This window comes from Rhinoraja longicauda, chromosome 1 (assembly GCF_053455715.1).
Source record: "Rhinoraja longicauda isolate Sanriku21f chromosome 1, sRhiLon1.1, whole genome shotgun sequence".
In the NCBI taxonomy this organism is placed as follows: Eukaryota; Metazoa; Chordata; class Chondrichthyes; order Rajiformes; family Arhynchobatidae; genus Rhinoraja; species Rhinoraja longicauda.
In genome coordinates this window covers 122,398,684-122,687,041 of record NC_135953.1, presented here as the reverse complement: position 1 = coordinate 122,687,041, position 288,358 = coordinate 122,398,684, and the positions used below count along the sequence as shown (strand labels likewise).

The 288,358-nt window shown below is 42.8% G+C and overlaps 3 protein-coding genes across 7 annotated transcripts in view; 1 reads left to right on the top strand and 2 right to left on the bottom strand.

Annotated features, from left to right (window-relative positions):
* lrba (LPS-responsive vesicle trafficking, beach and anchor containing) overlaps positions 1–42,907 on the bottom strand; it is a 681,010-nt gene extending 638,103 nt beyond the window's left edge. For both annotated transcript variants that reach the window (XM_078405961.1, XM_078405966.1), the window contains exons 1-7: positions 42,276–42,907; positions 18,764–18,995; positions 15,256–15,356; positions 14,147–14,242; positions 4,493–4,614; positions 4,154–4,280; positions 2,366–2,485 (exon numbers count right to left, since the gene is read on the bottom strand). In XM_078405961.1, coding sequence (XP_078262087.1) covers positions 2,366–2,485; positions 4,154–4,280; positions 4,493–4,614; positions 14,147–14,242; positions 15,256–15,356; positions 18,764–18,995; positions 42,276–42,551 — 1,074 coding nt within the window. In that variant the 5' untranslated portion in view covers positions 42,552–42,907. The remainder of the gene's footprint in view (positions 1–2,365; positions 2,486–4,153; positions 4,281–4,492; positions 4,615–14,146; positions 14,243–15,255; positions 15,357–18,763; positions 18,996–42,275) is intronic.
* A 27,501-nt stretch (positions 42,908–70,408) lies between these two features.
* Positions 70,409–82,159, top strand: rps3a (ribosomal protein S3A). The gene is made up of 6 exons (XM_078412277.1): positions 70,409–70,533; positions 71,920–72,023; positions 72,296–72,483; positions 73,911–74,119; positions 77,276–77,385; positions 82,009–82,159. Exons 1-6 carry the CDS (start codon positions 70,472–70,474, stop codon positions 82,131–82,133), a joined length of 798 nt encoding a protein of 265 aa, XP_078268403.1. The 5' UTR covers positions 70,409–70,471; the 3' UTR covers positions 82,134–82,159.
* Positions 82,160–90,102: 7,943 nt separating this feature from the next.
* sh3d19 (SH3 domain containing 19) lies at positions 90,103–199,490 on the bottom strand. 4 transcript variants are annotated; one of them, XM_078405948.1, is made up of 21 exons: positions 199,162–199,490; positions 175,815–175,860; positions 139,863–139,903; positions 137,353–137,398; positions 135,491–135,638; positions 135,209–135,395; positions 132,436–133,446; positions 129,184–129,297; positions 127,376–127,467; positions 116,029–116,069; positions 114,542–114,800; positions 110,468–110,536; positions 109,712–109,852; positions 107,841–107,916; positions 105,930–106,060; positions 104,341–104,411; positions 101,062–101,285; positions 98,161–98,213; positions 97,261–97,447; positions 96,554–96,657; positions 90,103–90,853 (listed from the first exon to the last, which is right to left on the bottom strand). In XM_078405948.1, the coding sequence occupies exons 1-21, from the start codon at positions 199,292–199,294 to the stop codon at positions 90,734–90,736; spliced, it is 3,294 nt and encodes a 1,097-aa protein (XP_078262074.1). In that variant the 5' UTR covers positions 199,295–199,490; the 3' UTR covers positions 90,103–90,733. The 4 variants fall into 4 exon arrangements, with proteins under 4 accessions (XP_078262074.1, XP_078262050.1, XP_078262058.1 ...); XM_078405924.1 differs by lacking the exon at positions 96,554–96,657 and having other exon boundaries at positions 90,718–90,853; XM_078405932.1 differs by lacking the exon at positions 96,554–96,657 and having other exon boundaries at positions 90,718–90,853; positions 109,712–109,795.
* Between the last annotated feature and the right edge of the window lie 88,868 nt (positions 199,491–288,358).

Genomic DNA, 288,358 nt, shown 5'->3' with positions numbered 1-288,358 from the left:
GCCCTGCAGCAACCTGGGGCGAGATTAGATTGAGGGCTGCACCAAGTGGCCGACCGAATGGATTAGACATGGCCTGCAGTGCAGGAAGTGGCGGAGTAGCGCTGGAGGTCATTGGAAACAGCACCTGGCCAGGTCAACCCCTGTAACTCCAACCCAGTGTCACTGGATAAAGGACCTTTATGGCCAAGTTAGGGTGCTAACATTTTTAACAACTTTGAATTTGAAGGGCACAAGATGGGGTGGGAAACATGTTAACTTTTGTGTACGGCCTAAGTTTAATCTACTATTCTTACACTCTTGTACTGGAGTATGATTGTGCTGATGTATAGTAAGCATTTTACTGATTTGTGTGCAAAAACAGAATTTCACTGCACCTAGGTACAAGCAATATAGTACCATTATACATTGAAATCAAACAGGAGGCAAGGTCAAAAGCAGAATTTTCTGATCAAGGTAGTGTAATCACAAATGTCAAAGCTTGTGATGGATAGTTGCATTAAGATTCTTCGGTCAAATCATCTACCTCACCAAAAATGATGGATTTACTAATCATACAAAGTTACCTATTCAATTGTGAAAATATTAGTGCAAGGGAGCTACTCTGTAATCAAAATGTTGTGCTTCAAGCTTCAATGTGGAAAACCAAATACGAAACAAGAATGAGCAATCAAATCTTTAAAAACTGAATCTCAAGACCCTTTTGCAAAATTACCAAATTATGTGATTGACTAAATTTCAATCTCAGTGGTTCCTGACTAGAGTGCACATTTTATTATGGAGAACATCTATCTATCCATCTATATTTATATATTATATTATATTATATTACTAAATCTCTCGGTTTGTTTGTGTGTATATGTTTATGTGTGTACCATGCCCTCTACACAGCCAAAACGGTACACGACAGAGCGACAATTTTAGGCCCACCCTACTCAACATTCCCCCGTGGTCTGAATCCCCCCCAGGAGGACCAGCGGGAGGACCGGCGCCCTTCCCAGCGTGCCCCGCGCCTGACCTTCCTCCCGTGGTGCAGGAGAGGCTTCGGCTCCACGCCCGGCCCGCAGGAGAAATGGGGCCGAGGTCAGTGCCTGCTCCCTGTCCACTCTCACCCACCCTCGGCCCCGGGGGACACTCCCCGCCCGGCAACGGGTCCATGCCGTCGCTGCCATTCCCCGCTGCTCGCTGCAGATCGCAGCCGAGCTGCAGGAGATGCTTCGGCTCCACGCTCGGCCCACAGGAGAGGCCCGCAGGAGAAACATGGCCGGTCAGTGCCTTTTCCCTGTCCCCCCTTGCCCGCCTACGGGGGCACTCCCCACCCAGCAACGGGTCCACAGTTGGGCCGAGGGGGGAGGGGTGGAGAGGGAGAGGGGAGGGGAGGAAAGGGGAGGGAGGATGGGGGGCATGAGGGGGAGAGGAGGGAGGATGGGGGGAGGGGTGAAGGGGATGGGCAGGGGGGATGGGAGGGGAGGGGGAGGGGGAGAGGGGATGGGGGAGAGGGGAGGAGGGGGTGCTGCACCAATGCAGGAGAGGTTTGGACCCAACAGGTCCACTTGGTCTAGTAAACTTTTAAAAGCAACAATGCATAAGGTGCTCGAAATAAATTGGTCAGGTTTCTTCTACAGAGAGTGAAACCGAGTTCAAATTGCTGAACTTTCATCGGAATTGGAAATAGAGTTAAACAGGTTTTATAATGTACAGGAAGGAGGAGGGTGAATGGAAAGAAGAGATCAGAAGAGAAAGTCTCTCAAAGCATGGGCAGGATGGCATGAATGACAAAGGGATAATTGTGAGAGGCAAGAGAGGTCGGTAACTTTTCCCAATTCTTCACTTTATAATATTTGAATTAGGAAATGATAAATGTTTAATTATTTAAACTGCTAATTCTTAAAATATTAATTTGCAGACTGTAAATAATTAAGCTCCATTTCCAGCATGTCAATATTTTTTTGCAATGTTAAGAGTAACTCAAGTAACTAATATTCATTGTCAATATATTGACAACACTGGCAAAGGAAACAAAGCTCTTTTGGAAGACCCAACCTTAACATCCAGTTCCAAGATATATTTACACTCAGAATATTCCCAAAGAATTAGTTTGTCATTTTAGAATGGAACAAAGAGACTGCAGCAAGAAAATGAATGAATCAGAAAAACACACAAGGATCTCTTCACAAAATGAATATTCCAGGAGAAAATAACTTGAAAGCTGTAATGTGGAACATCGTTTGTAAGTATAAAAAGGATTTCGATTTTTTTTCTTAATCAACTTCTTATGATATTTTTTGGCATCTAAATAAAAAGGAAAACACTGTCCAAAATATCTACAAAAAGAAAATCTCAAATGTCACTTGGTAATTCTACTTACATCACTTGTATTCACAAGCCACGTGATCTCTCCAAAAGATGCCAGTTCACCATTCACATAGCATCGGATCTCACTGTTTTTCCATCGATGGTAGATATGTACAATGGTCACCATGTACCACTAAAGTATAGAAGTATTTTAACTTAGTTATATACTGAGAAATTGCATGCTAAAAAAAGCGATTGCTAGAAAATACAGTGATCTACATTATTCATTTCCTCCTTTGGAAAACTTAAATAGTTCTCCTACTAAATATTTTGCTCAGTACAAACACCATTGTTTTTTTTCCTGACTTATAAGCTCCCAGCAGGCTACAGTGAACTATCTACTCTCTGCAATTATGAACCATTTTGCTATACATTTAGATGGCAGAAATGAGATACGCTTGAAATGCCTAAACTTTCAACATGGTAAACATTTCTTTACCTCAATAATACCCAAATTTTCATTCAATTATGAATTCAGGACTCATGTTTTATTGAAATATTGGTATCTCAAATTAATCGTACCAGTTCAGCAAAATTAAATAATACTTCCTTTTGGTTATCTCACTGTGGGCAGCACAGTGGCGTAGCAGTAGAGCTACTGCCTTACAGCACCAGAGACCAGGGTTCAATCCTGACCACGGGTGCTTCTCTGTTCAGTGTTTGTATGTTCTCCCCATGACCTGCGTGGGTTTTCTCCAAGATCTTCGGTTTCCTCCCATACTCCAAAGACATATAGGTTCGTAAGTTAATTGCTTTGGTATAAATGTAAATGTTAAAAAAAATCTTCCTAGTGTGTGTAGGGTAGCGTTAATGTGCGGGGATTGTTGGTCGGTGTGGACTCAGTGGGCCAAAGGACCTGTTTCCGTTCTGTATCTCTAAACTAAAAATAGCAATGACAAGGTAGAACTTCCAAACAATATCATTTCCCCAAACATTATCTCAGCCAAATCTTTGCCACACATATCCTATTCCAAGTTCTATCACCTTGATCTTTGTTGACCTAGATTGTCATCTGCCTCAAATTTTAAATTCTTAGATTTTAATATAAATTGCTCCATGGCCATCACCTCCCATCTCAACATTCTCCTCCAACCTACAATCATGCGCCCATGCAGTTTGGCGACTATATCTGCCCTACATCATAATTTCAGCCTTTTTTTGTCTCGTCTGGTCTGCTGGATATAACCCACAGCCTTGCCTTCACCATTACACAGAAAAATAAACGCAATCTAAACTTCACTGTTAATTAACTGTCACATCCTGTCTCCCTCTCTCGCCTTTTCTGCTATCTAAAACATTTTTTTTGTTTTCCAATTTAGATGAAGGATGAAATATTAACTGCATCTCTTTCCATCGGTACTGCCCAACCGGCTGAATGTTCCCAAAGGTTGTTTTTATGCCTTCAGGCATGTATTTTTAACATTCTTTGTCACTTTAACATTATTTTATACCATAGGTCTATTCGGTTCTCGCCTGTCATATCTCCACCACGCACTTTTGTTACTTTGTTTCTGTCTTATATTTCTAGGCTTGTAACTTTCTTGTTTGTGGCAACAAGGAAGCTTAGCCCTCATAACCTTCTTATGTGGTGCAATTAGCCCACAAATGATTTTGCAAAGTTTGCAATACTTCCGGGTTAAATCAAATGCTTTAAGTGAATGACAAGTTGCATTAAAACTTCATCATCAGAGCAATATTCCAGAAGTTTGTAAATAATTAAATAATTTAAAACTGATTCCTTAACAAATAAACATTTCTTATCAATAACTGGAAACCAACATGTCAAATAATGAATACTTGCCTTTTGTGGTTTGAAATCGTATTTTACACAATGCTGAAATCCTTTTCCTTTTGACTTTATTGACGTCACAATGAGACAACCACCAACAAAATGAGCAGAATATCCAAGACCTTTATTGGTCCGGAAACTAGTGGAAAGAATAAACTTTTAATGAAGCAAGCATTTGCCACATAATCACTAACCTAATAAACTCAATTATCAATTCACCAAGCAACATCAGAAAAAACTAAATTGTTAAATGAACAAACCCAAGTGAATAGCAGATTTCCTGCAGCACGATGAACTGAATATTACACTTTTGCAAAGTACTGGTGTGTTGATCCAGGCTTTTGTACTTACCAATATAAATAAGGTTTATCTTTATCAACATTGATATTATTTAAAGGGTCCATTCTGAGCCACGTGTGAAAAGTGAAACCATTCTGATAAGGCCATTTAGCAATTGGAGGTAGAGCTATAGCCTGAAACAAACAAAACCAATGCATAAATTATTTCTGGCTACAATCTGGTATCTTATTTTCTCCTCAGTTATTCAATGTCACACATTTAGCTTCAGCAAAAAGAAAGAACAATGAACCTGTTTTCCCATTCTCTTAAATCTGCAAATAAGTACACTGATAGATTGAAAGTGAACATGTTCCTGAATATTTCATATTCCACTTCAAATAGATAATCTAAATAGCAATGAGGAATAGTAAATAATACTATATGTTGTCATAACAAAGCATGTTCTTCCCCCCCATCCCCACCCCCCAAAGAATAAACATTTTGAGATTGGAGGAGACATATGTATAATTTGTAAATAGACACAAAAAGCTGGAGTAACTCAGAGGGACAGGCAGCTCTGGAGAGAGGGAATGGGTGACATTACGGGTCGAGAAACATCTGTAACATTGATCTACGAATAATTGTGTAAGAACATACAAAGGAGGGCTGAGCACCAATTAGACATAATATTCTTAAAAGCAACAAAATGCTGACAATAATTGAAAGTAGCAGGATCCGATACCGTTCGGTATCTCAACTGCAACTGTCACATTCTCGCCGGCTAATAATAGCGGGGAAGAAACGGCTCTTGAATCTGGTGATGTGATTGCAAGCTTTTATATCTTGTGCCCAAATAGGAAAAAAGATGATGAGGAAGGAGTGTGATTGTTGCCCTTGTTTTCCAGGCGTCGCGGCGGGGAAGAGGGAGTCCGATGAAGTTTTAGCCTGGCCTGTCCACCGTCCCAGGCAATGGGGAAAAAGCCACACGGTTGTGGGCTGTGCGGTTGGACTTTCGCCCAGCTGCTGGGCCACCTGCGCATGCATTCGGTCGAGCTGTTGTTCAGATGCGAGGTGTGCGGAAAGGGCTTCGGGCTCTCCTCGAATTTGGCGAGGCACCGACACAGGTATACCAGCGACCAATGCAAGGCATGCAGACTCGGCGGAGCTGCAACACTGGCGCGAGCAAGAATTCCGCTGCAGGCTCTGCGGCGAGTTTTTCCCCATGTGGCCGCACCAGGAGAGGATATTTCTACTAGTGGAATATTATATATATTATATATAATATTATATATATTATATATATTATATATAATATTATATATAATATTATATATAATATTATTATATAATAATATAATATTATAATATAATATTATATTATATTATACTAATATAATAACTATTATATTAGTTATAATATAACTATTATACTAATAATTAGTATTATTACTAATAGTCTAGTAATAGTAGACTATTCTACTAGTAGGATATTTCTACTACTAAGACCAGAGGGCACAGCCTCAGAATAAAAGGACATTCCATTAGAAAGATGAGGAGAAATGTCTTTTGTCAGAAGGAGATCTGTGGAATTCATTGCCACTGACAGCTGTGGAGGCCGTCATTGGGTATTTTTAAAGTCGAGTGACACCTGTACTAATCACGAACCTGTCAAAGGTTAAGGGGAGATGGTAGGAGAGTGGGGTTGATAGATCAGTCATGATTGAATGGCAAAGTAGTCTTGATGGGCTGAATGGCCTAATTCTGCTCCTATGACATGAATAAGCAAATGCACAGTAGAAATATCTTCAATAGCATTGCAGCAGCTGATGATAATAGCTCATCATCTCAGGGACAATTTGAGATGGGCAATAATTGATGTCCTTGCCATTAATCCTCATCCCCTAGGTGAATAATACAGCAAACATAAATCAAAAACTACAGGTTTGAAACATAATTAATAAGCATAATCATAATTTCCTGATTCATAAAATATTGAGCTGACAAAATTGTTGGATTGATTCTTTACTCAAAATGTGATTAATGTATTAACAGCTCTTCCAAAAGTGGCAGTACCACAATAGCAACCAAGACCTAGAAACCACCAGGTCAGGATTATAATAACCCTGTCCATGATTGAACAGCATCCCAGTTCCTTTTTCACACCCACATCAACGTTTGTGAAAGCAGATCAATAAATAATCTGACATTTGTTCACTTTGCAAAAACTGAATTGGAATTTAATAAAATTGCTGGAAATACAGAGTAAGGTGAGCAGCATCCTACTGCACTAGAGAGTAACTAGAGTAATGGATTTTAAAGTTTCAGATTGATGAACTTTCATCAGAGCTCAAAAAACAAATCAGACAGCAATTTTATTTTAAGTTGCAAGGAAAAAGAGGAACGGGAAGAACAAACAAAATGTCTGTGATAGACTGAAGAGCAAAGAGCAAGAGAGACGATGATGTAAGTGATGGTGATCTCTTGTGCAGAGACTGTAGAAAAGACATTACTTGCATCGAATTAGCCTCAAGGAGACATAAATAGAAGAATGACAGGGGATAGAACAAAAAATTAAGCTCGAACTGGGAGATACAAAACACTGAATTTGCTGGGCATTTGAAATATGCAGCTCTATAGGACTTTGGTTAGGAAAGATGGGGAGGCTTTGGAAAGAGTGCAGAGGAGTTTTACCAGAATGCTGCCTGCATTAGAGGGTTTCATCTGCACGGGGAAGTCAGATAGACCTAGATTGTTTTCTCTGGCAGGTCGGAGATTGAGGGAAGACTTGACAGAAATATATGAAATGATGAGAGGCATGGATAGGGTAGACTGTCAGAACTTTTCACCCCAGTGTAGAAATCTCCAACACTAGAGGGCTTGGCTATGAGGTGAGAGAGAGAGAAGGTTTAATGGCAATGTGGGCAAGTTTTTTTTAACTCAGAGAATGGTGGGAGCCTGGAACATACTATCAGGGCAGATGGTGCAGGCAAATATGATAGCGGCCTTTAAGAGGCTTTTGGATAGGGACATGGATATGGATCAGATTCGGCACAAACATTGTGGGTCGAAGACCCCGTTCCTGTGCTGCACTGTTCTATGAAAATGCAGGAAATACCCAAACAGGTCAGGAACAATCTAGAGACAGGAAAACTCAGTTCTGACATGAATTGGAAAAGTTACTAATCTCAAGTAGTTCAATTTAACATAGTCTTGAGAGTTGTAACTTGCCTGGTCTGAAGACAAATTGCTATTCTTCAAACTTACTTTGGGTTTTATTGAAACAGTCCAGGAAACCAAAGATAAAAGGGTCAAAGTGGCAGTGCAATGGCGAATTAAAATGAAGACCAGTGGATGCGCAAAGTCACCTTGTAAGTACGAGGGACTGTATATTAAATCTGTAGAAGTGAATCATAGCTTTGTGATAAATGTCAATTTCAAGAAGCTAATTTAACTCATATTTTCGTAACTTGTATAAAAATGCAAAACTTCTGGTTGGAGATTTTTAAAATAGTTTCTAAAGTTATCAACAAGCAATTGGATATGGATCCAAAATTAATTATATTAGGATTATCAGAACATACTACAAACTTTACAACAAGTCAGGTACATTTTCTTGATTACAGTCTAATAACTGCGAAAAAATTAATACTTAAATTTTGGAAAAAACCAATAACCCCCACAATTAAAATGTGGACTACGGAAATGACAGAGACCCTGCATTTGGAAAAAATAAGATTTGCCTTAATTGACAAACCTGAGTTATTTTTTAAAATATGGTCTCCATTTATTGAATTTTTAGAAAAGTAAATGGGTTTGGCACAGGACTAAAATAAAAATTTAAAATTAAAAGTTGAAACTTGAGTTACGGGTTGGATGTACAACTGTGGTTATTGTCTCCCGGATCTACCCCCTTTAATTTTTATAGTTATATATTTTTTTTAATCCTCTTATTCTCTCTTCCCAATAGTTTATAGTTTTGTTTTTTTTCCTTTCTTTTTTATTTTTTATTTTCTCTCTTTAAAAATTTAAAAATTGAAGCTATGTAAGAACTCTGTAACAAATGTGTCTTTTATTTCTATTTGTACATATGCTTTTCAAAAATAAAAAAAAATTTAAAAAAAGAAGTGAATCATAGCTCAACTGAAAAAGATGTTTGGTCTTTGGATGATGGAAAGCAGAAAGGTAAAAGGGCAAGTTCTGTGCTTCCTGCAGTTGCAAGGAAAGATTCTGTGAGAAGGGGAGTGGGACTTGAGGGATATGCTGGAATGAATACGTCTTCATTGCAATATCTGAGAGTGCTAATATTGAGGGGCAATAACATATCATATCATATCATATATATACAGCCGGAAACAGGCCTTTTCGGCCCTCCAAGTCCGTGCCGCCCAGTGATCCCCGTACATTAACACTATCCTACACCCACTAGGGACAATTTTTACATTTTACATTTACCCAGCCAATTAACCTACATACCTGTACGTCTTTGGAGTGTGGGAGGAAACCGAAGATCTCGGAGAAAACCCACGCCGGTCACGGGGAGAACGTACAAACTCCTTACAGTACAGCACCCGTAGTCAGGATCGAACCTGAGTCTCCGGCGCTGCATTCGCTGTAAAGCAGCAACTCTACCGCTGCGCTACCGTGCCGCCAAAAAGCATTTTGAAATGGAATGAAAATAAATGCAAACTAAAACAGATCCGATAATCAGAGATAATATTGAAGAAAAGAAAATAGGGATTTTTAAATACTGGCCAAAGGCAAGATTATTTAATTACATCATTTTATTACTATTAACTGCAACAAACAAAATACAGTATTCTAAATTGACAGGCACATAAGCAAATAAGAAGATGCAAGACCAGTAAACAAAAATAAGTACCTTCATTGTAATCACATGTTTCCCACCAGCCAGTACAATGAGGTTTAAATAATGTTGTTATTGATGCCACAGGAATAGAAATGGTTGGCACAATTTGTTTGAAAAAGGGAACCTTAGAGAGCAAGTAGTTTACCAGAGACTATGTAAATGAACCAGAGGAAACTATTCTCTCAATACTGGCAATAATGAATTGGAATTAGAGCAAAGTGCCACAGGGATGGATTATAAATTGTGGGATTGGGATTTGGGGAAAAGAAAATCATAAATCAACTCAAGCAGTTCCCCCTAAGACTTAAAAACAGAAAAACAAAATCCAAAAATAGCAGGTCATGCAGCTATTGTTGAGAGACAATTAAAATTTCAGGCAAATAAGCTTTCACCATGAAGGGAAATATCTAGAGATAATGAATGATGTTTCGGGTCAAGACCCTTCTTCCTCATCAGGGGAGTGGGCGGGACAAAGATAGAATGTAGTCAGAGATAGTAAGACTGGTGGGATAACTGGGAAGGGGGAGGGGATGGAGAGAGAGGGAAAGCAAGGGCTATTTGAAGTTAGAGAAGTCAATGGTCATACCGCTGGGGTGTAAGCTACCCAAGCGAAATATGAGGTGCTGTTCCTCCAATTTATGCTGGGCCTCACTCTGGCAATGCAGGAGGCCCAGGACAGAAAGAGCAGATTGGGATTGGGAGGGGGAGTTAAAGGGCTGAGCAACTGGAAGATCAGGTAGGTTAAGGCGGACTGAGCGGAGGTGTTCAACGAAACGATCACCCATTCCTTCTCTCCAGAGATGCTGCCTGTCCCGCTGAGTTACTCCAGCATTTTGTGTCTACCTTTGATTTAAACCAGCATCTGCAGTTCTTTCCTACTAGAGATATTACAAGTTGAGAAAGGGAAAGCAGAGAAATATATATATTTTTGCAATCAGATGAGACCCAGAAGTTAAATTACAAAAGATATGAAAGTGCAAGACAATAAAAGGGTTGATAATGGGACAACTAAAACAAAAATAATGCATCAACGGGTTGCATGTGAATAGCAGAATCATTAACTGTAACATGCAATTGAAAGATAAATACTGTTATTGGCACTTATGTTGAGGTTCATTGCAAAAAATGCCAGAAGCTTGAAAACAGACATTGCTTTTTCTTTTTTTCCTTTCTTTTTTTTTCTGTGCACTTCATTTCTATTTTCTCTCTTCTTAGTTTCCAACTGAGCTGTTTAGTATCTACAACACTTTCTTTTTTACATTGGTATTAGCCAAATCATTATCCGAAATTGTTTAGTAGAAGACTAGTTTAGTTTAGTATTATCACATGCACAGTGAAAAGTTTGTTTGCATGCTATCCAGTAAAAGAAGAGTATACATGAATACAACCAAGACGTCCACAGTGAACAGATACAGGATAAAGGGTAGAACATTTAGTGCAAAGATACAACAGAGTGAAGTACCTCCTGCCTGATGGGAGAGGGGAAAAGAGGGAGTAACCATGGTGCGGCTGGTCCAGGATTATGTTGGTGGCCGTGCTGAGGTAGTGTGAATTGTAAATGAAGTCAATGGAAGGGAAGCTGGCTTGTGTGATGGTCAAGGCAATGTAATATGGCTAGTCAAAAGACAAAGAAACATAGAAACATAGAAAATAGGTGCAGGAGGCCATTCGGCCCTTCGTGCCAGCACCGCCATTCATTGTGATCATGGCTGATCATCCACAATCAATAACCCATGCCTGCCTTCTCCCCATATCCCTCGATTCCACTAGCCCCTAGAACTCTATCTAACTCTCTCTTAAATCCATCCAGTGATTTGGCCTCCAATGCCCTCTGTGGCAGAGAATTCCACAAATTCACAACTCACTGGGTGAAAAGGTTCCTTCTCATCTCAGTTTTAAATGGCCTCCCCTTTATTCTAAGACTGTGGACCCTGGTTCTGGACTCGCCCAACATTGAGAACATTTTTCCTGCATCTCGCTTGTCCAGTCCTTTTATAATTTTATATGTCTCAATAAGATCCTTCTAAACTCCAGTGAATACAAGCCTAGTCTTTTCAATCTTTCCTCACATGATAGTCCCGCCATCCCAGGGATCAATCTCGTGAACCTACGCTGCATTGCCTCAATTACAAGGATGTCCTTCCTCAAATTAAGAGCCCAAACTGTACACAATACTCCAGATGTGGTCTTACCAGGGCCCTATACAACTGCAGAACCTCTTTACTCCCATAATGAAATCCGCTCGTTATGAGGGCCAACATGCCATTAGCTTTCTTCACTGCCTGCTGTACCTGCACGCCAACTTTCAGTGACTGCTGCACAAGGACACCCAGGTCTCGCTGCACTTCCCCCTTACCTAACCTGTCACCATTGAGATAATAATCTGCCTCATTGTTTTTGCCGCCAAAGTGGATAACCTCACATTTATCTATATTATACTGCATCTGCCATGCATCTGCCCACTCACTCAACCTGTCCAGGTCACCCTGCAACCTCCTAACATCCTCTTCGCAGTTCACACTGCCACCCAGCTTTGTGTCATCCGCGAACTTGCTAGTGTTACTTCTAATTCCTTCATTAAATCATTAATATATATGGTAAACAGTTGCGGCCCCAACATCGAGCCTTGCGGCACTCCACTCGCCTGCCATTCTGAAAAGGACCCGTTTACCTACTCTTTGCTTCCTGTCTGCCAACCAATTCTCTATCCATGTCAACAACCTTCCCCCAATACCATGTGCTCTAATTTTGCTCACCAATCTCCCGTGTGGGACCTTATCAAAGGTTTTCTGAAAGTCTAGATACACTACATCCACTGGCTCCTCTTCATCCATTTTACTTGTCACATCCTCAAAAAAGTCCAGAAGATTAGTCAAGCATGATTTCCCTTTCATAAATCCATGCTGACTTGGACATCCTTTTACTGCTATCCAAATGCACTGTTATTACCTCTTTAATAATTGACTCCAGCATTTTCCCCACCACCAATGTTAGGCTAACTGGTCTGTAATCCCCCAATTTCTCTCTCGCTCCTTTCTTGAAAAGGGGGATAACATTAGCTATCTTCCAATCCACAGGAACTGATCCTGAATCTATTGAACATTGGAAAATTATCACCAACGCGTCCACTATTTCTAGAGCCACCTCCCTGAGTACCCTGGGATGCAGACCATCAGGCCCTGAGACAAAGAGACGCATAGTGCTGGAATAACTCAGCAGGTCGGACAGCAACTCTGGAGAACATGGATAGGTGACATTTCGAGTTGAGTCTCTCACACTTTGTGCCTTTTTGTCTATTCACCAGCAACTATAGACCTTTGCTTCTACAAAAGTCAAAGCGCTTTTGCTCAATCTTACCCTGAGCTTCACTAGAGCAGTATGGGAGGCTAAGAAGAAAGGATGGGACTACTATAGAAAATTAAGTGACAGGAAAAAGATCAAGGTCACACCTGCACACCATGCAAAAATATGCCACAGAGCAGTCATCCATTCTATATTTGGTCTCCCATATGTTGAGCCTACTGTATCTTGACAACTAATGTGCACAAAATTGAAAGTAGTAATATTCAATTGCTGTTGCAACTGTGAAAAAAAACTGTTTGGGATCCTGGGTAACTGTGAAAGAATATGATAAAAAAACATGTGTTGCATCTTCTGTGTTTATACAGGAAGATGTCATGGAATAGAGCATTAGTAATGATTGGGGAGTATATCAGGGCGCTGCAGAGGAGACAAGTCGTCCAGAATACAGAAAGGGGAGATGTTTTAGTGATGCCATCATACTGGAGTGGATTTTTGAATTTGGGGACTGGCGAGATGAATGCTGTGCACAGGAGGGATTTTACAATGATTCCAGAAAGGGAGGGGTGAGGGCAGAAAAGGGCAAAATGGATGGACACACCAAGGCTTCCTGCTTGTTCGGGGTGGTGGGAATCCGTTATTGAGGAAAAATGAAATCATATTGAAATCACAAAAAAGGAACAGTTGCACTGCCAGCACAAATGTAGCAGAAATAAAGATTGGATTTAAGACTTTTGGGTTAAACAATGAGAAGCTGGGCCACTTGAATGAAGTTGATCCTAGAGATATTTTATTCATGTTAAGTTGCCTCATCTTACCTATAACAGTTGGCTCATTGCTTCTAAAGTTAGTTTGGAAGTTAATCTAGTACACATTATTAGTTGCTTTTCAATTTCCAATCCTTAGCAAAAATAGTCATTATTAGCTATATTTTATACCAATTTGTGTAAACGCAGTAAGAATATGAGAACTATAAAAATGATCAATACAACCAAACTGAACAATGATTGTATTCATTTCAGACATGCCATAAAATATCTTGTGGAGAAGCACAAAAGATAATTCCATAATTTAATTTTAGTTTCAGTAAAATATATATTTTTTTAATTACCAGGACTATTTGGAATAGGTTGCTGTACGAGCATACTTTTAAAGTTAGTTTGATACAATTAGACAATAGACAATAGGTGCAGGAGGAGGCCATTCGGCCCTTCGGCCAGCACCGCCATTTAATGTGATCATGGCTGATCATTCTCAATCAGTACCCCGTTCCTGCCTTCTCCCCACACCCCCTGACTCCGCTATCCTTAAGAGCTCTATCTAGCTCTGAGAAAATTCTAATTCTGAGAAAAAAATTAGGTCAGCCTTGCAGAGAGAACTCTAATCCTGTTTAAATAAATTATAGTTTACCTTTGCAACAGTAATTTTCTTTTAATTTGTTGCTTGGTGTCACCAACAGAAAAGCAGCTTCTTTATAAAAATAACATTTCTCTCAAAAAATGAATAAAACTTTCCAGTAACTGCACATCCAAATTCTGAATCAAATACATAATACTTACTGCAGCACTCTTCCCAGGAAAGCTGAAGAATGCATCAGGACCTGGTTTCTGCGGCACATGGTTCAATATGGTCAACAATTTTACTGCATGCGGAGGCTGTAAAGAAAATTGGCAAAATCAAATTATTCTAAATAATAATGAAAACATTAAAACATAATTTCGACAACATTAAGTTAGAAATTTTTTGAAGGTTGGTCAATTGTTGGATGCAACCTTCCCCCCCATTGATGAACTGTACACTGCAAGGGCCAGGAAGCGAGTGGGCAAGATCATCTCTGACCCCTCTCACCCTGGCCACAAAATCTTTGAAGCACTTCCCTCTGGAAGGTGACTCCGGACTGTCAAAGCAGCCACAGCCAGACATAAAAACAGCTTTTTTCCACGAGTAGTAGTCCTACTCAATAACCAAAGTCTGTTGTCTCGTTTTTGCTCTGGTTTATTTTCACCACATGTTTAGACCGTAATGTTATATCCTTATTGTTTTGATGTGGTTATGCTTTACACTGTTAACTGTTAATTGTTAACTGTATATTTATGTTGTCATTTGTGAGCAGAGCACCAAGGCACATTCTTTGTATATGCACATACTTGGCCAATAAACTTATTCATTCATAGTATTCACTTTCAATAATAGCAATATTTATGGTCAATATAGAAATTAAACATTTGTATAACAGAAGAAACTTAACAGAAGAAACAGAAGAAACATTACTCTCAAAATATATATCAATTACTACTGCTGTACAGCAGAACCTAGTTTCATTTAAATGCAATTCAATGAATTATTCACTTGATCACAGAATATTACTGACATTCAGGAAAATTACATCAGTTCAGCCACTAAAAATGGAATCCAGCAAGGAAGCTCAATTTGTTACATTCCACAATCTTTTACAATTGTGTTTATTTTAATGGGTTGCACTATACAATATTTAAGATGTTTACCAATTAATTTTGTGTAATTAATAATTTTCCAAATTTTATTGAAACCAAATATTTTGATATTCCTGAGTGGCCTTGGCAACGGCACTAAGTTCCAACCCATTTATTTTAATATAAGCAAAAATGCAGAATTCTTAAAAATAATTTGAAAGAGCAAGAAAAGTTACCCATTGTCCTTTCTCTCCTTGCACTTTGCTGACCATCAATTTCAGCTCACGGACACTAATATTGTAGCTAGCCAGCACTCCCAGCATATCAACGAGCAGATCTGCAAGTGAAAGGATAAATTATTTCAAGTCGTCAAGTTGAATTTATTGTCATATGGATATCTATAGTGAGAAAAACCAATAAAAGAAAAATTGCATTCAAACTTACAATGTATTCTGCCTATTAGAGACATAGGCAGAATAAACGCGATAAAAATGATCTTCTTACCACAAATATTGTACCTATTTCAATCAATACCAATATACTTACCTAAAAAATTCTTTAAAAAATTGGATTCTGATATTATAAATTTTATATGGGATTATAAATCACACAGAATTTAAAAAAAACACTTGTGTAAATCTAAAGAATCAGGGGGACTGACACTCCCTAACTTATTGTATTATTATTGGGCAGTGAATATTAAAAATATAATCTACTGGTTGGACAGTTCTGCCCAACAGGTAGATTGGATAAGAATGGAGAAAGAGGATTGTTCCCCTTACAATATAGGAGCGATCCTTCTTTCCCCGATAAAACTGAACAATATAATATATAAGAAGAATCCAATTATTCATAGTATAATACGAATTTGGAAACAAATAAAACTAACTTTAAAATTAAGAAAATTATCGTTTCTTTCTCCAATAGCTAATAATCCTTCATTCAAACCATCTATTATTGATACAACGTTTATCCATTGGGAAAGAATAGGAATCAAAACGATGGGAGATATGTATGAAATGGGAATTTTTTTACCATTCCAACAATTACAACTAAAATATAATTTGAAAAGTAATCAATATTTCAAATACCTTCAAATTCAAGATTATTTGAAAAAATATATACAAGGATATCAAACCTCAACCCCAGACTTATTGGAGGAAGGAATGAATAGAAAGGCAGAATCAAGCAATTTAATATCTTACTTATATAATATAATTCTAAATATAGAAACACCAACGACAGAGGCAATTAGAAGGGACTGGGAACAAGAGTTATTGATAAAAATTCCGAACGATAGATGGGATAAAAATTTATTATATGTAAATAAATGTTCAATGAATGTAAGACACAACCTAGTTCAATTTAAAATTTTACATAGATTATATTATTCGAAAACTAGACTGAATAAAATATTTTCAAATGTTTCCCCCATCTGCGACAAATGTCTAACTCAAAAAGCCACTATAGCACATTCCTTTGTCTATTGTACAAAACTGTATAAATTTTGGAATGAAATTTTTGGAATTTTTACAAAACTATTTAACACAAAATTGAACCCCAGTACAGAATTGATTATCTTTGGATCAATGGAAGAGGGAAGTAAACTAACTATATTCCAAGAAGCTTTTCTTAATTACGGTCTAATAACAGCAAAAAAACTAATACTCAAATTTTGGAAAAACGCACCTACGCCAACATTCAAAATGTGGATTTCAAGCATGTCTGAAACGTTACATTTTGAAGAAATGAGATTCCTCCTATTAGGCAAAGTAGACCAATTCTTAAAGATTTGGTCTCCTTTTATCAATTTTTTGCAAGCATATGGTGCAACATAACATAACCTTAGAAATTAAACGGTTTAGAACCGGGTGACGGATGGGCAAAAATACGAGATAGGTAGATCTCCCCTAATCTTTCTTTTCTTTACTGTCTTCTTTTCTTTCAATCTTTTAACTTTTCATCTCTATCCTTTATTTCTTTTGCTTTCTGTTTCTACTCGCTTGACTATCTATTCCGACACTCTTTATTTCTTATTTCTTTCTTCTCTCACTGTTCTTTTATTATTAAATCAAAAGTATGAAGTTGTACAAGAATGGAAATATGTATTTATGTATTAGGTACTCAAGTACCACACTATTGTACTTACTTCTAACAAAAATAAAAAATAAAATTTTTTTAAAAAAACTTACAATGTAAATTATATCAAAAGGAAAATGTATGTAAAATACTTGATGAATTTATCAAAAGGAAAATGTATGTAAAATACTTGATGAATTTATCAACTCCCAGTAGGGTCAGAAAACCTTGAACATTTTTTTATTTTTCAAAGAAAAAACAAAACTTCTATTGGCGAAATCATTAAAAAAGCCAATCGAGAGCATGGAAAATATGTGTTAATTTTAAGACAAGGATTTGTCTTAATGCAAGGCAGTTTTAGATCAGAACAGGGAAAATTACCACGTGCCACATTATGGTACACAATTTCTCCAAACCAAACAGTAATCCTCGCTTAGTGCTCTATATACATTCCTAGAAAATGGAGCACGAAACAAAACAGCGTTATACGGGGTCATTATAACATAACATAAATGGAGATGTGATCCTGATTAGTTATTTTTAATGCAATTCTTCCATTTGCGGCTCCAGTATAAAAAGAGACATGAAACAACCGGATTCCCTGATTTCCTGACTAGGGCTTTGATTCCCCACGCAGAGTTATTGTGTTAGATTCCCCCATGCAGAGTCATTGCACTCACAGCTGGTGAAATCTTCCTTTACCAACAAATCTCTTTCCCAGCTCGGTGTCTGCTTCAAACCCAGACCTCTCTCGATGAATGGAAGAACAAGAATGCCCGGCAGCTCGAAACCCGAGAGAGGTGGCAGCATGACAGCCATGTCTCCCCAGACACTCAAGTGCTTCTGCTACGGGAACCGCAGCTCGATATGCAGCTATTCACTGAGTGCCACACATCAGGGCAGCACAGAAAGCTCTCCGCAAGCAGCAGCAGCACGAAGAGGGGCTGGGGCTGGTCTCACCCCTGCTAGCATCTGACAGGAGTAGGACTGGCACCAGCCAACTCATTGGCCCGTATCAACTCACAGCTCTAACCCCAATTCTGGCCACAAGCAACTCCCAACAGAGGGTGAAACCTCTCTCCCTGGCCATGGAGGACAGATAGGGCAAGTAGAATTACAGTCCCTCTGCCTACATGGCCCACACCTCCACCCAGTTTGATTAGAATAAACAAAGCAAATTAGTTAAAACATACATCTTCCTTCCAACGTGCTGTGTAACTTGTAACTGATGTGCTAGAAGAGATATATTTACTTCATTCATTCAAAGGGCGATACTTTAAGAGCTTTTTGCTAAATCCTGTTTTGTCTTTAAAATTGAGTGCGACAGAGAAGCAACACTATGCTGGGTTGCACAAAGAGAAGTACACCTGTATTTAACTCTTAACGGATAATTCATGCCACCAAATAAATTCTGCCTATTCCAAAATATTCAACCATTTCGTTTAGTAAAGGTGTTTAATCACCTTCCATGCAAAACCATGCAAAAATGTCATTAAAGTATATGAATTGGCAGACAATCTGTTTATAAAAAGTAAAGAATAATACTGTAAAATAACAGCTTCACTTGAAATTTTAATAAGATCTTAATTTCTTTCCTCAACAAGTCAGATGATATTTTGATTTGTCATGTCAAGTCAAGACATCCCAAAAAGCAAATAATCTTACCTGCTATCATGTTGTCAGTTCGATCAATTCTCTCCAGAACATGTTCAATCAATCCAGCATCTGTGCAGGCTTGTAGATTGCGAATGCTTTTTTTCAGAATTGCAATGAAGATGCTCCAAACTTCTGCCTGGCAAGTCACATCACAGTTGTCCAATAGCTCCACCATGCAGCCAACACTTTCCACTTCTTGGATCACAAAATTCATCTCCAAATCAAACTGTCCTCCAACAAGCTTTGTAATAAAACAAATATGGAGAATATTTCACAATTTGGTCCAAATTTCCAGGTTAGAAATTACATGTGCATGTTTATATCCTGTGTATTTGTAAACTGTAAATCTTGTTCTTAAAAATCATTAGAGTAAAACTCCATTAATCCAGCAACCTTATGACTTTGCAGATTTCCTGGAAAATCTGATATTACTCCTATGTTTATGAAAATACCTTTGTTTCACTTTTTTCCTTACAAGTAGACAAAAATCATTGTACAGAACAGGGTGGCACAGTGAGGCAGTGGTAGAGCTGCTGCCTTATAGCACCAGAGATGTGGGTTCGATCCTAACCATGGGTGGTGTTTGTACATTCCCCCTGTAACCGTGTGGGTTTTCTCTGGGTGCTCTGGTTTCCTCGCACATCCCAAACACGTGCAGGTTTGTAGGTTAATGGGCTTCTGTACATTGCACCTAGTGTAGGATACAAAAGTGGGATCCTACCAGTGTATGAATGATCAATGGTCAGCGTGAACTTGGTGGGCCGAAAGACCATTTACAGGCTGTATTTCTAAACAAAGCTAAACTAAACATGTATAATGAATTTACTTGTGAATCTGGCAAATTTGAAGAGAGCGGAAATATATAACCATTTCTGACACCAGCTGCAGCCGCAAACCTACCATGTTCCTGACCCCTGGTGTTCTGGACCCAAATTCTAGCTCTGGCCACATAGCCCACTTGAACTCAGAACCCCTTCACACATGCCAGAGTACCAAGACAGACAGATGCTGGACCATCAAGAATTCCAAACATTCAGATACTGGAATATTAGAACTTTACTAAAAATCATTTTCAATGAGAAAAGAAAACATAAAAATCAAAACATCAAAATCATAGCACAATGGAAGATGTGATCCATTGTTTTCCTGTTTTGTATCTTTTCTGTAACTTTACCCTTTCAAGCTCCATGGCATCCAAACAGATGTTTACAAAAAACTGAAAATATATTACAAGTGATGACGACAAAAGGTATCAGACACATTTTATGCAATCAGTGGATATGTTACAGGAAAGAGCAAGGGTGGTACCAAACTTGAAGGATCTTTTGTCTCTGCACCATTTTCTTATACTAAACTGGTATTCCCTTAATATCCAAAAATTTATTGGTCCATTTCTTGAACTTACTCAGCAAATGTGTCTCCACAAGCCTCTTGGATCGAACATTAATCTGAATGCTCCCACCCTTATTTTAGGTCCCTGGTTTGAAACACCCCAGCCAATGGAAACACAGACTATGTCATGCCCCATGAATATTATCTATGCTTCAAAAAGACCATTCCACATACATCTAAAGGCCTAGACTGCTTACTTCCCCCATTCCAGGAATCAACGTCTTTTACACACCCTCTATCATAAGTATATCCTTTCTGAAATAGGAAGATCAAATCTGTACGTCCATAATAATCCAGATGTCAGAAGGCCCGATAAAATTATGGTCGGGCATCATTATCTTTTCAAATTCTTTTGCAACAAAGGCCAACCTCACTTCCTAATGTTTGTGGTAAATTAATTGTGGGGTATTATGTTGAGGCTATACAAACATTGGTTAGACCACACATTAGTTAATGTACAGTTCTGGTCACCATACTAGAGTATAAGGTAGCAACAGAGAGAATGCAGAAGAAATTCACCAAGAATGGAGGGTTATCATTTACTCTCGCTAGAATAAACAGCTGTTTATAAAATCATGAGGGGCATGGATTAGATGGTCAGTATTTTTTCCTAGGACAGGGCAGTCTAAAACTAGAGGGCACACATTAAAGTGAGATGGAAGAAATTTAATGGAGATCCATGGGGTAAATTCATCATACTGAGGATGGTGAATGAGCTGTCAGAGAAGGTGGTGGAGACAGATTTAATTACAATGTTTAAAAGGGGCTTGGACAGGCAAAGCATTGAAATGGGCAAGCCTAAAGCAGATAAATCAGATTAGCATAGATTGGCATTATAGTTGTCATGGATAAGGTGGGCCAAAGGGACCTGTACGATTCTGTAACTTGGCACTTTAAATGATCTAACTCAGCTCATCTGACCACCAATAATTTTAACTATTCAAAAATTGCACTGCTGTTTTGAATTTGTTTCAAAGTAGATGATACCAATCATCTCCCTTGTCTATGTCCAAGACCAATCCCTCCCTACCTATGTCCAAGACATCCTATCCCCCCGGTCCAATCCCTCCCTACCTATGTCCAAATCACCTCACATGCTCTCCGTCTCCTCAATAACTTCCAGTTTCTAGGCCCCCACTCCCTCTTCACTCTGGATGTCCATTCACTCTACACCTTCATTCCCCATCGGGATGGTCTTGAATCCCTCCGTTTCTTCCTCGACCGCAGATCCAGCCAATCTCCATCTACCAATACTCTCCTCCACCTGGCAGAGCTGGTTCTTACCCTCAACAACTCCTTTCCCCTGCAACCGCAGGAGATGCAACATCTGTCCCTTTACCTCCCACCTCGACTCCATCCAAGGACCCAAACAGTCTTTCCAGGTGAGGCAGAGGTTCACCTGCACCTCCTCCAACCTCATTTATTGTATCCGCTGTTCCAGATGTCAACTTTTCTACATCGGTGAGACCAATCGCAGGCTCGGCGATAGTTTCGCTCAACACCTCTGCTCAGTCTGCCTTAACCAACCTGATCTCCTGGTGGCTCAGCACTTCAACTCCCCCTCCCATTCCCAATCTGACCTTTATGTCCTGGGCCTCCTCCATTGTCAGTACGCCATCGAAAATTGGAGAAACAGCATCTCATATTTCGCTTGGGCAGTTTACATCCCAGCGGTATGAACATTGACTTCTCTAACTTCAGATAGTTCCTCTGTCCCTCTTTCCCCTCCCCTTCCCAGTTCTCCCACTAGTTTTCCTGTCTCCTACTACATCCTATCTTTGTCCCGCCCCCTCCCCTGACATCAGTCTGAAGAAGGGTCTCGACCCGAAACGTCACCCATTCCTTCTCTCCAGAGATGCTGCCTGACCCGCTGAGTTACTCCAGCATTTTGTATCCACCTTGTCTATATTCCTTTACAGTCTTTCTACATCCTGCTCACAACCAACAAAGCTTAGTATCACCAACAATATTAAATTCATAAAGAATGGTCCTCCCCATCCAAACCATTGTTACTGATTATGAATAACCCAGGCCCCAGCAGTAATCACTGCACCACCCAGGAGTTGCAGCCACTAAACTCAATATGACATTTATTTTGTGTTTTCAATCCATTAACATATTCTCAATTTGTGATAACATACAGTATGACAGCAAATCTTATGTGCTCCAATTTTGTTTCACCTCTTATGTGGCACCTTATCAAAGGTCTTCTGAATGTCCAAACCTAGCACATCAACTGCAACTCTATTTTATTTTATTGATTACAAACTCAAAAATCTCAAACAGTTGCATCAAAAACGATTCCCTTTTCATACATCCATGGTGATTGCCAAACCCTACTAAGTACCCTACTACCACTTTCTTCATAATGGATTCTAGCTTTTCCCCTATTTATGGATGGGCAGCTGACACGTCTACGAGTGCCTTCCTTTTTTAAAAGTGGGATTATATTTACCACCATCCAATCTCCAGCAATTTGCAGAATCACACATAGGAAAGTGCAGAAAAGTGCTTTTGAGGCCAGACTGGATCAGCTATGATTTTATTGAATAGCCCAGAAATCTCAATGGACCACTTGGTCTACCCTGGTTCTGAACTCATCTATCACAAGATCTCCCTCGACCATGTCCAAACCCCCCTCAAGCTCAGAAACAACCATGATAAATCCCAATCCTATGTTATTCCTTCCTTTCTGGCCACTAGTTCCAAAAACATTTTCAATTGACAATCAAATTAAAAATTAACCCCTTCTCTCTTCCTCCACCCCTTTTATCCCTCCATTACACAGCAAGATAACATGACAGCTTTCACAAAAATAAAATTAGTGATTTTGGAATATAGAACCATGAAAATTCATGTTGAGTGTAAGAAGTGCTCTATATCTGCAGTCTCACTTTGTTGGACATCAAAAATGTTTGCAAATAACAGAGGAAAGGGTACTACAAAGTTATTAATTTTAATTCTATAGTACAATGCTTATCAAAACCTAAATATTGCACACTTCCATAAAATCTTTGCCACATACTATGCATAACATAATAAAAGGAACCGCAGATGCTGGTTTATACCAAAGATAGACTCAAAATGCTGGAGTAACTCAGCGAATCAGGCAGCATCTCTGGAGAAAATAGATATGCAACATTTTGGGTCGAGACGCTTCATCAGCATAACGTTTGCACTAAATATTAGTTGAGTTGTCTTCTACAATATCCTTCCTTTCATACGGCCCCAAATAGATCTTAAAATAACTTTGAAAACTGTGTAGGAAAGAACTACAGATGCTGGTTTAAATCAAAGATAGACACAAAATGCTGGAGTAACTCCGCGGGACAGGCAGCATCTCATGAGAGAACGAATGGGTGACGTTTCAGGTCGAGACCCTTCTTCAGACTAAAAACTATTTATATTTATTCAAGAAACATGATTCGTTAAATGGATTCCATAATTGATCATTTGAAATAATGTCATTAAATAACATGTTTTGGTATGATTAAAGGAGAACAACAACATTGGAAGTATACTTTTGGAATTCTGTTCATATTTAAATTATTCAGGTATTTATATTAAATTTGATTTCCAATTTTATTCTACAACACCAAAATTATCGGGCTTAAGAAATTCCAAATAAATGACCTTGATACATTCATTAACTTGGAATGTTTCTACAATCTTACAACAGTAAATCTTCATATAGTTCCATTCACATAGTCCAGGAGAAATCTTTATAGCCAAGTTCCCAGTTAATTACGATACTGGTATAAAAGACATTAATAACCTGATCTGGATACTGTGGATAGCAAATGATAAACTGCAGCAGCAGCAAAATCATTATATTAATAACAGAAAGATGAAGTGAGAAAAGGAGGAGATATTTGGTCAGGGTGGGAAGGATGTGGGTGTAGTCGAAAAATAAGTATGTTGAGAAGATTAGAGTAAAAGGAATAACATAAACACATACACATTTTTGTAATTTCAAATGATTTTGGAGTGCTTTGATTTTAAAAAAATAGTGTACAATCCCACCAAATTTTCCCACAATGTTGTGCATAGCAAGTTGAAGGACAAGCTGCTCACACTGAGGTTATACCAAAGGAGGTGGCCTTTCAGCTTGTTGATTTAGTATTGGTTCTTTGTAAGAGCAATCCAGCTGATCCTACTCCCTTGCCAACTCCCACACTGGAAAAAAACAGATTGGTGATTGCTTTGTAGAGCACCTGCACAGTCTACAGGGATATTCTTCTGCTTCCTCAAATTAAAAATAAGTACTGGAGAAGCTCAGCAGGTCAGGCAGTATCTGTGGAGAGAAGGAGACAGATGTGCTTTGGGTCAGGACCCTTCTTCAGATTGATGGAGTAGGCAGGAGAAATCTGGGGCAAAGCCTGGTAAGTTATAGATGAATACAGGTTAGGAAGGTTGATTTGCAGATGGTTGGAGACAGTGACAAAGGCTGGAGGCAAAATGATGTCAGATAGGGAAGGAAGAGGAGGAGTGAAAGGTAAAGCCACGGGGAGGGATATGGATGGAAGGGGTCAAAGCAGTGGGAAGAGAGGGCAGATAAAACGGTTGGGGGAGGGTGGAGGGTGTGAGATGAGCTCAGGGAGGAGGGTGGAGGATGAGCAGAAGGAGGAGGAGATAGGGGGTGGTAGGAGAGATGCATGTTTACATGACAGGGGAAGGAAAACAGGGGAGGGGCTGGGGTCAGGGGTTACTTGAAATTGGAAAATTCGATGCTCGTGCCTTGGTTGTCGGCTATGCAAGCAGAATATTAGGTGTTGTTCATCCAGTTTGCGTGGCTTCACTCTGGCAATGAAGGAGGCCGAGGAGAGAAGGGTCAGTCGGTACAGGATTGGAAAGGAGAATTTAAATGGCTAGCAACTGGCTGCTCCAGCAGGCCCTGATGAACAGAGCGTAAAGAGGCCACATGCAAACTGGCAAGCTTTTAGTTGCTTGTCATTTTATGGCTCTATCGACATCCCCATGACTCTATAAATCAGTCTCCAATACCAAGCATAACAGTACCTTCCAAACACTCACCACTTGAAACATTTTCCTCTTTTGATTCCTTTGCTAATCATCTTCAATTTATATCCACAAGCTAATGACCCCTCTAACAATGAAAACCAAAATACCTCCAACAGATAATCCTCACAACCATCTCTGGTCCAAGAAGATAAACTCTTGGTGCTCAATATACCCACATAACTATTGCAAAAAAGGTACCTGGCCAGGCAGCATCTGCATAGGGAGATGGACAGGAAATGTTTTGGGTTGAAATACTTCATCTCGACCATTCCTCCATTGAGTTGAAGGGTCTTGACCTGAAACATCAACTGTCCATTTCCCTCCACAGATGCTGCTGTTCCTCCAGCTGTTTTTTTTTTTGTCAACAGGTTCCATCATTTGCATCGCCTGTGCCTCCATATAACTAATATTTCATATTCCTGGAAACATTTTAGTAAATCACTTCTACATTCAATAAGGCACATCTTTCATAAGATGGTGTACAAAACTGGACAAATACTCCTATTGTGGCTGATCCATTGTTTCCTTGCTTTTGTATTCTATGCCTCTTTGAAAAATGAAAATAAACAATGCCAATGCTGCAATGCTCCAATGAAAAAGTGCTGAAAAAACCCCAACACATTTAAAAGCATCTTCCATCATGGCCATTTCCTACATTATTTTTGGTTCGTTGCAGGCTCATGAACAGTTTGGGTTCAAGATTCAAAAGCAGGAAAAACACAAATCTGCAGCTCCTAACATTTACAGGTACGTGGATACAAAAAGTTTAAAGGGATATGTGTCAAATGGGGCTAACTTAGATGAGCTTCTACATCTGCACAGACAAGTTGGGCCAAATGACCTGATTCCATGCTGTATTAGTCTATGACTCTTATCTTGATGACAAGTGTGCTCGAGATGGAAGAATATCTACCATGAGGATTATAATGTTTGGATCACTGATTTAGTTTCAGCAAGCTCAATTTCATTTTGGTGTAATGACATTCTATGATTTTACCAGTTTTTGCGAGACTGAATGCTAATAATGCATCCATTATAAATAACATGACATAGAAACTTAGAAAATAGGTTCAGGTGTTGCCCTTTGAGCCAGCACCACCATTCAACATGATCGTGGCTGATCATCCAAAATCAGTATCCTGTTCTGGCTTTTACCCCATATCCCTTGATTCCCTTAGCCCTAAGAGCTAAATCTAACTCTCTCTTGAAAACTTGCAGTTTAGGTTTATTATTGTCACATGTACCAAGGCACATTGAAAAGTTTTGTTTTGCATGCTATCCAAACAGATCAGATATACAATGCATAGATACAATCAGTTTAAACTCAAGTACAATAAATAGAGCAAAGGGGAAGATATGAAGTGCAGGATAGAATTCTCAGCATTGTAGCACGTCAGTTCCTTAGACAAAGTCCAACGTCCGCAATGCGGTAGAGTTGAATCCTATCTAATGGAAGTATCCTAGCTTATGGATGGACCATTCAGAAGTATGATATGAGAAAGAAATTCCTGAGCCTGGTGGTGTGCATTTTCAAGCTATTGTACCTTCTGCTGGATGGGGGCAGGGAAAAGGAGGAATGACCTGGATGGGACGTCTTTGATTATGCTGACTGCTTTTTCATGCTTCTTTCAAAAAATCTTCTTTTTCTTCTCCTCCCCCAATTTATCCTTCTTTTCTACGCTGACTTCCGCTGTTTATTTTCTTCTGCTGTACACAAATCACACCATTGTGGCGCGTCGAGAGAGGCCCGAAATAAAGGAGCCGGCACAACATAGAGTCATTGTCATGGAGTGATACAGTGTGGAAACAGGCCCTTCGGCCCAACTTGCCCACACCGGCCAACATGTCCCAGCTACACAAGTCCCACCTGCCTGCGTTATGTCCATATCCCTCCTAACTTGTCCTGTCCATGTACCTGTTTAACTGTTTCTTAAACGTTGGGATAGTACCAGCCTCAACTACCTCCTCTGGCAGCTTGTTCCATACACCCACCACCTTTTGTGTGAAAAAGTTACTCAGATTCCTATTAAATCTTTTCCCCTTCACCTTGAACCTAAGACCTCTGGTCATTGATTCCCTACTCTGGGCAAGAGATTCTGTGCATCTACCCGATCTATTCCTCTTATGGTTTTATACACCTCAATAAGATCACCACTCACTACTTTCACTTTTTGCGCTCAATGCCATCTCACAAATCCTATCATATACATTCATCACCTTACTCCCCATTTCTTCCTCATGCTCCTAATCTCACTTTTCTCTAATTCTCAACCCGTGCCTGTCTCCCTTTCCATCTCTTTTGTTACGAATTGCCACTAGATTCTGAGTTGAGCATATATTTGGACTGGGTTCACAGATGCCGAGACACCAATCAAACTAAAGGGGACAGAATGGAAAAAGTGGAGGTTTTTAGAAATTGGGCCATAATTTTATTAAATAGCATGCCAAACAAGTCCCTCAGCCCTCCATGCCGACCAGCTTGATTTTCTTTCCCTCATCTGTTTACATAGACTTCATGGAAAGTAGAACAATTCCAAATAGATCCCAGAGTCTTGTTGGGAACTGGACAGTCACAGGAGGTATTTTTAGCCAGCAATGTTTTTATCTTCAGCAAAGTGGCTTGGTACAAGTTGCTACGGATGTGAAGATGTAGGATGGGAATTGAGAGAACAAGAAAACATTGGAATCATCTTTGATCAAACCCTCTCCTTCGACAAACATATCAAACACATCACAAAGACAGCCTTCTTCCACCTCAAAAACATTGCCCGTCTCCGTCCATGCCTCTCCTCCACAGCTGCAGAAACCCTCATCCACGCCTTCATCACCTCCCGTCTGGACTACTGCAACAGCCTCCTCTATGGCGCACCCTCAAAAATCATCAGTAAACTTCAATACATTCAAAACTCCGCTGCCCGTCTACTCACCCACACCCCGATCCGTGACCATATCACCCCCGTCCTTTACAAACTCCACTGGCTCCCCATCCCCCAGAGAATCCAGTACAAAATCCTCCTCATGACCTACAAAGCCCTCCATAACCTGGCCCCATCCTACCTGACCGACCTCCTCCACAGGCACACTCCCACCTGCACCCTCCGCTCTGCTGCTGCCAATCTCCTATCCCCCCACATCCGGACCAAACTCAGATCCTGGGAGGACAGGGCTTTCTCCATCGCTGCTCCCACCCTATGGAACTCACTACCCCAAACCGTCAGAGACTCCTCCACACTCACCACATTCAAAACATCACTGAAGTCTCACCTGTTCAGTACTGCCTTCAACCACTGAAGGTCACCTCACCTTCTGTCTCCTTTCTCTGTTCGTTTACTTATTTATCTATTTATTCACTTCCCTATGTTCTCTAAATCCCTGTAAAGCGTCTTTGAGTATATGAAAAGCGCTATATAAATGTAATGCATTATTATTATTATTATTATAAGCAAGCACAACATAAAAGCTTTACAGGAAACAAGATATTTTAAAGAAATGGTGCACATTGAAGTGAACATTTGCTTCATTTTGCTTTTAAATTAACTTAGTTGCACAACTATGAAAAATCAAACAATATTAGGTTATGTCAAAAAGCAGAGATTGTACTTTAAAAATATTCAATATCAGTTGACAGCACAATAGCTGGCTCTGCCAAACTGTATAGTTCTGTAATTTTCTCTGTTACCCGAGGGGAAAAACAGGTGGAATTGTTAGCAGAACCACGAAAGTCAGAAAGATTGCATTTTTTAAAAGCATTAATACGGGAAATTTCAACTTGGACTCTTCAGGCTCAACTAAAATCAGGTCAGGAACAAACCTAACAATGACCTGGAAGCAACTCATCCATCTTGTATCATTCTAGACAGTCAAATGGGGAGGAGAAAATATAAAAAATAATAAATTAGGCCAACCAAGAAAGGTAATTTTACTGTCATTTTTACTACTTTCTGCAACACTTGCTTCTCCCAATAGATTAAAACTCCTCCATAATGTCCCATCAGTCTGAAGAAGGGTCTCGACCCGAAACATCACCCATTCCTTCTCTCCAGAGATGCTGCCTGATCAGCTGAGTTACTCCAGCATTTTGTGTCTACCTTCGATTTTAACCAGCATCTGCAGGTTTTTTTCCAGCATCATTTATTTATTTGCCTCTGTACTCCACAATTTGAGATTTGTAATAGAAAAAAATCACAGAGAAACATATCAAATAGGTGCAGGAGGCCATTCGGCCCTTCAAGCCAGCACTGCCATTCATTGTGATCATGGCTGATCATCCACAATCAGTAACCTGTGCCCAACTTCTCCCCATATCCCTTGACTCCACCAGCCCCCAGAGCTCTATCTAACTCTCTCTTAAATTCATCCAGTTATTTGGCCTCCACTGCCCTCTGTGGCAGAGATTTCCACAAATTCACAACTCTCTGGGTGAAAAAGTTCCTTCTCACCTCAGTTTTAAATGGCCTCCCCTTTATTCTAAAACTGTGGCCCCTGGTTCTGGACTCCCCCAACATTGGGAACATTTTTCCTGCATCTAGCTTGTCCAGTCCTTTTATAATTTTATATCTCTATAAGATCCCCTCTCATCCTTCTAAAGTGGGGGATGCTAGACCAATGCAGGAGAGCATTTGGATCCACGGCTCGCTCTGGCTGCAGCGCTGGCAGCACGGGGCCGAGGTGAGTGCCACCCTCTCCCCTTTCCTGTCCCCCCTAGCCCGCCCACGACCCTGGGGGACACACCCCGCCCGACAACGGCCTTCATCAGTTGGGGGAGGGTTGCCCCAGGAGAGGCCCGCAGGAGAGATTTGGACCCAACGGGTCCACCTCAGTCTAGTAACTATTAAATTCTACAGTGGACTGAAGTGGATTTAGTGGCAAAGCATCCAATTCACATTTCATGTGACATCTATTAAATGAATAGTCATAGATCTAAGTAGCATGGAAACAGGCCCTTCAGCTCGCCTCGTCTATGCCGACCAAAGTGGCATAATAGGCCAGTCCATTTGTCTACATTAGCCCAATGCCTTTTGATCCCTTCCTCTCCATATATCTGTCCAAATGTCTGCTAAAAGTTGGAATTGTATGCATTTCTCCAACTTCCTTTGGCAGCTCACTCCAGATATGGATTTCTCTGAATGAAAAAGTTGACCCCAAGATCCCTCTTAAATCTCTCTCCTCTCGTCTTAAGTCTCTGCTGTCTAGTTTTAGAATTCTCTACATTGGAAAGGAAAAAAAAGTGTTCACTTCATCTATGCCCCTCAGGGCCTTGTACAATTCAATAAGGTCACCCCTCAGCCTACTATGCTCCAAAGAAAAAAGTCTCAGCCTATCCAATCTCTCCCTTTCACTCAAGCCTGCAATCCCAGTTACATCATGGTAAATCTCAACTGCACCTATTGCATCTTAATGACATGCCTCCTATAGCTGGGTGACTCCAAATATGGTCTCACCAATGTACAATGTACAACTCCATCATGATGTCCCACTCAATACCCTTCCCAATGAAGGCAAATGCCAAATGCTTTCTTCACCACTCTGTCCACCTGACTCACCACTTTTATGGAACAATGCATCTGTACTCCAAGATTTCTCTGTTCTCTCCAGGGCCCTGCCATTTACTGTGCAAGTCTTCCCCCTGTTTGACATACCGAAATGCAGCACCTCACACTTGCAAGAATTAATTCCATTTGCCATTCCTTAGCCCTGCTTCCCAACTGATCTAGATGCTGTTGTAAACTTAGATATCCTTCCTCAATGTGCACCAACTGTGGTATCATCTGCAAATGCATTAACAATTTTAACTAAATTGAAATTCAAAACGTAAATGTAGAAGGTCAAGAGTGTTTTATTGTCATATGTACCGAAATGGAACAATAAAATTCTTACTTGCAGCAACCCAACAGGTTTGTAAACACAGTACTCAACAGATAACATAAACAAACAAAACAAATTCAATAAACAAGATCCCAATATGGTGCAAAACAAAGCCCGAGGTCCCTAGTGCAACCAAGGCAGTTCACGGTTAGTTTAGTTGGAGTTTGTTGCGTTCAATAGCCTGATGGTAGTTGGGGAGGAGCTGTCTCTGAACATTCAGTTTAAGACTCCTACACCTTCTTCCCGATGGTAGGAGTGAAATTAAAGTGTTGCCAGGGTAGATGGTGTGGGTCCTTGATGATGCTGGTTGCCTTTTTGAGGAAGCGCCTCCTCCGGAACCCTTTGATGGTACAGAGGTCAGTATCTGTGATGGACCGGGCAGTGTTGCCCACCTTTTATAACTGCCTTCGTTCCTGGGCTTTCGAACCAGGCCAATCAATATGCTCTCTATCATACACCTGTAGTTCAATAGAGTCTCCGTCGACATACCAAATCTCCTCAATAACAAACAAAAGTGGACCTAGGCATTGATCCCTGCAGCACTCTAATGGTCATAGATCACCAACCAGAAAAACAGTCCTCCACAACTGCACTTTGACTCCTTCCTTCAAGGCAATTTTGAATCCATTTAGTTAACTCACCTTGGATTCCATGCAATCTAACCTTCCAAACTATCCTATCATATAGGACCTTGTCCAAGGCTTTGCTAAATTCAATATAGACAACATCCACTGCCCAGCCCTCATCAATCCTCATACTATCAGATTCGTGAGATGCAAAATTAAGATTAAGATACGCAGAATTATAGGAAGGACATGATTGCACTGAAGAGGATGCAGAGACGATTCAGTAGGAGACTGCCTTTGGATGGAGCATCAGTTATGAGAAGATACTGGATAGGCTGGCTTTCCTTTTCAACTACGGAATAGTTAAAGAAGGTATACAAAATGATGATAGATAGTAGAAGGTCCTAAACTCGAGAGCACGTGTTTAGGTTAAGAGACAAGCTTTTAAGAGGAGGGCTGTGTAAGATCTCTCTCACCCAGAGCATGGATGGAATCTGGAACACTGGTCGAGTTCATCATGGAGTCAAGTACTCTCATAGCAATTAAGAATTTAGACAACTGCATGAATCACCAAGCTATACAGATCCCATCTGTAAAGGGATACAGATCAAGTGCCGGTAAACAGGATTAGTATAGATGGATACTGATGATTTCCATGGACGGGGTTCTAAAGGCCTGCTTCTGTGCTGTATGACTCTGTGACACCGTTTATTCTTCTCATGTTATTACAGGCAAGAATGGAGGATTAAAAAGCCAGTTGGCTGTGAAGAGATCATTGTGGTTCATCCTTGCTCACCAAGTCTGTCAGAAATAATAATTAGCTTAGGGCAGTATGGCTGGGCAATGAGTGTAAGAAAATAAATGGCCCAGTCCATTACCCATGAACAAATCAAGAACAGGAACAACCTTTGTTTGAGATTGAGATTTTTTATTGGGACTTTGGCAATAAAGAGAGATTATAAAGTTGGAGTTAAGGATGGTAGGCAAATCAAAAACAATAAACATATAAAGGCAAATTAATCCCTTATATGTGTGTTTCCAGTGGTGAACAATTGACCATGTTCCTTATTGTTCATTTACATTTCAGTTTTAAATAAGTGAAATTGGGACATGAGAAGATAGAAGTTCTCAGTCACAATTTAATTGTTATGTTTTACAATCTTGATTGTGTGGCAGCTCCCAAGGGTCGGGCCATACCACTACCGACCCCTCGGCACGGGAATGGACCAGTCCAGGGGGGCGGCCCTTAGCTACGGGTATAAAGGATGGGGTTTTAGGCGCGATCGTTCTCTGGCAGACTCAACTGGTCTAGAGAACCCATTAAACACATCACTCCCGAAATACCCGGCTCCTCGCCTTTATTTCGAGCTTTTTCGACGCGCCGCAATTGCTTCTTGAAAAGTAAACATAAAAGGTCACCTGATCACCAATTATATGTTATTTTAAAAGATGCAAATATTTGAACAGAACTTTATATCAAATAAAGCATTGTGCTGGAAATACTCTTCAGGTCAGGCATCATCTATACAGAGAAAAGCAGTGTCACCATTTCAAGTCAATAATCTGATCAGAATGTTGCATTAAAAGGTCATCGAACTGAACCTTTGAACATGTTTTGCTTTCCTCTCATGTTGCCTGACATACTAACTATTTCGAGCATCCTTTTATTTCAGATTTCCATTATCTACACTGGGTTGCTTTTGTGGAAGTTAATACTGTAAAAATCCAGTTTTCCAGCACTTCAATAACCAACACCCTCCAGGAGCTTCAATGCCAACATCACGTCAATACAGGAGCCCCGAGCCAACATCAGAGCAGCAGTTCAGAGCTTGATATAAACAACCACATGAAAAAAATGTTCAAATAACTATCTGTGGTTATTACTGTTATATGTTTGAATGTATTATAACAACTACATTTATAGACTGACATACAAAGTAGAAACAGGCAGAGCTCACTGAAATCCTGGAGCCTGCTCTACTATTTATTAAGATCGTGGTTAATTGGATTGAAACCTCAACTCTGGTTCCCAGTTTACCTGCATAAATTTTTCAACCACAAGAATAATTTATCGAACAGTGCCTTAAAAATATTCAAAGACTCTACTTTCACTGGCCCATGAGGGAAGTTCCAAAAACATACGATCCTCAGAAAAATTCTGCCTCACTTTACCTCAAAATGAATGACATATTTTTTAAACAATTACCTCCCATTAAGCTTCTCCTACAAGAGTTAACATTCTATTGCCTCTCCTCTCCAATCAAGACCCTGCAGGAACTTGTATGACTCTACCAGGTTCCATCTCATTCATCTAAACTCCAGTGAATATATTGCCCTGTTCAACCCATTCTGGACATTTGTCCAGTAAGCTTATCTCAGCTGCTTACAAATCTAATACCATCTTTCCTTAAAAGGAGAACAATATTATGCAGAGCAACTCACTTACAATGTAAATTTATAATATGTGCTTTGCATCTCATTTGGAACTTTTCAAAGCACTTCACAACCAATGAATTACTTGTAATGATTTGTACATATGTATGTTTCCGTGGGCAGTGGGCAAGTCCTACATGGGACTTGTACGGGAGTTGGACGACCCCGCCCCCATGATGTCTCTACTGTCTTGTGTGCATGCCAGATATACAGTCGGCAGGTCATTGGTTCCAGCAGCTTTAGGGCTTGTCTACCTAGCATGTGAAGCCTGGGTTCGGCGGATTGCGCAGAGGAAACCACCAGAGGGTTCAACGGGCAGAAAGACGATCCCAGCAAAGCATTGTGGAGCGCAAACAGGGCAGAGTGAGATACGTAGGACACTTCTGACCATCCACTGCATCCTGACCTGTCCCCAGCCGTCCCGACTATGTCTTGCTGATGGAACCCGATAGGCCAGGACGAGAGTGTGTGGCCGCCGATCTGCGCAACTCCCCCTCACTTAAATCCAAGTCAAGCGCAAGTCATGACTTCAACTCCATACTGTGCAACCTCAAGTCCTGTGTCGATGGGAGAGTGGCAAAGCAGCAGGTGTGTATACACTGGAAGCTGTAGTTACGAACCTGCACACAGGCGGCCCAGGGCATAGGGTTGCTCTCTACTGGACCGAAGCAGCAGTGGAGTTCGGCAGGCCCCTGGGTGTCTGAGCAGCCCTCCTTAGGATTCGCTCTGCTCACCTCCATGGAGGAAGGGGCTAGAAAAGGTGCCTCAAATATAGCCTGCTTCACTTCACCTTGGCCAGCATACCGCGGCTGGATCCCAATCAGCGGTCGAAATAATAAGAAAATCAAGTTGAAGGTGCTGAACCTGGGCACGTGGAACGTGCGAACCCTGCTGGATAACATCATGGCAGATAGACCAGAAAGAAGAACTGCACTGGTCGCCAAAGAACTAGCTCGCTACAACGTGGACATAGCAGCACTCAGTGAAACTCACCTTGCAGACAAGGGTCAGCAAGGGAAGCTGGTGGACACACCCCATGATGACCAGGACAGCACTGACGAACAGTGGGAGGCCTTCAGAGATGCAGTCTACTCCATCGCCCTCGAACACCTCGGGCCAGCATCCCGCAGAAAGCAGGACTGGTTCGACGAGAACAATGAAGAGATACAGGCACTGCTATCAGAGAAACACCAATTGTTCAGAGCACACCAGAACGACCCCACGTCACAAGCGAAGAAAGATGCCTTTGCCAGCGCAAGACAAAAAGTACAGAAAAAACTCCGTGAGATGCAGGACGCATTGTATAGCAAGAAGGCTGATGAAATCCGGGGCTACACAAACAGTCACGACACCAAACGTTTCTACGACGCATTGAAGGCTGTGTATGGACCCCAGTCCTCTGGCTCCTCTCCCCTCCTCAGTGCAGACGGGACCCAGTTGCTGACAGAGAAGAAGCAGATTCTGGAGAGATGGGCTGAACATTTCAACCAGGTCCTCAATAGCCCTGCTAATATCAATGAAGAGGCCATCTCACGCTTACCTCAGATGGAGATCAACCAGGACCATGACAACCTCCCGACAGAAGCAGAAGTCACAAAGGCCATCAAGCAACTTTCCTGTGGCAAAGCACCAGGATCAGATGCAATTCCTGCTGAAAGCCTGTCATGATGCAGAAGCTGACTGAACTCTTCCAGTCCATGTGGAATGAAAGGAAGGTCCCACAACAGCTGAAAGATGTCAGCATAGTCCACATCTACAAGAGGAAAGGCAACCGCCAGTCTTGCGACAATCATCGAGGCATCTCCCTCCTGTCCATAGCTGGGAAGATCTTGGCTCGCCTCCTGCTCAACCGTCTCATTCAACACCTTGAGCAGGGTCTCCTTCCAGAAAGCCAGTGCGGTTTCTGTGCTGGACGTGGAACTGTCGACATGATATTTGCTGCAAGCCAACTCCAGGAAAAATGCCAAGAGCAGCACAGCGACCTGTTCGTGACCTTCGTCGATCTGACAAAGGCCTTCGACACTGTCAGCAGAGATGGCTTGTGGAAGATAATGCAGGAGTTTGGCTGTCCCAGCATGTTCATCACAATTGTCCGGCAGTTCCATGACGGCATGATGGTGAAAGTGCTAGATGATGGAGACGAGTCGGAAGCCTTTCCAGTGACAAACGGCGTGAAGCAAGGTTGTGTTCTTGCCCCTACACCCTTCAGCATGGTCTTCTCTGCCATGCTGACTGATGCCTTCCGTGACTGCCAGGATGGAATACACATCAGGTACAGGACTGACAGCAGGCTGTTCAACCTCAGGCGCCTACAAACTGTTACAAAGGTGAAGGGGACCATCATCAAAGATTTTTTGTTTGCTGATGACTGTGCCCTCAACGCCAGCACGGAGCAGAAGATGCAGCATGAAATGGACTGCTTCTCACAGGCCTGTGACAACTTTGGTCTCTCCATTAGCACCAAAAAGACTGAAGTTATGTACCAGCCATCGCCTTGAAAGCCCTACCAGGAACCACACATCACGGTGAAGGGGCAGAATCTACAGGCAGTCGACAGCTTTACCTATCTGGGCAGTACACTCTCACGAGTGGTGAACATTGACGCCGAGGTTAACAACAGGATTGCCAAGGCCAGCACTGCCTTTCGGCGACTCCGTGAGAACATTTGGGAGCAGAGAGGACTCAGCCTTACCACCAAGCTGAAGGTCTACCGTGCAGTGGTACTCACCACTCTTCTCTATGCCAGTGAGACCTGGACTGTCTACAGCAGACATGCCAAACAGCTCAACCACTTTCACTTGAGCTGCCTACGCAGACTCCTTCGCATCAGGTGGCAGGACAAAATTCCCGACACAGAAGTCTTGGAACGGCCCGGAATCCCCAGCGTCCACACCCTCCTACGGAAAGCCCATGGCAGGCCATGTCGTCAGAATGCCCGAGAGTCGACTGCCAAAACAGCTTCTGTATGGAGAACTGTGTCAGGGCAAGCGCTCAGTAGGAGGACAGAAGAAACGGTTTAAGGACTGCCTCAAAGTGTTCCTCAAAGACTTGGACATCAACCTCAGCACTTGGGAGTCTCTTGCTCTGGACCGTCCAACCTGGCGTAGCAAGCTCACCACAGGAGCCCGTGCAGCAGAGAACAGACGCACTGCAGAGGCCCAGAGGAAAAGCACCGCGCGCAAGGCCCGGGCTACCTCCTCTTCCACTGCAGCACCCATCCACTTGTGTCCTACGTGTGGGCGTGCCTTCCGGGCCCGGATTGGCCTCACCAGTCACTTCCGGACCCAAAGGCACCAATCCTCCAAATGAAAGTGAAGTCATGGTCATCTTCGAACCCGAAGGACGAACAACAACATGCATGTTTCCTCCCCCCTGCCCAATCACCAATGCCCTGACAGTAATTTGTTTTAAAATATGATCAACATTTTTAAGTCTGAAAATTAAATACAATAGATTCATCATGAAACATGAATTTGCTTGGTAATCTGATCAACAAGCATCTTTCACAATCGCAGGATGTTGCAAAGCATTTTATGACCAATTAAGGAGCATTACACTGCAGTTGCTGGAATCTTGAGCAAAACAAGTGATGAAGGAACTCAGTGGAACAGGCAGCACCTGTGGAGGGAATGGACAAACAACATTTCAGGTAGAGTCTGAAAGAGTGTCCCAAACCGAAATGGCATCCATCTATTCCCTCCACTGATGCCCAGCTAACCCGTTGAATTTCGCCAGCTATTTTCCAGTACCATTTCTTATTACAACATCATATAGATAAAATTAGCATCAACATATTTTGATCTGGTCAGAAAAAAATTGCATAGAAACCCATATAACACATCATAACACCAAAGCCAAATTACTACATAACTTTCAGAGGCTTTCTGCTCACTCAATGTAAGCATTTCACCCAAACGGACGTGCAAAATCCACTGTAATTACATGCGGTTTGGCAAAGCCAAACCCCAACTCCACTAGCGTATTTTACAGCTGCATGTTACTGCCCAACACCAGTAACCCTCACCTTTGTTTTAAAATTAGGACTAACCTGCTCACTTGGGAAAAGGTTACACGGGCATCACCTTGCTCCTTTATTATTGAAAAGATCCAGTTCGTCAATCAGCAGGAGTTCTTCAGAACTGCTTGGCTCAAATGTTTGTGATATCATGTCCTCAAGTGAGAGGCACCTGTTTTAGACTTCCATTAGGTTACCATTTCAACCTCAGATTCCATTACCTCCTTGGTATGATGGTAACGAGGCAGCACGCAGTACTCAGTTTAGTTTATTATCACGTGAACCGAGGTATAATGAAAAGCTTTTGTTGCGTGCGAACCACTCATTACACAGAAGCATAATGGTTACTGCATGGAAAGAGGCTAATCATGCCAGCAAATCTAAGCTGTAGCATTCCAGCCAGAGACACTAAATTGTCCTCTTCGCACAGCCCTGAAAGTAACTTCCCTTCAAATAATTATGCAGTTTGTGTATGTATGTTTCCATGCTCCCTCGCCACCCACTGGAGTGTGGAAATTAAATTCAATACATGAACTCTCTTGAAATCTGGTTTGCCTTTCATAAATCCATGCTGACGGTTCAATTCTTCTAACATGTGAGTAGCTCCTGATTTTATTTTTCCCTTCCTTTCCTAAATAGCGTGATTGTATATGCAATCCTTCAACCTACAGGAACCATTTTAGAACCTTTGAGTTTTCGAAGATGATAACCACTGCATCCACAATCTCTGTAGCCATCTCTTTCCAAACATTTCTAAGTAGATCATCAAGTCTTTGGAATTCAACTTTCAATCTCAGTGACTTATTTAGCTTATTTTATTTACTAATATTTATGCCCTTCAGTTCCTCATTCTTGCTGGACTATTGGTTCTCTAGTATTTCTGACAGATATCACCAAATCATTGCTGATGATACAAATCGAGTTGGGATTGCAAATAGGAATGTGAATGCACAGAGACTTCATGGAGATATCACCAAACGAAGCATTTGGGTGCAAATGTGGCACACAAAATATAATGTGGAAAAATATGCAGTCATTATTTCTGTATGTCGGGCATGTTCCAAATGGTAAGAGTCCATTCAACGAAGTTCAACTGACCATAGCATCCCTTTACGGGGTACTGAAAGCTAACACACAAATGCAACAAGTAATTGGAAAGGCCAATGGTATATTGGTCTTTTTATGAGAGGGGTTGAGTAGAGAAACAAAGATGTCTTACTGCAAGTATATAGAATCCTGGTGAGATCACACCTGGTGTACTGTATAGTTTTGGGCTTCTCACCTAAATAAGGATATATAGTAAACCTTCGCAATAACGGACCTCTTTATCACGGATTTTGGTTATAGTGAACCGAATCTGTTGTAAACCGAGTTTATCGTTTCATGGAGTGACCACTAGGTGGATGGAGCAACTCTTGGTTTAGTTTAGTTTTAGAGATACAGGTACTGTACATTGATATTGCTCTGTTTCTTCTATTGTCCTTACTTCTGTCCTAATAAATGTGTTTTGAATACTTTGGTGAACTACAGATTTGAAGCGTGTTTGTGAATCATTTTAGCTTAGTTTAGTTTAGAGATACAGCGTGGAAACACTGAGCACCCATACACTGGTTCTATCCTATACACCAGGGAAAGTTCACACCATGTCCGATAAGAACTACCACAGTGGTTCTATCTTTCCTCCCACATAACTACTATAGCAGTTCTATCTTTCCTCTGACATTGCAAAGACAAAGACATTGTGACAGCACAGGTTTTCCCTGGGCGCGCCCCCTCCCCCCTCTCCAAAGACACACAAGCCTACATCACAACTGGCCTCCGCGAACCCTGCAAACCGCCAGCCCATAGTGTCAGAGACCCAGGCCCAACCTCAGCACACCAGCTCCACCCTATACACTAGGGACAACTCACAGTGTGTAGCTTAAAACCAGTGCACCGGAGCCCCCGGAGGATCATACCTGGGCCCCCAGCACCACAAGGCAGCGACTGCACCTGTGACCCACAGAAGCCAACCAAACCACAAACCTGCACATCTCCGCAATGGGGGGGGGGGGGGGGGGGGGTAAGCCCAAGCACCCAGAAGAAACCCATGCCACAGGGGGCATTCGAGGTCAGGATCAAACACTGGCACTGCAGGCGGTAGCAACTCTATCATGGCGCCACTGTGCTAAGGTATTGTGTATTTAGTGTCCTTTATTGTTTGTGTGTTTTGTATGTTGGCTGTTTTTCGATTAGTTCACCCTCTTATTTGGTTATAGCTGACAATCGTTATAGTGGACAATCGGTAATAACAGGCACCATCTCCCCGCCCCCGTGGTCCATTATAGCGAGGGTTTACTGTACTTGCCAACTGAGGAATGTAACCAGGATTCCTTGTACTTATTCCCAGCATGACATGTTTTTCATATGAAGGGAGAATATGTAGTCAAGGCCTGCATTCAGAAGAGTTTAGAAGACAAAGATTTCATTGAAATAAAATTCTTAAGAGTTTGACTGGGTAAATGCAGATTACGAGTCTCAGAAAAAGAGTTAGGCCAAATAGAAAAGATATGAAATTACTGCCATAACATTGCAACATCTTGTAGTTAATTGTGTCTGTAGATCACCACATTTAGTATTCTTCTTGACAACTGACAAGTACAACTGCCACGCACAAATTTGAGATAACATGTCAGGATTCACGATCATCACGTGAGCAGTACAATTCACCATATAATAGTGATACAATTCACCACATATAAGGATCCTGGCCAAAGATGCATATATACTACACCCCAAAGAATAACCAATAACCCTGATGCTTTAACATTAACTTAATTTGCATCTTGCAATTTGTAATCACATCATTAAAAAAAAGCTAACATGATCCCACAATTTTATAAATGTGGCATTTTCTTTAATGGTCATCCAAATGTCATGCTTGAAGATAAACAAATATTCCCATCTCACATTTTATATTTTCAGGCAAAATTTAAAAAATAATCTTTAAATTAAAAAATAACTTTTAGTTAGCAAAATTTTGATACTTAATATTACAAGTAGAGAACTATTAATTAGCAAAAGGGAAACTGCATCCCACTTGTGACTTATCAAATCACACCCGATTCAAAATGAATCCACAGATCAGCATTAACTAACAAAGCAGTCAATTCAAAACAAGAATGACCTGAGCCACCATCCATATAATTTTTCTTACTGTATCAACTCATGATTTTATTTTACTCAAACAGAAATAGTTAATTTTTCAGTAAGTATCCATTGAGCTAAATCAGTTCAATTCCAATTTTTTTTTAAATGTCACAAGAAAATGATATGTAACCATATGAAATGCAATTATTTCATATTGCAGTTATTTTGATATAAAGACACCCCATTGCTACAAAAATATTGAACAATGAATCAGTGTACAGTTGTAGCTCAACGGTTAAATTACAGGCAAATAATCTAGAGATGTGGGTTGACTGTCCCATTCAAATCCCACCTTGGTTGCCACAAAATTTAAAATTTGGTAACTAGTTTTATTTTATAAATTCCAAACCATTATTAATGATAATGACCACATAACTGCAGGATTATTGTAAAAATCTATCTGGATTTGACCTTCGGGAGAGGAAAAGTCCTATCCTTGCACCGGCTTTCCTGCACATGCCTCTAGATCAACAGCAATGTATTTGTCCCTTGACATGAACTCTGAAATGGATTACCCAAGATCATTTAAAAAAACTAGTTGATAACAAGCTTTTTTTTACATCTTAACATATTAGAATTCCGATGACCTTCCATTTCATGTTGGACCGACAAGTAACAACCCTAATATCAACCTGCTACTATGTTACTCAACATTGTAGCACGACTTGTAATTTCACTTCCGCGTCGATAGTTCCCGCAAACCTGTCACCACGAGGCCATAGATGATACCCTATTGAACAAGCGACCCACCCTTCAGACATCCAAAGAATGCAACCCGTGAACTCAATTAGAAAATAAACGCTGTATAATTCCTCATCTCGCCGTGTTGTGCAAAAAGCAGGTGGCTGCATGATACTCCTACAAAACTTCCCATCGGGAATATTTCATTAGTACGAGACGAATAACAAAATGAAACACAGTTCCTGCGTTTTCAATTGAAGATGTAAACTTGAAAGTATTACATGTTGTAAGTGTCCATGGTACTGTGCGTGGATTGGTGCTTGATCAATTGGGATTGTCGGGGGTCACCCTCTCTTACCAGGTTAAATGTGGTCTCCACGATGTCTCGGTTGGTCACTTCACCCGCTTTTAAGAGACTTGTCAACACAGCGAATTTCATCCGGATCCCTCGAATAGGTATGGACGGATTGAGGCCCAGGGAACCAGTCGAGTCGCCACCTGATGAGACATTGCTGCGGGTGTGGGGGACAGTGACTTGTCCCTTGTCCACAGCCTGTTCCCCAGGCACGGTTGCAAGTGTAGATTGGCCTCCACCGGAGTCGGCGGGCTGTGGGTTGTTGTCCCCGCTCGACATGTTGATTTATCCAGAGAACTAGGAGGGACAAGACGGCGAACGGGAGAGGACAGTCGTCGGCACACAACTTAAAGTAAAGGCGCACAGCAAACCGTGCTCCCTCCGCTGCTGTTCCGGGACTGCTTGCCTTTGCTGCGCTCTCCGTCTGTCCCCGAGCCGGGCCCACTCGGCTTGATCTCGAATCGGGCAACTCGCAGCCCTGAGGCTCTAAATCCGATAGGGTTTCTTTTTTGAAAAGAAAACATGAAATGAAGGATTGCTCGGGTGGCGACGGACAGATCGTCTTTGCTCAGCCTTGCGCCGCCATGACAGCGTCAACCCTTCGGCTCGAGCTTGCGACCGGGACGCCGCTCGGGGTACCGCGCGCGGGGGGGGCGGGGGCAGGGCTGCGCATGTGCGCCGCCCGCCGATTGGCTGGCGAGCCGCCCAGGTGTTGGGACAGGTAAAGATGGAGGTGAGTGTGTGGGGGTTGGGTGCTGGAGGACTGCAATGACAGTCAGAGGGAAGGCGAGAGAGAGCACGACTCGTCGGGTGAGTGGGGGGAAAAAAAGACATGGAGAAAGACGGGAGGACGCTCACGTACACTGCAGCTTGCGAAGGAAGAGCCCTTCCCAAGTCATTTCGCAGCGCCATCTGCTGCGCTGGGAGACTTTCTGGTCGTAGGAGAATTTTGGGCAGCTAATTTGTACTCTTAATTATAAAGCTAAATGTCCTTCTTTACTATTACTAGGAACGTGGAAGGTAAAAACCTTAAAAAAAATGTGTGACATTTTAGGCTTGTCAGTAATATTAAAGAGGAGCTTAACGTTTCAGCCGTGGCGCCATTGATCAGAGGTGGTTTGAAGGACTTAGAAAAGTGGTTGGACGGCGTTAAACTGTTAAATAATTTCAACTTAATTATCAGAAACTTCAAATTAAGGTAGTTGGGAGACAATGCAAGTCAACGTGATAAACAGCAACACGGACGTGGTGGACGAACAATTTTATAGAGACTAGCAGGTCAAGTCTTTGAATTTGGAGAGAATAAAGGTGGCATGCTTCGCAACATTCTTAAATGAATACATTTTATACTCCACTTGAAACATCGACTTGAGTCTGAAAGATATTCAATTAGTTCAATTTCTGTCCATATTTCCACTTATCCAACAAGCATTTTTCTCACCTTTTTAAAAATATTATTTTTATTGTTTTTTCGCATAGAGGACAAAAACATTTAACATCACATAATATAACATAACATAACAAGGTACATCAACAACAAGGTCACTTTTAGGCACCTAAAGGCACTTTAAATATAAAGTAAGCCATGTTTCTGCTATAGTACATATCTATCTATATATATATACTGCCTATATATATATATATATTCCTTTTATAACCTAACCAGACAATAATGACAATGAAAATAAACACAGTCAGTAGTTCACTACAAGGCCTCAGTAAAATCTTCCCCCTCCAGAAATTTCATAAACGAGCCCCAAATCGTTTCAAAAGTGTTGTATTTCCCCTTAACTATATATGTAATTTTCTCCAAAACAAGACACTGCAGTAATCCATCAACCCAACTTTGCTTGTTTGGTCTATAAACTGATTTTATGTTTAGCTTAAAGCAGACAAAATATAACAATTTTCTTATCTGTATTGTTAAGTTTACAGCTTGCTGGGAAACACCCGAAAATACAAAGTTTAGGACATAGTGGAAGCTTCTCTTTTGTGGCAATAGATAATATTGTTATTATCTCCTTCCAGTACCCTTGGATCAAGTCAAGTCAAGTCAAATTTATTTGTCACATACACATACACGATGTGCAGTGAAATGAAAGTGGCAATGCCTGCGGGTTGTGCACAAAAAGAATTACAGTTACAGCATATAAATAAAGTTAATAAGTTACTATTAGTGTCGACAAAAATTTAGTCTCTGGGGTTATAAAAGTTGACAGTCCTGATGGCCTGTGGGAAGAAGCTCCGTCTCATCCTCTCCGTTTTCACAGCGTGATAGCGGAGGCGTTTGCCTGATCGTAGCATCTGGAACAGTCCGTTACTGGGGTGGCAGGGGTCCCTCATGATCTTGCTTGCTCTGGATCTGCACCTCCTGATGTATAGGTCCTGCAGGGGGACGAGTGTAGTTCCCATGGTGCGTTCTGCCGAACGCACTACTCTCTGCAGGGCCATCCTGTCCTGGGCAGAGCTGTTCCCAAACCAGACTGTAATGTTGCCGGACAGGATGCTCTCTACAGCCCCAGAGTAGAAGCAATGAAGGATCCTCAGAGACACTCTGAATTTCCTCAGTTGTCTAAGGTGGTAAAGGCGCTGCTTAGCCTTACCCACCAGTGCGGCAATGTGCGTTGCCCACGTCAGATCCTCTGCGATGCGGACTCCCAAGTATTTAAAACTGCTCACCCTATCCACAATAGACCCATTTATCTCCAGTGGCGTGTACGTCCTTGGATGTTTAGCCCTTCTGAAGTCCACAATCAGCTCCTTTGTTTTAGTGACATTCAAGAGGAGGCTATTGTCCTGACACCAGAGTGCCAGATCAGCCACCTCCTCCCGGTAGGCCTTCTCATCGTTGTTGGAGATCCGGCCCACCACCACAGTGTCATCAGCAAACTTGATGATGGAGTTTGAGCTGAACCTGGCCCCACAGTCATGTGTGTACAGGGAGTACAGTAGGGGGCTAAGGACGCAGCCCTGGGGGGATCCTATGTTCAGGGTGAGGGAGCTAGATGTGTGTTCCCCCATCCTGACCACTTGGGGCCTGGCAGTGAGAAAGTCCAGGACCCAGGCACACAGATGGGTGCTAAGCCCCAGTTCCAGCAGCTTCTCAACCAGTCTGCTGGGGACTATTGTGTTGAATGCTGAACTAAAGTCAATGAACAGCATCCTCACATAGCCCCCCTGGCTGTCCAGATGAGAGAGAGCGGTGTGTAGAACCTGGGAGACCGCATCATCCGTGGACCTGTTCGGACGGTATGCGAACTGTAGTGGGTCCATGTTGCGAGGAAGGAGGGCGCAGATGTGCTTCTTGACTAGCCTCTCAAAGCATTTCATGGCAACCGAGGTGAGGGCCACTGGTCGGTAGTCATTTAAACACGCTGGAGAGGCATTCTTTGGCACCGTTACAATGATGGATCTTTTGAAGCATGCAGGGACCACGGACTTTGCCAAGGAGAGGTTGAATATTGTGGTGAGCACTGGAGCAAGCTGAGTAGCACAAGACTTTAGTACTCGCCCAGATATACCATCTGGGCCTCCAGCTTTCCTCGTGTTCACACGGGTAAGAGCCCACCTCACCTCATGCTCGGACACCGAGAATGTGTGCACATCCCCGGCGGTGGATCCCCCTCCAGCCTCGCTAGCCAGCGTCCCTTCGGTGCTGTTTTTAGACGGCGAGCTGGTGGTGTTACCCGTCTCAAACCGTGCATAAAAAGAGTTCAGGTCATCAGCTAAGGAGGAGCCGGCACTTCCGGTTGAGGGGATGCTGGACCTGTAGCTAGTTATAGTCCGTAGCCCCTGCCAAAGGCGCCTGGTATCCTGCTGCTCCATCTGTGACTCCATCTTGTCCCGGTACCTCCTTTTTGCATCCTTCACTGCCCTTCGCAGTCGGTAGGACTCTCCCTTGTAGTCGTCCATGTTGCCGGATGCCAGACCGGAGTTGTAAGCAGCGGTGCGAGCATTCAAGGCCACGCGAATAGACCTGTCCACCCAGGGATTTTGGTTAGGGAAGATACTGACCCTTACCGTGGGGATGATGGTATCGGCTATTGTGGCAATGAAGTCCGTAACCGCTTCCGCAAACTCATTTACGTCTCTGGAACTTGCTTGGAACATGTTCCAGTCGACTTCGCTCAGTGCATCCTGCAGCATGGTCTCTGAATGGTCAGCCCACCGCTTTACGTCCCTCGTCACTGTCGCTTCCCGTACTATCCGTTGTTTGTACTCCGGCAGCAGGAAAATGGCAGCGTGGTCAGATTTCCCAAAAGGAGGGAGAGAAACGGCCTTGTAGCCTTTCCTGAACGGCGTGTAGCAGTGGTCCAAAGTTCTTTCCCCCCTGGTGACACACGTGATGTGTTGGTAGAAGTTGGGCATGACCTTTTTGAGATTTCCCCTATTGAAGTCTCCAGCCACCAGCACAGCCGCATCAGGGTTCTTGTTTTGGTGTTGACACAACACATCGTGTAGGGTGGACAGTGCCACATCGGTGTCCGCATGCGGTGGGATATAGACAGCTGTGATGATCACCGAGCTGAACTCCCGGGGTAGGTAGAATGGTCGGCATGAAATAGTTAGATGTTCCAGGTCCGGCGAGCAGGAACGAGAAAGCGTCTTAATATTTCCAGGTGGGCCAAAGGCAATGAAACAAGCTACCCTCATGTACACCACATTTGATACACAGATCAGGTGCATTGGGGTTAATGCGATGCAGTAAAACAGGAGTAATATATGGTCTCATTATCCATTTGTACTGGAGTAATTTGAACTGCATATTTATTGTTTGGACGAGACTGTGAACATGTATCCTGCCATTCTTCTACAGTAATTTCTTCATCAAGATCTGAACACCATGCAAACCTTTTATCTTCTGAAGATTCCTTTGCTGCAGTTATAATAATTTGGTAAAACTGAGATTTTAAATTTAGAGACAGCGCGGAAACAGGCCTTTTGGCCCACCGAGTCCGCGCCACCCAGCGATCCCCGCACATTAACACTATCCTACATACACTAGGGACAATTTTTTACATTTACCCAGTCAATTAACCTACATACCTGTACGTCTTTGGAGTGTGGGAGGAAACCGAAGATCTCGGAGAAAACCCACGCAGGTCACAGGGAGAACGTACAAACTCCGTACAGACAGCGCCCGTAGTCAGGATCGAACCTGTCTCCGGCGCTGCATTCGCTGTAAGTTAGCAACTCTACCGCTGCGCCATCGTGCCGCCATGCTTTGGCCACCTGCCTCATGATGGTTTAAAGCCACCTTTTCTAAAGAGTTTTGAGTTGGCAGACCTAGAGAGTTTTGCGTCTTTGTTATGAAGTTTCTAATCTGGAGATACTTAAAAAAATGTTTTGAGTCAAGTCCGAATTTTTGTTTTACTTCATTGAAACTTAAAAGAATATCATTATTGTATAAATCTGAGATTTTACTGGTACCCTTGTCTGCCCATATCTTATTAGGTCATTAGTGCCTGGTGTAAAGTTTGTATTTCCCTAGATTGGAGAAAATTGGGATAGAGGAGGATTTTCCCCCAGATGATTTAACACTTCATGCCACACTATCAGTGTGTTTTTTACGAAGTGATTTAAAGTGTATTTTTTCAGTGTGGATATATTTGCTGAATATAGATAAAGATTTAAAGGAATTTTAGAAGTTGTGGCCTCCTCCATCCTTATCCAATGCAGGGGTGACTCAAGCTCAAACCAAAAAGAGGCCACCCAATAGTATCCGTGGAGGTTAGGGAGTTTTAACCCACAGCTGTCATACAGTAAGTACAACAGGGTTAAGCGAAGCCTTGAACGTCTACTGTTCCAAATATAGTTACGAAAAAACTTTTTCATTCGAGTAAAAATATTTAAAGGGGGAACCAGCGGGATGGTCTGAAAGAGGTAAAGGAACTTAGGAAGGATGTTCATTTTGAGAACATTAAAACGTCCAATCATGGATAATGGTAAGGATTTCCATCTGTTAATAAACATAGCACAAAAAGTAAGGAAATTTGTGTTTGGTAGATTATTTCTTTGTTGTAACAATGCTTCTTGGCAATAAATCTTATACCGTTGGAAGGCCTGTTTATTTCCCTTTTAAATGGTGCCACATTTGTAAGGAACATGCATTTGTGGGATGAGCAGCAGAGCTGAGTATATGGGTTGCGCCCATGAAAAATTTGCCAAATCTTCTCTGCCAATGCCAAACAGCTTATTCTGCTGTTGCTATTGACTCTTGTTTTGAGCTTCTGGTACCCCCAGGTGCTGACAAGAATGGGATGCCATCCCACAACAGTGTGTGACCAGGCTGGTGACCAGCATGAGGAGGAGGTGCCAGGCTGTTATGGCTGTGTATGGTTCTTCCACACGCTACTGTGGCTCCTGTTTATTAAATGAATAAATTGTTAAATTGCCAATATGTCTTGTTTCTTCAGACTTCAATCATCCAATCCACCAAACAACACCGAACAAGAGTCAATGTATAATATTCAACACTCTACGTATATTATGGAAGCCCTGTCTTCCTTTAATAAAACCATTTTGATCTAGAGCAATAGATGGCAGGTGTTTCTCAAGCCTCCGTGCAAGAACATTTGCTATTATTTTCACATCGGAGTTGATCAAAGAGATAGGGTGAAAGGATTCACACTTTGTGGAGGGCTTTCCTGGCTTTAATATTAAAGTTATAAGTGCATTCCGTAGTGATGGTGGCAGCTCACCCTTTCCAACCAATTCTTCAAACATGTCTAATAATGGGATGAGTAGCTTGTCCTTAAACCTTTTATAAATATCAATAGGTATACCGTCTGGCCCTGATGCCTTTCTTCCTTTCATACTGACAATGGCCTCCAACAGTTCTGATAGTGTAACTGGGGAATTAAGCTCATCTTTAGCTCCTTCTTCTAGAACAGGTATCTCTAACTGGTCTAGGAAGTTGTGGAGGGTCTGTGAGATGGCTGGACCATCTGATGTAAAGAGTTTTGAGTAGTATGATTGAAAAATATTGTAAATTTCTTGTGGATTTATTATTGCTGTCCCTCAGATTCAATTTCCAGAATTGATCTTTCAGTTTGCAATGATTTTATACGCCAGGCCAATAGCTTCCCTGCCTTCTCTCCTTGATCATAAAATGTCTGTTTCAGTTTCATTAGGCTGGATGCTGCTTTATTTGTGGACAATTCGTTGTACTGTGCTCTGAGAATTTACAATTTCTGTCAGGTCTCTTTTATATCGTAAAGATTAATTTCTATCTCAAGTTCTTTAATATCTTTTTCTAACTCTATCAATTTCAGATGTTGTTTATTTGAGCTGCCACTTGTACAACTGATCATTTGCCCTCGAATATAGGCTTTAAATGCCTCCCATCTAGTTGATGCTGAAGTTTGAGTTGTATTCAGTTGGAAATAAGTATCAATATTTTTTCCAACAAATTCTAGGATTTTTTTATCATGTAACCATCGTGGGCTTAATCGCCACACAGCAAGGCCCCTACTAGCTGTCCTAACGGTATAATTAACTAGTAGTAAAGCATGATCTGAAATGATAATACTTTTATACACTGAATTGTTCACACAGGTTATCATTGGTTTAGAAATGAGGAAATAATCTATGTGTGAATAGGAATTATGAGTAGCAGAGTGACATGAATATTCCCACCTTGAAAGATTTTAATATCTCCAAATATCACAAAGATTCAACTCACAGATAAATTGTTGTATTATTTTCCGACACTGCATATGAGAAGTGTTCACGCCTGAGGATTTATCCAATTTTGGATTAAGAGTACAGTTAAAGTTTCCTGCTATGCAGATGAAACCGTGTAATGTTGACAAAGTAAGAAACGGATTTTAAAATGTGTATCGTCGCTATTAGGGCTATAAACACTTACTAAATTTATTTCTTGATTTAGTAATGAGCCCTGGATGATTACAAATCTGCCTGCTGGATCCTGCATGGTTTTATGAATCCGTAGTGGACAGATTTGTGCACAAGTATTGCAACTCCTCTTGCGTAAGAGGAATATGAAGCGGATATGACTTGACCTGGCCATCTCCTTCTTAAAGGGATGAATTCACCGGAAAGTAAATGAGTTTCTTGAATGAAAGCTAGCTTTGTTTGTAGCTGCTTCAGCCTAGACATTACTTGCTTTAATTTCACTATCTTCCTAAGACCTCTAGCGTTCCATGAGATCATATTTATTTTAGTATCACCACTCATGATACAATCAGTAAACTACTTTATTTGCAGCCATCCTTTTAACCATGCCTTGTGGTAATATAAGGAGTGTGCCTTTAAAACAAAAGGACAAACAGAACAAGTAATAACAAAATAAAAACATCTCCCCAAATGAGACATTGAATAATCCCTGAACGTGCACATTCCTCCCTCCCACCCATTCTGCAGGACCTCGATTAGACTGTAGTCTGATCCTCTAAGAGGAGCAGTTTAACAACTGACACTCTGAAAACAAAAAGAAAAATAATCAGACTTGTTCCGATGAATTGTATATTAATATTGAGAAAAAATGAATGTTACAAAGAATGTAACAATGTAATACACTCGACTAGTTATCCGTTGGTTTACATTACTCTCTGAATCAAGTTGTGTAAAGCTCACGAAACATGTATTAATAACCATGACCCTCTATTGATACTTAAGTTATAACAATGCCCGCTCCTCCTTGATTTGTTTTACCATTAGCCTACTGGGAGGGATATTCTGCAGCTAAATAACCTATGAGCACTTTTTGGGGAATGTGGGAGGAAATCAAAACATCCCGTGGAAGCCCACACAGTCACAAACAGAATGTGCAAACTTAGCACCCAAAGTCAGGATTTACCCTGAATCTGTGAGCAATAAGGCAGCAGCACTGCTGCACCAACATGCCATCCTGTACAGTTCAAGTCTCACTCCCTGATATGGATTGAGATTTAAAGACCTATTGATAACTAAACTGTCCCAACCCTCTTGTGTAGAGAATTCCAAAGGATTACATACAAATGTTTTTTTTTTAAATCCCTGATCATTAATGCCCAAACCTGTATTTTGACACTGATCCCTAAACACTCCAGCCTGAGAAAATATTATCCTTGCATCTACGCTGTCAAGCCCCCAATGAATTTTCTATGGAGTCGCAACAGACTGCAGATGCCAGAATGTTGAACAAAAAAACAAGTGAGTTTAAAACTAGCATGGGAATGGAACCCTGATAAATGTAAAGGGAGTGTCAGAATTTGGGCATGGTGGGTGTAAAAGTGGCATCATAACTGGGTCCTGAGGACTTTAAAGGGACCATGGGTAATGGGCCCCATGAGTTCAAAAGAAACATGGGAAACAAGGTCTCTGTGTGTTTAACCCATTCAGTGCCACCCCTGAGTATACTCGGATCATGGAAAATAGTGGGAAAAAACGGCAGTGAACAGGTTAAAATGAGCATGGGGACAGGGTCCCAAGGAGTTTTAAATGAGCATGGAAAATGGCTTCAATGCCTAAAACTAGCATGGGATGGGGTACCGGTGAATTTAAAGAGAGCATAGGAAACCGTGTTCTAATGAGTTTTAAACGAGCGTGGGAATGGGTCACCAGTGAATTTGAAAGGAGCATGGAGATACATAGCCCCAGTGATCTTAAAAGAAGTGTGGGAACAGGGCCCTGGTGACCTTAAAGAAAGTGTGGGAACCAGGTGATGCAGATGCATAACCATCAAGATATCTGAACAACAGACAGCAGGTTATCATAGTTATGCCCTACAGGTTTTATGAAATTTGCCTATTTACTTTTGGTCAAGTTGAAATGGACTTCAACTTCAAGAGAGAGTTAGATTTCGCTCAGAGCTAAAGAAAGCAAGGGATATGGGGAATAAGCAGGAATGGGATACTGATTTCGGATGATCAGCTATGATCATATTGAATGGCGGTGCTGGTTCGAAGGGTTGAATGGCCTACTCCGGCACCTATTTTCTATGTTTCTATAACAACCAACACCTCATAAGGTCATAAGTGATAGAAGCAGAATTAGGCCATTTGGCCCATCAAGTCTACTCCACCATTCAATTATGACTGATCGATCTCTCCCTTCTAACCCCAATCTACTGCCTACTCCCCATAACCCCTGACACCTGAACTAATCAAGAAGAACAAATGTACAGCAATCAATCATCAGCGCCAACAACGGTCTGCTCCAAGCAACCTAAAGTTGAATAGCAAAGGGTGGTGCAACTCACAGAGAAACTACGCAAGGCAGAATGTTTACAGCCAAAGCCCGAGTTTCATTTCCATCAAACCACAGTGCATTAACAGGTTCGGGTTATGTTAGGTGATTGTATATATCAACCATATCCCATAGGGAAACCTGTTCCTGCAAGGTTTGATTGCTGTGGCTATCAAAGTCACTGATGCTGTCAACTTCTTTTGACTCTGGTTCATTTAGGACTCTGCTGAACACAGTTCTGAAATTTTCCATTTGAAGCCCACAACAGTATATATTCCAAGTAATTATTTGCCAGGAAAGGCACAATAAATTGTCTTCAATACAATGCGCATGTGCCTGTGTTTCCATTTATGGCTGGCTTAGTGTTGGAGCAAGGCATCATGACTGCACTCATATGGCAATACACAATGGGTTCCATATTACCAATGAGCGCCTGGTATGCAAACACAAAATCTTATGTATGCAGATGAAAAATGAGATTCCAGCATAGATGCCAAAGAGATGGAGACAAAAATACATACTTCAAATTTGGCTGATGTCATCCAACAATATCACAATTAATTTGTGATAAAACAAGTGAGGGGCATTGGAAAGATGTACTTAAGGTATCTGAATGGTTGCAATGTGCAAGGCTCCTCAATAGGCAACTGCTATTTTTTTTCTTGGAGAAAAACATTCTTTCACATTTCCTAAAAGCACAATTACACCTCCACTGCTATTTGCAGCAATTAAGAAAGTAAATTGTATGTCAGCCTTTATCAAGAGAGGATCTGAGTACTGAATTAAAGATGTCTTTCTGCAATTATGTAAAATCTAATTGAGACCACATCAGGTGTACAGTTTTGGTGAAGATATACTGGATAAGTTCCAGCTTGAAGGATTTGCTTCATGAAGGGCAGCACAGTGGTGCAGTGGTAGAGTTGTTGCCTTGCCGGCCGTTTTCGGAGGCTGCGGGAGCGGCTGCGACGCGACGCGCCTTGGGCTTGGCCCGCTGTGGACCGTCCGGCGCGGCCTGCAACCACAACAACCTGACTGCGGGCGAGGAGAGCGGGAGAAGGGAAAGACATTGTGGCCTTCCATCACAGTGAGGAGAGAGAGGACTGGAGGAGACTCACTGTGATGGATGTTTCTTTGATGGATGTTTCTTTTTTTGTGTGTTTTTGGGGTTGGGTAATTTTGGTGCCTGTTTAATGCTTTTGTGGTTGGACTGTGTTTTGGGGGTTTTGGGGTTGTGTAATTTGAATGCATATTTAGTGCTTTTATTGTTGGACTGTGGGTGACCGAATTTCGTCCACTATTGGATGACAAATAAAGTTATCTATCTATCTATCTAGAGACCAAGGGTTCGAACCTGACTTTGGGTGTTGTCTGTATAGAGTTTGTACGTTATTCCTGTGACCGCGTGGGATTTCTCCAAGTGCTGCATTTTCCTCCCATATTCCAAAGATGTACAGGTTCATTGCCTTCTGTAAATTGTCCCCAGTGCGTAGGTTTTAGTTTTAGAGATACAGTGCAGAAAAAGGCCCTTCGGCCCACTGAGACCACGTTAACCATCAATCCCCATACACTAGCAATATCCTACACACTAGGGACAATTTACAATTTGTAACGGCCAAATTAACCTACAAACCTGTACGTCTTTGGAGTGTGGGAGGAAACTGGAGCACCTGGGGAAAACCCACATGGTCAGAGGGAGAACGTACAAACTCCACACAGTCAGCACACATAATCAGGATCAAACCCGGGTCTATGGCAATGTAAGGCAGCAACTCTATCGCCGAGCCACTGTGCTTCCCTTAAGTAGAATAGGATATAACTAGTGTAAGGGTAATTGCTGGTCACTGCAGTCCCAGTGGGCCAAAAGGACTTTTTCCACACTGTATCTCAAAATTAAACTAAACTAAGAGAGTTTTAAGTAGATCAGATCTGTATCCTCTGGACCCTATGGAAAATTCTTAAAGGGTTTGACAAGCTCAATGCTTAATGCAACGGGATATTTTCTATGAAGGAACTGTCTATAATCCTGGGATTCATCTCATATTATGTGGTAGACAATTTAGGACTGTATCAAATTATAAATTTGTGGCAGAATTTTCTGTCCCAGAGTGAACTGGAAGCCTCTTATTTTAATAATCTCTTGTTTTGAGATAAAGTTCTTTTGTTGGCTTCATTCAAAGCAGGACAATAATAGATTTCTGAATATTAAAGTAATTAAGGCAGGAAGGTCGGTACGAGAAATGAGATAGAAGATCAGCCATGATCTGGAATGGGAGTGTAGACTTGGAAGGGTCAAAAGGTTTTTTACTATTTTTTATGTTCTTGTTTCTTCAGGCAATCTAATTTATTCTGAGTGTCTATAATCACAGGACCTATGGGTACTGTTGGGTATTAAATCACCTGTTGGTTGCCTTATTATTAGTGAGCGAGAGGCACTGAAGCCATGCACTTTTCAAGCTATGTTCAATCACACAAATATGCTGAACCCTGGGGCCAACAGTGAAAAGGAAAGTGAAAGTCGGCAGTAGGAGTTGTTTCAAATTCTGGAAATACTACCGGACAGAAGATGGAGAAATTCAGCTTGCCATTTATGAATTGATAGCCGAAAGCAAGGCAGCTTTTTTGATGAAGTGTCTTCTCCTGTAGAACTTGAAACATTGTGCAGATTGTCTAATAGCAGCCCTGTAAACTATGAATACCAGCATTTCTTCCTTTCATATTAGTCAATTAATCTGTCCAATGTTGTTTTCCTGCAAAGCATGAATGATGGACAAGAGTTGGTGGATGGTGGTAAAGTAGATGGATGAGAGATGATCATAAAGGGTGATTGAAAAGGCTCAGGGAGGAGAATGGAAAGCACTAGAATGAAAAGTATGTGTTGAGATGGTTAGGGAAAGAAGGATGAATGTAAAAAAATCACTTAAAAATAAAACATTTACATCTTATCCACTTCATTCTCTGTAAATCTAGTTTTTCCATTGTGAACTTCAATGGCCATCCTCGACAAACATAGAAGTCTGTGTTCTTAAGTGTGGGGATGTCCTATGGAAATGTTTTTTTCCCCACTGGACTTTTCTTTCCAAGGAAGCTTTGTTTCTACTTGTCAATTTTCAAAGTAACTTAAGGAAACCAAGACATCTTGATCAGCCAAGCAATTGGCTGGTCTGGCATTAGGGTTCTCATCTTCATCTGTTTATCCATTGGAAATATCAGTAGATTAGAAAAGATACTAACTGGGAGCACTGAAAGGCCCCTTCGACTTATTCCTTACCCATTGATAGACTAAGGGGGAATTCATATAGCTCTCAGCTCTGGCAAGTACCTATTATGTTTTATGCATTTATGTGCATCTGACTGTAAGACTTATATGCTATGTGTCTGGTATCATATTGAAAAGAACCAAAAGCAAAGAAATTGAGGATTGTGGTAACTATCACAGCTATTAGTAAGGTTCCTCACTGATTTGGTAAGTACCCAGTCTTTACAGAGGCCACATACATCTGCAACAATCTGTCTTGACAATTGCAGTCATTGGGACCATAGGTTATCTGAGAAATCATGGCAGCTAAACTTCTGTTTGTTGACCCTGTGATGCTGCTTCCTGATCTTGACCCCTCTGTTGCTCTGTTGCCTTTACAGCAAGCCAATAATTTAAATATTGCCTGATGTTCAAAAATCCTGATTATGAAGTTAATAAGTTATATGTGTAAACAACAGCAGCAGTGTTACGCCACTAAAGTGTTTTCCCCAAGGAACAGTGGAAAGAAAGGTTGGCCCAACTGCCAAGCCGAGAGTTTAATTATTTCCGCCTGAATACAGTTTGAAGAATTAAATTTTAATTCAACTGCATTCCACCACCCAGCCTCTGCTCCCTTCCTGCTTCTCCTTTCTACTGTTCTTTCTCCAAACTCATCTGGTCTCATTCCAATCCTTTTTTCACTCTTCAACTCACCATGCATATGAAACAAAGATTATAAGATATTGAAAAATCTTAATTGTTAATGTAAGATGGCTCAGTTTCTTTAAGTATTATGTTTATGAAAGTGAGCCGTCAGGGATAAATACACTTGACATCTTAGTCTTGTTGATGTTGAGCACAATACACTAAGCAATGTCATACAGTGCATTTGACTAATTAGCTCAAGACTGCATATTCCTTATAATAAGCAGGCTGGGGAATCTATTGCTGTACCTGAAGGTTGTTTTTCATTTTTACTGTATGTGATTAGCTAATCTGCTTTCCTTGTATCTCTGTTACCTCTGCAATTTCAGATACCCATTTACGTATTTAATGAAGGGCGAATGTGGTACAACTGTAAGAAGAGTGTGTTTAATTGTTGAATTATAATCGAATTGTTTTACTTTGAAGGGTAATGTTCATATTAAAATATTAAAATTTTGTTCTCACATAGTACATAATCTTAAATTCTTTGTATTAGGTAAACAGATCACATTCATTATGGAAAAAGGTTTTTGCCAAGTGATTACAGCTGTGACTATAGTCAGTTAATATTCCAGACAAAAATCGATTTGAATCATATCGACCCTTCTCTTCCTCTCATAATTTTATGTTCTTTTATCATGTCACCCCCTCAGCTTCCTTCACTAAAGAAAACAAACACAGCCTATCCAATCTCTCCTCATAACCAAAGTCCTCCGATTCAGATAACGTTCTCTACACTGTCTCTCGAGCATAATCCACTTCCTACAGCACGCAGAACTCCCAATTGCAGCTCAACTAATGTTGTGCAAAATTGCAACATATTCATTATGCCATCTACAGGTTAATTTAATTCTGGAGTTGTTTTATGGTTACTAACAAGAGCAAATCTTATAATTCTGGTAATTCTAATAAAATTATGAGAAGAAGAGAAGGGTCGATATGATTCAAATATTCTTCCTTATAAAATATAATTCAAAAGAGCAAAATCTTCAACAGTATTACTACAGCTACATTTAGTTTCCTGGATCACTTCAGAATGTGATGGTGAACCACAATCTTGACTTCCTACAGTCTTTATGGTGAAGGTGTTATCACCATGTCATTGTGTTGGAAATTCCAGGATTTTAAGTTGGGGATAAAGAAATGTGTTTGCAAATCTGTATGGTTCATGGCTTTGTTGGTGATGGTTGGGGGTTATTGCAAGTGTCTGTGTTCCTTTGACTCTGAAGTCTATAGATGTTAAAGGTTGCAGATTTGAGAGCGAATGGTGAAGTAATGGCAACTATAGTGTGTTTTATAGATGGCATGATCATGGATACAATCATGGTGTTCCAATGATGAAATTGAGTTACCAGCTGGGTAGATAGAGGGATAGCCAACCATGTGGGTCACTTTGTCCGCGATGGCGTCAGGCTTCCTCAGGCAAGTGGAGAGGGTGGGCCAGAAGTCATGGTCCACAGGGAGAGCAAAGTTCAAAATCTACTATCAAGTTTTCAGGAATCAAGTGGCCTTTTTGACCACCCTGTGACGCCACCTTCAAGGAACGATGTACCTGCATCCTGGATACCTCTGCTCTACAACATCCCCTGTACCCAGATTTATTTCGATGGATAGAGTAAAAAAATACTTGTGTTATCCTTTTATTGATTGTGCATAGAATACAATGTAAAATTCTGATTCCCATATTGTACAAAGGACACTAAATTATAATTGTGGTATAAATTATACCACTGGAGAAGGTGCAGAGAGGATAACATTAACATATGGACAGAGCAGGAGTGAGCTTCTCAGCTTTGCCAAATTTGTCCCTTTATCTCAACTCCATTTTCCTGCACTATTTCCATATACCACAAATTCAATAACTGACCATTTATAGCTGTCCAAGGAAGAGAAACCCCAAAATGCTCTAGCCTCAGTGAGCAAATTTCTTCCTATCTAATACTATTTCTCGCCTAATGCAAATTTATTTCAGTTCCTCTGTCTCCCTAGATCCTCTGTCCTCTAGTACATCTGGGAGATTGTTTGTGTCTTCCTTAGTGCAGACAGATCCAAAGTACCTTTTGAACTCTTCTGCCATTTCCTTGTTACCCATAATAATTTCACCCATTTCTGTCTTCAAGGAACCCACATTTGTCTTTACTAATCTTTTTCTCTTAACATACCTAAAGAAGCTTTTACTGTCCTTTATATTCTTGGCAAGCCCCTCATATTCATTTTTTCTGCCCGTATTGCCCTTTTTGTTACCTTCTGTTGTCCTTTGAAACCTTTGACACATCAGTCTGAAGAAGGGTCTCGACCCAAAACGTCACCCATTCCTTCTCTCCTGAGATTCTGCCTGACCTGCTGAGTTACTCCAGCATTTTGTGAATAAATACCTTCGATTTGTACCAGCATCTGCAGTTATTTTCTTATACTACTTGTTGTCCTTTGAAAGTTGCCTAATCCTCTGGCTTCCTGCTACTCTTTGCTAAGTTATACATCTTTTCTTTTAGTTCTTTTCCATCCCTAACTTCCCTGTCAGCCACGGTTGTCTCTTACTCCCGTTAGAATCTTTCTTCCTCTTTGGAATGAAATCAATAGTCAATAGTCGTTTATTTGTCACATACACATAAATGTGTAGTGAAATGAAACATTACCCGCAGTTGAAACATTAAGACCAATAAGAATAATCAATAAAAATGCAATAACACATACAATCATACACTAACACCAAACAAAATAAACATCCATCACAGTGAGTCTCCCCCAGTCCCTTCTCACTGTGATTGAAGGCCAAAATGTCTTTTCTCTTCCCTGCCGTCTTCTCCCGAGGTCAGGCTGTTGTAGTTGCCACGTCGGGGCGGTCGGGGCTCCCGACATTGGAGCGCCGCGCCGGACGGTGAAAGGTCCACGGCCTATTTCAGGCCGCGCCGGACGGTGAAAGGTCCACGGCGGGCCGACCCAAGCCCCGTGATTCGGGGCGGGCGAACACGCTGCCTCTGCCGCTGCCAGTGCTCCCGATGTTGGCCCCCACCCAGGGGCCTGCGGGCTTCCGACGTCCACGCGGCCCGCGCCGGAGCCTCCGGAGACGAGTCGCAGCCGCTCCCGCAACATCCGAAGGCAGCCAGCGCCGCAGGTGGTGAGTCCGGGCCGTGGGCTCTGCGAACCAGAGCCCCAGGTGGTCCCAGGTGCATGGCCGGTGGTAGGCTGCAACGGGAACGGAGACACGACACAGAAATGATCGTGCATCTTCTGGATTATGCCCAGAAATTCTTGCCATTGCTGTTCCACCGTCATTCCTGCTAGGATCCTTCTCCAGTCGACCTTGGCCAGCTCCTCTCTTATGCCTTCATAGTCCCCTTTGTTCAACTGCAACACTGACACTTCTGATTTAACCTTCTCCCTCTCGAATTGCAGATTAAAACTAATCATATTATGGTCACTACCTCCAAGCGGTTCCTTTACCTTAAGTTCCCTTATTAAATCTGGTTCATTGGACAACACTAAATCCAGAATTGCCTTCTCTCTGTTAGGCTTCAATACAAGCTGCTCTAAGAATCCATCTCAGAGGCACTCTGCAAACTCCCTTTCTTGGGGTCCAGAACCAACCTGATTTTCCCAGTCTACCTGCATATTGAAATCCCCCATCGCCACAGTGGCATTACCTTTGTTACATGCCAGTTTTAACTCCTGCTGCAACTTACAGCCTATATCCGGGCTACTGTTTGGGGGCCTGTAGATATATCTCATTAGTGTCTTCTTATCTTTACAATTCCTCAACTCTATTCACAATCACTCTACATCATTAGTCCCTATGTCACCCCTCGCAAGGGACTGAATTTCATCCCTCACCAACAGAGCTACCCCACCTCCTCTGCCCACCTGCCTGTCCTTTCTTTTGGATGTATAACCCTGAATATTCAGTTACCAGTCCAGATCATCCTGCAGCCAAGTCTCTGTAATCCCCACAATGTCATATCTACCAATCTCCAACTGAGCCTCCAATCTCACTTTATTTCTTATACTTCGCGCATTCATATATAATACTTTTAATCCATTACTCATCTCATCTTTCACGTCGATCCCTATTACACTTGGCCATACTCTCCTAACCCTTCGTGAGCTTTCTGTCCTGTTAATTCTGGGGTCTTAACTTTTCCTATACTCTCTTTCCTTTTAACTCCATCCTTGCCTATCTCATTTGACCCAACCCCCACTATTCCACGATTTAGTTTAAAACCACCCATGTAGCAGAGGCAAACCTGCCTGTCAGAATGCTGGTCCCCCGCCTGTTGAGGTGCAAACCCGTCCGTTTTGTACAATTTACCCTTACCCCAAAACAGATCCCAATGGTCTAAGAATTCCAGGAACTAATTTGCATGTTTGTTCCCTAACATACAAGGAAATGCATATCAGCAAAGAATGAATAGCCATCTTCAGAAAAGATGGCTGCTATCTGAACAGAGATCTTTAAAATCATTAAACAATTAATCTTGAGGAAGGTCAGGAATTGAAAGAACACAAATTTCAAACATTTAATAGACTAAAGGGCGTTACAAAGCAAGAAGGGAGCGGTTCTTGCAGTACAAATTATTCGCTATACAGAAAGGAAGAGGAATGCATCAAAGACCCAACATTTCCTGCACAGTCTTGATCAAATACCCAGACTTGAGTTTGGAGCAATTACTCCAGCACTAGAATGGTTGTAAAACCAATCTCATGAGGTTCACTTTACTCTGTAACTGATTCCGCTTCATCTCAGTTCTGTTTATTTGGCCTCACAGCAAGTCAGGAGAGAGGGTGATTAAATCAGAATTGGATTTGGTTCTACCTCAAGGACTTATTGTTCTTCTTCCCAACACACTGGCTTCTCTACTCTGGCGGTATTTAATCCCAAATTACGTGTAAATAAATTATTTGATAACAGCCCACAACGTTATTTTGGTGTGGCAATGGAAACAAGGAATTCTCAAGAGGTTGGAACTGGAGGAAGTTGTATAGATAGGGTAAGTACACTGGGGAAATTGAACATCCTGAATTCTTTTTTAAGTATACAATTGGAATTTATGAAAACAAAGCACGTTCCTTGAACTTTCCCAGCGTTGACCAAGGGCCGAAGAAAAATATTGATATTCCTCATTACTAGGCAATCCAATTAAAACGGAGATGAATGAATGAATGTTTATTGGCCAAGTATGCATATACAAGGAATGTGCCTTGGTGCTCCGCTCACAAATGACACAAGCATACAGTTATCTTCTTAGGCCCTCTCGGTCATGGCTGACCATGGATGATGCATCCTAGTTGGCTGCTTGCTCCACACCTCGGCTAGAGCAACGTCGCTTGTGGCTGAAGAGACCAATGCGGGAGTGACAGTCTCTGTCGCAAAGGTCACATTTGTGTGTGGTCTCCGGTTTGTTCAAGTTGCTGCGCTCCTTTCTGCGTGCCCACTTGTCTGCCGCTGTGTTCATCAGTTTCTCTTCCCCCGTTTTGAGATGTTGGTTCAGGGTACTTCTCCACCTCGTACGGTCAGCTGCAAGGCTCTCCCAGGACTCCACATCGATGTCAAGCGCCTTTAAATCTCTCTTGCAGACATCCTTGTAGCGTAGCTGGGGGCGGCCGATGGTTCTCCTCCCAGATGTTAGCTCTCCATAGAGGATGTCTTTTGGAATACGGCCATCCTCCATGCGGTGGACATGGCCCAGCCACCGCAGCCCGAGTAGAGTGTACATACTCGGAAGGCCAGCGCGAGACAGAATCTCGGCGTTGGACACTCTGTCTTGCCAGGATATACCCAGGATATGGCAGATGCTTCTAAGGTGGAAGGTGTTGAGTCTTCTCTCCAGTCTGGCATATATAGTCCATGTCTCACTGCCATACAGCAGCGTGCTGTTGACACAGGCGTTATAGACTGCTACCTTTGTCTTCACTGTCAGCTTTGGATTGGTCCACACTCGAGTTGTGAGGCAAGCGAGAGTTGTAGCTGCCTTCCCGATCCTCTTGTCAATCTCTGTGTCCAAGGAGAGGTTGTTGGTGATGGTGGAGCCGAGGTACGTGAACTGTTGAGGGCGTGCAGCGTAGGTTCACTAGGTTGATTCCCGGAATGGCGGGACTGTCGTATGTTGAAAGGCTGGAGCAATTAGGCTTGCAGAAGCTGGCAGAACGTGTCTACCCAGAGTCACAGTGCGGTTTCTGAGCTGGAAGGTCAACAGTAGACATGGTCTTCTCCCTTCACCAGCTCCAGGAGAAGTGCAGAGAACAGCGGATGCCCCTGTATATTGCTTTCATTGACCTCACCAAGGCGTTTGACTTCGTCAGCAGAGATGGCCTATTCAAGGCTCTCCCAAAGATCGGCTGCCCACCAAAACTGCAGAGCATGATAGAATCCTTCCACATCAACACGAAGGGGACAGTACAGTTCAATGGCAGTTTCTCGGAGCCCTTCGACATCCGCAGTGGCGTCAAACAAGGCTGCGTCCTTGCTCCCACACTCTTTGGGATTTTCTTCGCTCTGCTCCTGAAACATGCCTTCGGCACCGCAACAGAGGGGATCTACCTGCGTACTAGATCAGACGGCAAGCTCTTCAACCTCACCCGTGTGGATAAATAAATTCAGTGTCCACACTTAGTTGTTAGTTACTCGACGGTTGCCTGATTTTATTCTCTCATGAGGGAGCGTCTCACAGAGGACCAGCATCTGTACGAGTCTCGCCTGACTTGGTTACATTCAGTCAGTCTTTATAGGCAGAGACAAACAACATTCCCGCTTGACACATACTCCGCCTATCTTGTGACGAACAACCTTTTAATGTGTTTTCCTAAGCTAAGTTTCGTTTCTCCAGAAGTCGTTAGCCACTTCCAGAGAAGGCAGTTGTAATCTTTACTGTGGCTTGCAGCTTTAGCTAAATCAACCGTACTATCTCCGTATGTCTGGCATACAAGAAGAAGTGTCTCATCGGTGTTTTTTCTGTAAGCCATGCAACATATTTTTACTCACAACCCGCCTCCGAACCAAGACAAAAGTACGTGAAGCTCTCATCAGAGACATGTTGTTCGCCGATGATGCAGCAGTTGTGTCCCACACTCAGCAGGAACTACAGTCACTGATGGACCGCTTCTATCAGGCTTGCAAGGACTTTGGGTTGACCATCAGCTTAAAGAAGACGAACGTCCTGGGACAGGATACCGAGGCACCATTTGGATAGCAGTAACGGGATCATTCCGAGTCAGCATGGATTTATGAAGGGGAAATCATGCTTGACAAATCTACTGGAATTTTTTGAGGATGTAACTAGGAAAATTGACAGGGGAGAGTCAGTGGATGTGGTGTACCTCATGCTGACTCGGAATGATCCTGTTACTGCTATCCAAATGCTCAGCAATTTTGTCTTTTATAATTGACTCCAGCATCTTCCCCACCACTGATGTCAGACTAACTGGTCTATAATTACCCGTTTTCTCTCTTCCCTCCTTTCTTAAAAAGTGGGATAACATTTGCTATCCTCCAATCCACAGGAACTGATCCTGAATCTATAGAACATTGAAAAATGATCTCCAATGCTTCCACTATTTCTAGAGCCACCTCCTTAAGTACCCTGGGATGCAGACCATCAGGCCCTGGGGATTTATCAGCCTTCAGTCCCATCAGTCTACCCAAAACCATTTCCTGCCTAATGTGGATTTCCTTCAGTTCCTCCATCACCCTAGGTTCTCCGGCCCCTAGAACATTTGGGAGATTGTGTGTATCCTCCTCAGTAAACACAGATCCAAAGTAACGGTTTAACTCGTCTGCCATTTCTTTGTTCCCCATAATAAATTCCCCTGCTTCTGTCTTCAAGGGACCCACATTTGCCTTGACTATTTTTTTCCTCTTCACGTACCTAAAAAAACTTTTGCTATCCTCCTTTATATTATTGGCTAGTTTACCCTCGTACCTCATCTTTTCTCCCCGTATTGCCTTTTTAGTTAACTTTTGTTGCTCTTTAAAAGAGTCCCAATCCTCTGTCTTCCCACTCTTCTTTGCTATGTTATACTTCCTCTCCTTAATTTTTATGCTGTCCTTGACTTCCGTCATCAGCCACAGGTGTCTTTTACTCCCCTTACAATCCTGTCAGTTCCACAAGGTCTATGGTGGGTGAAACATATGATTGTCCTGTACCTGGTGACAGACGTACGTGTCGGCTTTTCGGCTCAGATCAAATGTAGTATCTCTTTTTATCAGTTTGCTCGGTTAGAGATGGATCCATGCTGGCTGGGGAGCAAACCGAACAACTTATTTAGCTGGAGCTAAATAATTTACTTCGACCAGGATGACTGCGGTGTTGAGTTCTATGAGAGGACAGGAGATTCAAAACACGCTCAGGATGACGATGAAGGACCTTGGTGAGGGAAACCCCTTCACCAGGGAGCTCATCAAAAAAGGTTCTGCAGGAGACCTGCGAATTTGAGGCCAAGGACAACTACCTCCAGCATTTCCCAATAACAGATACTTTGTTACTTTCAAGCACCCAGCGGGATGGCAGAAGGGGAATCTGCGGTCACTGCTGAAAGTGCAGCACTCTTCACCCTTTCCACCCAGAAGGACAGGTGATCACAGTGCGCATGTTCACTGCGCCTACACAGGTGATAAAAGGGCCAGTTACCAGCAACAGCCCAGGGATGTTGAAACACCCCCTACCACCACCGTGATCCCAGCAGAAACGAGACCAGGAGGAGAAGGGATAGCCTGACCACCATGAGCTCCCAAACCCCAGACAAGCACCCCCAGACTCCTCACCATGAGGGAGTAGATGGAAGAGAGAGTTGGGGAAGAACAAGAAAGGGTATGGCAGATGATGGTGAAGAGGAAAGAAAAAACACAGAATACCGCCAAAGAAACAAGGGTAGATGAGGAAAGCAGCACTGGCAAAAAACGTATCCCGCCACAGACTGATGCCAGCAACCTCTCCTCTTCAGAGGATGAATGTGAGGTTAATGTGGATAAATGTGAGGTTAATGTGGATAAATGTGAGGTTAATGTGGATAAATGAGGTTAATGTGGATAAATGTAAGGTTATGTGGATAAATGTGAGGTTGTCCACTTTGGCGGCAAGAACAGGAAAGCAGAGTATTACCTGAATGGTGACCGATTGGGAGTAGGGGAGGTGCAACGTGACCTGGGTGTCATGGTGCACCAGTCATTGAAAGCAAGCATGCAGGTGCAGCAGGCAGTGAAGAAAGCGAATGGTATGTTGGCATTCATAGCAAGAGGATTTGAGTTTAGGAGCAGGGAGGTTCTGCTGCAGTTGTACAGGGCTTTGGTGAGACCGCACCTGGAGTATTGTGTGCAGTTTTGGTCTCCTAACCTGCGGAAAGACGTTCTTGCCTTAGAGGGAGTACAGAGAAGGTTCACCAGATTGATCCCTGGGATGGCAGGACTTTCATATGAGGAAAGACTGGATAGACTGGGCTTGTACTCGCTGGAATTTAGAAGACTGAGGGGGGATCTTATAGAAACATATAAAATTCTTAAGGGGTTGGAGAGGCTAGATGCGGGAAGATTGTTCCCGATGTTGGGGGAGTCCAGAACCAGGGGTCACAGCTTAAGGATAAGGGGGAAGTCTTTTAGGACCGAGATGAGAAAACATTTCTTCACACAGAGTGGTGAGTCTGTGGAATTCTCTGCCACAGAAGGTAGTTGAGGCCAGTTCATTGGCTATATTTAAGAGGGAGTTAGATGTGGCCCTTTTTGCTAAAGGGATCAGGGGGTATGGAGAGAAGGCAGGTACAGGCTACTGAGCTGGATGATCAGCCATGATCATATTGAATGGCGGTGCAGGCTCGAAGGGCCGAAAGGCCTACTCCTGCACCTATTTTCTATGTTTCTATGAAGCCAATTCAAGCAGCTGACGACGGAGACAGAGGAAGAGGAAAAATGCAGAGGTCAGGAATGAAAAAGACAGCCAAGAGGCATATGTGACAGGCCAAATATGCCCATTGCATCCTGGCTCTGGGAGACCAGGAGCACTACAGAGGCCAGCGGCCTCCAGCTCTGGGAGACCGGGGGCAATAAAGGACCCACTGCAGGTCATATCCAGGAGATGTGACTTTGGTGCAAGAGTCTTCTTGAGAATAAATAAAATAATAAAAAGAATAAAGTTGTACAAAGGCAATTGGCATAATTGGGTTGGTTGTTCTGGGTGGCAGGGCATTGTTGGTTGTTCTCCTGCTTTCCAGAGTCGCTGCCAGGCACTTGATTATGTCTCCAGTTGTACCGTCCTTGGGAGAGGCTTACTTTACACCCAGTGAGGATGTGCTTAAGCGTGGCTGGTGTTGAACACAGGGGGCATGATGGATCTTCGTCCAGCCATTGGTTGAGATTGTTTGGGCTAGGAAGGACGACATAGGTTGCCCGAATGAGGAAACTTATCCTGCTCGCCTCCATCTCCCACATGTCCTTCCAGCTGATCTTCCGCTTTTCCACACTGTCCCATCTCATCCACTGGCCCTGTTTAGCTTGTGACACAGCCTTGGCACACCTACTCGACTCCTCCTGTCGGCGGACTTCAGCCGTGACCAACTTCCGGCGCTCCAGTGAGGATGCCTTGTTCCAGCAAGGTCGCTTTCCGCTAAGCCCCAAGCCACTTCTTCTGTGTTTGACTTGCCCAATCATGTCGCTTTGGTGGAGAGCAGATTTTGCCTGCTGTGTCGCATTCTTAGCCGTCCACTTCTTTCCTGTTGCCAGGGTTGGGGCAGCAGCTCGGATGACAGTGTCCCTCGATTCTGCCAGGGTCATCTCTAGTCTGACTTTAGTGCACTTGAACTCCTCTGTGAGGCTAGAGAGAGGCAGCTTAAGTATCCGCTGACCGTACAGGCCTACGCTGCTCAGGCATCGAGGAACACCTAACCACTTTCTCACCAAAGAGCTGATTGTTCTTTCCATCTTCTCGACTCTTGTGAGGGTGATGTCATACATGGTTAGTGGCCACATAAGGCGAGGTAGTAACCCAAACTGCAGGCACCAGATTTTCAGCTTTCCAGGCAACATGGATCGGTCGATGTTCGCTAGACCTTTGATGATTTCTTGCCTAGGCTCGTTTGCCTGATCAGTGTCCTTCAGTTTAGAGTCATACCATCTCCCCAGACTTTTAATTGGCTTCTCTGACACAGTTGGGATTGGTTCTTGATCAATAAAAACCTTTGATCTGTCAGTTTGTCTTTGATTATACACTCCTTGGGAGTGTGTGTTTGCTGATGGTTAGGTGTTTTTATAGACGAGGGAGAGCCCAGCAGTATAGTGATAAGGAACCTGATCTTTGACTGAGCCCTTGTTGGAGAGACTTTGTCGCCATAGTGTGACAGATGTAATAAATGGCTGTTAGAGTTAATCGCATGAGATCATGAAGTTTGGTGTTTTTCCTTGAGACCATGTGACAATTACTGGTAGGATAACTTTGCTTTTCTGTAACTATGTAACGCCTCCTGTATACGTGTATTAGTTGTGATTGGTTTTCGATAATTACTGTTGCCAGTCTTTGAACTCTGTATAAATATATGATAAGACAAGTTTACTTGCTCTCAGATCTGTGAAGCTCTGGGAGGAGTCTGATCAGATACTTTAGAGTCAAGTCCCACGTGGTAATAAATCTGTTGTACTCAGTCAGTGTTCGTCTCAATCATTATTGAAACCAGACTGAGGGTAAAAGAACCGGTATTAACATTTGGTGGCAGCGGTGAGATTTCAACGGACAGCCACTGCGAGTTAGCGGTCAAGGAGCTGAGTCGTCTCGGACGCGGAGAGAGGAATTGGGCCCCTGATGTAAGTAGTTTTCACTACCTCAGATTTCCTGTGATCCGCCAGTCTGATGAAGAATCGGCCATTCGCTAACTCCTTGTGGTGTTCCGACAAAATTTAGGTCAGTAACATGGAGTTACTGAGGGTAAAATAGGTCAGTGATTAAATATCACTGAGGGTCAGTAACATAGAGTTACTGAGGGAAAAATAAGGTCAGTGATCAAATATCACTGAGGGTCAGCAGCATAGAGTTACTGCAGAACAGTAACAGCGGCTGAGGGTCAGTAATAAACCTCAGACAATTGTCAGGGAAATTAAATAAGAAATTGGTAAGTGAATTTGTCCATCTCCATCTCCGTCTCCACTAGGCTGTTGCCGACAGTTCGCTGGGGTGTCGCGGGCATGATCGTGAGGAACCTTCAAAGTATCGTAGTGGATCTCGGCGCGTCGCTGAGAAATCATCCGGTATGAAATTTCTCGGCGACAGCTAGCTTGTCCGCAGGTATTGTTGCTTATTGCGGGCGGTGTCGCATGCTGTCCCCAGGTTTGCAAGGTTGTCGCCAGTACTTTATCATGACATCTCATTCAAAGATTCTAGTCGCATTCATTAAAATCAAACGCTGACACACGTGCTGCGCTATGAGAACTCTTTACATTCATTTATTTCGATCATTGAGGCAAACACATGCACAGGCATTTCACTATGTTTATTAAAGGCCAAAGCTCACAAATAGATACTACTAACACAAAGTTAAACTGAGTTTTACTGCTATGCTGTTTGTAGGGGGTATGCACACCTGACCATAAGGACAGCAAGGTCCCGCCAGACCATTTCACATGTTAATGGCGCCTCCGAGCATCACACCTGTGGTCTAAACCCGGCCACTGAAAAGAAGCAGCAACAGCCAGGTGTGGATTGTGGGCGGAGTCCACGATGCATGCAGTTTTCCATCTTACATAGTAATATAGTGTTTTTGAATAAAGTTGATTTTGGTGATATATATAAAAATAGGTGTCGGAATTTATTGAATTTGTAAGTACTTTATCATGACATGTCATTCAAAGATTCAAGTCGCATTCATTTTGACCATTAAAATCAAATGCTGACACACACGCTGCGCTATGAGAACTCTTCACATTCATTTATTTAGATCAATGAGGCAAACACATACACAGGCATTTCACTACGTTTATTAAATGCCAACGCTAACACATAGACAGACACTACTAACACAAAGATAAACTGAGTTTTACTGCTATGCTGTTTGTAGGGGGTATGCACACCTGACCATAAGGACAGCAAGGTCCGGCCCGACCATTTCACACGTCACTGTTCGTTATGGCCAGGTGTGCATACCCCCTACAAATAGCATAGCAGTAAAACTCCATTTATCTTTTTAGTAGTGTCTATCTTTGTGTGAGCTTTGGCCTTTAATAAACGTCATGAAATGCCTGTGTATATGTTCGGAAAATAAAAACCAATTGAATACCCCTGTCACCTAAAGACAGGGATGCAAAGTGATAAATCTCTAATCTCTATCAGGCCTCGTCCTCTGCCTCGTCCCCCGTCTCCCGTGCTTCGTGCCCCGTGCCTCGTCTCCAGGAAATTCTGGCCCGCTGTCTGGTGATCCATTAGACTGACAAAATGTGTAGGAAGGAACTGCAGATGCTGGTTTACACCGAAGTATGTCAAAATTGGAATAATGTCATCTTCCTTGTGGAATAATGTCACTGCACCTTGTCACATGTGACAATAAGGTATTCCATTCCCTTCAGCTAAGAATGAACCATTCTACATTTCCTTGATCATCGTCTGCTTTGATTTGTCGTTTTACCCCCTGCATATCTCTGGTCTCACTCCCCCCCCCCCCCCCCCCCTGTGTATCTGAAGAATGGCCTCGACTAGAAACTAAAGGTAATCCATTCCTTCTCTCCAGAGACGTCGCTGCCTGTCCCGCTGATTTACTCCAGCATTTTGTGTCTATCTTTGGTGCATGAGACAGGGCCTGCGTTGACTGGACTGGGCAGGGCAGGTGTCAGGGGTTATGGGGGAGAAGGCAGGAGAGTGGGAGTTAGGAGGGAGAGATAGATCAGCCATGATTGAAGGGCAGAGTCCATTCGATGGGCCGAATGGTCTCATTCTGCTGCTTCTCCTCTCCTGTTATTGGCAGAGCGCCCGTCCCATTCATAAAGCGCGCCGCGCCGCGCCGCTCCTGTGTGACGTCATCCCGCCTCTCGCGCGCCACGTCTCGCGCTCGGTGGCGTCACCAGGCGTCGCGAGATCTGCGCCTCTTCCTCTTTGCAGCTGCGGGCGACATGGCGGTCGGCAAGAACAAGCGGCTGACCAAAGGCGGCAAGAAAGGCGCCAAAAAGAAGATGTAAGCGCCCCCAAAACCTCCGTGCAGCTTCGCGATGCGTGTCCTCCACACGGGGCAGGGGTGAAATGGGGCAAAGACCGGCGGATGGCACAGATGTTGAGGGGATTGTGGAGTGGAGTGGCGGGGATGGGAGCGGACAGGCGGGGACAGGCCAGGCCTGGCCGTGGGTTCCAGGTCCCGGGGAATGAGGGTCCGTGACCCTCACGGGACAGCGATCCCACAACCGATTGAACAACCCGAAGCCGGTGCCAAGCGAAGTATAGGGCCGCCAAATTCAGGCTGCTGCAGTCCACTGAGCAGCTGCTTGCAACCAGGCGGCAATGGATCTGCCAACGCTCAAAAACGTGGAATATAAGCTATTGAAGCAGGAGGTTTTTGATCATTAGAGAAAACTGTGGCCAATCTTTCATATCACTTCTACTTTACCTGCACTAGACTGATTTTCTTAGTATCATGTAAACCTATCGGTCATTGGTAAAGTCTTCCAAAGCCTCTGGGGTGGTTCAATCTGTTCTGAGTGGCTGATCCCTTATTTTGAGACTGTAACCCATAGTTCCAGATACTGGACCAGGGAAACATTAACGTTGTAGCTGCACGTTGATTGCTACCAGGTGTAGTGTGAGTTACTTTTCTAAAATCTTATTCCATGTAGGAATTTTGAGCAACACGTAAGTGCTGGAGGAACTTTGCAGGCCAGGCAGCCAGCATCGGTGGAGGGAAATGCGTAGACGCTGGGTCGGGACCCTTAGAGTGGTCAGGGACATTGGCAATGACACATGTAGGAAGGAACTGCAGATGCTGGTTTAAACCAAAGATGGACACAAAATGTTGTAGTAACTGAGCAGGACAGGCAGCATCTCTGGAGAGAAGGAATGGGTGACGTTTCGGGTCAACACCCTTAATACTAGATTGACAATAACATTTTGGGCTGGGATCCTTCAGAACGATGGGGAACAGACCCACAAAATTTTGGGTTAGTATCCTTCTAAAACATTGCTATGTTCCTCCAGCACTTTTTTTGTTTGAGATTCCAGCATGTATAACTCTTGTATCACCTGTAGGAATTTTGCCTGTTTCACAAGGATCATTCTTTGAAAGAATACAGGCCTACACTGTTCATATTGTAAATCTACTAGGAATGCAATTTATAAACCTTTGAAACATATCTTATCCATTGCAACTAAGTCATTCTGTGGACAGGGAGATCACATACAGTAAACAAGATTCCATGTGTGGTACAGTATTCCAAGTGCATTAATATTGGCAATCTTCTACCATGTGCTATGGGGTTGTAAGGAGCACATGCTGTTTTGACAGTTATCTCTTGATTGCTACCAGGTGTAGTGTGAGTTACTTTTCTAAAATCTTATTCCAATGTCTTCACAGTGTGGACCCCTTCTCTAAGAAGGACTGGTATGATGTCAAGGCTCCAGCGATGTTTAACATTAGGAACCTGGGTAAAACCTTGGTTACAAGAACTCAGGGAACTAGTAAGTTTTTTTTTCAGCATCCTCTAGTGTGAAATATTTACACAAACTATCCTGTGAATATGTCAGAAAATATTTTCACGTTTAAACATCATAGATGCTCAATGAGATGTGAAAATCAATCTAACGTCCAAAATGGGCCCACAGATCAAACACTACCGAACAGCTATTGTGACCTTTTTGACTACTATCAATATATAATTTTAAAGTAGTTACGTGAAAATGATTGTTACCGTATTGAGATCTTGACTCTCTATTCTCTTATTATCATGCAGAAATTGCCTCAGAAGGCTTGAAAGGCCGAGTATTTGAGGTGAGTCTTGCTGATTTGCAGAACGATGAAGTGGCCTTCCGCAAATTTAAGCTGATCGTCGAAGATGTTCAGGGCAAGAACTGCCTGACCAACTTTCACGGCATGGACTTAACACGTGATAAGATGTGCTCGATGGTCAAAAAATGGCAGGTAAAGATGTTGATCATTTGTCTAGGATTTGAATCGTGAATTTTGCTTTTGCAGAATTCTGAATGAAAATGCAGCCTGATCTGCATTTGCAGCATTTTAATTTTAATTCTTGTTTTATCCCTGAACTTTCTTCAACGTTCTTCTAATTGAGGGTGTTTTAATATGTTCTTCCTTAAATTTGTAGAAAAATATAGCAGAAACAGGCTGTTCAACACCCACTTTCTACGCAATTCCTGCCTTAATCGATTTTATTCTCACATTTCCATTAACTCCTCCCACAGCCTACAAATTCCCACAGCCCACCGTCAAATTATACCACTCAGTTACACACGAGCCAATTTATAGTAGCCAAATAGTCTGCCGACTTGTACGTAATTGGGATGTGGGAGGAAAGTGGAGTATCCAGGAATCCCATGCAAGGAGAACATGCAAAGTTAACACTGTCAGCATCAGATGTCAGGATTCATCCTGGGTTGCTGGAGCTGTGCTACTGTACTTCCTTTGTCTTTGCTGGAGACTTTGCACCGCCTCTGTACATGGTTAGATTGCTTCAGATATTTGGTCCAAATGTCCCTGTGCTCATTTAAATGTACAGCTTTGGAGTTCATTTCACTCAAAAACATCAGTCTTCTATAATAAATTTGGAGCAGGAACTTTTGAATCACAAATGTAAATGTCTTGGTTTGGGGTACTATTTTGCCCGTCAAGACGGCATATGGGATGGAATTTGTGGTTGAAATTCCTACCTCATTGATGCACTGAGGCTGCTGGGAAGGAGATGTTATCAACGGTTAACCTTATAAACCAGTCCTAGCTGTGATTTGGCAGATCGAAAGATTCTGAGACTTGCATTAAAAGTGATTTTTATCTTTCATTGGCGACACGAGACTGCAGTTGCTGGAATCTTGAGCAAAAGATAAACTCGTGGAGGAGCTCAGATAGGTCGGGCAGCACCTGTGCAGGGAAATGGATGGACATTGTATTGGTAAGGGATCTTTTTTGCACAAACATCCCGACCCAAAACATCATCTGTTCATTTTCCAGATGCTACCTGACCCGCTGAGTATCCCCGCCAGTTTGCTATTTTTATTTTGTTCATTGCTGCCTTTGGTTCTCATCCCACATCAAAGAATTAGTGCACTATTGATAATATTGTATTTTGAAATGGATGTTGAAATCCAGGCACTGTCTGCTCTATTGGATGAAAATTAAACATTACCTGGTGCTGTAATGAAAAGTAGCAGGTAAGTTATTCCAGTTGCACTGGGCAATCTTTCTAGTTATCTTGTCATCTCTGCATTAATATTGGTGTAAAGTTATTCTGCAAGTTTCTCTATTCCATGCTTCTTCATGTGTAGACTTGTAACCCTGGAAATTATGTTTTTAAGTTCTAGTTTTACTGATTTAATTTTTATTTCTCATTTTAGACTATGATTGAAGCTCACATTGATGTCAAAACCACAGATGGGTACCTCCTGCGCCTTTTTTGTGTGGGTTTTACCAAGAAGCGTAACAACCAGATTCGCAAAACCTCCTATGCTCAGCACCAGCAGGTTCGTACAATCCGCAAGAAGATGGTAGAAATCATGACTCGTGAAGTACAAACCAACGATCTCAAGGAGATAGTCAACAAATTGTAAGTAATCTAGAACAGCTGACATTCACATTTCTTTCAATGATCTGGTATTTTGCATTTCTTTGGAGTAAAATTGAAGTGCTTTTAATGGAAAACTGCCTGTGCAAAGCAATGTTTGATGTAGAAAAGAGCATATGGTTCTTATGAAACTGCAAAAAAAAACAAAAAACAAATATGACCCATTGGGGCAAGAGTTGACTGGAATGATGGATCTGCGTGTGTACAGTCCTCTTTATACATTCTAACTAGAGTCGACTTAGAATCTGGACGGTTTCACTCAGCAAAGGATTTTAGCTTAAAAATTAATTCCAACAGATAAGTTCTTCGTCCAGTTTCTTATCACACTGAATATTTTTACGGTAGTAAAAATATTTTTACTCGATCCCCTTAGACTAGTTAGGCTGAGGAAATCCAATGATCTAGATATTCCTCGTTACTCAGAGGTTCTTGGTGGTTACTGATGTCACAGTGGCCCTAGAGATGTTGGGGTTCAGCAAATACAAGCTCTGATTTATTTTAATTATCAGTGCCTTTCCAGCTGGGGTTGGAAAATATCAAAGTGACATGATCCACATTAGTGGATTACTACTCCCAGGATGCAGAAACATGACACTTTCAAAGGAAAACATATGCCTGAAATTTAAGTCATGGGCCCAAGATGACAAACTCAGACAGAGATTTAAAATATTGTATGTATTTATTCACAAAATGCTGGAGTAACGCAGTGGGTCAGGCAGCATCTCCTACAAATATTGTAGGAATTCACAAGCTTGTAACACTGGGCTCTTTGGTAAAATATAGGTGGGATTGATGTCTGGTCAGTTTTGGTGATTAGACTCCATGATCAACAGTGACGATTTTGGAAAACAAATCAAAATTTGAGTAGCCTGGATATTAATCTCTCCCTTTGTCTACTCAGCCCAGGCCACCTTTGGAGATTGTATTTCTTTACAAATACATTCTTCTAGCACCTGCATTTTCTCTTACTGTGCCATCTCCACATGATACATCCACGATTGATCTCTAGGATCTGTAGTTTTGGCATGTGTTGCTTAATGGAGCTTATTTCTGCACTTTTTTCGAACTTTTTTGATAGCTTTGGTCACCTAGACACTTAAGGCTCGGAAGCAGTTTTCTTTCTCACCTTGTATGGTTATTCAGTTCCTCAGAATCTTCATGCCTTGACAGGAAGACATTAGAGTCATAGAGTCTTACAGTGTGCCAACGTGTCCCATCCACATTAGTCCTACCTGCGTACGTTTGGCCCATGTCCCTCCAAACCTATCCTATCCATGCACCTGATTAAATATTCCTCAAGCGTGATAGTACCTATCTCAACTACCTTCTCCAGCAGCTCGTTCCATATACCCACCACCTTTGTGTGAAAAGGTTACCCCTCGTGTTCCTATTAAATGTTTCCCTCCCTTGCTTTAAACCTATGTGAAGTGCAAAACTTACTTTTATCAGTTTTGTGTTTTTAATCTTCCCATTCCTCAACGCAGTGCGTCTCTAATTTCTTCCTTTGATTCTCGTTATTACCTGGAAGCTGTAGTTTTTTTCAACAGATTATTGATACCCACTGTTAAACCCTCTTTTCTGAGGCTCTTTTTGATAGATTCCTCCCAAGGTGCAGGGTCAGCGTTTCTCAGAGCCATTTGTTTTGGAATTGCATTAAAGCCTCGTTATTTCTTTCCCCGTTTTTAATCCTGATATTTCTCAGGTCATTAGTTCGCTTGGCCACGTCCCTCCTTTCCGGGACTTTTAATCCTCATAGCTTCCTATGATATTACTGAGAGGGTTTCTTTTTTATCTTCTACCTTGCTAACACCCATCTTTGATGGGTGATTCATTGTTGCACCCAGAGGGCTATTAGTGGAGTTGATAATCGGGGGTGGGGGGGGGGGGTAATCTTGGGCTGCAGAATATTGATCACAAGGCAAGATGATCAAGGCAATAGCAGATTAAATTTTAATCCTCAAGTGTGAGGTGATGCATTTGGAAGATCTAATAATGGTAGTATTTGAGGAGCAGAAGGATGTTGATGTATGAGATCAAAGATCCCAGAAGCCTGGTGAAGCAGGTGTATTGGATAGTTGCCTTCAGTAGCTGGGGCATAGAATAAAAACTGAGTGGACAGTTTTATAAAACAAATTAGGCCACAACTGGAGTGGCACCTGTAGTTCTGATCATCACACAGTAGGAAGGATGTGGTTGCATTGGAGAGGATGCCGAGGAGATTTTCCATGATGTTGACTGGAATAGAGGTTTCAGTACGAGGAGAGACTGGGTTTGCTTCCTTGGAGGGGGGAGCTGATGGTTGACCTAGTTGAGGTATCCAAAATAATTGAGACATAGGTGCAGTAATGTTTATGATCCACCTGATCATAAACTTTTTGTCTTAACAGGTGTATAAGATTAGAAGCACATTTAAGTTGGGGGGGGGGGTGGGGGGTAGAGAGGAGGTGAGAGGAAGTTTCTCAACTCTGAAGGTATTTGGAATTGGGAAATCACTGACTGAGGAATTCACTGACTAAGGGGATTGGTGGAGAAAGAGACTTTGACAACATTTTAATTACATGAGAGATGAATTGATGTGTCCTGGAAGGCTACAGAACACGCTGGTAAATGGGAGCAATATAAATGGCGGCTGATTGGTTAGCATGGATATGGCGAGCTGAAGCACAAATGTGGAAATGTTGAGCTGCATTGGCTGTGGTGTTTGTATTTGTGGAGGTAAAAGATATAACTTGATTCTGCAGCCTGCATTACGTATTTTTGAATTACTAACTTGTGATTGATTTATTTGTTGCACAAACATTGCAATTTACTAAAGTTTGGGTCAAGTTTGTCCTCGTTGCAGTTTATCTTGGGGGGAAATCCATGTATTCAATTTATTTTTTCAGATATCACCATTCCCTGATGAAACAAGCAATTCATATGTGGTAGATCACTTTGACCTTGAGAAAGATGTGCTGTAGTGAATTATCGACGGTGTCTGCTTTCCAGTAGGATTCACTAATTGAGACAATAGCTGCTCATGTCCTTTTGGTTGACCCTACAAAAGAAGTAGTTTGTGAGATGAAATATGTTTGAACAGCTTTAACATGAATATTAATTTGCTATAAATTTGTAATGTTTCTATCCTTTACTATTTAGGATCCCAGACAGCATTGGCAAGGATATTGAGAAAGCTTGCCAATCCATTTATCCGCTCCATGATGTGTATGTCCGGAAGGTCAAAATGTTGAAGAAACCCAAATTTGAATGTAAGTTCTGCTTCCAAAATGTCTTTTGACGTTTGAAGTTTTATGCTGTTTATATTGTAGTCACATCAAACTGTGAATGCTGAAGTTCAACAATAAGAATATGATTGTGAATCCTCTGAAAATGTTCCAAGCTCATTAGCTGGATTTTGAATGCTCCCTTTGCTGATTTAAGAGCAGGAAAGCATTTGGAAAGGTGACAATATAAACGGACGGAGCTAGAATTTTCTGTATGAAGGATTATTGGAACCTATGACTTGAAGGAATGCCACTCATCGAGGAGCTTCAGCAATGTTTCAAACCTTTATGTAGTGGTAGCCAGTGTATGAAAATGAGAGTGGTGGGAAACCAGGGCATGCATTGAATTTTGAAAGTATGAATTTATGGTGATGAGGATAACAGTTGACTGAGGATGACATAGAGAGACAAATTGATGCAATTTACAAAGAGTATTTTTTACTTATAGCAAAGCATTTTTTTTCAATGGAGACACTTCTGATTTCAGCAAATGCGGGTTAAGGCAGAGGATGCCAGGGAAGCAGGGTTGGAGCTTAACTTTCTCACCAATATAATATCGAAGTTAGATGGGATATGGGGGATCTAGCTAATTAGGTGCAGAACCCCTGGATAAGAAGCAGGAAGTGGCGGAGGAAGGTTGTATTCCGGATTGGAAGCCTGTGATTGGGGATTGAGTGATCCCAGTGTGCCTTGGGGATTGGTGTTGGGTCCATTGCTGTTTGTCATCTATTTCAATAGTTGGATGAGAAAGCACAAGGCTTGATTAGTAAGCTTGCAAATTACACGAAAATATGTGTTATCATAAATAGTGGAGATGGTTATCAAGAATTACAGTGATGTGAAATGAATATAGAAACACTTTGATCTGACTATTCAGATTGCAGGTAATCACATTTTCAAGCGGGGAATAAAGATGACTAGTGAAGTGTAAAGGTTTATCTTAAATATTCAAAGAACGCAAGAAAGAAAGGAGAAAGTTAATTTAATAATTGCCGATTTACTGGAAAACAACAGGTAGTGTAAGAAAATAACTGCAGATGCTGGTACAAATCAAAGGTATTTATTCACCAAAATGCTGGAGTAACTCAGCAGGTCAGGCAGCATCTCAGGAGAGAAGGAATGGGTGACGTTTCGGGTCGAGACCCTTCTTCAGACTGATGTCAGGGGCCGCCCCCCTGACATCAGTCTGAAGAAGGGTCTCGACCCGAAACGTCACCCATTCCTTCTCTCCTGAGATGATGCCTGACCTGCTGAGTTACTTCAGCATTTTGTGAATCAATACTGGAAAACAACAATACTAATCCAGTGAAATTCAACACAGAACAAACCACAAATGATATTTAAAGGAAATGAGTTCCAGAAAATCATTTGCAGAGAGATTTAGTTTGAATTGTTAAGGCAACAAGGTTACATCATAACAATGATTTTGAAATGCATGCTATAAGTAGCCATGTATGCTTTAGTAAGTGCGAGTGTGACACTTTTAATCTTAGTTGGCAATTTCTTAGAATTTGTATTTAATATTAAATCAGTTAATCTTGATATAGATATACTGAAAAGAATTAGTACCCAAACATAGGAGTAGGATATTGGCCATTTATCCCTCATTCCTACTATTCAGGCTGATCTTTTAGTTAAGTGCACTAACCAATAGACAATAGGTGCAGGAGGAGTAGGCCATTCGGCCCTTCGAGCCAGCACCGCCATCCAATTTGATCATGGCTGATCATTCTCAATCAGTACCCCGTTCCTGCCTTCTCCCCATACCCCCTGACTCCGCTATCCTTAAGAGCTCTATCTAGCTCTCTTGAATGCATTCAGAGAATTGGCCTCCACTGCCTTCTGAGGCAGAGAATTCCACAGATTACCACACATGCTTTGATTCTCTTAAAACCTATGAAACTATCAGTCTCAAATATACTGAGTGAATGAGGTTCCACAGACTTCTTGGGTAGTGAATTCCAAAGATTTATCCCTTGCTGTGCAAATAAATTTTATTTTCATGTCTAAATGGCTGCCCTCATTATTTGAAATAGCCCAATTTTGGGTATTCCAGCCAGATGAAACATGAACTCCGCGTCTATGCCACTAATCCCCTTAAGAATTATGCGCAACTCAATGAGATTACCTTTCATTCTTCCAAACTCCAGGCCCACTCTGTTTCATCGCTTCTTGTACACTCCCAGGTGAACTTTTGCTGCATAAAATTCAAAATGCTCACCAGGGCTCTAGTTGGTGCAAGGTCAACCCAATTTTAAATTCTGGAAACTGTATGTTGGCCTTTAATTGCCTTTTATAATTGCTGAAGAACTGCAATACTGCACGGAAATGGCCTCTTCAACCTAACTTGTCTGTGCCAATCAAGATGTCCATCTAATCTAGTCTTGTTTGTCCTCATTTTAACCATATGCCTCAAGTTTTTCTGTTCGCATACCTGTCCAAATGTCTTTAAGAAACTTATTGTACCTACTTAGCCACTTATGCGGGCATACGTGCAATTTCCTGCATGTAGGGTGGATTTTGTACTGGTGGAGGTGCAAAAGCCTATCTTGAAAGGTAGAGGACAATGTGTTTATTAATGTCATATTACAGAAGAAGGTCCGTTTGATGATGGGGACGGGGCTGCTGCTATGGAAGTCAATGACAAATGACGTTCAGTACTGTTTAGAAGCAGTGGAGGGGCAGAAGTATAGGAAATAGGCAGATACACTTGAGCCTTGAGACTTAGCAATCTGAAGAAGTGTCTCGACCCGAAACATCACCCATTCCTTCTCTCCAGAGAGGCTGCCTGTCTGAGTTACTCCAGCATTTTGTGTCTATAATAATAATAATAATAATAATAATATTCATTTATTGTCATTGCAACGAGTACAACGAAATTAAAAAAATAGCCAATCCTGACGGTGCGTACAAACATATATGCAATAAATGCAAAAACAAATAAATACATAAATACAATTATATTAAGTACAAGATTTTTTAACGGTGTTGCCTAGTGCAAAGGTAGTGTTCAGTTCTCGTATTTTTGGACCTTGAGAAAAGGTCAACTCTGGAGAAGTATGGGGACATTGATAGAAAAGGAAAGCCTATCTGAAGCGGTGTTGTTGAAGGTAGTATGTCAACGGATACAGTAAAGATAAACTGGGAATGTACCCACAAGAAACAGAGTGGGATAAAGTACAGTGAAGTTTACAATCGATACTGACATGTATTGGCTATTCGACTATTCCCTGAAAGGGATGCGATGAGGGCAGAATCCATGTGGAAATTGGCTTATTTCACTGAGAGCAGATACAGTCAAGTGCAATCATCGAAAAATAAGGGAAGGGTGAGGTCACAGAATATTCTGCAAAAGAAATGGACATATCTCAGAATCATTTGAGTTCCTATTTATTGGATGAAGTGTAGTTAAATGGGTCATAAGGAATAGAAGTAGAATTAGGCCATTTGGCCCTTCAAGTCTACACCCCCATTCAATCATGGCTGATCTATCTCTCCCACCTAACCCCATACTCTTGCCTTCTCCCCATAACCTGACACCTGTACTAATCAAGAATCAATCTATCTCTGCCTTAAAAAATATCCACTGACTTGGCCTCTATCGCCTTCTGTGGCAAATAATTCCACAGATTCACCGTCCTCTGACTAAAGAAATTTCTCCTCATTTAATTCCGAAAAGAATGTCCTTTAATTCTGAGGCTGTGACCTCTAGTTCTAGATTCTCCCACTAATGGAAATATCCTCTCCACATCCACTCTATCCAAGCCTTTCACTAATTAAAAAATTGCATGTGCAAGAAATCAACTAAAATGCTGGGGATACTTAGCAGGTCAGATGGCATCTGTGGGGAGAGTAGTGGAATTTAATGTTTTCAGTTGAAGATCCTTCATTAGATCTGAAGCGGAAAGAGGTGGGAAAACTAATTGGTCTCCAGGGTAGAAATAATGAAGATGATTTGAGAATCAATCATAAGCGAATCAAACGTAGGTTTAAGGTGAATGGGAAAAGATTTAATGGGAATCTAAGGGGTAGCTTTTTCACACAAAGGGTGGTGTGTGTGTGGAATAAGCTGCCAGAGGAGGTAGTTGAGGCTGGGACTATCCCAACATTTAAGAAACAGTTAGACAGGTACATGGATAGGACAGGTTTGGAGGGATAAGGACCAAACACAGGCAGGTGTGAATAGCGTAGCTGGGACATGTTGGCCGGTGTGGGCAAGTTCGCCCAAAGGGCCCGTTTCCACGCTGTATCATTTTATGACTATTCAATCATGAAAATGAAAAGTTATTGGGGAGCTGCTCTTAAGATTTATTAATGGTTGGGGGTGTACTTCCCTTAATGAACTTCCCTTGTCAGCAGGTTTAATAACACCATTAGAGTTGGTCTTAGAGAAAAGAATGAGGGAAGGATTGAATGAGCTTTCGATCAATGCAGAGGTGATTGCAATTTTAGGGCTGGAATGAGAAATGTTTTGACCAAAATTATGCATTAAGACAAGCCTGTTGTTTGGCACTGAAAACACTGGATGAGCCTAACTGTTTTGGTTTTTGATTAAAATGTTTAGTTAAAATAACTGACCAATCAATAATGGGGAATATTTGCTTCCAGTGGGCAAACTGATGGAGCTGCATGGTGAAGGAGGAAGTGGAACAAGCAAACCATCAGGAGAAGAGACTGGTGCTAAAGTTGATCGAGCTGATGGATATGAACCTCCTGTCCAAGAAACTGTCTGAATGTGTAAAATAAAACATCTCTTCTATTACTGCTCCCTTGTTATTTATTTACCCATATATAATTGGAGGCTTCAGAATGATATGACTCAGTTGTAATGGAGTTCCTGTGCAATACTCATTGCATCCTCTCTACGCTATTCCAATACAGCTTGTCACAAAAAAACCTGTTGAAGAGCATGTACTAATCTGAAGTCTGGTGAAGCTCAGTTTGTAAAGAGCCAAATGCCAAAGATTAGTGGTTATCAAATCAATCATTTAGACACCAGCCTCTTGGAATAGGACAGGACCTGGTCTTCAGTGACACTATCGATCGATAATGGAAATGCTGCAGCAACTGGATACCATCTAATCAGAGGATGACAATTGATACTGTTGAATAAACCATCTTGTAGTTTTATTAGAATGGGATGTTACGATATGTATTGCTTAATGAAGATTTGATTTCAAATAGAAATAAGGCAATGTATAAACGTTCTGGCTACATTTGTATGGCTAAAGTTAGATATTTAATGACTGATTTACTGAAAACCAATGGTTGGTAGGCCATGTATCACCAGTTTGCTGGATTGGTGTCTCGGAATAGTGTTACATTCTGCTCAGCCGGTGAATTGGGGCTGGGATGTATGCCTTGCTGCTAACCAGGTTATTATTGAACAGTAAATAGAATATGCAAACTGCAGCAACTTCACTGTAATGTGCATGACATCAAAGTGCTGCTTGCAGCAGTATGATCCTAAACTAAATGTTGAAATTGCCTGATCATCTCTGGCTGCCTTTATGGCATTTTTATCATGTGTAACTATCGACAAGTCTGTAGCAGACTAACACCATTACCAAGAGAACATAAGGGAGTCAGTTACCACCACCAGCTCAGGCGGACTAGGGATGAATAATCGATGCAGTCTTCACCTTGCAACCTGGAGACCATTTTGAAGATATCTGAAATGTCTTGCCCATTTTTTTTTGTGTGTTTCCACAGTAGTATTAGAGAAAATACAAATTTGGATAGCATTTCAAAGGCTGGGTATATGTTTCATTGATTTCTCATACAATAGACAATAGGTGCAGGAGTAGGCCATTTAGCCCTTCGAACTGCCATTCAATGTGATCATGGCTGATCATTCACAATCACTACCCCATTCCTGCCTTCTTCCCATACCCCCTGACTCCACTATCTTTAAGAGCTCTATCTATCTCTCTTGAAAGCATCCAGAGAATTGGCCTCCACTGCCTTCTGAGGCAGAGAATTCCACAGATTTACAACTCTGACTGAAAACGTTTTTCCTCATCTGTTCTAAATGGCCTACCCCTTATTCTTAAACTCTGGCCCCTGGTTCTGGACTCCCCCAACATTGGGAACATGTTTCCTGCCTCTAACGTGTCCAATCCCTTCATAATCTTATATGTTTCAATAAGATCCCCTCTCATCCTTCAAAATGCCAGCGTGGCTTGTAATAGTCACAAATCTGAAAGGGCCCAGTCTCTTGACTGGTGACATGCATTTCCTCCATCAAGCCAGGAAATTAATGGTTTAAACCCTCTGCAAATCATTATTGTATCCCATTCTGTCAAATTGTATCCCATTTTTGGCTGCTGCTTAGTGGCCTTATGCAACAGAAACTAAAGGAAATACACATTTGTAACATAGTCTGCGCTGATTGGATAGATGCAACAAAAAAGTTTTTCACTACCTTGGTACATGTGACAATAAACAAACTAAAAATGGGAGCTTAATGATGGGGCAACTTTTCATAAAAATAGGTGGCTATATTAGATCCAGCTAGATCTGTGGATTGGGTGTGTTTTGGTTATGACTTAACTTTTGCAAATTAATGTTAATTTTCTCATACTGACAATGTTTTAAGTGTGTCACTAAATCGGGGCCAGGTTCTTACACTATTGCTGAAATGAGACTAGGATGGCCAGCAGAAACCTTTGTAGCACTGATCACACAAGTGGGGCTTGGGACCCTACTCCCATTTTCTGTTCAACAAACACAAAACCAACCCAAATATCAAATTTGCCAACAAAAATTGTGATTTGATGGTCCAACTTCAATCTCATAGGACCAAATGTCATCTCTTGTATTTCCCTCTGGACAATGATGCCACCATTGATAATCAGGCTATTATTTGTAAAATACTCATGCCTAATTTCCTCAGAATATCTATGCTCAAAGTTTACTGTCATGCCTTGTCAATTTCTCTGCCCCATACAATCTGCTTCCACCTCCTGTCATTCCACGAGGAGGGCAGTATACTTTCAGGGATCTTTTGTGCAAGTCCATAGCTCCCTGAAAGTGGTAACATTAGTGGCTAGGGTAGTAAAGGCATACAAAATGCTTGCCTTCATCAGTCGGACTCAGGATATTGAATATACAGTTGCAGTCACGTTTTAGTTTTATAAAACTGCTTTGGCCACATTTGGAATATTATGTGTACTTCGGCAAGGTTAGGAGGCTTTTGAGGTGCAGAAGGATTTTGCCTGGATTGGAGTGTATTATAAGGATAAGTTGGAAAACCTTGGATTGTTTTCTCTTAAGAGTCGGATCACTGAAGGGAGAATGATAAAAGTTTTATGAAACTATGAGAAACATTTCCTGGTCAATGTTGAATGCAAATTTTTTTTTCTACATTTTTCCATTAGACCAAATGTTAATTTGAGAAATGTTAAGTTAGTGACATACCATATTTACAGCTATGGAGTCAGAAAGCACAGAAACAGGCTCTTCAGCTCACCATGTTCACCAATGGTCAAGTAACCATCTGTGCTAATCCTATTTACCACTTAGTTTATAATTTTCTTTATCCTGGCAATTGAAGTGCTCATCTAACAGTCCATCTTTACAGCTCAGAAACTAGCCAACGTCTTTTTCCACACTTCTAACAATATTAACATATTTCCTTCCCTTGTGTAACCTCGTAAACCAATCCAATTGTCGCAACTACTCTTTGTGGCACTAGTTCAAGGTTTAACCACTTTCTGCATATAGGCGAGTTCCCTCTAGGATTTATTGGACTACGTTTTAGACTACTAGCCTCAGATCTGAGCCCCCAGCTGATAGAAATCTCTCCTGCAACTACCCTTTAAAAACATTTCATAATCAAAATAATCCTAATTAGGGGTGGCACGATGGCACAGCGGTAGAGTTGCTGCTTTACAGCGTTTGCAGCGCCAGAGACCCGGGTTCAATCACGACTACGGGTGCTGTCTGTACGGAGTTTGTACTTTCTCCCCGTGACCACGTGGGTTTTCTCCAAGATCTTCGGTTTCCCTCCACATTCTAAAGATGTACAGGGTTGTAGTTAATTGGCTTGATATAAGTGTACATTGTCCCTAGTGTGTGTAGGATGTGCTGGGATAGCTGGTCGCTGTGGACTCGGTGGGCCAAAGGGCCTGTTTCTGTGCTGTATCTCTAAAAGAAATATCTTAAATAGCTCTATCAGGTCATCCCACACCTTGTGAAATGAGTCATATCCTGTTCATTTTTTTCAATGGAAGACCCAAGTAAGTCGTATCTGTTTCAAAGCTTTTTTTAAAATAACACCGTATGGTAAATGGAACTATACACAATTGCGATCAAACCAAGGTTGAATACTGTTCACTATAATTCATCTCTGCTTTTCAATCCCACTTCTCTTGAAATGACTCAGGAGATTGATTTGCTTTCTTTAATGGCCTCACAATGCTGCTGCATGTGTTACTGCACCCCTCCCAACCCTTCCGAATTTGGCGGTAAGTTTACGTTTTCTTATTTCATTTCCGCCATTCCGATTTTGCATCACAATTTTCCGCGAAACAGTCGGTAATTGCAATTTGTCAATTCGGCTGCTAGGGGTTCCTAGAGAAATCACCACGCGTCCTGGAAGTCTCCCCGAAAATGTGGCACGTAGGCTGGGCAAGGCAGCCAATCTTGACCTCATCGGGACTTCCATGGCCAATTTGTCAATTCGGTCGCTAGGGGTTCCATGAGAAATCCCCCCACCCTGGAAGTCTCCCTGAAAATGTGGCACCCAGGCTTGGCAAGGCAGCCAATCTCGACCTCATCGGGACTTCCATGGCCGATCGGTGGGTTGAATTTGCAACCTGCCGCCGGGGCTCTGGAACTCCAGCTCAGCTGGAGCGAGCATATCTATCCCCATAGCCGTCTTTTCCTTGGCCAGCTGGATAAACCAGCAAAGCGCTGGGACCACGAGTGCCAGAAAATCAGTGGAGGAACTGTAATGAGTAAATATTAAATTTAAGTTCAAGATTATATAACTACATTAATTAAGACGGGGTTAAAATATAAAACACGGCACAAAGCCAATTACCACCTTTTTGGGCTGATTATCAATATGCAAATTTAATTCAAATACTTCCGTATGCTTAGACGAGTCGCATATATAAACTCTTCATAACTTAGTCATACATTTTATGACCATTGTTCTTTTATTCAATAAGAGAATTGGAATGTGTAAGGAAAAAGCAAAATAGAAAAAACAAAACAACAATTTTTACTTTGTGTTGCAGAAAGTATCTGTTCAATAACCTTTCCATAAATAGCAGAATATACTCATGATAGGCCTGACATTGTACATGTAGTCCAAGAACTACAGACTGTTGGAAATAATAGTCGTTTTTCACACATGAATGTAGCGCAATGCATATGTGCATTTGGGGTGCATACTTTTTTTTGCTAAAACATTGCATTACGTGCCATATTATGAATTTTGATGTAAAATTCTGAATTTTGGACATCAAAATTATGAATTTGTAAAATCAAATATTGGGAGGTCTATTACTGTTACCCCCTGCTCCTCTTATCAGACTTTTCTTTGTGGCAGGCAACAGCCTTGGTGATATTTCAGTTAATTTGTGAATTAAACCTTCATTCCATAAGTTTATTCATATGTGGGGTTTTTAATTGCCGTTTAGTTTAGAAATATAGCCGCAGAAACAGGCCTTCGGCACCCCGGGTCCGCGCCAACCACGATCCCCGCATATTAACACTATCCTACACATACTAGGGACAATTTTTACATACACCAAGCCAATTAAATGTCCCCCACACTCCTGCAGGTGGATACAATCAACAAAAATGTAAGAATTGATTGTAATTCATATCCTAGAGTTTTGTGGGGCATTCAAACTTTTCTCCACCTTAGCTTGCTAATAGTTGGACATTAAGTATATCTATATTGGACAAACAGGATGGAGGAATGGCATAAACAATAGGTTGATTGAGTCCACCAAATTGTCATGGATGCAATTATTAGATTTGGAGAGCTAAGAAACTTATATGGGGTTATAGGCAGAATACCCTGAATGGTCACGGTGGTGAATTTTGTTTAAAATTAACTTGTGTTAAAGGATGTAATATTTAGAGCTAAAGGGGCAGTTTTATGAAAACTGAAACAGGACTGTTCGCCTATGTAATGAGGAAAGAATTATAGTTGAGGGGGAAAGCCACATAAGGTACAGTACGCACATAAGGTATAGTACGCATAATTAGAGTACGCACATTTCCAATATATTATACTTTTCAGTAATTTCATGTAACATCTCATATTATTTGTATTAATATTTTATTCCAGCTGTCTGTTCAGGTTTTAGTAAACTTAAAGGTGTTCTGAGTTTATGTGCTAAACAGGTTTCCTCATCCAGGAAGCTTCATGTTGAACTCACAGAAGCGCGACAGATATTCCTAATTTATTGTTATCCACTCGTTCAAATTTGTATCTCTGTTACAAAAATGAAAAGTCGAATTAGAAGTAGGCCATATGACTCCTTAAGGCTGATTCACCATTTCCTATCTTGGCTGATCTGAATCTACCCTCAACTCCAGCTTCCGCCCACTCCTGGTAACCATTTGACACCATGCCTGTCAAGTCCACATCTATTTGAGCTGTAAAAATTGCTCCTTTACCTACACAAGCCGTTGAAGATGAAAACTCCTATGACCAATGGCCCTTTGAAAGAAAAATAATTCACCTCATTGCTTACTTAAATGGGCGATGAGAAAACATCATCTCCATCGCTCGCCTGTCAAGGTCCTTCAGGATTTTAAAACTTTCAATCAAGTCCATCTCAAAAATTTGAACTTAAGTGGACACAAACCTAGCCTGTCCAACCCATTCATAAGAAAAATCCATGCCAGATACACCTCTGAACTGCTTCTAATGAATTAACATTCCTTCTTAAATAAGGAGACCTCTACTATACAAGATATTCCATATGTGGTCGCACCAGTGTTCCCAAGTAAATTAAGCATGATCGTCCCAATTTTACAACAATTGCCCCAACAATAAACAGTACCTTTCTATGGAATCAAAAGAACAAAGTTTCGATTTCTTCAGTCTTAAGAAAAGTTCCAATTCAAAACGTTTTCTGTCCTTTTCCCTCCACAGATGCTGCTTGACCCGCTGAATTCCTCCAGTGTTTTTTTCAGTCAACATTCTACTTGGTAACATGGTGTTAGGACAGTGACAGCAAGATGAAGGAAATTGTTATTGACCTCAGTAAGATTTTTTAGATTTAGATTTTTTTAGATTTAGAGATACAGCGCGGAAACAGGCCCTTCGGCCCACCGGGTCCGCTCCGCCCAGCGATCCCCGCACATTAACACTATCCAACACGCACTAGGGACAATTTTTACATTTGCCCAGCCAATTAACCTACATACCTGTACGTCTTTGGAGAGTGGGAGGAAACCGAAGATCTCTGAGAAAACCCACGCAGGTCACGGGGAGAACGTACAAACTCCGTACAGACGGCGCCCGTAGTCAGGATCGAACCTGAGTCTCCGGCGCTGCATTCGCTGTAAGGCAGCAACTCCACCGCTGTGCCACCATGCCGCCACGGGCGGTGGAGTGCAACATGCCTCAATTAGCATCAATGGTGCTGAAGTGGAAATGGTTGAGAACTTCAGGACGGTGTATACTGTACATTTCCAATGTTGTGTCATGGACCAACCACGCTGAAGCGACTGCCAAGAAGGCGCATCAACATCTTCACGTTCTCAGAAGACAGGAAATTCACTACGTTTCTAATGACTCTTACAAACTTCCACAGGTTGGGAACCGCTCTGCCCAAGACCGCAAGAAATTGCAACATGTTGCGGATGTCGCCCAGTGCATCTCACAAATCAGATTCCCCACCATTAACTCCATCTACATTTCGTACTGCCTCGGAAAAGTAGCCAACACAATCAAAGACTAGTCCCACCCAGGATGTTCTTTCTCCTCCTCGCTAGGGTATAGTCCAAATCACCTGTACCTCACTGCGGCCATGGTCTTTGTCTCTGAAACTGATGTGCTACAATGCTGAGAACCTTTGTACATATGACAATAATAAACCTAATTGCAAAGCATCTGCAGGATCTTGGATCTCCGACAATAACATTCTGCTCGATTTCTAATTTACTTGCAATTTTAAAATTCCACATGGGCCAATTAATGATTGCACACTTCCAATTTAACAATTTCAAGTTGTAAGTGCCCCAGCATTGACTAGCCCACATAGTACACCACTTGCTATATTTTACCCAGCTGCAACACGTTCTGACTTGTAGCAAGCTTGCCTCCCTTTCCATTTATTAAATAACCCCACATATCCTGACAATTTAGACTTACGAATGTTATCCATCAATGGCCTTTAGAGGAGGCACACTTCCTTTGGAGTACAATGGTTTCTATTTATAGTGTATTATTTTACCTGTATCTAAGATTTCGACTCAAAAGCACTCAGTGTTAAAATGAATATGACCACCAGATGGCAGCATTGTTGAAATCAATTTTCATCATACTGCTAACAAATTATGTTTTGCTTTGAGGTGTGTTAAAATGCAGATTAATGAGTCATGATGCAATTTATACGTTCACAGTGAAAAAAATAAAGTATTCCAATAGTGCTGAATGATTATATTTTGAAATCATTTCTGAAAAAAAAAAATCCCCAAAGAATTGAAATAAATATTGTTTATTGAAAAGTTTATCACAAAGCACTGATACTGAGAAACATCACTGGTGAAGAATCCACACCAAAATAATTTTGTTTCTGCCAATGCCCAGTTACTGTTGAATAATACTACAGGCAAACCATGAAGCCAAATTTTATTTTTTGTATAAACATTTTTTCTTTAAAAAGATATGAAATAACATGCAGTGATGCTTTTTTTTCATTGACATTACATTAAAGGTAAATTTCCCAATTGATATGCAAGTTAAAGATGACAGCACAAATGGGAAAACCAGCCCATCACTGTCCACCAGCATATGTTGACATCAGTGAGTAATTTTACATTGTAATAATATCATTTTTACGTTCCTCATTCAATACTGGAATTTATTTCTCACCAATGTATAATTGTCATGGAGTAAAATTATAATCCGTAGTATAGCTTGAGAGTACAAATCCTGACCACCCATCCACCCACTGCGTCCAAGTGACTTGTGGTACATCCCAGTTCACAAGTAATAGAACATTTAATTAATTACTTCAACAACTAAATTTGCTTGACTGTTGTGTTCACGTGCTTTGTGTTCCTTTGGTACAAATAAATGATTGACAAAGTTCAGCTCTGCTCCACATATTCATCGTTCAGTCTCAGCAAGAGTATTTCACAATGGGTCTTTCAGAACCTGAACAAAACTCCTGGGAAATATCCCCTCTTTTCCCTTTAGTTCCCCTTTCAGCCAGTCAGCATCTATGGATTTGACGAGGATAATTGTATCATCAATCTTGGGGAGAAAAAAAATCATTTAGATACAGTATCTGTTAATATTTACACATACACTAGAATGTTACTACAAATTAATGACGTTGAGTGCTTTTTATTTGACAAAAGGGGCTGGTATGCACGGATTAATATACATGTCACATGGCCAGAAAACAAATTAATGATATTTAACGTTTTATAGGTTCCTGCACTGGTTATGCACAGCCACATTACACTGTTGGTCAATCCTAAAGAATGAGTACTTTGGGGCAATATATTAAATTACTTAATCTTGTTTCATTGTTCAGAAACAAAGCAGTCTTCGAGGTGTTGCTGCAAAGTCAATAAAACAGCAGAGAGTATCAATAATGTTAATCAAAATAGAAATGAGTGAAAGTAAAATATGGACCAGATTGCAATTTAAGAAAAGAAATCAGGAGGGAACAGAGGGGACAGAGATAGCTCTGGCAAATAATATTAAGCATAATCCCAAGAGGTTTTCCAAGTACATAATGGGAAGAAGGGAAACCAAGAGGGAGGGAATCAGACCCCAAAGGAATCAAAATAGTCAACTCTGTAGAGCCACAGGAGATGGGCAAGGTCCTCAACTTGTATTTCTCCTCTGTTTTTACTGTGGTGAAAGACATGAGGACTGGGGAATTTGGGGCAGTCAATGGAGAGCAGTCAATATTACAGGCGAAGTGCTGAAGGTCCTGACACGTATGAAGAAAGACAAATCTCCCAGGCCTGATCAGATGAATCTGAGGACACTGGGAAGCTTGAGAGATTGCATGTGCCCTGGCTGAGATTTACGAGTTGTCATTAAATGCAGGTGAGGTGCCAGAAGACTGGAGCGTGGAAAATGTTGTGCCTCTCTTCAAGAAGGGCTGCAGGGAAAACCCAGGGAACAACAGGCCAGTGAACCTAACATCTGTGGTCAGAGTTACTAGAGGGTATTCTAAGGGATAAGATACATATGCATTTAGATGTATGTAGGGGCTGATTATGGATAGTCAACATGGTTTTGTACGTGGGAGATCGTGTCTCACAAATCTGATTGTTTTTGAAGACGTGACCAAGAAGGTTGATGAGGGCAAAGCTTTAGAGGTTGTGTATATGGATTTCAGCAAGACATTTGACAAGGTTGGATGCATGGTAGGCTGCTCTGGAAGGTTAGATTGCATGGAATCCAAAGCAGGATGAGGGGTAATCTTACAGAAGTGTAAGGAATCATGAGAGGAATAGGTTGGGTAAACGCGCAAAATCTTTTGCCCAGAGTAAGGGAATCAAAAACAAGAGGACATCGGTTTAAGGCGAAGGAGAAAAGATTTAATGGGAACCTGAGGGTTAACTTTTTTTTACGCAAAGGGTGGCGGATGTATGAAACAAGCCGGAGGAGGCAGACACTATCACAGCATTTAAGAAACATTTAGACAGGGTACATGGATAGGATAGGTTGAGAAGGATACATGGCCCATATAGCATGCAGGTGGAACTAGTGTTGTGGGGTCAGCAAGGGCAAGTTGGGCCGAAGGGCCTATTTCCATACTGTATAAATCTATGACTCTTATTTAGAAATTAAGAATAAAGTTTGAGAATAATTTACAAAACAATGTGATAGATGTAAAAACATTGGTATTATTCAACATATAACTAGATTCTATGATCAAAGTAATAATATTGCAACAGTATGTCCAATAGGTTTTTCCCTTTCTTGATGTTTAACGCACTCAATGAATACTATATTTTTTCAGCAAGAAACATACGACCAATTAATTCTAAATAATGCAGAGTGCAATTTCATTGGCGTTCAAGGGCAAGCCTGGTACAGCCCATCCTTTATTTTCCCAGCAGTGAATCCAGTAGCAATGAGGTGTCAGGTGGAAAGTAAAATAAACAATTTGTTACCCTTTATTTAATAAAATCTTAATAGGTTTCATTTTTGCTTTTCAATAATTTATGTTGTGTTTTCTTACTAGTCTAATACATTTTGCAATGTTTGTCGTATTTATAACATCACTACAATATTTGATTTCTTCTTTATCACATAGATTACATTTGAACTTTTCTGCAGTTTCTCCACACTTAGTCCACGTGGAACCGTTCAGGTTGCATTTCTTAGTTCCAATCCAACTTGTTAAAAAGTTACTTTGATTAAAATTTTAATTGTGGAACTAGGATGATGAAATAAAGATGTAACTCTGAAGTGACGCTTCAGTTCTCTGCCAACACACCTTTTTGTCCATAATGTATAACAAATGTATCTGTACCCTTCCACCTTGGAACTTGCTGGAATACAGCTTCGCCAAGAATACAAAGATTGACGTTTGTTAATGTGGTCTTGTGACAAGTGGTCATATTACCGAAAGAAAAAAAAGCACAACTTGGCTGGACTCGTGAGACACGAGTTGTATGGGTTTTCAACTGAGTGCATTTGGAACAGAGTACAAAGGTCAGAATTTGGTGAAGCATCAGAATTAGGTGAATGAGCGACTGTGTAGCTGTTTTTTTTTTTAAAAGTCAGAGTTGAATTAACAAGCAAACCCTGCAGTGGCAATCCATTGCAAAAGTTTTAAAATTAACATCGATACCAAAATGAGATGATTAACTAGACTGAATCAAATAGAAATTACAAAAAGCTATTTTTGTAAGTGGTCAGTGGTTTCATAGTCAGTGGTTGAAAGACTGACTATGAGTCTGACTATGAGTGAGAAGCCTATGGGGATCCAGAGAGTGTGCTCAAGCAGCTCAGTCCTTGCCGAGCCTAACATGTGTAGATGAAAGCAGGGACTGGGAAAGCTCAAGCAAACTGACATTACACAAGGGGACATTCAAGTTGGGAAAACAAGAAATGCATTCTCGCTGAGGACAACAGAGCGAGGAGAACAAACATTATTTAATCGTTAGCCATATATCTATCATTGGAAAATTGGGTGTTTGGCGCTGTAAGGCAAGCAACTCTACCACTACGACATTGTGCCAGCTTTTGGGATGTCTTTTGCTCATTTTCATTTCACAGGGTAGATGTTGAAAAAATGTTTTCTCTTGAGGAGGAATTTAGATCAAGGAAGCTTAACTTCAGAATTAGGGATTGCCCATTTGAGACAGATGAAGAGGAACTTGATTCAGAGGATTATGTACCTTTGAAATTCTTTAGCCTAAGGAGCTGTGGAGGGAGTGTCATCAAGTGAATTCACAACAGAGATAGATTTTCGGGCAACAGGGCTGTAGAGGGTAATGGGAAAGTCGTGGCAAGACCAAGATGATCCAAGATCTTGTTGAATGCCAGAACAGGGTCCATGGACATAATGGCCTACTCCTGGTCGATCTTTTATATTCTTATACCTTTTGTTGATTTTGATAAACAATCCTCGTGACATTTGGATATGTTCAAGTCTTAGCCCAAAGGAATATGTAAACTAGCACGTCTCTATGCAAGATAAAATGGTGCTCATCTCTAATCAGCAATGTGCTAAAAAATGTTGTGTGTTTCAAAGCTGGTGAGACACCCATAATATAGCATTAGTATAAAGTCACTGCAAGACACAAGTCCAATCACCTCAAACTAAAATCTTTCTTCATCAGAGTTAGACTTTGCATCCAGATTGGGCCTCATGTTAATTTATAGATAATTTGTACGGTTTATAGTTGTAACTCTTGAATGCTTTTCAATTGACTGATTTACCCACCTTACTCATCTTCAGCCACCTTGCCTCCCTCCATCCCTTGCTCCATTAAGATTTGCAAGTTGTCCCTAGTGTTAATGTGCTAATGTACAGGGATCACTGGTCGGCGCAGACTTGGTGGGCTGAAGGGCCTGTTTCTGCGCTGTATCTCTGAATTAAACTAAACATGCAAACACAGACCGTGGTCAGGATCAAACCCGGGTTTCTGGCGCTGCGAGGCCGCAGTACTACCAGCTGTTCACTTTCAAAAAGCTTGCATTATTTACCACCCTCTTTCACCATGGCAATTTAATGTCACATCTTCAATATTTTCCACTCCAATACGAATTCCATTGACTACCTATATATACTTCTTTTGACCTCCCAGTTGAGTCATTTCTTACCATTTCCGTGAAATCCGATTTAATCAAAATGTATGCTCGTATTGTATCCTATAGAACTGATGTACACTCAAATCTTTTTACTGCTTTCCATTAACTTCCAGGATCAAAAAAAATTAGAACAGTCATCTTCATACCCCTCAATGACCAGGTCGTCTTATTTATCATAAATCTTCTCCCCCTTTTCTGGCCAAACTTCGAAAATCCCATTTTAGTTTGTGAAGAATGAGGACTTGACAACAGAAAGCAACTGTTGTTTGGAAAAAAAGGAAACATTTTTGGAGACCAGCCCAAGTTCCAACACCTCAGCTGCCAATTGCTGGACACAAAATACTGGAGTAACTCAGTGGGTCCGGCAGCATCTCTGGAGAAAAGGTTGAAAACCTTCTTCAGACTGAAAGATAGAGGTGGGGGTGGGAGGGGGGGACATTGGAGGCGAGAAAAGGCCACAACAAATCAGGGCTGCAACAGTTGATCTCAGGAAAGGTGGAGCCCATAATGGCCCATTTCTGGCTGGGGAAGATGTGCTAACAACAGGGGTACAAGGATGTGAACAGTGGAACTGGTAGGACAACTAGGGTGGGGGAAGGAAATGCAGGAGTTACTTGAAATTAGAGCAATCAAAGTTCATATCGCTGGGTTGTAAGCTGCCCGAGCGAAATACGAGGTGTTGTTCCTCCAATTTGCCTGTGGCCACACTAACAGTGGCGGAGGCCCAGGACAGAATGGTCAGTATAGGAATAGGAGGGGGTTAAAGTGTTTGTCAACAGTGAGATTGCATAGGCCAAGGCGGACTGAGCGTGTGTTCAGCGAAACGATCGCAGTCAATGTGTGGTCTCGATGAAGCGCTGGACTAATCAGGTGTTGACAATGTTCTGTCATAGGGTTACCGAACTACTGAGAGGAAAATATTGAATACTGCATTGGACCTAAACTATTAGTTGGGTGCACTTACAAATCCATTGAATAACAAAAATACTGCCAGTCCTAACATGTTTTTTAACTGGCTAGTATCATGGAATCAGGGCGGTACAGTAGCGCAGCGGTAGAGTTGCTGCTTTACAGCGAATGCAGCGCCGGAGACTCAGGTTCGATCCTGACTACGGGTGCTGTACTGTAAGGAGTTTGTATGTTCTCCCCGTGACCTGCATGGGTTTTCTCCGAGATCTTCGGTTTCCTCCCACACTCCAAAGACGTACAGGTATGTAGGTTAATTGACTGGGTAAATGTAAAAAAAAAAAAATTGTCCCTAGTGGGTGTAGGATAGTGTTAATGTGCGGGGATTGCTGGGCGGCGCGGACTTGGTGGGCCGAAAAGGCCTGTTTCCGCACTGTATATATATGATATATGATGATATGATATGATAATCAATATATTTTTGCTAATGTATTTAAGATAAGCACTGCATGTATTGCAGATCTTTGGATTTTTTTAAATCTTAGGGCTATGGAAGCTAATTTGTTCAGTATATTCAAGGTTGAGATAGATTTTTGAACACCAAAGAAATGATGGGAGATGAAGTGTTGTTTGGACAGTGGAGTTATGATCTTGTTAAGTACTGGAGCAGGCTCGAGGGGCCAAATGTCTTGCTTTTGCTTTTATTCATTATGTTTCTACAATCTAATCAAATTGCAGACTTGTTGCTATATTACATACCTTAAAATTAAGCTCATCTTCATTGTCCCCTACAAAGTTATATAGTGCCTTGGCCATTCCTCTTTTATTCCCAGAAGACTGTTGCTTTACAGAGCTAGTTGTTGCTGAAAAATGATTTATGCAGAAATATTGAAAGCCCAAATAGCTCAGAAGTAATCTCCAAAACCTTATTTTAGCCTACAACTCTTTCAGATAAACTATAGGTTCTCTCTCTCTCAATCTCACTTACTCATTATTTCCCTGATATCGGTTCCAGGAATTTACTTGCAACCTACCCACTAATTATTCACGCTGCATCTAGAATCAAGTTGTTTTTTTAGGACTTTTAATGTTGGCTGAAGGGGTCCATTATCCCTAGCAGGTGACCAATGTAACTGGAATTTGGGCGTCATTGTATAAAGGATAATATGTAGTGTGGAAATATCAAGAACTCTTAGTCAGCAGGTGCGAAATTTAACATACGCTTGTTAAAATAAGACGGCAGTAGATTTGAATAAATGTGGACCATTTACACATAGCATGCAATTTCTGTCCTTTGCAACTCCAGACATCATCATTACGGAAACACAGTGATAGGCGGTTCATAGGTCTCATGCAAAGTGGTACTTTTAATAAGACAACGTATGTAAATTATAGGTTTAAAAAGTAAACAAAGACTGTTCCTATGATTTGATTATTGAATATTCCTCGTCTCATTGCAGAAATACCTGAGCAGACTCGAACAAATGCAGATGGGAAAATTCCCTCGAGCCCATTAAGTTTTCCCTTGTACCATTCAGAGTCCATCTGCTCCAAGATGAGAATTCGATCACCGCGTTTAAATGATAAATCATCACCAGCTTCTGCTTTGAAATCATAAACTGCCTCACACCACTGCAAGTCCAAATCTCCAACCTGCAGAGATTAGAGAGAAATGGTCAGTTTGTTTTCATAGCAGTGGAAAATAAAACTGATTAAAGCAAAGGAAAAGCACAAGAAGTGATTTTATTTCACAGATAAAGCAAGAGGTGTTGTACCTCTGAAGGACCTCAATGTCATGTTTCCTCATGGTTCACTATTGCGCATTTCTCAATGAGCTGCGATGGCCAATGCAAATACAGCCTCTCCTATTTTTAAATATGTGAAAACTACCCCTTCAATCATAAACATTGTGCAAGGCCTCATCAGCCTAGCAAACAAGTTAAAGAATGGAATATTACCAATGCAAATGTGCAAACATCTAATAAAAGTAAATGTGTAGGAAGGAACTGCGGTCTAAACTGAAGATAGACACAAAATGATGGAGTAACATAGCAGGGCAGGCAGCATCTCTGGAGAGAAGGAATGGGTGACTTTTGGGGCGAGACCCTTCTACAGACTAGATTCAGACTTTCAGAATAAAAGTAAATGAAAAGCACCTTATAAAAACAAGTTAAAAATAAGTTAAACATTTACAGTTTAATTCGCTTATAGAATAAATGTGTGCTTACAGCTCCAGTTCAACAGAAAATATAAAAGTTTATAACCAAGCGAAAACAAAAGGCAAGATTTTTTTCTGACTGTTGAATCAACGTGTAGCCATATTTGTATTTGAGAGGATCAAATTGTCATTACGTAAGCAGACTTACCTGATTAGGTGTTGAGGTCTCAATTGTTCTATCATCTGTTAGTCTGTTCGAACCTGAGGAGAGGTTCAAATAACATATCTTAAAAACTATTTGATTTTCAGACTTTAGTGATTGAGTAACATAGGAAATAGGTGCAGGAGGAGGCCATCAGGCCCTTCGAGCCAGCACCGCCATTCATTGTGATCATGGCTGATCATCCACAATCAGTAACCCGTGCCTGCCTTCTCCCCATATCCCTTGATTCCACTAGCCCCTAGAGCTCTATCTAACTCTCTTTTAAATTTATCCAGTGAATCGGCCTCCACTGCCCTCTGTGGCAGAGAATTCCACAAATTCACAACTCTCTGGGTGAAAAAGTTTCTTCTCACCTCAGTTTTAAATGGCCTCCCCTTTATTCTTAGACTGTGGCTCCTGGTTCTGGACTCCCCCAACATTGGGAACATTTTTCCTACATCTAGCTTGCCCAGTCCTTTTGTAATTTTATATGTCTCTCTGAGATTCCCTCTCATCCTTCTAAACTCCAATGAATACAAGCCCAGTCTAATCTTACCTCATATGACAGTCCTGCCATCCCAGGGATTAACCTCGTGAACCAACACTGCACTGCCTCAATAGCAAAGACGTCCTTCCTCAAATTAGGAGACCAAAACTGCACACAATACTCCAGATGTGGTCTCGCCAGGGCCCTATACAACTGCAGAAGGACCTCTTTGCTCCTATACTCAAATCCTCTCGTTATGAAGGCCAACATGCCATTAGCTTTCCTCACTGCCTGCTGTACCTGCAAGCTTACTTTCAGTGACTGGTGTACAAGGATACCCAGGTCTTGTTGCACGTCCCCTTTACCTAATCTGACACCATTGAGATAATAATCTGCCTCTTTGTTTTTGCTGCCAAAGTGGATAACCTCACATTTATATACATTATACTGCATTTGCCATGCATTTGCCCACTCACTCAACTTGTCCAAGTCACCCTGCAACCTCCTAACATCCTCTTCGCAGTTCACACTGCCACCCAGTTTTGTGTCATCTGCAAACTTGCTAGTGTTACTTCTAATTCCATCATTCAAATCATTAATATATATTGTAAATAGTTGCGGCCGCAGCTCCGAGCCTTGCAACACTCCACTCGCCACTGCCTGCCATTCTGGAAAGGGCCCGTTTATTCCTACTCTTTGCTTCCTGTCTGCGAACCAATTCTCTATCCATGTCAATAAGTACCCCCAATACCATGTACTCTAATTTTGCTCAACAATCTCCCATGTGAGACCTTATCAAAGGCTTTCTGAAAGTCTAGATACACTACATCTACTGGCTCTCCTTCATCCATTTTACTTGTCACATCCTCAATTCCACAAGATTAGTCAAGCAGTATTTCCCCTTCATAAATCCATGCTGACTTGGACCAATCCTTTTACTGCTATCCAAATGTGCCCTTATTACCTCTTTAATAATTGACTCCAGCATCTTTCCCACCACCGATGTCAGGCTAACAGGTCTATAATTCTCTGTTTTCTCTCTCGCTCCTTTCTTGAAAAGTGGGATAACATTAGCTACCCTCCAATCCACAGGAACTGATCCTGAATCAATTGAACGTTGGAAAATGATCACCAATGCGTCCACGATTTCTAGAACCACCTCCCTGAGTACCCTGGGATGCAGACCAACAGGCCCTGGGGATTTATCAGCCTTCAGTCCCATCAGTCTACCCAATACTATTTCTCACCTAATTTGAAACATAAGCAATGTGTTACATAACAACCCTATTTTCTTAGGTGCAGGAGTAGGCCAATCAGCCCTTCGAGCCAGCACTGCCATTCAACATGATCATGGCTGATCATCCAAAATCAGTACCCCGTTCCTGCTTTCTCCCCATATCCCTTGATTCCGTTAGCCCTAAGAGCTACAACTAACTCTCTCGTGAAAACATCCAGTGAATTGGCCTCCACTGCCTCCTGTGGCAGAGAATTCCAGATTCACAACTCTCTGGGTGAAAAAGTTTTTCCTCACCTCAGTCCTAAATCACCTACCCCTTATTCGTGAACTTTGGTCTCTGGTTCTGGACTCCCCCAACATTGGGTACATTTTTCCTGCATCTAGTTTGTCCAGTCCCTTAATAATTCTACACGATCCCCTCTCATCCTAAATTCCAGTGAATATGAGCCCAGTCGATCCATTCTTTAATATAAGCGCAGTTGATCCATTATTTGATTAAGTCCAGTCGATCCATTAAAATGTATAGAAACAAGCTCTAATTCAAGGTTGTTTGCAATGGGCCTAAAATTCCAACATACTGATGCAAAATTGAATAATCAATAGAACAATAACAATTTTGTTGTTTTGTTACAGATAGCTAGGGACAAAACTGGCAACTTCTCAGAATGATATTTTGTGGCAATTTAACAATCACAGTCAGTACTTGTATAAACCCAGTAAATGATAAGCAGCTTTTCAAATTTCAATACACTGAAGTCCTTTATTCACTTAACATTGTTATGAATGCACTCTCTGATGCTATTTAAACTTTTACAACTGCATTTTCCCAGGGACAAGAAAAAGTTCCAACCTTTCCTGATCTTTCCCAAAACTTCACACCTGCGTCTAAACTTTCAACTCCCCTCCATAGCCTGAACTTTCCAACCAGCAGAAATAGCTTTCCTCTATCTTATCAAGATTCTCCTCAATACCTTGTAAACTTGAATCAAATTGCTTCCTAAATTGTGCAGAACATAAACTAATTTGTGGAATCTCCCCTTGTAAAATAACATAAGGTCCATGTATCATTCTGGCAAATCTCTCCTAGTATGATATATCTTTTGAATGGGATGGTGTGCAAAATTACTCATGGTTTTTGATGTATGGTCTAACCAGGGCAATAAGTACTTCAGAAGTCACTCACCTGGTGAAAGAGGTGAACTCTGGATTGTCTTCTGCTCAGAAGTTGGTAGGTCCTCAACAAGGTCTACAAAATTCAGAGGGAAAATTCCCGTACAACCTTTCAGTTCTCCTCGAGCCCATTCCTCATTCGTGTACTCTTTCAGTGCAATAACATCACCTTCAAAGAAAGTGAGTTCATCAGGCTGATCTCCTTCGAAGTCAAAGCGAGCCACACATCGAGGTCCCCTGTAGACGATAGGTCATTAAGTATCTACATTATTGTACAATCTTAAATATTACAGCAGGCAGTGAAGAAAGCTAGTGGTATGTTGGCCTTCATTGCGAGAGAATTTGAGTTTGGGAGCAAGGAGGGCCCTGGTGAGACCGCACCTGCAGTATTGTGTGCAATTTCGGTCTCCTAATTTGAGGAAGGACATTATTACCATTGAGGGAGTGCAGCATAGGTTTACCAGGTTAATTCCCGAGATGGCGGGACTGACATATGATGAAAGAATGGGTCGACTGGGCTTGTATTCACTGGAATTTAGACGGGTGAGAGGGGATTTTACAGAAAAATATAAAATTCTTAAAGGATTGGACATACTAGATGCAGGAAAAATGTTCCCGATGTTGGGGGAGTCCAGAACCAGGGGTCACAGTTCAAGAATAAAGGGTAGGCCATTTAGGACTGAGATGAGGAAAAACTTTTTCACCCAGAGAGTTGTGAATCTGTGGAATTCTCTGCCACAGAAGGCAGTGAAGGCCAATTCACTGGATGTTTTCAAGAGAGAGTTCGATTTAGCTCTTAGGGCTAAAGGAATCAGGGGATATGGGGAAAAAACAGGAATACAGTCTGCTGATTTTAGATGATCATATTGAATAGCTGTGCTGGCTCGAAGGGCCAAATGGCCTACTCCTACACCTTGTTTCTATGTTTCTATTATAGTTAGGATCCATGATTCTTTTGAGTTTACTTATAATCAAGTGCAAGAAGTACGTAATAATATGCAGAGTATGTGTTCAAAATGCTATTACAGTTACAAATTATGAATTGTAAAATCATCAAAGAATAAGACACATGAGCAAAGATTTCAACAGAGCAGCTATAACAAGTATAGACACATCTCAGTAGATTTCCTTTGAACCTAAGTCCACCATCACAAATGATGTAAATGCAGAACTGGGAGGTGAAAAGTACAGTCTGCTGATTGTACATTTTCTGGAGTTGGCTGACGAGCATAATTATGTCATGTGGCCTTGGCTTGCAGTGCAGAATTAGTATAATCAGGGTAGGGTTCTCTCAGTTTGGGAGCATTTCCTCTGGATGATCAGAGACATGGCAAAGTAATGCATTCCAAAAGTAAAGCGCAAAGAAGCCCTTTATGGAGGCAATGTAAATACTAATGCAGCCAAGCTTCCAACACTCTGTTCTATGGCTGACAAAGTTGGTGTTGCAGCACAGGAAGGTGGAAAGCAAGCTGGAATAAGTACAGAGAAGATTTACAAGGATGTTGCCAGGACTAGAGGGCCTGTGCTATAGGGAGATGTTGAGTAGGCTGGGACTCTATTCCTTGGAGTGCACGAGGACGAGGGATGATCTTATAAAGCAGAAAAAATCATGAGAGGAAGAGATTGAGTAGATGCACAGAGTCTCTTGCCCAGAGTATCATATCATATCATATATATACAGCCGGAAACAGGCCTTTTCGGCCCTCCAAGTCCGTGCCGCCCAGCGATCCCCGCACATTAACACTATCCTACACCCACTAGGGACAATTTTTACATTTACCCAGCCAATTAACCTACATACCTGTACGTCTTTGGAGTGTGGGAGGAAACCGAAGATCTCGGAGAAAACCCACGCAGGTCACGGGGAGAACGTACAAACTCCTTACAGTGCAGCACCCGTAGTCAGGATCGAACCTGAGTCTCCGGCGCTGCATTCGCTGTAAAGCAGCAACTCTACCGCTGCGCTACCGTGCCGCTACCGAGGACCAGAGGACAAAGGTTCAAGGTGAAGGGGAAAAGATTTAATGAGATTCTGAGGGGAAACCTTTCCACACAAAGGGTGGTGAGGGTAGTTGAGGCTGGGACTATCCCAACATGTAAGAAACAGACAGGTACATGGATAGGACAGGTTTGGAGGTTTGGAGGGATATGAACCAAACGCGGACAGGTGGGACTAGTGTAGCTGGAACATGTTGGCCAGTGTGGGCAAGGTTGGCCAAAGGGCCTGTTTCCACGCTGTATCACTCTATGTCTCTAAGGTAATGATGGACCCCACGGCCTCCACAATATCCTCCTTATGGAATAACGGAAGAACACAATCAAATAGCAGTCAGGTTAAAAAAGGGTTAGTGATAAAGTTGCCTTTGCTATCAATATACTGCCATAAATTGATGCAATTTGGCTGCAAGACAGGTGAAGAATGTAGGACATTTCTGGCCCATCCACTTTGATTTCTGCAGGCATTTACAATTGGATGGGCAATAGTTATTGTGCATGGTTCCTAGTTCAAAGAACATGTACTGTGGAAGGACACATGTGTTGAGTGCATTTCAGAGGTTTGCTCGATCAATATGTGGGATGGGCAGACTGGTTTATGAGGAAAGGTAGGCTTTTATTTGCTGGAGTTTAGAAGAGTGAGAGAGTACAGAGGTTTTAACGGAATGAGCAGAAAGAGAATGTTTTGCCCCACAAAACAGTTGTTCATTTAAACAGATACGGCATTTCATTTTTCTCAGAGGGTCATTAGATTTTGGAACTCTCTTCCTCAAAAGATAGCGATGCTCGATGTCTTTTAGAAAATGTTCACGGCAGAGGAAGATAAATTCTTGATAAGTAAGAGGGTCATAGTTTGTGGACGTTTGGAGGAAATGAAGAGTTGGAGTTATAAGTAAATCAGTTCTGTCATTGAATGGCAGTGCAGTCTCAAGGTGCTGAATGGTCTTTGGTTGCTTCTAATTTGTTTGAAAGTGGTGTTCCTATGGTGGAATCTCACCTGCTAATGGATTTCCTTTCTACCTTCTAAGGAAGCTTAAGATCATCATGGTCTCAGTACCAACTCACATTAAGTTATGTTACCTACAGACCTTCACCCACATAAGCACTTGGTTTGATTTTACAACACTCATTGGTATTCTCCAATATGTTGGAGGCCTTCCACACCCCTCCCCTCCCTACCTGCATCATCCTCCAGCCCTACAACGTATTGAAATCTCTATGCTCCTCCAATCTGGATTCTGCATAAAAGTTCAAATTGGAGAGAGCATGCTTCAGAATTACTGGAAAACAGTCTTACTTGTTAAGAGAAGTTGATTTAAACAAATCTTTCTTCCCACTGGTCTCCTGTGAATCAGCAGGTAGATCAACCTAGCAGAAAGCAATCATACAGTAATCATCACTGCCCAAGAATAAATACGAAGTGCAGATTATCAGATATATGATGTTCACTAACCAGTTTGACATTAAATATTCATGCCTAAAATATTCATTATAGTGATTTTCCGACATGGAGAGTTCCCAATCTTAGCCCAGCCATTTTAGAAAATATGGAGAAGGACATTTTCTTAAAGAGCAAAAAGAATTAAAATTATGCAAAAAGTCTTTGTTGCTGTTGAATATCACCCTTACCAACCTTCTTGAACTGTTTCCAGACCATGAGAATAGTACAGGAAGGTAAATTAAAGTTATTAATATTTAAATCATAGAACAAATCACCAGTACTATTAGCTGATCTCCAGTGAACAGCCTGTGGCCAAGGCTATTGGCCAAGATTTCTCAAGATAATCATTGTTCGAAGCAGGTGGGTGAATATGTATGTGCATGTGTACACAGATGAGAGGGAAACGTCATATTTTCGTCTTTAGTAGCCTCTAAGGACCAGCAATTATTTATTCCAGTTCAGTTACATGGTTGACATGGTCAACATGATTGACATGGTCAATATGGGAAGCGCAGGCTTTTCCACAGACAGGACAGATAATGCTTGAAGGGCTGGGTAGTTTATGAACTCCTTCCATTGTTCATGTTGGGTTCTCCATGCTTCAAAAAATGACTTGAATTTCCTAATGCCATTTTGAATGCTCCTTCTCCATATTGAATGGAATAGTGTGTCTGTTTCACGAGTTTGGTATCGGAAATGCAAAAGATGTGGCCTGCCCAAGGACTTAGCGCTGATTTCCTTACCACGCCAGTGAATTGTAGGATTTCGTGGAGCAGGATTTGTAGTATCTTTACAGTGGATTGAGGTGCTTGGAGTTGTTAGGGCAGTTCTTGAAGGGATTACTGCTGCCCAGTAGACCACAAGCTTCAGTCCAGTCTGACATCTTGATCTTCAAACAACCTTTTCCTTAATTGACCACAGCATGTGGTAGTGTATTGAAGACCATGGTGAATTTTACCATCAAAGTCTGCCTTTGCCTTGATGTGAGATATGGTCCATCTTTTGCAGGATTTGAACATGAATCTTTATTGTGCTTCAGTATAGCAGAGGATCTTCGCCTTATGAATGCAGAGCACAAAGTTTGTCCTCTTGTTTATAGCTAAATTTGAGGAGTTTTCCTAATTGCTTCCTGACTGATGGAGTCAAAGTGCATCTTCCATCTGAACTTGTTTGCTCTCCAATGACTGGATAGTCTATATATAAAAAATCTACCAATTTTTTATTTTGTCAAACAAGGCAAGCTTTTTGAACTCCCCTCAGTCTGCCGAAGCTGGAAGAGACAGAGATAAAGAAAAAAAGAACAAATAATAAAGAAAAATATTGAGAAGAGGAGAAAGTTTACAAACTAGAGATGAACAGTGAAGGAAATAGAAAAAGGCAGGGAAAGAGAGTGAAAGATAGGATTTTAAAACATGGGTTTTTCCATTTGTAAAAGTCCAACTTACAATAATTTTGACAAAGTTAGCTGGAAATACCCCAGTATGTCCCTTGCACTTCCCACTAAGCCAATCTTTGTCCAGTTTCTTCAGCAAGTACACTGTGTCTCCTGCCTTCAGATTTAATTCATCATTTTGATCTGGAAAACAAAAATGATGTAATTGGCTTCATGACTGCTTCCATAAACAACAATGTTCATGAGGACAGACAACATTGAAAAGTGGTATTAGTACTGGTCCAGGAATAAATGGCTACAGTAAGTTATGATACCCCAAAAATACAAGGCGGTCGGTCAGTTGTTCATGGGCTCTTACCAGCTGATAATTGATAAAAGCTGAATTTATAGGGTCATAGAAGCAAACCATTCAGCCCATCATGTACATGCTAATCTTTTTGGCCATGTACACTATTCTCATTTGTCTGCATTAGCTCTGTATTCTTTTGCATATTGTCTATTTAAGCGTTAATCCAAATATTACTTAAATCTCGTGATTGGGTCTAATTCCATTACTTCCTCTGCTAGCGAGATTCAGATGTCAACCACTCTGCTTAAAAAAACATCCCTCTAAAATCCCCTCACATTCTCTCCTGCACATCCACACCCTTCCTATAGTATGATGGCCAGAACTGCACACAATACTCCAAATAGGATCTCAACAGCATATAACTTGCAGCATAATGTCCCAACCTTTATACCCCATACCCCTCTCTGAACTCCCTATCTTCCATCCCTATTACCTTCGTGAATACAGATGAGAAACATTCATTTCGGACTTCGCCTATGTCACCTGGCTGTAAACATTGATTAACCTTTTGGCCCCAAGGGGACCCACTCTTTCTCTGGCTACCTTCTTGCTCCTGATATACTTATTCCAGCCAGATAAACCAATTAGTAAGATACCAAATTAACCTGCAACCCTCTTTTCGCTATTGACTGTAAAAATGCCCACTTATTTCCAATAATGATTTACCCTGAAAATTGTCGGCTTCAACTACCACGATCAATTATCTGATCCCTGTGAAGCATCACGTATCAAGTCATTTCACTGGCGTCACAGAGAGGTTTTCTACTGCATTATAAACATTCTCTTAAACTAATCTCTAGAATTCATTACCAACGACAACCTGATATGTGCACCAGAATATATGTCAAAGTGAAAATAAAAAGCAGCCTTTAGTTTTAAGACTTTAGTCGAAGGACTAATTATGAGCACCAAGTGGCAACTGGAAACATGCATCTTAATGAACGGAGACACAAGAGACTGCGGATGGAATCTTGACCAAAGCTGGAAGAGGTCAGCAGGTCAGATAGCTCCTGAAGAGGAAATGGACAGGTGAAGTTTCGGGTTGGGACCCTTCTTTTGACTGATTGGAATAAGGGGGAAAAAGCTGGAATAGAGGTGGGACAAGTGAAAGGTGGATCCAGGTGATTGGGGTTAACGACAGATGGGTGGAGTAAGTGACAAAGACTAGAGCTGAAAGAGTGCCAGATAAGGAGAGAAGTAGAGGAGTGAATTGTAAAGTCAGTGGGAGGGATGTGGGAAGAAGTGGACAGGGCGAAAAGGAAAGATTGGAAAATGGTGGACTCGGGATAGATGAGTGTACAAAGGAGGGGAAAGGAGCAGAGTGACGGGGCTGTGGGAGATGGTGGGAAAAAAAGAGAGTGAGGGTAGGAGGCATGAGAAAGAAAGAGGATGTAGAGGGGTTTAACTTGCAGTTGGAGAATTCAATATTCATACAGTTGGGTTGCAAGTCACCCGAGCGAAATATAAGTTGATTTTGTGTAGCCTTACTCTGGCAATTCAGGAGGCCCAGGACAGAAAGGTTGGTGTGGGAATGGAAGGAGAATTAGCAACTGGGAGATCCAGCCAGACTTAATGAAGGGACTGAGTTTTCTTTCACACTGTAGCATCCCTTACCTGCTGTAAAGTCGTGTAGCACCAAAGCATGAGGAGCACTGCTATCTCCAAACTGCTGATCAGAAGCGGAAAGTTTCTAAAAAAAACACGGACAAAGAAAAAGAAAATGCTTTCTTATCACACTTTTTTAGAAAGATCTTATGGCCAAGAATTTCCTATAATATCCCAAAAGCAACAACAAAAGCTCAAATAATTCAGAATGAAATTATAACCAAGAAACCAATATCATAGAAATTAACGGTGAAACAAAGTACTGCAAATATTTGCAGGACATATCTGTGGTAAGTGAGCCTGGATTTGTGAACAGTGAACTAACACCGCTCGAAAAAACTTTTAAAAACAGCATTTGCATGAAATCTGAAATAAAGAGAGAAAAAGTTGGAATAACTGCCGGAAGGTTTAAAGTAATAGGGCAGACGGATGGGAAGCACATTGGCAGTGCAGCGTAGAGCATGGAAAATGTAAAGGATAAATCAAGCAAGTGGATTTATTCACAAAATGCTGGAGTAACTCAGCAGGTCAGGCAGCATCTCGGGAGAGAAGGAATGGGTGACGTTTCGGGTCAAGACCCTTCTTCAGATGAGTGTACAAAGGAGACTCTGAAGAAGGGTCTCGACCGAAACATCACCCATTCCTTCTCTCCCGAGATGCTGCCTGACCTGCTGAGTTACTCCAGCATTTTGTGAATAAATCGATTTGTACCAGCATCTGCAGTTATTTTCTTATAATCAAGCAAGTGGAGTTCCAAGGCTGACAGAAGCAGTTTAAGGAGCAGGATCAACTACATTTACAATTTCTGGAGAGTATTCCCTCTTCATGGCCAATGATTTCAGTTTAACTGGAGCTCCTTAATGTCATATTCAGCCACATTCTGCATTTAATGTCAAGGGCCAGCAGTCTTATTTCACCTAGAAAAGGGGGCTCGGTGAACAGATTATGGGTCATGAGACTCAGTTTGAGAGTCTGTTGATGACAACCTTCACCATTTTTGATCAAGAAATGTAGGTGAACAGCCAGTAAGCTGTCATGTGGATTAATGTGAAATAGAATACATAAAGGTGATCTAGAGAGGTCCAAACGTCTCTATCCATACCTCTCTAGATTTGCTCAGATTAAATCTTTAGAGTATTTGCTCTAATCTCTTCATGTGTCAACATTCTCCGATGTCTAGCATGGTCCAACATAATCAAACAGCCGACTTGGTGCATCCAGTAACACGGGGAACCTACAAGGTTTGGGAGCTAATGGGCAGAATGATGACCTGCTGCGATATTACTTGCCACTATAATTATGCCTAAACTTGAAACATCACATGGTCGCAGATTATGCCTGACATCTGGCACTCCCTCCTTTGAGGCACGCTGCAATGCAGGGCAACTGGAATGATGGTCTAGGTGCCAAATCTACTCAACAACACTTTCAATTATCACCATTTGCAACAATATGTCTGTGAACTCCTCCCTTCCATTCTGACTCGTGCATTTACCACGGGTTAGCTTTAGTTTCATCTGGCAGAGGTTATTAATGAGACAAAATGTATCTTTAGATTTCCCAAAGGCTTGTACAATTTTGTTGTGTCTCTGTTGTGTCATTTCCATTTACACGTTCAATCCCTTTAAACTTCATTTACATACAATTGCTCCATTCCCATCACATAACTGCACCTGGAGAAATTCTAATCTATGGACAGGTTTGCGTGTAATTATAACAAAGGTCTGTCTACCTCAGAAAGATGGGTAGAAATAGCATTCAGAATAATGTCTACTTCTTGCTATAGTGTTTTGGAATTGAATTTAACTTAGTCACATCAACTAAAAATGTTGGGGGGGGGGGTTTCGAGCTAATATGGCAGGCGCAGAGACCACACTAACCTTGCCATTCCCTTTCACCTCCTCCCCATCCAGTGGTGTGATTATCTTCAAATGAGATGATGCGACTTTGCCAGCGCCAAGCCCCTTTTGGCAATGGAATGATTTGTCAATGCGCTGTTTGAGAACCAGGACCTCACCGCGCTTCGCACACAGATAAATAAAAAGAAATAAAATACAAAATAAAAAGAAAAGAAATAAAAATAAATACGTTCATTCATATTTTGTTAAACTGTGTTATAAATCTCAAACCATTCCATTCAGCAATCTGTCCTTCTACAAGGTACACAAATACACAACCTATGCCAACATAAAATCAGGAACACAAGAGATTGCAGATGTTGGAATCTTGAGGGGAAAAAAAACAAACAGCTGGAGTGAGTTCTGCCAACGTAAGCCTATTGCTCCATAAGAAGTCATTTAAATAAATAATTTAAAAGTCCACCATAGGGGGTCTTGGCAAACTCCTCATCGATGTGTGTGCTCAAACACAATCAACTCCCGATGCTCATTCAAGAAATAAAGCTATTTTATATGTTGATAATTAAAAAAAGAGATCTGAAGGAGATGTCCCAATTGAGATGTTTCAAATAAAACAATCATAAGAATTATAATCCCCAGCACAGAATAATTCTGACAATATTAAAATTGGATGAGGAGTAACAGCACTTTGATCGACACATCCTCTCGGTTTACTTCATTCTTTCAGTCTAATCCCGGCCAATGCAGCATTTGCAAATGAAGGTTTCGCTGTCTTACCTGGAAAGACAATTCTCCTGGGACTTTGGAGGTGATGTCACATTCAGTAATGCCATGGGGCACAGGCAACTGGAAAACATATAACAAAGCACAACAATGCTGTGAACTGTCAAACGAATGGATGAGCATGAAGCAACTTTTACACTCACAGAACGTTCTCACATCTTATCTTAACTGTCAAACCGCGCCATATACAAAGAGACCAACGAAACAAGAAAGCAAATAAACAATTTCTGGTTGAACTGTATGGCAGGTTCATTTGGTTTTACCCGAGAGGGGAAATGAAGCGCTGGTTTAACACTCCAAAACACCTCATCACAGCTGAAGTGTCAGGCTAGATTATGTGCCACAAAGTGCTGGAGTAACTCAGCGGGTCTCCCCAGCATCTCTGGAGAACGTGGAAAGGCGACGTCTCGTTTTGGGACCATTCTTCAGACTAATAGTTTGTGGGAGGCGGGTAGAAAGCAATTAAGAGAGGGTTCGGGCAGAACATAGCCTGGCAGATAATAGATCGATATAGGTGGGGGGGGGGGGCTTTGATAGGGAGATGGTTGGTCAGAGGCCAGAGATGAAAAGACCAAAGGTGTGAGTTTGGGGCTGGGGAATGGTATGGTTGGAGGGGAGATCGCCAAAGGTGATAAGATCAGAAACAGTCTGGGAGATGATTTCAATTCTTCAATAACTTTCAATTACTGGGGGGGCGGGGGGGCTGCCGTTGCCTCATCTTTACCATGACATCTAGTCCCTTTACACCTCTATGCCCCACCAAGAAGGCCTCAAGGCCCTCCAGTTCTTCCTTGAACAAAGACCCAATCAATTTCCCTCTACTAACACTCTCCTCAGCCTGGCAGTACTCGTCCTCACCCTCAACAACTTCTCTTTTAACTCCTCTCTCTAGGTGAGACAGAGATTCACATGCTACTCCTCTAACAGCTACACCAATCAATGCTCCTGATGTGGCCTCCTTTACATGAGACCAAGCGAAGACTCGGCAACCATTTTGCCGAACAGTTGCGCTCAGTCTGCCAAGCCTCCTGGATCTCCCTGTTGCTAACCATTTTAACTGCTCTTTCCATTACCTTTCTGTCCTAAGCCTCCTCCATTGGCAAAGTAAGGCCACAGACAACTGGGGAAACAGCACCGGCCTGGATAGCTTACAGCCCAATGGTATAAACATTGATTCTCCAATTTTAGGTCATAACAACTCCCCCTCCACCACCCTTCTTTCCCCACCCACTGACCCCACCTTCCCTCCCTAATGCATGTTGCGTCCTTTTTTGGTTTCTTGTTTCCACTCCCTAGATTATGTGCAGCCTTGGAGCAGAGCAACAACCCACAACTTCAAACAGCCATTGATCCAATTCTGACATAGATTTGGTATTAACAAAATCACTCATCAATAAAATATCGATAAGCTATGACAGCCATACATTTATCTTAAAGCGACATTGTTAATGCCCCAGGTACTGCACACAAGGAAAATTGCATTTCTCGCAGTAAAATTATAAACTTATGCACGCAGAATGTGTTTCTGATTTTGCTCCACATATCAACAGGAGATCACTTTCCCCATCCCCCACCAACAGATTTTCAGATCAAAGGTACATTCCAACTTCAGCTGTCATGCAGATTCCAACTGCAATTTGATGTGTCTATTGGCCAGAGACATGTGAATTTAATAGGAAGAGGATTCCTGTGCACAGGGCAGGTACCTGCCTGGATAAATTCACAAGGAAATCCCAGAGTGTCAATTTAAGGTATACGGCAACATGTAGTAGAAATTCAGCAAAATGCATATAAAAAGGACTGCATATCTGAAACATAAATCTAAGAACACCATACCATATCAGAGGATTAAATAAAAGACAAGTTCAGACCTTTTAAAAGGTTTGGTTAGTTATCTATACACTAAAACTCTTGTTTGTTTGTTTGTTTGTTTGTTCCTGAACTACAGCCAAAATGGTACACGATAGCGCGACAATTCTAGGCCCACTTTACTCACCGTCGTCCCTTTGGTGCTAATGGAAGAAGTTTCATTGAAATCGGTGTTATATTTTAAAAGTTATTCACATTTTAAAATTTTAATCTCTTTCCTAGGGAGGAGGGAGGGAGGATAAGGGGGCTTGAGGGGGATGGAGCGGGGGGGGAGGGGGAGGGGAAGTGGAAGGAGGGGGAGGGAGGGGAGGGGGAGGGAGGGCATGGAGGGAGGGGGGGAGAGAGGGCAGGGGGGAATGGGGGAGAGAGGGGAGGAGGAGAGGGGAGGTGGGGAGAGGGAGAGGAGGGGGTGCTGCACCAATGCAGGAGAGGTTTGGGCCCAACGGGTCCACTTGGTCTAGTATATTCTAAGAATATATTGTGATGAGGAGTTTACAATGGAAATATTAACCCTATCTTTTCTTTACAGATGCTCAATAGTTTCTTTAAATTATTATTTTTTAGTGAGATTCAGTATTTTCTAATTGTCCCACACTCGTCATTGGACAAAAAAAAATCATATTCTTTCATGTACAACAATAGTTATTGAAGTTGTACTCCAATTCAAATGCATTGCTAATGGTCACAACTCATGGTCATTATGACATGATCCTTCTTAACATTTCCACATAATCTTTTGTCTTTTTTTTTGTTTAGTTTTGAAATACAGATGCTCCCCGCCTTACGATGCTGCGACTTGCGATATTTCGACTTTGCGATGGTGCAAACGGCAGCGACCCATAGCGAGCCGCAGCTCGTTTCCGGCCACGTGATCAGGTATATTAAATGTATTTCGACGTACGATATTTTTGGTTTACGATAGGTTTCTCAGAACCTAATGTCATCATAAGTTGAGGAGCACCTAGTGCAGCATGGAAACAGGTGCTTTGGCCCACCGAGCCCACACCGATCACCCGTTCACGCTAGTTCTATGTTATTCCACTCATATTCCCAACACACTAGGGGCAATTTACAAAGGCCAATTAACCTACAAATCCACAGGTCCTTTGCAGGAAATTAGACAGCCAAAGAAAACCCACGCAGCCACAAAGAATGTGCAAACTCCAAATAGACAGCACTCGAGGTCAGATCGAACCCAGGTCTCCGGTGCTGTTAAGCAGCAGCTTCATCAGCCACACCACTGGGCCACCCCCATTAGGGCACCTGCTTTGATGAGGAGCATTGGTAAAGTGAATGTTCGCAGTCTTTCACCAGGGGACAGGATTCTAAAACTAAAGGGCACAGGCTTACGGTGAGAGGACAGACATTTAAGAAGTAACTCTGAGGCAATTTTTTCACTCAGAGGGTAGGTAGACCACACCTGGAATGAATTGCCAGAGGAAGCTATAGAAGCAGATACAACTGATTTTCAAAAGATATTTGGATAGATAAATAGATGGGAAGAGTTTGGGGAGGTGTGGGCTACTGTAAATGCAGGCAAATGGGACTAACCCAGAATGCCAATTTGATCGGCATGGCCAAGTTGAGTTGAAAGGCCTGTTTCCATACTGTACAGCGACAGGACTCAATGACCCCGGTCCTCTCCCTCAATGTTGCCTTGGTAAGGTATCCACTCTGTTCCAAATTTAGCGATGCAATGAAAAATTGTCATTAAGAGCAAAATAAGTACCCAAAACTAAGCACAGCGATTAAGACCCAACTTTCAGTTTCAACTCTGATCATTATTAGTTTTAAATCATCAGTCAATGTTTCAGTTTGTGTGCATGGTTAGTTCCAAGTGCATTAATCCCAGCTGGAGAGTAGTTTAGTTGGCCTCAGGCTGATGAGAATGGAATAAAGACAAGCAAGACGTCTCTGACGACCACTCGGTGGGTATGTGCGGAGTCCAGTGAGGATCAGGCAGTGATGTACCAACTTTCACCTTTCAGGCAGTGATACAGAGCAGTCACTGGACAGAAATCTGTCCCTCCTTCATGGAACAAGCTACTGACATCTTACCTTAATGAGTGCATATCATAACAAAACAAAACAAAATCATAACAAAAAAAAGAAAAGAGCAGTTTACTGCTGTGGTTACAAGCTGGTCACATTATCAAACCCAGCTAAAGCCCCCCCCCCCCCCCCCCCCCTATGAATTACCATGTACTTGTTATAGAGCCGGTGTCCGGGAGCTGGTCGAGGCGGAAGCTCAGGGCCTTTTTTTGGAAACACTTGACTTTTTGGACGAACCTTCCCCGTGGCAGCCGGGCTCTGTTTTCCGACAGTTTTGTTTATTTTCTGCTCAGATGAAGCATGGCGGAGCTGGTTAGGTGTAGTGGACACTTTTGGCGGCGGAGGTCGGGCTGGACCAGCTTTGTGTGGGTCCGGACGTGCTGGAGGAATTTTACCCACTCGTGCCCTGGAATATAAATAAGATGCAGTCACAGGGTCTGAAGGCAACATACACTCACATAAAATCACTCCAACTTGATCCAGCATAAAGTTTATTAATCAGGGTTCTATGCAAATGTTTACTTTCATCAGAATTGCTTTACATTTTACTACTTTACTGCTGAAAGATTTAGAAACATAAAAAATAGGTGCAGTAGGAGGCCATGTGGCCCTTCGAGCCAGCACCACCATTCATTGTGATCATGGCTGATCATCCACAATCAGTAACCTGTGCCTGCCATCTCCCTATATCCTTTGATTCCACTAGCCCCTAGAGCTCTATCTAACTCTCTTTAAAATTAATCCAGCAAATTGGCCTTCCGTGGCAAAGAATTCTTCAAAATCAGCTTGAACCCTTTTCATTAAAACCTGAAAGAAAATGTACTACAAAGAAGCTGAAAGTCAATAGCCATCAATCAAAGCTGGTTCAAAAAGCCATTTTAAAGTCAATAAAATTAATTTATTCTCATGCTAGGACTTTGGGACCTTCACAGAACATGACACTGGGGAAAAAAACGCTCGTGATCAAGATGTAAATTAAGTTAATTTGAGAGGCAACAAGGTATCCGATGGAAGAGAGACAGCGGTTGGGATGTAGGGTGCATGGGAAGGGAGAGTGAGGCACAGGATGGGGTGGGTGGGTGGAGCTGGTGAGAGGATATTGAGAATGGGGGAGGATGTTACAAAGAGACAGACAGGAAGCAGGAACTAGTGGGGACGGGGGGGGGGGTTGTTGAGAAGTATTGACAGGGCACAGAGTCTCATTGTGAGGGAGTGAGATTGGGAATGAAGAAGCAACATTGTGGAGGAGAGAAGAAGAATGACTGCAGGGGTGTGGAGGGGGGAACCGTTAATGACTTGAGGCTCACGGTTTGTCAAACCTCAGGAAGGATCCAACAAACTATCTGATGGACAAACTCAGCAGGTCAAGCAGTATCTGCATGGGGGGGGGGGGGGAAAGAAACTGCTGACATTTTGGCTCGAAATCTTGCAGTAGTGGATGCAAGCTTTCAATCCGAGACATTGACCCCCTGGGTTCCTCCAGCAGATTGTTTGTTGCTCTTGTATCTATCTTCCAATGTAAACCAGTGTCTGCAGATCCTTCCTACTATCCTTGACATGCACAGGCTCCTGACTAGAGATTCGCAGCGTTTGTCTCATTTCAGGTCAGCTATTTTATAGGTGCATTTACTTACACAGGCTGGCTTGCAACTGGTCCTGACAAATCGTGATTCTCCTGTAACATTGAAAAATAAGTGATTAACAGGAAATTGATCATACCTGCAGCCTATCTAATGGCGTCTGAATTTATTCAAAATGTTGTTCCCATTGTTTATATAGTCAAGCAAGCATAAAAGGGGAGATAGTTCTGTAATCCATTTTAGTGGAGATTTAGTGGAGCTGCAGCCACAGGCAGATACCAAGGAAGTCAGAGGAGAACAGATGATCCAAGTCCGATGACTATTTCACTGACAGGAAGGCTGTTCATCCATGAAACAATCCATGCTTACAGGGATTAAATGAATTTCTGCATTCAGAGAATGCGCAACTGTAGGAATCTAGATTAACTGCAAAATCAGAACACATTACATGCCATGTAGATTTCGTTGATGACTGACATTGCCAGATGAAACATGTTTAGTCTGAATGATCTGCTCACAAGACATTTTCAAAGTCACCCCCTGGTCAGTAAGACCAGATGGATTGTTCCATTATGGAAACTATTAAATTGTTCTTCCACAGGAATCAGTGGAGAAGAATCAGACAGGTTATGTAAAAAGCAGATGGTTTGCTTCACGATGTTATTGCCACAGTAATAGAGGGGATTAAGCGGTGGTCTGTCCAAGTCCGTTCAGCGTCTGTCATGAAGGAAGAAAAAGACTTCTTGCAGTTCCTTGCTCAGACGAAGATCTAATGCAGCAGTTGCCAGTGCTTGCATGGGGGTGTTGCCATTGCATCTGTGCTCGTCTCTCTGATGAATCAAGGGATTGTCATGAGAAACATAGAAAATTGGTGCAAGAGTAGACCATTCGGCCCTTCGAGCCAGCACTACCATTCAATGTGATCATGGCTGATCATCCAAAATCAGTACCCTGTTCCTGCTTTCTCCCCATATCCCTTGATTCCGTTAGCCCTAAGAGCTATATCTAACTCTCTCTTGAATACATCCCAGTGAATTGGCCTCCACTGCTTTCTGTGGCAGAGAATTTCACAGATTCACAACTCTCTGGGTGAAAAAGTTTTTCCTCATCTCAGTCATATCATATCATATCATATATATACAGCGCGGAAACAGGTCTTTTCGGCCCACCAAGTCCGCGCCGCCCAGCGATAGTCCGCGCCGCCCAGCGATCCCCGCACATTAACACTATCCTACACACACTAGGGACAATTTTTTACATTTACCCAGTCAAATTAACCTACATACCCGTACGTCTTTGGAGTGTGGGAGGAAACCGAAGATCTCAGAGAAAACCCACGCAGGTCACAGGGAGAACGTACAAACTCCTTACAGTACAGCACCCATAGTCAGGATCGAACCTGAGTCTCCGGCGCTGCATTCGCTGTAAAGCAGCAACTCTACCGCTGCGCTACCGTGCCGCCCTAAATGTCCTAAATGGCCGACCCCTTATTCTTAAACTGTAACCCCTGGTTCTGGACTCCCCCAACATCAGGAACATTTTTCCAGCATCTCGCCTGTCCCATCCCTTAGGATTTTTTTCTGGTTGTATAAGATCCCCTCTCATCCTTCTAAATTCCAGTGAACATAAGCCCAGTCGATCCATTCTGAAAAGAGTATTCCAAGCATTTTGTCAGGCAATAATAATGTCAAAACATTTGAGTTCCCGAATTACTACGATAGAGTGACACAAAATGCTGGTGTAACTCAGCGTGACAAGCAACATCTCTGGAGAGATGGAATGGGTGACATTTTGGGTCGAGACCCTTCTTTTCTTCAGACTGAGAGTCAGGGGAGAGGGAGACATAGAGATATGGTGTGAAATAAGGTGTGAAAACACAGATCAAAGGGGACGATGATCAAGGAGATGTAGAATGGTACATTGTTAGCTGAGGGGAAGATGACAAGGAGGCAAACAATCAGTAATATTTAATCAGAACAGTGAAACTACTCAGGGAAATGATTAAATATTACTCCCTCTCCCCTGACTCTCACTCTCAAGAAGGGTCTGGACCCAAAATGTCACCCATTCCTTCTCTCCAGAGATGCTGCCTGTCCCGCTGAGTTACTCCAGGATTTTGTGTCTATCTTCGGTTTAAACCAGCATCTGCAGTTCCTTCCTACTAGAGTAGAGTGGCATTCAAGTCAGTTGTTATTAGGATTATTCTTGAGGGTCCTGTAATCCTGGTCTACATCTTGTTGTGTGGAACTTGTCTGTACATAGTTACTTCAATGTTGGTAGCCATCATGGGCTTCACAGAGCAAGACTTTGACCTTGATCGTGTGGCAAGGGGCACCAAGACGACACGAACATAACACTTGGCTTATCTGGTGGCAGTGATCCCTATCCTCCTATCTGAGAGGATACTTTAACTACAAAGTGGATGGAAGGAAAGATTCAAGGCGGTGCTCGAGGTCAATGAAGAAATATCACCCCCCCCCCCACAAACTCCAAGGAGTTTTGGCACATGACGGTTCAAAGTGGAGTGTCAACGTCCAGTAATGGTACCGAAAGCCTCCGGGCAACACAGACCTGATCACAGGTCCCCTGCAGAAGCAGTGGAAGACGAGGAGCGTCTCCCAAACCACTCATCAGCTCACCCGCATGTCCATCTGTGGGAAATCCTGTGGTTCCCACATTGGCCTCAATAACCCTTCAGAAACCACAAAACCAGTGTGGAAGCAAGTCGTCCTTGATCCAAAAGTTTTAAACACAAAATGCTGGAGTAACAGCGGGTCAGGCAGCATCGCTGGAGAACATGGGTAGGTAATGTTTCGGAAAAGGATCCGTCAAATTAAAGGGTCCCGACCTGAAAAGTCACCTCTCCATGTCCTCCATATATGCTGCCCGACCCGCTGACCGACTCCAGCATTTTAGACAATAGGTGCAGGAGTAGGCCATTCGGCCCTTCGAGCCAGCACCGCCATTCAATGTAATCATGGCTGATCATTCTCAATCAGTACCCCGTTCCTGCTTTCTCCCCATACCCCCTGACTCCACTATCCTTAAGAGCTCTATCTAGCTCTGTCTTGAATGTATTCAGAGAATTGGCCTCCACTGCCCTCTGAGGCAGAGAATTCCACAGATTCACAACTCTCTGACTGAAAACGTTTTCCCTCATCTCTGTTCTAAATGGCTTACCCCTTATTCTTAAACTGTGGCCCCTGGTTCTGGACTCCCCCAACATTGGGAACATGTTTCCTGCCTCTAACGTGTCCAACCCCTTAATAATCTTATACGTTTCGATAAGATCCCCTCTCATCCTTCTAAATTCCATTGTTTAGTTTAGATTAGTTTATTATTGTCACGTATACCGGAGTACAGTGAAAAGCTTTTGTTTGCGTGCTATCCAGTCAAAGAAAAGACGAAGACATGTAACTTTGGTATAAACCAGCATCTGCAGTTCCTTGTTCCCCAGAAGGATTGTCTAAGATCTGCCACAATATTGCATTCACTTTCATTCTGACCATTGTGGTCTGGGATATGGGTTTTCAGATTGTGCAACAATCATATATACATACGGCCTCTGATGTAATGAAATGCCTCTCAAGGCACTTCACTGAAGCATTATCAAGTCAAGTAAAAATACCCTCTCATTTATTGCTGCAATTGATATTTTGCTAATACTCTCGGAGGGCCCAATGTCCAGCATTTTCTGTCTTGCTAGAATCTTGATGCTAAATAGAAGTATTGGTATTAAATAGTGGAATGAGATGTGACTCCTAAGACTTTGCCAGAATTTAAAGAGCCTTGAGCCTAAGAATTCCTACAAAATTTGCAAGCAATGCCAACAGTCCTTTCTGTCCCATAATTCATGTATCCTTCACGTTAAATTAATCCATTCCTTCCGAAAAATGGAACAGGACTCATTAATGAGCAAGTATCGTGTGAGGTATTTGTTTTCTCACTTTTATCACAACTTTTCAAATTACAACAGCACTAAAACTAATTGGCACAATAAAGGATTCACATTAACAGTTTATGCATGTTAATTGATGTATTTTTGCTATTGCTTTCTAATCCTTTCCTCTTAAATCACGCATGATGTTTTTAAAAGGATAGCAATGCAAATGCAGAAACCAACCTGTTATTTCAAAGCAAACATCTGAAACTACCCACAGACAGACTGATATACAATAGGCAAGCAAAGCAACAATCACAGCTCTCCTGTGTTAATATTTTATCTTCATATTTGGGAAGGAAATGGTGATGGTGTCCCAGAACTTGGAAAAAGGTGCTTGAGCCCACCATGTCCATGACAGTCCTCAAGTACCCATCTCTTCCAATCCAATTTTCCAGCACTCAGCCATAGCCTTCAACACCAGGACATTTCAAGTGTTTGTGTAAACACTTCTTCAATATTGTGATGAGTACCAGTCTTCACTACCTCCTTAGGCAATTCATGGCAGATTTCAAATCCTGCCTAATTTTCCTGCGCCTTACTTTAAACCTATGCCTTCATCCTTCTCTAATGTGAATGAAAAAAATAAATCTAATTAATCTCCATTTCAGGCCAATCTCCTCTGCACCTCTGCCAGTTCAATTACATCCTTCCTATAATGTGGTGACCACAGTACCACGGAGCTCACACCAACAGTACACTAACTAATGTTTTATACAGTTGTACTAAATACTTTTTTCTCTTGCAATCCATTATGTCCTAGTTAATGAAAGCAGGTATCCTACATCCCATCTCAACCACCTCATCAACCTGTGCTGCACCCTGCAAGAATCTCTGAGCATGTACACCAAAGATCCTTTATTCCCCAATACTACACTGGGTCCTATCATGCACACTGTATATCTAGCCTTAAGGGCCTGTCCCACTTTAGGTGATTTTAAGGCGACTGCCAGCGACTGTCAAAGTCGTAGCAGATCGCCAAACTTTTCTTTTACACGACGACAATGACCACGACAATGCCGAGTCAGGTCGAGATTACAGCGTCTTCGGAAACATCGCAAAATTCCCACGCTGTCAATGCTTCTCCAGCGTCCTAATTTTCGCTGAAATCACTGACAAGTCGGTAAGTACTTGAGAATTTTGAACTATAACATCTTGTATGGGTTACTTAAAAACCAAGCATCACTGTAACAAGGCATAAACTGGATTTACTTCCAGTTTACTAATAGCTGTATTAAAAATAATAATTTTACAAGTGGTTAAGTGGATTTTTGTGAATTGTGTGGGCATTCTTTGAAAATGTACGGGAGATGCATATCTGGTTTCTGGGTTGCATATCTGGGTTGGAAGCCCACTTTAAACGTAATGGTTGATGGCCATAAACATCGCGAAATTCCCACGCTTACCTGACTGTCAAACTGTTGCCTCCAATCTACCTGTCAAATGTTCTGACAGTAAATAAATTGGTTAAACACAAGCATTTTATGGTATTTTGAAATTACTTTACTTATTTTAATATAATGTGCTTCTAAATGCATCTAAGAGAACCTAGCAAACCTGGGGACAGCAGGAGACAGCGCCCGCAATAAGCAACGATACCTGGCGACAAGCCAGCTGTCGCCGAGAAATTTCACTCCGGTTGATTTCTCAGCGACGCGCTGAGATCCACTACGATTCTTGGAACACTCCTCACGATCATGCCCGCAACACCCCAGCGAACTGTCGACGACAGCCTAGTCGCCGGCAGTCGCCTTAAAATTGCCTAAAGTGGGACAGGCCCTTTAGTAACACTCCCAAAATCGTTTTAAAGTTTTTCTTTTACCAAGTCTTAAATCTAAACTACCAAAAATATTAATTGGACATAAATGGTAGTTGTTCCCATCTTCACCCTGGTTCTTGTGCCAATTACTTTAAATATTCCTTTGATTACTAACCACCTGCCAGTGGAAACAATTTTGCTTTATCTACTCACAATTTTCCAAACTTCTATTAAATCTCCTCTTAACCTTGTAAGAAAAAATGCTCAACTTCATTTCTGACGTCCACGATGACTTCTATGGTTGTGCCTTGCATGGGTGGGAGAGAAAACAATTTGTGGAGGTGGGAATGGCTCAAACATCAAAGGGAGCGAGATTGCAGGGAATGATAAGATGGCTGAATGTAAAGTATGTGAAGACGAAAAAAATAGTTAAGGCAAATGTTGGTCCCTTGAAGACAGAAGCAGGGGAATTTATTACGGGGAACAAGGAAATGGCAGACGAGTTGAACCGGTACTTTGGATCTGTCTTCACTAAGGAAGATACAAACAATCTCCCAGATGTTCTAATGGCCAGAGATCCTCGGGTGACGGAGGAACTGAAGGAAATTCACATTAGGCAGGAAATGGTGTTGGGTAGACTGATGGGACTGAAGGCTGATAAATCCCCAGGACCTGATGGTCTGCATCCCTGGGTAATTATGGAGGTGGCTCTTGAAATCATGGACGCATTGGTGATCATTTTCCAATGTTCTATAGATTCAGGATCAGTTCCTGTGGATTGGAGGATAGCTAATGTTATCCCACTTTTTAAGAAAGGAGGGAGAGAGAAAACAGGAAATTATAGACCAGTTAGTCTGACATCAGTGGTGGGGAAGATGCTGGAGTCAATTGTAAAAGACAAAATTGCGGAGCATTTGGATAGCAGTAACAGGATCATTCCGAGTCAGCATGAATTTACAAAGGGGAAATCATGCTTGACTAATCTTCTGGAATTTTGAGGATGTGACTAGAAAAATGGACAGGGGAGAGTCGATGGATGTGGTGTACCTCGACTTTCAGAAAGCCTTCGACAAGGTCCCACATAGGAGATTAGTGTGCAAAATTAGAGCACATGGTATTGGGGGTAGGGTACTGACATGGATAGAAAATTGGTTGGCAGACAGAAAGCAAAGAGTGGGGATAAATGGGCCCCTTTCAGAATGGCAGGCAGTGACTAGTGGGGTATCGCAAGGCTTGGTGCTGGGACCGCAGCTATTTACAATATATATTAATGACTTGGATGAAGGGATTAAAAGTAACATTAGCAAATTTGCAGATGACACAAAGCTGGGTGGCAGTGTGAACTGTGAGGAAGAGGCTATGAGGTTGCAGGGTGACTTGGACAGGCTGTGTGAGTGGGCGGATGGATTGCAGATGCAGTTTAATGTGGATAAGTGTGAGGTTATCCACTTTGGTGGTAAGAATAGGAAGGCAGATTATTATCTGAATGGTGTCAAGTTAGGACAACGAGATCTGGGTGTCTTAGTGCATCAGTCACTGAAAGGAAGCATGCAGGTACAGCAGGCAGTGAAGAAAGCCAATGGAATATGTTGGCCTTCATAACAAGAGGAGTTGAGTATAGGAGCAAAGAGGTCCTTCTGCAGTTGTACCGGGCCCTGGTGAGACCGCACCTGGAGTACTGTGTGCAGTTTTGGTCTCCAAATTTGAGGAAGGATATTCTTGCTATGGAGGGCGTGCAGCGTAGGTTTGCTAGGTTAATTCCCGGAATGGCGGGACTGTCGTATGTTGAAAGACTGGAGCGACTAGGCTTGTATATACTGGAATTTAGAAGGATGAGAGGGGATCTTATTGAAACATATAAGATTATTAAGGGGTTGGACACATTAGAGGCAGGAAACATGTTCCCAATGTTGGGGGAGTCCAGAACCAGGGGCCACAGTTTAAGAATAAGGGGTAGGCCATTTAGAACAGAGATGAGGAAAAACCTTTTCAGTCAGAGTTGCAAATCTGTGGAATTCTCTGCCTCAGAAGGCAGTGGAGGCCAGTTCTCTGAATGCTTTCAAGAGAGAGCTAGATAGAGCTCTTAAGGATAGTGGAGTCAGGGGGTATGGGGAGAAGGCAGGAACGGGGTACTGATTGAGAATGATCAGCCATGATCACATCTATGACATCCTCCAGCATGTCCTCTTCTTGTAGATTATATGGTTTCAGTTCCACCAAGGTGCAGGACAGAATGCCACAGGAGATTCTTCCCTGTTGTTATCAAACTGTACAATTCCTCCCCCTTCTGTCGTGGCGTAGAGTGAGACTGAGACTGAGTCCCTCCCCACCCCCCCAATCTTTGCACATCCCCAATCCTTTCCACTCGTCACTTTAATGTCATGTTTCATGTATTTTGTGTTTTTATGACTGTTGACAGATCAATATACCTCCTGGGATAAATAAAGTTCTATTGCATCATATCATAAAACAGTTCTGTTCAGCCTGACTCTGAATCCACTTTACTATGATTTTGTATGGGTTTGTGCTTGGCTGAGGCAGCAGGATGGAGGTGTCTTGGCACTGTATCAACACGCTTGATCTACAAGACTGCACTACAAAATTCAGACATTAGGGTGAGATGTACAATAAAAAGCAGGCTAGACAATTTTCTCCACTGTTTATCGGCACAACTTCTATTACGATCAAACGTTTTCTCTCTCAAAATTGTTGTGCCATCTGTGCACAACAGTCATCACTTCCTCCAAGACATCATTTATTCCTCTGTTGTGTGAAATAAAAAGGATTTGTGATCTGTACGACCATCAATGAAGTTAAAATGGATGAAAGCTAAATAATTATTATTTTGGAAGGCAAGGATCGATCAGACTTAATATTGGTGGTAAGCAGCAGTGATAAAACCAGATATATGTTAAGATAAAGGAATTGGTAATGTCCTTTAAATATTTTTTTCTAACATTCTCTTTTGCCATCTCCACGTCAATAACAGCTCTGTCTCCTCTCTCCTGAAAACAATGATTGCTAAAGCCCTTGGCAAGGAAATATCCCAGCAGCCATTCTTTACATACAAGTGCTGACAAGATTTTTTTTGCAAGAATTCTTTCTAAAAGATCATTTCTGGTTGCCACTGATTGGATCATCATTTATTTTACCTCTTCATTTGCCCATGTAGAGCTGCATTCTCAAACAGCTGCCCTCAACCAAGTGAAGATACTCCCACTAGAGATGTGCTCAGGTATAAATTAAAACTCAATCCAATCAACTATGGTCACTCCAAACCCCGGGACTCTATATATCAAACCGGATGTCTGAAGAAGGGTCTCGACCAAAAACATCACCCATTCCTTCTCTCCAGAGATGCTGCCTGTCCCGCTGAGTTACTCCAGCATTTTGTGTCTATCTTCGGTTTAAATCAGCATCTTGCAGTTCCTTGCTACACATGATCTGGTAGCTTCACACTCGTGTCAAGGCCAGACCCAAGTACCGCAGTGCAGTTGCTATGAGGGTTCAGGATATTGAGTTGTTGACATGGAAGGAACGGCAAAGCTTTCCCAAGTCAGGATAGAATGAAACAGTGAAACTTGTAGACAGTGGAGGTTGAGAGTTTGAAAGGTGCTATTGAGGCCTTATCTGGTTACCTACCTACTTAGGTACCATTGATCCGTACAGCAGACATTGTCCTCTAATAGTGAGAAAGTGAATGTATAAAATGAGAGATAGGGTGCCAATCAAATGTGTTACTTTATCCAGGACATTGAGTTTCTGGAGCTGCACTAATCTAGGCAAGTACAGAATATTACAAAATACTCTTACATTGTGATTTTTCATTGTGGAAGCCCTTTGTGCAGCCAAGAAGTGAATCACTTGCTAGAATTGCTTTGAAGCTGTCATATTTGTTTGGTTTGTACAGTAAAATTTCCAGTAAAGAGTGAATTCCTGGTCATCTCTGATACTGGAGAATAGAAACATTGGTAACAACTTAGCAAAATTAAAGACAGGTAGATCATCTTTTGTTGAAGATCGCCATTGCCCAGCACTTGTATGGTAATAGGTAGACACAAAATGCTGGAGTAACTCAGTGGGCCAGGCAGCATCTTTAGTTTAGTCTAGTCTAGAGATACAGTGCGGAAATAGGCCCTTTCGGCCCACCGTGTCCGGGCCAACCAGCAATCACCACTACATTAGTTCTATCCTACACACTAGGGACAATTTACAGACGCCAATTAACCAACAAACCTGCATGTCTTTGGAATGTGGGAGGAAACCGGAGCACCCGGAGAAAACTCACTGAGGTCACAGGGAGAACGTACAAACTCTGTACAGACAGCACCCATAGTCAGGATCAAACCCAGGTCTCTGGCGCTGTAAGGCAGCAACTCTACCACTGCACTGTCTCTGTGGAAAATGGATAGGTGACATTTCAGGTCGGGACCCTTCTTCAGACCTTTATAGTAATGATATTTGTTGTGACTTGGTTTAAACGTTGTACATATTGTACATTGTACATATTTTGTAGTTTTAGATTTGCTGCCAGGCTTAAACGTTGTCCAGATTATGTGGTTTGCTTCATTAGCTGAGGATCTGTGAAAAGAACTGAACACTCCAAACATGATTAAACATCCTACTATTAGCACTACACTGAGCACTACCCTTGAGTCGTTCATTGATGGAGCAGCTTCAGGTTGGGTTGAGAACCACAGCCATTTTTCTTTATGCCAGCTACAACCCATTGGAGTGTTATCCCTCAATTCTCACCCATTTCAAATTCAGAAGGATTAAATGAAATGCTGCCTCAATGTCAAGGATGGCAACTCTGAGCTCATCTCCATAATCTAGATCCTTGGCCCATGTTTGGGTAAAGGCAGTAATGAGGTCCAGGGCTGAGAGCAACTGTTAGAATCCAATTTAACAGTGGCATGTTGTTGGTGGATAAGCAGCAATGGCTTGGATTTCTGATGACCCCTTCCATCACTCAGTTGGTGACTGAGGGGAGAATGATAAAGTACAATCAACAGGATTAGATTAGATCAGCTCTTTGTGATAGGATATACCTGGGGAATTTTCCACTTTAGTTGCCAATGTTGTAGCCATTCTGAAACGGCTTGGATAGAAACGGTAGCAAGAGTACAAGTCTACAGCCAGAAAAATCTCGATGTCCAAATCCTTTGCTTTAGTAATCTGGTCAGCCGTTCTTGTCATTATGCGGAGTGAATCAAATAGGTTGAAGACTTGTTCAGCAATTTAAATTATATGTTCAGCAATTTAAATTACCATACTTAAATGATCACTGGTAACTACATATGCCAGTTTATGCCACCTGTACCATGTAGAAAATCAAACCTCCTTCTGAGGCAGTCCCTCAGGATTGATTTGCTTTTACTCCATTTCCATGGTTCTGAGGTGGGCAATGAGGCCAATGCAAAATCTGTACATTGCTGGGAAGTGAGACATTTCATAGAGGGGGGGGGGGGGGGGGAGGGGGGATGTTCTGTCTACCACACAGAAGAGTCAATGAAAAACATTATTTCTCATTGTGACAAAGTTCATAACCATCTCAATATTATTGGCTCAACCCACCGACTAAGTATAAACTGTATCTTAAGATTCTTATTACATAAATAAAATCTGCACTTCTGAACTGAGTGAACATACAATATGCAGTTGTTAAAGAGCAGTAAGTGTGCAGGCAATTCACATCTTACCATAGGTACTGTTTTGGACCTTTCTACAATTAAGTTACCAACAGGAGTCTCAGCAGGGAGCGGGGGGGGACTCGCAATGTTTTCTGAAGACGCTGGTGAAAAGAAGAAAATATAGTCAACATACAATCTACATTCAAAAAAGATCAGTTTAATGTCACACTCAGGTTCCAAACTAAAAAGCAGAAACGATGCCTAATTTTAGTTTATCAAAAGATGTCCAAAGATTGTTTTTAATTTATGTATTCATGTCTGTCTGTTCATTTTTTCGTGTTTATTTATCTGTTTATTTATTTACTTATTGGTTTGAGTTGACACTATAAAAACCAGCATTTATAGCCCAAGCCTTGAGAAGGCATCACTGAGCTGCCTTCTTGAGCTGCTGCAGTCTTGTCGTGCTGCTGGGTGGGATGCGATAGGATTTAGACCCAGCAACAGGCTAGGGTCAATGACATATTTCCGAGTCATTATGATGCATAACTTGGACGCAACCTGCAGATGGTCTTTTCTCATGCACTCTTTACCCCAGCATTTTGTGTCTATCTTTACTGTTAATCCATGTCTTCTTGCTGGTGGAGGTCGTCGGATGGTCAGGATGGTGGTAAGAGTAGGGCAGGGCAGGGCATTTTGTGGATGGTACACACTGTTGTGGCTGATGGAATGAACGTTTAGAATGGTGGATGGGGTCCCCAACAAGGGGGGCAACCCTTCTTTCTGAATAACGTTGATCTGTTTCAGAGTTGTTTGAGCTGCACTCATCCAGACATGCAGAATGTTCCATCATGCTCCTCACTTGTGCCTGGTAGATTTGGGAAAGGTCTTAGGGTATTAGAATATAAGCAATTCACCACAGAATACGCAGTTTCTGACCTGCTTTTTGTTGCCATGATATTTAGGTAACTGTCCAGTTGATTTTCTGGTCAATAGTGACCCTCAGAATGTTGAGGGTGGGTTACTCGGTGACGAGTGTTATACCACTAAATGTCGAGAATAGTGGTTAGACGTGACATAGATGACCGTTGCCCAGCATTTTTGTTGTGCAATTAACCCTTGCAATTATGAGGCACAGTCTTTTTTTATCTGCTGACACATTGGAAATGGAATTGAACATTTGTGCAATCATCAGCAAACATTACCAGTTTTGACCTGACGATTGAAGGAAAGATATTAATGAATCAGATGAAGATGGTTGGGCTAGGGCACGACACTGAGGAATTCCAGGAGCTGGGTTATCCTGGCAAAACGCAAACTGGGCGTCAGTGAGTGGTAGCACTGTTGATGACACCTTCTGCTATTTGTTAGTGATTGAAGGTAGACTGATTTGGTCGTAATTAGCCAAATTGGATTTATCCTGGTTTTTGTAGATAGGGCATACCGAGATAACTTTTAACATTGCTGGGTAGGTGCCAGTGTCATAACTCCACTGGGACAGCTTGGCTGGAAGCTCAGTTAGTTCAGAAGCCTTTGTTGTATCAAGTGCTCTGAGCTGTATCTTAATATCACATGGCGTGAATCAAATTGACTGAAGACTGGCTTCTGTAATGATGGGGACCTTAAGTGGATCATCCATTTGACACTTCTGGAAGAACATAGTCAAAGATAGAGTCATGCAGTACAGAATCAGGCCCTTCAGCCCAACTCGTTCATGCCAGCCATGATGCCAGATCTAAGCTAGTCCCATTTGCCCACGTTTGGCATGTATATCCCTCTAAACCTTTTTTATCCTTGCGCCAGTCCAAGTGTCTTTTACAAAGGTCTGAAGTGCGAGAAGAAATAAAATAGTTTTGAAAATGTAAACAAACAACACTTACTTTTACTTAGTTTGTTAGGTATGCGGATCACTGTGGGTTTACGTAACACAGGAGGGCGACTGTGCATTACATCAGTGGGGGGTGCCTTGTTTCTCGGCAATGTCTGAAAAGGATCTGTGGGGACAGAGAAAAACATAATATTGTATTAACAGAACTTTATTGTCATTCGGTACCGAGGTACCGAACGAAATTACAGCAGTCACAGAACACAACAAAAAAGAAAAGAACACAGGACACATGACCCCAACACAAAATACGGATGTGTCCGTTATCTTGTCTCACACCCATCACTAATCACCCACATATAACAACGGCAAGGGTTTTTGTAATTGAAAATAATCTGTATTAATTTTTGGATAAGTACAGTAAACTTCTTGGTCAATCTCATGATAGCTCATTATAGAAAAGAACAAAATAAAAGGATAGCAATGAATAACAGTGAAAAGCAGGAAAAGCACAGAGTGATAGTGAAGAGTCAGTAATGGAGAAAATACATAACATGTCATTTTTAAGATATGTGCCAGATCTCAAATGTTATAATTGCTTCAATGTAAGCAAATCAATAACTAGTTTTAAAACGGCAAGGTTAATTAACACTGATATTTTATTTTGGTGGTGCCAATTGCAGAATAAGTACTGTCCAGGATAGTCAGAGAACGTCAGAGAACTGTTCATCTTTGAAAAGCACAGTGGGAAGAAGTGTGTGCTCCGAATGAACATGAAGATTTTATTCTGGAGCGCGCACTCCTCAGTAATGAACATCAGTTTGGATTTCAGAATCAAATTACAAATTATATTAAGATTCAAACTTTAGATATTTTTTGTTTCCAGCAGATCAGGGTGTTCAAACATCAACGCATTTTTCTTTCAATAAAGTTTCCAAAAACTACACAAACTTGGTTATCTGAGTGCGTGCACTCTGGAATGCAAGGGGTGGGGAGGTTGTCACGAGAAAAGAAGGTTAAGCCACAGCAACACCTGCAGCAGCTGAAAAAGACTATGTAATTTGGAGGTTAGGGAAGGATAGAGGAAAGAGGTTTGGTGAGAGGGAATAGATGGGAAAGTTCAGAGGGTTTTCTGGATGAGTAATTGGGTCAGGGAATGGAATCTCCATAGAATATTGTTCCAAATGTTTATTGGAATTTTGTGTAGCAGAACATTTCTAAAGTTCTCCATAGTGTATTTCATGAAATGTTGGTACTTGACTGTAATTCTGACCATAGTAATTTATTAAACTCGGTCAAAGCATCAAGTGAAAATCCCATGGGAAGGAGGACCCGGAATTAGAGGAGGTTATCCTGGAAAGTTACCAATCACCTTGAAACTTGGAAGTTTGGGAACAAAAACATAATTTGCATTAAATATTACACTTGAAGGGGATTATTATACGTTCTGTACTTTTATTTTAAAAAGCCATTCATTTCAGGGATCTCATTTTGAAAATTGTCACACATTCACAGGGTTAAAACAGCGTTCTAGTAACAAAGTTAGTGATCAGTTTGATGTATAATTAGTACAAAGATTGGACGGCCATTTTTCTGCATTAATTTTCTCACTTGTTAGTGTTTTTTGAGTTTGAGGTTTGTGGTTCAGTTTCCATGATGTTACAATGAAGCGCTTTGGGGAGCTGCACTGTCAGAAGAACAGTCAATTTGAGTCTAAATGGTCTACAAGCTCAGGTTGACATGGAAAACATATTGGGCTTTAGAAATAATTCTAGGTTGCCTTTCTCATACCAAGATGGGTATTTTTTCTCAACCAACATCACCAAAAGCAAATTAAATGGACACTCATTAGCTACTCAAAGAATTGTAGATACAGGGAACCGCAGGTGCTGGTTTACAGAAAAAGACACAAAGTGCTGGAGGAATTCAGTGGGTCAGGCAGCATCTATGGAGAACATAGATAGGCAGATGGGTTGATAAAAGCCAGAGATTAAACAACAAAAAGTTTGAGATAAGTATAGAAGAGGCACGAATTGTGAAACCAGAGGAAAGAATGTACATGGAAGAGGACTGCTTGAGCAATTACTATTTGAAGACCAGTAGTCACTGGTTCTAACGTGTTTTGGGACATTTTGAATCATAGAGCACGGAAACAGGCCCATGCTGACCAAGATGCCCCATCTACACTAGTCCCACTTGCCCGTGCTTGGCCGTATCCCTTTAAGCTTTTTCTATTCATGTACTTACCAAATATCTTTTAAATGTTGTTATAGAATTTGCCTATACCACCACCTCTGCTCCTCTGGCAACTCATTCCATATCACACCCTGTGTGAAAGAGCTGCCTCTCAGGTCACTATTTAATCATCCACTCTTATCATAAAGCAATGTCCTTTGGTTCTTGATTCCCCTACTCTGGGTAATAGTCTCTGTGCATCTACCCTATCATGATCTTATCCACCTTTATAGGATCACTCATCATCCTCCTGCACTCTAAGGAATAAAGTCCTAGCCTGTTCGACCTCTCTTTATAGCTCAGGTCTCAAGTCCTTGTAAGAACGTGAGAACGTGAAAAAAATTATGAGCGTTTTCAGTCCTCCATTGCAACGTTGCAAAACATTGTTTTCTTTCATTAACAATTCAAGGGAAACTATTTATACTTCCCAGCCATGTGAATGGCAAAAAAATTAATAGCCAATTAAATGCCAATGGAATAAATTCTCAAGGATATTACATTTAACTTTACTGATACTTATCCAGTTAAACTAATGCCTCTTCCTCCCACCTTTTGTTCTGTTCAAATGTGACCTTCTCCTTTCAGTATGAAATGAGAAAGGTAACTGGAAACACATGGAAATAGGGATCATATGATCTCTAGTGGAGACTCATCGGCATAGAATAAGTACAACAAATAATACTTTAATACTATAAATCATTTTGAATTGTAATTATTAAAACCCAATATCAGGTCAGCTAGGCGAAAGAGAAGGTAAAATAGTGTTGGTACAATTCCTGGTACCAGAGAACTTGGCAGAAGTGCCCGACAGCTAGCATGGAGTGAGTGAGGACAGGACTATCCATTTTCCCCACTGCTAAATAACTTCCACAACTGGCCTCACGTGATGTTTTTCATCTGGTACCAGGAGCTGCTGAAACTACTGAACCAAAAATTAGCAACCTCAAACAAAAGGGCAAAATTGAAAAAAAACAACAATTCTAGCTTCAAAATTATATTCTTTCCCATGGTATCATCAGTGGGTACATGTAATGCAGTCTTGAGAAAACTAGCAAAGCTCATATTACATTACCTACTGTCACTAGAGAGGTCACATTATCTCCTGTTGGAATAGCAGGTATCACATCGTCATCAAAACTTATCAGATCTTGTGCACTGTTTGAGGATATTTGTATGTTAGTTGAAGATCCTTCAGCCTCCATCGTTGAGGTCTTTGTTATGGGTAGCGCTGAAGGTCTAGATGCAGGAGGCTTAGGTGTTATAAAAGGTGCAATACGATTTTCAGTAGTGTTGGTCCGTTTTGCCATTGTTGGCCTTGGTGCTGGAATGGGCATTTGATTCTTCCTAACTGCGGGTCTTTCTATTTGGGTAGCCACTGAATCAGAAAGTGCCTCCTCCCGACGGTCTAAAGTGTTGCAGGTTTGATCGTTCTGCTTTGATTCTGCAGAGATGCTGGGCTTTGGTTTCTTGGGTGGTTCAGGCTTGGGTCCAACAGCTGCGCTCCCTGTTTGTGACTTTGGAGGTAGAATAGGCCCCTGTCTCTCCGCTGCCACAGGCTTGGCTTCAGCCCCGTTATTGGATTCTCCCGAAATCCTGTCGACCAAGGAAGGTTTTGGAGCCACGGTTGGTCTCCCCTGGACCACGCCAGGCTTTGGCAAAAAAGCCCGTGGAGCAATCTCTGGCCTTTTTGATGGCTGTGCATTGTTGGCAACATTTTCAGAATCCTTCTGTGTTTCGAATGCCTTTATCCTGGAAAGGATGCCCTGTCCACCGCTGTCTCCCATAACGTTTTGGCTGGTAGAATTACCTTTGGCAATTGGATTTTGGCAGACTTGCACAACACTTGCTTCAGAGAAGGTTCCTTTCTCTTCTCCTTCTGAACGTTCAATTTGTACTTCTTGAAATAGTACCGTCAAGTTACCTAAGGACCTGGGCCTTGGTATTGGGCACCCCACAACATTAGTGTTTGTTTGGACACTTTGTTCCCGACTTGTGTCACTTTCTATTGAAATCAAAGATGCTTCATTTTCCTCAACCCTGATGGGAATGAGGCACGCAGCAGATCTGGAAGGTTTCACAGGAACTACAACAAAAGAGACATAAGGTAAATTGTAAAATACTTGTAAAGAACAGACAAACATATTAAAAATAAAAATCCATCGGTGTCAGCTAGGTTACCATCTCTCGTCTAAGTGGTGCTAGGCCTTCATCTTAACTAGCTGCTGTTTGTGCGATGAAGGTTCGATCACAGTTTTGTTAAGCAGGGAGTTGAACCAGCAATAATGGAAAGAAGTAAACGCCCCTAAATGTCCCAGTTTTTCATGGTGGTGAAGTACGCCACCTGGATTCACCAGAATGCTGCCTAGATTTACCAAGATGTTGACACAACGTGCTGTGCAGGTCAGGCAACATCTCTGGAGAACATGGATAGGTGACGTTTTAGGTTAAGACACTTCTTCAAATTGACTGTAGGGGTCGAAAAAGCTGAAAGAGAAGTGGAGGCAGGACAAAGCTGGCAAGTGATAAAGTAGATGCCAGTGGGAAGGGTTTTGACTGGCTGAAGGTGACAAAAAAGTCTGAGATAAGGATAGAAGAAGTGTGAAATATGAAGCAAGATAAAAAAATATTGGTGGAAGGGGACGGAGAGAAGGGGAAAGAGGGAAGCGGATACTCATCCAAGTGGGCACAGTGGAGAGAGGGGGGGGAAAGCGGGGAAGGGGGGGAGTTGTTTATCTAAAATTGGAGAATTCGAGGTTCATACCATTGGGTTGTAAGCTACCCAAGCAGAATATGAGGTGCAGTTCCTCCAGTTGGTGCCTGGCCTCCCTCTGGCAATGAAGGAGGCCCAATGGGAAGGGGAGTTAAAATGGTTAACAACCATGAAATCCAGCAGGCCTTGGCAACCAACACAGGTGTCCGGTGAGACGACTGCCGAGTCTATGCTTGGTCTTGCCTTAGTAGAAGAGGCCACTTCGGGAACAGCAAACGCAGTAGATGACAGTGGGGGGGGGGGGGGGGGGGGGGGGGGTTAACATGTACCTGTCTCACCTGGAAAGACTGCTGGGGTCATTGGATGGAAGTGAGAGAGGAGGTATAGGGACAACTGTTACATCTCTTGCTTTTGCAGGGGAAAGTACCTGGGGAAGGGGTGGTATGGGTAGAAAGGGACGAGTGAACGAAGGATTTGTGGAGGGAGTGGTCTCTGCAGAAGGCAGAAAGAGGTGGGGATGGGAAGATGTGACTGGTGGTGGGATCATATTGGACGTGATGGAAACATAGGAGGGGGATGCGTTGGCTGGTGGGATGAAAGGTGAGGACCAGGGGAACTCTATCCTTGTTCCATCTGGGGGTGGGGGGGGGGAGTAGGATCAATAGCAGAACTACAGGACACAGTGGAGACGTGGGTGAGGGATCCATGTTTGACAATAGGAGGGGAGCCACTTTTACCAAAAAAAAACCATCTCGGATGTCCTCGAATGGAAAGCCTCATCTTGGGAAGAGATGTGGTGGAGATAGAGAAATTGAGAGTACGGGATAGCAAGAAGCAGGATGTGAGGAACTGTAGTCTAGATAACTGTGGGAGTCGGTAAGTTTGTAGTAGAAAATCTATAACATAATTTTATATATTAGCTCAAAATATATAAATTATACATTTAGTATAAAAATATAATTGTATTCAGTCATCTTCAGTTTGTGATGGCTAACACTGACAGAACAGGAGCATGCCACTGAAAGGTGCTGGTAAAGAAGCAACAGGAAATCGTCAAATTGAACTGTTTGAGGAGAAAGGATATTTATCAGAACTTTAAAACCCGTGGAAAGTGAAATAAATACTGGATCCTCACCTGTCACTGGAGTAGACTCCCTCAAACTTGCAAAATCAGCGTCAGCACTCCTTGTCTCTAGATCGTCAGTGTCTTGGTCGAATTCAGTCTGTGTTGATATGGTAGCAGTTGAATGCCTGAGGACAGGTGGTGTGGGCACAGGCTGCTGGTTGATTTCTCGGATCACCTGCTCATACGATGGCGGAGGCTGTAACCAATGTTCAGAACATGAATAACCAGTCATTACATTACCTGGGAAATGAAATAAGTTCATGCATGCTTGTATATGAACTGATTGCTTACTTCAGCTGCAGCAGGCTCATCGATTCTCCAGAGAGTCCGAGGATATGAAGGTCCCACTCCAACAGTACCAGCACAGTTCCCAGGGACACCAGGATACCAAGGGCTTGGTCCAATGGGCTCTGCAGATAAGACTGTAATGGCTGGCCTCCTGAGAAAAGATGGAAACATTCTTTTATTGTCCCAGAAAGACAGCATTTGTTGATATTCAAACCAAGGTACGAGTGGAATTATCAAAAACAAAACAAATGGTTGTGAACTATAATAAAAAATATTGAGATGCAAGAGACCACAAGTGCTGAAAATTGGAGAAAATAAATCAAACTTCTGGAGGGAAAAAAAAAGTGCTGGAGGATTCCAGCAAATCAAGCAGCACATGTGAAGGGAAATGGACAGATGAAGGTCAGGACACTTTTTCTTCTACACCGTCAGTCCATTTCCTTCCAAAGATGAGACCAACCCGCTGAGTTTCTCCAGCAATCTGGTTTTTGCTCAAGATTTCAACATCTGCAGATCCCTTACTGTCTGCAAGCAGTTGGAGGAACTCAGCAGGCCAGACAGCATCTGTGGAGGGAAATGGACAGTCGATATTTTGGGTCAAGATGGAAATAATTGCTGTTCTTTGCTCTCCACAGATAATATTTTTAAACCGGAGATTGACAGATTTTTGATTAGTAAGAGTGTCAATGATTATCGGGAGAAGGCAGGAGAGTGGGGTTGAGAGGGAAAGATAGATCAGCCATGATTAAATGGTGAAGACTGAATGGGCCAAATGGCATAATTCTGCTCTTATGACTTATGAACTTATCATGAATAGATAATTTGTTGTTTACGAAGATGGAATCAGTTTAAAAAAAACCACTAAGCAAATTATAAAAGTAAAAATAATAATAAAATGCTCGAATAACTCATCTCACTGAGGAAGATTTCATAACACAATAATTTGGATCTGTGCCTTAAATCAGCTGAGGTTTCCATTATGATCCAGATTAATTGCACTTTGTTAGAAAGTGTTCAACTGACAAGCACAGAGTGCCAGTAACTTAGATGATACCACTACAACTTGGGCTAGCACGATAAAAAAATACCGCAAGTTACATACATGAGGTGAAACTTGACATTTGCCTTAATTGCTTGGAGATATTCCAGAAAAGTATTTTATAAAATAGATTAAAAATTAAAAAGCAAAATCTTCAGATGCTGAAAGATGAAATTAAAACAAAAAGTGCTGGAAATACTCAACAAGTCAGGGGTCGGGCTTGTAATTGCTTAATGACTGTTAACTTATGTTGAGCCAGTGATAGAAATCAAGAAAGAGAAGGGAAGATTCAGATATGGACCATATGAAAGCGGGAAGAGAAATTGTGACAACAATGGTGACGAAAACCCTAGTTCATGGGGACAGTAGAAACAGTGCCATTAATCACTGTACTAGAAAGAGAGGTGAGGTGGGGTTTAAGGGGCAGGACTGAAACAAGGGCAGTTCCATGTTTCCAACAAAATGACAGGCATTGTTTGATCCATGCTTGTCCCCATTGCTAACCCTGTAACTTGGAGGAAGTGAATGGAGGCAAAGGAAAAGTTGTTCAAAGTCTGAATGTCAGCCAGGTAATTTTGAAGAAAATTGATTTGATCCCGTTGAACATACATTATTGCCGACAGGACTGTGGAGAAACATTAGCTTCTGCTCAGAGATTGAGGGGAATCCAAACAAAACCTTTTCCTGCCATCTAAGCTTGGTGTTATGTTGCAAGAAACCTAGATAAGGGTCACCAACCTGCCCTCCAAGCCATAGTAAACGTGTAAAGAAATGTGAGATAAGTGCAAGACAGCATGAAGGAGATGCAAATTTTAAACAGACATACCTCCTTTCTCTCCGCAGTTCGGTCTGTGACGATGTGCGACTTGATGCTGTAAGAAAATCAGGAGTAAACAATTAGTATAAGTAGGACTAATTACTAGAAATATTACTTTGTTGCTTCAGCAGGGATCTGGTAATGGGAAAATTCTGTTGATTTGAACAGTAATTTCACAGCAGAAATAAATATCCACATTGAATTATTTTGCCAAATAGATATATTCAAATCTATTATCATTATCTTTGGTTTAGTGTTTATTAGATTTCCACAACTCATCTGTGTCTTCTGTAATCCCTGTCATTCAATACACTTCCCAATGAAGGCAACCCCATAAAAAGTCATCTTCATTACACTCTCCACTTGTTGCCACTTTCAGGGAACTATGCACCCAGACCTCCCAGTGTTTGATTTTACATAATTCATAATTTTGATGTCCAAAATTCAGAATTTTACATCAAAATTCATAATATGGCATAATGCAACTTTTCAGCAAAAACAAAATATGCACGCCAAATGCGCACAAGCGTTGCGCTATATTCATGTGTAAAAAACACCTATTATTTCCAACAGTCTGTTGTTCTTGAACTACGTACAATGTCAGGTCTATCATGAGTATATTCTGCTATTTATGGAAAGGTTATTGAACAGAGATACTTTTTGCAACACAAAGAAAAAATTATTTCGTTTTGTTTTCTCTATTTTGATTTTTGCTGACACATCCCAATTCTCTTGGTATTGAATAAAAGAACAATGGTCATAAAGTGTATGACTAATTTATGAAGAAAGAGTTGATATATGAGACTCGACTAAACATATGGAAGTACTTGCTGAAGTAAATTCGCACATTCATTGATAATCAGCCCAAAAAGGTGGTAATTGGCTTTTCTGCTGTGTTTTATATTTTAACCTCATCTTAATTAATTAATATAGTTATATAATCTTGCACCTAAATTTAATATTTACTCATTACAGTTCCACCACTGATTTTCTGGCACTCTTGGTTCCAGAGCTTTGCTGGTTTATCCAGCTGACCAAGGAAGTCGGCTATGGGGATAGATGTGCTGGCTCCAGCTGGGCTAGAGTTCCAGAGCCTCGGCTGCAGGTTGCAAATTCAACCCACCGATCGGCCATGGAAGTCCCGATGAAGTTGAGATTGGCTGCGTTGCCCAGCCTGGGTGCCACATTTTCGGGGAGCCTTCCAGGGTGGGGGGATTTCTCGCAGAACCCCCAGCGACCTCTAGCGGCCGAATTGACAAATTGGCCATGGAAGTCCCAATTAGGTCGAGATTGGCTGCCTTGCCCAGCCTAGGGGCCACGTTTACGGGGAAACCTCCAGGGCGCGGGGGATTTGTCGCGGAACCCCTAGTGACCTCTAGCGGCCGAATTGACAAATTGCAATTACCGACTGTTTTGCGGAAAAATGTGAGGTGAAATCGGAATGGCGGAAATGAAATAAGAAAGCGGAAACTTTCTGCCAAATTCGGAAGGGTTGGGATGGATGTGCACCTATACCTACAGATCTCTCTGTTCTGCAACATTCTTCAGGTCTCTACCATTTGCTGTGTAAGTCCTGCCCTGGTTTAACATACCAAAGTGCAAAAGCTCATACATCTCAGAGTTACATTTAATTTTCCATTACTTGGCCCATCTTCTATAATGATCTACATCTTGTTCTAAAGTTAGATATCCTTCCTCACTGCCACTTACCCCCAATTTTTGAATCATCTCCAAATTTACTGAGTGTTCGCTACAATGTTGTTCAAATTGTTAATATATATATATATATAACAAACAGAACGGGACCCATCACTGACTCCTGCGATAATCCAATCAGAAAAGCAACCCTTTGACTCCTGCCTCTTAAGTCAATTTTGAATCCAATTTGCTAGGTCACTTTAGATTCCAAGTGATTTAAGTTTACACACTAGCGCATCACGCAGGATCTTTTCAAAGACCTTGCTAACGTCCATATAATCTCCACTGCCTTGCCTTGCCCTCACCAATCCTCTTGGTGAATGACCTCTGCAAAAACTCTTGTCAGATTTATGAGACACAATTTCCCCATGCACAAAGCCATACTGACTATCCCTAATCAGTCCATCCCTATTCAAGCCTGTCGCTAAGAGTTCCAAGTGGTCAAGGGGTTAAATGGTAATAGGTAACCAAATTATTCCAGCACATCAGACAGTCACACAGGAATTTCTACCATTTTACATCATTTTTTAAAAACATTTACATTGAACATCTGAAAATGGTGCTTCCAGTTGCAGTGCCTGAGATTTTGCTCTACAAACCCAATATATGAAATGCAGACTTTGTCCTTTGTTACATCAATATTCAATCATTTATTTGACTGCTGGACACTCCTTGTTGGCAGCGCACCAAAGCTTTCCACAAACCATTCTGTGCTGTCAGCAACCACCAGGGTGGATTCAGTAATGTCTATGGCTTTCTCATAAATGCCTTCAGCTGCAGCTGCAGTAAGCAAACTACAGTACAAGATTCTGCTTACTTACTTCTTTTGATAGCAGCTCTTATTGTTGATAATGGTCCATGGCTGTTTGGAAAAACAAATAATTAGTCATTTGGAAATACAAATCACTCATTTACATTGCACCATTCTTTACAAAAGTTTTGATAAATTAAAAATACTATTTCCCATCTTAAAGTTTTGGAGTAAAATATTATACTGTAACTGCACATTCATTAATAAATAACAAAAGAATAGCCAAATAGGTTGACCGCCTAGAGGTTTCCTGGCTGGTAATCCTTTCCTCACTACCACACAAGGATATATTTTTTTGTTTGTGCTTAATCATGTTGCATGGGGGAAAAATAAATGAAGATGGATGTTAATAAAATTAGGGACGCGTTTACAACAATAATTATGTACAGCATATTGAGTTGAATCATGGCTCATGGGTGTTCAGTGGCCTACTGAACCCTACATAAACATGAGGACCACTGTTGCTTCACTCTCTGCCAAATTTAGTCAAGAGATTACCACAAGAATTCAGCATTCCCATGGAAAGAGACAACAGACACAATTCCCTCCATTTCTCATCATATCTTTAGCAAAACCCCCTTGGGAAATGAACAGTGTGTTGTTTTTTCATAGCTCTCACCAGACTTTTTTTACCAGAAAAGTTCTTGGTTGCATCAGGCAAGTGTGTCAAAATACCATGCTTAATTTTCATTCTGTTTGTGAAAGCAAGATGGACTGAAATGTTTTACACTCGTATTATTTCACACAGGCTCAGAAAACAGAATGTAAAATTTTAAATGGGTAATGGGTTAACAGTTTTAATTATATGCAGTAAACAACATTGGAAACAATGTCATTTAATTATCCAAATAACAATTTTAGTGGCCTGGATGGATTCTATTACACAAATAAAAATTATATTGCCCATGGTAACATATCAGTTTATTACCATTCTAAGTGGAAATTTGGAGAACTGTCACCAGTCCAGAAATCTATATCCTGCCACAGGAAATTCTCTAACTGTTATTGTTTGTGTTGGTTACAATAGTATTAATATTGCCTTATCTATAAGCTATTGCTGCCTTTGTTTGGTTCTTATTCATGATCAAATTAGTTTTCTTTCCAGTTGCCCTATACCCTTACTCACTTCTTCCCAAGCAACAAATCTCATCTGAATTTTCAATCCAAATAGCCCAGTTTTCCATCATCAAACTCATTTCCCTTGACACGCTGTTCGTTCTGAATTCTGGAACAGTTTGTCTGGCACAAAACAACCAGCAAAACAATTGTGTAAGGCTCTGAACAGCTGTGGTAACTTGAGGACAGGCAGAATGCTGTCCTGCCAGATGTTTAACAAAACACATTCTGCCATAACTGTTTGGAATTTCCCTGCAATCTGTTAACTGTTATTCTCTATTAGTGCAGAGTCAACAGCAATGGAGTAGTGCTATTTTACGATCATCATTTCATTTGGCAGACACTGTGGCATTCAACAAAGAAAGTATGGAACTCTCTCTCTCTCTCTCTCTCTCTCTCTCTCCTCTCTCTCTCTCTCTCTCTCTCTCTCTCTCTCTCTCTCTCTCTCTCTCTCTCTCTCTCTCTCAAGAAATGGAAAGCTGTGCAAATATCACAACTATGAAAAATGTTTGTTTATTGGATGCAACTGTAGTTTGCAGTATTACTCCAGACAGATCATGGCATTATTACATTAAACATTAGGTATTTATGACATTCACTTGGACTGAAGTACAATTGTTCAGCCATTTTTCTCAGGTCTTCAATGTCTGAACATAAATTTTGAACTGCTGTAAACGATAAGCTTTCACCAATTTTCAAAACATATTTTTACCAAATTACAATCTAACTACTTTAATTTTGACACTTTACCTTGCAGTTTATCAGTTTGTTGCTTTCTATTCCTACTAGTCAACTGACCTTGTTTTCTGCTCGTCAGTTGAGCAATTGACCTCTTCTCACTGACATCCTTCCTCCTTGGTTGATCTCGTCCCTCTCACAACTTGGGCTGCTACTGCCCTGCCCAAGTGCTCTCTGTCCTCACAAATGCAGCACGGTATAAATATTTAATCCTCTCATTTCCAGCACACAAAATTAAACTGCCGGTGTCCCTCTGAATTTTTGGTCATCATTCTCCCCCTCCCTCCCTCCCACCATGCTCTTGCTCCTCCCTGTATTCTTAATGGAACAGACAAATCCCACAATCTCCTGTTCAAATTAATTCTCAGAACTTTGGAATCTCTTCCGTTCTTTCATTGGCCACTCTCGTCAATTCTGCAAGCTTTTAAACCCCAAGCAGCCTGCCACAAAATCTCCTCTTCCTGATTTTCCTTCTTTTTTTTTTCCCTTCCACACACGCAATGTTTTTAGTATAATGAACTCCAACCCATCAACTGGGATTTCAGAGCCATGGCCTCTACTGGTTGGAAAATTACTCATCCGCCTCACGTGATTTAGTCTGGATTTCATTCAATCAAAATAAGGCGATGAACAGGACGAACCAGTAATACAGATCAAAAATCATTTTACGCAATGGTTGCCATGAAATAGAAATTGAGACAAAAGGCACAATCTGTGATGGGGGTACAGGCAAAACTGGTGCTGAAGTAACCAGTTCAGGTCACTCCCTCTTTAGGGTAGGATTCCTTTCCCGAGAACTGTTTGTAACCCAAGCAGCTTGCAAGCTGGAAACGTGGCCACGATTTGAGTTCCCAGCAGAAGCTGGCAGATCCAAACCAAAGTCTCCCAAACAGTTGTCCGTATGTACAGGCTGTGCACAGGTCAGAATATTTATAAGATGGGGAGGACCTGTAGAGAGATGAGTTTACTTTTGGAAGTCAATATTTAGGGATGTACTATTCACAAAGGAAGACAACACAGAAAGTTAGACCCATCAACCACTTCTGCAATAATCTAGGTTGGCCATGCCCTGCATGCCATTCTCTATCCCCGAAGTTAAATGTGGGGATTATATTTTAATTGGAGAAATCCCATTTCAAAAAATGAAACAAACAAACTCTAACCCGACTTCTAAGTGGTAGATGGACGTACTGGCTACATTACAATGTCTATTGTGAAACTGATGAATATAAATCACATAACAGATGACGTGCGCCTAACATTTCTTTGTCTAGTTGCACAGTGTACTGTGACAGCCTTTCATTTTACATCTGCAAAAAAGTTTCAGCACAGTATTGCAGTTTGCCGACTGGTCAAACGAATAATTTTCCAACAAAACTTCTATTGGATAAAACACATCTGAGTTTTAATGCCAGGTCGCCCTCATCTACATAGAATGCAAACAAATGAAGTTCGTAGGAAGGAACTGCAGATGCTGGTTTAAACCGAAGATAGACACAAAATGTTGGAGTAACTCAGCAGGACAGGCAGCATCTCTGGAAAGAAGGAATGGGTGACGTTTCGGGATGAGACCCTGAAGAAGGGTCTCAACCCAAAACGTGCAAACAAATGAAGATTGTTATCTGAATGCTTGATGGAAATCATATTTATTAATAATACTGGATATTATTAAATGTTGCAATGGCATTAACCGTGTTCATACTGCATCTTTAACATCATAAAACCTCCCATTATACTTCACAGGAATGTTATGGAACAAAAGTTACCATCAAGTTATACAAGGGATTATTGAGGTAGAATTCCAAGAGCCTCTAGAAGAAATAATAGGGAGATTTAGGTTCAGAAATAGCAGGACTCGGCCTCTCAGCTACTGAAAGATCAGTCTCTAATTGTGGAACAACTGAAAATGGGTTGTGCATGAGGCTAGAATCGGCAGAATCCAGGTATCCCGGCTGGAAGAGAATACAGAGAAAGGAAAAGGTGAAGCCAGGAAAGGATTGGAAAACAAGACAGGCAAATTCAGAACTGGGTCATTGATTTGCCAGCAGACCGCATAGGTAACCAAGAAGAAGAGTGACGGATGAACAGGTTTTAGTGTCGATGAACACAGATGCAGCAGTGCTTTAGATGGCACAGGCTTATGGAAGATAGCAAAAGGGAGCCCAGTCAGGAAAAGTCAAACCCAGTGGTAATAAGGCATTTGGTGATGTTTACAGGAGCAAATAATCTGATGGGGACAGAATCAAGTGATATTATAGTGATGGAAATGTGCTCTTTGTGAGGGCACCGATATTTAGTTAGAAAATAATCTTGAAGCCAAATATGATATCGTTCTATACAGTGTGGATCGGTCATGAAGCCGAACAAAATATGAGGAAATATGAACACCTGATATTTCACTTACAATCCAGCGGTATGAATATTGATTTCTGTAATTTCATGTAACCCCTGCATTCTCTCTCCCCCCCCCTCCCCCCCACCATAGTCATCTTACTAGTTCCACCATTCGCATCCCCATATCCCTTTGTTACCACCTCTTCCCCAGCCAGCAATGGGCCACTGTGGGCTCCACCCTTCCTTGGTTATCTGTTGCTGGCCCTGATTTGTACCTCTAGTTTCACACCCCCCACCCCAACAACTTTCAGTCTGAAAAAGGGTTTGAACCGGAATCGTCACCTATTTTGTCTAGAGATGCTGCCTGACCCGCTGAGTTACTCCAGCACTTTGTGTGTATAGAATGGGACATAGTAGGCATAGCAGCATGCCGAAGGGAAGAGAAAGAGAACCAGAGTGTTCACAGCAGAAGCTGGAAGTGGTTTAGTTCAGTATGGGTAGGGAAAAAGAAGTAAATGGCAAAGGCTGCTCATCTAATGTCTTAATCATAATGCAAAAGAGGTCCACGAGTACATCTCACCTGCAGTTAGGTGCAAGAGCAGAGAGGCATTTAAGTAGAAAAAAGAAAAAGACAGGGATATTTTCACATTCCAGGATGATCTTGCATTAGTGAGCAGTTTGAGAAGATGAAATTGAGGTCAAGTAGTAGACACACAAGGAACTGCAGATATTGGAAGAGGATCAGGCAGCACCTCTGAGAAGTGTCTCGACCCGAAATGTCACCCATTCCTTCTCTCCCGAGATGCTGCCTGACCTGCTGAGTTACTCCAGCATTTTGTGAATAAATCGATTTGTACCAGCATCTGCAGTTATTTTCTTATACCTCTGAGAACATGGATAGGTGGTTTTTCGGGTCAGAACCCTTCTTCAGACTCTGACCTTTCGGGTCAGAATTCTTCTTCAGTCTGAAGGAGGATTCCCAGCTAAAACGACGCTTATCCACGTTCTCCGGTAATACCTCCTAATCCACTGAGTTATTCCACCACTTTGTGTTTTTTGTTGAGGTTCTGTAGTATTCCATGTGCTCCACCTAAATGACCACTAAATGTCCAAATATGTGTAAACTCTGCAACCCTGAAATGTAGGAGTGGAGATGAGGGCTACATTAGGAAAAATAATCAGGGTTGAGTATGGATAGAAGAGTTTATGTGGGAAAGGGATTACAGGAAAATGAAAGAGTAATTAACTCAGAAGAGAATATGGTTACCTGAGATAGCGCTTGAAATCATAAGCGAGGAGAAATAATTGCGAAGGAGCAGATACTTTGGTGAAAAATGGGCAATGTACTTGCATGGATGACAGAAAACAAACTTTGTTCAACAAATGTCGTTGCAAACCCGAGATACAGACACTGGCAGTGTCATCACCACGACAAAAGATACAACTGTTTGTACGATTGCATGGCAGGCAAGCACACACATGCAGATGGAGGAATATAGTTACAGGCTGACTAATTTTCCATCCATAGAGTTTTGTTTCTACAGAATAAACTAGGGCAATAAAAATTCAAAAGGGAGTTTGACAAAAAACAGTAGAATCTGCATTCATAGTAGATCAATAGGTATGAAAGTTGTGTTTTTTTTTCTCAATTCAATAATTCAAATATCATGGAGAAAACCTGGGTTTAAATCTGAATTTAATTAACTCGAGACAGTTTTTTTTTTAAATAGAAAAACCCAAATTCAACCACCCAAAACATCAGCATGTTCCAAAGGTCAGCTGAGAATGATTAACACAATGATTCATCCAAACAGTCTGTTCTATTGTTAAACAACAGTTGTCCAAAGCACTCATGGAAAGTAAATGCTAGTTTTGCAGAACGTTCAGTATAACCCATTAGTTCTCATCTGGGGATCGGAATTTTCATGCCTATGCAAATTAAACGATCTTGTACATTAACTAAATCTGATTTTGTCCTGTACTTTTGTTAAGTCAATGATGCCAATGTTGTGGATCTCACGTTACTTACATTTTGAAGTTGAAACTAACAGCCCAGCAGCTAATGCAACAACATTATACACACAAGCCATGTAACACATCCAAGCTTGGTTCGCATGAATTGCACACACCTCACACATTTCTTCAGCTTTTCGGCAAATAAACCCAGAATATACCCGATAAGACCAAATATGAATTTTTAAGCTGATTTCAGAACAAGTCCCATGTCAGTGGCTAGTTTGTAAAATGAATACTCAGGGGATAGGGTATTAAATTGCAGCAGAGCTTGAGAATTAGTTGACAGACAGGAAGCAGAGGTTTAAGAACTTTGTACAGCTGGGTGCCACAGCAATCAGTTCTTAGGTCCCAGCCTTGGATTTGAATGGACACACACTTTTAAACACACAGATTAGAAACTTTAATGATGCAACTCACAACAGATAACAGTGGTCACAGAGGTTTACAACTTACACTTGCTGGCTCTGATTCAGACTTCTTGAGGATAAATAATATGGAAAAGTCTTGATAAAAACCCCTGCTCTACAGCAAAGTGAGCTACCACACTAAAACACCTGCCAGCTTATCTGTGCATGCGTCAACAAATAAATACAAGTTGAAAAAATGGAAATGGAAAATTAGTTGTTTCCTTCACATTTTGTGTTAATTTATTTGTTCCCCACCTACATCCCGCAAAAACAAATTTTATTCCGTATCTTGAAATTTTAGGTGGTTCCTGAATTCTGCAATGACAATTTTTTGTAACCCGAGCAATGATAGGGTGTCCAGGCAGAAATGTCTGGGAGTGGGCTCAACTGGGGAGATCTCGAAAGAACCGCCAACAACCGAGTGAGGTGGAAGACATTTGGCAATGGGTGATGTTCCCTCGAGAGGCAAAGGGCTTAAGAAGTAAGAAGAAGAAGCAACGATAACAGCCTGTATACATCAATGATTTGGATGAGGGAATAAATGTAATATCTCAAAAGTCTGCAGATGGAATAAATCTAGGTGGCGGTAGGAAGAGAGTGTAAGCTTTGAAGACTAATGTTTAAAAAATGCTATTCCAGTTGGGTGAGTGGGCAAATGCACGGCAGATACAGTTCGATGTGAAGCAATTCACTTTGGTTCCAAAAACAGAAAGACAAATATTCAAAAGATGATAGATTGGGAAAAAGGAAAGTGCAAGGGGGTACGCCAGTCACCGAAACCAAGCATCTACGTGCCGCAAACAGCTAGGGAAGCAAATGGTTATGTTGGTCTTCACTACAAGACGATCTGAGTACAGAGGGAGTACTGAGTACTCCCTGCTGCCTTTGTGAGACCCCATCTGAGTGTACTGGGGAGTGATCATCTGAGTGTACTGGGGAGTGATCATCTGAGTGTACTGGGGAGTGATCATCTGAGTGTACTGGGGAGTGATCATCTGAGTGTACTGGGGAGTGATCATCTGAGTGTACTGGGGAGTGATCATCTGAGTGTACTGGGGAGTGATCATCTGAGTGTACTGGGGAGTGATCATCTGAGTGTACTGGGGAGTGATCATCTGAGTGTACTGGGGAGTGATCATCTGAGTGTACTGGGGAGTGATCATCTTGCTACGGAAGGAAAACAGTACAGGTGTAGCAGACTGATTCCTGTGATGGCAAGACTCATGTACGAAGAGATATGTGTTGGTTACGCCTCTATTTACTGGAGTATGCAAGAATGAAAGGGGAACTCCCTCAAACCTTTAAAATTCTGACAAGACTGGATAGACTGGATACAAGGCAGATGTAACCGAAGACTGGAAAGTCCAGAACCAGGGTCATAGCCTCACGATATTCCACTTACAACCAAGATTGGGAGAAATTTCTTAACATGAAGGACAGCAAATCTGTGCAATTCTCCACCTTGCAAATCATTAAATATATTCAATGGATAGGTGCATTTGCTAATGCCAAAGGAATCAAAGGATATGTGTAGAAATCAATAAAGTGTACTGAAGTAGATGATCAACTATGATTGTATTGAATGATATCGAAGGCCCTAAGATCCGTAGGAAAATAACTGCAGATGCTGGTACAAATCGAAGGTATCACAAAATGCTGGAGTAACTCAGCGGGTCAGGCAGCATCTCTGGAGAGAAGGAATGGGTGACGTTTCAGGTCGAGACCCTTCTTCAGACTGATGTCAGGGGAGGGGGCAGGACAAAGAAAGGATGTAGTTGGAGACAGGAAGACAGTGGGAGAACTGGGAAGGCAGAGGGTAACCGTACTTTCCCCTGCAACAGCAGGAGATGCAACACCTGTCCCTTTACCTCCCCCCTCGACTCCATCCAAGGACCCAAACAGTCTTTCCAGGTGAGGCAGAGGTTCACCTGCACCTCCAACCTCAACTATTGTATCCGCTGTTCCAGATGCCAACTTCTCTACATTGGCGAGACCAAACACAGGCTCGCCGATTGTTTCGCTCAACATCTCTGCTCAGTCCGCCTTAACCAACCTGATCTCCCGGTGGCTCAACACTTCAACTCCCCCTCCCACTCTCAGTCTGACTTTTCTGTCATGGGCCTCCTCCAGTGTCATAGTGAGGCCCACTGCAAATTGGAGGAGCAGCACCTCATATTTCGCTTGGGCAGCTTACACCCCAGCGGTATGAACATTGATTTCTCTAACTTTAGAAAGCACCTCTGTCCCTCTCTTTCCCCTCTCCTTCCCAGTTCTCCCACTGTCTTCCTGTCTCCAACTCCATCCTTTCTTTGTCCCGCCCCCTTTTGTGAGGCCCTAAGATTTGATAACGTACTCCTGCTCTTATTTTTTTAATGTTTCTATGCCAACATAGGGGAACATTAATTAGTAGAAGGACTTTATTCAAAACAGAGAAACTAGTCTATCTGCTACAAACACAAAATATTAAGCACAGAGATTTCTGTACATTGAGACTTCACTGCATTCTTGTAGTCAATTATTCTGCTGTATTGTTCATGATAGCCTGGGCAAACTTGATCCTCAATCAAGGCCTCTAGTTCGTCCTCCTGTACATAGTTGTAAGGAAATTCCTGCTGGATGAGTTGTTGTCAAACAACTGGGAACAACCAGTTGAACAACCCAGCAAAGCATGCGTGAGGTGGATAACAATTACCTAAAATAAGAAATAAAGCAGTGGAGTAACTCAGCGGGTCAGGCTGCATCTCGGGAGAACATGGATAGGTGACGTTTCAGATCAGGACCCTTCTTCAGACTTAACAATTATCTAAAGCTGATGAAAAAATGTCTTCAATATTTTGCCTGTTTACATATTAACCATACTTTGTCCTACTGCTTTTTCTCCCCACAAATGAAATCATTTTGAGAGTTGTGAAATCATGCTTGACTAATCAACTTCAAGCTCCTCCTATTCACGTATAAAGCCCTAAATGGACATCCCCCCCCCTACATCAAAAATCTTCTAACCCCCCTCTCTAACTCCAGGTCCCTCAGGTCGGCCGACTTGGGGCTACTCACTATCCCGCGGTCTAGGCTTAAGCTCAGGGGTGACCGCGCTTTTGCGGTTGCAGCTCCTAGACTGTGGAACAGCATCCCTCTCCCCATCAGAACTGCCCCATCCATTGACTCCTTTAAGTCCAGGCTCAAAACCTATTTCTACTCCCTAGCGTTTGAGGCTCATTGAGGAGGCGCTGTGAACTGTTTGCGTGCTACTGTATGTTTCTTTTTTTTTCCTTAGTACCTAATCAGATGTACAGCACTTTGGTCAACGTGGGTTGTTTTTAAATGTGCTATACAAATAAAATTGACTTGACTTGACTTGACTTAATCTTCTGGAATTTTTTGAGGACATGACAAGTAAAATGGATGAAGGGGAGCCAGTGGATGTAGTGTATCTAGACTTTCAGAAAGCCTTTGATAAGGTCCCGCACGAGAGATTGGAGACTAAAATTAGAGCACATGGTATTGGGGTTGACATGGATAGAAAATTGGTTGGCAGACAGGAAGCAAAGAGTAGGAGTAAACGGGTCCTTTTCAGGATGGCAGGCAGTGGCGAGTGGAGTGCCGCAAGGCTCGGTGTTGGGGCCGCAACTGTTTACCATATATGTTTATGACTTGGAAGAGGGAATTAGAAGCAACACTAGCAAGTTTGCAGATGACACAAAGCTGGGTGGCAGTGTAAACTGTGAAGAGGATGTTAGGAGGTTGAGTGAGTGGGCAAATGCGTGGCAGATGCAGTATAATATAGATAAATGTGAGGTTATCCACTTTGGCGGCAGGAACAAGGAGGCAGATTATTATCTCAATGGTGTTAGGTTAGGTAAGGGGGAGGTGCAGCGAGACCTGGGTGTCCTTGTGCACCAGTCACTGAAAGTTGGCGTGCAGGTACAGCAGACAGTGAAGAAAGCTAATGGAATGTTGGCCTTCATAACAAGAGGATTTCAGTATAGGAGTAAAGAGGTTCTTCTGCAGTTGTATAGGGCCCTAGTGAGACCACATCTGGAGTATTGTGTACAGTTTTGGTCTCCTAATTTGAGGAAGGGCATCCTTGTAATTGAGGCAGTGCAGCGTAGGTTCACGAGATTGATCCCTGGGATGGCGTGACTGACATATGAGGAAAGATTGAAAAGACTAGGCTTGTATTCACTGGAGTTTAGAAGGATGAGAGGGGATCTTATAGAAACATATAAAATTATAAAAGGACTGGACAACCTAGATGCAGGAAAAATGTTCCCAATGTTGGGCGAGTCCAGAACCAGGGGCCACAGTCTTAGAATAAAGGGGAGGCCATTTAAAACTGAGGTGAGAAAAAACCTTTTCACCCAGAGAGTTGTGAATTTGTGGAATTCTCTGCCACAGAGGGCAGTGGAAGCCAAATCACTGGATGGATTTAAGAGATAGAGCTCTAGGGGCCAGTGAATCAAGGGATATGGGGAGAAGGCAGGCACGGGTTATAGATTGGGGACGATCAGCCATGATCACAATGAATGGCGGTGCTGGCTCGAAGGGCCGAATGGCCTCCTCCTGCACCTAGTTTCTATGTTATCTAGATGAAGACAGTTCATGCATCCCTGGCTTTCCCATCCTGAAGTCCAAATCCGGCTCCTTGGTCTTGCTTATGTTGAGAGCAAGATTATTGTTCTGGCACCGTTCAGATTACCAATCTCCCTCCAGTAGTCTGATTCATCATTACCAGTTATTCATCTAAGAACGGTGATATAGTCTACGAATTTAAAGATAGCGTTGAAAGTGTATCTGCCTACACAGTCAAGGGTGTGGAAAGGGTAGAGCAGGGAATTGAGCATCTAGTATTGCAATGCTCCTGTGTTGATCATCATCAAAGAAGAAGTGTTGCTGATTCTTACTGATTGTATTCTGCCAACAGGGAAGTCAAGGATCCAATTGTATAGGGATGAGCAGAGACCCAGTTCCTTGAGTTTGATAACAAATTTAGAGGGGATGATGGTGTTGAATGCCAAGCAGTAGTTGATAAACAACTGCCTGGCATACATGTTTTTACTGTCCAAGTGGCCCAGCGCACAGTGGAGAGCCAGCGAGATTGCATCTCTTGTGGTGGTAGGCAAATGGTAGTGGGTCCAGGTCCTTCCTAAGGCAGGAGTTGATATCAGTCATAGCCAACATCTCCCACGTTGTTTCTCATCGAGGTTCTGAAAGAAGACTTGCTCCCAGAAATCCTTGGCTGAGAGTCAATTTTCCCTTCCAACCTCTTTTCTATTCTTTTTGCTTGACATTTATCTCTAAATTCTTTTCCCCCCAAGTCATGCTGCATTGCAAAATTACAACAAATAAATCCATTACTGGGAGCAGCAAGCCCACACTAATGTTTGATGTGAACAATAAATTCTTCTGCACCTGTATCACCACTCCCTAAAACATGAAACAACTCTAAAGATTGCTAACATTCTACAGGTGTTTGATGTTTTCCCAAAGGTAATCAATCAACAAACAACCTCTAAGTAGATTCCGTACAAAATCATGAGAGGAATAGATTGATTAGGCGTACCGATTCTTTTGCTCAGAGTAGGGGAATTGAAAACCAGAAGACATAGGCTTAAGATGAAGGAGGAAAGATTTAATAGGAACCTGAGATAACTTTTTCCACCCAAAGGGTAGTTGGTGTATGGAATGAGCTGCCGGAGGAGGTAGTTGAGGCAGGTAATATCACAACGTTTAAGAAACATTTAGTCAGATACATGGGTTTAGACAGGTACATCAGACAGATTTAGAGGGATATGGGCCAAACGCAGGCAGGTGGGACTCGTGTAGATGGGACATTTTGGTCGGTGTGAAGAAGTTGGCTGAATGACTCTTTGACCCTAACGCTGGTGGTGTAATTTCTATTGTCAAATCTATACTCACGATGAACCTATACTCAGCCACACTTGCATTAGCTGGAGCAGGAATGTCAAATTAACATTCAAGCATCTGCATGCATCAGGCAAGAGTTCACGGTGCATGGGCCACCATCTTCAACGACAAGGTGTCTGGTACAATTTGCCCAATAAGTATATGCACTACTGACACCACTGAAGCACACCCAAATAGCATCACCGTATCCATACCAGCGGTCAGAATTCTGCACTACTTTTCATGTAGGAGTTGAGAACTTGGTTGAAGCATCACCTTCAGATTAGTTTAGAGATACAGCATGGAAGCAGGCCCTTCGGCCCACCGAGTCCACATGGACCATCGATCACCCGTTCACACTAGTTACATTATCAAACTTTCGCATCCAGTCCCCATCATACTCAGTGCAATTTACAGAGTCCAATTAAACTACAAACCCGCACATCTTTGGGGCATGGGAAGAAACTGGAGCACCTGGAGGAAACCCACATGGTCACAGGGAGAAATTACAAACTCCATATAGACTGCACCCGTTCAGTATTGAATTTGGGTCTCTGGACTTTAGACTTTAGAGATACAGCATGGAAGCAGGCCACTTCGGCCTACCGAGTCTGTGCCGACCAGTGATCACCCTGAACACTAACACTATACCACACACCAGGAACAATTTTACAATTTATTGAAGCTAATTCACCAACAAACCTGTATGTCTTTGGAGTGTGGGAGGAAACCGGAGCACTTAGAGAAAACTCACGCCGTCACAGGGAGAGCGTCTAAACTCTGTATAGACAACACCTGTAATCAGGATCGAGCCCGGCTCTCTGGAGCTGTGAGGCAGCAGCTCTATCAGCTATGCAACTGTGCTGCCCTTCAATTACTTGCCTAGAATCCTCCAGTACCTCTCAAACCGGTGACCTCTACCACCATGGAGAACAGGGCAGCAGCACAGGAGAACACCACCAGCTAAAGGTTCCAGGTCATACACCATCCTGACGTAAATATGTTACTGCTTCCTCCTCATTGTTGCATCCAATTCCTAAAACCTCCTCCTACGAAGGTCAACAGGAATTTAGGTTTACATTTATTTATTATTTTAGCTATAAGAAGTCTTCTCTCACCACCTCTCTTTCAAGAGCAAATAGGAATGGGCAATAACATTTAGATTCCAAAAAATAATAAAATCTGAAAATGTTATGATATGGAACTGATCAGCTATGTCAGGTGAAGTCAGAATCGATCAGGGCTTTCAAAGAGGAATAGCTGGCACTTGAGGTAAATTAATTTACAAGCCAATGGAAAAAGAGCAAGAGAATGGGACCAGCAGGATTAATTGGGTCTACAAAAAACTGGCATCAACTCTTTGAATTAAATTCTGTACCATAACGTTTTTAGAATTCTATGATTTATGATACACCTAGTGAATGGAATGGGCTCTGTCTAATTCACCCTGGTCAGAAATGTGAAACAAGACCACTGAGTTCAAACAAACCAAACTGCAGTTGTGTAGGAAGGAACTGCTGATGTTGGTTTACACCAAAGATAGACACAAAATGCTGAAGTAACTCAATGGGACAGGCAACATCTCTGGATAGAAGGAATGGATGACGTTTTGGGTCAAGACCCTTCTTCAGACTTCAGTGGTGGTGTAGAATATGTGGCCGAAGGATTTCGACCCAAAACGTCACCCATTCCTTTTCTCCAGAGATGCTGCCTGACCTGCTGAGTTACTCCAACATTTTGTGATACCTTCGATTTGTACCAGCATCTGCAGTTATTTTTTACACATGTGTGGCCATTACTACATTAGGCTCAGTGATGAATTTCATAGATGAATTTCACATGTGTAGCAAAGAACTGCAGATGCTGGTTTAAATCGAAGGTAGACACAAAATGCTGGAGTAACTCGGCGGGACAGGCAGCATCTCTGGAGAGAAGGAATGGGTGATGGTTCGGGTTGGAAGAAGGCTCTCGACCCGAAACGTCACCCATTCCTTCTCTCCAGCGATGCTGCCTGTCCCGCTGAGTTACTCCAGCATTTTATGTCTACCGATGAATTTCACATGTTATATTGTTCCAGCACTGGCCCGTATGGCTTTACAGTTACTTTATATGTCCAGTGGAAACTATCACACTTGCCCTTATTGTGTTCTTCAGTCAGGTTGTGCCATATGGTCACATCACTGATGGGTGTGAAGCTTCCTTGGCAAAGGAGGCTGGTTCTTTAACCCTAAATTGCACATTTTCATCAGCCTTAACAGGACTCTTAGGAGACCTGCTAGCTTTGCAGCGGTCAGTATTCATGTCATTCCACTTCCAATGCTCAATTTCCTCTCCATTATGCACTCCCATTAACACTGCTGACACTGGAGATTTAATCACATTGAATGTTAATAAACATTAATTAAGTTTGCATTCAAAGTTTAAACGTGTAGAATATAAAGCGTAATGGTGGTGAGTGATCTTGCCAACTTCACGAATCGGGAAGTGTTTATTTCAAATTCATGCACTGGATATGAACCAGAACAATGAAGCTACTTGCTGCAGCTTTCCAGCCACATTAGGCACTACTACAACAACAACAATAATAATTGCACAATAAATGAACAGTTATTCTAAGTAAACCAGATCACGATGGTGCAAAAATCAAAGTATGCAGAGCAACCTCTGTCCAATTGTAACCTCCTGTCACGACAGAATGTTGAAGAGTGCAACTGTTTCACGAGTCTAGTGTTGGGCTTGTGAACAATGTGGCCTAGCCATTAGATTCTTCAGAATGCAATTGGAGCTTAGTTCCAAGGGATGCTGGCCTGGAATATGATGATGACATTGGCTCATTTTTGCTGAGACAACATTGATAGTATCTCTCCAGTTGAGGTGAGGTGAATCTTTGAGGTAAATGCTGTGAGTTCGCCACATCTCAAGAGTGCACAGGAGACCAAGAATCACTGTTGCCCAAAAGCATATCAGCTGTGTGCTGTGTTTGATGTCTTGATCTTTGAATATTCCTTTCCTCAGGCTAAGGGCCGTGCTGGCACGAGGCATAGTGATGAATTCATTATCAATGTTTGTTTTTGTTGTGAAATGACCCCCGAGATGTGAAAAGTCATCCAGGAAATGGTGGCAGAGAACTTTTATTTTGATTATATATTATGTACTTAGTGAAAAGGTCTTTTTCATATATGCTTCAGTGAACAATCCGTCAATGACCAAGAAATAAGCCTCAGTAATGTGGTGACAACAGCAGTCACTCTACGCTGAGCACCATTATTCATTTCAATACCAGTTCCACTTTATTAAACTGTATATCAGTTGAGAATATTCTTCAGGCTTCAAAGTGGGGGAGAGTAGCACCCATGCCACACCAGAACTTGCACAATCAACCTCCTCCAAAACTGAGAACTTTAGATGAATCCTCCACAGACTGGTCTTTCCAGGTAGAGTAAAACTCAAGAGTATTTATTTGTCCTAAGCTCCAGATTGGAACTGGACCAATGAAACCCTTGCTTGCTGTAGCTTTAAAGGCACATTAGATGCAACAACAACAATAAATAAACATAAAACAATAAATGTTCTAAACCAGACCATGAAAGTACAAATACCAATGTGGAGCAATCGAATAGTGTAAACTCCATTGTGGTTCAGTGCTGAGCGAGGTATGCTGTGCAGGGCACTGTCAGAACTTCAAGATTCAAGATAGTTTTATTTGTCATCCAATATTGGACGAAATTCAGTCACCCACAGTCCAACAATAAAAACATTAAATAGGCATTAAAATTACACAACCCCAAAAACACACAAAAAGAGAAACATCCATCAAAGAAACATCCATCACAGTGAGTCTCCTCCAGTCCTCTCCTCACTGTGATGGAAGGCCACAATGTCTTTCCCTTCTCCTGCCGTCTTCTCCCGCAGTCAGGCTGTTATGGTTGCAGGCCGCGCCGGACGGTCCGCAGCGGCCCGAGCCTAAGGCGAGTCCCAGCCGCCCCGCAGCCTCCGAAGACGGCCGGCTCCGCCGATGATAAGTCCGATCCGGGGCGGGCGAACACGCTGCCGCTGTTGCTGCACGTCGGGGCGGTCGTGGTTCCCGACATTGAAGCCCCCGCCCAGCAGAGAAAAATCCCGCGGCATATTTTAGGCCGCGCCGGACAGTGAAATGTCCGCGCCCCAAGCCCCGCGATCCGGGGCGGGCGAACACGCTGACGCTGCCGGAGCTCCCAATGTCGGCATCCACGCGGCCCGAGCCTAAGGCGAGTCGCAGCCGCTCCCGCAACCTCCAAAGACGGCCGGCTCCGCTGATGGTAAGTCCGGACCGCGGGCTCAGCGAACCAGAGCCCTGGAGGCCGCCAGCTCCAGGAGTTGGGCCGATGGTAGGCCGCAGCAGGAACGGAGACACGGCCCAGAAAACAAAGGTCGGGTCTCCGTTCGGAAGGGACACATATTTACACTTTTACAGTTCCCCCCCTCCCCCCCACATACACACATAATACACAAACACAAAAACACCACATCACAACTACACTTAAGACAAAAAGACAACAAAAACACAAAGACAAATGGACCGCAGGTAAGCCGCAACTGCTATGGCAGCGCCGCCATTTTGTGGTAGGAAGGAACTCCAGATGTTGGTTCATACCGAAGATGGGCACAAAATGCTGGAGTAACTCAGCGGGTCAGGCAGCATCTCTGGAGAAAAGGAATAGGTTATGTTTTGGGTCAGAACCCTTCTTCAGACTCTGGTCCAGAAGAGTTCTGACCCGAAACGTCACCTATTCCTTTTCTCCAGAAATACTGCCCACCCTGCTGAGTAACTCCAGCATTTTGTATCTGTCTTCTGCTTTCAGAACTTGATGGTTGACAGGAAGAAGCTGTTCTTGAACCTGGATGTTAAGGTTCTCGAGCTCCTGCACCTTCTTCCTGATGGTTGCAGTAAGCAGAGAGAGTGGCCAGGATGCTATGGGTCTATGAGGATATTAGCTGCCTTCTTGAGGCATATATATGATATGATATGATAACACTTCCTGTAGATCCCTTTGTTGGTTGGGGAGGTCCCTATTCATCACATGGGGCTGAGTCATACTCACAAAAAGCTCGGCCTATGATATATTTTTTAATTGGGATAATGGAGTAGGATGCAATTGCATTAAAAGAGTAGCCACAATTTCTTTACCTCAGCAATCAAATGATCAAAATCCTAAAACAAAATCAAACCTCTTGTCCTAAGCCAGACTTGCTGTCACCCATTGATGGTCTTATTGTCCTTGGGAAGGAGCTCCTGTTGAAGGGATAGCAAAATTCAGAAGTACAGGCCAGTGTTACCATCAACAGCGCAATATAACGAACATGAAAAATCCATCAGCCTGCTGCCCGTCAGCATCAATATGGCTGGAAGGAGACGAGGGGCCAGAGATGGCCAAGGTACTTTAAAAGGTTTGTTAATATTTGAACTTTCTATGAGACAGATGGAGCACTTCTCTTTTCCCCTGGGCTCTTCAGAGTTCCTTGCCTCGGATTTCTACAATCTATAGAACGCTGCTGTTCCCCCACCTTGTTGGTGAAATAAAACTGCCGTGCTCCTTCCATCGTGATGCAAGGGCATTGCCTGTGCCCACCAACAGGGAATTATTACAACGGGTCTTCAATTGTGATCTCCAGGCACCCGATTCCCACACCTGCATGCCTGGCGGGAGTCTGGAAATATTTAAGCGAGGTTATCGGTCACAAACGACATTGGACACATATCCCCAGCCTTGCCAACTGCTATCAGACTACACACCCTTCCTGCCCCCTCTTAAAAATCAAAACTACAAATTCAATTGTTCAACACCCAACCACCTGAATCAAACCCAAAGCATCACCAGACAGTGGGATTAAAAAGACCAAACGTCAGGGTAAAAGTGAAACTGGTCGTCAACACATTTTGTTTCTTCTCCACAGCTTTCCAGCAGCCAACGAGAGCACCTTACTTCGCAGTGATCAGCAAAAGCATTGGACAATGTTCAAGGACAGGTCATTTAGAAGGAAACAGTTTGGTATTAGAATCTGCATGCATGTGTTGACCAGGAAGGAATCAAGGTAGAAAAAAATGTTTTCGTTTCTCAAAATTGCACTTGTTGCATGCACATTGATGCCACAATATTAAATCAAATTCCAGATTGATTCACAGGTGGAAAGTGCTTCCTTACAGAAATAAATAAATAATAGACTGATTTATGTAACAAGCTATTAAATGCAGAGCAGAAGAAAATTGAATTTCCTCCTGAAAGGAACTGAGATTTGAAAATGGATGAAATACAGACTCCAGTTTTTTTGTTTTTTATACATTTGCAGACTACTGCTACATTACAGAACTCAGCCTTTGTCCTTTTACAGGACATTTAGCTATGAAGGAAGCAAAGCATTCAAATGCTTCAATCTGAAGAAGGGTCAAGACCGGATACATCACCTATCCATGTTCTCCAGAGATGCTGCCTGACCCGCTGAGTTACTCCAGCACTTTGTGTCTTTCTTTGCAAGCCAGCATCCGCAGTACCTTATTTCTACATTCAACTGAAATGTTAACTTCAACATCATTATGCATCATTTGCATTCCTGGATCAATCTGTGCATTTTTAGCACAAAACAACCTCCAGCCGTGCACCAGTTACATTCTGGGCCTCAAACAACCAGGAGAAGTATAACAGGAGAACTGCCTGCCTTCTGCAACTTTCTCTAAAACAAGGCATCTTGATGCTCATCAACGGGTGGCATGGTGGTGTAGCGGTAGACCTACTGCCTTACAGCTGCAGAGAGCCGGTTCGATCCTGACTGCGCGTGCTTGTCTATACGGTGTTTGCACATTCTCCCCGTGACCTGAGTGGGTTTCCTCCGAGATCTTTGGTTTCCGTTCAAAGACGTACAGGTTTGTCGGTTAATTGGCTTGGTATAAATGTAAAATCGTACCTAGTGTCCGGGTAGACACCTCCTATTGGCGTCCAAACATCTTTGCTTTAGGTTCAGGAATATCCCCACCTCTCCCTCCCCCCACCCCACCAATCTCTCTTTGAACCCATTTCTTCTATTGAGCTGCTTAACTCTCCTTATATGTGCTATTTAACCTCAGTGTCACAACGACAAGGTAAGCATATTGAGTCATTTGTCTACACATGGAAACAATGCACTAGCATCTACATTGGTAGATGCACCATAATATTCTAAAATACCTATTACACTCTTTGTAAAGTGCTACATCATGCAAGAAATAAAAAGGCTCATTATCCTGGTGAGTTCTAGATACACACCTCAAGGTCCAGTAGGTCACTGGCAAAGAAAATGATGTCTTTGGCAATCCAGTGTTGTTGATGTAAAATATTACACAAAAAGATAACTACATTGCCAATCATCTAGTGGCCTGTACTTTCGCTGGCTGACTGGATACGAGTCATTCAATATGTCACAGTGGTTTAGTAAACAGACTAAAGGAATTGACACACCCAGGCAATTTAACTAATAAAGTGCAGGAGGCGAGATTGATCTTTTGTGATATCCTGAATTGCTTGGTAGCAAACTTCAGCTTGGTAGCAAACAGTGCTCATTTAAAATTTTAGCCTCATTGCTCTGTTTTCTCTGTAAATCCGCTGGCTACTGACTTGCAGTGACTTTTGCAGGAGATACTTTCTTGGAGTAGGTGAGAACTTCACAACCGACATGAATTAAAAATCCATTATTTCATTCGGATGGCAATTGGATTTTAATGTGTCTGAGAAGGGAAGACCACCAACTTTCCCACCAGGTAAAAGTAAGAAGCAAGTCGGTCAAATTCTTTCATCTGGTATAGCTGCTGCCTCACAGCTCCAGAGACCTGGGGTTGATCCTGCCCTCAGGTACTGTCTGTGTGGAGTTTGCACGTTATCCTTGTGACTGCCTGTTTCCTCCAGGTGCTCCAGTTTCCTTCCACATCCTAAAGAGTTGCGAGTTTTGTAGGTTAATTGGCCAATGTAAATTACCCGTAGTTTGTAGGGAGTGGATGTACAAGTGGGATAACATAGATCTAGATCTGAACTCAGTTCAGATTTCCATGTTGTATCTCTAAACTAAGGGAATTGTCAGGTGTAGAAGGCCTGAAAGGCAATATCAAAAACTGCAGACAATCCAATCTTTATTTAACCTTGAGCCTCTAGAAGCCATCTCCCCTTTTCTCTCCAAGCTGATGAGCATCCCTTTATTTTTGGGCAACAACATCTAGCAGGATATATATACTCCTGTCCTCTCGCCAGCTGCCAGTTTCTTTCCATTTTGAGTTAACAGTTAACCAAGTCTATGTCAGTTTGTGAGCTGTGCACACACCTACTAGATGGTAAAAATCAATACTGCACATGAGGGAACTCAGTGAACAGCAAATGCAGTGCAAAGAAAAGATTGAACTCAAGCTTTCTAATCTGCCCTGCTCTACCCACAAAGTTTCAAAGGAATAACATGGCATAATTCCTTGTAAAAATAAACCACTATTTCAATTGCGACATTTTCTGGCACCATTTCCACTGGCAACAAAATTTGGTTTTTGGAAAGGGAGAGGGGAGCTCAAATTGCATAAGAAAACACTGTGTTCAAAGTTTCTGCCAATTCCTCATATTCTACCACTGGACAGATGTCACATTACATACTTTATTCCAAAAATTGCAAACATCTCAAAAGATTTGTGTTGAGTTATACTCACAAGTATGTCATTTCACTTTTATTCATGGGGAAACTAGGTGAAAAGCCAAGGTCATTGGCACAGACGGTGGTTAATATGAAATCATTAATTATTAAGTAGCATGGTGGAAATGACGCAAACAGCAGAGCTATATTTCATCTGAACACAAAATGGTTCTATCCAAGGAAAAATAAACAAGGAATATGCATGAGACCAGGTTAAACACTGGAGCTATCTATTACTATAATGATTCGGATGTGAAACAACATATACTACAGGTTTAAACCAACAAGAATTAATGGACTGAGCATTAGGGCCACAGACATATTCGTTTTCACAAAGATCGCCAAACTACAGCTCCCATTAAGAGAATGACGTTGCTCTTACAACACCTCCCTGCAGCCTGTGGTATGTTTGGCTGACTCGATATGGAAAGCATGTGGTGAGGCTGCTTTTTACAGGGTTGGGACATTTTTGAAAAAAACCCCACAGATAATTGGAAATATGCGCTTCTTACTGCAACAAAGAGAAAATATTTTCACTTTCAACAGTCTTCCTTCAACCTCAGATATGAAACATGCCTTAAATTAGAAAAACAAATAATTTCAAAGGTCTGGGCAATAATATCTTTAAGCAAAATCAGCACTGTTTTTAACAAGAACAATAAGAAAATTTCCCACATTTTTTACTTCTAGTAGGGTGGGTACTGGAAGGTTGAGGTAGCTAAGTTACTGGACCAGTAATCCTGTGACCCTAGGAGCAAAGTGGTCCTTCTGCAGTTGTACAGGGCCCTAGTGAGACCGCACCTAGAGTACTGTGTGCAGTTTTGGTCTCCAAATTTGAGGAAGGATATTCTTGCTATTGAGGGCGTGCAGCGTAGGTTTACTAGGTTAATTCCCGGAATGGCGGGACTTTCATATGTTGAAAGACTGGAGTGACTAGGCTTGTATACACTGGAATTTAGAAGGATGAGAGGAAATCTTATCGAAACGTATAAGATTATTAAGGGGTTGGACACGTTAGAGGCAGGAAACATGTTTCCAATGTTGGGGGAGTCCAGAACAAGGGGCCACAGTTTAAGAATAAGGGGTAGGCCATTTAGAACGGAGATGAGGAAAAACCTTTTCAGTCAGAGAGTTGTGAATCTGTGAAATTCTCTGCCTCAGAAGGCAGTGGAGGCCAGTTCTCTGAATGCAATCAAGAGAGAGCTGGATAGAGCTCTTAAGGATAGCGGAGTCAGGGGGTATGGGGAGAAGGCAGGAACGGGGTACTGATTGAGAATGATCAGCCGTGATCACATTCAATGGCGGTGCTGGCTCGAAGGGCCGAATGGCCTCCTCCTGCACCTATTGTCTATAATTTAGGGTACTAAGTTCATACTCCGCCTCGGCTGCTGTGGAATTTATATTTGGTTGGTAGAAAATATGAGCAGGAGACCATCCGTAAGAGCTTCCTTCTGGGAGCACCACAATCACAAACATTTGCCAGCCAGCTTGTGGCTCTGGCTCCAGAGAAGACTATGGGGCCAAATAACAACAACACAGTTGTAATACTGAGAACCTGTGTTCCAGAGATGGCCAACACTGCACAGTACCACACTGACATTTCTTACACTATGTGGAATAAGCTCCAAGGGATGGATCAACTATTCGGCACATTGGTCCGAACACGGATGTGAATGCTCGAGTCTGGTCTCTCGCACTTGATTGGTGGCCCGAGCAGTATTGGGGATAGGGATGATCATAAAGTCTGCTCCATCCATTAGCTATTTAACTTCTCTACATCGGCGAGACCAAACGTAGGCTCGGCGATCGTTTCGCTCAACACCTTCGCTCAGTCCGCCTTAACCAACCTGATCTCCCGGTGGCTGAGTACTTCAACTCCCACTCCCACTCCCAGTCTGACCTTTCTGGGCCTCCTCCAGTGCCACAGTAAGGCCCACCGGAAATTGGAGGAACAGCACCTCATAATTCGCTTGGGCAGCCTACAGCCCAACAGTATGAGCATTGACTTCTCCAACTTTAGATAGTTCCTCTGTCCCTCTCTTCCCCTCTCCCCTCCCCCCTCCCCCTTCCCAGTTCTCCCACTGTCTTCCTGTCTCCACCTATATCCTTTCTTTGTCCCGCCCCCCTGACATCGGTCTGAAGAAGGGTCTCGACCTGAAACGTCACCCATTCCCTCTCTCCTAGATGCTGCCTGACTCCAGCATTTTGTGATACCTTCCATTAGCTATTTAATTATTCATGTCACTAATTATTTCCCAAACCACATTATTCTCAATCACCAGTAGAGACGGGAGCTGCTGTCAACATTTAAGAGGCACTTACTCACCAATAACTTGCTCATTAATACCCAATCTTATTTTCACCAGAATTACTGCTCCAGATTTCATCACAGCTCTGAAATTGGACGGCACTGGGGTTAGTGCCTCTTCCCAGGACTATATCAGGATGTCATAATGCATCCTATGATGTACCAAACTGTTGCATCAGTGGCAGGTGGCATAGTGGAGCAGCGGTAGAGTTGCTGCCTTAAGTGCCAGACACCCGAGTTCGATTCTGACTGTGGGTGCTGTCTGTACAGAGTTTGTAAGTTCTCCCGTGACTGTGTGGGTTTCCTCCAGGTTTCCTCCCACATTCCAATGACATACAGGTTTGTAGGTTAATTGGCTTCTGTACATTGTCCTTAGTGTGCAGGATAGAACCAGTGTATAGGTGATTGCTGGTTGGAGTGGACTCGATGAGAAAAGGGGCTGTTTCCACACTATATCTCTAACCTAAAAATTAAACTAAGCTTTAGTCCAGAAATCTAAATTCAAGAGGTCAGTGACAATGACTGCCTTTGGCATCAAGACAGAACGTGGCATCAAGGCACCCTGGTAAAACTGAAGACAATGGTCATCAAGGGTAAACACTCCAAAGTCTGGAGACATACTTTGCACAAAAGAACATAGAAACATAGAAAATAGATGCAGGAGTAGGCCATTCGGCCCTTCGAGCCTGCACCGCCATTCAATATGATCATGGCTGATCATCCAGCTCAGTATCCTGTACCTGCTTTCTCTCCATACCCCCTGATCCCTTTAGCCACAAGGGCCACATCTAACTCCCTCTTAAATATAGCCAATGAACTGGCCTCAACTACCTTCTGTGGCAGAGAATTCCACAGACTCACCACTCTGTGTGAAGAAATGTTTTCTCATCTCGGTCCTAAAAGACTTCCCCCTTATCCTTAAGCTGTGACCCCTGGTTCTGGACTTCCCCAACATCGGGAACAATCTTCCCGCATCTAGCCTCTCCAACCCCTAAAGAATTTTATATGTTTCAATAAGATCCCCCCTCAGTCTTCTAAATTCCAGCGAGTATAAGCCTAGTCTATCCAGTCTTTCTTCATATGAAAGTCCTGCCATCCCAGGGATCAATCTGGTGAACCTTCTCTGTACTCCCTCTAAGGCTAGAATGTCTTTCCTCAGATTAGGAGACCAAAACTATACACAATACTCCAGGTGCAGTCTCACCAAGGCCCTATACAACTGCAGCAGAACCTCCCTGCTCCTATACTCAAATCCTCTTGCTATGAATGCTAACATACCATTCGCTTTCTTCACTGCCTGCTGCACCTGCACGCTTGCTTTCAATGACTGGTGCACCATGACACCCAGGTCACGTTGCATCTCCCCTTTTCCTAATTGGCCACCATTCAGGTAATACTCTGCTTTCCTGTTCTTGCCGCCAAAGTGGATAACCTCACATTTATCCACATTACATATTGCGCTCGTTGAAGGACCACAGTATTATGTCCTCAATCTGTAGCCGACTTGCCCCAGCTGCTTCAGCAATGACTTTCCTTCCATTACATTGTCAGAAGGGTGAATGTTCCCCAATTGCTCAATGTTCAGTTCCATTCCCCAAATGCCTACAGGTAGAAAAACCTAGATAACCTCTGGATGCTCTGTGTCAATGCAAGGGCAAGTGAAACTGCCAATTAAAGGTAGGGCACCTTTTGAATATCAGTGCAATTATTTGCCCTTGGTGTCCCAGTTTGGTGAAATGTGGACGCAAATAACATTCAGGTTCATGTACAGCCTGTTGCCTATCAAACCATACTTCAAATTAAACAGAACAGCATCTCTGCTCTCAGAGCTGCAGAACACTGACAAATCAAAATTTAAAAGGTAAATAAGCCGAAAAGATGGAAGATCTGGTGGAGAAATAAATCAAACAGAACTAAGAATTCCTCACGATATTAGTACACCCATGGCATTTGGTTTGTTTTTGGAGTTTAGCGATGGAGCCAGTACTTGCTCAATCCTATCCACTGACTGCACTGCCCATCTAACTGCGGGATATAACATTTTGCCGTCTCGTCAATACGGTCGAATGCAAAGAATCAAACAATGGCCTCGCTGAAGAAAAAACTGTTTGATTTGAACTAGAAGATCCAATAATTTGGAACATATGGATATGGTGCATGGAAACAGCAGACGTAAAGGCAACTGGACCTGATGAAATCCAAGTTGAATTCACTTTTGTTTTCATGTGCTGAGATTTGACATCATGAAGGATGGAGATGTTCTAGATGTTCTAGAAAATTCCATAATGCGTTTTTGCTTAAATGATCAGCACCTTCGCAGACACCTGCGTACACCAAAACTGCTGGGTTTAAACCCAATTCACTGGGTGTAGAATCTCTTTGTTGCCTGCAGCATCCTACTTCTACTATTGAGCACGCATTCCATAGCTTCACCAGATCAACAAAGTGTTTGGATATGTCTGGAAGTGCTCCCTTGCAAGCTTTGCCGCACTTCCACTGCACCCTGATTGAAGCCTTGGTTTAAGATAGAGGTATACCACAAGGTTATAGATTGTGGCAGAATACTCTTCTGCTGCTGATGACATGCAACGTCTTCCAGCTCGTGGGCAGCTGTAGACACTACTAAGTATTTGTAGACAATGAAATGCTACACACAAGTATTCTCCAAGTCCATGCTATCCTGAGAGTGTAAAACAAGGAATACTGATTCATCGGCTGAAGGTGGTCACCACTGATGAGGCTGGGGTGTGGCAGGGGAATAGGCATTAATCAACAGACATTGTTTTTGCTTGAGATAGGGGCAGCACTGTCTCAGAATTAGTACGATATGATACGATAGAACTTTATTTATCCCAGGAGGGAAATGAATCTGCCAACAGTCATAAAAACACAAAATACATGAAACATGAAATTAAAGTGACGAATGGAAATGATTGGGGGTTGTGCAAAGATTGGGGACGCAGGGAGGGGAGTGGGATGGGAGACAGTCTCAGTCTACCCCACGACGGAAGGGGAAGGAGTTGTAGTTTGATAGCCACAGGGAAGAAGGATCTCCTGTGATGTTCTGTGCTGCATCTTGGTGGAACCAGTCTGTTGCTGAAGGTACTCCTCAGGTTGACCTGTGTGTCATGGAGGGGGTGAGCTGTATTGTCCAGGGTGCCCCGCAGTTTGAGGAGCATCCTCCCCTTCCAAGTCGACCCCCCATGAATCCAACTCCGCCCTGATGAGTTTGTTAACCCTACTTGTGTCAGCGGTATAGGTGCTGCCTCACCCTGTCAGAGACCCAGCTTCAATTACTTTGGGAGCGGCATGTGACATTTTCACGCTCTCCCCACAATGGTATGGGTTTCCTCCAGGAACTCCGATTTCCCTCTGCATATTCCAAAGACACGCAAGTTATTTGGTAACTGTAAATTGCCCTGAGTACATAGGTGAGTGGTAGACTCTAGGCAGAACAGAATGTGAGGAGAATAAAAAGTGATATTGATGTAGGATGAGTGTAAATGGTAATTGATAGATGGGAAAGACTCAGTGAGGCAAAGAGCCAATCGGCACAAATACGATGGGCTAACCAGCGTCTTCTGTGTGATAACTATTCTATGATTGGAAGAGCAAATCCTCATGGCATTTGAAGCCAATATTTAGTGTTCTCAGGTCAAATCCTACCACCTTTATAACATATGCTACGGGCCCCGCACTAGCTTAATCGGTGGGGGGGGGGGGGGGGGGGGTGGTGAGGGTGGGTGGGTATGTGGGGGGGGGGGAGAATCTTTCTTTTTTTTTAGGTCTCTTCCACAGGGCCTTCCATCACCCGGCGCGGCTCGGCCGCGAGACTGAACAGCGCCCGGTGCGGCTCGGCCGCGGGGCCTTCCATCGCCCGGTGCGGCGCGGCCGCGGGACACCATTCTGCTTTAGTTAAACATTTTGTTCAAGATGGCCGCGCCGTTGTGTTTGGCTGCCTGCCACTGTATGTTGTTTCTTTTTTTTTTTTTTTTTCCTAATCAGATGTGCAGCACTTTGGTCAATGTGGGTTGTTTTTAAATGTGCTATACAAATAAAATTGACTTGACTTGACAATACATAGAAACATAGAAAATAGGTGCAGGAGGAGGCCATTTGGCCCTTCAAGCCAGGACCGCCATTCATTGTGATCATGGCTGATCATCCGCAATCAGTAACCTGTGCCTGCCTTCTCCCCATATCCCTTGATTCCACTAGCCCCCTAGACCTCTATCTAACTCTCTTTTAAATTCATCCAGTGAATTAGCCTCCACTGCCTTTTGTGGCAGAGAATTCCACATATTCACAACTCTCTGGGTGAAAACGTTTCTTCTCACCTCAGTTTTAAATGGCCTCCCCTTTATTCTTAGACTGTGTCCCCTGGTTCTGGATTACCCCAACATTGGGAATATTTTTCCTGCATCTAGCTTGTCCAGTCCTTTTATAATTTTAATACGTCTCTACAAGATCCCCTCTCATCCTTCTAAACTCCAAATAGACCAGACCCCGCTTCAAGTCAGATGTGCTATTCACAACCAAATGATTGCTTTCAGCACACACCTCACAGCTGCCACTAGCTTCAAATCAGTCGAAACACAAAAGTGAAAATTAAATAACGTGAACTGCTGGGTAATCTTAGAAATGCAAGGTAGAAGTGCGGAAAAAAGCAGTGCACAGACCACAACTTGTCGAAGGCAAGTCATGTGTTTTGACCAGCAGAAGCCAAATAGTTGAAATCATGTCTCAAACAAGAGATTAAATGATTTTATGACAAACAACTGGACAGATGAGAACAACAGGACAAGGAGCAGGCCTACAGTCCATGTCAAGAATAATTCTGAAATACAACGAAGAAAGGAAATAAAGACTGGGTTTAAACTCTTTCACACTCTCTTGAAGGCATTGGAATGATCAAACAATGTGGTGCCTTTAAAGCATGTGCACTGTTTTGCTGCAGTAAGTTGAGTGATCTTCAACAAATAGCAGTACGATAATGAACTAATAATCTGCTTGCATCAACGTTCAGGAAAATGTAAATAGCACCTGCGATGGCAGGGATAATTCATTGAAAAGACAGCATTTCTGCTCGGATGTGTCAGCAAAGTCTGAACCTTGAACATTGGGTGCCACTAAGTAAACCGGAGCCCAGCATTAAGCACAAGAGGAGAATAATGGAAGATAAACAATTGAGGTATATATGGGGCGGCACAGTGGCGCAGCGGTAGAATTGCTGCCTTTCAGCGTTAGAGACCCAGGTTCGATCCTGACTATGGATGAAGTCTGTATAGAGTTTGTACATTCTCCCTGTGACTGCGTGATTTTCCTCCGGGTGCTCCGGTTTACTCCCACATTCCAAACACGTGCAGGTCGGATGTTTCAGTAAATTGTCCTTGGTGTGTAGGATATAAATAGTGCATGGGTGATTGTTGGTCGGCGTGGACTCAGTGGGCCGAAGGGCCTGTTTCCACACCATATCCCTACACTAAACTAATCACTAAAACTACAGTTAAAATAATTATAATAAAAATCCTAAGGAAATATTAATGGGAGCATCGTTAAAAAAAATGGGTAATGAGATCAGATGTGTCTAATCCAAATAAACAAAAACAAGCAGCTTCCTGCTGCATTGAGATCCATAACATTCTACAATAAACCCTGAGCTTCTCCAATTACCGTGGATGAAGGGCTGCAGCTGATAAACTAATAAGCGGTCCACTCCAGCTGAACAACAGCTGAAGGGTAGCACAGAGACACAGCTGGTAGTACTGTTGTTTCAAAGCCCTAGAGACCCAGGTTCGATTCTGACCTTGGGTGCTATCTGTGTAGATTTTGCATGTACTCCATGTGACTGTGCAGGTTTACTCCAGCTGCTCTCTGGTTGTGGTCGGATGATTCAGTTGCCTGATAACAGCTGGGAAGAAACTATCCCTGAATCTGGAGGTGTGCGTTTTCACACTTCTATACCTTTTGCCTGATGGGGAGGAGAGAAGATGAAGTGGCCAGGGTGAACTCGCCCGTGATTATGCTGCTGGTCTTGCCGAAGCAGCGTGAGGTATAAATGGAGTCAATGGGATGGAGGTTGGTTTGTGTGATGGTCTGGGCTGGGTCCATAATTCGCTGTCATTTCTTACGGTCTCGGATGGAGCGGTTCACAAACCAAGCTGCGATGCATCCTGTTACAATGCTTTCTCTGATGCCTTCTGCAACTATTTAGTTTACTTGTCACACGGACATCATCCAGATTTGCTTTAAGGAATTGTTTATCATTCCATTAAAATGCCAGTCACATTTCCAATTATTTTGGTTATATTCCAATAATCCAAAAGTATAGTTTACTTTTAATTTCTAACAGTTCTAATTGTGATTCAAATTCATGCCTTGAGTTTGAAATCTAGCCTCAATTGGTTATTCCAACCGTATCCCGACCATAATTATGTTTTAGCAGTTTCCAGTCAAACTGTTAGATAGTGCATTTTAGCATCAGGGACATCTTTCTGTGATGAAGGTCTTTTAAAGAAAACAGACCTCATTTAAACCCAAGCCTAGATGAATGGTAAAAGCTGCAGAGTACAAGCCAAAAAAAATCCACTTTCTCATGTGAAGAGAAGCAACAGAATGCCCATAAAACATTTACGCAATAGTCACTAAGTAATTCAAATATTTTTCGGCAATTTTATATTCATGGAGTCTCAGTGCCAGAAACCATCGGTCAGCTAGAGAAAGAGGATAGATGTAGTGATGGCCTTTCATTAATGTCTATGGAGTTTCCCATCAGGCAAAAGGTATAGAAGTGTAAATTCTGCCCTTGCCAAATGATTACAAATTTCTCCATTCAGGAATGGAGTGAAATTGTCAACATCCAATTGTATGATAATTTCCATCTGCAAACAAAAATCTCATTTTCAATGGATTTTTTTTTGGCTTTGTGTTTCAGGAACTATTGCTTGCATGCTTTATACATATGTGACCCATTGTAAGTTTTACTGAACTATAAATACATTATCCTTCTGTTGTTCGTTGTCCAAGAGCCGTTAACTATTTACTTTCCAACTAAAGATAATATTGGGCTTTCAAAATAATAAAGCATAAATCACTTGTTGTGTAAAAATGTATTTTCTTTCATCCGTTTTGTTTTCTCCTGCTGAAATCTAGACAATAGCACATAGTATATATTCTTAAGAAAGTGAAGCCTCGTACACTGGGAATCAAGAATTGTGCTATGCTGATTCAGATTCTGTGTGTCGTTAAGAAATGGCATGGATGAATACAGGACAAGTTCACAGATGCTTCCAGCTCCCAATATGTTACAATGGGATACCAAAATCATACAGTTTAGTAATATTCAAATCTCTGATTTAACCCTAGCGAGGATTTTTAAAAGCGTTATCGCTGGCACTAGTGACAATGAAAGGACTGAAGATGAATAAAACTCAACTGCATTGAGAAGTGGCGTCAGTTACAGTATTGTCACTGTATGTAGAGATGGAAAATAAATTCCACAATATTGCATTTGTCACCTATTGAATTTCTAAAGGTTGATGATAGAAAATGTACTTAGTTTCTTAAAATGAGGAAATCTGCATTTGCAAACAAGAGCTATGTCACGTTTTGTTTGTTTTCAGAATACATGGGAAGCAGCTTTGCAAAAGAACCCAGATTCCTAGGACTTTTGCTGAAAAAAAATTACCTAGCAGTGTTGAACTTGGAGTTATCAGTAGTGATCAGTGCGATAAAAGTAAAGCAAATACTAGTCAAAAAGCAATGGCTATGAGAGTTTTTGGACTAATTTTATTCTAACATGGGTTTTTTAAAGTCTGTGCTTACATAGCCTCATCCAACAAAACTGACAAAGCTCACGAAAGCCTCAAGATCAAAGGGAACTGAACGCAAGCTGAAAATGTAACTGGACACCAGTTCATCAAAATAATGTTACACAGATGTACAATACAAAACCACTGTTTTTCAAGGCTAAAATAAAAATCAAAAACACAGTTTGCAGAAATGGCAGAACAAGAAATCAATGAAAATTGATAGAAGTGGATACAGTGATGTGAGCACAGAAGACTTGAGAGTCCTTTTATGCCCTCATGTTGAATTTCTCTGCTCCTACTTACAGAACCTACTCAAACTTCACAATTTTTAAATTTAAATAATTTGGTGTATTATCTGGCATTTTGAACGCAACCTCGTTTTGGACAGGACAGTGATGCAACTTAGTAGGTCCAGTGAGTTGGGTTCAATTCTGAACTCCAGTGTTGTCTGTGCAGAGTTTGCAAGTTCTCCCTGTGATCATGTGCATTTTTCCCAAATGCTCTAGTTTCTTCCCACATCCCAGTTGGTAGATTAATCTACCCAGTTGGTAGATTAATCAACTGGCATACACATGATGGGCCAAAAATGGCCTCCTATAAAATACAGAACCATGGAGGAAATATTTCATGCTAGTCTGTAGGACTTATTTCCTGAAAGCTCTTTGAAACCTTATTATAGAGTTTGAATATTACAATTAGATTAAATATAAGTGTTTTGTAAAACATTTAAAATCATACAGAATAGAAATTGGTCCTCCAACCCAACTTGTCCTTGTGACCGAGATGATTTCCTGAGCAATTTCCATTTGTCTGCATTCGGCCCATTTCTCATAAACCTCTCCAAACTATAAACCTTTCAGAATGTCCTTTAAAATTTGTAATTATACTGACTTCTACAGTTTCCTCTGGCAGCTGGTTCTGCCCTCCGAGTGAAAACTTACCCCTCTGGTCCCCATTAAATCTTTCTCTATTCACCTTAAATCTATGCCCTCTAGTTTTAGATCCTCTTCCCTTGGGGGAAAAGACTGCGGTCATCCACATTATTAATGCTTCCTCATGATCATATAAACCTCTATAAAGTCACTCTTCGCTCCAGGGAAAACAGTCCCAAGCTATCCAGTCTCTCCTTATAACAAGGTATCCAATCCTGACAACATCCTTATGAATCTTTTCAAGCTTAATCACACCCTTCCTATAGTATAAAACCCAGTTTAAAAAAAAATAGCAAATCAAACCTCACATGCTTTATGGTAACTAGCGTGCTAAAACATTCTGAATTTCATTACTGTAATAATTTCAAAGGCTACCCAATCTAGACAGAAAAGAAGCTCACTACTCCAATCTCACTGTGGCTATTGTCAGGTGGGTGTTATTCCTAATTGAGAGCATACCAATGTAACTGTTTTCAGATGTATTCAAGAGAGAGTTGGATATAGCTTGAGTTAGATATAACTCTTAGGGCTAATGGAATCAAGGGATATGGGGAGAAAGCAGGAACAGGGTACTGATTCTGGATGATCAGCCATGATCATATTGATTGGCGGTGCTGGCTCGAAAGGCCGAATGTCCTACTCCTGCACCTATTTTCTATGTTTCTATGATCCAACATTAATGTAGGAACTTGTCGATACTTGGGATATCCTCTGTACTTTACAGTCCATTAATTTCATTAACGATGTTAAGTTTCCAATTGTTACGAGCGGTAAAATATGTCACCACAATTTAAATAAACAGTTCTAAAAAAAAAAGTTGGACACCAAAACAATAACCTATTTCAGGGGCAAAAAGCAAACAGCTGGAGGAACTCAGATGCCAGAGAGCATCTGTGGAGGGAGATGGACAGACAATGTTTTGGATGGAAACCCTTCTCAGACTGATGAACAGTTTGCTGTCCATTTCAAAATGTTCCAATTTTCACATCTGAAAATACGAGAGAACATGGAAATCTGCTGTCAACCAGCTTAATTCGTGTAACTAGATTAGTTCAGCATTGAAGCATGTCCAGTTTTTAATTAGACCAGCAGCCTCACATGGCCTTCACCACTGCTTCACCTACTCACGCTGGGTCTCATTAATAACTTTTTGTACTCTTTGATGTCTTTCTTTTTAATGCCACTTTGGTCATTTAACTATTTCCTGCTTGTCACTTAACACAGTAGAGGTCATTCCATTTACTTTTCAATATGTGTGACTGTGGCGTATTTCTTCTTCTCTCTCCTGCCTATTTTGTAATGACGTAATACCTGTCTGTGATCCATAGCCAAAATTTATTTTCTGATCTTTCCACTGATACTGCCAGAACTCAAAAGTGGTTGTAGTGATTGCTTTCTTCTACCATAAAGGCAGCGATTTCAGATTGACTCCTTTGGACCACCTCCATCTAACCGATTCATCAATTGGTACTGAAAATCTTGGTTGCAGTTGAAGAAATGTACTGAAATGCTGTCAAATTAAGGGTTCCAGACAGTTGGCACAGATGTGTGTGCACATTTTGTTCCTCCAAATTTTCCATGGAACAAAGATTTCCGTGTGCATGGGCACCACTCACAAACAAATCAGGTTTCATGGAGAATTGCCATCAATTAAATTGCAGGCTGAATGAAATAAACATTAAATGAGCACATAATAAAATTGAACAGATGTACATTTTGAATCCACCACCAAGTTAAAATACTATGTTACGTGACCTATGTATATTTCCACAAATCAGTTCAAGTGCTTCAAGTGGCATTTGCAATAGCTTTGCAAACAATGAGAGCCCTCCTACACCGGAGAAACCAACTGTACATCAGGTGACTGCTTTGGCAAGCATCTTTAAGTAATCTGCTGGGGCGATCCCAAGCTTCCAGTTAAAAGTCACATTAATTCTCCATCTCACATTGACCAACATGTCTGTGGCCTCCTACACTGTTGTAACAACACTGCAAAAGATTGTGGAACAGCACTTAATTTTCTCCCTGGGCATGTTATAGCCCTCCAGCGTTAATCTTGAATTTGAACTTTCACGTTACCCACTTTTCTCTGGGTTTTTTTCAAACTGACCAGTTCAACACTTGGTCATCAATTTGTAACCCTGGTTTAGTTTTACTCTGTCCACTAGCACAGACTAACCTGATGGACATGTCCTACAACTCTACAGCTTTTATGTCCCTTTGCTCATGTTCTCTTTCTCTAATTGCCTCATTTCACAAGTTTTATATTCACTTTTTTATGTTGTCTCTCTCTAACTGCTCTCATTAACCTATCAACCAGCTAGCTTCTTCCTCACTGGAACCCTCGTCTCACCCTATTTCCTTTGTGTTATTCAGCCCTTTACCACCTTCTCTGCAATTTAAAATTATTACTTTGCTTTATTTCCCAGTTGTCATGAAGGTTTTCAGCCTGAAACTTGATTTCTGATTCTCCTTTTGCAGATGCTGCCAGACCTGCTAGTGTTTCCATCAAGTTCTATTTTCATTATCTTGGTGGATCCTTTCAGTGCTATTCCTACGTGGTGACTGTTGAGATGGATATGGTTAAGTGAGGCTAATGTCCTCTGGTCTTGCAAGATCCACACTGTTGAAAATAAGTGTTCCCAAACTGCTTTAGGTATAATTCATAACTTAAAAGATAATGCTCTCGACTCTATCAATGCAGATTCAATTGTCACGCAAGAATCTTGAGCACAAACTCTGGGCTAACAATTAATTTCAGTGTCATAGTTGTGCCGAACTATCTCTCTTGTGCACAAGATGCTTTATAGGGCAGGTGGACATAACTAAAACTATTTTGAAGACCAGTTGTGTTCTTAGCATTTTTTGATTTTTACTCTTGCTCCAAGTGGACTACAAAACTTTCAATTGTCATTCAATCATAATGAGGAGCACAATGCTACAGGTGAACTGACAACAGATCAAACAACTAATTATTCCAAGAATCTGCATTGTTAATACATCTTTAAGTTCAGAAATTCAGTAGCTTCCGCCTTTCCAGAAGAGTAAGACATTAGTTACACAAGTCTAATTTGTTTTAGACTCTTAACACCATCACTTTTTGTAAAAATTCAGAAGCTGGTTAGGGTAAGGTATGAGATCAAAACTCTTGTTCTATGCAGCTGATGAAATCTTATTATTCTTTAATAACGTGCCTTTGCATTTTAAGAAATAGAAAATAAATCATTTCCAAGTAAGAAAATGTTACGCAGAATACACATCAGCCTATTTAAAATCAGATTATTTGGTCTAAAGCATATCTGCCTAGTTCTAAACTAAATCTGAATCAGCCATAGTTTTGTTCCCCTTCTCAGACTATACTTTGCTACTCTAGTGCTAAATTTGAAAAATATGTTTCTAACTGAGAGGATTCACTGCATCTTTTTTGTTTCACACTTTAAAATAAATAAGTGGCATTTTATATCAATATTTCTACGGTCAAACAGTTCTAATTTGACATCTACCTCGCCATAACCAACAAAAATTAAAGACAGTCCAATTCAACCCAGTATCCCCTGGCTCACTTTGCTCCCTCTGTGCAAAGGCTGGCATCATTATATTTAATTTTCTCAGTGTTATTTTTGGCCAACACTGTCCAAGGAGATGGTGGAAATCAGAAAAATAAACTTTAGCATTGTTCCATATATTCATCTAATTCACTCCAAGAAATCAGTTGCTTACCTAGAATTGCGGGATGACTGGTCTGGTTTATTTCTATTGGAACGACCTGTAAATCACAAAAAAAAGGCATTTAGGTTTTAGCCAATTTATGCCATTCTTATCAAACAGCTTATTGAATACGAGTAGCTCTGTGTAAGTCTACATACATGTGTGAAAACTCAAGAAACAAATGTATTAATCCCTTTCAACAGCGGATGCATTGCAAACCCCATAATTATCAAATTAGCGTTCTGTTGCTTTGCAGCCTTCCAAACAAACAAAATACGTGGATCTAATGTCTGATTGATTTCTTTGTGTAAAATGAGATAACATTTCAGATTGAAGACCCTTCATCAGAGGTTATTGTACCAAGAGTGGCTGCATGCAACATTACTACATTACTTGGATTTTTTTAAAGCAGTTTAAAGACAGATTTTGATACGTAGGAAGAAATTAAAAAAGAGATGGAATGGAATACTTTATTGTCACATGTGACAAGGCACAGTCAAATCCCCCCACACCGGGTCCTCCATTGTTCTTCCCCTCCCACCCCCCCTTCCCCCTCCCCTCCCCCCACCCTCACGGTGGTCCCGAAGATTTGCTATTACCAGATTAAGACCACCATTCGGATTCAAAATCTACCGCAGTAATCTCACAATTCCACATTCAAACAAAATTAACAAACACAATTTTGGATCCACAATGTTTGGACGTGACCGATTATTATTCCTTCTTTCCTGTTGTATTAGAATCACATTTCTCAAAAGTTGCCACATATATCCAAATGCTGAAGCTACTGGTCACTCTAAACATAATCTTTTGATGTACCATTGTTACACATTTCAAAAGCATTTGCACCAGATCAGATTCATGAAGATGTAAAAGTCAGTCCTGCTGAGTTTTGCCAGCATTTCCTGTATTTATTTCAAATTTTCCAGCAACTGTAGTTTATTTTATTTTTCAAGAAAAGAACTGAACAAATTTCTCCAGGCAATGCGTTGATGTATAGATTCTCCAATGACTCAAACAGCATGCATTCTTTTTCTGGTGGCAAAATATTGGAAATTACACCATAAAGAATTGAGGAATTGTGGTGGCTTGGAGAATTATAGAACTGTGTCATTATGTCCCCACAAAGAAAGTTTATAACATAAACCTATTGTTGTAAAACAACACATCAACTTGTCTGATATATCTGAGCACAATCAGTGCTTATAATATTCACAATTATTAGCTGAATGATCTTGCTACATTAAAAGTTGGTGCAAATAATGTTCGTAATAACCACTGACACTGACTTACTTTTAAAACAGTGTTTCAAATCAGAACTATGATCCTGACAAATGCAAGGTTGTGCATTTCTGCTTTGATATCTTGGTGTGGCAGCACCATCATACACATTCCATTCTCTCCTGGCATCTTATCTCTCTTCACTGTTATTACTCCAGTAACTACAGCTTCAGGATAGAAAACACAATCTCTTCCATGGAAAAAAGCAGCAAACCCCACAGGCTTTAGAAACGCAGAAACATAGAAAATAGGTGCAGGAGGAGGCCATTTGGGCCTTCGAGCCAGCACTGCCATTCATTGTGATCATGGCTGATCATTTGGGACAACATAATTGGCAGCAATTAAAGTTACGAACTTGGATGCCAGACTCACCAATGTGCATGTGTTGCTTCGTATTTGATGAAAGACAGCAAACACCCTACCTCTAGTGAACGGAAGATGAAAGCACAAATGAGACATGAGGAAAATGAGGTTTACAACCTTATGTTAACTCTGCCACCAAAAATTGCAGGCAAACGCAGGGCCTTCAGAATTAAATAATTGCTGTACTATTATGAAAAAGAAGTGCTGTTGATATTAGAAATAGAATTAGAATGCCTTTATTGTCATTGTACGAGCAGTACAACAAAATTAAAAGTGCTACATCCGAAACAGTGCGACAGTGCAAATCTTTCAAAAACAATCGCACAAACATAAGAACCAATACAATAAGTACCAATATCAATAAAAACCAATAAAAACTAATAAATAATAAATGAGTTTTGCACCTAAGATGCTGTATATTAAAAAAAGTGCAAAGAAAGTGAAAGTTCCATCAAGTCAAGTGTTTCCATTCACAGTTCTTATGGCCCAGGGAAAGAAACTATTTTTAAGTCGGTTTCTTCTGGACCTTAGGCTCCTGTAGCGCCTATATCAGATACAAAATTCACAAGGAACCCACGACAAGATAATAATGTTCCGCATCCAATGACAGTCTATTTCTTTGTTCCAACTGGGTCATTCAGGGCACCAAGAGGTGAAGATTTTGACAGACATCAATGAAAAAAGGGCTTAGTGTCCTTCTATAGTTGTACCAAGCCCTGGTGAGACCGCACCTGGAATACTGTGTGCAGTTTTGGTCTCCAAATTTGAGGAAGGATATTCTTGCTATTGAGGGCGTGCAGCGTAGGTTCACTAGGTTAATTCCCGGAATGGCGGGACTGTCGTATGTTGAAGGCTGGAGCAATTAGGCTTGTATACACTGGAATTTAGAAGGATGAGGGGGGATCTTATTGAAACATATAAGATAATTAGGGGATTGGACACATTAGAGGCAGGAAACATGTTCCCAATGTTGGGGGAGTCCAGAACAAGGGGCCACAGTTTAAGAATAAGGGGTAGGCCATTTAGAACGGAGATGAGGAAGAACTTTTTCAGTCAGAGAGTGGTGAAGGTGTGGAATTCTCTGCCTCAGAGGGCAGTGGAGGCCGGTTCGTTGGATGCTTTCAAGAGAGAGCTGGATAGAGCTCTTAAGGATAGTGGAGTGAGGGGGTATGGGGAGAAGGCAGGAACGGGGTACTGATTGAGAGTGATCAGCCATGATAGCATTGAATGGCGGTGCTGGCTCGAAGGGCTGAATGGCCCACTCCTGCACCTATTGTCTATTGTCTATTGTTCTACACAGGGTGTGTTTTTAAATGGATTCCCTCAATACATGAAACTTTACAAAGGGACTCAAACCACAACTAACATCACGCACAGACAATCCAAACAACAAGCTCCTAATCTCAGCCTGGTCATCAAAACACTCTGTGTATATTCAGACAGGAAAAGGGAAGATTAAGTTGGTCTCTTGTCCCTTCAAACAGCATTTTTGAATTAGGTTGGAGAGTGAGTTGGACCATGTATAGCAACCCCTCAACTTATTTTCAGCCAGAGACCCAAGATGAACTGGCATTTAAAAAAATAGCCTGCATTTTCTTCTTGATCTGGTCAGAAACAATACCGTAATTCCCTTCCACAATACTGACTATACCCACAAATTTCAAGTCGCAACAGATTACATTAAATTTAGTTACAAGCATCCACAATTATGGAAATTCAGCTTTAATTCCCAGCAGTTAATGCAAGTCACAGTTACAAAAGATAGTATCAATTTGTAATTAATCAAAGTTTTTAAAGTTTGCAGGACAGGGAAATGAAAAGTTACAGTCGACAGACTCAAATGAGTTGTAACATTTTCCCCCTTACTTTTAACTACTTCATCTAAACATAGAGAAGCCTCTTTGGCACTGCCAGTCACAGATTTCTGCTGATGCTCGCTTAATGGGAGTTGTTGTTCTTAGCTTTTCACTAATGTTTTTGTGCAGAAACTTGAGTACAATCTCATCTCAGCTAAAGAGATAAATCAGCAGTTCAACATCCCTAGGCAGTGTGCTGGAGGAGTACTAAGCTATTTCACGCTGAGCCACCAGGGGTTAAAGGCAGATGACGAAAAGCTCATAAAAGAGAAAAGGGCATCTTAAAATGGTTCAAGAGGGTAAGCAAAATACATTTCACGAGTACTGGTCTTTGTGGAAAAGGGCAGAGCCAGAAACAGGGGAGAAATTAATTCGGAGGATCCAGAAATGGAGCAGCACAAAGATGTCTGTGTTAAAGGGCGTAGACAGTAAACGGTTGTGCCCTGGGGAGTGTTGTAGAACAGAGAAAACAAGGGGTACAAGTACATAGTTCCTTGACAGAGGTGGGCAGGCTGGTGAAGAAGGCTCCTGACACATTTGCCTTCATCGGTTAGCGTATCGAGTACAGGACTTAGGATGCCATGAATTTGTTAAGGCCATATTTCGAGCACAGGTAGTTCTGCTATAACACAATGGTTGTTAACCTAAGTGAACAGTAGACACAAGCCACTTGGGTAGCTTACAATCAACAGTATGACCATTGAATTCTCCAATTTTAGACAACTAAACTCTTCCATCCCCTATCTCACAACTTTTGTCTTTTCTTCTCTGGCCTTTGTCCAACCATTTACCTATCAATAATAACCCTCACCTATATCCGGGCTTTGTCCAGTCCCTCCTTTACCCAGCTTTCTCCCCACTCCCCCACCCTCCTGCAACCCCATTACATTTATTCTGAAGAATGGTCCTGACTCAAAACGTCACCTATCCATGTTCTCCAGAAGATGCTGCCTGACCCACACTGGACAAGGGCGGTCCCGTACGGGACATCCCATTTCGCCCAAAATACGTGATGTCTCAGGACTCTTGGCAACCCTAATCAAATGGCACTGGAGACATCAAGGGCATGTCTCTCAGGAGTGAGAGAGAGATGGAGGGAGGGAGGGAGGGAGGGAGGGAGGGAGGGAGGGAGGGAGGGAGGGAGGGAGGGAGGGAGGGAGGGGGGAGGGGAGGAGAGAGGAGAGAGGAGAGAGGAGAGAGGAGAGAGGAGAGAGGAGAGAGGAGAGAGGAGAGAGGAGAGAGGAGAGAGGAGAGAGGAGAGAGGAGAGAGGAGAGAGGAGAGAGGAGAGAGGAGAGAGGAGAGAGGAGAGAGGAGAGAGAGAGGAGAGAGGAGAGAGGAGAGAGGAGAGAGAGAGAAAAAAAGAAAAAGAATGTGTGTGTGAGTGTAGTGGATACAGAAGAGGCGAGCCTCAGGACCGAAGAAGAGGCTGGCGTCTGCCGAGATTTTGCAGGGAGATAAGAGAACCATGTTAGTCTTTCAATGGGAGGAAGCGACGAGGGAGGGTCTTGTTGTGAGGAATCTTGCAGGAGGCGCCACGAGATGGACATCGAATGGCAACAGATCAAATGAGCCGGTTGATAAAATCTCAGAGCTGCTACCTGCTGTGAAAATTCGCCAGGTGTTCGCTCCTGCGGGGGCTGGCAGTCGGGAGATTTAAGGGGCGTCCGTCTCTCGTCTCTGGCCCTCTGGATGTGTGTGGGGGGGTGATGGTCTGGGTCTCGGGGTTGGCAGTTGGGCAGTGATGCGCTGGCTGCCCATTGGTCCGCGTAGGCCCGCCGTCAACACATTCTAACCGCGGCGTTGGCAACACATTCTAACCGCGGCGGTTGGTGAGTGGCGAGCACAACACAGCATCCCTCAGTGGGATGCCGATTTAAAACATTTAGCGGGAGGGCCTCGAACGCGCGGGGCCCGTAGCAAATGCTACTTTTGCTTCTATGTTAATCCGGCCCTGCTCTGACTCTGGGTGATAACAGAGATGGGGAAAGGATCACACAGAGTACTTTGAAAACCCAGTGGTGAATTTCAGTCATGGTGTTGCTCTACCCAGATAGCACATGAGTGCTCGCGATTGAAATCTGCTGCACATTAGGACCAATGCAGCAGGGTTTTGAATAAAGTCATGTGGGCTTAGCGAGGGAAGCTAACCAATAACTCATTAAAAATTTAAGTCAAGGTAATAAAGATACGGATGCAGATTTCAGCAACAGATGAGCTGAGACAGGTGTGGATTTTGCCAATACAACAGAGGTGTAAATAATGACGAGCAGATGTGAGAGTCAGAGTGCACCCCCAGGACAAATATCCCACTAAGGGTGAGGACAGTCTCTGGTTTAGGCCAGCACCAGGGGGAATGGAGCTGGGGACTAGGGGACAGAGCTTGTGGCACGATATAAACATCAGCTTTGGTGTTCCTGATACTTTATTCATCCAGTGACGTACATTGGACAAGGCTGCTGGATGTCGAGGCTGTGAAGTAGTCAGGCAGAGCGGGGTGAGACTGAGCTGGGTGTCAGCGCGCAAGCAGATGCTGAAGCTATATTGTTGGACAGTGTCCAAAGGGTCAGTGTGAGAAAGAAATAATAACAAAGTGTCGCTACAGCACTCTTTTCATTGTGTGACCAGCCTCTTTCACCCCTCTGCCACCAAACTGGTGTTCCCAGATGCCCAGCAGATACAGATCACTGTTTATTGCAATCCAAGGTAAACTTTAAAGTATCAGCCATTTGGCTTTGCAACTCTGGCAAGGTACATGTGATTGGAGATTATCATCTGTACGAGACTTGTGGTGGCCAAAAACTTAAGAATTCCCACAATTAAAGTCCACCTGATCACAGTGCTCTTCACAATTTGGAGAAAAAGCTCCCACGTACACACAAAGAACACCTCTTGTGGGGTGTGTGACCGCTGTACCACGCTACAATAGTCGCACAATATGCACCATCATCACTGGTTTAATCAGAGACCAAAGTCAGCACAAACAGCCACATTATTTTCACCTCTGCTGAAAGCAGGGAACAACCCGACCATATATAGTTAGAAAATACTTTTTTACAAACCGTGAGAAGAGTGGATAACTTTCTCTCATCCTCGAGTAAATATCGAGCACGCGGCCCCTTGAAGCTTCTATCACTTTGCTGGTGTGATGTTGCAGAAAACTAAAGCAGAATACACAAATCAGCCAATAACCACAGCTAACCAGCTTCCTCTTCAAGCAACACCTACTGTGTCCAACAGGAATGCTGTTTTTCAGGATGTTGAGAGAATGCCTTTTTGCAGGAAGTTGCGAGAATGCCTTTCACAGTTCCTTGTCCATGTCAGCAGAGGAAGCTTCTCTCTATTCTGAGCCTCATAGTAGAGGTTGGGCTACTTTTTAACAAATAGGCAGAGGATAGAAAACAAAGCAGGAGGAGGAGCATTAAGTACAACCATTGAACAAACAGTTTGTTCTGTTCATACCAATTACGGATTAAAATTACATTCGCCGAACATGCTGATGTGAGCAATTGGATTCAACACAATTTATGACATTTGGTCCACAGGGCAGAAAGTTATTGTCAGGTCAGTTCTCAATCCACATGGATTTCTAAACATGGGCAATACTCCCACACCCATACCCACACCCACACCCACACCCACTTATTCCCATCACAAAATCTCAGACTTTGACTCTGGCTTGCCTGCTTTTTCCTTTTCACTATTCCCTGTTCACTTCGCTGCCAGGATATCTAAATAACTGCAGCATGGAAGGCTGTAATATACCATATAGCCTCTGCATCCTGTACTGAATCTCTGCAAAAACAATCTACATTGCCTCTTGCCAAAAACCTTTATATCGGCATTTAGTTTTCCAATTCAAGTAACCCTTACAATACAATACAATACAATACAATATATCTTTATTGTCATTGTACCCAGGGGTACAACGAGATTGGGAATGCGCCTCCCATACGATGCAATAATTTAAGTAATTAACAGCAACCCAATGAAACGAAACAATTGTGACAGTTTTTAGACAGGGTAAAGTGCAAGTTGATCTATGCGTTGTGGCCATCCGGCTCAGCAGGACCGGTTCATAGCAGCTATGGTACTGAACACTTTGTTCCTGCTTATCACTGTTCAGCCGCTGTCTCCACCTTCATCCTCCCCTCACCTAACCTGGGCTTCATTTGTATTTTTTTTTTACCTTTTCTGCTTCCACCTTTCACTCATCTGCCTGTCTCCCAACTCCACCTCTCTCCTTCTCCATTTCACCTGTCTGCCCATCACCTATCCTTTTCCAGTCCTCCTATCACCTACCAGCCAGTCTCACTTCTACCCCTCATATTGTCAGCGTGTCACTCCACTCTCGATCCTGATGCAGGGTCTCGAGATGAAGCATTGACAATTCCTACCCCCCCCCCCCCCCCACATCGCAGGTGCCCACGCCACCCACTGAGTTCCTCTAGCAATTTGTTTTGATGTTGCTTCCTCTTTTCTTTTTAATCTTTCTTTTCCCCTACATCTACATTCTAGTTCTGTTTCCTGCACTCCTTCGAAACTTAACAGATTCATTGGAAGATATATCACTCCACGGAACTCCTTAAAATAAAGGAATATAAAAATCCACGACTAAAAAAAAAATCTACCCCTCCTGCAGCACCATAGTCCTGAGGTGGTGGTTTAAACGGCATGGTGGCGCAGTGGTAGAGTTGCTGCCGGAGATCAGGGTTCGACTACTACAGGTGAAGTCTGTACGAAGTTTGTACGTTCTCCCCGTGACCTGCGTGGGTTTTCTCCGAGATCTTTGGTTTCCTCCCACACTCCAAAGACTGACAGGTTTGTAAGTTAATTGGCTTGGTAAATGTAAAAATTGTCCCTAGTGTTAATGTTACACTAGGATAGTGTTAATGTGCGGGGATCGCTGGTCGGCGCGGACCTGGTGGGCTGAAGGGCCTGTTTCTCTAAAATAAAAACTAAACTAAAAATCTAAACTAAACATAGTTTTACTGATTGGAAGCAGTGCTACACCCTTCCAAATGGATCACAATTGTAGTTCCCTATTGCTCTGATCTGGTCTGGAGGGGGGTGAGGGAAACTTCCTATCCAAAATGCCAATTGGTACTGCTACCAAGCAGAACATCAATCAATAAACCTGGAATTTATCCTAACTTGTGGTTCCGTGTGTGTTGAGTTTGTATGTTCTCTCTATGGTTCTCCATTTTCCTCCCACCTCCCCAAAACGTGGTGGTTTGTGGGTTCCTGTAAATTATCTCTACTCGAGGGAGGTGCTCTGAAAATCAGAGTGCAATTAATTAGCAAATGAGGGAAAGCAAGCTACAGGGAAATAAGTAAGGGTTTGGGATGGCTCAGTGAGCCGGTACAGTCTTTACAGGCTTCATTATACGTCATGACAATCATAAAAACATCAGATCCCTAATTCAATACAAGGGAATATTTATTTTCTTAAGTAACCTCTCATGATTCTGCCTGTGGCCAGATAGGTGGTGTCCACCAGGACTCGGCCATCTTGCCAAGAAGTGGTACTAATAAGCCTCACTTGAGGGTGAACATGAAAGACTCTTACCTAGAATGCATACTGTGACCCCACTTCCCTCTGAACCTTCATTAGATAGTTTTTGCAGTGAGAAGTACAGATTTGTAATTAAGAGGAAGTGGGGAGCAGCAAGTCAAGGCCTGATAACTCATCTGAAGTCATGAAATTTCACTATAGATCAGAAATCCCAAGTCAGTTTATACCCTGTCAGTTACTTATAGAATAGTATTCTATACCCTATAAAATACATCCAGAGATTCTCTTAAATAAGGAAGACCATTTCCAACATGGATGGAGTTTCCAGATGCCAGTGAAGAAAGGACTTTGTAAAATTAAGTGTGCTTTGTGTATTGCCTTGAAACCATTTGTTATTTCCAGGATTCCCCCCCCCCCCCCCCCAACTTGTTCTTAAATGGAAAATGATAGGTCACAATAACTTTTTCTTTCTTCTTTTCCCCTTGCTCATTCCTTTCTTTCTACTTATATTTCTTCCAGACAGACCAGAAGGCAGGAACGGGGTACTGATTAAGAGTGATCAGCCATGATCGCATTGAATGGCGGTGCTGGCTCGAAGGGCTGAATGGCCTACTCCTGCACCTATTGTCTATTGTCTATCAGTTGCAATGACAAGCCATCAGCCAAGGCCAACACCATTTGGATCATTCATTCTCTCTTGCTTTCCATCCAATCATGGACATTGTATTGATGAAAGGACATTAAATGGAAATACTCGACATCAACAGTCATCATCTGTAGAGAGAATCATATGTTATTTTATTAATACTCCAACACACTTTTAATATATTGGTTTAAAGATAGTCCGCTGTGACATTTCAGTGAGCCCCATAAGCTTAAAGAAACAGAACCAAGTAAATTTCAAAGGAAAAAAGGGACACAAAATGCTGGAGCAACTCAATGGGTTAGGCAGCACCTCTGGAGAACATGGATAGGTGATGTTTCAGGTCAGGGCCCTTCTTCAGACTCAAACATCACTATCTAGATAACTGCCTGACACACTAAGTTACTCCAGCAGGTTTTTTTTCGGTGTTTTTTTAATAAACCAGCCTTCAGTTCCTTTTTTTTCCAAGTTTCATAGGAATGGGGCCAACACAACCAGGGGATTTCAAAGCGGAAGCAGAGGGTAGGCCCCCCACGAATAGACAGGGAGCTCAAGAACTGAGCTCCAGAGCATGAATGGGAATTTAATACCTGGAAAAGGGGTGGGAGCAAGACAAAGCTTGGCAAGTGTCAGGTGGATACAGGTGAAAGGGGGGGGGGGGGGGGAATATTGCCAGATGGGTGGACAAAGGCCAGAGATGAAAATAAAATAAAATGTTATTACATCAGGAAAAATATTCCCGATGTTGGGGGAGTCCAGAACCAGGGGCCACAGTTTAAGAATAAGAGGCAGGCCATCTAGGACTGAGATGGGGAAAAACATTTTCACCCAGAGAGTTGTGAATCTGTGGAATTCTCTGCCACAGATGGCAGTGGAGGTCAATTCATTGGGATGTTTTCAAGAGAGAGTTAGATTTAGCTCTTAGGGCAAAAGGAATCATGGGATATGGGGAGAAAGCAGGAGTGGGGTACTGATTTTGGATGATCAGCCATGATCATATTGAATGGTCATGATCATGATCAAAGGGCCGAATCGCCTACTCCTGCACCTATTGTGTATGTTTCTAAGGAGTGAAGGGGTGTGAAATGTGAGCCAGAGGAAGGGATATAGATGGATGGGGATGTGGGGTAGGGGGAAGAGGAAAGGGGACGGAATAGTGGGGAAAATGGGTGTGCATCCGGCTCGGTCATCGAGAAGGGAGGGGTGGTGAAGGAGGGGTGGTGAAAGAGGGGTGGGGTGGGGGGGTTGGGTTGTGTGGAAATTTTGAAGTTCTTAACATTGGCATCTGCTGTAAATATGACATAAAAGTACGTAGTGCCAGAAATACTCAGCAGGTCATGATGGAATTTTGAACCGTTTCCATTACACCAAAACATTTTTTTAAAGTGCAATTTTTACACAAGCTCTATGTTTCCATTTAAATAATCATAAGAACACGTGGAAATAGAAGCTGGAGCAGACTATCGGACCATTCAAGCCTGCCCTGCCATTTAATAAAATCGTAGCTGACCTATGCTGACATCAACTCCTCCTGCCATTTCTCCATTCTGTGATCTATCAAATAACATATCCAGCTCCACTTTAAATACTTCTAATAGATACCTTCCATCACCAGCCAGGACAGTTAATTCGAGAGATTCGCCACCCGCTGCCAGAAGTCATTCCTCAGTTTTACATGAATTGCCCCTTAGCTTTTCCAGCTTTCTCAATCAGCCTGAAGGTGAATGGGCTGTCACGGTAGCACAGCGGTAGAGTTGCTACCTTACAGCGAATGCAGCGCCGGAGGTTCGATCCTGACTACGGGTGCTATCTGTACGGAGTTTGTACGTTCTCCTCGTGACCTGCGTGGGTTTTCTCCGAGATTTTCAGTTTCCTCCCACGCTCCAAGGACGTGCAGGTATGTAGGTTAATTGGCTTGGTAAATGTAAAAATTAGCCCTAGTGGGTGTAGGATAGTGTTAATATGCGGGGATCGCTGGTTGGTGCGGACCCAATGGGCCGAAGGACCTGTTTCCGCTCTGTATCTCTAAACTAAATAAACTAAACTATTGCTAAACTCCAACCCATTTACAATGAAGGCCAAAATGACTGGATTTTTCTTACCAAAGTGCATGACTCACACTTCTCAACAGTAAACTCCATTTGCCAGACATTTTTGTTACACGCATTCAATCTATCCATAACCCACTGCAGAATCATAGTATCCTTATCATAACATGCCCCTCCAATTATATTTGTATTTTCTTCCTTCAGGTAATTAACATGAATAATGAACAACTGCAAGCCAAGAACTGATCCCTGCAATACTCCATTAGTTACCCCCTTCAGTATGAACAGGACCCACATATTCCAACTTGCTGTCTTCTATGAGACAGCCAGTTTTCCAAAACATTTCTTCTGATATCATAGACTTTTATGGTTGAAAATATTGCAATGGAAAGTTGAAGTTCAAAATTCAAAACAAAAATAATTATGCACAAGTATTTTCCAGACTAATGCAATGTAAATAGGAAAATTAATCGTTTAAAATAGAAAGAAAAGCAGAATCAACAAATCTATCAGCATTATGAATGCTATGGCTAACTGGATCTTTCAAATCATTGACTAGTGTTATCACTTACTCTCCAACCTAATGTGTGAGCCTTTAAATGGAAGTTATATGTACATAATATTTCCCATTTTTCATCCTATCTGGTTTATTGGACAGTCAATTACAGAGAATATTCAATGCCTGAAAATGCCACTATATATATTCACTCTGCACATTTATCAAGTGCAATAACCTTTCCCTACTAGTGAAAGGTTAATATAATTCCATATAGTGGATATTACAGCAGTAATACAATGGTAGTTTTGTAACAAGGCTTCAAATCAGTAGTTCTTTACATTTTTATATTATTGGCACTCCTTCCTGTACTGCTTTTTAAATAATTTATTACATCAGTGACTATACACTTTAATTATCCATAAAAATTAATTGAAGACTTATCATTCTAGATCTGATCTATTCTCATATTAGTCAATGGAAAAATGCAGAAATAAACAGGAAACTAAAGAAAAATCTGAAAGTAATAGCCATTATTCTGAGAGGTGCTGTTAAATTAATGATCCTTAACAACAAAAAGTTGAATCAACATGGATAGTCCTTCAAGCAGTCCAAATCATTTCAGTTCTTTCACCTTCAATAAATGTAGGAAGTCTTTCCCAGAAATACAAAATGCATTTTAACAGCTTAAATTAAAATGAAATGTTTGAAATTCAAAAGATCATCTTTGTACAAGCCTTTCCCATGTTTGCAAAGCTGCTACATTTCAAACAAAATGGCAAGTTAGAACAAGTTTGTTTTAAGCATAAAGGAGTTCCTATCCATATTCACACAAACATTTCCCCACTTCATAATTCTGGATATCAGAATAGACAGACCTTTGGAATGGCAGGTTTACTAGCAATATTGAGTTTAAGAACAAACTGCTATAAATGTATAAAACAAAGTCTAGGAATATCTGGCAGGAAAGAGATGAATTGCGATTTGCACATCATTACCAACTGATGAATGATTTGCACTGCTCCATCATTAGCTGCACAAGGAAATCTCATTATCAATTTGCCATGAATCTGCTGCAATTACACTGAATTGCAAAACAAACTCAAAAGGTTAATATTTTATGATGATGGAAACTTTCAATATCCGTTCAAAGGCACAGAAAAGAAGCACTTGAAATAACGATCTATTCCGACAGATAACAAATTGAAATTTAAATCTTTTCTGGAAATAATTTTTCTTAATATTCCTTTTATATTCCACAAGTGATAGGAGTAGAATTAGGCCATTCGGCCGTTTATGTCTACTCCACCATTCGATCATGGCTGATCTATCTCTCCCTCCTAACCCCATTCCCCTGCCTTCTCCCCATAACCTCCCGACACCTGTACTAATCAGAAATCTATCTATCTCTGCCTTAACAAAACTGAACTTTTGTCTTAATCAAACCTTGTTTTCCCTTTTGACTTTAATTCACCTTTTTAATGTTTGTTATTTCAATGTTGTGACAATTAAATATTCGACACTTGACTCATATTTCTGTCCCATTGTTCTTTCAGGTCCCTGATAGTCCAGTGACCTCAACACATCGTTATCAACTTCCAGCCATTTACAGTACGAGATTCGTTTTGTTTAAGTACAAGTGAAACAATCCAAATCACAGCACTCGCCACATATTGGACAACTCCAGTACATTCTGGAGCAATACTGTCTTTCCATTTCAGCAAAAAATATCTGTATTTTTGTTGGCAGCAGGTAAAATGTCAACCTTCAAACACCACATTCTCCATGTGTGAACTGATTCTCAAATCCCTTTTGGCCCAGGTAACCACAATGCATGCATGCCCTATTCCATCTTCACACAATATTTTTTGGTTATATGCGTGCTTCAAATGTTTCTTATTTCACCAGGAATGCTATACTCCTAACCTCATTACTACAGCCTTGGACTCAACATGGATGAAAGAGTCAAATTCCAGTGGCAAGGTAAGAGTAACTGCACTTGACATCAAATCAGCATTTAACAGATTCTGGTATCAAGGGGTTGTGCAAAAATTGAATTAAATAAGCATCAAGAGAAGAGCCTGCCACTGGTGAAGATTAAAAATCTCAGCCTAAGGATAATACATTAGAAGTTCCCTCGTTCTATGTCCTCAGTCCGACCATCTTTATTAGTTACTTTCCCACCTTGATCCATTCACAAATGGACTAGATTATTGATGATTGAAAAACAATCAGGTCCATTTCCACCTCCTCAGAAAATGAAACAGCCAAAGCCAGTAAGCAACATGTTAGAGACAACTTTAATGCATAAATAGCAAGCAACGTTTGTGCTAGAATGCTAGAAAGAGTTTTCAACCAAAAAAAGTTTAACCCTGACCCTTGACATTAAATAACATTCACGTGACCGAGTTTCCCCACATCAATTTCTCGGAGGTCACCGTTGACCAGAAAAAGACACAAACATTAGAAAAAAGACATTCAACTTGTCTGGATGAATGAAACCCCTGCAACAAATTCACACAATCAGCTTCCAAGCTGAACTGGCCCTTTTGATTGGCATCATGTCCAATCTCTGCAACACTGGGTCTCTATGGCTGTAAGCTGCACCATCTACAAACAAAAATCAATAACTTAACAAGGATTTCCACAACACCTCTGAAACCTGTGAATTCTACAACCTGGAAGAACAAGGGCAACAGTACAGAGGGAGACATCCTTTCTTCCAAGAAACCCAGAATTATGATAAGGAAGATTATCAGTTTTATCACCATTCCTTCAGTGCCACTGGATCATGTGACTTTGAAAGAAGAAGGCCGAGCGTCCACAAACCCGTCTTTATCAGATGGTGGTGGAGAGAGTCAAAAACTTCAATTTCCATATTGACATGTTGCATCATGGACAGGTTCGACAACTCGAGCATGTAAAGCTCCGAACTAAGACTTGGGTGACAGACAGAAAAAGTACTATGTTTACATATCTGTGTAGGAAGGAACTGCAGATGCTGGTTTACACTGAACATAGACACAAAATGCTGGAGGAACTCAGCGGGACAGGGGGGCTCATGTTTTCGACCTCCCCGTGGTGAGCCCTGTCAACTGACCTCAGTCAGGCGAATGACAACAAACAGAGACAGCAGAAGCAGAAGCATCTTCATAACTTCTGCTGCCTCAAACGCAAAAGAAGAAGAAGCGGGATAGGCAGCACCTCTGGAGAGAAGGAATGTGTGATGTTTTGGGTTGAGACCCTTCTTCAAACTGAGAGTCAGGAGAGAGGGAAACTAGAGATATGGACGGGTAAGGTGTGAGAACGACAGATCAAAGCAGACGAAGATGAAGGAAATGTGGAATGGTTCATCGGTCTGCCTACGCCTACGCGATCTCCTGGTTGCTAAACACTAATTCTTCCTCCCATTCCCATTCTGACCTTTCTGTCCTGGGCCTCCTCTGCTGTCAGAGTTAGGCTAAACACAAAGTGGAGGAACAGCACCTCATATTTCACAGAATCATAATTTTTTGCATTTACTACTTGGCTTTCAAGGAAGAAAGAAAAGCTAATTAAATATGGTGGGGGAGTTCTTATTGCACATTATCTTTCTTGTGTTTCATTGCTACTAAATTCTACCATATATTGCACAATACATAACAATAAATGTATTCTAATTCAGTATCAGCAATCACTTCAAGAAAATAAAGGACACAAAGGGCTAGATTAACTCAACGCGTCAAGCAACATCTCTAGAGAAGATGCTGCTTGACCCGTTGAGTTATTCCAACACTTTGTGTCCTATTGTGTAACCCAGCATCTGCAGTTTCTTGGTTCTTCAAGAAACTTTAGTTTGCAATAGTTGCGAATGAGTCATCAAGTACGAAGGTACAATCAGTTTACATTATTGATAAAAAGAGCAAACAATGAATAAAGGAGGGGTTCTGCAACATTATAAACATAGTGTTCACTCTCGTTGCGAGTTGGGGTATCACAGTGCTTGGCCATCATCTAGTATCTCACCCACCTGGTCATTAATGATGTACCAGCTTTTCAATCATAGGTATCACCATGGCTAAGCCAGATCCTGTCCTCATCTGATACGGAAATCCACAGGTTTCCAAAGTTAAAAGAAAGTAATCATGAAGGGTGGCCATGATTTCCATTCCTGACCCATGGTCACAGAACAAATTGAATTTCTTCGACCTCTGTCTACAACAGTGAAGTCCTGGGAGATCAGGGTTCAAACTTGTTTCCACCCGATGTGACTCAGCACATTCCGACATTATCATTAATGCAGTTGAAAGAATAACATATCAAGCAGAACAACCGAGTGACGTCTGTGGCAACAAAACTGAATTAATTTAAAACCATCAAACAGATTGTATTGTTCTCTTAAAAGTACCAAGGTATTTTTTTTAACACAGATCTATTCTTAAAAGACGCTCAAGGATCCAATAATTCTACTAGAGAGTAGTAAAGCATGAGCCACATAACTATAACACCCACTACAGTCCAGAGCAGTTTTGAGTATTATTTTAAGATATTACAATGCTTGATGCTTTCAATTGTAATGGTGTAAGATACACTGGTCAAAGTGCAGCATTTTAAAACCATTGATGGCCTCGCTCCTGCTTATTGGGTTCAATTGGTTTGAAGTTTTTAACCTTTTCGTTTTTTAAAAACAGTTGTTGCTCATGTGCTGAAGCAAAAAATAATTAAGGAGTTAACCTTGGCCATTTCCATGATACTACAGGGTTCAACGTGTCAGGTAATAATTTAACTGAGCATGCTATTTTGTTTCTGCTGAACATGCAGGAAGTAATTTTCCTGCCTGCACTTTTTGTCAATACAATGGGCTCAAGATAGCCGAAGGAAATAGATTTTGGGGCCAAATTAATTTGTTATATATCCAGATGATAAACAATGGCACCTGACAGTTTGTAAGAATTATCCTACTTCTAGATTCAAGATTCAAGATAGCTTTATTTGTCATCCAATATTGGACGAAATCCAGTCCAACAATAAAAGCATTAAATAGGCACTAAAATTACACAACCCCCAAAACCCCAAAAACACAGTCCAACAATAAAAACATTAAATAGGCATTAAAATTACACAACCCCAAAAACACACAAAAAAAGAAACATCCATCAAACAAACATCCATCACAGTGAGTCTCCTCCAGTCCTCTCCTCACTGTGATGGAAGGCCACAATGTCTTTCCGTTCTCCTGCCGTCTTCTCCCGCAGTCAGGCTGTTATGGTTGCAGGCCGCGCCGGACGGTCCGCAGCGGGCCGAGCCTAAGGCGAGTCGCAGCCGCTCCCGCAGCCTCCGAAGACGGCCGGCACCGCTGATGGTAAGTCCGGTCCGCGGGCGAACACGCTGCTGCTGCCGCTGTTACTGCACGTCGGGGCGGTCGTGGCTCCCGACATTGAAGCCCCCGCCCAGCAGAGAAATATCCCGCGGCATATCTTAGGCCGCGCCGGATGGTGAAATGTCCGCGACCCAAGCTCCGCGATCCGGGGCGGGCGAACACGCTGCCGCTGCCGGAGCTCCCGATGTCGGCATCCACGCGGCCTCCTAAGACGGCCGGCTCCGCTGATGGTAAGTCCGGTCCGCGGGCTCAGCGAACCGGAGCCCTGGAGGCCGCCAGCTCCAGGAGTTGGGCCGATGGTAGGCCGCAGCAGGAACGGAGACACCACCCAGAAAACAAAGGTCGGGTCTCCGTTCGGAAGGGACACATATTTACAATTTTTACAGTTCCCCCCCTCCCCCCCCACATACACACACAGTACACAAACACAAAAACAGGACATCACAACTACAATTAAGACAAAAAAACAACAAAAACACAAAGACAAATGGACCACAGGTAAGCCGCAGCTGCTACGGCAGCGCCGCCATTTTGGATCATGATCATTCTAATTGTTCATAATAATTATTCTCAAGGTATTATAAATACTGAGTGCATTGTGTGTGCTAAATGGTCTACAAAGACCATTTGGCGGTACAGTGACACAACTGGTAGAGCTGCTGCCTCACAGCGCCAGAAACCTGGGTTCGATCCTGACCTAGGATACTATCTGTGTGCAGTTCGCACATTCTACCAGTTACCATGTGAGTTCCCACCAGATGCTTTGGTTTCCTCCCACATCCCAAAGACTTGTGGGGTTGAAGGTTAATTGGCTGCTGTGGACTGCCCCTAGTGTGTAGGGATGAGAAAAGGGGATAACTTTGAAATAGCGTGAGCAGGCGATCGATAGTCGCCGTGGAATCGGTGGACCTGTTTTCATGCTGTATCAATAAACTAAAGACCACGAGCTTTCTATCACAATTTCTTTGGAGAAATTAATCACATAAGATCAAGTCTCTACATTCAGAATGCATAGGATGATTTATTTATTCTTCCATGTGTCAGTAGCTGAAAGATTGTGTGTGTGCTCAGAAATGGTCAAGCAGAATAGAAACTGCTTTTGGAGAATACATGTGATCAGATTCAGCTCTTACTGAAAGGAGCAGAGCAAGGGAAGGAAAACAACTGAACCCATGACCACATTTCTGCAGCAGTCTCCACTGCTGTAATTGTTGCAAACCACCTGAAATTGAGGAAAGCAGGAAATACAGATAGAAACATAAAAGATTGGAGAAGCACAATGGCTGGTCCTCTATCACAATATCATATTCATGCTCTCTTTCCTATAACCCTGTGTGTATTTTTGTCTAGAAATCCAAATCCTCCGTATTAAATATATTCAGAGACTTGGCTCCAGCGCCTTCAGTGATAGAAAACTCCCGAGATTCAATGTCTCTTGCCACCCTCTTCACCGAGTAAACCATTTCTCCTGATCTCAGCCCTAAAGGTATCGCCCAATTTCCTCACACTGTAATCTCTTGCTCTGAGGCACCCAGCCAGAATAAATATTGAGCTCCATCAGAATTATGCGCATTTCAATGAGATCTTCTCTCGTTTTTCTAGGCTCCAGTGAACAAATGTGAATAGAGAGGATTGTGAGACCCACTATTGATGATCTTGAGAATGTTTCTGATAGCAGTGTGTGTTCCTGTGAAGATGTTTCAGAGGACAAGAATACAAGGATTGAATAAGCACTCATGGGTTGTAACTGGGCAGATTGAGAGGAGCCATGATGAGTTGCTTCAGTGCATCCTGTAGGTGGTACAAACTGCTGCTCCTGGGCATCGCTGGTGGAGTAAATGAATGCTTGCGGATGGGGTGCCCATCAAGTGGGCTGTGATGGCCTGTATGGTGTAAAGCTTCTTGAGTATTCTTTAAACTACACTTCAAGTCAAGTGGACTGTCTTCCATCATGCTTCTACCTTGAGCCTTGTGGAAGGCCAGTTAGGAAGCAAGTTACTCACCACACGATTCCTAGCCACTGACTAGGTATGGGGGAAGGCAGGAACGGGGTACTGATTGTGAATGATCAGCCATGGTCACATTGAATGGCGGTGCTGGCTCGAAGGGCCGAATGGCCTACTCCTGCACCTAATGTCTATTTTCTATTGTCCATTGACCTGCTCTTGTAGCCACATTGGGCATATGGCTACTTCAAATCAGTTTCTGGACAATGGTAACCTGCAAGACTGAGAGAATTCAGTGATGGTCAAGGCCATGGAATATCAAGGGATAATAACTGGAATTTCACTTGATGGATCTTGACATTGCCTTGCGCTTATGTGAATGTGCAATAATCGGCAAACATCCCTACTACTAAAGGGTCATCTACTAAATCGGCAAACATCCCTACTACTAAAGGATAAAGCGGCAAAGGATGGTTGGGCCTTTAGCACTATCCTGAGGAAGTTCTACAGTGATGCCCTACAGCTGAGATGATTGACCTCTAACTACTATAACCATCTTCCTTTGTCCTACATGATCCCAAACAGTGGGTTTACCTCAATTCCCATTTACTCCAATTTAGCCAGCACTCCTTGATGTCATTAAATGCTGCCTTGACATTATAGACAGTTACTGAATCTTTCTGAATTTAACATCTTTTAATTGATTTCCATCCATTTTTTATAGGTTTTGTTAGAGGTGTACACATGTGAAGTAATGAATAAGACCAGCTTTGCTTTACAAGGTGCTCCCCGGCTTACGATGCTTCGACTTCCGATATTTCGACTTTGTGATGGTACAAACGGCAGTGGCCCGTAAGCCGCAGCTCGCTTCCGGCCACGTGACCACGTGTATTAAATGCATTTCAACGTACAATATTTTCGGTTTCCGATGGGTTTCTCGGAACGGAACCCCATTATAAGCTGAGGAGCACCTGTAATCTAATGTGAGGAAGCAAATTACAGTTGGATGTAGAAATCAAGAACACAAAGATGCATAAAAGTTTACTGGTCCTGATTTTGGGGGGTTTTTATGGGCAGACACAAACACAAGTTACCAGCATTAGCCATTTATAAAATGGCTTTTAGTGGGAAAAGTGCCACTAATAATTTGGATGTAAAAATTAAGTATGAGCTTCACTGAGGAGACCCTAATTTAATCGATGTATTCATGAGACACTGCAACATTTGGGTTAATTAATTAGCATTCATGTATCAGTAAAAGGGAAATAAATTGGGCTGGATTTTTAATCCTGCCGGCTGTCTAACTGACAAGCCCTGATGATGTTGGTTGAGATGATGGTGCCCTGCCCTCTACAACCAAATAAGTGCTGACAAGTTTGCACTTCAAGGATGTCTATTTAGAAAAAGGATCACTAAAATTCTTGATTATAGTCCAAAGGCAATCGGAAGGTACAGGGTGAAAATAAAATTAAGGTACAAAACACAAAGGTCAGGAGAACTATGAATCTGTGTAACAGGCTTCAATTTTCTCCAAGGTTTTCAGACAAAGTTTTCCCATTTTAGACAATGAGTTAATATACTTCCCAGTACACTAAAGCACCAAATCTGTAATCCTAAGTAACTGTAAGGAGACTAAAGTCAAATGCTGAAGAAGGGCACCATAACTCTAATTTACTGGGGTTCATAGAAACATAGAAAAATGGGTGCTGGAGTAGACCATTCAGCCATTCAATATGATCATGGCTGATCATCTAAAATCAGTACCCAGTTCCTGCTTTTTCCCCCATATCCCTTGATTCCTTTAGCCCCAAGAGCTAAATCTAACTCTCTCTTGAAAACATCCAGTGATTTGGCCTCCACTGCCATTTGTGGCAGAGAATTCCACAGATTCACAACTCTCTGGATGTAGAAGTTTTTCCTAATCTCAGTCCTAAATGGCCTACCCCTTGTTCTTAAACTGTGACCCCTGGTTCTGGACTCCCCAACATCGGGAATATTTTTCCTGCATCTAGCTTGTCCAATCCTTTAAGAATTTTATATGTTTCTATAAGATCCCCTCTCATTCTTCTAAATTCCAGTGAATACAAGTCCAGTCGACCCATTCTTTTATCATATGTCAGTCGTGGGAATTAACCTGGTGAACTCCCTCAATAGCAATAATGTCCTTCCTCAAATTAGGAAACCAAACTGCACACGGTCTCACTAGGGCCCTTACAACTGCAGTAGGACCTCCTTGCTCCTAAACTCAAATCCTCTCGCATTGAAGGCTAACATGTCATTAGCTTTCTTCACTGCCTGCTGTAACAGCATGCTTACTTTTGACTGTACAAGCACACCCAGGTCTCGTTGTACCTCCCCTTTTCCTAATCTGACACCATTCAGATAATAATCTGCCTTCCTGTTCTTGCCATCAAAGTGGATAACCTCACATTTATCCACATTATACTGCATTGCGATGCATCTGCCCACTCACCCAACCTATCCAAGTCACCCTGCAGCCTCATAGCATCCTCATCACAGCTCACACTGCCACCCAGCTTTGTGTCATCTGCAAACTTGGAGATATCACATCCAATTCTTTTGTCTAAATTGTTAATAGGATTCACGTTACTTTTGATCCTTAGAAATATTTTCTGCTTAAAAAAATGTATAAATGTGGATATGATGTGCAGGGAAATGCTGAGCAGAAATGAAAGCAAGTTAGAATCTCAAAATCCACGTTAGTATGGTTCAAATCCTAATCAAGCACTACCAAATGTGTAAGAAAGAACTGCAGATGCTGGTTTAAATCGACGAAAAGCAGAGATGCTGCCTGTCCCGCTGAGTTAATCCAGATAACGCAATAATTGTATAAGAAGATAACTGCAGATGCTGGTACAAATCGAAGGTATTTATTCACAAAATGCTGGAGTAACTCAGCAGGTCAGGCAGCATCTCGGGAGAGAAGGAATGGGTGACGTTTCGGGTCGAGACCCTTCTTCAGACTGATTCAATAATTGTGTCTACCTTCAAGTACTACTAATCCTTGTTACTTAAGGTCCAAATCCCTTCTGTACTGCAGCGAGAATGTTGACAACAATCCAATTTCTGATCAAATCCATCCAAGTGGCGTTGTACTCAAGCCTATTCCCTCCCCTGTTAAAATAGTCCGCTGTCATTTAGTGGCCAAACTCACAATCTTAGTCAAGGGATTGGATAACATCCACAGAAGTAAATCGGCATCTTCGGTGTAAAAAAAGAACTAAATGGAGGACTACTTCCCCCGTGTTAACAATAGACCTCCATTAAAGAAACCCGAAATGAACATCTCAGAGACTGCAGACTACACCGATTAGCAATTACACACAGAGCAGTAAAGGGACACAAATCAGAAAAGGAGAGCAGCAAATTATAAAACCCGCCTGGTGCTGTTCACTCGGTGTCTGACGATTATAGAACAAGCAGACAGACACAACAGCGGAGGGGGGGGGAGACAATCTGGAGCCCGGGTTCAGACAGATGTGACCACCTTTACTGCCCCCTCCTGCCCCCTGCCCCCGCCCTCTCTGCAAACACTCCCCGGCCGCCGGGCAATGGACCCGCAGCTGCCGCCAGAAAATAAAATACACAGTGTTGGCACAAGCATTAAAACAACAACAATAAAACAATGCAAACAGGGGGGGGGGGCAGAAAAGCACGCCCTGTGTATAATACGCGACCCCCCTTCCCCCCTGGGGTGGAGGAGGTTTGCAGTGAATGAGTGGCGAGTCCTGGCAGTGCGAGTGTGGTGAGTGACTGGACCCCCGGCGGCCGTGCAGAGAGTGAGGGACTACTCGGTGCATGGGGTCCGGTCAGCGTGCATGAGGCGGACTTACCTGCTGAGGAGGCGCCGCTCCGCCTGGCAGCTGCCGTCTGCAGCCTGCTGCTGGAGCCGGGGTCCCTGTCGCTCGCCCCTCGCACCTCCTCCCCCTCCTCTTCCTCCTGGGTCCAGGCTTCCGCCATCATCATACGGAATGGATTAGGCAACGCTGGGAGAGAGAGAGGGAGCTGGAGCTGGAGCGCTGCGGGCACAACTTGCCTGGCGGAGAGAGGAGGAGGAGGAGGGGAGGAGGGTCAGAGGCAAGAGCAGTCGCCCTGGGGTTCACCCGCGACAACCCCGCCCGTCACCTGTACCAGGCACTGCCCGGGACCCGCAGCTGCTGCAACTGCTGCAGCCCGACCACCTTCCCCAAATACCTTGCACCCAACTACCCCTGTGCCGCCGACAGGAAACTCGAGCAGCTAGATTAAAACAAAAGGTGGCGGTAGGGCTTGGAGCTGACTTTGGTTCACCCAAACGTGAAGATCAAATGTGCAACTAACTCTCCTGGAAAGTCTGTCGTTAACAGATATTTGTTTTCGCTCGCTGTTGCCTTCTTCGAACGAGAACCAATTACAATGTATTTCTCTCTGCAGGGGAAAAAAAATCTATGCTACAATGACTCGGCTTATTTTGTATTGCAAAAAAAAAACACACACACACACGTAGAAATAAACACTGCCGAAAGAATTGGGTGAATAAATAATGTGCAAAATACTTTCTGAAGGCAGAGCCCTTTTTTTGTGATTTGCCCTCATCCATTACCTGGCTCAATTGTCAGAATATCTATTTAAAATCGTCTCTCGGGACTGAGAATGACTTGCTTGTGAATTCCACAAATGGGGCAAAAGAGAGTGGGTAACTTGTGAGGCAATGTGCTCCTTCTGATGCTTTAATGTGCTCCTGATGCTTGGCTTTAAGGTTCCCAATACCATCCCCATTGTTTCCAATCCATTGTGGATGGTAAATACAAGGAACTGCAGATGTTGGTTTACCAAAACGGAAACACTACCAGAGTAACTCAGCAGGTCAGGCAACATCTCTGGAAAACATGGATAAGTGATGTTTCAGGTCTGGACCCTTCATCAGACTGCCACGATGAATGGTCGTGGGTCAGAGCCATCTTGATTTACTTTGTGGAGACAGAACAGTGGTATTTTTTAAAGCCTTGATTTGTGTACTATAGGTAGACCAGTTCTCAGAAACAAACAGGACAGTAGGGATCACTCTTCCCCAATAAGCCACAAGCTTTGTGTCAGGTCTGAGGTTTTGATCTTCTAATGCTCTCTTCCTCAATCATTGAAAAGCTGTACTGGTGCATTTAAAGTGATGGCAAATTTCATAATTAATGTCTGCCTTTGCCGAGGGGTGGCTCCCAAGGTGTGGGAAGTGGGTTGCATTTTCAAAGGTTTTGTTGTGGATCTTGAGTTGCCGTAAGTAGCGCGGTTTCCTATTACTTCTGAAGATTAGCTCCAGTCCTATGTGGATCATTGGATGCGAGGTGCAACATAGTGATGGGAAACGTGTTGAGGCAATGACAATGCCTTGACACTGGCATTCATTGACTTTGGTTCTGCAGTAGACTCATTGGGTAGTATCATTGCTGCCATGGAGCAAATACAAGATGAAAACAATTTCTGTGGACACCTAAATTTGAGGAGGATGTTCCAAAGTCATTCCCAACTAATGGAGTCAAAGATTTTAGTACAGTCAAAGAAAAGAACAAATGGCGGCTGGCACTGCTCTTTGCATTTTACTTGGAGTTTATACATAATCTCCATGTTCACTGCACCTCCAGATAGACCTAACCGCGATTTGATTAGCGGATCTTTTGCTACCAGGAAGTAGTAGTTGGTCACAGGTGATGACTTTGCCATGGCAGAGCAGAGAGGCCCCTCTGCAGTCATCATTGTGAGTCAGATTTGTGATTTTCCTGAAGATGGTCATAATTTCAAGATATCTGATGTCTCCTGATATCCCTCTCTTCCTAGATATGGAAGATGGTATTGCGGATCTGTGACTGAAGACCATCACTGCTGAATATTATGATTACAGCAGAGCCTTTTGTTCCTGAGAACGTGCTATTTTTGAGTTGGGATATCTTTCTGCCAATTGGGAGTGGCAGCAAAGCTAGCCTGAGTAGCTGTGAGATACATTGTCAAAATGTCTCTTCCAGTGTGCATCCACTACCCCACTATCCCTGAGGAGTTCTGTTCATCATTCTCAGTGAGATGGGGCCTTGGGTGTTTCAACCATTGCTTGCTTTTATAGCACTGAAGGAACTACATGTGATGTGTGGTTCACTGCCTTTATTGCCAATCTCTGGGTAAGTCTGGGATGGTAGTGTGAGCCGTATTTTTGAACTACCGCATTCTGGTGTAAAAACCAGTTTTGTTAGGTAGGAAATTCCAGGATTTGGATTAATTAATAATTAAGAAAGTCACCAAAAACCTCCTCTGCTCTCTCCACCCATCATCTGAATATTAGGTTGTGTGTTTTCTACTGGACTTCTGTTTTCAACTATCACATTATGGCCAATTGGGAGAGTGATGGCCAAAGTGATGCTTCAAGACATTGGTGTCTTCACAACACATACTTCACCTTCACTGAATAATGTATTCAACAAATTGTCTGGGTTTATATTCCTCAACGCATGCTTGAGAGGATTCCAGATGTGTTAGAAGATAATAGGTTGGAGTACCATCAGCACGCATGCAAAAATAGATTTATTGTCTTGAATGGACTTGCTGAGGGAAGAATATAAATGAGGAAGAGGAGTGAATAAAAATCCTGAGAAGTTGCCTGGGGCAATAATACGCGAATCAAAGAAAGGAAACCGCTGGATTTGGTGCTCTGGTCACAAGTTGACAGATTTGAGCAAAACCAAGACTCGCGTGTCTTATTCAGAAGAATTACAGTGGAGAGATGTGGTGTGGTTATTCAGGTCAAAGGTTGCTGAGAAGTCAAAAGGAAACCACATTAATAGTGTACCATGGTTACAAGCACATAGGATGCCATTAGGTTTTCAGGAGAGTGGGAAGGGAGAAAACTTAACTCGAAAGAACCAAACATGAAGTTGCGGAAAAGGTGAAGATAAATTTAAGAGGAAACAATTTTTGGGATGTTAGAGAGGAAATAACCATTGGAGATTAAGTAGGCGATTACCAGGACAGAGGATGAAAGTATGGAGGCAGAGTGGCTTAGCTGGTAGAGCTGCTGCCTCAGAGCGCCAGAGACCTGGCTTCGATCCTGACCTCAGATGCTGTTTATGTGGAGTTTTGCACATTCTCCCACTGACCGTGTGGGTTTCCTCCAGATGCTCTGGTTTCCTCCCACGTCCCAACCTGTGGTTATTTGGCCTCTGCCAATTGACCCTCCTGCATAGGGAGTGGATGTGAAAATGGCCTAGCATAGAAACAGAAAATAGGTGCAGGAGGAGGCCATTTGGCCCTTCAATCCAGCGCCACCATTGTGATCATGGCTGATCATCCACAATTAGTAACCCGTGCCTGCCTTCTCCCTATATCCCTTGATTCCGCTAGCCCCTAGAGTTCTATCTAAATCTCTTTTAAATTCATCCAGTGAATTGGCCTCTACTGCCTTCTGTGAGAACTGGTGTGAACAGGGATAAATGGTCAGCATGGGCTCGGTGGTCCGAAGGGCCTGTTTCCATGTTGTATCTCTAAACTAAAGGAGTTGAGCATATTGTTTGAGCGTGGGTCGTTACATGCAGTTTTAGAAAAGAATTAGGCAGTATATAAGGAGAGAGTGAACATGAAAAATATTAGCAAATGGGGTCAAGAATAGGAACTTTGTAGATTAGTGGTGTTGAAAGGACATGAGGTGAGACTCATGTAAAATCTGAAATCGAAGAGGAATTGTTCAATAAAGAAAAGAACAAAAGATGTGGTTTTAGAGCTGGAACTGAGCATAACATTGGGAATGGACAAGGGGGGGGGGGATTAATGGTTCTACTTCTAGTAACCCAGATGTTCATGGTCAAATTTCCATGGAAGTGATTTTGTGTTTGAGGAAAGAATGTTTTCATTCCAAACTGAGATGTGGGTGGTTTTGGCAGATGAGAGCAAGTCTGACAACATTTGATGTGGTCCAGGCAAATATGGTTTCAGCGTTGTTGAAAGTAATCTCAAGTCTGTCCTTTTTACACATCAAGTTCTGTGCCCTTTGGATTTAGGGAACTAAAGCACAGAGACAACAACCAAAGTGGAAGTAAGTGAGACGTTCACTGGAAACGTGGATCCAAAATTAATTTCACATGATTTCCAAGTACTTAGACTTTGCTGTACAATGTCAGCATCAAAAGAGATTTGGTCAAATGTATCTACAAATTAAGAGCAGAAGCAAGCTTCTCAGATTATTCCATTGTAAAAGGAGCCTTCCTTGCCCATGTGCAAGGTCTTCTGTAATTTTACATTGGTACCACTTGTAGCGTGGGGTCTATAGGACTAACATTTTTTTGACTCCCTGACAAGAAGCGATTCCCAAGGGCCCAAAAATTTACCAGAGGTTGCTGTCGTTTATCCTCAGTGGTTGTGGTTGCTAATGTGACTTTGTTGACAGCTATGTCATCTAGTTTTGGACCTCAGTCGACAAATTACATCTTGATGCTTGTTTGCCTTGCATTAGAAAGGAGCCAACCTTCCATAGCAAGGGAGCGTTTTCTGGTGCCAGCAAGGGTACGAAACAGCATCCTCTGCTGGTTTGTAGGTAATTTAACAAAAGTGCATTAAACCACAGTAAAGGATATACAAAATTCAACAAAAGATAAAATCCACAAGTAAATCCAATGTCCATGTTCTTTAAAAATAAGGGTTCTCATCAAAGCTATTGTGTTCTGAGGAAAGTGAAAAAAGAAATTTGATAATGTGATGTCATGCAATACCGTTACATTAATTCATTCATTGTCGACACATGGAATCAAAATTTTTGTTACCTAACATGAACACTACGCACTTGGTTATAAGCAAAGCACTATTGTTTGCAACCATAGTATAATGAAGTATCCAAAAAGCTACACAAGGCAGAAAATGGATAACAGTGGGAGAAAGACAAAAGCTGAGGAATGATGCAAGGAAAGGGAAAATGCTAAGTGGGAGAACACAGAGGGAGAGGCCAAAATATTAAAGGGCAAACAAATATGGGGAGAAGACTGGTATGGATTTCAAGAGAGAAAAAAGAACAAAGTACAGTGCAGCACAAGAACAGGCCCATCGACCAACAATGTCTATGCCGAACATGATGCCAAGATAAACTAATCTCATCTGCCTGCACATGATCCATATACCTCCATTTCTTGCATATCCACATTCCTATCTAAAAGCTTCTTAAATGCAAAGTTGGTACTGTTGCAGCATGTGTTACTTACAGGAAGATAGCATTGAATAAATTTGCAGTGACATTGAGTGGGAATCCACTGAACAGACCAGTAGGCCCACAATTTTAAATTGATAGACAATAGACAATAGGTGCAGAAGGAGGCCATTCGGCCCTTCAGGCCAGCACCGCCATTCAATGTGATCATGGCTGATCATTCTCAATCAGTACCCCGTTCCTGCCTTCTCCCCATACCCCCTGACTCCACTATCCTTAAGAGCTCTATCCAGCTCTCTCTTGATGAGATGGGGTTGGAGATGTAATTATAGTATGCATGGATAGAGCTAGTGGGAGAGTAATTATAGTATGCATGGATAGAGCTGGTGCAGGGCAAGATGTTCATTGTATCGGTACTGTCAGTCTTGTAGGAAAGTGTGGAAGTAAAATCACATCTGGAGATGAGTAAATCATTGGTCAGGAAGTGAAACGTGATTTAAACAAATGTGACTATGTATCCCAGATCAGTGAGAGTGATTAGAAGAGAAATATGAGAGGTATTTACAAACATTTTGAAAAATTCATTAGCCACTGCCTCCACTGCAGTGATTTTTAATGGGTAATAGGCAACTATAGTAGATACAGACAGCAAAAGGCACAGATTCTCATGCTGATCTTTTAAAAACAAGCAACCAAACTAGATTGTGATATTAAGTCTGATGTTAATCCTACCAATGATGTTACCAAGGTTGGGAGAGAATTGTGGGTCAGGTGTTATGGGGTGGGGACATGGTTCAAACATTGAATATCATGACGAACAGTCACGACTGTCACAAAGAAATCAGCTTCCATTTTCTGACAATAGACTATGAAATGAGTCTGTCTGATCTTGGTAAAGTGGTAAAATGGGACATTTGAGTGTGTTATCTTACCGTTCTCCCAGTGTAGTTGGGAGCCATATCCAGCTCCCAGGCCAGGGTTTGCAGGGCTTGAAGCCAGGCGTTGACGGCTGTTCTTGCTTTGGGAGCCTCCCTTCCCCAAATGTGACAAACATTACATCTGTAATTGTTTAAACTTTCTCCTTCGCTCTAAATTGCTGGGGTGCAACCTCCACCAATTTCCAAACAGTGCCCCAAACTCTCTCCTCATAAACCCCCAGTCATTGAATGCTGGTAGCACGCAGCCAGTCATGGAGTGTCTATGGAGAGAGAAATGATCAACATTTCATATCAATAACCCTTCACCAGACATGGAAAAGTAAGAAAGGAAGCACATTTTAACTTGTAGAGTGGGAGAGGGACAAAGAGTAAGGGATGGTCTGTGAAAGAAAGAAAACCAAGGTTATGCGGATAAGAATAACTTTTGATGGCAGCAGTTAAAGCAATTAAAAAAATTAAATCGAATTATAAACTGCAGGACATGACAGTTGCTAGGAAACAAAATAAAATTCTGGAAATGCCCGGCACAGCTCTGCCATACAATATATATCTCACCTCCAACATTAGCTTATATTTTGCCTTTGTTCTATCTGTTTTCAGACAACATCTTCAGACACTCTACTGCTGAGAAGGACAATGGCAAATGGTCTATGGAACACCTCTACCTTCTGCTTCCCATTAGTTATGTACCATCTTATCTGGGAAAATTCCATTTGTATATTGTTACTGATTCCATATCCTGGAGCTCCCTACCCAACAATATGGTGACAGCCTTTGTTTCACACCAGGATGACTGTAATGCTTCAAACAAAAAGGTGGATCACCACCACCTTCTCAGAGGCAGCTAGGAATGGGCAATAAAGGCAGCAAAACCCACTTCATGTAAATGAATAACAAAGGCCAACTAAAACAGCAGCAACTAATACAGCCTCACATGCTGCTAGTAATCCAAACTAAACAATTGATAGTGTATATGAGGTTGTCATGAATGGACCTGTCAGTGCTTTGATCAGATTGTCTGAAGAAACGTCTCGACCCGAAACATCACCCATTCCTTCTCTCCAGAGATGCTGCCTGCCCTGCTGAGTTACTCCAGCATTTTGTGTTTACCTTGGGTACTGTGCTCACCTTCAATCACATGGAAAACATTCAGTCACTTAGGAACAAGGAAAACATTCAAGTGGTGGAAAGAGTGCAGAGAAGAATCTCGAGGCTGGTGCTGAATGATATGTATGAACGGTGAGAAAGGACAGAGGAAATATGGGCTTTTCAAGCTGGAATCAAAACATCCTATATATATATATATATATATATATATATATATATATATATATATATATATATATATATATATATATATATATGTAGGTCTGGAGGAAATGACTGCTTAAGGTGATACATAGGACAACAATCAAGCAAGCTGAATGTTTCTGTATGGTGTCAAGCTTCCTGAATGTTGTTGCAGCTTTAACCGCTCTGCCATGTGGAGAATATTGTATTACACTCCTGAACCATGTCTCATAAATGGTGGAAAGACCTTGGTGGATCAGAATATGAGTCACATACTGTAAGATGCCCAGCCTCAGACTTGCATTGAGTCACATTATTTACATAATTGATCTGGTTAAACCTTTTTATTTACAAAATGCTGGAGTAACTCAGCAGGTCAGGCAGCATCTCGGGAGAGAAGGAATGGGCGACGTTTCGGGTCGAGACCCTTCTTCAGACTGAATGCTGAATGCTGAGTTACTCCAGCATTTTAGTGAATAAATACCTTCGATTTGTACCAGCATCTGCAGTTATTTTCTTATACTACCTGGTTAAACCTTTGGTTAGTTGGCCTTTGGCCATTGTGAGGGTGTTGGAGTTGGACATTTTTACTGTACTTATAAAGAACATAAAAGCATGCCTGAGGAGCTGTAACCTTCATGCTGGGAGCTGGTCAGTGGGAATAATCAACAAAGTTTGGCATGGTCACAATGAGCAAAAGGCTCATCTTTTCAATGCTTTACAATGAGCAAAGGCACAATCATTAATGAATATCCCCAATTTTGACCTGATGAAGAAGGGAAGTTCAATGATGATGCAACAGAAGATAGATGGACCAAGGAATTCCCACAGGAACATTTTGTGGCTGAGATGATTGGCCTCCAACAATCACAACCATTTTCCTTTCAACTGAGTTTAACTTCAGTCAGTGGATAACTCCCCCACCTCCCTCCTAATTCCCTTAACTTTGTAAGAGAACTTAAATCTACACTAATTTATTCACTTGCCTAGGTAATAGGGGAGTCATCATTTAAAATGAAACTCCATTCAAAGCATTACTTCTTGCCTGTTACACCCCACCTTAGTTAGTGCTTCAGTTGGTACATTTTATATTGATAGGCAATTAAACTTCTGCACAGATGCAGGTGGTAAAGATTTGACAGTGTTGTCAGGGACCTGAAACGTGCAAGTTAGTTTTAGTTTTGAGACACAGCAAGGAACCAAAATGGCGGCGCTGCCATAGCAGCTGCGGCTTATCTGCGGTCCATTTGTCTTTGTGTTTTTGCTGTTTTTTTGTCTTAATTGTAGTTGTGATGTCGTGTTTTTGTGTTTGTGTATTATGTGTGTATGTGGGGGGGAGGGGGGGCAACTGTAAAATTGTAAATAGGTGTCCCTTCCGAACGGAGACCCGACCTTTGTTTTCTGGGCCGTGTCTCCGTTCCTGCTGCGGCCTACCATCGGCCCAACTCCTGGAGCTGGCGGCCTCCAGGGCTCTGGTTCGCTGAGCCCGCGGACCGGACTTACCATCACCGGAGCCGGCCGTCCTCGGAGGCTGCGGGAGCGGCTGCGACTCGCCTTAGGCTCGGGCCGCGTGGATGCCGACATCGGGAGCTCCGGCAGCGGCAGCGTGTTCGCCCGCCCGCTTGGGTCGCGGACATTTCACCGTCCGGCGCGGCCTAAAATATGCCGCGGGATTTTTCTCTGCTGGGCGGGGGCTTCAATGTCGGGAGCCACGGCCGCCCCGACGTGCAGCAACAGCGGCAGCGTGTTCGCCCGCCCGGATCGGACTTATCATCAGCGGAGCCGGCCGTCTTCGGAGGCTGCGGGAGCGGCTGCGACTCGCCTTGGGCTTGGCCCGCTGTGGACCGTCCGGCGTGGCCTGCAACCACAACAACCTGACTGCGGGAGAAGACAGCAGGAGAAGGGAAAGATATTGTGGCCTTCCATCACAGTGAGGAGAGGACTGGAGGAGACTCACTGTGATGGATGTTTCTTTGATGGATGTTTCTTTTTTTGTGTGTTTTTGGGGTTGTGTAATTTTAATGCCTATTTAATGCTTTTATTGTTGGACTGTGGGTGACTGAATTTCGTCCAATATTGGATGACAAATAAAGCTATCTTGAATCTTGAATCTTGAAACAGGCATTTCTGCCCACCGAGTCCATGGTGACCAACCGTACACTAGTTCTATCCGACACACTAGGGACAATAAACAGAAACCAATTAACCTACAAATCTGCACGTCTTTGTATAATGTGTGAGGAAACTAGAACACCCAGTGAAAACCCCCACGGTTACAGGAAGAACGTACAAACTCCGCACAGACAGCTCATAGTTGGGGTTGAACCCAGGTCGCTGGCGCTGTAAGGCACCAATTCTACCGCTGCACCACCGTGCCGCCGTTCTCAGCTAAGAACATTTGATGGTAGAATCAGGGATAGGGTTTGACCAGTCGTTCCTGTTCTTGCCCCTGCCCTGAAGTTTGATATTATCCGGGAAAATCCAATTTGCCTGATTGTGCCCTATATATATATCCCTAAGCAATAATTTCTTCCATCTCTGGAATACTATATTAGAAATAAACATCGGCTGGGAGATGAGTAAAACACGTGCTCAGCAGATCAGGCAGCATCTGTTGAGGGAATGGATAGACAATGTTTGGGGTTGGGAGCCTTCTTCAGCTGTTAGATTCATGGCTGCAACTTGCCCTGGGCTGCACTTCCCAACCTGCCTACCACACAAAAGGGCAATGGTAACAGCGGCTGCTAAAGTCAAATTGTTGCATCGCAACGTGGTTTCAGGAAGCCTAAAGGAAAGACTCCAATGCAAGTTTAAAATAAATGGGAAATTCCTCTGTTCAAATGCTTATTTTATAACACATCATAAGGACAACATCTTCAACCCATTGTCATTTTCATCTGCAGTCTTCAAAGCACTTCATGATGGTGGATATCAAAGCTACTTGACAGTGGTCATTAAGGCAGATCTCCTTATAACTATTATTGTGTCTGAAGAAGGGTCTCGACCTGAAACATCACCCATTGCTTCTCTCCAGAGATTCTGCCTGTCCCGCTGAGTTACTCCAGCTTTTTGTGTCTATCTTCGGTTATAACTATTATTGTTCTGTCAAAAGGGATTATTTTCTGCTGTACAAAACAATCATAAATAAATCTGTGGAGCACACCAGCAATCATCAGTAGGAACAGTTTTATTTGTCTCAAGAATTCTTGACTGACTTCCATTCTAGTAATTATTTTCACGCTTAATGGTGTCACCAGTCACACAGAGCTTGATTTGTGTAATAAAGAGGGTAGAGGTCAATTCACTTGAGATATTGGGGCCTCCACAGCAAGCTCAGAGCAGTTTTCCAAGTTACAGAATAAACCAAGCACGACAACTCTTTGTAACAATGCCTTTTAAGGTAAATGGGCTGATTTAACTAAGGTTAGCAAACCTGATTTCCTAATCTTCCCCACAGGCATGAAGCCTGTGAATCATGTGGGTGGTGCTGGCTGTGTGCCTGACTATTATCATGTGTTGCCATCATCAGTTTCCTATGTTCCCTGTGATGATGTGCTGTGTCTGGTCTGCTCTGCTTCTGCATATACATTATCAAATCTGATCAAATTCCTTGGCATTTAATTCTTAGAACTAATCATTTTAAAATTTACCTATCCACCCTTAAGTTTCTACACAAGTAGCCACAAATCTGATTGATTCCACATTTTAATCCTTTAGATTAGAGGCCTGTAATCAGCGGTGTGCCACAAGAATTGGGGCTGGATCCACTGTTGTTCGTTATCTATATTAACCATTTAGATGAGAATGTAGTTGGTATAATTAGTACACGTGCTCCAACACGCTTCCTGATGTTGATAACTAGCTCCTTCATCTTGCTGATATTGAGGGAGAGGTTGTTGTCCTGACACCATGTTACTCATTTCACTATCTCCACCTTGTCATTCGTGATCCAGCCCACCACATTTACAACCTTGTAGATGGAGCTGGAGTCAAATGTAGCCTCACAGTTGTGAGTGTACCGGGAGTATTGTAGGGGACTGAGAACAAACCCTTGCGGGACACCGGTGTTGAAAATTATTGTGGAGGAAGTGTTGTCACCCGACCTCACTGATTCTGGTCTGTGGTTTAGAAAGTCGAGGTCCCAGTGGCAAAGAGGGGTGCTGACTCCTAAGTTGAGTTTCGAGATGAGATTGGATAGGATTATGATGTTGAAAGTGGAGCTCTAGTCGAAAAATAGAAGCCTGATGTAGGTCCTTGTTGTCTAGGTGTTTCAGAGATGAATTTAGGGCCAGGGAGATGCTATCTGCTGTGGAACTGTTGCAACGTTAGGCAAACTGCAGTGGATCAAGGCTGTCTAGAAGCTGGAGTCAATGTGCACCATCACCAGTCTCTCAAAGCACTTCATGATGGTGGACCTCAAAGCCACTTGACAGTTGTCATTAAGGCAGACCACCTTACTTTTCTTTGGCACCAAAATGATAGTGGTGTTCTTAAACTAGGTGAAGTCCTCAGAATGTAGTAATGGGAGGTTAAAAATGTCCGTGACTATCACTTCCAGCTGACCAGCACAGCCAGGGACACAATCTGGGCCAGTTGCTATCCATGGATTCACTTTCAAGAAGGCCAATCTTATGTCTGCCACAGTAATTGTTGGTACAGGCATAGCCGAGACCGGTGGTGGCAGGCGACAACTCTCCAATGAACTTCTGTTCAAAGTGAACACGGAATGCATTGTTCATTCGGAGGAGCCGATTGCTGCCACTGATATGACATGACTGCTTTGTAGCTTGTTATATTAGGCAAGCCTTGCCATAATCTACAGGTATCCACGTCGTTGCCTCAGGACACCAATTTGGTCCGGAATTCCCTCCTGGCATCCTTAATGGCTATGCGAAGGTCATAGATAGATTTCTTGTACTGCTTGGGATTGTTTGACTTGAACGTTGCGGACTTGGATATCACTTGGGAGTGGACCTCACAGTTCATTCATGGGTTCCAGTTTGGGAATACTCATATCATCTTCTTTTTAATGTAGTCCTCTACATACTTGCTGATGATGTCTGTGAAAGTGGTGGCACATTCATCTAGCTTAGCCGCATAGTCCTTGAATATAGACCGGTCCATCGCAAAGCATCTTATCAGTTCCCTCAGCCCAGCACTGCACCAGTTTCTGTACCAGATTCACCCACTTCAGTTTCTGCTTGTAAGCAGGGAGTACAAGCACAGCCAGGTGGTCTGTGCACCTGGTACAGCAGGGGGTGGAATGGTAGGTGTCTTTGATGTTTGTGCAGCAGTGGTTGAGGCTGTTTGGGCCTCTGCTTGGGCAGGATATGTGTTGAAAGTATTTTGAGATTGGTCAAACAGATTGGCCAGATTGAAGTTCCCAGCCTTTATGAACAAGGTCTCTGTTTCAAGACTATTGGTGACAATATATAGTTCCACAAGTGCAAGCACAGCATCAGGATGGGGTGAGATATAGACTGCTGTCAGGATAGCTGAAGCAAATTCCTGTGGCAAGTTGCTGGAAAGGATGCAAAAAAGATTCACAGGGATGAAAGCAGGGCTGGGGGGGGGCAGTTATAAGGAGGAACTGTTTATGCTGGGTTTTTATCCAACAGAGGAGGCTGAGGGGCGACCTTACAGAGAAATGCAAAATCATGAGGGGCATATATAAGACGAATGGTCACAGTTGTATTTCCAGGGTAGGAAACTCTAAAACTAGAGGACATAGATTTACAGTGAGAGAAGAAAGATTTAATGGGGACCTGAGAGGCAACATTTTCACACAGCGAGTGATGGTTATGTGGAAAGAGCTGTCAGAGAGGTAGAGGTAGAGGTAGAGGTAGAGGTGGGCATAATTACAACATTTAAAAGACATTTGAACAGATACATGGATAGAAAAGGATTAGAGTGATATGGACTTGTATATTATAGATCCATATTGGGGAATCTGTTCCCTAATGAAGTTCATAAATATTGCAGTGCGGGAACAATGATCAGAATAGTTTCAAAGAATAATTGCATCTTCAAGCATAATATTTTTTTTAATTAAGAAACCATAGGTACTGGACATATGAAATAAAAACAACAAGTTCAAGATAAACCCAGCTGGTCTAGCAGTATTCTGTGGAAGGAGAAAATGAGTCAATCATTCCTACTCAAAATGAGAAAACAGGTGTTTCATAAATTGCAGAAGAGGGAGTGGGCTGAAGAAAGGGAATATCTGGGATAAGGTCTCTGCTCCAGGTCATGGTCCAGGCAGCTTAGTGCCTTTGTCTCTCATATTTCCACCATTCAGAACCTTTTTATTCTCTGTGAACAACTTAAGATAATTATTGTGTAGGAAGGAACAGCAGATGCTGTTTTTTTTTTTTTAGATTTAGAGATACAGCGCGGAAACAGGCCCTTCGGCCCACCGAGTCCGCGCCGTCCAGTGATCCCCGCACATTTACACTATCCTACACACACTAGGGACAATTTTTTACATTTACCCAGTCAATTAACCTACATACCTGTACGTCTTTGGAGTGTGGGAGGAAACCGAAGATCTCGGAAAAAACCCACGCAGGTCACGGGGAGAACGTACAAACTCCGTACAGATGGCGCCCGTAGTCAGGATCGAACCCGAGTCTCCGGCGCTGCATTCGCTGTAAGGCAGCAACTCTACTGCTACGCCACCGTGCCGCCTGGTTAAACTGAAGATAGACACAAAATGCTGGAGTAACTCAGCGGGACAGGCAGCATCTCTGGAGAGAAGGAATGGGTGATATTTCGGGTCAAGACTACTTCTTCTAGTATTTGTAACTCCTCCACACCTGCGGGATAGGTTATACAGGCATTTGGACCGGCAAAGGCTGATTAGGGATAGTCAGCATGGTTTTGTACGTGTCTCACAAATCTGATTGAGTTTTTTGAAGACGTGACCAAAAAGGTCGATGAGGGCAGAGTTGTAGATGTTGTCTACATGGATTTCAGTAAGGCATTTGACAAGTTTTCGCATGGTAAGCCGCTCTGGAAGGTTAGATCGCATGGAATCCAAGGAGAGATAGCTGAATGGATAGCAAATTGGCTCCATGGAAGGAAGCAGAGGCTTCTTGGAATGGAGGCCTGTGACTAGTGGTGTGCCTCAGGGTTCGGTGCTGGGCCTATTACTGTTTGTCGTCCACATCAATGATTTGGATGAGAACATACAGGGCAAGATTAGCAAATTTGCTGATGATACAAAAGTGGGTGGTTTTGCAGATAGTGAAGATGGTTGTGAAAGGTGTGAGGTGTTGCATTTTGGGACGTCTAATAAGGGCAGGACCTACACATTGAATGGTAGGCCTCTGGGGAGTGTGTTGTAGAACAGAGGGATTTAGGAGTACAGGTGCATGGTTCGAGTCGCAGGTAGGTAAGATGATCAAAAAGGCTTTTGGCACATTGACCGTCATCAGTCAGAGTATAGAGTACAGAAGTTGGGAGGTCATGTTGCAGTTGCATAAGACATTGGCGAGACCGCATTTAGAATATTGTGTTCAGTTCTAGGCACCATGTTATAGGATAGATATTGTCAAGCTTGAAAGGGTTCAGAAAAGATTTACGAGGATGTTGCCAGGACTAGAGGGTGTGAGCTATAGGGAGCAGTTGAGTAGGCTGGGTCTCTATTCCTTGGAGCGCAGGAGGATGACGGGTGATCTTATGGAGGTGTACAAAATCATGAGAAGAATAGATTGGGTAGATGCACAGAGTCTCTTGCCCAGAGTTGGGGAATTGAGGACCAAAGGCCATAGGTTCAAGGTGAAGGGGAAAAGATTTAATAGGAATCTGTGGGGTAACTTTTTCACACAAAGGGTGGTGGGTGTATGGAACAAGCTGCCAGATGAGATAGTTGAGGCTGGGACTATCCCAACATTTAAGAAACAGTTAGACAGGTACATGGATAGGACAGGTTTGGAGGGACATGGACCAAGCACAGGCAAGTGGGACTAGTGCAGCTGGGACATGTTGGCCAGAGTGGGCAAGTTGGGCCGAAGGGCCTGTTTCCACACTGTATCACTCTATGACTATATGACCCGACTTCACTTGATCACCTGTCTATTATTTAATCTCTCCAACCTTCCTGCATATATATTGACTTCTCTTTTCTCTGCAACTTTTCCCTATTCTGATGAAAGGTCTTTGTCTTAAAACATTAACTCTGATAATACAAGGCAGAAGTAATAATATTGTTTTGATTTTAAGGGACCAACAGGATATGGAGTTTGTGAACACAACTCGTGCTGAGGTAAAAGACCAGCCCTGATCTTGTTAGAGTGGTGCAGGCACAAGAGTCTGAGTGTCCAACTCCTTGGTTCTGTTTCTTACATTTCTCTCTCCACAAAGTCCTGCCTACTCGATGAGGATTTTTAGCATTCTTTTGTTTTATTTTAGATTTCATGTCCTTGCCATCATCAATTAACTAAATGAAATTTAGGTGTCAAATTAACTAAAGGAATGAAAAATACGTTTCAGTTGAAAAGGTATTTTATATATAAAATATCAGGATGCCCTTGAGTTTACATTGGAATCAATATCCCTGCCACCAGCAGATTTTAGTTTGAGAGAAAGCTGAAGAGACATGGAAAGCTCCCTGGGAAGTGAGCTCCCTCCGGTGGCTCCTTATTGTATTGCAGTGGCACATTGCCCAAACTGGTGTGAGGAAATGTTGTCGGAAGGAACTGCAGATGCTGGTTTAAACCGAAGATAGACACGAAGTGCTGGAGTAACTCAGAGTCTGAAGAAGGGTTTCGACCCGAAACGTCACCCATTCCTTCCATGCAGAGATGCTGCCTGTCCTGCTGAGTTACTCCAGCATTTTGTGTCTATCTTCTACAGGGCCGTCTTAACGCATGGGCCTGATGGGCACTTGCCCTGGGCCCCACGAGCATAGGGGCCCCATGCTGATCTGTGTATGTTAAGTGACTTGCAATAAATAAATACTACTTTTAAAATGTAGGTTCAATAAGTGCTTTTTTGGCAACATTTTCCATCCCTAAGTGCTTCTCACAGCGATCTGTTTCGCAACAATTAGCTCCCTAAGTGCTTTGCTTTTCCATCCCTAAGTGCTTCTCACAGCGATCTGTAAGTGCTTTTCGCAACAATGTAGCACCCTAAGTCCATCGCTAAGTGCTTTTCGGTAAGTGCTTTTCGCCGGCACGACAGGGGGGGGCTGGTAGGGAAAGAGGGGTGGGGGAGAGTAACGGTAGGGGCCCCAGTACACTGCTTTGCCCGGGGGCCCATAATGCTGTAAAAACGGCCCTGATCTTCTAGTGTGAGGAAACTTAGCTGCGTTGTTATAGAAACATAGAAAATAGGTGCAGGAGGAGGCCATTCGGCCCTTCGAGCCAGCACCGCCATTCACTGTGATCATGGCTGATCGTCCCCATGATCGTCCCCATGGCTGTTGTTTGCCAGACCCACAGAGATCCAGAATGAGGGTCCACTTTCTCAGCTCATCTGCATTGTGTTACAGCTCCAAATGTTGAGATTTGCACCATGAGGTCAGTTTCAAAAGGTGCATTTTACAATAAATGGAATTTTAAAAACGGAAGATTGCATGTACTATTTTACAGTTTAATTAAAGAAACACTGTCAGTGACTGAACATATTTTTTTGTTTTATTTCCCCATTGAAAGTTCACATTTTGTTTTGTTGTATATTTTGTCAAGTTTGCTACTTAACAAACTGTGTACCGCTACTGTATGTATCTCCAAACATCACTCAATGAAGGAAATTTTAAAAATACAAATGTATTTAATTTTAAATATGTAGGAAGGAACTGGAGATGCTGTTTTACATCAAAGATAGACACAAAATGCTGGATTAACTCAGTGGGACAGGCAGCATCTCTGGATCTTTGTCTCTCACATTTGTGCAGTTGTACAGGGCCCTAGTGAGACCGCACCTGGAGTATTGTGTGCAGTTTTGGTCTCCAAACTTGAGGAAGGACATTCTTGCTATTGAAGGAGTGCAGCGTAGGTTCACGAGGTTAATTTCCGGAATGGCGGGACTGTCATACGTTGAAAGACTGGAGCGACTGGGCTTGTATACTCTGGAATTTAGAAGGATGAGAGGGGATCTTATTGAAACATATAAGATTATTTAGGGATTGGACACGTTAAAAGCAGGAAACATGTTCCCGATGTTGGGAGAGTCCTGAACCAGGGGCCACAGTTTAAGAATAAGGGGTAGGCCATTTAGAACGGAGATGAGGAACAACTTTTTCACTCAGAGAGTTGTGAAGCTGTGGAATTCTCTGCCTCAGAAGGCAGTGGAGGCCAATTCTCTGAATGTTTTCAAGAGAGAGTTAGATAGAGCTCTTAATGATAGCGGAGTCAGGGGGTATGGGGAGAAGGCAGGAACGGGGTACTGAGTGTGCATGATCAGCCATGATCACGGTGAATGGCGGTGCTGGCTCGAAGGGCCGAAGGGCCTACTCCTGCACCTATTGGCTATTGGCTATTGTCTATTTCCACTATTTGTTCAATGTAGGAACACTGCCTGTCCCACTGAGTTACTCCAGCCTTTTGTGTTTATCCTTAATTTTACATATATTTTTATACTAAATTATATTTGTGAATAGTCTTGAATTTTTAGTAAAGGTTGACATGCATGCTCTCATCATTTTACTTTGGTTTACAATTTTCATATTTATTTTACAAAATCTTTGAAGTTCCTAAACCTTTTTGGTTGCTGTGATTTTTAAAATATACAGGTATATCATTATATACTCTATAAATAAATCATCAATATGCCAAACGACCAATCTAATGTACTCAGCAGGCCATGTCAAGTCCCAGCAGGATTGGATCCATGTAGTAAAGTATAGGTGTTGCGAAGGTGTTGTGAGATGTGGGAGGGGTTGGAGAAGCAATCTTCACAAGGTATGCACTCTGCAAGAAAATAATGATTAAATGTAATGTTAATAACTTCTGAGGAATACATCCAAGCAACTTTGGTATTGCCGATTGGCTCATCCTAGTGAAAGCATATATCTTCACTGTTATCTTAAACAGTAAGATTAAGATAGTTAGTCTTATCTTAAGACTATCTTAAGCAGATATGCGGACCCCAGTCAATATATGTACCAGTAAAAGTGTCGTTCAGCATGAAAATATAAAAAACAATGCGGCTATCAAAGAAATGTAAGACCACATGCAATCTGGTTCAAAGATTCTAACTATGATGCAATTTATAAATGCATATTACAGGCCTTACAATTTTTGCTGGAATTACTATTTTAAAAAGAGGAATTAGTTAACGACAAAATAATTAAAGTTGATTTATAAAATTGATCTGCAACTGAGAAAAAAAATAAAGCTGACACAATACATCCTTTATAAGTATAGCTCAGAAAACAATACGTAATTTTATGGAATACTATATTTTAAATCATATCTTTTGTTAATCTTTGAACTTTCAATATTAAAATATGAAATTGTGTCCATTTAAATGGCTTGCACAAACCAAGTTACACACTATTTTCATAATCTATACATGGTCATATCTCTATGTGTAGGAAGGAACTGCAGATGCTGGTTTAAACTGAAGATAGACACAAAAAGCTGGAGTAACTCAGCGGGTCTGACAGCATCTCTGGAGAAAAGGAATAGGTGACGTTTCAGGTTTTCTTTTAGATTTAGAGATACAGCACAGAAACAGGCCCTTCAGCCCACCGGGTCTGCGCCGCCCAGCGATCCCCGCACACTAACACTATCCTACACCCACTAGGGCCAATTTTTACCTTTGCCCAGCCAATTAACCTACATACCTGTACGTCTTTGGAGTGTGGGAGGAAACCGAAGATCTCGGAGAAAACCCACGCAGGTCATGGGGAGAACGTACAAACTCCGTACAGACGGCGCCCGTAGTCAGGATCGAACCTGAGTCTCCGGCGCTGCATTCGCTGTAAGGCAGCAACTCTACCGCTGCGCCACCGTGCCGCCCTTTTTGGTTGAGCCCCTTCTTCAGATTGAGAGACAGGGGAAAAGGAAACTAGAGATATAGATGGTAATGCTGAGATATAGAACAAATGAATGAAAGATATGTAAAAAAGTAATGTGATAAAGGAAACAGGCCTTGCTTCCCTTTCCCCTGACTTTCAGTCTGAAGAAGAGTCTCGACCCAAAACCTCACCTACCCCTTTTCTCAAGAGATGCTGTCTGACCCATTAAGTTACTCCAGCTTTTTGTCTGTATCTTTGGTCATATCTCTACATTGATTCTATGTTTATTCACCACATAGAGTTTCCTGTAACAAAATATTGGCATACCATAACACATAAAACATCTTCATAAACTTTGAATAATGGTGGGTAGCATTGCTGTGTAAATCACCCATTGTTTTGATAGGTTACTTTACGTAGGCCTGTTGCTTGGTTTAGATGTCCATCTCCCATGGAAAACTGAGCCATCCGGATGGCGCAGTCAAATAACTATTTCAACACATGGACAGAGAAAATAGAGGGACTTCGACATCTCAACTTGGAGCACAATGTTACATCAATTGGGATTGGGAAGGGAATTGGAGATTGGGGACATGGGACTGTAGATTGTTCCTCTCCCATCCCATCCTGTCCTGCCCTCCCCTGCCCTGCCCTGCCCTGCCCTGCCCTGCCCCATTCAATCTCACCTGCCTGTCTGGAGGGTTCTGTTGTACAAGCTACCTAGATGGTCGAGATCCCTCTGAAGTCTCAAGTAAGGTCACCGCTGAATATGCTGATACAAATCAAGACCCGACTTGCAGTTCTTCTCTTTTCTGAGCCAGTCAGTGGTAGTAATTATTTAATTAGAGTCTTTATGAATCTGAAATCAACATCCTCTGTGTTTAGTGGTTAATGTTTAACATTCCCATGTGTGGTGTTTTAATAAAGTTATTAACTTCTTCACTGAAATTAACAAATAAATTTCAGCCTATCTCAATAGAGAGTACAAATGGTTCAAATTATACAGCGGACCGAAGGGACTACAGATGCTGGAATCTTGGGTAGAACACAAAGTGCTGGAATAATTCAAGGGAACTTGAAGTAAACAATTGTTGAACTTGCCGCCTGCTTAGCATTCTGGAACAGTTGTTACTTGGCACAGAAGCCATTTGGTAATTGTCATGAGAGCTAGAAGACTTTTAAACAGTGCACCCTGCTGTTAACACGCACATACACAATTGCTTTAACTGCTCTATGATATTAGTGGCTATTTGAGCAATTATTCTAAGGCACATCCACTTAGTGAATAAATGTACCATACATCAATGCGGTGCACCATTCAGCATGGTCCTGGCTTCAGGACATGCTCAGAGTCAGCCAGATGAGTATAAGGACACTAAGCTAAAACAAGGGGTGCTTTAGTCACCGTTGAATTAATCTGCTCATGAGTTCTGGTCAATGTGGGGTGCTGCATTGGAAGCATCCGTATGTCCGCAATTGAATATAATAGGATTGGGTACAGATAATGGCTCCAGCAGCACTCAGGATACATAGAAAGTAAACAAGCAGCAGGTGCCAGCTGAGGAAGGTAAATGGTTCGTCACCTTTCATTGCAAGGGCTTTGAAATACAAATGTAAAGAAATATGGACGAGATTATTTGGAATTCTGACTGCAGTAAATTATTCATACCTAATAGAGGATATATTTGTGTGAGTCAGTACAACATAGATTTCTGGGATGATTTTGATGTTTTGAAGCATGAGAGGTGATGTCATTAAATCATTCCAGGTAAAGAGATGGGTTGAGGGGATAGATGCTGAGATGTGTTTCTTGTTGAGGTTTTGCACCATGGGGAAGAGTCCCAGTGTAAGGAATCTGCCACTTGAACCGAGATGAGGAGAAATTTGCTCAGCAGATAGCTATAAATCATATCAGCCATATTACCCAGCCAATTAACCTACATACCTGTACGTCTTTGGAATTCTCTCCTCAGAAGGCCGTGGATGCTCAGTTAAGCAATATATTTGGACATGAGGATTTGGTAGGGAAGTGGACTCGAGGCGCAGTATCAACCCCAGTCTTGTTGAATGGTGTGTGGACACAAAATGCTGGAGTAACTCAGCGGGATAGGCAGCATCTCTGGAGAGAAGGAATGGGTGACGTTTCGGGTCGAGACCCTTCTTCAGAATTCTTGTTGAATATTATTGTAGGCTCAAGTACGCACACTGCTTCCTCCAGCTGCTCCATTCTATGTTTCTTTTGCTGCCAGCCACCACTGGTTTACAAATTAATTTTGGAAACAACATGTTGGATGCACAAAAGAGCTGACTCTTTAGTAATTGTGTTTCAGATTCCATTAAAGTCGCACAAAATAATGTTAACACTAGGAACTGCAGATGCTAGAATCTTGAGCAAAACACAAAGTGCTGGAAGAACTCGGGGGATCAGGCAGCACCTCTGGAGGGAATGGATGTGACGTTTCAGGTTCAGGACCCTGCATTTCTGCCCTATAATCTTCAAGTCTCTTTTGCCTACCAATTGTCCGATCCCTCCAATTTCTAAACTATTCTGTTAATCACTCCCAATCCTCTGTGAGCTTATATATACTTTCTAACGTGCACTCCACATGTAAAACATAATGAACCACATATAATTTTTGCCATCAGAACTGTCAATTTTGTCATGTGATCTTGGGGATTGAAAATAGTCGTTTTAGCTCACTAAAGGGCCTGTCCCAGTAACGTGATTTTTAAGTTTAAAAACAATTACAAAATATACCTAAAAAGTGGTCTGGCCGGACCTTGCTGTCGGTATGGTCAGGTGTCCACCCCCCTCTTTGACAGCATCGCGATCTCCGCCCCCATTCCACAGCTGGCTGTTGCAGCCGAACTTCTCTGGACTGGTTTTGACAGTTTCTGTCGCAACCTGTCTTCTCCTGATCCTGGTACCTGTCGCCGGTTGACGTTGGTAGTCGCCAATGTCCACACCTACGACAACCTACCAGACCTGGCGACAACCTGCGACAGCGCCCACGACAAGCTACGATCATTGGCATTATACGCCAGCTGTCGCCGAAAAATTTCGAACAGTATCAATTTTCAGCAACGACCTGAGATGTGCTACGACTCATTGGAGACCCCTCACGGTCATGCCCGCGACACCCTGGCGATCGTGCGGCAACAGCCTAGTCGCCGGCACCACTCACGATCATGCCCGCGACACCCCGGCGATCGTGCGGCCACAGCCTAGTCGCCGGCAGTCGCCTTAAAAATCGCCTACTTGACAGGCCCTTAACTCTCTGACATTACTCCTTCTGTCTCAGGCCAAGCCAGAGACGGTGGATTGGTTGAACGAAACACAGTAACATAGAAACATAGAAACATAGAAAATAGGTGCAGGAGTAGGCCATTCGGCCCTTTGAGCCTGCACCACCATTCAATATGATCATGGCTGATCATCCAACTCAGTATCCTGTACGTGCCTTCTCTCCATACCCCCTGATCCCTTTAGCCACAAGGGCCACATCTAACTCCCTCTTAAATATATCCAATGAACTGGCCTCAACTACCTTCTGTGGCAGAGAATTCTACAGATTCACCACTCTCTGTGTGAAAAAAAACTTTCGCATCTCGGTCCTAAAAGACTTCCCCCTTATCCTTAAACTGTGACCCCTTGTTCTGGACTTCCCCAACATCGGGAACAATCTTCCTGCATCTAGCCTGTCCAACCCCCTAATGTATTTCCTCTTCCGTCAACTCCATTGCTGCCATTGCCTGGACAATTATAACACAGAAAAGAAACAGCCTCTGTGTAGGTAATGGCATAGGAATTTGGTCCCGTGAGATATTCATCATAACAAACTGGATCTGCTTGTTTGTTTTTTGAGTCACAACTTTCACTTCCTCTGAGAATAAGAGTTAGATATAGCTCTTAGGGCTAAGGGAAATCAAGGGATATGGGGAAAAAGCCGGAACGGGGTACTGATTTTGGATGATCAGCCATGATCATATTGAATGGCGGTGTTGGCTCGAAGGGCCGAATGGCCTACTCCTGCACCTATTTTTCTATGTCTCTATGTAATAGGGGGGGTTGCACGGCAGGCGAGGTCACGACCCCTGACCCGTACTGTTGCCACGCAATGCCTTCTGGAGTGCAAGCGATGAACTTCAGGTAAGCACTTACTGTGGCTGCCATTGAAGAGTTGGGATATTTGCTTAGTCTTTTTCTTCCATTTTATGTTTGGAACGACTTCTGTTGTAGAACAATTCGTCGGTCCTAATCTGAGAGGGTGTGGCAGTTGAGTGTTGCGGCTGCACTTTGCTGCAGCTCGGCTTCCCCCGTCTTCTCCCATCAGCGCTTCTCCGGCTCCCTCCCGGTGCTCCGAGTGTCCCGACACCTCTCCCCGTTCCTGCGCTCCTCGCTCCTCCAGGCTCGGCGCCCCAGCTCCGCGCCTCGCTTCCCGCGGCTCTTCGGCCCCTCGCCACTCCTGCTGGCCCTCCAGCCCTACTCCCCACTCGCCCTCTCCGTCAGCCGGCGCTCAACACCTCGAGGCTGGGGTCGCCATGCAGAGCCGTGGCCTGGTCCTCGGCCTATTGCCTCGGCTCCCAGCGCCCAGCGCAGCTCTTGCTGCTGCTCGGCCTCCGCTGCCGATCGGCCTCTCCCCGGTTCCTCCTCCTCCTCCTCCTCCTCCTTCTCTTCGGGCTCGACAGTCGGCTCCTCCTCCTCTTCCACTGCCTCCTCCTCCAAGGCCGTCGAGTTAGAGCCCCTGGGCCCTTCACCCTCAGGCCCCGGCGGCTCGCCGACCTCCAGCACTCGCTGCTTCTGCCCCTGCAGACCCTCAGGCCCCTCGGCTCAGGTTCTTCCCGCTGCTCCTCTCCCAGCTCGCTCAACCCCTTCCTTTCCTCCTCTTCCTCCTCCTCCTCCTCTTCATCTCCCCCCCTGTCTGCGGCCCTCAGCTTCTCGGCCTTGCTCTCCTGCCTCCCTCCCAGCCTGCATTTCCCCTTCTCCCGCCGGCTGGCCAGACGTCTTCCCAGCTGCTTCTTGCGTCCGTGGGCTTTGCAGCCCTTCTGCCGGTTCCTCTTCTTCCGCCGGATCCTCCAGCTTCTTCCCCATTTTTTGCAGCACAAAAATGGACCATTTTGGCGTTTTTTTCAAGGTAAGAACGTACATGTGTCACTTGTGTATGCCGGAAGCTGCCATGTACTCCAGATGGCTTGAGCAACTCCATGCGTCACGCCCTTTGACCTTATGACCTTACGCGCAATCCCCCTATAACTTGCTAACTGTACAAAAGAAATTGGGTGGTACCGTAAATTGTCAGGTTTCATTTACATATAATAACTTTAGCAAACAAGCTCCACCTTGCGAAGAAAAAAAATACTGGAGGTAACCAGCAGGTTAGGCAGCAGCTGTGAAAAGTGGAGTAAACATTTCATGTTGCTGACCGACCTCTTTATCAAAACTGGTTCCCCTTTTAATTGATGAGAACAGAACATAACTATTGTTCAGCTTGGTTCTGCATTGCTGCATCATTGTTGACTGAACAGAGAACTAATCAACAGCATTAGAAAGGGTGGACTGAGATAGATTTAGTGCGTGAGCCCAGAAATCTTCAGCTTATCTGTTGTGGTAAAACAGTGTCTACTAACTGTTTAAAAGTGTCAGAGACATTGCCATATTGCAAGCCAGATTGTTGTGAGAGTGTCATAGGTCCCTGAGTAATGAAATGCTGAGTCATTTCAGCACAAGCTATTGTGTTGATTTATTGCTAAAAACTTGCAGTTGCCAGCATGTAGCCTCATGGACCAGGCATTGGATTCTGAATGTGTAGAAGGAACTGCAGATGCTGGTTTAAACTGAAGATGGACACAAAATGCTGGAGTAACTCAGCAGGACAGGCAGCATCTCTGGAGAGAAGGAATGGGTGACATTTCGGGTCGAGACTCTTCTTCAGACTGAGTCGAGGGAAAAGAAAACGAGAGATATAGATGGAGATGTAGAGAGATACCGAACAAATGAATGAAAGATATGCAAAAAAGTAAAGATGATAAAGGAAACAGGCCATTGTTAGCAGTTTGTAGGATGAGAACGAGAAGCTGGTGCGACTTGGGTGTGGGAGGGATAGAGAGAGAGGGAATGCCGGGGTTACTTGAAGTTAGAGAAATCAATAGTCATAACATTGGGTTATAAGCTGCCCAAGTGAAATATGAGATGCTGTTCCTCCAATTTGCATTTAGCCTCACTCTGACAAGCTGGATAAGAACCAGGTGGAGTGACAGGTTCTCCCAGAGATATGTGACTGCCGCCTCATGTGCATAATACATTAGCCCCCGGTGTTACAGCCGAACAGGCAACGGGACTTCATCTTTACAGAATTCGCAAATCTCACCAAAAGTGTGAGACATGCAATAAAGTTCAGTCTCATGGCATTTTTGTGCAATAAACACAATTTTTATTTTCCAACTCACATTTCCAAACGCATGCTTAAGTAACATGGGTTTGCATTACTGAAAATCGTAATAAGACTACTTTCTAGGAATGTCACCCCTTTAGTAAAGCAGGAGCTACCTGTACTAGAGAATGCTTCTACTTCAAGAAGGGCTGATGTTGCAACGATGGAATGGATTATAGACAGGGGGAAGATGGCTCCTAGATTCTCAGAGATGGATATGTACAGGGTTGTAGACAACCTCGCCTACACCTTCTCCAACCTCGTCTACTACATCCGTTGTTCCAGGTGTCAACTTCTCTACGTTGGCGAGACCAAGCGCAGGCTTGGCGATCGTTTCGCTGAACACCTCCGCTCAGTCTGTCTTAACCTATCTGATCTCCTGGTAGCTCAGCACTTCAACTCCCCCTCCCATTTCCAATCTGACCTATCTGTCCTGGGCCTCCTCTATTGTCAGAGTGAGGCCCAGCGCAAATTGGAGTAACCGCACCTCATATTTTGCTTGGGTAATTTACACCCCAACGGTATGAACATTGACTTTTCTAACTTCAGATAGTCCCTGCTTTCCCTCTCTATCTCCTCCCCCTTCCCAGTTCCCCCACTATTCTTCCTGTCTCCAACTACATTCTATCTTTGTCCCGCCCCCTCCCCTGACATGTCTGAAGAAAGGTCTCGAGCCGAAACGTCACCCATTCCTTCTCTCCTGAGATGCTGCCTGACCCGCTGTTACTCCAGCATTTCGTGTCTAGCATGATATTCTCTGAGTTGGACAGTTACAGAGAACCTCCAGATCTACAGCCAGGTGTCCCCACTTGAGAATTCCATTGTCACATCTTGTTCCCAGAGACCTATTTGTTAGTTCCACTTTCAGACTTAAGTCTATGGCTTGCAACCAGATCATTTTCATACTACGAGACATCTGTTGCCAAGTGATACAATGTATGTTTTCCACATAGAACATTATGTTCTGGTGTGTGAATCAGTGCAACAATTACAAATAGCATTCTTGTGCTTCAAACGATATACAATAGATCCTTAATCGTTTTTGCAATAATATAACATCCCTTGCTCTTCAAAAAGAATGGTTTCCATCCATTTAAAAAGCTTACTTGGGTGATCTGTTAAGAAATCTTATTTAAATCACTTACATAAGTTCATGTGATAGGATCAGAATTAGACCGTTCGGCCCATCAAGTCTATCTGCCATTCAATCATGGCTGATCTATCTTTTTCTCTCAACCCCATTTTCCTGCCTTCAACCCATAACACCAGACACCCATACTAATCCAGAATCTATCTTTCTCTGCCTTAAAAATATCCATCGACTTGGCCTCCACAGCCTTCTGAAAGTATCTCTGAAAGTATTGTTTTATTTGGTCACCTGGGAAATTGGATTACCATTTCATAAACTTGGATGAAGGCACCTTTCTATGCAATGGTTGCTGTGTTGTGTTGGTGATATGATGCCCAAGACCCCATATGCAGACATTAAACTCAATGTTGCAGGTGTTGCCACAGATGGTCTCCGTTTTATTACTTTTTGAGTAGGATGGAGATGTTCTACCTATTTAATCCCATCCTGTGACCTTGGGCAGCAGCCTTATTGATCACTTTAGCTGGGTATTGTAAAGTTTAGTTTTGTTTAGTTTATTGTCACGTGTATAGTGAAAAGCTTTTGTTGTATGCTAACCAGTCAACGGAAAGACAATACCTGATTACAATCGAGCCATTTACAGATATACATACTTGATAAGGTAAGGTAAAAAGTCAGATCAAAGATACTCCAAGGGTCATCAAAGAGATAGATAGTAGTTCAGCACTGCCCTCTGGTTGTGGTAGGATGATTCAGTTGACCGATAACAGCTGGAAAGAAACTATCCCCGAATCTGGTGGTGTGCGTTTTTACACTTCTATACCTTTTGCCCGATGGGAGAGGGGAGAAGAGTGAGTGGCCAGCGTGCGACTCGTCCTTGATTATGCTGCTGGCCTTGCCGAGGCAGCGTGAGGTATAAATGGAGTCAATAGAAGGGAGATTAGTTTGTGTGATGGTCTGGACTGCATCTACAATTTGCTGCAATTTCGTGAGGTTTTGGATCGAGCCTGGGTGCAGCCTGCACCTGCATGCCTTTTGATGTAATGAGCCAAAGTAGTGTTTTCTTCCTTTCACTTGTACATTAGTCAGTCATTATCTTACTTGGTCATGTGGAAGTCACAATTGTTTGGCAAAGTTGTCATTCAGTCGCCAAACTCTCAATTTCATGTCAGCACTTTGAGATGTAACCAGAAGAGAAAATAAATTTATATAACTTAGCAGCACTAGGTCTGTAGGCCGAAAACAAACCCCTTAAGTTCGACTAAACTCAGTCTAAAGAAGGGTCCCCACCCAAAACATTACCTACTCATGTTCTCCCAAGGACATTCTCTCTCATTCATAAATGACTGCTAATGAATTTCTTCCTATCTGGGATATCTTGTTTTTGGCAATGTTTGTGCTTTAGATGCAAATGCCATTGGTTTGTCACATTATACTAAGACTGCTCCAAGGGCTTTGAAAAAGGCATCAACTGGAAACATGTCGAGTTTCTCCTGTTGCAATGTTGCAGGCTGGTCTCAGTCCACACCTTCTCCTTAAACTTGTTTAAAACTGGAATTCATGGCATTGTGATCACTACATTGGCATCTACTTTCATTAGTTCTCGGGTTTTTCAGATGTTCTGACATAGGATGAATAATAAGAGAATCACGTATTGAAACGCTGGAAATCTCTGTTCTTTCTGGACCATTTGTGCCTTGTTCTTTCTGCAGGTTACTTATTATATTATGATAATCCCACAACATTAATGGAAGGAATCATTACATAGTCTCACAATCCTCAACTGAAGCAGATGCAGAGAGCCAGATTGCTTTGTGGCATTTAGGCTCGTATTTCTAATTGCAGATATTTTCCCGCAAGCCCTGAATTAAAGTATTTAATTGTTATCAAATATATTAAATTTCAGCACCTGAAGAATTATATTTGTATGTAATCATTCCATCCAGGCTTCCAAAAATGTCTCTGAAAATGTTAGAATGAAATTGAGGAAATCATTATTGATGATGACATTCTAAACGGTCATCTCTCCTCAACAAGAACATTTTCACAATTTAGAATAAACTAGACCAAGTGGACCTGTTGGGCCCAAACCACTCCTGGATTGGTGCAGCACCCTCTCCTCCCCCACTCCTCCCTCCCCTCTCTCCCCCTCCCTCCCTCCCCCCTCTCCCCCTCCCTCTCCCTTCGCCCTCTCCACCTCTCTGCCCCCTCCCTCCCTCCCCCCTTTCCCTCCCCCCTCTCTGTTCCCCTCTCCTCCCTAGGGTTGCCTCTCCTGCATTGGTGCAGCACCCTCTCCACCCCCACTCCCCCCTCCACCCCCTCCGCTCCTCCTCGTCTCCCCTCGTCTCCCCCCTCCTCCTCCCTCCCGGGAGCAACCCGCGGTTGCCATAGCAATCGGCCAATGGTGGAGCGGAGGTGGGGGGGGGAAAACTCCTGTCCCATCCCAGTGCAGGGATGTTCAGTGGTAGACAGCGGTGGCTCTCTCACTGTTGCTGAGCCGAGGAGGGGGGACGGCGGAGCCAAGGGCACGCCCGGCGCCAGGCCTTGGCCTCCACCTCCACCAACACCCGACCTCACTGCTGCTGCTGCTGCTGCCGCCTTTCCCCTTGGCCCACCTCAGGCTCGCGGTTACTCGGACACGTCCAGGCCCAGGCCTAGGCTCCGGCCTAGGCTCCGACTGCCTCCCCCGGCACCAAGCCTGGCTCTCCCGCCCCCAAGATACAGGCGGCCGAGCCCTGCTCAACGGGCCCCAACTGCGCAGACGCGGACACCTTTGTTCTGTGCACGTGCAGATGCGGCGGCCATCTTACACAAATACCAGATCAACGGAGCCCCAACTGCGCATGCGCGGCTTTTTAAACTTTAAAATGTGAATAACAAAAAATATAGCACCGATTTCAATGAAACTTCTTCCATAGGACCACGGTACAACGGTAAGGTGGGCCTAAAATTGTCGTGGTATCGTGTACCGTTTTGGCTGTAGTTCAGGAACAAGCAAACAAACGAGAGTTTTAGTATATAGATGTTGAATGCCAATGAGTGAAATTCCTAATATGTTGTTACGTACTGCAAAGTAAAACAGCCCTTAGAAAGATGTTTGTGTAATTTTCTGTCCAGTTTTGCCAAGTTGCCCGATCCTGAAGGTGAAGATTATATTGAAGATATATAACGACAAATTGCGTGTTCATTATGGTCAGTTTTAGTGCTCGTACCTGCTTTCTCACTAACCCCTGTGCAACTGTGTGCTGAGGGTGCTTGATGTGAGAGCGTGATTGTGAGAGCGTGATTGTGAGAGCGTGATTGTAATCACTCTGAAATATGTTTTGGGTTCCACAATATGAAAGTGCCATAACAGTTCCAGAATCATGAATCAACTTTCTGTAAACCTTCCGTGAAATCCCCAGTGATGGATAAATAGTTCCAATTGAACTGGGGCTGCTTAAATTGTCATGTATGTGCACCTTGGTTCTGTAGAAAACCAGCCTGAGGTGCAAATCTCATTGTATGCATATTCTGTTTGTTGGTACGCCAAGCGAAATCCTCCAGGCACTGTAAACAATCTGTCCATCAATAACATTATGTAATTTTGCATAAGATTCTGGAGGTAGCCTTGAAGAACTGGAAATAAACAGGTGATAGTAAAACATGAATGCCCCACATAATGGCAGATGTTTGTCACCTAAGACTACTGGGACAAAATATCTTCGCAATCTAAGGCTTTGGAGAAACTGGCCCTGTAACAGGTCCAAAAAACTGAACCTCAGTCTGTACGTGGACAAAACTTTCTGCAAGCTTGTGCCATTGAATCCTTCTTTCTCTGTTTGCTACCAGCATCTGCCTCCACATTATAGGTTGGTTGATGCTGATCCTTACTCAGACAGATGTGATCACAATGACTGGCACCATGGCTGCTCTCAATGCACTGAGGAAAGAAGAAAAGAAGGAAAGAATGAGGATCAAGTTTCAAAATTTCCAAATCTTTCATACCCAATACTGTGACTAACCTTTCCACAGAGGAAATTGGGTAAACAGCTGTCGGTACTAAATCTTTATTGATGCCGGGCATCCCAACCTTTCAGTAAAGTACTACTAATTTTGAATAAAACACAAACTACTGGAGGAAATCAGTGGGTCAGACCGCCTGCAGAAGGGTCCCGACCCAAAATGTCAATTGTCTATTCCCTCTACAGATGCTGCCTGTGAGTTCCACCGGCACTTTGTGTTTGCTCCAGATTCCAGCATCTGCAGGTACCTGTGCCTTCACTTGTTTATTTTCATTTGTGAATTTCCTAATCCCTAAGAAATCTATGCTGCAATAGAAAATTTTACGTTTGTTTCTGAAAGAGCTCAATGTGAATTTTAACACTTTCCATCTCTCAAAGGCTTGACTACTGGTTTCCTCAAGACCCACTGCAATAAAAGTACCCAAAGTATCAGAGGATGTGGGCGTTGGTTCATTGAGTGACTCCAAGCTGTGATTAAAAGATGTTTGAGCACCAAGTGAGGAATCATTATGGTGGTTGGAGAAAACAAATGTGTAGGATAGAATTATTGTATGGGTGATTGCACAAGGGCAAATGGTCTCCCTCTTGTTTCATTCCCTAATATAGTGCAAACCCAATGTTTAGCAAGATTTGTACAGAGGCCCTGAGGTGGAATCTCAGTGGTTTTCGTACATCGAGTTCTCAATGCTGAGTCCCTGGGGACAATGATGAATAGGATGGCTCTGGGTATCAAAGCTGTGGGCAAGTCAAGAGGGTTTTATTGTCATACTAGACCAAGTGGGCCCGTTGGGCCCATCCTCGTAGGGTTTCCATTGCGACCTGGGGAGATCGATTTTTTCCTTTAAAATAAATTGTCTGTTAAAAAAAAAAAAAAAATCTCAATGGGGAGGGGGGGGGGGGGGGGGGGGGGGGGAGGTGGGGGGTGGGGGGTGGGGGAGGGAGTCACTGACACCGTCCTGCCAGCGGCCATCTTCTTTCACCTTCACTGTGGTACCATGCTGCTCCAAGGGAAGGGGAGCGCAATTAAAGGCAGTACAGAGTGCGTGTGGGGGTGGGAGGGAGAGTGGGACTGGGGAGGAGGGCAGAGTGCGGGTGGGGAGGAGGAGGGGTGGGGGGAAGGGGACAGCAGGGGAGGAGGGGTGGTGGTGGGGGGATGAGAGAGTGGTGGTGGGGGGGGGAAGGGGGACAGTGGGGTTCAGGGAAGAGGGGAGGGTGTGGGAGGTTGAGAGGGGCAGAGAGTGGGGGTGGGAGGGAGAGTGGGACTGGGGAAGGGGACAGTGGGGGAGGGGATGGTGGTGAGGGAAAGAGAAATTGGGGGTGAGAGGGAGGGAGTGAAAGGGGGGGGGGGAAGGTGGGTGATGGGGAAGGGGACAGTGAGGTTGAAAGGAGGGGGAGGGTGGGGGTGGACAGAGGGGGTGTGGGGGGAAGGGGGCTGGAGAGTGGGGGGTAGTGGGGAAAGGTCACTGTGGGGGTCAGGGGAGAGTCCGGGTGGGGGAGAGGGGTTCGGGGGGAGGGGGACAGTGAGAATGCGGGTGGGGAGAGTTGGTGGAGGGTAGGAGTGGGAGGGTAGTGAGGATGTGGGGAGGAGAGAGTTGGGGAGGCGGGGTGGAGGAGAGAGGGGGTGGGGGAGAGTGAGAGTTGGGCTGGGGAGAAGGGGGCTAGTGGGTGTCAGGGAAGATGGGAGAGTGGGGGGTAGGGAGGGGGGATAAGGGGGATTGAGTAGGGGGTTGATGGTGCTACACCAATACAGGAGAGGCTCGGTCACACCTGCTCTCCTCCCCAGTCCCTCTCTGCTCCTCCCAACCTCCCACACACCCTCCCCTCTTCCCTCTTCCTGAACCCCACTGTCCCTCATCCCCCCACCACCACCCCTCCTCCCCTGTTGTCCCCTTCCCCTCACCCCTCCTCCACCCCACCTGCACTCTGCCCTCCTCCCCAGTCCCACTCTCCCTCCCACACCCACTCTCCCCACCCCTCTTTCCCCACCACCCCCCTTTCCCCCACTCTCTCCTCCCCCCCCCTTTTATTCTCTCCTCCCCCAACCCCACTCTCCCCCACCCCACCTTTCCACTCCACACCCCTTTCCACCACTCTCTCAGCCATGATCATATTATGATCAGCCATGATCATATAATGATCAGCCATGATCATATTGAATGGCGGTGCAGGCTCGAAGGGCCGAATGGCCTACTCCTGCACCTATTTTCTATGTTTCTATGTTTCTCTCCTCCCCCAGACCCACTTTCACTCTCCCCCACCCCCCGCTCTTCTCGTCTCCTCCCCCACCCTCACCCCCTCCTACCCCCACCCTCCACCCACTCGCCCCACCCCCATTCTCACTGTCCCCCTCCCCGCACATCCACTCTCCCCTCTTCCCCACCTCCACTGTCCCCCTTCCTCCCCACCCCCACTCTCTACCCCCACTCTCTTCCCCCCCCACCACCCCCACTCTCTTCCCCCCCCCACCACCCCCACTCTCTTCCCACCAACACCACCCCCCTTCCCCCCACACCGATCTCCCCTCCCCTTTCACTCACTGTCCCCTTCCCCCCCACTCTTCCCTAACCGTCACTGTCCCCTCAAAGCTGTGGGCAAGTCAAGAGGGTTTTATTGTCATATGTCCCAGATAGAATAATGAAATTCTTACTTGCAGCAGCACAACAGAATATGTAAACATAGTACATTGTAAACAATATAATAAATGAGAAAAAAAGTACAGTGTGTGTATATATACACACACACACACATACTCACATATACACAGGTAGACACAAAAATCCCTCACAAATACACATATATACAGATCATACGATAGACACAAAAAGCTGGAGTAACACAGCGGGACAGGCAGCATCTCTGGAGAGAAGGAATGGGTGACATTTCGGGTCGAGACCCTTCTTCAGACTGGTTAGGGATAAGGGAAACGGGAGATATAGACGGTGATGTGGAGAGATGAAGAACAATGAATAAAAGACATGCAAAAAAGTAACGATGACAAAGGAAACGGCATTGTAAGCTGTTTCTTGGTTGAAAACGAGAAGCTAGTGCGATTTGGGTGGGGGAGGGATAGAGAGGGAATACCGGGGCTACCTGAAGAAGTGTGAGAAATCAACATTCCTAACACTGGGCTGTAAGCTGCCCAAGGCAGGAGATATATATGGGGTATAAGAAGATAACTGCAGATGCTGGTACAAATCGAAGGTATTTATTCACAAAATGCTGGAGTAACTCAGCAGGTCAGGCAGCATCTCGGGAGAGAAGGAATGGGTGACGTTTCGGGTCGAGACGTCACCCATTCCTTCTCTCCCGAGATGCTGCCTGACCTGCTGAGTTACTCCAGCATTTTGTGAATAAAGGAGATATATATGGTAGGTGCCGGTACCCCGCAGATTGCTCATCGCTGGGAGCCTGGGGACGATGAGGAATAGGGTGACCCTGGGTGTGGGTGCCACTCTGGGGTGTGGGTGCCACTCTGGGGTGTGGGTGCCACTCTGGGGTGTGGGTGCCACTCTAGGGTGTGGGTGCCACTCCAGGGTGGGTGCCACTCTAGGGTGGGTGCCACTCTAGGGTGGGTGCCACTCCAGGGTGTGGGTGCCACTCCGGTTTGGGTGCCACTCCGGGGTGTGGGTGCCACTCCAGGGTGTGGGTGCCACTCCAGGGTGTGGGTGCCACTCCAGGGGGTGGGTGCCACTCTAGGGTGAGTGTGCCACTCCGGGGTGAGTGTGCCACTCCGGGGTGTGGGTGCCACTCCGGGGTGTGGGTGCCACTCCGGGGTGTGGGTGCCACTCCGGGGTGTGGGTGCCACTCCGGGGTGTGGGTGCCACTCCGGGGTGTGGGTGCCACTCCGGGGTGAGTGTGCCACTCCGGGGTGAGTGTGCCACTCCGGGGTGGGTGCCACTCTAGGGTGAGTGTGCCACTCCAGGGTGAGTGTGCCACTCCGGGGTGGGTGCCACTCTAGGGTGAGTGTGCCACTCTAGGGGGTGGGTGCTCGGCCAGGGATTGCTCACTGCACTGCTGGGACCTTGGGCTCCTTGGATACAACCAGCAGGTGTGGGAGGCGCGGCTCCCTCTGGCAGCCCTGCCCACCCAGCGAGGAAGTTTCACATCGCTCGGCACCTGTGCGATCCGGGGAGGGATCGTGTGACAGACTGACAGACAGCTCCTCCCCGCCGCTGCAACTTTGCTGCGACTTCTCCGCCGACCTTCCCTCTCCCCTTTGCTGTGCCTGTGCAACAGAGAGAGTGAGGGAGTGAGTGAGTGAGTGAGGGAGGGAGGGAGGGAGCAGATGGTGGAGGTGCCTGCAATGCAGACGGGGAGGAAGTGACCTGCTTAATCCAGGCAGGGGGATTAGAGGCCGGAGCAGTCTCTCTCTCTCTCCCATCTGCACATGCAAGAGAGTGTGACAAGCAAGAGTCCGGGGCTCGGTGCGGACAGACAGACAGACAGGGAGGGAGGGATCTGTGCACAGGCAGCAACCGTGCCGGGTAAGTTGTTTGCACTCGCCCTCACCAGCCTGAGTCAGCAACCTCTCCACTCTTACTTCTCTCTCCCCTCTCTCCTACTCTCTCTCTCCTCCTCTCTCTCCCCTCTCTCTCTCCTCTCTCTCCCCTCTCTCTCCCCTCTCTCTCCCCTCTCTCTCCCCTCTCTCCTACTCTCTCTCTCCTCCTCTCTCTCTCTCTCTCTCTCTCTCTCTCTCTCCCCTCTCTCTCCCCTCTCACTCTACTCCTACTCTTCTCCTACTCTCTCTCCCCTCTCTCTCCCCTCTCTCTCCCCTCTCTCTCCCCTCTCACTCTCCTCTCACTCTACTCCTACTCTTCTCCTACTCTCTCTCTCCCCCTCTCTCCCCTCCTCTCTCTCTCTCCTCTCTCCCCTCTCTCTCCCCTCTCACTCTCCTCTCACTCTACTCCTACTCTTCTCCTACTCTCTCTCTCCCCTCTCTCCCCTCTCTCCCTCTCTCCACTCTCCAGTCTCTCTACTCTCTCTACTCTTACTTCACTCTCTCTCTCTTCTCTGTTTAGCTCATCTTGCAATGTAAACGTGTTTTTTCCCCCCTTTCATGGTTGGGGTAACTCTTGTATATATATATATATATATATTCGGTTCCCCAGTGGAAAGGGGGATATATATATATATATGTATATATATTCGGTTCCCCAGTGGAAAGGGGGATATATATATATATATGTATATATATTCGGTTCCCCAGTGGAAAGGGGGATATATATATATATGTATGTATATATATTCGGTTCCCCAGTGCAGTGGGAAGGGGGAGCACGGTTCCTGCAGCAGCGGTGTTTGCCCTTGGAGGTGGAGGTGGGGGGGGGAGATTGCACGTTAGCGCCAATCCTTGTAGCATTTTGCTCACACAAAGTAAGACAGATTTAGTGCGGCGTGTACAGTCATTTATTGAGCCGCACAGCATCAAAACAAGCCCTTCGGCCCAGCATGTCCGAGACTGACTGGCCGAACCAGCCCCTCCAAACCTTTCGTACCCATTGAAGTGTCTTTTAAACGTTGCCACTGCACCTCTGGCCCCTCACTCACCCACCACCCTCACTGTGTGGAAACAAGTCGCTCCACAGGTCCCCTTTAAATCTTTCACCTTAAACCTTTGCCCTCCTGTAGATTTGGGCTCGCCTCTCCCATGGAGGAAAGCCTGTGGCTGCTCACCTTGTCTATGCCCCTCCTGCTCTGCTGTGTGTGTGTGTATGTGCATGTCTGTCAGGTGTGATGCATGTTATTGGCTGTGCAAAGTCTTGTTGCATTTGATTGTCTGAAGAAAGCAACAGGTGACTTGTGGTTGAACATCGAAGGTATTTATTCGCAAAATGCTGGAGTAACTCAGCAGGTCAGGCAGCATCTCTGGAGAGAAGGAATGGGTGACGTTTCGGGTCGAGACCCTTCTTCAGACATGTTGGAGTAACTTGTGGTTGAACATCTCTGCAAACGGAAAAGGGAGGATTTGGCAGAATATTGCAACTGGAGCTAGTTATTTATTCATTCATTCATTGTCGGATCCTTCAACGAGTACAACTTTACTTTCGGATTGGGTGGGGGGGAGGTCTCAATTTATTAATGGGATTGAAACTAGCCGGGAAACTAACCTGCTGAGTTACTCCAGCATTTTGTGAATAAATCGATTTGTACCAGCATCTGCAGTTATTTTCTTATGAAACTAGCCGGGCAGTCCATTATCGTAAACGATTTTGTTTTTGGGTGAAAGATCTCTTTGGTTGCAATAGCACAGGAGTTTAGTGAATGTGGAACAAACTTTGCTGCTCACTGCCTGTGTGTTCAATGGGCAAGGCTGCAGCCAGCACCAGCCCGCAGTGGAGAGGGAGGTTGCACCTCACTGTGGGCTTGGAACCGAGCGGCAGCGGTTGTTAGGGAGATGAATGTGTGTCTCGGAACGTTACATCACTATCGTTGTTAACTCTTTGAGGGATTGGCAACACCGGGCCACTCCGCACCGCCTTTCACATGCAACGCTGCCACGTCTTAAATGTACACCCTTTTACATCTATTTATCCAGAGTTCTGCAAGACCAGTTCAAGTGGAGATGTGAGTAAAATGTCTTCAATAGTCAATTTATTTGTCACATACACATAAATGTGCAGTGAAATGAAAAATTACCCGCAGTTCAACGATAGGACCAATAATAATAATAAGCAATAAAAATATGCAATAACACATACAATCATAAACCAACACCAAAAGCCCCGTTCAGGGTCAAAAGAGTTGCAGCTTTTTGTGGTAGAACTGATTCAGTGCAATTGAGTTTTGGTTATCGCTTTTATCCTTGCATGGCATGCAATACCCACGAGTGTCTGGCATAAACACGATGATGGAAGTTTGTGGACAAATCTGCAGAATTGCTGATGGTATTTTATCCTTATTTTATGGTATTGATTTATTATTGTCACGTGTACCGAGATGCGGTGAAAAACTTTTGTTTGTTTTACCTACTATCCGGGCAGAACATTCCTTGTATTTGTGCAATTAAACCATGTGTGATTACAGCAGGTAGTACAAAAAGAGAGAGGAGAGACGTGCAGAATATGGCGTTACAGCTTCAGAGAAAGTGCAGATGAAAAAAGTGCAGAGCCGCAACAAAGTAGATCTGGAGATTGGGAATTAGATCTGGAGATTAGCATTTGAGAGGTCAATTTAAGACTCTGATAGCCGGGAGGGAAACGCTATTCTTGAATCTGGTGTATTTTCTATCTGAAGGAAGAGGTGGGAAGAGAGAATGACTGGGGTGTGAGTGGTCCTTGATTATGTTGGCTGCTTTCCCGAGGCAGCATGAAGTGTCGATAGAATTGATTGAGGGGGGACTGGTTTATGAAATGGACTGGGTTGTGTCTGCAACTCTGCAATGATTTAAGATTTATCATTTAGTAATATGGAATTTCAAATAATAAAAAAAGACATTTGCTTTTATTCTGTAACTGTAGACCACTAGTTTCAGTATTGAGTCAGGTTTAAATGGATATTTGTGAATGGGTTGGAAACTTTATTTGTGGCACATATACACTTATCAGGCCTGTTTTATCAGGGAAAGTAATAGATGGCATTTTTTTTTTGCACTGCCATAACTTTCTGTACAATTTGGTATTTTCTCATGATGAAGTAGCATGTTCCTGCTATTGGGAAAAGGCAGCATCACAGATTGAGGTTCACTATGGTATAGTAATTTAAAAAAATTCTTAATGCCAAATTCTTATTATTTTATTAATGCATTTTCATGCAAGAGGAGTTATTTAGGAATCATTATAAAACAATTTCTATTAAGTCGAGTCTTACGAGGTTCATTGTTTTATTAGTCTGTTAGTTTGAAATGGTTTTGAATATTTCCTCCGGTCACCTTCCATATAAATGAGACCCCATTAATCAGCATTAAAGGATTTCCCGAGGGAAAACAATCCATAAACAAATTAATAAACTTTTACATTAAGTCATACAGACAATTGCTTCCTAAATGATATGATTAAGTCTTCTGTTTTTCCTTTCTTCAATTTCTGTTCTCCATTTCCTATTTCTTTTTGACCCCCAGGGTGGTTTGGCAGATCATTCCCCTTGGAACCTTTGCAAAGTAGTGGCTTGAGAATTGGTGGTTTGACCATCTGTTTTCTAGGAGGAGGATGATCTGCTGGTGGTAATGGCTGGAAGGGCAGTAGTTTAACTCTCGCCCCTTGTTACATGCAAAAAAAGGAACTGCTGGAGGAACTCGGCAGATCAAGCATCATCTGTGGGGGGCAAAGACCTGCATCAAGATTGAAAGTGTTGACAGAAGGTAACCCTTATAAAGAGGCGAGTGGAATTGGGTGAAGTTGGGGTTATGAGCAGGTAGAGCCAGGTGGGTAGTTGGGGAGGGTTTAGAGTCAGAGGCTGCTGTGATAGGTGGAAAGAGACAAGGGGAAACAATTGGCAGAGGGTGCCAAGTGGAGGGAAGGAAAGGAAGGTATAGACATATGCAGGAGAGTGAGAAGTGAACCCAAATAAGGGGTGACGGTCAGATACAACCAGATAGGGAGAAGCATAGGTCAAAGGCGACAAAACCCTTGTGGGTGATGGACAGATAGAAATGGAAGAGGTGAAACTAGGTGGACTGTAGGAATGCAGGGGGTGTGTGGTGAGTCTGTACACATGCGTTTCTTCTTCCGTGACAGAAGCTTCCTATTGTCTTCCCCATCTGGTTCCCTCAGCTCATCGTGCTTCCTTGTCTGTATCCACCAGCCTCTGTCTCCAAACTTAGTCTCCACCTTCCCACCAGGCCCCTTCTGTCCCATCATCCCCCACATCAGCTAGTTCCACCTATCGCCTACCAACCTGTCTCGCCCTTCCCTCTCACCTTTTTGTACTTGCTATCTTCATTATATACTTTTTGCTAAAGCAGCATCTCGACTTGAAATGATGACCACCCCTTTGTCTCCAAAGGTGTTGCTTGGCCTGCTGAATTCCTTAGGTAGTTTGTTTCTTTTCCCTCCAGACTCCAGTGTCTGTAGCCTCTTGCATCTCCTTGCAGTTACATGCTGATTATAGTTAATTATGCATCAAGTCACAAATTGAAATATGAGCCCTGTGTATTCCTGTTTAAACATTGCTGACCTGCAAAAGAAAGAATATTGTGGGTGCTCTAAACAGAATTTGTATTTATTCATTTTTCAGTCTGCTGGATTATTTGCTAAGTCGGTAATTATTTCCTATCTTTAATTGGGAAAGTGGTGAGCTGTTTCCTATATAGTTTTCCCAGTAAATGTACTCATACAATGCTGTGGAGGAAAGAACTACAGTTGCTGGTTTAAATGGAAGGTAGACACAAAATGCTAGGGTAACTCAGCATCTCTGGAGAGAAGGAATTGGTCACAATTCGGGTCGAGACCTTCCTCAGATTGATGTCAGAGGAGTGGGCGGTACAGAGGTAAAATGTAGTCGGAGACAGAAAGACTGGTAGGAGAACTGGGAAGGGGGAGGGGATGGAGAGAGAGGGAAAGCAAGGGCTACTTGAAGTTAGAGAAGTCAATATTCATACTGCTGGGGTGCAAGCTATCCAAGCGAAATGAGGTGCTGTTCTTCCAATTTGCGCTGGGCCTCACTCTGTCATTGGAGAAGGCCAGGACTGAAAAGTCAGTGTGAGAATGGGAGGGGCAGTTAAAGTGTTCAGCAACTGGGAGATCAGGTAGGTTTAGTAGGACCGAGCGGATGTGTTCAGCGAAACGATCGCCGAGCATAAGCTTGGTCTCACCGATATACAAGCGTCCACACCTGAAACAGCGGATACAGTAGATGAGGTTGGAGGAGGCGCAAGTGAACCTCTGCCTCACCTGAAAAGAGTCTGGATCCCTGACAGAGTCGGGGGGGGGGGGGGGGGGGGGAGGAGAGGTAAAGGGACAGGTGTTGCATCTCCTGCGGTTGCAGTGAAAAGTACCTGGGGAGGGGGTGGTTTGGGTGTGAAGGGACGAGTTGACCAGGGAACGGTCTCTGTGGAAAGCAGAAAGCAGTGGAGATGGGAAGATATGGTTTGTGGTGGGATTCCGTTGGAGGTGGCGAAAATGTCAGTGGATTATGTGCTGAATGCTTATTGCGCACATTGGAGGAACATCACCCCAGTGGTATGAACATTTTGCTTGGGTAGCTTGCACCCCAGTGGTATGAACATTGACTTCTTGAACTTCAAGCGGCCCTTGCTTTCCCTCTCTCTCCATCCCCTCCTCCTTCCCAGTTCTCCTACCAGTCTTCCTGTCTCCGACTACATTCTTATCTCTGTACTACCCATTCTCCTGACATCAGTCTGAAGAATGGTCTCGACCCGAAACGTCACCCATTCCTTCTCTCCAGGGATGCTCCCTGTCCCGCTGAGTTACTCCAGCATTTTTGTGTCTACCTATTTGTACAATGCTGTTGGATACGAAGTTCCAGTGTTTAAACTTGAGGACCATGAAGGAACGACAAGTATGTGTTGGTTTTTCCACGTACCTACTGTTCTTGACCCACTTGGTAGTCAATTTGGGAGGTAGCGGTGTTGGAGAAGTTTAGACGGATAACGACAGTATATTTAGCAGAGCGTCCTTGTTGTGGTCACTTTGTGCCGGTGATAGAAAACAATTTAGGGGAGTGGACGAGGTGTTAATTCCGTGGCTATTTAATCTTGGATGCTGTTATGTTCTTTCATTGTTGACAAATGGCACCAATTGAGCAAAGTACAGAGTTTTCAATTGTGCTCCTGGATTGTTATGTGGATGGAAGAAATCAATTTGGGGCGTTGGAGGAGGGTCATGGCCACAGGATACCCAGTCTCTGATTCTCATAACCCAGGTGTTTACGTGGTTGTTCCAGTTGAGTGTCTGGTGACCCCAGCATATTGGGGGTGGGGCATGGTGTTCATGATGCCATTAATTGGATAGGATGGATTGTTGCACTCTCTCTTATTGGAGACGGCATTGACTGGCATTTGTGTGGCCTGTACATTACTGGGCATTTGTCAATTCATGCCTGGATGTTGTATAGGACATGGATGCATGCCCATGAGTGGCCAATGGAATAGAACATGCTGCAGATACCCAGGAAGCTTGGCAGCACCAAGAAAGAAAAAATGAAATCTTCGTATCTATAATCACTTACCTGTAATATCTTCCAGTTTAAACCTAACAGATTTTTTTAACAAAGACTCAGCAGGGAAAGGCTGTGGAAGACAGAGGGAGAAAAGAACAAAAGGAATTGGTGCTGAAGTCTCTACTTTCCTCAGTTTGTTCAATTTGTTAGATGAAGGTACCAAAGTTATGGTTCTAATTTTTCTGACGAGAAACATGGACAGGAAAGTAAATAGTGAAGGTGTCATAGGTTTCAAAGGGATGCCAATCTAAAAATATCCCATATGATCACACATAAATTGCCTCTGTGTAAATTGGGGGGAAGCATACTGTCCAAATGATAAGAAATTGGTGAGATAGGTACAGCAGGTAACATTCCTTGGACAACTAAACTGAAAAGTAGGGAGTTTTTTTTAGTTTAGAGATACAGTATGGAAACAGGCACTTCTGCCCACTAAGTCCACGCCGACCATCTAACACCCATTCACACTAGATCTATGTTAACCCACTTTCACATCAGCTCTGTACACACTAGCGGCATTTTATAGCGAAAAAATGACCCCCATGTCCATACATCTTTGAGATGTGGGAGGAAGGAAGGACATGCAAACTGCACACAGACAGCACCCGAGGTCAGGATCAAACCCGGGTCTCTGGCACTGTGAGGCAGAAGCTCTACCAGCTGCGCCACTGCAATGCCCTTCACTTCTATAAGGCATTTGTGCAGAACATCTGGAGTACTGTGTACTGTAAAGGTCTCTTTTTACTGGAATAATACCTGGAATGGGCAGATTATCTTATGAGGAAAGGCTGGACAAGCTACTCTTCTAAACTGCAATGCATATGAGGTTAAAGGGAAACATTGAATCAGTCCCCAGCTGGGCCACCCCCAGCTACGTTACAAGGATGTCTGCAAGAGAGATTTGAAGGTGCTCGACATCGATGTGGAGTCCTGGGAGAGCCTTGCAGCTGACCAACCGTACGAGGTGGAGAGGTACCCTGAACCAACATCTCAAAACGGGGGAAGAGAAACTAATGAATGCAGCGGCAGAAAAGCAGGCACGCAGAAAGGAGCGCAGCAACTTCAACAGACCAGAGTCCATACACAAATGTGACCTTTGCGACAGAGACTGTCACTCCCGCATTGGTCTCTTCAGCCACAAGCGACGCTGCTCTAGCCGAGGTGTGGAGCAAGCAGCCGACTAGGATGCATCACCCATGGTCAGCCATGACCGAGGGGGCCTAAGATGAGGTTAAAGGGAAACATTGAATCAGAAGAGGCAGAAGCTGGAAGATGGAAACAAGAAGCTGTAAATGCTGGGTTCTGATAAATAAATATACACATAAAGCACTGCAGGAGTTGGAATCTTGAGCAAAAAACACCAAGGTGCTGGAGTAACTCAGCGGGTCAGGCAGCATTTCTGGAGAACATGGATTGGCGACATTTCGGGTGTGATAAGTGTAATCAGATAAGGGAGAGATGATAAGCAAATTGAATCAGTTTGGGGAAGGGATTAGGAGAATGAGAAGATGTAACGTGGAAGTGACAGACAAATGAAATGTGGTGGGGGAGCGGATTGAAACCAGGTGACGGGGATGGGTGGGGAGATCAGCAGGAGAGACAGGAGCATACCATTCATCCCATTGAGCTGTGGACTATTGAATAGGAACATGAGGTGCTGCAGATCTAGTTTGCGTTCGGCTTCACCCTGGCAGCTGAGAAGGCTAAGGACTGGCAGATTGGTGTGAGAATGGGAAGGCATACAACTGGGAGGCCAGCTATCCATTGCAGACAGAGTGTAGATGTTTCTCTTATTGGAGAATTTAAATAAGTGGGGTGATTATTCTTTAAAAAAAAATAATAGGCCTTTGCAACTCTCTGCTACCCCCTCCCTTTGAGGACAATTGCATTATTTTAGGGCAAAGGTAGATAGATACTTGATAAACAAAGAGTTTGTAAAGTTACCAGGACTGTGAAGTTGAAGCTGCAATCGATTAGCCATGCTCTTATGAAATAGTATACCTGACTTGAGGGACTGGCTAACTCTTGCTCAAAATATGCTGGATTACTGTGTGGGTCAGATGGCATCTGCATAGGTTCAAAATATGGCTGACATTGCCAGTGTGAAATATTTACTAAATATTATTAGGACTTGTGTAGAGTCATTCAGCATCGAAACAGCCCTTCGACCCAACCTGCCCCATCTACACCAGTCCCACCTGCCTGCGTTTGGCCCATATCTCTCTAAACCTATGCTATCCGTGTACCTGTCCAATTGTTTTTTTAACTTTAGGATAGTACCTGCCTCAACTATCTCCAAATACCTACCGCCCTTTGTGTAAAAGAAAAGTTGCCCCTTAGGTTCCCATTAAATCTTTCCCCCCTCACCTTAAGCCTGTATCCTCGGATCTTGATTTCCCTGCTCAGGATAAGAGACACTGTGCATTTCCCCGATCTATTCCTTTCATGATCTTATTCACCTCTATAAGATCACCCCACATCCTCCTGCGCTCCAAGGAATAAAGTCCCAGCCTGCTCAACCTCTCCATATAACTCAGCCAGTAAAAGCCTCTCAGTCCCAGCAACTTGGGTTCATTCCTGTCCTTGTGGTGCTGACTGTGTGGAGTTAGTGCATTCTCCGCATGACTGCCTGGATTGCCCCGAGGTGCTCTGATGTCCTTCACAGATGTGTGAGCTGATAGGCTAATAGGCTGCAGTGGAAGGCCCCCCCTTGTGTAATTGAGTGTTAAAATCTAGGGTAGTGCTGATGGTAGTGTGAGGGAAATAATATGGGATGTGTAAATGGATGCGTGATTTGTCAACTGTTCCTGTACTGAATGACTGCAATAATAACTGAATCTACTTCTGAGACGTTGATAATTTGCATCATGGTCTGCTTATGTCAATAAATAATACAATTTATTTGGTCAGGATTGACAACTTTGATCATTAACCTTTCAAGGAATCTCCCTCTCAGCATAACCTTCACAGATTACTGATAAATATTGTGCATGTTGCATTGTGGCATTATGTGAGAATGTACTGGAAATATTGACTTACTTTTAACTCCTGAAGCTTAATACCAATAGCATATTATTCCAAGACATTTAACAGAGCGTAACCAACACCAACTGCTTAAGATTTTGGCGCAGATGATCAAAAACTATGGAAGATTTAAGTTTTACGAAACAGCTTAAAGGAGAATGGGGTGGTGAGATTTCAGAAAGTTTGGACTCCTGAATGCCCAATTGACAAAGTGGTGTGACTTAAAGTTGAAGATTCTTCGGGAGGCCAGAGTTGGAAGAGTGAAGAGAGCTTGGAGGGTTTTAGTACTGGAGCTCAGAGAGGTACAGAGGAACAGAGAAAGGCTGTATTGTAGAGATTGCAGCCAACAGTGCTGGTGATGGAGAAGTTATGGGGTCAGAAAGTCACTTGGAGTCAGATATGATGCCAAGGTTGCAGATGGTCAGTAATAAAAATCTAGCATCACTTAAAGTGACTTTAAGCTATTTTCAGAATCTAGGGAATTGTCGCATTCTCATTAGTTTTGGCAGTTATTTGACTTGGCTTTCCATTTGCTTGCTGCTTCCTTCACGAATTTTGATATAGAAATTATATTAATTCTGGAAAATAGCTGGAATGATGCTTGAATTACATTAAATATATTTCCAATCACTGAATACGGAAATGAAAGGACATTTTATTGGAACCACTGATGTAATGGGGTCTCAAAGGGCTTGGTGTTATCCAAGAAAGCTATGGACAAAATTACAATTAATTAACCTAAATAGTTGCCTTTGGATGGCATGGATATGATGAACCTCCTGTTTTGTGCATGTCTATGATTCTGTGAGCAGCTGGATTGACAATATAAACCTAAACGCTTCCCTAGTGTTTATTTTGTAGACCTGACAAGTGAATTAGACACTTTGGTTTTAGAGATCTGCTATTCTTTCTGATCATGTTTAGAAGTAACTGCAATTGTACATCCGTGTGGTTAATCCTCAACTGCTCTCCAAGGTGGTCCAGGAGGCTATCCAGTTATGTTTTAAAAACAAGTAGGAAACATATTCACAGGGATGGGTAATAAATGCCAGTCCTGGGGGGGGGGGAGAAAATACTGAGGTCAACACCAGAATATAATTCTTCCTTTCTCATTATTTGAGTTATGGTTGGTTCTTTGTGATAAACTTTCTTGTTTTGAAATTATAAATTATACTTAGTCAGATTAAAGACGATTGTAAATCTGTCTGTCGTTAGCTCTGATTCTGACAGGTTGGAGAGAGGCCAGGCACTTCGTGTTGTGGGAACTATTTGTTTATGGTTGTGATCCTTTGCAAAGACATCTTACCTTTTTCTTTAATTATTCATAGAGTCAGGTCATGCCAGACTTCTTAATTTGCATCATCAAGACTGTTTAATTTTATTGGAGAGAGGTTAAAAATTCGTATTCCATTTGAACGGCTGAGCATTTATTGCTTTATCTGATACTTGGCATATTTATTTCTTTACAGAGAAACATATACCTGTTTTGCAGGGAGAGGTTGTACTTGAACTCTTTTGACTCATCCACAACACTGACAATATCAGTCAATAACACAGGTGTCACTCCCATTGGTTCTGTGGGTGCTTTGTATTTTATGCAGCTAAAATGCCGGATCAGAGTGACATCACTTACCTTTTTAATCGTCTTCAAAGGTTTCTAGGCAACAGAGAGGCAGGTCTGATGAGATCACCTTGCTGTTTCCTCTGTACATGCCAGACAATTGTGGATCCGAGGCTTGCCTGACATCAGATAAGAGTCCATCATGATGGGACGTCCAGGCATGTTTTGTTTTAAGAACTAGTTGATTATGATTTTGAATCTTATGCAAAATCCTTTTTTTTTTGTTTTGCCCGTCATTCTTGTACCACAGACAAGGATTAAAGTGAAGGTTTTTTTTCCAGATTCAGTCAGTTTTTGAAGGCCCTGTTTCCATGATGTGTAGGTCTACGGCATTATATAGTAAGGTTCGGGAAGAAATCAGGTTGTTTAAACCACGAACTAAAGATATTCATGTTTATGAGATATTGTGTTCATCAAAATAGAAGCAGAATACATATGGATTGAGTTGATCGTGCTAGTAGAATATCCTGTTGACCGTCCCATAGTGATCGGAGCAGAGGAAGAAATATGTAAGCATTTCTACGAAATTAATGAATCCTATATTGAAAACAGAACTAGTTAGAGAAATTAGTAAAAGGCAACAAACTGAAGATGCTGAAAAAGCTCAAGCCAGCAGGTCAGGTGATGCTTTCTCTGTTAGCGATCCTGTTGGATGTTTTTCATCTGTTGAGTACTTCCAGCATTTTACTGTTTTAGTTGAATTATCATCTACAGGTACTTTTGATTAAACTGGCAAAAAGTAGTACGGCAAAGGAATATAATTTTGATTGTGGCTAAAAATGTTTTTATCACACGGGAGGGCACTAAGAAGAATTGCAGGTGGATAGAATAATAGGAAATGAAACTGGGAAGATGACACATGGGAACGGTAACCCGAACACAAATTGGGAGCAGGACTAAACCACTGGGGACTGTGAGTGATCAGCATTCAATAAGGATGTGGCTGGCATGATTGTAACCACAACTCGGCATTCCTGAACTCCCCCAATAACTTTATCCTCTTGCTTATCCAGAATTATCCAGTTTTAAAAATGTTCAAAGACTGCTCTCACTGTTTTATGAGGAAGTATTCCAAAGAGATGCAGCCCTCTCTCTCACCTCTCCCCTGAGAATTTTTTTTGCTGTTTTATTTCTTTATTAAATGTGTGATGTCTTATTTTTAAACCATAACTCCTTGGTTCCAGATTCTCCCTCAAGAGGAAATGTCCTCTCCACATCTCCTCTGTCTGGATTTTTTTGTTATCAAATCATCCTTGTCTCTGGTAAACTCCATCAGATGTAAGACGACCCTTCCTCATTGGAGTAGACCTTCCCTCCATGATATCCCACCTTGCTGGAAGTTGTAGATGAAGGTAATTGAAGTGAGGACTACTTATGGAAAAAGGGGGGTGGGGTCAAAGAAAGGGTTGGACAGATGTGGGGAGAGGAGAAGATGTTGAAAGTTATCAGCAACAATGTGCATGGTATGAACTAAATATGTAAGCATTTCTACAAAATTAGTGAATCCTATATTGAAAACAGAACTAGTTAGATAATGTAATAATTTTAGATCTAAAATTTGCCGCTCTAAAGAATAGTAGCAACATTTCACAATATTTTTGGTGTTTCGTGGGCCATTCTCGCCAATTTTTTTGCAAAAGGGTCTTAGGAAAGACTTAATGAGAGGCATTTTTTTTTACATAGAGTTGGAGGATTACTGAACGAGCTGCCAGAGGAGGTAGTTGAGGTAGGTACTATAACATTTAAAAAACATTTGTACAGGAAAGGTTCGGAGCAATATGAGCCAAGCGCAGGCAGGTGGGACTAGTGTAGATGCGGCATCTTGGTCGGCATGGGTAACTTGGATGAAAGGACCTGATTTTGTGCTGTATGACTCTCGAGTACTTGAAGGGAAAGATATATAGGTGAATGAGGGAGGAATCTGCTGATGGTAGGTGAGGTAAGCTTGAGCCGAGACTTACAGGGGAGCATGTGGAGCATAAACATCGCATGGATCAGCTGGGATAAATAGTCTGTTTCTGTCATGTAATTTCTGTTTCATTTTTGCAAATGAAGATGGGCATGTCACTTCTCACCAAATGAATGAACGCTAATACAGAAATGAAAATGTCCCTCATTTCTGGATATTGTAATTTTCATTTTCCTCTGTGTTTTTAGTAGTTTAAATTTCTTTTGCTTATCCTCTCATCACTGGAAGAAGAATCAAACATTGGTATCCTCTGCCAGGCCAGAGTACAGAGTTGCAGTCTTACAGTGCCAGAGACCCGGGTTCAATCCTGACGACGGGTCCTGACTGTACGGAGTTTGTGTTTTTTTTCCTGTAACGTTTTGGGTCGAGACCCTTCTTCATACTGAGAGTCAGGGGGGAAGGAAACTATTTTTATTCCTCGTAATATTAAAAGCTATCAAAAATTCCCCGTAATATCAAAATCGACATCCATCTTCTAAATTTCAGAAATTGCAACCCTAGTTTGTGTAATCTCATTCATAATTTTAAATACACTCTACATCTACTCTTCTGAGTGCTCTTTTTAGAATTGTGTGGTTTTTTTTGCTCGGACTGCTCACTTCCTTTCAATGTCTCCATGTTCTGAGGTGGCTGATGAAGCCAATGTGATGCCTATGGAGTCTGCTACAGTTGAGTAAGGTGTGTGGGTGGGTAGTTAGGGAGGGGATGCATTTTCCCCCTTTCTTGCACTTTCATGCTTTCATGCAATTTCATGCTTTCATGCACTTGCCATGATAGGGCTTTAGCTTCTCAGTGCCATCTTCAATGCTTGATCTTCAATGGGGTGGTCATGGAAATCCTTGGCCACTCAACTGGTGGGATTTTACACTTTTCCCAAGATGCCTGTGAGAACATGCTTGATCCTTGAATACTCCACACACTGCCTAACCAGAAATTAGTACAGCTACAGCAAAATTTCATCCCCTTGTACTTCATGCTGGATGCAAGGACCAGCATTTCATTTTGTTTGTTCCTTTTGCATATTCATGACCTTTTAAGGACATAAAATCAGTTCTGTTCATCGACGTTAATAGATCCTCTCGACTTCCTTCGTTTCTTGCATTTAGCCATTTACTTACAAAATAGATGTAATTTAATGCTTCATCTATGATGCTTTCAACGCTGATTTTTCTTTGCATCAAACATAGATATATATCTCATACATTGTATTATCTATAAATACAATAAATAGCTGTAACCCTAACACCAAATCCTTGTGGGTCACTAGTAATCACATTCTCACAATTTGAATACTGCTCTTCAAACGTGCTATAGCTTTCCAATTGCTCTTCCAGTTTGTCTTTAACTCCAAGTTGCAGCTTCATCTAGTAGCCCCTTCTGACTAACTGCTTTAAATGCTTTATTAATATCCACGTAAATAACATTCTTCGATATTTCCCTTGTCCGCTGCATTAGTTAAATTTCAGTTAATTAAATTAGTTAAAATTCCAAATTCAGCAGCTTTTCTTGGATGACCTTACAGATTCTCCCAATAAATGAAAATTTCAGGTCGTTCCACTTTCACGTTTTGCGTTTGACAGTTCATCATCTATAATTTCCAACTATGGTGCCATCAGCAGTCCTACATACCTGTTCGCTCCCTTTTTTGTCATTGGAAAAGCACTGTTCCCTCTGGATTGCTCGTTTGCTCTACCACCCTTACCAATACCACTTTCCCTCCCCACTTGCACCTTCTGTACAACTGCAGAAGATTCCACACACGCCTGTTTACCTCCTGCCTTCCCCACTGTCAAGGGTCCCAAAAGTTCCTTCTGTGCAACACAGATCTACGTGCTCTGTGTGCTGCACACAGTATTGTTTCCACAATGGGGTGACTGAATGCAGATTAGGTGATCGCTTTGTAGAACCCCTCTGTTCTGTCAACCAGAGTGACCCTGAACTCCAAGCCACTTGTCATGTTAATTCTCCATTTTGCTTCTGCTTTGACATCTGCATTTGGTCTCTCACAGTGTTCCCAGGAATTAACATAACTTTGAGGTATAACAGGACACATTACAGGCTTTTCGGACTCTTCTGAGTTGAAAATTTTCAAATAGCCAGCATTCCGGACATTTTATTTCAGACTTGCAGCATTCCTTTCAAACTTCTTTGGTAAATATAGAGAAGTGTTCTGCATGTTAATCTACTTTGGGCTTTTTATACTTTTCACTCTTACCACTTGTTCTTTAATCTTTTCACCTTTCAAGTTTACCATTGATTTTAAAAATTATTTTGCCTTCTCTCACTTTCCTCAGCATATTAAAACTTGTTTTCCAGATCTGGTGGCAGGTCTTTGACCTGACCTGTTAACTCTGTTTCTGATTGTAAAGATATGCCTGCGCCGACTGGGTATTTTCATCACATCTACATTTATTTGAAAAAATAAAATAGGCCCTTCAGTTACCTTGCCTTTGATTGTTAAGAAATTAGTAAAGCTACTGGGTCCAAAATTCCTTGGCTTTGCTTCCTCACCTTAAATAGCAGGTTGATGTTCTTTTTACAGACTCTGAATCAACTGAACTTTGGAAACTTGTAGTTGGTGCAACTACAGTATTCTAACTCTCTTGCTTTAATACTCTAGGAGGGAAGCAATATGCTTCATACTTTGATTAGTCAGTGGAACAATTTGTTACCCATTTAAAAAAATTCAGGACAGATCCTGCCTCAGTGATTTTGTGATGTCACAAAAGACCAAAATAAGGAATATCAGTCATGTGTCTTATTTCCATTATGTTACGACTTCCTTGTGTTCAGTTCAATGAATACCCGTTCCTGAATATTTGGCACGTTGTTCACTTCCGCTTTTAAATCCGATGCAAAATAATCGCTCAACCTGCCTGGTGTTTCCTTTTTTTCATTTACAAATAATTGTTACTTGATTTTCAGAGCACACACTGCAACTGACTATTCTTTCCTCTCATTTAATGTTACTGAAAACATCTTTGAAGTTGACTTTAAGTACCCTGGCACATTCCTGTTTACTGTGGCATTAGGATTAATTTGAGTGCACCCAGTTACAAATACATTTGATTTGTTTTGTATCAGCCCAGCTCTTCTGTTGGAGAAGATGGGAGAAAAACAATCACATGCTTACCGTTTGCAGTGACATGGGAATTCCACAATGACTGCAAGAAAATTCACTTTATTACATTTTGTTGATAAACCAGGGGAGATTATAGCAGTTGGTGAGTTTGTCCCTGATGTGCTGCTCAACATTGTTACTGGTTTAAAGAAAACCTCTTACCTTGGCTTTAGTTCAGCGATTGGGATATGAATCCAGTACACCAGATGGATACACCAGCTGACCAGGGAAAGAAAATAGCTGACTTTAGAGTAGGATTGATACATCTATGCCAAGGCAATTCGTCAATGTTTTCTGATTGCTATATCAGAAGGGGAAAGAGTACTGTTAATACTTAACTATATCTGAAACGAATGGTAACATGATAAGGTACACGAGTGAACTTATCGAAAGCAGTGAGGGTGTGCGATGGTTCCTGAGACTTGCTTTTTGTGTGAACCATACTGCAAGATGTGTTCTGCACTCTTCATTACAGTGACTGAGGCCTTCATTCGGGAAGGAATAAAATGAACAAAAACAAAATTCTTTGTACTGAGGAAATATTTAAGTGAATATTTGTGAACTGGGGGAGAGACCTGTATTGTACTTGGTGTTTCACATTGTGGTCTGTACATTCGGCACAGTGATGCAGCTGGTGGAGCTAATACCTCATTGCGCCAGGGACCCGGGTTTGATCCTGACCTTGCGTGCCATCTGTGTGGAGTTTGCATGTTCTCCATGTGACCGCGTGGGTTTCATCTGGGTGCTCGGTTTCCTTGCACATACTGAAGATGTGTGGCATCGTAGGTTAATTGGCCGCTGTAAATCGCCCCTAATCTGCGGGTGAATAGATGAGAGAGTAGGATAATATTGAATTCATGTGAATGGGTGATCGACGATCAATGTGGACTCGGTGGGCCGAAGGGCCTGTTCCATGCTGTATCTTTCAGTGGTTCAATGAAATAGATGGTTGTGCAGAGCTCCCTATCAGTGTTCAAAGGCAAACCTTAGCTTCCAATTTCTGGTCATTTTAATTCTTTTCCTTGCTCCCACTTTGTCCTCCTGCAATGTCCAACATAACCTGTAGATATATTACAGCCATTGGACCCTAATATTGAATATAACAATTTCAAGAGCCACTGTTTTTCTTTGTACTGATCTGGCTGGATCTTTATAATTCACTATATTTTAGTTTTCTGTTTCCAACGGATGGTTTTTAAAGTAATTGTTACCTTGACAAGTTTCACCTCCACCCTATTGCAGTCACTGCAATTTGAAACACTTGTTTTGCACTTGTTTTCCAGTTCTATACAAGACCCTTGACCCAAAACATTGACTCCGTTTCTCTCCCCAGCAATGCTACTTAACTTCTGTATGTTTCCAGTATTTTCTGTTTGTGTTATTTAATCTGAAAGCCATTTCTAACACTTAAATGATCTTCTGTTGCTATTTTTTTTTAAAGCAGAAAGTAACCCTGGTGTTCTTGTATTTAAAAAAATAAAAGTTTATCTGGGCATTACCACATTGTTGTTGTGAGAGTTTGCAAATTGTGTGAAGTTTGATGCTGTGAGCAACTTAAATTACTATTAATTAAGAAAGTGCTCGCAAATAAAGCCTAGAAACAAAGGACTGGAGATGCTGGTTAATAGACAAAAGGACACAAGGTGCTAGAATAACTCGGCAGGTGATGTTTCAGGTTGAGACCCTTCTTGTAGAATATAAAACACTCCAGTAAAAGAGTCTTGATCTGAAACTCACCTATCCATGTTATCTAGAGATGCTGCTTGACCTGCTGAATTACTCCAGCACTCTGTGAAACGTCACCTATCCATGTTCTCCGGAGATGCTGCTTGACCCGCTGAATTACTCCAGCACTCTGTGAAACGTTACCTATCCATGTTCTCCAGAAATGCTGGCCAACCCACTGTTACTCCAGCACTCTATGAAATGTCATCTATCCATGTTCTCCAGGGCTGCTGCTTGACCCGCTGAATTACTCCAGCACGCTGTGAAATGTCACCTATCCATGTTCTCCAGAGATGCTGCTTGACTCGCTGAATTACTCCAGCACTGGCTTTATTTTCCACAAAAGGACACAAAGTCTTTGATGGTGACTATAAAACGACTGGATTGCTGTATTAGACAACTCTGATTCACAAATGCTTTCATAAGGAAGGAAATGTGTGGCCTTTATGTGGTTTAGTCAGCCCATGACTCCAGTTTGATAAGAATGTAATTGACTCTAAACTGGTATCTGAAATGTCGTAGCAAACTATTCAGTGTAAAGTCATTTAGATTTGTACAATAAATGCTGCCCTTGCCCGTGGTGCCCATAAGCCATGAATGTAAATAATGTAGGCTGATATGTTTCCTATCCATTGATCGTGAACACATTTTTAAAAGTGCTGGATAAACAAAAAAACGTTATTTTAATCTTCCGTGAAATTTAAATATCAATCAAAGATACATTGGCATCTGATTTTCACTTCAACCCTGCAAATTCCTGGCCATTGTTGACTATAGCTTCCACCTGGAATCACTGGGATGAGTAAAGTACTTTAACACACACTGATCAATAAACTGATCAGTGAATGCAACTGATAAACACACTCTGATCAATGAACTGTTTACTGAATGGAACCAATTGCGGTGAATAATCAAAGATAGACACAATATGCTGGGGTAACTCAGTGGGTCAACCAGCATCTCTGGAGTATTTTGTGTCTTTCTTTGGTATAAAACAGCATCTGCAGTACCTTTTTATTTCAGTGACTAATCAAATGGTTACAAGTTTACAAGTAGGATATATTTTTTTAAAGGCAAGAAGATCCAAAGAGAAAAGTGATCCATCCATAGTTATTAAGGGGTTTTGAATACAGTAATAGATAATCAAGAAATTGCAGGTACTGAAAATCTGAAACAAAATAGATCAAGCAGCATCAGTGAAAAGGGAAGACAGACACAAAGAGTTGGACTAACTCTGCGGGACAGGCAGCATCTCTGAAAAAAAGGAATAGGTGACGTTCGAGTCGAGACCTTTCTTCAGACCGAAAAGGGAAACTGAATTAAAATTTCAGGTTAAGGACCCTTTATCAATAGTCATCATTAAAGACATTGTGTCCTTTTGTGGAAAATAAAGCCTAAGTGCCAGAGTAACTCAGCAGGTCAAGCAGCAACTCTGGAGAACGTGGATTGGTGACGTTTCGGACCCTTTATTAAAACAGGCATCCAATTGTTTCGTCAGAAGCGGCATTAGACTGTCTGATCTGTTGAGTATCACCAGCACAATTTTTTCCAGATTTCCAGCACTTTTTCTTTAGACTTTCAACAGGTCGCCCTTCATCAGAACTTGAAAAACGAGAAAACATTTCTGCAACTGTTTGAAATTGCAGAAGTCGATGGAGATTGTGATAGAAGCTGCACCAGTATGAAAAGCTATTTTCAAGTCAATGAAAAAGATACATTGCATTTAATATCCACATTCTTTGATTTACTATAAGGCAAAGTAAACAGGGATGCAACTAAGAATGACTTATTTAGTTAAGCAAAAATATACAGTATTAGGATTTGTATTCTAAGAGTCGGCGAGAGGTACCATTAACAAATTTGCAGATGATACAAAGCTGGGTGGCAGTGTGAACTGTGAGGAAGATGCTATGAGGTTGCAGGGTGACTTGGACAGGTGTGTGAGTGGGCGGATGCATGGCAGATGCAGTTTAATGTGGATAAGTGTGCGGTTATCCACTTTGGTGGTAAGAATAGGAAGGCAAATTATTATCTGAATGGTGTCAAGTTAGGAAAAGGGGACGTACAGCGAGATCTGGGTGTCCTAGTGCATCAGTCACTGAAAGGAAACATGCAGGTACAGCAGGCAGTGAAGAAAGCCAATGGAATGTTTGCCTTCATGACAAGAGGAGGTGAGTATAGGAGCAAAGAGGTCCTTCTGCAGTTGTACAGAGCCCTAGTGAGACTGCACCTGGAGTACTGTGTGCAGTTTTGGTCTCCAAATTTGAGGAAGGATATTCTTGCTATTGAGGGCGTGCAGCGTAGGTTTACTAGGTTAATTCCCGGAACTGCGGGACTGTCATATGTTGAAAGACTGGAGCGACTTGGCTTATATACACTGGAATTTAGAAGGATGAGAGGGGATCTTATCGAAACATATAAGATTATTAAGGGGTTGGACACGTTAGAGGCAGGAAACATGTTCCCAATGTTGGGGGAGTCCAGAACCAGGGGCCACAGTTTAAGAATAAGGTGTAGGCCATTTAGAACAGAGATGAGGAAAAACTTTTTCAGTCAGAGTTGTAAATCGGTGGAATTCTCTGCCTCAGAAGGCAGTGGAGGCCAATTCTCTGAATGCATTCAAGAGAGAGCTAAATAGAGCTCTTAAGGATAGCGGAGTCAGGGGGTATGGGGAGAAGGCAGGAACGGGGTACTGATTGAGAATGATCAGCCATGGTCACATTGAATGATGGTGCTGGCTTGAAGGGCCGAATGGCCTACTCCTGCACCTTTTGTCTATTGTGCTACAAAATGAAATGAATATCTGCCAAACATTTTATTATTTGAATGAAATGTTGCCAATGTCAAAGGTATATTTGTAAAAAATACAGTGTTTACATCATTAGTGAAGTTATAATGATAGAAAAGCACTAAGGAAATTTATAGTTTCTGGGACAACTTTATAAATTAGCATGAGAAGACCAAACGTGCTGGAGTAACTCAGCGGGTCAGACAGCATCTCTGGAGAACATGGATTTGTGACCTTTTGGGTCGGGACCCTATTCCAGACTGAAATTAGCAATGCTGGATCACGAGAACAAAGAGCTGGAAGTATGCCTGGTTTCATTTTCCATCTATTCAAATCAATGGGCAGGTAGATGTGTTTCATGTGTGTGTGATGTGTGTATCTGGCATGCAAGCACCACACCTGGAAAATAAGTCCTTGTGTTCAAATGTCAGTCACATAGCAAAAATGAAACCTGATCAGGGGGAATGGAATAGGAGACAAAGGATGGTGAATCAACCAGTATCATTAATGAACAGAAATCTTTTGAGATTTGGAACATAGGAAACTGATAGACAGGATTAGATGAACCTTCTCCACACTTATGATTTTGGCTGTATTTTGATAGGACACTTGCATCCACCTCTTCTCTTGCCCATTTACCAGCCACATACATTTCAGGGATTAGTAAATAAATAAGTGGGGAGAAGAATTCCAAGGGGGAAGTTAAATGGAATCTGTTCACTAAATCTCTGCTAACTTTTGTTGTACGTTACACATTTCACATCGGGGCAGTGAACTGTATTAGTCAAGTAATTGCTACTACAAAATTGTCCTTCAAATTATGTACATCTTTGCATCAGACTTTGGCTAATTTCCAGCAGATTACATTTTATTCAAATTACAAACAGAATTTTTGTAATGTTCCAATTAATTTTGCAGTAAGTGCCTAATAATTTTGACCATGCGTTTTATGGAATTGGGAGAAAGTAGATGGGAAGGAATAGAAAGGATTTTTTTCCCCCTAGGTTTAGAATCCATTCAGGGATATTATTTGCAGAGCTCAATAGCCATAACCTAGATGACAGTTTTCACAAAAAATAAAAGCAACAATATACTGTCAAATATTATTATCAAAAAATATTATGAATAGCCCTTGCAGAGATTCACTGCTGCTTTTGTAAACTCTTTGTCTGAGATTACCTGTTAATCCAGTTCAGAACCTACTCCACGTATTCTAATAAGGAATGACTTCATGTTACCTGGTTATTCAACTTAAAATGCTATTGGGTGGTTCAAAAAGGATAACCTTTCAGAATGTTATGATCAATGCTAGTATCATTAAGTAAAAAATACTTTTGTCTTGACCTACACTTTCTTTGTCAAACACCAAAAGCTTTAGACACAAAGAACTGCAGATGCTGGTTTACAAAAAAAAGACGCAAAGTGCTGGAGTAAGTCAGCGGGTCAGGCAGCATCTTCGGAGGACTTGAATAGATGATGTCTCGGGTCAGAACCCTTCTTTAGACTGATTGTAGTGGGGAGGAGAAAGCTGGGTGGGGATAGAACGATGCCAGGCAAGTAATAAGTGAAGAGGTTTAATTGGCAAATGGTTGGACAAAGGCCAGAAATGAAAAGACAGAAGGCCTGAATGATAAGGAGAGAAAAAGCATGAAATGTAAAGCCAGAGGAAGGGATACAACTGGGAGGGGATGAAGGGAGTTTGGGGGGGGGGGAGGGGAGAAGGTTGACGCATGAAAAGGGAATGTCCAGGGTGGCAGGTATCCTTGAGGATTGTTTTAACCTTCCTAATCCACCGCACTGTGAAGGTGGACTCGGTGGAAGGAAGTGATGAGTCGGTAATGGACTAGACTGTGTTCAGAGTCCGAGCTGAGGAAATGCCATGCCATACCGAGATGCATCCCATCTGAGTACTTTCTATAGCAAATCTATAGAGGTTTGAGAGAATCGTTGACATACCAAATCTTCTCAGACGCCTGAGGTAGTGAACTAGTAACCACCCTGATGCACGTTCTTGATCACCACCTCATCAGTGACCAGATTAAGATGCAGGAGACATGGATGCTGAGAAATTTAAAGCTATTGACCATTTCTACAGCAGCGCCATTGGTAAAGACAGATTTGTTCCGCAACCAAGCGGCGATGAAATCCAACAGTATGCTTTCTTTGGTACATCTGTAGAAGTTTGTAGGAGTCACTGGAGACATGCCAAATTTCCTCAGTCCCCTGAGGAAGTGTTGACTTGCCATCTTGACTGTTGCATAATGTGGTGGTATAAATTCAATAGACAATAGACAATAAGTGCAGGAGGAGGCCATTCGGCCCTTCGAGCCAGCACCGCCATTCAATGTGATCATGGCTGATCATTCTCAATCAGTACCCCATTCCTGCCTTCAATTTAAACCAAAGCTGGCAGTGTAAATTAGAGTAAGGAACAAATTAATTACATTTAATTTAGTGTTTTAGTGCCTGCCGTGTAGGTCTAGTTCATCAAGATTGCAATCTAGAACTTTGTTCCTTGCCATCAGTCACACTGCCAGCTTTGGTATGTTTTGCCAAATTTCTTTATCATGGCCTACTTTCAAATTCCACATGCAGCTGTTCTGTGCCTGCTGATTCTGCTCTGGATCCCTGCTGGTTGGACGCTAGCATTCATTTAGTTAAAGTTTCTTGAAGGTTACCTTGTCATTAGAAGTGCCAAGAAGCCTATATTGAGATTTGCTCCGAGTCCAAAATGTTCCAATGCCACCCCCAATGGACAAAGCATAATACAGACAGTGAAATTGACAACTCGGGTCTTGAGAATCCATCATATGAAACCAACATGTGTATGCCTAAATGGATCAGTCCATTTGGGGTGATATAAATAATTGATGGCCTTGAATACTTTCACCCAGGAAAGGAATTAGAAAGATGAGCAATAATGAGCAGTAATGATCGTAAGTGAAAATTAAACCAGACTGGAATAGAAATTCACTTGGTGGTAAAGACATGCAAGAATATCAGCAGATCTAGTTTCCCTCTCCCCTGACTCTCAGTCTGAAGAAGGGTCTCGACTCGAAATGTCACCCATTGCTCTCCAGAGAGGCTGCCTGTCCCACTGAGTTACTCCAGTATTTTGTGTCTATCTTCGGTATAAACCAGCATCTGCAGTTCCTTCCTACACAAGAATATCTGCAGCATCTTGTATTTCCCTACTCGACATACCTTCCCATTCATCTCAAGTTCCTCCAGAATAACTGGCTAGAGGCTGCAAGCTGCCCAGTGGTATGAACGTTGACTTCTCCAACTTTAGATAGTTCCTCTGTGCCTCTCTTCCCCTCCCCTTCCCAGATCTCCCACTGTCTTCCTGTCTCCACCTATATCCTTCCTTTGTCCCGCCCCCCCAGACATCAGTCTGAAGAAGGGTATCGACCTGAAACGTCACCCATTCCTTCTCTCCTGAGATGCTGCCTGACCTGCTGAGTTTCTCCAGCATTTTGTGAATAAATACCTTCCTCAGATTTCAATGAGTTTCTTGATCGTCATTCCATTGCTCCTTTACCCTTACAAAACGGAGGTAGCATAGGAAGGCATTATTATTAATAAGATGTTGTGCTTTAAAACAATTGACTCTGTTCATTGCTTCAATCGCACTGCATATAATTGTTTTAAACTGAGGTTAGGTTCCAACAACTTGTTTGTGGTAGCTCCTAATTATAATTGTGTGGATTTAGTTGGAACACTTCCAACCATTTACAATGGGCAGGGTGGAGACCCTAGCGCATTTGAAATGGGAAAAACAAACATTGCTTGCCACCTGCTTATTGATTTAATTTAGAATCAGATGGAATGTTTGAAGAGTCAAGAATGTTTAATGTGTAGGAAGGAACTGCAGATGCTGGTTTAAATCGAAAATAGGCACAAAAAGCGGGAGTAACTCAGCGGGACATGCAGCATCTCTGGAGGGAAGGAATGGGTGACGTTTTGGGTCGAGACCCTTCTTCAGTCTGATGATGTCCACTCTGGTTGGACAGACTCAATAGACAATAGGTGCAGGAGGAGGCCTTCGAGCCAGCACCGCCATTCAATGTGATCATGGCTGATCATTCTCAATCAGTACCCCGTTCCTGCCTTCTCCCCATACCCCCTGACTCCGCTATCCTTAAGAGCTCTATCCAGCTCTCTTGAATGCATTCAGAGAATTGGCCGCCACTGCCTTCTGAGGCAGAGAATTCCACAGATTCACAACTCTCTGACTGAAAAAGTTTTTCCTCATCTCAGTTCCAAATGGCCTACCCCTTATGCTCATCAAGTCCATACATGAAAAACTATTATTTGTGTCGTTGGGTTAATGTGCCTGTAAAGCCTTCTTCAGTCTGAAGAAGGATCTCAACCTGAAACGTCACCCATTTCTTCTCTCCAGAGTTTCCGCCTGTCCTGCTGAGTTACTCCAGCATTTTGTGTCTATCTTCAAGAATGTTTAATGGTCATATGCACCAGGATCAGAACAATGAAATTCTTACTTACTGCTGCTTTACAGGCACATTAACTCAATGACACAAATAAATAAACAATAATACATTTGTTTTTAAAAATGTTCCTACTTTCTCCAAACTGTTGACTTCTGCTAAGAAAAGGCTCCACCAGGACACAAGAAAATGCAGATGCTCCTCCAGCACTTTGTGCTAAAGATTCTATGGGATTTAATAACACTTTGTCACTTTATCAACGGTAGTTTTTCACGTGTGGACTTGAGTATAAGGAGTCTGTTCAATCATAGTTGACAGCATAGCCTACTATGAAAAAAGACACATTGCAAATTTCAGATAGAAGAAGGGTCCTGACATGAAACATCACCTACCCATGTTCTCCAGAGATGCTGCCTGACCGGCTGAGTTACAGCAGCACTTGTGTCCTTTTGCGTGCATCTGCAGTTTCTTGTTTCTACAGTCTACTATGATTCTGTCTTCAACTCGGAGACCATTATTGTCCTGTGTTTACTTCAAATCCTCACGAATATTTCCCAGCAAAGCGACACTGAACCACAAACAGAAATCCTGGTTGAGCTTTGCTAGGTCTAAACATCGTCAATTTATGCAGTCCTTTAAAACCGTGTAATGAAGGCACATGATCTGGCCATTCAGCCACCTGAATGTGCTCTGCCTTTCAATGAGATCATGGCTGATGAGTGCTTATTGTACTTGGTCAACGGTGATAGTGGTCGGACCGGCCAACACCACCGCCCTCCAGCTCAGACTGTCTCCCCTCCGCTCACGGCCCCGGCTTCCGATGCCACCCCCAGGTCGCAAGGTGCACCAGCGGACCCTTCTTCACCCACCACACGGTCAATTTGGCATGACTGTTGTTGCGACTAACATTGTTGCCCCTGGGGACAGTGCTTGCTTCGGATTGCTGCCACCGACAGGAGATGTTTGGTCACCATGGCGCTCCCTCCCTACACACCAGCCACTGCTTCTACTGTCAGCGGTTGCTTTGTTCACGGCCTCTTTTCCCCCTCCCCCCTGCCTCCTCCCCTCGCCGCCTCCTCCTCCTCCGACCCCCCCAACTTTTGTGTATGAACCATCATCTGCAGTTCTTGGTTTCAACTACATATAATGATAATACTTTACTCGGTTGTAGCGAACAGTTGGCAATAACGGAGATTATTTCCCCCTCGATGGACTGTTACAACAAGGGTTCATTGCATTTGATTTTTCCAGCCTGGGAAAAAGGTTCTGACTGTCTACCCTATCTATGTCAGTCATAGTATTATGTACTTCTATCAGGTCTCCCCACAATCTGGTATTCCAAAGAAATGGTAGCACGGTGGCGCAGCGGTAGAGTTGCTGCCTTACAGCGAATGCAGCGCCGGAGACTCAGGTTCGATCCTGACTACGGGCGCCGTCTGTACGGAGTTTGTACGTTCTCCCCGTGACCTGCGTGGGTTTTCTCCGAGATCTTCGGTTTCCTCCCACACTCCAAAGACATACAGGTATGTAGGTTAATTGACTGGGTAAAATGTAAAAAAATTGTCCCTAGTGTGTGTAGGATAGTGTTAATGTGCGGGGATCGCTGGGCGGCGCGGACTCAGTGGGCCGAAGGGCCTGTTTCCGCGCTGTATATCTAAATCTAAAACAATCCGTGTGTGACAAATATTTTTACAAAATAAATTGGGCACTCTGTAAGGACTAAATAATGGAAATATAAAGAAATAATTATTGAAATTGCTTTTTTTCGTGCTCACATTTATCTCCTGTAATTTTCTCCAGTTGTGTAACCTGCAAATCTGCACTTTCTCATTTCTGGCCATTCATACATCCCAGTTTTAATTGCTCCACAGTTGGTTATTGACCTTCAGCTGCCAAGCCTGTAAACTCTGGAACCACGCCTCCTCTTTCCTCTAAATCCGTCTTAAATCCTACTTCTTTGATCAGGCCTTGATCATGTGTTCCAGTATCTCCGCGTGTGGTTGCATGTAAAATTCTGTTTCATAAAGCCCCTGGGAAATGCTTGGGATCTTTACAGCGTTTAAGTCATTGTATAAACTGTAAGCTAATGTTTTGGTTGCTTCCAGTGTGTTAAGTACTATAGTCAGCACTGAGTGCAAAGTGTGTGCCAGGGAGGGAGGGAGGGAGGGAGGGAGGGAGGGAGGGAGAGAGAGAGAGAGAGAGAGAGAGAGAGAGAGAGAGAGAGAGACTAGTAGCTCCTGATAGTCACAGCTGGGTTATAGATACTATATGTGTTGTGTTGAAGCTCTACTGCAGTGTTTTATTTTTAAATCGTTTTCTGAAAGCCTCCAAACATATCATGCGGTTTTGTCTTGCCCATTTAATTGTGCTATCTAATGCAAGTCGTCTGCAGAGCAAGCAATCTCTTAAAAGCTGACCAGACCAATTAAAGGAGTTGAATATTAGTGGCTTTGGAATGTTTCATTGGCGGAACACCCTTCCAACTTCCCCTTTCAAGCTTGACTGGTTTAAACCAAACAAGGACAAGCTATTTTACTGTTTGTGATTCACCTAATGCTTTGGACAACAAGCAAGTTACTTCACGAATTAATATGTAGGAAGGAACTGCAGATGCTGGTTTAAACCTAAGTTAGGCATAAATTGCTGGAGTAACTCTGCAGGTCAGACAGCATCTCTGGATAGAAGAAACAGGTGACGTTTTGGGTCAAGACCCTACTTCTGACCTATGAATTCATGAATTAAGTTTTTTTTTCTTCCTTGTGGGGCTGCCACACTTTCCTTTGAAGTAGCTGTGGATGGTTCAGCATTACAACTGCTGCTGCACTGGTGCAGTTAGCGTCATACGAAATAGAAGCAGCAGGAGGCCATTTGGCCCCTTGTGCTTGTTTCTTTCAGTACGAACATGGCTGATCTTTTTAAAAAATCACATTTTAATGTTTACGCCAGTATTTCAGCATTAGAACTATCACCAACGACTGCTGTGAAAGTCATTTGTGATTTCATTGCGATTTAAAGTTGTAGCATCATAAGGCATGGAAATAATTCCTTTGGCCTTATTGGGCATGGATGGTGATCATCAAGTACTTATTTACACTGCTCCCATTTTTAATTTCACCACATTCCCTTCAACATCCCAAATTCTGCTATTCATTACCCACGATGGATAACTTACCAACCCCACGTGCCTTTGGAATGTGGGAGGAAACCAGAGCACCTGGAGGAAGCTCACATGAACACAGGAAGAAAGTGCAAACTCCGGACACAGCCCCAGAGATCAGGATGAATCTTGGGTCATTGGAAATGTGAGGCAGTAGCCCCACTAGCCATGCAGCAATGAAATATTTAAAAAAAACATAATTGCCAGGATCATGAAGATCTATTGTGCTATTTCAACAGTGTTTACACGATTAAACAAGACCCAATGAACTCAAAGCACTCATCCGCTTACCTGGGATGTTGTGTATAAAGTGGAGAGCTGAATGAAGACAGAGAAACAGAGTAAGATAAATGTTAAGAGCTCTGTACAGGATCAAAATCATCAAGGTAGGGACGGTTATTTAAAAAAACAATAAATGCTATGATTTTAGACGAATTGCAATGAAATGGTGCTTCCTTGTAGCACACCTTTAAGGATTAGCAGAATGAAAAGAGTTGTATTTTTGCCAGGACATCATAGATGCCAGCAACATGTAAATAAAAAATCAAAAACAGATTGACAAAATTTTCACCGAGACACTTGGATTCTAAACATGCACACATTAAAATATTTGAATCAATGTAAAATTGACAACGTGTTCATTTTACACAGGAAAATATCCCAAAGAACTTCACAGGACTGTTATCAGAAGAAACGGTGACTCCAGGCCATATAATTAAGGAAATGTACAACCGCTTGGGTAAGGGGCAGAGCTGCTGAAGTTAAAGGAGGGCATTTGAGAACTTGGGCCCTTTGTATATTTAGCTATCAGTGTGGTGATTGCTCATGTCTAGGAATGGAAGAGTGCAAAAGAAGTAAAGACGTTTAACACGGTCATTTACAGAAATTGGAATAAAGGAGGAAGTAAAAGATGGGATTTAATGGGAAAAGACACTCAAAAACAAAACATTTTAAAATCTAATAAGTAAAATCTGAAGGATTGGGACTTATTCCTTGTTTTAACCGCCTGGAGTGTTTGGTATTAATTGGAATTTATCACATCAGGAAATGCACACAATTCATTGTGCCGGCTCCAACATTATGACATATTTTGTAGGCATGTATCCCAACTATACAACTATTTTGTGGTGATGTTAATGGAGGAACAAAGCTCAGAGGACAGTAACTTCCAGAAATTTATGTTTAACTGATGGAAATTGATAGAGAGGGTGAACAGGGAAATCCTCATGAGCTGTAAATTGAAACTTTTGCAGCAATGACATAGTTTTCTGTCAGAACTATGGTAAGGTAGATGGCATGTAATTTAACCTGTGGAAATTTCCTTTTCAACTAAGTAATTTGAACAAAGACCACAAAAAAAGTACCCTTCCTTAACAACTACAAGTGTTGTAAGTGTAATTTTTGGCCTTTGTAACACGTGGAGGCACTGAACATGGTTGATATCTTCCAACTAAAATTGTTCAGTTTTGTGGAGAAAATAGTCAACTGATATTTTGTTACTTAGCTTAAAGCTGGAATAAGTGTTTAAAAAGCAAAAATATTATCAGATGCTGGAAATGTGAACTAAATGCAAAATGCCAGACTTACTCAGCAGACTAGGCAGAATCTGTGGAGAAAGCAGAATGGCACTTCATCCGAACTGGAAAAGACGGCATTTAATAGGAAAAGACACACAAAAACAAAACATTAAAAAAATCTCATAACAAGTAAAATCAGAAAAAAAGTATGAAATGAATTGTGAGAGGAAGAGGGGTGAAGGGAACAAAGGAAATATCTCTGATAGACTGGAGACCAAATGTTTCCAGGTGAAGCATTTGCCTCTCGTACCATCTAAGAGCAATGTTGACAGGGGTTGGACAGAGATGGGGAATGTTTAATGCTTATAATGTAGTGAGTCCAAACGAGCGGTATTATCCAAATACTTTATTGGTATAAAACCCGTGACAAACGCAACGCACTTCTTCTTGGACTACACTAACTTCGCTCACTAATCTAATCTCTATCTACAGTTTGGCGCCAGGCATTTAAATACCCCGCGCTCCCTCACCCCGTGACCGTAAACCAATCCGAGGGTTCTACTACCTGGCCAATCCCTATGTCCCTACATGACCCCCCCAGAACCCTCGAAACCATACCTCACGGGCGCCCGAACCTCCCGCCCAGAACGTGTATGGAGGGGGGAAACCGATACCCCCAGCGTGACAGGAGGCGGGGTGGACGCTGCCGCTGGAGGCGATGCGGGGTCCACTGGAGCGGAGGGTGTAGGTGACGGGGGGCACTTGATCAACAACGGCAGCCCGGGCCCAACCATAGGCGGCGGAGGCCCAAGAGGTGGTAAACTGGGCGCCGCTGGCGGGACCAGTCGCGCAGCCACAGGCCGGCCCCGGTGCGGCGGCTGAGCCACCGACACGGGGAGGTCCTGGTCCAAATGGGCCGGCTTGAGACGGGACACTGAAACAAGCTCCTGACGATTTCCTACCTGCAAGGTGAAGGTTACAGTCCCTCTTTTGAGCACCTGGAACGGGCCCTGGTAAACCGGCTGGAGAGGGGGGCGGTGGCAATCTTTCCGAAGAAACACGAAATCACAGCTCCGCAATTCCGACGGAACGTGAACTGCTGTGCTTCCGTGACTGGAGGTCGGGACTGGAGCCAGAGAACCCACCCGTTCCCGGAGGGAGCCCAAGACTGACGTGACGGATGGCGGCAAGGCGGGAGTGGAAGGGAGAATGTCGCCCGGCACCCGCAGGGGCGAACCGTAGACGAGCTCAGCCGAAGATGTGCCCAGCTCAGCCCGCGGGGCCGTACGAATGCCGAGGAGGACCCAAGGCAGCTGGTCAGCCCAATCGTAGCCAGTCAGGCGAGCACAGAGAGACGCCTTCAGCTGCCGATGGAAACGCTCAACCATCCCGTTGGCTTGGGGATGATAGGCGGTGGTCTGCTGTAAGCTCGAGCCATACAGCTGTGCCAGCGCGGCCCAGAGGGACGAGGTGAACTGGGCCCCCCGATCCGTAGTGATAATAGCCGGGACCCCGAAACGAGCCACCCAATGCAAAGCCAGGGCCCGTGCACAGGAGGCCGCCGAGGTGTCCGACAACGGGAGCGCCTCCGGCCAACGAGTGAACCGATCAACCACCATCAGTAGGTGAGTGTAACCCCTAGAATAGGGCAATGGACCCACCAAATCCACATGGATGTGGAAAAAACGGACGGGGGGAACCTCAAATCTCTGGTATGGTGGCTGGACATGACGATGGACTTTGGAGGTCTGGCACGGAATGCAGGCGCGTGCCCAGGCTGCCACCTGCTTTCGCAACCCATGCCAGATAAACCGGTCAGCCACCATGGCTGAAGTCGCCCTGATGGACGGATGTGCCAGGCCATGAATGGCCTCAAAAACCTTACGCCGCAGAGCGGCAGGCACCACCGGGCGAGGGCGTGGGAGGGAAACGTCACACCACAACTTGGTACCTGTGGGGCCATACGCCACCTGCTCTAAACGCAGTCCCGAGGTTGTGGAGGCGTACACCGCGGCAGTCCCTTCCAGGCGCTGAGCCTCCGCTAGCTCCAGGAAATCCACCTGTTTACCAACCACGGCTACGGAGGGAATGGCCGGCCGGGACAGGGCATCAGCAACGGCATTCAGTCTACCCGCAATATGACGGACATCGGTCGTAAACTCCGAAATCAGGGTTAGGTGCCGCTGCTGGCGAGCCGACCATGGATCAGAAACCTTAGCAAAAGCGAATGTCAGAGGTTTGTGATCCGTGTAGGCCACGAAAGAACAGCCTTCTAAAAAATAACGGAAGTGGCGGACTGCTAAATAAAGGGCCAGGAGCTCCCTATCGAACGCACTGTACTTGAGCTCCACTCGAGAGAGCTGCCTGCTGAAAAACGCCAGAGGCTGCCAATTACCGTCGACCTGCTGCTCCAAAACCCCACCCACCGCCACGTCTGAGGCATCCACCGTCAGAGCTGTGGGGGCGGAGGAGCGCGGGTGCACCAGCATGGTGGTGTTGGCGAGGGCCTGTTTGACCGCAACAAAAGCCGTCTCCGCAGCTACGGACCATACCAACTCAGCGGGGTTACCCGCGAGACATTGAAAAAGGGGGCGCATAACCCGAGCTGCTGCAGGCACGAACCGATGATAGAAATTGACCATGCCCACGAATTCCTGCAAGCCCTTGATGGTAGTCGGGCGGGGGAAAGAGCGCACCGCGTCCACCTTAGCTGGTAAAGGAGTGGCACCGGCCGGAGTAACCCGGTGACCCAAAAAATCCACCGCGGACAGGCCGAATTGGCATTTGTCCGGATGGAGAATCAGGCCATGGTCTTGCAGCTTCTGGAACACCGTGCGGAGGTGGACCAAGTGCTCCTGGACCGAACGGCTGGCAATCAAAATATCGTCAAGATAAATAAAGACAAACGGCAACCCTCGACCCACCCGGTCCATCAGACGCTGGAATGCCTGAGCTGCATTTTTAAGGCCGAAAGGCATATGCAACCACTCAAACAGTCCGAACGGAGTAATGGTCGCTGTTTTTGGAATGTCCGGCGGGTGGACCGGGATCTGATGGTATCCCCGCACCAAATCAATTTTTGAAAATATTGTCGCCCCCTCCAGGCTAGCTGAAAAGTCCTGAATGTGTGGAATTGGATAGCGGTCCGGCCGTGTTGCCGCGTTGAGTCGACGGAAGTCACCACATGGTCTCCACCCCCCAGACGCTTTGGAAACCATGTGCAAGGGGGAGGCCCACGGACTACTCGAAGGCCGAATAATTCCCAACCTCTCCAAGTTTAGGAACTCCTCTCGCGCCCTGGCCAGCTTGTCGGGTGGGAGGCGCCGTGCCCGGGCAAAAACCGGCGGCCCCTCGGTTGGGATGAAATGGACGACCCCGTGCTTCTCCGAAGGTGAATCAAAACGCTGGACGAGGAGCTGCGGGAAGTCGGCTAGGACCGCATCGAACTGACCGGGAGCCGTGGTAATGGATTGGATAACTAGGCTGGGTGGGGCGGCGCTTGTAGAAGCCTCTGGTCCAGTACCCCGAGGCCGTACATCAGCCGAGGGCTGCAGGCCCCTCCCTCGGACGTCTGCGACCAAAGAAAACGCCCATAGAAAATCTGCACCCAATATGGCCTGGCCCACATCCGCAACGATGAATTCCCAACGGTAAGTCCTGGACTCGAAGGACAGGGACATAGTCCTTTTACCGTATGTACGGATGGAGCTACCATTCACTGCAATTAGGGGCGGGCCCTTTTCCCCCACTCGAACTTCACAGTCATAGGGGGGCACAATACTTACGACCGCTCCCGTATCCACTAGGAAAACGATCCCGGTACTCTGATCCGTAGCGTAGAGGCGGTGGTTACGGCCAATCGAGACTGCCTCTACAGTCGATCGGCCCAGGCGTTTCCCGGAAACGAACACGGGGATCTACAGCTTCGTGCCTCGCTGCCCCACTGCCGATGGAAAGAGCACCAGCCACGCCTATCCGGCTCTGTTGGTCGAGCCCGCTGCCAATGAACAGGCGCCGCCGCCCTCTCTTGGCGGGCTGACTGCGAAATAGCGGCCGATGCGTCGCTCTCCCGGCCGTACCCCCGACTGCCGCTGGGCCTCGAGACCCGGTTAACGGAGCCGTCTCGGGTGTTGCGCTCCCTAACGAGCGTGTCGGCCTTCTCGGCGAACGCTACCGGATCTTCAAAAGAGACGTCCGCCAACACCAACCTGACGTCCCCAGGTAGCTTCTCCCGAAAGGCCGCTTCAAATATCATGCATGGCTGATGGTCGCCCGCCAAAGTCAGCATCTCGGACATCAACTCCGACGGCAGCCGCTGCCCCAGGTCCGGCAAATGGAGGAGCTTCAGAGCCCGCTGGTTCTGGGCCCAGCCGAAGGTCCGCAGCAGGAGCTTCTTGAGCCCCACGTACTGGTCCGTTTGGGGTGGACTGGTCAGGTATCAGCTGACCCGCGCAGCCACCTCCGCCTGCAGACAGCTCACCAGGTGGTGGTACTTCTCCTGGTCTTCCTCCACCTTTTTAAGATGGAACTGTCATTCTGCCTGCACAAACCACAGGTGCGGCTGATGGGCCCAGAACGGCGGTAGATGAATCTCGCCCGCGCTCGCTCCCGCCTGCGACATGCTGCTGCTTGCTTCTTACGTTCGAGGTCACCAATGTAGTGAGTCCAAACGAGCGGTATTATCCAAATACTTTATTGGTATAAAACCCGTGACAAACGCAACGCACTTCTTCTTGGACTACACTAACTTCGCTCACTAATCTAATCTCTATCTACAGTTTGGCGCCAGGCATTTAAATACCCCGCGCTCCCTCACCCCGTGACCGTAAACCAATCCGAGGGTTCTACTACCTGGCCAATCCCTATGTCCCTACAATAAAAACAATTAATAATTTTATCAAAGTGGTGACATATTGGTAAACAACATGCTGAATATGGAGACTGTGTTGTAGACACGGTAGATAGGGCGGCACGGTAGCGCAGCGGTAGAGTTGCTGCTTTACAGCGAATGCAGCGCCGGAGACTCAGGTTCGATCCTGACTACGGGTGCTGCACTGTAAGGAGTTTGTACGTTCTCCCCGTGACCTGCATGGGTTTTCTCCGAGATCTTCGGTTTCCTCCCACACTCCAAAGACGTACAGGTATGTAGGTTAATTGGCTGGGTAAAGGTAAAAATTGTCCCTAGTGGGTGTAGGATAGTGTTAATGTGCGGGGATCGCTGGGCGGCACGGACTTGGTGGGCCGAAAAGGCCTGTTTCCGGCTGTATATATATGATATGATATGATATGACACGGTACTGTTGGTGTACTGGTAGTTCATAGAGATTTGCTAATTGCATTCAACCACAAATACTTGGAAGATCTGAGTGAATAACATATTCCAATCTGCTAATTGAATCTAACCACACATTGCTTGGAACGTTTAAGTGAATAATGTGTTACCTTCAGTGTTCCCTCAATCATAGCATTCTTGCCTGATCATGAGTTTCAAACCAAATACCTCAGCTTTCTGAGGAGCCACGGGACAGGAGTTCTTTCTACCTTCTCAATTGACTGTAAAAGATCCCAGTACAATGCTCAGTCTGAAGAAGGGTCTCGACCTGAAACGTCACCCATTCCTTCTCTCCCGAGATGCTGCCTGACCTGCTGAGTTACTCCAGCATTTTGTGAATAAATCGATTTGTACCAGCATCTGCAGTTATTTTCTTAAACTACCTTATAATCTTTGAGATCTTGCAGAGTGCAAATTAGTTTTGTAGTTTCCCACATTAAAAACTATGACTGCATTTCAACCGATGGCTTAGATTTTGGGAAGACATGGGTAAAATACCAAATAAATGAACGTTACTTCCTTTAAACCCCCATTGGCATATGTGGAAAGGTAGATTAGGATCATAATTCTTTGCCACCAAATCAAGTGAAATGTACATCGGTCATGATGGAAGAGGATGTACAATGTATCTAAGAATGTTGAGATGAGGTTAAGAGTGATTGGGCAGAGATATAGACTGGAGGTATGCACATGGCACTTTGTGGTTGTGGGTGGATGAGAGCGCCAAGAAGATGAATATTGAATATGGAACAGGTGAGCATTTTGATAGCAACGGGGCTGTGATAAAGGTGGCAGAGGCAATACTGGGGAAATAAGCAAGCTTGGAAGTAAATGAAATGTGTCTAAACATGGACCAAACTGAGAAGCTGCTGGTGGCAAAACAGTGGAGCAATGTTGGTCAGGAACTGTTAGAAACAAGGAACTGCAGATGCTGGTTCACAAAAGAAGACACAAAGTGCTGGAGTAACTCAGCAGGTCAAGCAGCTTTCCCGGTCAGGAACTGATCGCTTAGATTTTCAAATGCTGGTCAGAGGGAGATTTGACATGGATATTTACCACTTGAAGGCATGCTAGGTGGTGGTTTTGCCAGGTTAAGGGAGCCGCTGGGAGGACTTGAATGTTGACATTTTTTGTGTGTAAGTTGACCGTGATTTTCTGCATGTGTGGAAAATCTGACCAAGAGGCGACAGATAGGTGAGGAGGAGAACGTTAGACCAGTGGAAACATTTCAGGTGTAAAGATGCAAAATTCAAGAATAGCAGCAGCTGAAGGAATGGGTGATGTTTCAGGTCGAGACCTTTCCTCATACTAAGCCATTGACAAGGCTGGCTATTATGAAACCAGAGAGAGTGGGTGAGTTGTTTTACACAAGTTGGAAAAATAATTGTGGAATAAATTATCTTTTCGGAAAATAACTGCATTGTTTTCTTCTTGGAAATGTAATTTTCATAGAGTCCCACAATTACTTGCGTCATTTGTCACAGACGCACACTTGTCAATGTTTGTCCAGAAAAAAAGGGCACTTGTGCAAAGTAGTGAAACACGAGTCCAGCTATGGTTTAGTGTCAGATAAACACTGTTCAACTTCCATTGAAGTTCCTGTCTCCTGACTTGACATTCAAAAGCCTAGGTATCCACATTTGCTAAATCTCAGCCATCTCCCTCATCTGCCACGAGTTATCACAGCCTCTGAGACAGCTAACAACCACAGTTTGGATGTCAGATTCCTGATTACTAGCCAGAGCCCACTCCTGGCAACTGAGCTTGGATGGCAAGGACCTGTCAGGGGTATGTGGTACCTCCTAGTGTATCAGCTTTCCTCACTACCTATAGCTCCTTGAGTCACAGGTGGAAGGTATTGATCATGGGGATAATGACCAAGTAATTGATATCTAATTGGTATCTTTAAAGAGGGGTGAAGGAAACTAAGATGGAAGAACGGTCATAAAAGGAAGTGCTCGTCTTTATCTGTGAAAAGAAATCCTAAGATAAACAAAATTCTGGAGTAACTAAGCGGGACAGGCAGCATCTCTGGTGAGAAGGAATGGATGATGTTTCAGATCGAGATCCTTCTTCGGTCTCGACCCAAAACGTCACCCGTTCCTTCTCTCCAGAGATGCTGCCAACTTTTTGTATATTTTCGGTATAAACCAGCATCTGCAGTTCCTTCCTACACAAATGAAATCCTAAGATAGGTGTCAGGAAATTAATCTCTCGTTTGAATATGGAATGGATGTTTAATGGAGGAGCCAAGTGAAGTATATTACTGTTCAAGCAGATGCATGAAATGTGCGCTCAGTGCCTCTTGAAAATGATTATAAATCATTGCCCTTCAAAGATTGCCATGGCAATAATTTGTAAACTCTGAATGCACTGCAATCCAATAATTTGGTCAACAATATGACGGTGTACACTATTGTTGCTCCACTGATGGAATAGACCCTCATTACTTCAAATGTCACTGAAGATACAGAATATTTAGTAATGCTCATGGTGGATTGAAGCAGGAGAAAAAAGGTTAAGAAGCTGCTGAGAAATGACGACATACAACAGCAACTTTAGATATTGAATACTTCACAGTGTGTACACAGGCCGGGAATCACCTGCAAAGACAAATCCAGTTAATTCTATTCTGGTGGCTTCAAGTTAAACACCACACAAAAAATGGGATGTTTAACAGCAGTCTTTGCATTACTGTCATGAGTTTACAATCTCTCCCAGGATGAAAATCAGAAGACATCTACAGGCTCCATGAGTGGATGTCATGCCAACTAAATTAAAGGAACCAATTAGCTTCTGGTGTTAGTGAATGCCGTAGATTAGTTTCTGGTTTAGTTTAGCTTTGAGATACAGCTTGTAAACTGGCCCTTCAGTCCACTGAGTGCACACTGACCATACATTTGTTCTATGTGATCTCACATTCGCATCCTACACACCCGGGGCAATTTAGAGAAGCCAATTAACCTAGAAACCTGCACGTCTTTGAAATGTGGGAGGAAATGTGGTCACAGAAAGAATGTACAAATTGTGCACAGACAGCTCCCGTAGTTAGGATCGAAACTCGGCCTCGGGCACGGTGAGGCAGCTGCTCCACCATTGCCACTGTGCTACCCATGTGGTCGTGTCAATGTTGATCTGGGAATTTCTTTTAAAATCCTGAAAGGAACATGGCGTAGCAAATTGGCTGACTTTCTAAATATGCTCAATTTCCGGGAAGAAACACCAGACAGCAAAATTGAGGACAGTGGGTTAATTTCACTATTACAGGTATTGCATTGAGTGGCGGATTTACCCTGGAGGTCTTTTAACATCACATAGATAATTTCAATCACAGATTATTTTTGGAGTCTCAGCAGATTCTTCAGATAGCTGCCATTACCTGTGAACAGTTTGCTTTATCCTTACAGATCATCAGTACTGCCACTTCCATGCTCTACATTCCCTCTGCAAAGCAAATAGCAAGATATAACGGGGAAGAAATTAATCTTGAATTAATTATTTAACACCAACAAAAATATTGACATGAATTATAATGGGACCAGACCGAAATGCTAACTGTTATTTTAATCCTGTTATTTGTGAGGGCTAATAAGAGTACGAATAATGCTGAATATTAATAATGTCATAATGAATGATAGGGTCCTAGGGAATTTTGGCGTACGTCTAAGAATCTGTGATTCAGGTGGTTATGAAGGCATGCTGGATACTTGCTTTCATTACCTGCGGCACAGAATATAATAGCATGGAGGTTAAGGCACAACTTCTTAAAACATTGGTTAGGTCATAGCTTGAGTCCTGTGTGCATTTTGATTTGCCATGCTGTAGGAGGGATGTGATTGGGCTGAAGAGGGTGCAGAGCAGATTCACCAGGAGGTTGACTGATGGAGGTTGACTGATGGAGAATTTCAGCTAAGCGTGGAGACTGGATAGGATACGTTTTCTTTGAAATGGAGGAGGCTGAGAGGGTACCTGATTGAGGTGTACAAAATTACGAGGGGCATGGATGGAAGGGAGTGTAAAGTACATTTCTCCACAGCAGGGTTTCATTACCAGTGGGTGTTGATAAAAGGCAAGGGGTAGGTGGTTTAGAATAAAACTGATGAAGATTTGTCCACCCAGGTTGGAATCTCTAACACATTGCCAGAGAGGATGTTGAAAGCAGAGACATTCATAATATTTAAGAGGTATCTTGATGAGCACTTGAACTGCCATGGTACAGAAGCCTATGAACCAAAAATGGGATTAATAGAGCTGCTGGATGACCGACAAGGATTGTTGGGCTGAAGGGCCTGTTCCAGTGTTGCATGACTCTAATTCTGAAATGCACAGACCTTGTCAGCAAGAGTCACAGCTGGGAGCTGAAGATGAAAGATATTTACCCCACCTAATTCTGATTTCTGGAGTACAGCGTGATCGGTACACTGCTAACTTGTACAGACAGAAAACCTTATTAACGCTTTTGGAAAAAGAGTGAGAGAGAAGTGAAAGGTGGATTTTGAGCTTAGAGTTCATATGGAGGCCCCCAGGTTCAGAGGTTTGCTCGGTGTGATAATAGGAACATGGTTATTATAACTACACAGCATTGTTCTGTGAACGTATCAACCTTTGAGAAATGGGGCAAGTTAAAGTCACTTTAGAGAAGATCACATTGTGAAATAGTAAAAACCGAGCAGCAAGATAAAATGTTTTATTTTGATAACGTCCACGTCGTGAGAAGGGTTAACACGTATATCTCCAGATTTAATGTTGATATAAATTGGTCCACTTTAATACATTTTACAAATTTATCTATTTAGATCTACATTTAGAGCACCTCTCCATTAAATTACCACTGATATCTACTGCACCTCAGCTGGTTGTTTTAGCTGCTGTGGTTCCAGACGACAGTTAAGGCTGTCTAAAGTCAATTCTTTAGGAATCTGATCCAGAAGGAAGTACTAATTGGAATTTAAACGGGAGAGAGACTCCGCTTTTGCTGCTCGACAATATCTGTTTCTTTTATTTCTATGTGATTTTATGGGCAGGGTGAAGAGATGGACGGGAGGGACCTTACTTATGACTAGATAACAATGTTAGCAGGTGTTGAAGGTTGCCCGTCAATGTGAGTGAGCTGCTGTGGCTTCCCTATTAGGTGAAGCATTGAAGAAGAGCAACCTTCTCCGGAGGATTCAGAGGCACAAGCATTGACACCTTTCCAACTGCTTGTGGTGCAGGTGGAGCAGGAATATGGTTAGGTGTAGGAAGGAACTGCGGACACTGGCTCGGTGGATCCCTGCGGCCGGGCTCTGGGCCAGGGCCACGGAGGCATCAGGGGTGGATACCTGGCGGAGGTCAACGAGGAGGTCGCCGGCGGTCGAGGTCGGCAGTCGATGAGGGTGCTGGCCGTAGAAGTTGTGGAGAGCGATAGTCGTTGAGGGCGTTGGCTATCGAGGTCAGGCTGGCGGCTGAGGTCGAGGATGGCACCGGTGGTCAAAGACGGAGCACATGGGAGCCGGAGGACGAGTCGCCGAGACCAAAGGAGGACCTGGCATGGGGGAACAGGCAGCATCTCTGGAGAGAAGGAATGGGTGGTGGAAGAAGGGTCTCGGCCCGAAACGTCGTCCATTCCTTCTCTCCAGAGATGTCGGTTGTCCCGCTGAGTTACTCCAGCATTGTGTGTCTCTTAGGAATATGGTCAGGACTTTGCGCAGGGCCTTGAATAGCATTTGCTACACCACGCTGTCCCCACGCACATGGTGTGTGAATACGTCATCTCCAGCCTTTGTCAAGACAGGTGCCACTCTTTGAGCCTGGAAGGAAAGTTAGGGCTTGCCCACCCTGAGTAATCTGCATCCCCACTCTAACCCTAACTTAGCCCTCCCTGTTGGTATCTCGTCCTTATGACTTATTGAGTGCCGGCATTCCTCTGCTCCTGTTGTCCAGTGTTGTGCTGTAGCTCATCAGGAGACATCTGGTCAGGATTCCGTGCAAACTAAATTCACCCAGGCCTTGGACCACTGAACTCGGCTCCACCGCACATTTTCACCATTGTGAGGTTAATAGTGAGGTTAACTCGAATCTTGATACTTATTTATCTTTATTGCTTATGCAATCTTTATTGTAAGTGCACCATGTTGAATTATTGAACAGCATTTATTAATTAGACATCGCCACATGAACTGAGTCCCGACTAATTGTTTCTTTACGGCTCGAAATAACTTTGCTGAAGAGGGGGAGGGAAGTGTTTTTTGCTGCCTCCGCTGCGGAATCAGGCATTCTTTTTAGCCTCCTCACCTGAATCCACCTATCACTTTCCAGGCTTTGTTCTGACCGCACCTCTCTTCCAGCTTACTCATCCCCTCCCCCCCACACCTTCACCACAATGTCTGAGTGGGAGTAGTGTAGATGGGGCATCTTTGTCGGCGTGGACACGTTGAGTTGAAGGGCTTGTTTCCACGCTGTTTGACTCTATGACATGGTCCTGCAGTCATTTGGCCACTTATAGACAGCATCTCTGGAGAATATGGATAGATAACGTTTTGGGTTAGTATCCTTCGCCTGCCTGTCTTTGGCCCATATCCTTCAAAACCTTTTCTATCCATATAACTGTTCAAATGCCTTTGAAATATTGTGATTGTACCTGCCTCAACTACAGGGCCGTCTTAACGCATGGGCCTGATGGGCACTTGCCCGGGGCCCCACGAGCATAGGGGCCCCATGCTGATCTGTGTTTGTTAAGTGACTTGCAATAAATAAATACTACTTTAAAAATGTAGGTTCAATAAGTGCTTTTTTCGCAACATTTTCCATCCCTAAGTGCATCTCACAGCGACCTGTAAGTGCTTTTTGCAACAATGTAGCACACTAAGTCCATCGCTAAGTGCTTTTCGGTAAGTGCTTTTCGCTGGCATGACAGGGGGGGGCTGTTAGGGAAAGGTGGGTGGGGGAGAGTAACGGTAGGGGCCCCAGTACACTGCTTTGCCCGGGGGCCCATAATGCTGTAAAAACGGCCCTGCTCAACTACCTTCTCTGGCACACTGAGACTGAATCCCCACCCCTCCCCTCCCCAATCTTTGCACATCCCCAAACTTTTCCACGTCACTTTAATTTCATGTTTCATGTATTTTGTGTTTTTATGACTGTTGGCAGATCAATTTCCCTCCTGGGATAAATAAAATGTCAATCAGATCGTATCGTACCAGTGCCCATTGGCAACATCATCATTTATCTTCCTAAAAATAAGCAAAAGCAACTTTCTACTCCACTGCCTTTGTGTGGTGACTGTTTTTAGGTTATTTACCTAATTTAAATCTCAGTTCACTGGGGGAAAAACTCTGGGGACCGGGGGTCTAAAAAGATGGAGGAACTGAGGGAAATCCAGGTTAGTCGGGAAGTGGTGTTAGGTAAATTAAATGGATTAAAGGCAGATAAATCCCCAGGGCCAGATAGGCTGCATCCCAGAGTGCTTAAGGAAGTAGCCTCAGAAATAGTGGATGCATTAGTGATAATTTTTCAAAACTCTTTAGATTCTGGAGTAGTTCCTGAGGACTGGAGGGTAGCTAATGTAACCCCACTTTTTAAAAAGGGAGGGAGAGAGAAAACGGGGAATTATAGACCAGTTAGCCTAACATCGGTAGTGGGGAAAATGCTAGAGTCAGTTATTAAAGATGTGATAGCATTACATTTGGAAAGTGGTGAAATCATCGGACAAAGTCAGCATGGATTTACCAAAGGCAAATCATGTCTGACGAATCTTATAGAATTTTTCGAGGATGTAACTAGTAGAGTGGATAAGGGAGAACCAGTCGATGTGTTATATCTGGACTTTCAGAAGGCCTTCGACAAGGTCCCACATAGGAGATTGGTGTACAAACTTAAAGCACACGGTATTGAGGGTTCAGTGTTGAGGTGGATAGAAAATTGGTTGGCGGACAGGAAGCAAAGAGTAGGAATAAACGGGTCCTTTTCGGAATGGCAGGCAGTGACAAGTGGGGTACCGCAAGGCTCAGTGCTGGGACCCCAGTTATTTACAGTGTATATTAATGATTTGGACGAGGGAATTGAATGCAACATCTCTAAGTTTGCGGATGACACGAAGCTGGGTGGCAGTGTTAGCTGCAAGGAGGATGCTAGGAGGCTGCAGAGTGACTTGGATAGATTAGGCGAGTGGGCAAATGCATGGCAGATGCAATATAATGTGGATAAATGTGAGGTTATCCACTTTGGCGGCAAGAACAGGAAAGCAGAGTATTACCTGAATGGTGACCGATTGGGAGAAGGGGAGATGCAACGTGACCTGGGTGTCATGGTGCACCAGTCATTGAAAGCAAGCATGCAGGTGCAGCAGGCAGTGAAGAAAGTGAATGGTATGTTGGCATTCATAGCAAGAGGATTTGAGTTTAGGAGCAGGGAGGTTCTGCTGCAGTTGTACAGGGCCTTGGTGAGACCGCACCTGGAGTATTGTGTGCAGTTTTGGTCTCCTAACCTGAGGAAAGACGTTCTTGCCTTAGAGGGAGTACAGAGAAGGTTCACCAGATTGATCCCTGGGACGGCGGGACTTACATATGAGGAAAGACTAGATAGACTGGGCTTGTACTCGCTGGAATTTAGAAGACTGAGGGGGGATCTTATAGAAACATATAAAATTCTTAAGGGGTTGGAGAGGCTAGATGCGGGAAGATTGTTCCCGATGTTGGGGGAGTCCAGAACCAGGGGTCACAGCTTAAGGATAAGGGGGAAGTCTTTTAGGACCGAGATGAGAAAACATTTCTTCACACAGAGAGTGGTGAGTCTGTGGAATTCTCTGCCACAGAAGGTATTTGAGGCCAGTTCATTGGCTATATTTAAGAGGGAGTTAGATGTGGCCCTTTTTGCTAAAGGGATCAGGGGGTATGGAGAGAAGGCAGGTACAGGCTACTGAGCTGAATGATCAGCCATGATCATATTGAATGGCGGTGCAGGCTCGAAGGGCCGAATGGCCTACTCCTGCACCTATTTTCTATGTTTCTATGTTTCTAATATAAATTTAGCTCATCTAACACCATATGTATAGAATAATTGTGAGAATAGCGTGAGCTGATGGCTGTTTGCTATTGCATGCTTTTGCACAAGGGGTACGAGTAGTTCTTTGTAGATGAAGGTGACCTAGTTCGTGAAAGCTTGTGGTTCTATATTTAGGATAGAAAGTTATATTCGGTGCTGTGTGTATGTATATTGTGGAGGATGAACTATTATGTACTCATTTCTCCTCAACCAATCAAAGTTTAAAGAGTATAATTTCATCACCTCACTTTCTTATTCACTTTGCTGTTGCAAAATTGATGATGAACTCAAGTATCTAATTTCCCAGTATCAACCATGGTTCATTTAAATCTCTCTGTTGTATTAAACAGATTGCTTTGATATGACTTGATCATTTGCGATTTCACTACTTGATATTGGAGGGCATTACCACCATCTATACTGTGTTTTATGGTTTTAATGAAGTGTAGAACCTGAATCCAAGGGTTAAGTTATTCTGATCTTTTTTATTTGGCTGAGTCTCAAGAATGTAATTAGTCAGGAGACCAGGGAAGCTCTTTTTAGGTTTAGGCTTGGCGTAGGTTTATTGTTGTCACTGTACTGAGGTACAGTGAAAAGCTTTGTTTTGTATGTTAGATCAGATAATATTAAACATACTGTAAATACAATCAAGTCAAACGTGTACAATAGATAGAGCAAAGTGTGTAGGAAAGAACTGCAGCTGCTGGTTTAAATCGCATCTGATAGACACAAAATGCTGGAGTAACTCAGCAGGACAGGCAGCATCTCTGGAGAGAAGGAGATGTCACCGAAACATCACCCATTCCTTCTCTCCCGAGATGCTGCCTGACCTGCTGAGTTACTCCAGCATTTTGTGAATAAGTGCAAGCACCCTTTTGGTTTACATCAAAGTCACATCACAAATTACGGGATGTAAAGGATGAAAGGATGTAATTTTACTATCTTCTCACGGGCAGCGTTTGTTTTTCAATGCGGCCACTGAGGAACATGCACAGGTTTTTGAAAAGTAGAGCAATGCAGGCAAATGTCGTTCTTGGGTATAATTGCACAAATACAGTTTTGTCAAACATCCAAAGGTGGAGTTTTTTTTTCACTTCTGCAATGCAGCTTTGAGCACTAAAGTGGAATATGTGGCATATATCAGCACAATCCCAGGGTGAAGTTTTCTTAGTGTAATGGTGGTGTTGATATTGGCTCTAAGAGCACTTCAGGAACCTACATGACCTGAACAGACCTGAAACATCATCTATCCATGTTCTCCAGAGACACTGCCTGACCCGCTGAGTTACTCCTGCACTTTGTGTCCTTTTTGGTTGAAAATCTCATCAGCATTGAACCTTGGCAGTATATCAATGTTGCCGTTATATTTTTTAAAAATGCTTTAAAAAAAGTCCATAAATGATTATGGAGTAATTCACACAGAAACATGTATAAAATTTGTTCATTCAGGTTTCATCTACACAATGACAAAATTTTGGGCATTGCACTGACAAATTTGCACAGTAAACTTTGCACACAGTAGGAATAAATGAATTACTTTTGTTTAATTGATCTCACTTGAAGAATAAATTGGCGCTGGAAACACTTGGCAGATCAGGCAGCAGCTTTGAAAAGAAAAAGAGAGGTAATGTTTCCGGTCAAAGATCTGTGAAAAAAGGAAAAAAGTAAGTTTTAAGTTGCAGAGGGTGTGGGAGAGGGGTGGGGTGGCAAGGGTTAATGAGAGAGTTAGGAAAAGAACACAAATAAAACAATGTAAAATCTCCAAAATGCAGACGCGTTGAAATTGCCAGCTGTGCCAGTGGGGAGAGGCAAAGTAAACATTTCTCCTCCCCAATCACCGCTGCTGCTTAAAACAAACTTGTTTTCTGTCTTGGATAGACACAAAATGCTGGAGTAACTAAGTGGGTCAAGTAGCATCTCTGAAGAAAAAGAATAGGTGATGTTTCGGGTCAGGACCCTTCTTTAGACTGTCTTTCTAAATTCTGACGTAGGATTGTCATGTTAAAGGTTAACTCTTTTATTTCCCACAGATGCTGCCTGATCTACGGACTATTTTCAGTATTTTCAGTGATTATTTCAGATTTTCTGAATCAGCAGTTTGATTTTCACCAAGGAAGTATTCCCTGCCTTTCTTCAAATTAGGGCCTTGGGATCTCGGGTGCCCATTTGAGAGAACAGATAAGCTTTGAATGAACAGTATACGAAATCTGCCTAATGATTTACATAAAGGTTGTTGCAGAACTGGTCATGTATGTTTGTGTTAGAAGAAAAGGGATGTAATATTTTATCTGATGGTTAACAACACATCATTCCCAAACATGAAGTTCTGTTTGGAGCCATTTCATTCATAGTAGACCACAGAATGATCTACCCCTGCCAGTTACCAGCAATCCATAAGCATAAGGAAGTCACACTGCATCTAGAATATGTTAAGATTAAATACCCCTGAGTATGTCTAAAAATAAAATAGTATTACAGTCAGGCACTGTGCAGCTTGGGGAACAGATGCAGGCAGAAACCTCAGTTGCATGGTTTCGAGTTGCACCGATGCATGTCTAATGTAACCAGTGTTCCAATCCAACCCTGCATCTCCTTTACACGATCTGAAACACCTGCCCTTCCCACTGTGGTGCCAGGACGCTGGCACAAACTCAGCCCTCTGCTGACATTCCTGCAGTAATGGCTCAGCCCCACAGACTTGCGGTGCATAGGCTACAAGTAAAGGCTGGTGTTAAGTCATGTCATAAGGAATAGGAGTAGAATTAGGCCATTCGGCCCATCAATACTGAGCCACAGTTGAGAGTCATTCAATCATAGCAGATCTATCTCTCCCTCCTAACCCCATTCTCTTGCCTTCTCCCCATAACCTCTGTCAGCTGTACTAATCAAGAATCTATCTGCCTCTGCCTTAAAAATATCCACTAACTTTGCTCCCACAACCTCCAGGCAAAGAATTCCACAGATTCACCACCCTCTGACTACACAAATTTCTCCTCATCTTCCTAAAAGAACATCCTTTAATTCTGGAGGCTATGACCTCTAGTCCTAGACGCTCCCACTAATGGAAACATCCTCTCCACATCCAAAACATCCTCTCCACATGGTGTTAGGTTGTCTGGGGTGAGAGATCAGCCCTTTCAGGGTGTTGGTGTGAGGCATGTGTTGCCCGTGGATGGGCATGGTTAGAGTGGGCCATTGCTGATGTGATGCTCGGGCCTTGCTCATCTCCTCCTGTCAGGTATAATGGGAACTGCTCTTTCAGGGTGTTGGTGTGAGGCATGTGTTGCCCGTGGATGGGCATGGTTAGAGTGGGCCATTGCTGATGTGATGCTCGGGCCTTGCTCATCTCCTCCTGTCAGGTATAATGGGAACTGCTCTTTCCCATTTGCTTTGTTCCACTGCGCAGTTCTTCCCCCTCATCCGGAGATTTCTCTGTGGCTCAGTAACCATTGGCCACTGTTGTGAAGAAAGGTTGTCACGGGACTGTTAATCCCAATATTCTGTGTTCAAACATCCTTTTATTCTTCATTAAAGTTACCAGATTTTGGTGCCAGATCGCTTTCCCCCTGTTTTCCACTAATTTATTGCTCGATTATTACTCGGATTCAATCAACTCTGCTTTTATTAGGTATATATGCCCTGCATATTTTGGAGTTTGACTGTAATGTGAACAGTTTGCTGGTTTTACCAAGTAGCAATTCTTTTGACAAACAGGTGTTTTCATAAACCTTTTGCATGTTAACATTATATATTGGATGTTTTAATTGATCAGCCTGGAGAGCAATACAAATGTGAGCCACTGAAGTGGAAACTTTCCTTGTTTACATGACTGTGATTTATCATTTGCTACACAATTAATCTATGAACATCGTAAGTCCAAAGAAAAGTAATTACTTAAGTGTCAAAATAAAGAAATAGAGCGAGCTGTTAGTATTAACTTACAAGAGAGGAGATCCTTTGTGTGCATGTTATTTATTATGCATTTCATCTATTTGTGGCTTTGTAAAATAAGTAAGGAATAATAAATTGTATATTCCATTAATTAATAAGGTAATGATATATACTATTTGTTATTTTTCTTGGTAACATGTGTAGCCGAACTCATTATATATTTTTTGCAATAAATTTTGCGGCAGATTTACTTTTTTTTGTGTTGTAGAACTCTCTTCACTCACACAAAATAAATCCTGTTTAGAAACACAACTTCAATATCACTGGGGATATTTGGGAAAATTGTGTTCCGATGGCTCTATACGTGTACCTTAAGTTGATAATGGAAGAATAACATTTATTGATCTAAAAGGGCTCTTGTCAGTGGTCAGTGTTGTAGTCTTTTATAACAATGGACACTTATGAAACACCCTTGACTATTAACTGAAAAATTGAATCTGTTAAAGAAGCAAACACTTAAATCAATTAATATTTTGCACGCTTTGGAAAAAAAAGAGAATTGCATTTTTTTTGGTGTTGCACATTTCATGACTTGGAACTCGCCAACTTGTTTCACATATGATTAATTAGTCTTTTATTATTAGATTTCATGCTCAAGCCTGGGACCTATTCTTTAACCCGCAGCAATGTGGTGAATGTTAAGAAGGAGAGCTGTTGGCTGAGATGTCAATGTAATGTGAAGATAGACACAAAATGCTGGAGTAACTCAGCGGGACAGGCAGTGTCTCTGGAGAGAAGGAATGGGTGACGTTTTGGGTCAAGACCCTGCTTCAGACTGTAATATCTTCACTCCTCAACTACTGCCTAGTCTATCATTCCCTGACTCGCCATACACCAATATATATATATATATATAGATAGACTTAAATTCTGTATCCAGGTTTTCTGGTTTTCCTACTTGCTGGAGAAATTCCTAAATCATCAGGGGAGCTTCGGATACTGACCCACCAGCTGTGAATTTCCCAAACTGCATTTTATTATGGCGTGACCCTGAGTATTGGAGTAGATTTAGCACAGTGTCTCTCTGAGGTGGTCACATGCATCAGGGAGAACAACAGAAGGCAGAGTTAACACTGAGAATGTTAGTAATTCTTGCCGCTGTGTCCAAAACCACATTCAGGTGGTTTCTTACGGATGACTAAGGGTGTTGCCAAGATCCACGCAGGATCCTGACCTCAACTTTTTTTTCTATTTTTCTTGGAGCTAATGAGATACTTGCACGCGATTCTTCGCTTCTCCCTGAAAGACAGAAACAGCCAAGTAGCCAAAATAAAATTACAGTCGGACAATCTCTAAATAACAAGTTGCGTTGAATTCTAGAAATTGTGATTGTTGGGCTCACTTGTAATACTTGATGTTCAGCTCCTGGAGGATTGGGGGGGGGGGGGGGGGAAGCAGCTCACTGAAGGTGATCATTCTGAAGTGTTATTTGAGGAACCCTGTTGGAAAAGATATATGCTAACATTGGTCGAGGGACTGGACTGAGTTTGGTTCTCACTGTCAAAATAGTCTGCTCACTTTCTGGGAGAACTTAATTACTGTTTGTGAATTCACAAGTAAACATAAGGGTGGCTTGTGGCTTGAGGGTGGTTGACCCACCCTATGGGTATCTCACTGCGGATATTGATGGTAGATTTTGAATACGTCGGGGTCGGGATGTTGGTGGTATTACGGGTGAGTTCAAGTCGGGAGCTGGGACGACAGTTACTTTAGAGATTGAACGTTCTGAGGGGATATTGGCATGGCGGTGAAGAGATTGAATATTGAGGAAGAGCAAGGACATAATTTGAGGGAGGTAAGCACAGGGAGGATGGCTGTGGGAATAACAGAGTCGAACGTATGTGACAAATTCAGTAGGAAAAAAAAATGGTTGTGATCATAGACCTCAGGAGCTTTAGGGTCGGTTTCTGGAGAAATCGGTGATGTGGGGTGGGATTGTGATGGTGAGGGTTTAGATTGAATCGGTTGGGAGTTGGGAGTCACTGTGGACCCAGAGAGAACTGTTTTGGGGCATGGGGGTAGCTGTTCAGATAACCTGAGTATTAATGGAGAGATTCGGAGGCCAACCACATGCTGGTAGGAGATGTCAGGGAGTCACTCGAAGTCTAATCAGATTGTGGGAGGATGGAAGAAAGTCACATTGGGTCTAAGGAGCAGATGGGAATGGGATGGGATTTGGATGGGATTGAACTGCAAAGTGCAAACGAAAGGAAGCATCTATTCACGAGTGTTCTCGGCTTCGCTTGGAGCATTGAAAGTGGGGACGTGTTACTTACGGCCAAAAGCAGTGCTTCCGTGACAATTAATCCAATCATATGTAGTACCCGGTTGCTACTTTGACTCCCAAGGTGACTCGCCTTGAATCTGGAATAGCTAATCAAAATAAAATATCTCCCTCCTGAAAATACGTTGTTAGACCAAGTGCTGCCTCATCGCAGTTAAAACCAGAGGGAGGTGGATAAGGTTTGGGTTTGGAAATTTCTAAATTAACTTCCCACCTGCCCTAAGGGTTGTAGGTTAAAGTCACCCAATGGTTAGTATTTCTTGGCTGGTGGCCTTCAGTGCTGTGATATATAGATTGCAGGAGAAAAGGAGTGAATTGGATTTGTCACCTCCAGTAGTGTGCTGAGTGTTTGATATTATCTCTGCATTGTTGGGTGCATGGTTCCCTGAAGGTGGAGTCGCAGGTTGATCGGGTGGTCAAAAAGGCTTTTAGCACATTAGCCTTCATCAGCCAGAGCATTGAGCATAGAAGTTGGGAGGTCATGTTGCAGTTGTTTAAGACGTTGGTGAGACCACATTTGAATTCAGTTCTGGGCACCGTGTTATAGGAAAGATGTTGTCAAGCTGGAAAGGTACAGAGACAATTTACCAGGATGTTGCCAGGACTAGAGGGGCTGAGCTATAGGGAGAGGTTGAGTAGACTGGGTATTCCTTGGAGCGCAGGAGAATGAGGTATGATCTTATAGAAGTGTATAAGATCACAAGGAATAGGAGTAGAATTAGGTCATTCGGCCCTTCAAGTCTACCACGCGGTTCAATCTTGGCTGATCTATCTCTCCCTCCTAACCCCATTCTCCTTCTCCCCATAACCTCTGACACCTGTACAAATCAAGAATCTATCTCTGCCTTAGAAATATCCTCTGACTTGGCCTCCACAGCCTTCTGTGGTAAAGAATTCCACAAATTCACCACCCTCTAAATAAAGAAATGTCTCCTCATCTCCTTCCTAAAAGAGCATCCTTTACTTCTGAGGCTATGACCCCTAGTCCTACTCTCCCAGTATGGAAACATCCTCTCCACATCCACTCTATCCAAGCCTTTCCACTATTCTGTATGTTTCAATGAGGTCCCCCTCATTCTTCTAAACTCCAGCGAGTACAGGTCGACAAATGCTCATCATAGGTTAACATACTCATTCCTGGGACCATTCTTGTAAACCTCCTCTGGACCCTTTCCAGAGCCAGCATATCCTTCCCCAGATATGGTGTCCAAAATTGCTCACAATATTCCAAATGCGGCCTTTCCAGCTCTTTATGGAGCCTCAACATTACATCCCTGTTTTTGTACACAAGCCCTCTTGAAATAAATGCTAGCATTGAGTTTGCTTTCTTTACTACTGATTTGACTTGCAGAATAACTTTTTGGGAATCCTGCATCAGCACTCCCAAGTCCCTTTGCACCTCCGATTTCTGGATTCTCACCCCATTTAGAAAATAGCCCACCTTTATTCCTATTACCAAAATGCATGACTACACACTTTGCTAAACTATATTCTATTTGCCACTTCACTGCCCACTCTCCCAACCTATCCAAGTCCTTATACAGAGTCCCTTTCTCTACACTACCTGCCCCTCCACCTATTTTAGTATCATCCGCAAACTTTGCCACAAAGCCATCATAATAGTACTTTATTAGCCAAGTATGTTTTGCAACGTATGAAGAATTTGATTTGCCATACAGTCATACCAACAAAGAGCAACAAGACGCCCAAATAGATTTTTAACATGACCATTCACCGCAGCGACTCCCCCACATTCCTCACTGTGATGGAAGGCAAAAAAAGTGAAATCTCTTCCCTTCTTTGTTCTCCCGTGGTCGGGGCACTCAAACCCATTGTCGGGGCGATCTTGGCTCCCGCAGCCAGTGGTCGAGCTCTCCGTGTCGGTAAGAGATTGAAAAAGGTTTGCCCCAACCCCCTCCCCCACCCCCTACATAAAACAAACCAGAGAACATTAACAAATATTTTTAAAACACACCAAAAATGAAAAAAAGACAAAAAGACAGACAGACTGTTGGCGACGCTGCCATCGCTGAGGGCGCCACCTGGTGGAAATACCCTTGTCCAAATCGATCGAGGAATAGATCGGGTAGATACACAGAGTCTCTTGCCCAGAATAAGTGAATCAAGGACCAGAGGACATAGGTTTAAGGTGAAGGGGAAAAGATTTAATAGGAATCTGAGGGATTACTTTTTCACACAAAGGGTGGTGGATGGATGGAACAAGACGAACGTAGTTGAGTCAGGGACTATCCCAACATTTCGGATGCAGTGAGACAGGGGTACATGGATGGGACAGGTTATGGACCAAATGCTGGCAGGTGGGTCTAGTGTAGTTGGGACATATTGGCTGGTGTAGTTGGGACATATTGGCTACTTTTTCACAGCAAAGGTGGAAATTCAGGCTTGTGTAAACACCAGCACCATCTTGTAAATTGTGAATTTGCTATTTGTGAAGTTGCTTCGTCAGAGGCCTGAAAGTATATAACATACCCTAAAATACCTGAAGATGTACAAGAAGAGTTGATAGTTGTCACTATTTCTGTCAGCAAATGGATATTTACAGATATTAAAACATGTATATAATTATTTTCTAATACTTCTGCTAAGTGAGCATGGAATTGTTCTAAGGCATCTGCTTTCACCTTTTTAATAATTTTTGGACATCACAAATTTTCATTTCTAATTTGTTTGGTCATATTCAGTTTTGGGTTCAGAGAAAAAGGCCAATGCATCAACCTCACAATGCCATCTAATCTAGCTAAGTGGCATCATTCACACTAACTAAAATCAACCACCATCTGTTTGTGTACAGTGCTACCTAAGGGCACCCCAATTGTTTTCAAAACTTTGCTTTCTGATCTGAATAATGAATGATCTTGGCCTCAGTGTGTGGAAATAGGGGAAATTATATGGTTATATGGTTGAGGTGAAATTAGATCTGAATATTTACCCAAATCAATTAATGTGAACCTACTCGTGTAATCTTCTATGAGTGAACCAAATTGACCAGTGTAATTAATTTAGGACTGGTTCAGGGCAATGAGGCAATAAATAGAGTGGGATGGTATAAAAGCTGAAGCAAAAATATTCT

Coding starts and splice junctions, on each gene's coding strand:
- sh3d19 (XM_078405948.1), bottom strand. CDS start 199,294: ATGATGATGGCGGAAGCCTGGACCCAGGAGGAAGAGGAGGGGGAGGAG. Junction 135,396..135,490: donor ATGAGCCTGCTGCAGCTGAA/GTAAGCAATCAG, acceptor CATTGGTTACAG/CCTCCGCCATCGTATGAGCA. Junction 114,801..116,028: donor CCAGTTGCAAGCCAGCCTGT/GTAAGTAAATGC, acceptor TTTATATTCCAG/GGCACGAGTGGGTAAAATTC.
- rps3a (XM_078412277.1), top strand. CDS start 70,472: ATGGCGGTCGGCAAGAACAAGCGGCTGACCAAAGGCGGCAAGAAAGGC. Junction 70,534..71,919: donor AAAGGCGCCAAAAAGAAGAT/GTAAGCGCCCCC, acceptor ATGTCTTCACAG/TGTGGACCCCTTCTCTAAGA. Junction 72,024..72,295: donor TACAAGAACTCAGGGAACTA/GTAAGTTTTTTT, acceptor ATTATCATGCAG/AAATTGCCTCAGAAGGCTTG.